This window comes from Meriones unguiculatus, chromosome 11, assembly GCF_030254825.1.
Source record: "Meriones unguiculatus strain TT.TT164.6M chromosome 11, Bangor_MerUng_6.1, whole genome shotgun sequence".
Lineage (NCBI taxonomy): Eukaryota > Metazoa > Chordata > Mammalia > Rodentia > Muridae > Meriones > Meriones unguiculatus.
The window spans coordinates 56480393-56763101 of record NC_083359.1 but is presented as its reverse complement, the minus strand read 5'-3'; the positions used below and the strand labels follow the sequence as shown (position 1 = coordinate 56763101).

The 282709-nt window shown below is 47.9% G+C and overlaps 7 protein-coding genes across 20 annotated transcripts in view; 4 read left to right on the top strand and 3 right to left on the bottom strand.

Annotated features, from left to right (window-relative positions):
- The first annotated feature begins 42110 nt into the window (after positions 1 to 42110).
- Positions 42111 to 49236, top strand: Gpr37l1 (G protein-coupled receptor 37 like 1). Of its 2 annotated transcripts, none has more exons than XM_021636625.2 (3): positions 42111 to 42917; positions 47767 to 48615; positions 48712 to 49236. In XM_021636625.2, exons 1-2 carry the CDS (start codon positions 42288 to 42290, stop codon positions 48580 to 48582), a joined length of 1446 nt encoding a protein of 481 aa, XP_021492300.1. In that variant the 5' UTR covers positions 42111 to 42287; the 3' UTR covers positions 48583 to 48615; positions 48712 to 49236. The 2 variants fall into 2 exon arrangements, with proteins under 2 accessions (XP_021492300.1, XP_021492301.1); XM_021636626.2 differs by having other exon boundaries at positions 48691 to 49236.
- Positions 49237 to 52862: 3626 nt separating this feature from the next.
- Positions 52863 to 62866, bottom strand: Arl8a (ADP ribosylation factor like GTPase 8A). The gene is made up of 7 exons (XM_021636660.2): positions 62515 to 62866; positions 56604 to 56684; positions 56255 to 56328; positions 54730 to 54823; positions 54564 to 54631; positions 54267 to 54337; positions 52863 to 53894 (listed from the first exon to the last, which is right to left on the bottom strand). The coding sequence occupies exons 1-7, from the start codon at positions 62635 to 62637 to the stop codon at positions 53845 to 53847; spliced, it is 561 nt and encodes a 186-aa protein (XP_021492335.1). The 5' UTR covers positions 62638 to 62866; the 3' UTR covers positions 52863 to 53844.
- Positions 62867 to 64833: 1967 nt separating this feature from the next.
- On the bottom strand, positions 64834 to 77287 carry Ptpn7 (protein tyrosine phosphatase non-receptor type 7). Of its 5 annotated transcripts, none has more exons than XM_060364353.1 (10): positions 77128 to 77287; positions 75674 to 75861; positions 74988 to 75171; positions 74677 to 74761; positions 73376 to 73452; positions 72130 to 72267; positions 71714 to 71824; positions 70642 to 70796; positions 67521 to 67634; positions 64834 to 65287 (listed from the first exon to the last, which is right to left on the bottom strand). In XM_060364353.1, the coding sequence occupies exons 2-10, from the start codon at positions 75793 to 75795 to the stop codon at positions 65143 to 65145; spliced, it is 1131 nt and encodes a 376-aa protein (XP_060220336.1). In that variant the 5' UTR covers positions 75796 to 75861; positions 77128 to 77287; the 3' UTR covers positions 64834 to 65142. The 5 variants fall into 5 exon arrangements, 4 of the variants coding, with proteins under 4 accessions (XP_060220336.1, XP_060220334.1, XP_060220335.1 ...); XM_060364351.1 differs by lacking the exon at positions 77128 to 77287 and adding an exon at positions 76828 to 76921 and having other exon boundaries at positions 75674 to 75846; XM_060364352.1 differs by lacking the exon at positions 77128 to 77287 and adding an exon at positions 76828 to 76885.
- A 2804-nt stretch (positions 77288 to 80091) lies between these two features.
- On the top strand, positions 80092 to 100454 carry LOC110548418 (receptor-type tyrosine-protein phosphatase V-like). The gene is made up of 35 exons (XM_060364350.1): positions 80092 to 80464; positions 80815 to 80903; positions 82348 to 82419; positions 82780 to 82828; positions 82996 to 83268; positions 83437 to 83706; positions 83893 to 84156; positions 84871 to 85125; positions 85228 to 85473; positions 85618 to 85893; positions 86823 to 87095; positions 88347 to 88610; positions 88803 to 89069; positions 89353 to 89634; positions 89955 to 90095; positions 90331 to 90541; positions 90987 to 91054; positions 92843 to 92969; positions 93059 to 93103; positions 94636 to 94729; positions 94885 to 94975; positions 95079 to 95155; positions 96187 to 96321; positions 96923 to 97045; positions 97540 to 97700; positions 97812 to 97947; positions 98271 to 98338; positions 98483 to 98570; positions 98651 to 98729; positions 98819 to 98895; positions 99024 to 99152; positions 99289 to 99405; positions 99510 to 99673; positions 99920 to 100055; positions 100254 to 100454. The coding sequence occupies exons 3-35, from the start codon at positions 82363 to 82365 to the stop codon at positions 100311 to 100313; spliced, it is 5103 nt and encodes a 1700-aa protein (XP_060220333.1). The 5' UTR covers positions 80092 to 80464; positions 80815 to 80903; positions 82348 to 82362; the 3' UTR covers positions 100314 to 100454.
- A 2932-nt stretch (positions 100455 to 103386) lies between these two features.
- Lgr6 (leucine rich repeat containing G protein-coupled receptor 6) lies at positions 103387 to 220458 on the top strand. Of its 2 annotated transcripts, XM_060364349.1 has the most exons (20): positions 103387 to 103717; positions 132403 to 132474; positions 134769 to 134840; positions 144715 to 144786; positions 180002 to 180217; positions 185237 to 185308; positions 187558 to 187667; positions 190018 to 190020; positions 200133 to 200199; positions 202319 to 202390; positions 202582 to 202653; positions 204214 to 204282; positions 205499 to 205570; positions 206757 to 206822; positions 207870 to 207941; positions 208371 to 208442; positions 209995 to 210120; positions 211841 to 212001; positions 215142 to 215222; positions 217647 to 220458. In XM_060364349.1, exons 1-20 carry the CDS (start codon positions 103506 to 103508, stop codon positions 218900 to 218902), a joined length of 3015 nt encoding a protein of 1004 aa, XP_060220332.1. In that variant the 5' UTR covers positions 103387 to 103505; the 3' UTR covers positions 218903 to 220458. The 2 variants fall into 2 exon arrangements, with proteins under 2 accessions (XP_060220332.1, XP_021492359.1); XM_021636684.2 differs by lacking the exons at positions 187558 to 187667; positions 190018 to 190020 and having other exon boundaries at positions 103388 to 103717; positions 200131 to 200199.
- Positions 220459 to 232647: 12189 nt separating this feature from the next.
- On the bottom strand, positions 232648 to 243434 carry Ube2t (ubiquitin conjugating enzyme E2 T). Of its 3 annotated transcripts, none has more exons than XM_021636669.2 (7): positions 243315 to 243434; positions 237888 to 238055; positions 236846 to 236915; positions 235154 to 235259; positions 234707 to 234805; positions 234501 to 234584; positions 232648 to 233004 (listed from the first exon to the last, which is right to left on the bottom strand). In XM_021636669.2, the coding sequence occupies exons 2-7, from the start codon at positions 237994 to 237996 to the stop codon at positions 232858 to 232860; spliced, it is 615 nt and encodes a 204-aa protein (XP_021492344.1). In that variant the 5' UTR covers positions 237997 to 238055; positions 243315 to 243434; the 3' UTR covers positions 232648 to 232857. The 3 variants fall into 3 exon arrangements, with proteins under 3 accessions (XP_021492344.1, XP_021492343.1, XP_060221025.1); XM_021636668.2 differs by having other exon boundaries at positions 237888 to 238060; positions 243315 to 243428; XM_060365042.1 differs by lacking the exon at positions 243315 to 243434 and adding an exon at positions 243115 to 243265 and having other exon boundaries at positions 237888 to 238060.
- A 4979-nt stretch (positions 243435 to 248413) lies between these two features.
- Positions 248414 to 282709, top strand: part of Ppp1r12b (protein phosphatase 1 regulatory subunit 12B) — a 216560-nt gene continuing 182264 nt past the window's right edge. For all 6 annotated transcript variants that reach the window (XM_060364341.1, XM_060364340.1, XM_060364339.1 and 3 more), the window contains exon 1: positions 248414 to 248853. In XM_060364341.1, coding sequence (XP_060220324.1) covers positions 248563 to 248853 — 291 coding nt within the window. In that variant the 5' untranslated portion in view covers positions 248414 to 248562. The remainder of the gene's footprint in view (positions 248854 to 282709) is intronic.

The following is a 282709-nucleotide window of genomic DNA, read 5'->3' as shown; positions in this document are numbered from 1 at the left end:
TGAGTTGGCCCACTCCAGCATGTACCCCATCTATGATCCGCTGGAGCACAAGAAGGACCAGCTTTGCAGATCCAACGCTGCAGAATCTCCATGACTCAGGGCAATAACAGGATATCCAAGAGGAGTCCCCATGAGGACAGTATTGCTAGTGTAGCAGAAGCCAGAGGCTTCAGTCAGATCAATGACTCACTGCCAAGGACATTTGCGAAGGTGTGTGGACAAAAGGGTATACTGTGTGGCCACTGTGACACCCTGCAGCTTTCACGAGAAGATGGTTTTCTTTGTTCTAGCTTATTTTCTTTGGCTTGCAAGGTAGAAGGTGGGTATGATTGGACAGGAAGATGGGTGGGATTAGGGTGCATGATGTGAATTCACAAAGAATCAATAAAAAGTTACAAAAAAAATATGGAGGTTCCATACTCCTAGAACATGGGAGAGGTGAGGGGGCGGGGGGTTGTGATTTAGAGCCAGCCTGGGCTTCAGAGGGAGACCGTGTCAAGGGAAAAACAACCACAGCGAAAGCTAGCACAAGGTTACTGTCTAAGCCAGTAAGGCCACTCTTAGGCATATACCCAGAAGAAATAAAAACATAGCCGGGTGGTGGTGGCAAGTGCCTTCAGTTCCAGCATCGGGGAGGCAGAGGAAGGTGGATCTCTACGAGTTCAAGGTCAGCCTGGTCTACAGAGCTAGTTCCAGGATAGCCAGGGCTCCATTAAAGAAAGAAAGAAAGAAAGAAAGAAAGAAAGAAAGAAAAAAAGAAAGAAAGAAAGAAAAACACATCTATATGCAAACTTTCAAACAAAATTTACAATAGTACTATGTATAATAGAAAAACAAACAATCCAAAGCTTTTTACCTGATAAATAAAATTATATACATTAGAATATTATACAGTCAAAATAATTGAAATGCTGATTCATGCTACAACATATATGAACCTCAAAAGCATTTGCTAAAGGACTAGTTACAAAAGGTCATATATTAGCTGGAGTTGCAACTCAATGGTAGGGGCCTATTTGGCAAGAGTGAGGCCTGTTTCAACGCCAGAACTATAAGCAAGAAAAAAAAAATTATGATTCCATTTATATAAAGTGTCCTGGATATGCTAGGCATATAGAAAATGGCATTTATTAAAAAAGGACACAGGCCAGGTATAGTGGTGCACGCCTTTAATCCTACCACTGAGGGAGGCAGAGGCAGGTGTCTCACTGTGAGTTTGAGGCAGCCATACATGTTTAAACCCAGCACTTAGGAGACAAAAGTGGGCAGATCTCTGCAAATTCAGGGCCAGCCTGATTATATAGGGGGTTCTAGGACAGCCATAACTACAGAGAAAGACTGTGCTGAAGCCAGGCATGGTGCCACACGCCTGTAATCCCAGCACTTGGGAGGCAGAGGAGGTGGATCTCTGTGAGTTCAAGTCCAGCCTGGTCCACAAAGTGAGTCCAGGATAGCCAAGGCTACACAGAGAAATCCTATCTTAAAAACAAACAAACAAACAAAAAGACTGCCTAAAAAAAAAGAAGAGAAGAAGAAGAAGAAAAAGAAGAGGAAAAAGAGAAGAAAAAGAGAAAGAAGAAAAGAAGAAAAAGATGAGAAAGAAGAGAAGGAAAAGTGAAAGAGAAAAAGAAAAGGACTATGATGGAATATGATGATGGTCCAGCTACTGGTGCCCTACAAGAAGACCAGGGATAGCTGAGAGGAGGAGGGGACAGTTGATTTCAGGTGAGGGAGCCAGCCAGCCTTTCTAGTATCATGCAAAGAAGTTCTTCTCAGCTATGGTGACGGGGCCCAGAAAACTGAGGACTAAGCCTTGGTCTAAATAGCCACAGCATCCAGACACCAAAGCTAGTCAGAGAGCCAGAGAGCTGGCTCAGTGGAGATAAGCACTTACTGCTCAAGTGACAGACACACATACACACACATGGAGGAGGACAGAAAGAGAGAAAAAGAGAGAGAGGCCAATACACATGGTGATAATGGTGACGATAATGATGATAATGGTAAAACAATGGTCATCCAAAACATGTTATATAAGTCCCTGGCCTAGACCCTTACAAATCCTAAGACATCTATAGATGGGCATGCCTAGACTTTTGTAGGTTCTATTGCCTCAGCATCTCTGAGAATGCAGGACTGGCCACCTTCCTAAGAGCTAGCATTAGCATCACTCCTCCCAGTGATTGCTTGTAGGCAATGCAGGGTCCTCCCTCCAGCAAGACTACTCATGTGTCAGCAGGATCTACCCATTGCCTTCGAAGACTCCAAGTCAGATTTAAGTTAGATTAAAGACATAAAGGGAGGTGCTGGACCTCACTTCTTTTTCTAGCTAGAGAAAAGGACTTATTTTGCAAACTAGCTGCAAGAGCTAGTCATGGATGCCAGAAGGGCCAGGAGAGTTTGACTTTAACTAGACTCTAAGCATGCTTGATTTAGGAGCCAGAACATAAAACTGGACTTTATTGATGTCTTGTGAGAGAAAGAACTTAGCACCTTCACTAAAAGGACCCCGGGAAGTGATATGAACTTCCCCATCAGGTGCCAGCAGTTGGAGAACGTAAGTGCCAATCATGATGAGTGGGTCTGCAGTGCCAGGAGTGCTATGGCAGATGGAAAAGGCAGAATCTACAGACCTAGGGATGGGGAATGTTGATACTCATCACTGCTGTGTCAGGAGCCTCACAGCATGCTTGGTTTCTATGGGAAATTCAAGAACACATCAGTGATAACATGATGAGAAGGAGTGCAGGGATGGCCTGGGAACAGTGACACTCAGAAGCGGTTGTTTTTCCCTAGGTTGAGGTCCCCAAGAGCAGAGCCTTGTTGATATAAATGGGGGACGATAGAACCTGGAAACAGCAGGGTCCGGCTGGATGCACTAATGATAAGAAGGCAGACTTGAGGGTTTGGGAGATGGCTCAACAGTGAAGGGCACTGGCTGCTCCTTCAGAGGACCCAGGTTCAATTCTCAGTACCCACATGGCAACTCAAAACTGTCTGTAGCTCCAGTTCTAGGGGATATATTACCTTCACACAGACATACATGCAGGCAAGACACTAATGTTCATAAAAATAAGTCTAAGAAGAAGGAGGAGGAGGAGGAAGATGAAGAAACAAGAAAGGAAAGGAAAGAGAGAAAGAGAAGAAGATGAAAACGAAGAAGAAGAGGAAGAGGAAGAGGAAGAGGAAGAAGAAGAAGTCAGACTATGGCACATGGTGCAAACACTGGTGATATTGACTGGAGGGGCAGCTCGGGCAGCCTGAGCTGGAGAGGGCTGGAGAGATGGTTACAGAACAGACAGAGGTGCAGCTGGTAAGTCTATGCTGCCAGAAGAATCAAGGCAACAAAGAGTACAGTCCAGGATTACAGAGAGTTATCTAGCTCTCTGGGCTTTCTACAGTTATAAGACACCTAGCAAGTACCCTGTGGAAGCTGCTCCCAGGGTGCTTTGCCATAGGTTCTAGGGCCAGTAGGCCAGAGAAAAGACACCTCCTTATATGAGTAAGTGACTTTACTCAGCAAGAGACTGGCCTGCTGTCACTCACAGGATAGGGAAGCGCTCATGTGGGATCCTAACAACCGGCGAGGAACCTTCCCTTGCCTGAGTAAGTACAGAATCCCGGGCTGAGGAATCTAGTATGACCAGAAATCAGCCCTGAAGTGCTACTCCACCAGGTGAACATCGGTGGCCATGTGGACACCAGCTATGAGTGGATATCATAGGAACAAAGAAGGAGGAAGAGCAACAGGGGAGATGGCTGTTGGTCAAGTACCCCTGTACAAGCAAAATGACCTGAGTTCGATCCCCAGAACCCATGTAAGAGCCAAGCCCAGGGACACATACTTGTGATCCCAGCACTGGGGAGGCAGAGACAGGAGGAGAATCCATGGGCTCAGTAATTAGTGGGTGAAGTCCCAGAGAGATTCCATCTCAAAAACAAGATGGATGACTTCTGAGGAATGACACATGAGAATGACTGCTAGCCTACACCACACACACACACTCACACAGAGAAACCGCAGTAATTGTTACCCCTGACTCTCGTCCATGACTTGCATTCAGAAGCAAGACTCAAGCAGACATGGGACAGTGACACCAATGTCTGCAGCTAGCGGGTGAACCGTGAGGAAGGGCTTGACTGTAGAGGGTGAACACTTCCAACTGTCAGCTCCTTCGTGCTTTGTCCAGCTACAAAGGACCTTCTTGCGCCGGCAGCCTACCTCTGCCCCCTGAGTAACGAGATTACAGTTAGCTACCACAGCAGGCATGGTTTTATTTTTTTGAGATTTTTTTCTTTTTGATAGGGTCTCACACTTGCTTGGCTAGCTTAGAACTTACTACTCAGACCAGGTTGAACTCAGAGATCCACCTGCCTCTGTCTCCCAAGCACTAGGATCACACTTGTGTACCACCACACCTGGTTTCATGCAGCTCTGGGGATGGAGCCCAGGGGCTCCATGCCTGCTCAGCAAGTACTACACCAACGGAGCTAAATCTCCAGCGCCTTCTATCTGTTGTGAGGACCAAACGAAGAAAGCACTTGGAACCATCCACCACATAGGCAAGGACCAATCAGCTTTGGTACCTGGGTGTGGTGGCTCACACCTGTAAGCCCAACACTGAAGAAACTGAGGCAGTAGGAGCACCGTGTGCTTCAGGCTGGCCTGCAAAACAGCAATACTGGTTTCCAAAAAACATTACCACCATCAACAAAACCCAGTGAATGCCACCCCAACTGTTATTTGTCATACTTCCTTACACAAAGTGCTTATGTGCAGAACCTAGAGAAACGGCCCTGCCCAGTTTCCCTGAAACAGTCCTGATTTTCACCTGTTGCCCCATGTTAGAAGGGGCCTCCTTTCACTCTCAGTTATCTCCTCGTTTGGTTATTGATTTACACTGCCCGACCCAACATGATCAATTTGAATCATTAGACTTGTAGAGGTACAGGCAGGGCGTGTTGCTGGGAGGTGGATTACCTGCCGAGTATAAAGGCCTGGGTTCCATCCCCGGTTCTGGAAAACTAGCTAGCAGGGAGTTCGTTCTTCTGTCGCTGCCCTGCCTGCTTGGGGATCCATGGAGCACCCCATAAACTTACCTTTCTCAAAGGAAAGAAAACAAACCAACCAACCAATATCTGAAAAAAAGGATGGTGTTGCTAGGAAAATAGATAAGTGAGGTAGTACATTCAACCCACAGCACAACAACAAATACATAAATCCGTGATTTAGATACTGCTATCCTGGCTTACAAACATCTGGAAATACTATTTCCCCAGTTTACAGAGTCTAATGACAGTTTGTCCTTAACTTGCAAGGACCCCCATTCCCAACTGAAAAGCGAATCACAGGGACTCCCAGCAGGCTTATTGGGAAAGCCAGGAGCTCACCAGGGACAGGCAACAGGGGTGGGCTGTCTAGCTTGGACAAGAGCATCCCCACTAGAGCCCAGCTGCCAGCCGGCTGGTGGCGAGGCTGTGACGGTTGGCCCTGCCACACCAATACACACAGGCACTCCCAGGTAGCCCGAAGTCTCCTCCCAACTGCGTCACTGTCCTGGCCCACTCTTCCTTTCCTTTCTCACTCTTCCATTTTCCCAATTTTAAACAAATGTCTTCGCTTTTTGCACTGCTTAGGCACAGCTAGGACGTCTTACCCACAGTAAGGAAGGTCCTCCAGGCCCTGTGCAGCTGGCTCTGGGATCCCACAGGGAAAGGAACTGCGGACAAGGCGAAATTAACCAAGCTGCCATTTATTTGCCCCTTGGCACTCCCTGTCCTCCCCGCCTTTTGTGGTACTGGGGACTGAAGCCACAGTACATGTCACTGAGCTGCTGGTCATCAAGTTCTATCCAAAAATTAGCCAGCTCTATTCCTCCACGTTCCTGGTTTTGTTTTGTCTTGAAGACAAGGTTTCTCTGTGTAGCCCTGGCTGTCCTGGAACTCACTCTGTAGACCAGGCTGGCCTCAAACTCAGAGATCTATCTGTCTCTGCCTCTTGAGTGCCAGGAGTAAAGGCATGTGCCACCACTGCCTGGTCTTGTTTTTGTTTTTGTCCCCACATTACCAAGTGGAACCTGAGCATGACAGAGTGCCCTGTCATCAACAGTGTAAGCAGCATTCTGACCTGGACTTGTCTGAGGGCCCTGGAATAGAGAACTGGGCCACAGGAGTTTGTGAAGGGATACAGAGGGAAGAACTGTCCTCTCATCACTATGGCAGTTAGAGCAGAGCTCTATAGTAAAGTACATTGTTAGTACACTCCAGAACCTGGGTTCACTCCCAGAACCAACCAGTGAAGATTTCAGAGCTGTGTCACTCATTCAATAAGCATTGATTGAGTTCTAGAGTGTCTTGACATCTGGAAAACATGAGCTTCAGGCCAGGCATCATGGTTTATGCCTCTAATCCCAACACTGGGGAATCTGAGGCAGAAAGATTGCCAGGAGACTTAGATTAAGCCTAGGCAACAATGTGAGTTCCAGGCTAGCCTAAACTACAGTGTGAGACTGAAAACTGAAACAAAACAAGCAGGGTGGTAGTGGCACAAACCTTTAATCCCAGGAGCAGAGGCAGGCGGATCTCTGTGCGTTCAAGGCTAGCCTGGTCTATAAAGAGAGTTTCAGGATAGCCAGGCTGTTACCCAGAGAAACCCTGTCTTGAAAGACTATACACAAGCACACGCGCACACACGCACACACACACACACACACACAACATAAACCTAAGAATAACACCCTACAGATCCTCTCCCTCTCTCTTTCTTGCTTTTGTTATTCGTATATGTTTGTTTGATCTGTTTTTTGAGACAGGGTTTCTCAGTATAGCCTTGGCTGTCCTGGAACTTACTCTGTAGACCAGGCTGGCTTCGAACTCATAAAGATCTGCCTGCCTCTGCCTCCCAAGTGCTGGGATTAAAGGTGTGCGCCACCATGAGCTGCTCCCCTTTTTTGGTCTGTAGAGCCGGGCCCGCTGTTTATCACGGGCTGACCTAAAACTCACCTCGTGGACCAGATTGGCCTTGGGTGTTTGGCAACTCCCTGACTCTGCTCGGCGCTGGAGAAGGCTGTGCACCGCGGTACCTGCCTGCCTCCCTCCCCTTGCACGATATGTGCCTTGCTGCAGCCTGTGCACCCCTGACTGTGAGGTACCCTTTCTGTTTACAGCAGGCAGTCTTTGGCCGGTCTGCAACCCCAGGGCTGCTCACTCTGAACTTTGGCCTTTCAGGGTGTCTCTGCCCATGCTGAGGTGTAAGCTCTTTATTTCATCTCAGCGGGTCTTCCGCCATCCGAAATTTGCCCATGCCTTTAGCCTGTTGGCCTGTCTCCTGACTTTACCTTTCTCTCTGGTTTCTTATATCCACCTTCTCGCTGAAAAAAGGCTCTGTGTGGCGAACAATATGCCGGCACCCCAGTTTCACATGCTTCTCTTTTCTCTTTCTTGACAGGGTTTGTGTAGCTTGTGGCTGTCCCGAAACTCACTCTGTAGACCAGGATGGCCTCCAACTCAGAGATCTACCGGCCTCTGTCTCCTGAATACTGAGATTAAAGGTGTGTACCACCATATCACATTCCCCCTCCTTTAAAAAAAAAAAGATTTATTATATATGTGTGTATATGTGTGTGTGTACCATATGCCTGCCTGGTGCTCAGAGAGATCAGAAGAGAGCATCAGATTCAGGGTTGCGTACTGCTATGTATTTTCTGGGAACTGGAGCTAGGTCCTCTGCAAGAGCAAGTACTCTGAAGTACTGAGCCATCTCTCCAGCCCTTCACATGCTCTTTTCCTCATCAGCATCCTGGCAGCTCCATGGTGCAGTGGGGAGGAGAGTGAATGGCTGCTCAACTTTGTTTTGTTTTGTTTCAGTGCTGGGCATCAAACCCAGGACTCCATGTGCTCTGCCACTGCGTTACACACTTAGCACCGAGGTAGGACTCGGAGGACTTGGTACTCAGATAGAAGCACCACTTAAGTCTATCAGTAAAAGAGCTACCTGGGCAACACATAAGAACTTATCTTAATAAGTATACCAGTTGGGGATGGTAACACAAGCCTTTAATCTCAGCACTCAAGAAGCAGAGGCAAGAGGATCTCTGTGAGTTCAAGGCCAGCCTGGTCTACATAATGAGTTCCAGACCAGCTCACATTCATAGCAAAACGGTCACATTCACACACACACACACACACACACACACACAAAACTGAAATAAAAATAAAATTAAAGCCAAAAGCCTTTACTCTTAGCAGAGGCAGAGGCAGGCAATCTCTGAATTTGAAGCCAATCTGGTCTATAGCGAGATTTCCAGGATAGCCAGGGCTATACAGAGAACCGTGCTTCAAAATAAATAAATAAAAAGAAAGAAAATTAAAATAAAATTTAGAAATAATTACTGAAATAATTAGCTATGCAAATAAATAGCCCTTTAGGAAGCTTTCCCAAGCATACACATATTCCTGTAGCTAATGAGAAGCAGGATGAGGTGTGTAGAGTCCCGTGGGACACATGACAGGCCCTCCCTGACCTTTCTCCTGCTCCTCCCCAACAGTGTGGTCTTGCCTCTCCTAGGTACCGCCTGAGGGCAGGTAGCTATCAGCCCATGGTCTCCTAGATTTTTTGGGTGTTTTGGGGCAGAACTTGCTCTGTTGTCCAGGCCAGCCTGGAACTCCCAATGCTTGCATCTCAGCTTCTCCAGTGCTGGAATTATAGGTGTGTGCTACCACACCCCATTCTGAACTTTGAGCCTGTGAGAGTCTGGGCCCTGCTGGGTATGATAAAGAAGGCTTACTGTAACTAGTCTGTCCTTCAGAGAGACCCAGTCTCCTTGTCCATCAGCTTCACAGTCCTGCAGGTAGCTTGGCCTGAGTGGCGGGAGGTGCTTTCTCAGTACACTGAGAAAACCTCCTGGCAAGGTCTCCACTCCCACTGCAAGGTTCGGCCATCTGGGGTGTTCTCCGAGGAGGCCTAACACCTGAAGCATACTTGGGATGCTTACACCATGGACAACCAAGCTCAGAGCCAGGAGTGACGGAGTGCACCCATAATGCCAGCATGGTGGGGGAGACTGTAATCTGACCACTCAGGAAACTGAGGCTGGAGGATTGTGAGTTCCAAGCAGCTGCCCTATAGAATGAGACTGTCTAAAGTCTCATTCTATAACGGCTCAGGTGGCAAGAGGTCTGACCCTGTCCCATAGTGTGTTGATGCCACCAGCAGGACCCCCGGGACCCTGGACTGCACTCTTTAGTCCTGATGCTACTAAACTTAGCTTCATAGCGATTCAGCTGGTCTCAGGCTCCTCCCTGTAATGGGGGCCCAGAGCGGGAAGGCGACAACCAGGCCTTTTCTCTGCAGGCCTGGTGATTTGGCACTGGCCTCCCAGCAGCCTGGGAAGCTGTTATTCTAGAACCTGATAACGGCCTGGGCTGGGCTGGGCCGCTGATAAGAGGCAGCTGTTTGAAGTCCAGGATGATAACAGCTTCAGAAAAAGTCGATTAAGGCCGAGAGAAGCACGGGTTAAGCGCCACCGCCTGTGCGCCTTTCACCAGCTCTGTCAACAGGGCACCTAACTCCCGAATTAGGTATCCGAAAGTAGAGGGCGCTCACGGCCGCTGGTCTGGCAATGGACAGGCAATGCCACAGGGTTGGTGGGTGTCTGGGCCCTTGAAACTCTACTTTTGCCCGTGGGAGCCGATCAGCAGCCTTCCTTACCTCGCCAACCTCGCTTCTCCCCAGTGCATTCACTCTGTATTCTCACATTTAACAAATATGTAGGGAGCTCACTTTGGGCCAGACACGGTTCTGGGCACCAGCAAGACAGTGGGGGACGTCAGCAGGCCCCCTGTCTGTTCTCACAGGGCTCATGATCTGGATGGCTGGGGAAAAACAATCAGCTACTTACTATAATGGGTGCCGAGCGCAGACGAGGAAATGCCAAGGGGTTGCAATAGACGGTGATCAGGCAGAGAATGCTGGGTGCCGTCTGGGAGTCAGAATGACCTTTCCAAAGAGACTTGGGTAAGAATGAGCCAAGACAGACTTCCTGAGGAGGAGAGAGCAGTGCAAAGGCCCCGGGATAGGAACTGGGGGCTGTCTGGAGAGCAAACAGGAGCAGGGAGGCGGGTGGGAGTGGTAAAGATGAAGATGGGAGAAGTTAGATGTAGGTGGTAGGCCAAGCCCGTGTTTGTTTAGACCTGACTCGTCTAGGCTGCAGTTCAGTGGCAGAGCACTTACCCCCAGCACACTTTTTTTTTTTTAATTGGAGAGAGGAGTCTAGAGAGACGTAAGAGGTAAGAGACCTTCTTACAGAGGGTAAGAGCACTAGCTGTTATTTTGGAGGACCCGTGTTTACTTTCTAGCTCCCACACCAGGCTGCTCACAACCGTAACTCCAGCTCCACGGGATCCAAAGCCTCTGGCCTCCTTGGGCACCTATATTCTTGTGCACTCACCCACATGCCGACACACACAGACAGACATACACACACACACACACACACACACTCACTCATACAAAACACCCACCACACATAACTACACATAATTAGAAATAATAAAAATAAGTCTTAAAAATAATAGAGATAAATGCAAGGACAGAGCCATTAGGAAGGCCATCCTAAGAACGTTGGTTTCTATTTTCAAATTTTCACTTTGTCACCAGGGGAAACCAGATCAGAGGGACAAGTGTGATCGGCCTCAAGCACGGGGTGGAAAATGAATGCGGGTTCTATCACACACAGTTAGACCTTAGGCTAGATATTTCACGTGCTGTCCTCACAGATGTGGAACAGACTTCTAACCAGCCTGTACCAGATGCTACCATGTCCTGGTCCTGCTCTGGAACAGGAGTGCCCCATCAGCGCTCATTCTAAGCAAGGAGTCTATCTCCAAAGCCGAAAACCCATGGAGACTGTCAACACTGTGTGGGAAATTAAAATAGCATCATCAGAAGACAGCTAGATGTGTCAGATATTGGTGTACTTTTTTTTTTTTTTTTACTTTTTCTCCCTTTTATCCCAATTTCTTCCAACACCCCAACATCAGATAGGAGAGAAAAAGGCTTAGTGGGAGAGGGGGCAATGCTCTCTTAGCTGCTTCCTGTTGGGTGGTTGGGTTCATTGGGTTCCTTGGAGCCAGTCCAATCCTGGTCTCAGGAGATCTCCAACTTCTTGTCTCACAACAGCAACCAGGAGCAGTAGGGGGGAAGCAGGAACAGCCTGTTCTTTCTCAGAGTTCCCACTCTCTGGGCTCTGGCATTTATTCTCTCTCCAGAGCCCTCAGATTTAAACTATCTGCAGCTAGCAAAGAGCTCTTCTCAGAGCCCACATGGGACAAATAGTCTGAATCAACCCCACATCCCACACCTGACACCAAAACTAAAACATGTTTATATCCACAACAGTCAGAGACCACTGTGAAGAGGTCCAGTTAGCAGCAGACCCAGATGACACGGGAAGGACCTTCTGTAGTGACAAGCCTGAATGAGGAGACCGAGCTTCTGGGAGACACAGACATAGAGCCTGTTTCCCAGAACCTATTCCATGGTGACAACTGAAGGCTCAGAACAGCCTCTAGCCTTCAGTGAGTGCTCAAGGGATTTGGGGAGGATTTTTTGTTGTTTGCTTTCTTTGGGACAGGTCTATGTAGCTCAGACTATCTCTGGACTTATTCATCTGCTGCCTGCCTCTAGAATGCTCAGCTTAGAAGATTATGCCACCAAATACAGATTGCTTGTTTTTGCATTGTGTGTTCACGTGCATGTGCGTGCACAGACACACACGTCAGAGGAAAACTTACAAAAGGTTAGGTTCTTCCTTCCCCCGTGTGGATCCTGGGAATGAAACACAGGGCCTTGGTGGCAGGTGCTTTTACATACTGAGCCGTCTCACTGTTCATTGTTTTTAAGGCATGATCTGACCGTGTCGTCTAGCTTGGCCTCTACTTGACCCTGTGTCAACCTCCAGCTGAGATTACAAGCCTGTGCTGCCACACCTGGCCAGCTGTTAGTGTTTATATCAATCATAATTACATTAGGAGTGCTGGGAAGAGTCAGGGTTTGCAAGTTGAGGGGACTTAGGGGCTGAGGATGGACTCGGAGCCGCCTAGGGGTTTGTCTCCATGCAGCAGGGCTGCTGGTACTGACAAAGAGGCTGTTGCTTCTCCTTCTCCTTGTGAAGAATTCTGAATTCTGGAAAGGACTTTAGTGGGGACCTCTTAGTCCCCTCCTTCCATACCGAACTTCTCCCCACCTATAGCTCACCTGACTCTAAAGATCAATGGAATCTTATATACCCACTTGCTGTGGGATGTGAAGAAACTGGTTTATTTAATATCCCTTTTCCTGGGCTAGAGATGTAGCTTTTTGGTACACTTCCCTAGCATGTCCAAGACCTCTGACCTTGTTCACCAGCATGGAAAAATGTTTTAAAAATCATTTTTCCTATAGCCTTTTGAAATAGTTATTAACATATATCTTGAGTTCTAGCGTGTGCTGCTTTACATTTTGGAGGTAGGGCAGTAAATGAAAGAGATAAATCTTCCATCTTTGGGAAGCTAACATTCTGACTGCGGAGACTAATGATTCAGATCTAATTAATGAGTACACAGAGAGCCTGACAAGTGCTGATATGAAATGGGAAAGGAAGTGGAAGAGAATGGGGGTTCGTGTGGCTTTAACACAGGTTCATGGCAGAAGGACTCTGGGTTAAGGCCATGTCTGAGGGGTCAGCTAGGAACAGTCTTGGGGATGAGGCATCCCAGTTGAGTAGGGGACTTGTGTGAGGGACAGCAAGGGGACAGAATGTGCAGAAGTGTCGTATCTTGTTCTTTCCAACGGACACCCTCCCACACACACCTTGGGCAAAAATGGAAAGAAATGGAGCCGAGGAAAAGGGAACTGCACCAATATCAGGAAACTCATGCTGCCAGGGTACACCAAAGTTCTTGGGGACAAGACTGCAGATGACACACCAAGCCTAGTGAGACATCAGTTCAGGCAGTTTGACCCACATGACCACGCCAGCCTGACTGAAGCATGACAGGGAGGCCCTCACAGCCTGCCTCCTTCCAAGGCTTTCTAGAGTGTTACCAGCCATTGCTTGGTCCCTGTATTTACTTTGTCCCTTCTGTCAGCCCTTCTTTATTCTACCTCTGCTTGACTCAGGAGGGGACCACCTCCCAGACATTTAAATTAACCCATATCCTTTTGAAAGGCCACAAACCTTTGTGGGTGTCCTCTGGCCAGGAGACAGACTAGGGGAGGATTCATGAACCCAGGAGTCGACTTCTAGCCCCAGTACCATTAAACTTGCTCAGTTTCCCCAATAGTAAAATAATGTGGAGTGGGCAAGATCAGTGACATGTAAATTGTTTCGGAATACCTAACAAAACCCATGGGTCTCCCCCCCAGAACAATGATTAGCTATGAAAGCACTTTTTATGTCATGGGGTCAGGTGTTGAGGACTCACGACCTCTTTAGGTCTGGTTTTTGGTGCTGCCTAAGTCACCAGTTTTGGGAAGAGGCTGTTTGTTCTTCATGAGTTGACTTAGGACTTTTTTTTTTTTTTAAGATTTATTGGTATTTTTCTTAATTACTTGCCTATCTGTGTGTGGGTACAGTAAGTGTACATGAGAGGCCAGAGGTAGTGCAGGGAGCTTGGGTTAAGTGGTTGTTGGCCACCCAGTATGGGTGCTGGGCACTGAACTCAGGTCCTCTGTAAGAGCAGTATCTCTTAACCACTGAGCCCCCGGTCTTACTTTTCTTGAGTTTTAAGACAGGCTTGTGGAATAGGTTTGTTTGTAGAGACAAAGAAACATGTATCTAGAACCTGCAAGCAGTCGGTCTCCAAGTCCTGGAATTTTGGGGATAGAGGGGTGAGCATGTGTGATGGAGATTGGAATCCCACATGGATGAAACACCACCCTTGTTCCAAAATAAGAGATACAGAAGATGGCTGGAAGGACCTTAAAGGAAGGTGGAGGCGAGGTGGAAAGAGGGATGTAGGAAGAGGCTGAGGGTGCCACAGGCAAAGTGGGGAGAAACTGTGGGCAGAACAAGGGACCTGGCCCCTGTGTCTGAGCAGAGGGGAAGCCATGCCAGACAGAGGGGGAACAGGGCCTCTGTGAATCTGAGGGCTGGTGCCCCCACCCCCTCCACTCGCTTTGACTGAGGCTCTAGGAGATTCAAGTGGCTCCAAGCCAAATCAGTCACCACCCTTTCTCACCAGGCAGTGCCTCTTTGCACGTTCACACCCAATGCCCTGCTGGCAGGGCTGCAACCTGAGCCTTGAGTGCCAGGACGGGGAGAGAGCCCTTCTCCCCCAGCTCCCTTCGAACCCCAAGGCTCACACAGGCCCAGCCCACGTAGAAAGGGTGCAAGGATTAGGGGCCAATGACAGGTTGTCAGCGGCTCCAGAGGACAGCCCCATAATCCGGGCACCCCAAGCTGCAGTGCCCTTTGATCCAGCCTCTGAAAGCTTGATTATAAGACCCAGCCCATGTTTCCATAAAGGGGAGAACAATTGTTTCCAGCCCAGACAAAGGACTCTTTGTACAGACCTGGGACCCGCGCCCCAGGAGCCTCCTCGGGGAGGTAGGACAACCCCGCCCAGGGCAAGGAGGAGGGGTGATGAGACAGGGCAGTGCTGGGGTGAGGCAGTACCACGACTCCCGCCAAGCGTGCAGGAGATGGGCAAAGGCCGTTAGTGACGTCTTAGCTCCGCCCATGGGGCACCACCTAGGCTCGGAGGAGAAGGACTCCCTGCTGAATTGCCCTAGCCTTGAGCTCAAGATACACTTGGTCTTAGAGAGTTCCAGGACAGCCAAAGCTACGTAAGTGAGACCTGTCTCAAAAAACAAAAACAGAAAGCCAAACAAACAAACAAACAAAGCACATAGTCTTCATCCCTGTTAGGACTGACGCTGGGTACCTTCCCCACCCCCAGTTTGGGGAAGGGCTGGCTCCTCTCTGTTAGGCTTCAACACCTGAGCAAACGGGTATCAGGGTAGGGAGAGGATTCGGAGGCTAGCTCTCCAGCCAGCCCGGCGCTGTCTTTGCCCGTTTGCAGCTGCGGTTCCGCTTTCCTGGGTCGTAACCATACAACACCCTCAGACTTTGCCAAGCAAATCAGCCTGTTGCAGGGGCAAGAGCTTTGCTGTCCTTCCTGAGCAAGGGGGAGAGGCATGTGGATTGTCGGCACTTGTGCCCAAGCTTGCTACACCCTACCCTGCGCACATTTGTTAGTTAAATCAACGGCTTCTTTCTTGCTTCTGCATCTGCGGGCATTGGCCAGGAGGTCTGGGCCTTCTTCTCTGACAGAGCCAGGGAGTCTTTTTGGATTCTGGGGAAGTCAGAACCAAGGCCAGCCTTGGGAGCTTACCAAAGCTGCCCCTGCAGAAACCAGAATGGTCTGTTTAAGGGGAAGATAAATAAATACTGTTGACTGACAGCTCCGCATACATTTCCTATCAATTTAGTGATAGTACCTAGCCCAACTCAGTACTTACCCTGGATTGGAGGCTGATGGCCACTTCCATAGTACTGACAACTGGAAGTGTAGGTTGAGGGTTTTGTTTGTTTGTTTTGGGGGAGGGGCAGACATGATGACATCTGTGATCTCAGCACCTGGAAGGCTGAGCCACATAGTGAGGCCTTGTGTCTAAGTAGTGTGTTAGCCCTCCCCTCCCCCCCCCCCCAGGTAGCAAAGACCCTGGCACCACCCTCCACAGGAGTAAAGGTGAGCCAAACGCGACGCCTTGTAAGTGCAGCTCTGGGAGCTGGAGGCAGAAGTATGACATCAAGTCTGTGTTCAGCTCCATAGTGAAGCCAGCGAAGGACAGATGGACTCCCCAAAATAAATAAGGACATGGAGATGGCTCTGTGGTTAAGGACATTTTGTTGTTGTTGTTTTGTTTTTGTTTTCTGACACAGGGTTTCTTCTTCGTGTAGCCTTGGCTATCCTGGAACTCACTCTGTAGACCAGGCTGGCCTCAAACTCAGAGATTCGCTTGCCTCTGCCTCCCGAGTGCTGGGATTAAAGGCGTGTGCCTCCTCTGCCAGTGAGGGCATTTGTTCTTACACAGGATTTAGTTCCCAGCACCCACATTGGGCAGCTTACATCTGCTAATCACTGGAGTTCCAGAGGGTTCTTCCCCTCTTCTGGCCTCAGAGGGCACCTGCACACACATGCAGCACACTCATTGTGCATATAAATACACATCCTAGTTAAAAATGATGAAGAAGAAAGACGAATTGGACTCCTTGCTAGAACACTTGCCTAACATGCACGAAGCCCCTGATTCTCAGGATAGGGAAACGGGGCTCACACATGAAAGTAAATCAATAATGTATGAATGGGCCTTTTACTGGGGGGAGGGGGACGCTGAAGAAGGAGGTAAGGAATGGATCACCAAGTAAATAACAGTCAGATCAAAACACCAGGGCTTCAATAACTGGAAAAGATGGGCCTAGTGCTGCATGCCTGTAATCCCAGCATTTGAGAGGCAGAGGTAGGTGGATATCTATGTGTTCCAGGCCAGCCTGGTTTACATCATCAGTTCCAGGACAGCCAGAGCTACATAGTGAGACCTGGATACCTCCATTCAAGACTGGCCTTTGGAGGACTTCCTCAGATAAAGTCTTTTAACTGAAGCAGCAAATATTATGGTCATGTTAATGTCGGAGATGAAGATAAAGCCATGTAAATGCAGGCTGGTGAGATGGCTCAGCAGTTAAGAACCCTTGTCATTCCTGCCTAGGACACAGCCACAGCCACGTGGGTTATGAGTTCGGCTCTCCATCGGAACCCACATGGTGCATATACATGTGTGCAGGCCAAATGTTCATGCACATAAAATAAGCAAGTCTTAAAAATTTTAAAACAATAAATCAAGTCATGCAAATAGCCCTGGATTGTTGGTCCAATCTGTAGTCTGTGGGAGGTAAAAGCTTAGGTGCAAGAGCCCTGTCAGACAGCGGCTCTCCACCTGTGGGTTGTGACCTCTTTGGGGCTTAAACTTTCACAGGGGCTGCCTAAGTCCATCAGAAAACACAGATATTTATGTTACAATTCCTAACAGTATTAAAGTTACAGTTATGAAGTAGCAACGAAAATAGTGTTATGGTTGGGGGTCAGCACAGCATGAGGAATTGTACTAGAGGATGCCAGCATTAGGAAGGTTAAGAACTACTCTAGGGACACTGGGGTGTGGCCACAGGTTTATGGGTCTGTGGGACACTGAGCAGACCTCATGATGGAGAATGGGAAGCTTTGAAGTTGGGGAGCTAGAGGGAGGGACCTCCAGCTGACCCCAGCGGGAGGCGAGATCCAGGCTCACAGGCTGGGAAGGTGCCAAACAGGTATGGAAACAGGCTTTGTTGACTTTGGCAGCTCCACCCTCAGCCTCCTCCTGCCCCAGAAGGGCCTGAAACTGACACTGGGCCCTGCTGGGGGTTGGAGATGTTCCCAGCCCAGTCCTGTTCAGGCCAGCTGCAGCAGGCTGCTTGCTCTCCTGGCCTACAGAAGGGCTTGAGAGACAAGGTTGCTGAAGAAGGGGAGGGTACCTGGGCCCAGCAGGTGAAGGCTGGGTGTGAGGGACATCAAAGACTGCGTTATTTGCCTCTTTTTCTCAGACTGCAGGCCTAGCAGAAGGCAGGGAGAGGGGAAGAGAAGAATCTGAGGAGATAACTGTCTGGGACTGCTCCAGGTATACCCTCAGGGGGCTGAAATCTAGATGAGTGCTAATTAACCAGGGCGACAAACCATTTCACAGATAAGGAAACAGGTGTGGCAGTCACCCACAACCAGGCCGACTGGGAAGGGATCCCAAGGTATGGCCAACTCTGCTGTGCCGTCTCATTCCTGCCCACCCTGAGAGGGGAGCTTGAGTCACCGTGAAGGACGAGGTAGAAGCTACCCCTGGGAAGAAGAAAAAAAAGAAATAAGGAAAAAGGCTGTCAGTTCAGACAGATAGGCAAGAAAGGGGATGGAGAACTTGTGTGTACATTTGTGAGTGCATACATTACATTATACATGTAGTGTATATATGTGTTATTATTACTATTAATTTTGAGACAAGGTCTCACCTTGTAGGCCTGGCTAGCAAGGAACTCACTGTGTAGATCAGTCTTAGACCTTCTGCCTCTGGAGTGATGGTATTAAAGACATACACCACTTCATCTGGCCTTAATATATGTACATATATATATATATGTATGTATACATACACATATATGTTTTCAATACATTGTTTTACTCATCCCAGGCTGGCCTTGAACTTTTAATCCTCCTGCTTCTACTCCCCAGTACTGGGCTAGTGCTGGGACTACAGGCCTGAGCCACCAGGCCAATTTTGCGTGGTGTTGGGGAACTTCTGAGCATGCCAGGCAAGCACCATACCAACTGAGCTACAACTTCAGGCCAACACTGAAAAAATGCATTTAGTGTTTGCCCAGCTGGCCTTGAACTTGTGATCTTCCTGCCTCTTTCTTCCAAGTGTTTTGATTACAGGTGTGTGTCTCCAAGCCCAGCCCTAGTATCCCTGTTCCTTTTCAGAGAGAGATCAGAAAAGTAGAAATGTGATCTAAGAGACCCAGTGAGGGACATCGTGACAGAACTAGGGGTATATGCTTTCCTGGCAAGACAAAAGGAGCAGCCATGGGAGGACAAGGCGGAAGGGCAGAAGGAGGAGTGCCAGACACAGGCCACAGCCAAGCTGGGTTCTCTTTTAGGCAAGCACCCTCCAGTTTGTTACCCTGGAGGTGGCCAGTTGAGGGCTTCCTGTTTGGTTTGTGCTACCCATGGATGGTCAGTCTTATCCCTATATGCACGGATTTTAGTGGGCCAAAGCCTTAGGGCTACCCTGGGCAGCTGGGTTCCAACAGTCTCTGTTTCCTGTCTTGGGATAGGTGCTCTATTTCCTGTGCCCTAACTTGACGTTAGTTGAGCACTGTTGAGCACTCAGGTTGCTGTAAGCCAAGTTGAAGAGGTCAGGAGAGCTGGAGGACTTGGGCTGAAACCTGAAGTTTCTCAACCTAAATCCTTACTTCATTATCTCTCCATCCAAACCTCTGCCCATCCCTCAAGGGATCTAATTACAATAACAGTAAAAGCAGTAACAGCTGCTACTTACTAAAAGCATACCTTGGGCCATACCTCCAGATAAGTGCACTTATTTTAAAATTGCACAAAGATTGTCTAAAATTGCAAGTACAATTCTTTTGTTCTTTTAGTATTTAGTTTGGTTTTGATTTTTGTTTTGTCTGTTTTGTTCTGTTGGGGTTTTGTTTTTGTTGTTGTTGTTTGAGACAGGGTTTCTCTGTGTAGCCTTGGCTATCCTGGAACTCACTCTTGTGGATCAGGCTGACCTCAAACTCAGAGTTCTACAGGCCTTTGTCTCCCAAGTGTGTGCCACTACCACCCAGTGGTTTTAATTTTTTGAGGCAGGGTCTCTAATAGCTGAGGCTAGCATTAGCCAATCTGAACTTGCTATGTAGCTGAGGATAAACTTGAAATACTTATCATCCTGCTTCCATCTCCCAAATGCTAAGGTTTTACAGATAAATATTCTCTCTCTCTTCCTTTTTCTTCTTCTTTTTATGCATTTGTGTGTATGGTGTGTGTGTGTGTACGCATGTTCACATGTACATGAGCATGTGTGTGTATGCATGTATATGCATGTATGTGTAGAGGCCAAGAAGAAGACACACTCCTTGGATTGCTCTTCCACCTTCTTCTTTTTAAAACTATTTTAAATTTATTTTATGTGTATGAGTGTTTTGCCTGGTACCCACAAAAGCCAAAAGAGGGTGTTAGATCCCCTGGAACTGAATTTACCGACAGTTGTGAGTCTTCACATACATGTTGAGAATTGAACCCAGGTCTTCCGGAAGAGCAGCCTGTGCTCTGAGTGGCTGAGCCCTTGCTGCTGGCTTTTCTGGCCTGAGCATCCTCTCAACACACCCAGCCTGCAAGTGCTAACCAAACTTCCCAAACTTTTTTATTTTCTTCAGTCAGGTCAAAATGTCTTGAATAACAAAGTTCTTTCTGTGTGAGCCTGAGAACCTGAATTCAGATCTCCAAAATCCAAAAAGCCAGATGTCGTGGCACACATGCCTCTAGTCTCCATCCTCCGGCACACAGGAGCATCCTTAGCCACTTCGGTGCCAGCTCGCTTGGCTTACACAACAGTGAAGGAGAGATCCTGTCTCAGATAAATCGGAAGGTGAGAACCGACTTCTGAGGTTGTCTGACTTCCACGAGAGCACAGTCACACAAAGAGGGAGACGAGGAGGTGTGTGTGTGTGTGTGTGTGTTTTATTTTAAATGTCTGGGGCTGACAAATGGCTCAGCAGGTAAAGGCACTTGTTGCAAAGCCTGACAATCTGAGTTTGGTCCACAGAACGCACATGGTGGAAGCAGAGAACTGACTCCTAGAAATTGTCCTGTGACATCCACACATCTGCCACACACATATACACAAAATTAATAACTAGGCTGGGTGTGGCGATGCTCACCACTAACGCAAGCAGTAGAGAAGCAGAGGCAGGCAATCTCCATAGTTCCAGGCCTGTCTCGTCTACATAGTGAGTTCCAGGTCAGTGGAGGCAAACAAAAAAATCCCCTAACAAAGTAAACAAAGTGCCGAGCCTCTCGTCCGGCACTCTGCCATGTGGGCGGAAGACCCTGTAGGCAGGGCAGCCTATCTTGGGGGAAGATCATCTTGATGTAAAATCTTGTGGGGTGCATTCATCCGCCAGCTAGGGGGAGGACAGGCAGGAGGACGGCCCAGGAGTTAGCCGGCAGTATGACAAAGCTGTGAGATCTTGTTGCTAAGAGTAAAAGGGAGAGGAGAGAAGGAGAGGAAAACCCTTCCTCTGGGTCATATCGGATAGGATAGAGGGCGGAAACACCAAGCCAAGAGCCCTGCTTCCTGGCTGCGACACTTTGACCGGTCTTGCCTGGACAGTCTCCTTCCACTCACAGACCCGGAGGATCCCGCCCACCTCTCGGTGGAAGGCGGAAGAGAGCACCTCCCTGTTCCTGCCGTCACCTCCCACTGCTCACTACTGACTCACTGCATCTTGTTTCTTTCCTTTTTTGAATCTTATGCATATGGGTGTTTGCCAGAATGCATCTCTGCACATCACAAGTGTGCCTGGTGCCTGCAGGGGTCAGAGGAGGGTACCACACCCTCTGGTGTTACAGAGGATTGTGAGCTGTCACCATGTGGGTGCTGAGATTTGAACACACGCTGTGCTCTTAATGCCAGCGCCATCTCTCTAGCCCCCTTTGTTTTTCTTTTCTTTTTCTTTCTTTCTTTCTTTCTTTCTTTCTTTCTTTCTTTCTTTCTTTCTTTCTTTCTTTCTCTCTCTCTCTCTCTCTCTCTCTCTCTCTCTCTCTCTCTCTCTCTCTCTCTCTTTCTTTCTTTCGTTTTGTTTTATGTTTTTGAGACAGGATCTCACCATGCTACTCTGGCATGCCTGGGACTAACTCTGTGAACCAGGCTGGCCTTGAACTTCGAGAAGCTCTGGATTTGATTCCCAGCGCTCATATTTCCTGCAGCCAACAACCTTCTGTAACTCTGGTTCAAGGGACTCCATCGCCCTCCTCTGGCCTCCATGGGTACTGCACACACATGGTACACATGGTATGCAGGAAAACAAAAAAACAACTATACATGCAAAATAAAAAAAAAAATTAAATAAATAAACTTGTGGCTGGAGATATGGCTCAGCAGTTAAGAGTGTCTGGAGATCTTGCGGAGGACCCCAGTTCGGTTCCCAACACCTGTACTTCAGCTCAAGGTGATCTGATAGCCTCAGAGCCTCAAAGGACTCCTATGGACTGATGTGCACGACTGTGCGCACACACACACACACACACACACAGACACACAGACACACAAATTAAAAATAAAATAAACTTTGAGAAAACGACTTCTTATTATTGTGTTCAGGCTCTCACACCACAGTATATATGGAGGTCAGAGGACAACTTCATAGAACCTGTCCTCTTCCTTCACCATACTTACATGCCAAATGTCTTTACCCTCTGAGCTGTCTGCCAACCATGGATCTGAAGCATTCCTAGCTCTCATAGTTCCCAGAGCTGGTTAGGGATAAGCTTACTTCTCCTCTCTCCCCAGAGGAGGGTTTTTTCTGACACTGTTGTGTTGTTGTTTATCAAGACAGGGTTTCTCTGTGTAGCCCTGGCTGTCCTGGAGCTGGCTCTGTTGACCAGGCTGAGATCTGCCTTCCTCTGCCTCCTGGGTACTGGGATACCACCCTAACTCTGACACTATTGTCTTTTGTTGTTGTTTAATTTTCCTGGGGCTGAGACCTGAAACCAAGGCCTTACATTTGCTAGGTAGTGCTCTACTACTGGGCTGAATTCCAATCCTGACTATTATTTAACTTTTTCTGTAATTAGAACTAGGCAGTCTAGACTGTTTTATGTCTGTTTGCCTTGAGGTATACCCATTGTATGTACTTTTAAATTTTATTTTGTCTATTATTATTATTATTATTATTATTATTATTATTATTATTATTATTTTGGGTAGTGACAGAATCTTGAACTTAGAACTTTATGCTTCATGCATGCCAAGCAAGAGATCTAGTATTGAACTATATCTATATCTGTTGTTCTCTGCGGTGGTTTACTGTTATTTTTCTAAAAATTATTATTAATTTTTAAAATGTGTGTTGGAGCTTAGTCTGCATGCTGTGGTGGCATGTGTTCCTAGTACCTGCCAGAGGCCAAAAGAGGGCTTGGATTCTTTGGAACTAGAGTTGCAGGCAGTTGTGAGACACCATGCCCATATTCTCCAGAAGAGCAGCCACTGTTCTTAACCACTCAGACATCTCTCCAGTCCCTTCCTTTGTGCTTTGTATAGCATTAATTTATATTTTGGTTTTGCCTAGTATTGTTCCACTATGTGATACATTATACTGTATTCTTTTTTTAAGGTTTATTTATTATGTATATAATGTTCTGTCTGCATGTACATGAGCATGCCAGAAGAGGGCACCAGATCTCATTATAGATGGTTTTGAACCACCATGTGGGGGCTGGAAATTGAACTCAGGACCTCTGGAAGAGCAGCCAGCACTCTGAACCTCTGAGCCATCTCTCCAGCCCCCTATACTGTATTCTTATACACTCAAACATTGGTAGATATTTAGATTGATTTAAAAATCTGCCATGAACAAGTCATTTCAGCATTTGGAAGGCAGAAGCAGGTGGACCTCTGTGAGTTCAAGGCCAGCCTGGTCTACAGAGCGAGTCCAGGACAGCCAAGGCTATAAAAGGAAACCCTGCCTCAAAAAAGAGCATTGGTTGTTCTGCAAGAATCAGACTAACTTTGTAACCTATTTTTCTTTTAATTGCCTTATAACTTATATTTGCAAGTTTTAGGCCCATGTTAATTAAAGCCTCTTAGTGCTTCTCCAGAGAACAGAGGAATGTAAAAGTTCCTGACATTAGCCATCTGTGAGGGCAGAGATAAGGAAGAGAACAAGCAGAGATCTCTACTAAATGGAGAGAAAATCACCGGCTGGCACCTGTAAGATGAGCTTTGTTTGGAAACTGGGCCAAATGGCCTAATCCTTCTCCTGAATAGCTCCTGACCTTTGATCCAAAGCCTGTAACCCCCACTCCTCAGAACAGACACGGGATGAGTTAATCACTCTCCCACCTTCAACTGTGGCTATATCTCATATGGCAGGAAATTCCAAACTGACTTGAAGATCAGATATTTACGACAGGGCTGACTGGACCTAAGGACACCTAGAACCAACCAATGATTTTAAAAGTTAAATACCTCATCCAATCCTGAATCGCCAAGATTGCAACCCCTGGAATTTCCCGCACTTTGTCTTTTAAAAACCTAAGTCCTTTGTCTCCCCGTGCCACTCCTTGCTGACCAGCAGGGGTGACCCCATTGCACAATGGTCAAAATAAACCTCTTGCAATTTTGCATCGATGATTAGTCTCCTGGGTTCTCTTCATACCTTCTTAAAATTAGGCTCATTCTGGGCCTAACAGTTAGTTCTTCCAGAGTACAATTCTGAGCACCCACATGAAGGCTCACAACTGTCTGCAACTCTAGTACCGGGGATCCAATACCATCTTCTCTTCTGATTACCTAGGGCACCCCACGCATGCAGTATACACAGACCTGCATACACCCATACACACAAGAATAGTTATTTTATATATATATATGTTATACATAATAATTTTATATATATATATATATTTTTTTTTTTTTTAATGAGAAAAGGACATGAACTGGAACTGAGTATGGTGATACATGTCTGTCATCCCAGGACTCAGGAGGCCAAGGCAGAAAGATTACATCAGTTTGAAGCTAGCCTAGGCTACATAGTGGGTACTGACCCACCTCGTGAAACAGCAATTCCCTGAGAAGAGGAAGGAAGAAGAGTAGAGAAGGGAGAGAAAAGAAAAGGAAAAGGAGAAAGAAAAGAAAAGAAAAGAAAGAAAGAAAGAAAGAAAGAAAGAAAGAAAGAAAGAAAGAAAGAAAAAGAGACAAAGTGCACAAGGCCTGGATCTCGTTTCCAACACGCTAGCTTCTTTCTCTGATTGAAATGCTTTTTCACTTCCTTGCACCTGTCTGCCTTCTACACACTGCCTTTGCGGCTCCTCTCCTGGCCTAAGGTCAGAGGTCATATCTCTGCCACTCCTGCCCTGACTGGCTTTGAGCACTTTCTTGGCTCCTGCAGTGCTGCAGTCTTCCTTTGGTCTCAACATCCAGGCCTGTTGGCTGCCAGCATCAGTTGGCTTGTTGGCTTCCTCTCCGGAAACAGGAGATTGATTCTTCATTTCTGTATGCTCGGGGCCTAGGCCAGTGCCTGGCACCCTACACAGTTTAGTGAATATTTGCTGAATGAGATAGCACTGTGAGATGCTTCCTCTAGATTTCTTCCAAACTTTTTGATGAGTATCCATTCATGAAGCGGTTGCCACGGTTTCTCTCTCCTTCATTCTCCACTGGAAAGACACAGCCAGAGGCTGGAAGGCAGCAGACCCTTTGAAGGCCCAGTGGCTAGTGTCACATTTATGCATATTGGGTGGCTGGACACCTTTTGTTTTTTTGTTTATTTGTCGGAGACAGGTCTCCCAATACCTAGGCTGGAATCAAAAGACTAAGCCAGCAGGCCATCACACCTTTAAAGCCCTGGGCACTAATGGGCTAGGTCAGGTCATCAAGAGCTTTGACCTTGGGCTGGCCTCCCTGAGGTCCCTGAGCTTGGAAAGACAAAAGGCTGCATTCTATGGTAATTTCCCTGTCACTACATGCTGGGCTACTGAATTCTCACCCTGAGTGCCTTTTGTTAGTTTGGCTGGTTAACTAAATAAGCCCAGGAAGGGGGCTTCTCTTGATTGGTGCTGCTAGACCTTAGACCCTCAGGGTGGGCTTTGTCTGACACTAGTCTCTCTACTGTTACCTGTTCTGTACCCACCCCATTAGGAGCCCAGACTTACCCCAGCACGGCCAAGGGAGGAACAAAGCCACATTGAAAAGAAAATCAATCAAGAAAACTTTGTGGCGCACACCTGTAATCCCAGCCCTCTGGGAGGCAGAGGCAGGCAGATAGCTGTGAGTTCGAGGCCAGCCTAGTCCAGGACAGCCAAAGTTACACAGAGAAACTCTGTCTTGGAAAGCTAAAAAACAAAAACAACACAAAAATCCAGAAACTTTTATTTTGGGGAACCAGTACTTCCTGTCCGGGCCTCTCTGTTTACATTTATGAAATGAGTGCCCTGGGTCACTGACAGGCTCCCAGCGAAGTCCAAAGCACTTGGAGTGGCCCTCATTCCTCCTATGTGTTCCTCTGTGTTGTTGCTCTCCCATCTCTGCTGGGAATTCTAGACTGCACACATGAGTTCCCATCTAGGGAAGCTGATAGTCTAATTCAAGAGACTACTCATGGCAAGAGTAGGTAAGCTGCAAGGACAGACTGACAGATTGGGGGGAAGACACAGGGGAGGGCAGCTGGGAGGGTTCTGTAGAAGCCTGTGGAGGGAGGCTGCATACTGCCTGGAGAGGAGCTGGTCAGGATCAGTAAAGCAAAGCCTTCGTTGGCCCCTGAAGAAGGAGCATTACGTTAACAGGTAAAGATATCTGCTGTGGACAGCAGAGGATTCTACAGCCAGGAAAAAGAGAGGGTAGGCTGGTTTCCCCCTTTTCTAGCCCACTTCTCAGTACAACCCTGCCCCAACATGACACTCACCAGCCACCTCGGTCAGAGGGGTGTGTCCTCTGGCTTTAGGAAACCAGGTTGAGTAAGTGAAGGCCAGAAAGAATGTAGCACATTTCTTTCTGTGAATGTAAGGTTTAGACCTTTGGTTTATTCTTGTTATTTTTTGAAGATTAAAAAAAAAAAAATTTAAGCCAGGCGACACACACCTTTGATCTTAGCTCTTGGTAGGCAGAGGCAGGTAGGTCTCTGATTCAAGACCAACCTGGTCTACAAAGTGAGTTTTAGGATAGCCAGGGGTACACAAAAAAATCCTGTCTTGGAAACAAACAAACAAAACAAAACAATCAAACAAACAAAAACAATCAAGTATAGGGGCTGGAGAAATGACTCAGCTGTTAAGAACACTAGCAGCTCATGCAGAGAGCCTGGGTTCCATTCCCAGTGCCCTCAGGATCGCTCAGAGCTGCCTGTTCAGGAGATTGAAGTGGTCTGGCTTCGGTGGGCACCAGAAAAGCACGTGGTGCATAGACATATATGCAGGCAAAACACCCTTAAATACAAAACAAACATTAAGAAATGTAAAAAAGTGCTGGCACACGCCTGTAATTCCTCAGCAGGCAGAGGCAGGTGGATCGCTGTGAGTTCAAGGCCAGCCTGGTCTACAAAGAGAGTCCAGGACAGCCAAGGGTACACACAGAAATCCTGTCTCAAACAAAAACAAAAACCAAAAAGATGTAACTCTATGTGTGCATGTGCCTATGTGTGTGTTTCTCACAAATGTTGAGCCAAGGCCCTGAGGATGTTCACTGAGAGTACAATGAACACCTTGCATGACCTGAGTCCAGTCCCACTAACATTACGTGTGCACCCACATACTGGTTGAACCCTTGCCAGGCATTGTGCCTGAGGGACAACCAGGTTCATTTCTTTTAATCTACACAACGATTTATGGGTAGGGATTGTCAGTCCTGATTTACAGAAGACGTTCAGTGAGGTCAGGCCCAGCCCAGATCTCACAGCTGATTGGTGAGGAACTGGGATAACCGATACCGTGAATTCTCAAAATTCCACCACTTAACCACAATGCTCTGTGCTGTCAGCAGAAGCTTGACTTGGGTTATTCACAACTCACCACCACGGAAGAGCTGACTCAGTCACCCAGGGCAGGAGCTCCCGGGACCCCAAGTCTCAGGGGAGTGGGAGGTGGGCAGCAGGGGGAGGATCAGTAACCTTGCCGTCAACGGTCCTGCCCATCTGACCGCCTTGTGCAGCTGCAGGGGACAGAACTGGGGCTTTCTCCCCACCCCCTCACCGGGCAGAACCCTTCACAGCACCAGGGATCCAGCCCTGTGATGTCATGCCACTGGGCAGGGCTGCTAGGGACTGACACTCAGCTGACGTCAGGGAGGCCTGGAGCTGTAGATCCACTCCACCCCGGGAAGTGCTGTGGTTTGGCTGCACTTTAGCAATGAGCGTAACTGCAGGTCCTTAGGAGTCCCCTTCCCAGAAGGACAAAGAATATCTACTGGCTCTGGGATTTGAACCCATGGATCATTTTGGAGACTGAGACTGGAGACCACTCTCCGTGCGGCTCTAGACAAACCATTTGTCCTCCCTGCAACCTCTCTAGGGTCAGCCTCCTTCCTCAACAAACCAAAGAGGTTGGAGGATCATTCTCTAAAAGTCGGGTTTGGGAGTCCCAGGGGAGAGGGGACCCAGCTGGCCCTGTTCTGGCTCAGTTGTGTCCTTCCCATCTCCACTCCCCCTCTAGTCCCTGATAGCTGCAAAGCAAGGACATGACTCACCCTGCTCTCAGCACCCAGTTTCAGCCTCACCCCACCTTTGCCCAGGGCCTTCCATTTGCTGTTTACTCTAGGGTGGGAGGCACAGATGTGCCTGGTCACCAAACCCCAGACGGGAGAGATATGGGACTCAGAGCTTGGGACTTAGGGCTCCGCTGGCCCCACTCCCACAGGTGACCCAGTGTCAGGATGGAGTACAATTCCCAGCAAGTAAAGGGAGCCAGGAGAAAAAAGCTCTAACTGTCCTCACCCGGCCACCTGCACCGGTAGTCTCTGACCTCCCCCGCCCTTCACCTTCCATGGCCACCAGTGGTTTCTGTCCCCCACCCCCTGCATTGTTGGTGGAGCAGCCCTGCCTCACCCTCAGCCTGAGGACACCTGGCGGAGGTAAGGACAACCTGAAAGTGACAGGGGCCAGCAAGGCTGTTGCTAACTCTGAGGAGATGTGCAGGGCTAGGCTAGGCCTGGACACTCCCTGGGTTGAAAGCTGATATCAGGGAGTAAGTGGTGATTGGACCAGCATGCTAATAGCCTTGTTTGGGACTCAGAACACAACACCCTGAAGTATGGTATCTTAGCATGCTTCCGACTCTAGGATTAGGGAAGGCTCCAAGGCAGCTCCTGCCTTCAGCTCTCCTAACCCTTTGTTCTCCCAAACTCGGTGATAAGCTCGAAATCTTTCCTAAGGTAGACCACAGAAACTAGAAGCCCTCTCAATGAGAGTCACTTTCACTTAAGAAAGCCCGTCTCTTCTTCCTCTGCCCTTGTTCCAAGGACCGCTTCCACATTTAGGAAGAAGGTAGGCTACAGAGAGTGCCGGAGGAGGCTAAACGGGCAGGCTTTGCTGGGTCTCTTCACTTCCCTGTCCAGATGTATGTTGCTCTAGCTGTGTGCTCCCATCCAGCCTCAGCACAGAGAGCATCCTCTCTGGGTCTCTCAGGGCTCCGGGCTACGAGCAGCGTTGCCTGGATGCATGTGCCATGCTTTGCTCTTGCTGTCCTGCCTTGCTGGCTCTGACCTAGGGAAGGTGAGAAGTGTCTTTTTCCCACTAGCCTGCTTCAGATTGGGAGAGAGAAGGGCCGGGGGAGGGAGACTTCTCCAGAGGACAGACAGTGGTGACAGATACTGGACTGGGAGTCTTGAAACTTGGCTCTGAGCCCTGACTTGGCTACCACTTCCCTTTGTGACCAGAAATATGCCCATTAGCACATCTTGGTGCCAGTGTATAGCAAACTCTACAAGGCAGGGGCTTGTAGTAAGTCAAGGCTCCTTCCAGTGACCAACCTTCCTATGTCCTCACCCGTTCCTGCACCTCTCCTAGGGAGAAGAAAAACCCAGTTGGCTCAGGGAGTAAGTAAGGGAAGGGTTCTCAAACAACTCAGGAGTTCTATTTTAGATACCTAGGGGGACCTGCCCCTCCCCAGGCCCAGGCTCCAGACCACAGAGCAGACAACACAGGCAGGTAGGTGGAAAATTCCGTCTGGCTATCTGCCCAGGCACCCTGGATTACAACTGTGCCAGCAAGAGCTGGAAGTCCATCTGGGGTACCAATAGATAGCCTAGCAGCTGCTTCAAGGCCTCTGTAGCTCCACTGCCTCAGACAGTGACTGCCTCCACTGTCCAGCCACAGAAATTGTACTCTGCTCAGGTGGACAGAAGGAGGATGGGAAGTGCATGGCAAGTTGTTAGAGTCTGTGTACATCTCAGGAGTTGCTCCCCCAAGCCAAGACTACTGTTGTGCCTACTCTTTCCGGTAGCTGGTCCAGTGGTCCCCTGTAACTCTAATGGAGGACTGGAGACCGTAGCATTTCAGAAGACATGCATAAAGAAAGCTTTGGCAAGTACTACAGGGACAAATGTCCCCGTGTATGTTCCCTAAGTTCTGTGACCTTGGGTTGTGCTAATCCCCTTTAGTCCTTGACTTGCCCATCCAAACACAGGCACAACTGCCTGTCCCTGTCCTCCTGAAGGGCATGATGTCACACCCATACAGGAAAGTAAACAACTTGTGTACATGTGACTACAGGCTGGGAGGCAAAACAAGTCCCATGCCGACAGACCCAAGGATCTAGGGTCTGAAAAGCCAGGTCAGGGTTCATTGCATCTGCCTTTTTCCTGCTCTCTGTTCAGACTCCAAAGATCTCTGAGTTACCATGGCAACATCTCCTGCCCATCTTTATAGAGGCCTTTCCCAGGATTTGGAGTTAGTTTCTAGAATATTTATCCACAAATACTTTAATGTTGCCAGTCAGTTCAGGCAGGTCATCCAGAAATGAGGAAATCCTTTTCTGCTTTGGAAGGTCACAACCTGCTAGCCCTTCAAGTTCCTCCCCGAGAACATGTTATTTTTCTGTCACTCGAGGTCAAGAAGCCAGAGTGTGATGAGGTAAAGGTAAAAGCCGCCACACAGTGATGGGCACGTCCCACTGACCTGGAGTCAGCAACCTGTAAGCGTCATTGCCAATCCAGGGAACATTGTCCGTCTGGGTTGGCAGGTAGGAGAAGGCCCTAAAGATAAGGCAGGGCATGAACTGTACTCCATGACAGCCCATTAGCTCCGCTCCGGGAACCCAACCACCGTGACTCACCCACAGCCAATCAGGAGGCCCAACTAGGTACCGATTCCAGCCAGACACACCTGTAACCTGCTAGCCATCTGTTGGACCACACCCTTGCCCCAGCCATTCTCGAAAGAAATAAAAATGCACACAATACTGCATATGTGGGGCTCTGTAACTCTTTTGAGACAGGAGTTGCACGCTGGTATGTAGTGATTCTACAGATACAAACATATAGATATGCAGCTGCATAGCTGAAAATGTGCCACTTCCCACCCTGTTTCCTCCTGCCTCTTCAAGGTCGCCATCACCTCTAGGTCAGGACTGGGTAGTAAGGACAAAGCCTATGATATTGTGATTGATACAGATATCTCTTCCACATTCAGCAGTAGATTTTTGTGAACTATTAGATCAGCAGTGGTCCAGATATTTCCCCTGAAAACTTCCCTCACTTTCTATCAACAAACAGAACAGAAGAAGCAACAGCAGCTGAGATCATCCTTAGCGGTTGCTTTGGGAACGCTGGGCTGGAAAGGCATTAAAAGCTCTTCTAGCAGAGCCTGCTGTTACAGACTGGGGCCCAGAGAGACTGGGGCCGGGGGGGGGATGGTCCTCTGCTGAGGAAGGATCTTCAAAATGTTGCTCGCCAGGTTCTCGTGCCAAAGTTCCAGGCGGTGGCTGAACATTGGCCACCGCATGGTGGTGGCCAGCCTTAAGTCTCAGCACTCAGGAAGCAGAGGCTGCTGTCAGTCTGAGGTCAGCCCAGTCTGTATATTCAGTTCCAGGCCACCCAGGGTTACATAGTGAGATCCTGTCTCAAAAGAACACAATATTGGCTCCTGCCTCTTTCTGGAAGGATGGGTACCCCCAGCTGGAAGTGACAGACCACACATGACCAGAGGAAGGCCTGGGAAGGGGCTCTGAACCATGCTTGTATTGATCTCTCCACCTCTCTGCCCAAGACCTGTACATCCAAGGCACTGGAGCTCAGTGCTGTGTTATACAGGACACTCAAGCTTCCTAGGACTAAACCCTGAGCCTTGACAGAAGCCTGACTAACCTTTCATCACTGCCCTGCAGAGTCCAAACTATCAGTGTCTATGAAGTACACTCTTTTTTTTTTAAGATTTATTTATTTACTATGTATACAGATCTCATTTTATATGGTTGTAAGCCACCATGTGGTTGCTGGGAATTGATCTCATGACCTCTGGAAGAGCAGCCGGTGCTCTTAACCTCTGAGCCGTCTCTCCAGCCCCAAGTGCACTCTTTTTTAAATTAGTTATTTGTTTTGTATTGATTGACTGTGTTAGGATGGGATTCAGAGGCTTGGAAAGTGTCCCGCCACTGAACAGACAGACATCCTAAGCCTGAACTTCATACTTTGGGTCAAACACCATAGGGAGATGGATGGAGGGGGGGTGAGGGTGGGGCATGAAGGAAGGGCCTCTGCTCCAGTAGCTTGTTCTCAAGAGGGTAGGCATGGTGGCCTTAGCAAAAGGCCCCTTCCACTGTCTTACCCCCAAGAACACAAACCCAAATCCAAGGCTACAGGGAGGTCCTGCAGACCTACAGGATTTTGGTGCTCAATTAGACAGAAGGATCCAGATGAGGGGCATGGGCTGGGGTGGCACAGTCCAAGGCATTAACTGGTGTGGTTAGGACCAGAACCACAAGGTAGGGCCAGAGATTTCTCCTCTCTCAGGCAGGTGCAGAGCAGGCAGTGGGGGAAGGGGTTTTGTCTGTGGCTGGAGACCATTCTGTTCCATCTATAGGTCAAGTTTGTTTTCAGATCCTGGGCAGCCAATCTAGCCCTGCCTATTCTAGGGAATAGAAAGAAGCCGGCTGTGATTCCAAGGTGTGACAGGACAGAACTGAGGTGGGTCTTTGTGTCTAACTTTAGACTCTTTTACATGCTGGGAATTTCCTCTGTGTTTCCCACAAGAAGGTGTGGCCAGGGACCTTTGCACTCCCACTCTGAAGTGCAACCTGAGTCAGAGACACATTGCTAGCCTGGCCTACTGGGAGTTCTCTGGGCTCTTATTTGGTGAGGAGCATCTGGGGAGTTCATGTTCTTAGTCTAAGTGGGGAGTTGGAACAGGTGTAATGTTGGAGAGAAAGAGATTGCAGGGAGACTGGGAAACTGGAAACGGACTTGACGTTGGCTGGGCATAGAGCCAGACACCTGTAATCTCAGCACTAAGAAGGCTTAGGCAGGAGGGTCTGGAGTTCAAGGACAGCCTTTAGACCTATGAGAGCCTAGCTCACACCCTGGGTGGGGTGGGTTGAACAGCGCTCTGTGAGCTTTATGTCAAGAATGTCCCATGACACTTATGTAACCTAGCTGTCCAGGGCAATGTGATGAAGGCACACACAGTTGTCACACTTACAAGTTAAAAGCATGAGAGTAGGCTGTGCACTGTGCTTTTAATTCTGACACTCAGGAGGTGGAAACAAGGCAGATTTCTGTGTCTGAGGCCAGCCTGTCTACATAGCAGATTCTAGGCCATCCAGGGCTACATAGTGAGACTGTCTCAAAACAAAACAAGCTGGGTGTAGTGACTCACACTTTTTTGTTTGTTTGTTGAGACAGGGTTTCTCTGTGTAGCCTTGGCTGTCCCGGAATTTACTCTGTATACCAGATTGGCTTTGAACTCAGAGATCTGCCTCCCAAGTGCTGGGACTAAAGGCACATGCCACCGCCACAGCCACCGCCACCATGTGGCTCACACCTTTAATCCCAGCACTTGGGAAGCAGAGGCAGACAGATTTCTGAGTTTGAGGCCAGCCCAGCCTATACCAGACCAGCCAGAGCTACACAGAGAAACTGTCTTGAAAAATAAAAAACAAACAAACCAAAAAAAAAGGAAAAACAAACAACCAAAAACTGAAAGAAAAAAGAAACAGAGTTTCAGGAGTAAGTGATGACTTACTGAGGCTACACAATTAGGAAACCAGGAGTTTGTGTTTTCATATTTCTGCTTTCATTCTGTGTTCAGAATAACCTACCAATGAAGAATAAAGGAGGGTGTTGCCCCTCAGCTCAGGAGGACTCGGGAGTGGAAGTCCATCTTTCACATCAGCTCTCACCTTCCCTTGCCTGAAGGCTGCCCAGGTTGGCCAGATGCTCCCAGCGAAGGGCTAACCCCTCCTTTTTGGCTTTGAGCTGCATTCTTTTGTGCTGAGAGCTGGGATTGGCAACTCAAGACAGGACATCAGAGCAGGAAAGCAGAAAGGACACAGCCAGGGCACCTGGCAATGAATAATCTGCTTATCCCAGCCCTGTTGCCCTGTGGCTGTTTGGTGTTGGGTGAAAAAAGGCAACATCACAGGGCCTGGGAGCAAAGGGTTTGGGGCTGGCCAGCTGACTCTGAGGTCTAGAGCTTGCTTCATTCATCCTAGTTTTGACTTAACACAGAAACTGTGGCAGCTCTCTGAGCCTCCCAGCTGCTGCCAGTCTGGGATGTGGCTCTCCATTGAAACTTTTTTGTTTTGTTGTGTATGTGGGTATGCTATTTTGTTTTTATTTTTATTTTTGGTTTTTGGTTTTTAGAGACAGAGTTTCTCCGTGTAGCCTTGGCTGTCCTGGACACACTTTGTAGACCAGGCTGGCCTCAAACTCACAGGGATCCGACTGCCTCTGCCTCTCCAGTGCTGGGATCAAAGGCGTGCCCTACTTCACCTGGCTGCTTTTTGTTTTGCTGAGACAGGAATGAGTGAGTATTCTGCCTAAGTGTGTGTGTGTTGGATCTCCTTGGACGGGAGTTACAGAGTTGTGAACTGCCACGTGGCTGCCACCTTTCCAGCCCCTTTGTATACATTTAAAACAGAGTTTCAGGGCTAAAGAGATGGTTCAGCAGTTAAAAGCACTTCCTAGCTAGGTGTAATAGCACATGCCTTTAACCCAAACACTTGAGGCAGAGGCAAGTGGATCTTTGTGAGTTACAGGCCAGCCTGATCTCCACAGTTAGATCCTACCTGAAAAAACAAAACAACAACAAACCAAACAAACAAACAAAACCAAATAAACAAAGAGGATATTTGTTTCTCTTGCAAAGAACCCAGGTCTTGTTTCCAGGACCCAAATCAAGGGTCGGACAACTGCCTGAACTCCAAGTCCAAAGGATTGATGCCCTCTTCCATCCTCTTTGGCCGCCTGCATGCATGCGGTGCACACACACACACACACACACACACACACACACACACTAGATAAAGTAAGACAACAACAAAACCCAGTTTCCTGTCTTTTAGGCTGGTGTCTAATGTGCTCTGTAGCTGAGGACCTTCAGCTCCCGGGTCCTCTGGCTCAGTCCCTCAGCTTCTGGGATTACATTTTTTTGTCACCATGCCTAGTCACTGTTTTTTATAAAGTTGAGGGTAGAGTCTAGGTCTTCATGCTTGCTAGGCCCACTACCTGAGCAATATCCGAGTCTCTCCACAAACACTTGCTTTGAAAATACTTTTGAATTGCATTCACTCATTTTGTATGTATGTGTGTTTTGCCTGTAGGCACATGTGCAGCAATGAGCGTGGAGGCCAGCAGATAACTGGTAGGAATCAGTTTCAGTTTTCTCCTTCTACCATGTGGGTCCCAGAGATGAAACTCAGGTTGTTGGGCTTAGAAAAAGGCACTGTTACCTGATAAGCCACCTCACGAGTCCTCTGAAGCATTTTAAGTATCTGCTGAACGCCAGACACTGAGGACTCAGATGCGAGGACCTGAGCCATGTTCACCACGTGTTCCCTGACTCCATTGCCTGGGCTCTTCCTGGGCCCTCCCTCAGTGCCCCACCCAGAGTTGTGCAGCGGAGACCCTCTGCTTGAATATAATGAGAACACCTTACATAGTGGAGTTGGAACTCCAGCTTGCATCAGAACATCAGAATACTCTGGTTACCTCCGGTCCTCTACCCTTGCAGTGTAGGACTACAGGACAGAGGGAGGTGTAGGCATGCACATTACATGCAAATTGCCAGGTGTTTCTGTCTTTTCACACTTTGATAAGTACTGACTTTCATCATCATAGAAGGCTTATCACTTAAAGTGTTATTTAATTTTGTGAGGGATGGTGAGTGGTGCACACTTTTAATCCCAGTGCTGGGAGGCAGAGGCAGTGGCTCTCTGTGACACTGAGGTCAGGTTGGTCTACATAGTAAGTTCCAGGACAGCCAAGGCTACAACTGTACCTTAAATAAATAAATAAATAAATCCACCCACCCCTGTCCCCAAACAGAAAAAAACAACAAAAATAAAATCTAAATTTACTTAATTTTGTGTTGAGGGATTTTAATCCAGCAACATGGCTACTCTGGCTGGACCGCAGACATGACCTTAACGTACACCTTTTAGACCCTCTGGCTGAATATGGACACACCCATAGTACACACCTTTAGTCCCAAACAATAAAGGTAAAATTAGTTGGTAGAAAGAAGCAGCCATGTTTGAAAGTGATTGAGAGGCAGACAAAGTGATGAATCAGAGAAAGATTTGACAGAATAGGATATGAGAAGGAGCCAGAAGATTAGAACACATTGCCGAAGTTATGATGCAGCCAAGCAGAGCAATTTAGTCAGAAGCAGAGAGAAACCAGTTTGAATCAGTCAGCTTGGAGAGGAGTTTGAACCAGAACAGCTGAGTTGAACCAGCCAGCCAACACTCAGAAAGAACTATAAAGGGTGAGCATACTCAACAGTAAGTCTCAGAGGCTGAAAACATTCTAGGCCTAGATTAGACTGTACAGAGGCTACAAGCTCCCTGGACTAGGGCTGAGTTAGCAGATGGAAGGTGTAAGCCTCAGAAAGGACAATTACATCAGGGGAATCAAGTTACTTCTACATCTAATGATACTTTTTGCAACTTTGAGTTATCTTTCGTATTCATTTTATGGCAAGCTGGGCATAGAACCCAGGGCTTTGTGCTTTGTAGGCAAATTACTTTTGCTTTGAGCCATAACCCCATCACAAAGTCTTGTCATGTATATATAAAAGGCCATGCAATGACCACATCTTACTGTGACAGCATCTTGTGAGACTTCAGAGCCAGGACGTTATCTCTACTTCTTGCCCACGACTCAGTGAAAGATCGGGGAGGGTGGGATCCCATGAACTTTTGGTTCCCTGTCCTTTTCCTCCACACATTTCATAACAATTATAGTATTATTGGGAATTAGTTTTTAGTGGCTATATTATTAACAAGAAAGTGGACCCCTCTCTCCATCCCTTTCTTTCTTTTAAAAATTTTATTTATTATTTTTAATTATTTGTATCTGTGTGTGAATTTGTGCTTGTGCATGTGAGTGCAGAGCTCTTAAAGGCCAGAAGAGGGTGCTGGATCCCTGGAGCTGGAGTTACAGACGGTTGTAAGTCAACTGATATAGGTGAACTTTGGTCCACCCAGGTCCTCTGCACAGAAAACAAGTGTCCTTAACCACTGAGCCATCTCTCCAACCTTCCCCTTTATTTTTCTTCTTGAAACAGGGTCCCTATATATACCTTGGCTGGCCTGGAATTTGCTGTACAGTCCAGGCTGCTTCAAACTTGGGGTAATCCTCCTGTTTCTGGCATGTACTCTCATACTTATCTCAAAGGTGAATTTCACCAGGGCAGAGGCCATCCTCTGCTCCTCATCCTATCTCCAAACAACTAGGACAAAGTCTAACACACAGTAGGTGCTCAACAAATATTTGTAAAATGAAAAACATAAGACTTTCAGCTTTTTTTTTTGTTTGTTTGTTTGTTTTTGTTTTTTAAGACAGGGTTTCTCTGCATAGCCTTAGCTCTCCTGGAGCTCACTCTGTAGACTAGCCTGGCCTGGCTTTGAACTTACAGTGATCCTCCTGCTTCTGCCTCCCAAGCGCTGGCCTTGTGTACCACCACCACCAGGCTGTGAACTCGCTCTTGCTGGTGGCTAACACCGACCGCGGTGTTCACACTGATCTGCTCAGGAGTCGGTTGCTGCCCCATGTTATAGATGGGAAGCTAAGGCACGGAGGTTAAACACCAGGGCAAAGGCAAGGCCGCTAAGCAACTGGGAGTCTAGCGCAGTTTGGTGAAGTACGGGCTTGGGTTATTCTCCTTGGTGAGGCGTCCTCACCTACTTTATTTATTGCCAGGGACAGCCCAGCCTCTTTCTCATTCCCTCCCTTCCACCTAAGTACCATGTCTTTAACCACCAGTGGGGAAACTCCCAGGTGGAAGCACGGGGAATTCCTGGGATGATGGAGACTCAAGACGTTTGCAGGAGCTGGGAACTCTTTAGTGCCTGCCTGGCTCAGAGGAGGGAATCTTCCAAAGCACAAGCAGCCGAGGGCAAAGATCATTTTGCAGGTAGGTGGCCCCTCAGGAGGAGAGGGGTACAGTGACCACACCGCACCATCCTCTTTGGATCACATCTGTGGGACCCCTCAAAATCTGTGGGCTGGGCCTGGGTACCGGAGAATAGCTAAAGGCTAGGACAGGAGGGGAGGCTGGCCTTAGCCTCCAACTCTGAACCTTTGGTTCCACCTAGTGGCCTCTGCCATTCCAGCTGTCCTAATCGTGCCCTTTTAAGCATTTGAAGAAGCATGCGCACGCGCATGCCTGTGTACATCGACCAGAGGTGGGGCGTCCTGCTCCATCACTCTGCCTTATTCCTTTGAGACAAGATCTCTCAGTGAACCTGGCGCTAGCCCTCCAAATTCTCCTATCTCGGTCCCCTAGAACTGGCGTTATTGGAATATGCAGCTACACCGGTTTTTTTTGTTTTTGTTTAAGATTTATTTATTGTGGGGTGTGGTAGTGCACACCTTTAATCCCAGCACTAAGGAGGCAGAGGCAGGTGGCTCTCAGTGAGTTCAAGCCCAGCCTGGTCTACAAAGTGAGTCCAGGACAGTCAGGGCTCAGTTACACAGAGAAACCTTGTCTAGAACCTCTTCCTTATGAAATATTTATTAGCTGGGTGGTGGTGGTGCAGGTCTTTTATCCCAGCACCCAGGAGGCAGAGGCAGGTGGATCTCCGAGTTTGAGGCCAGCCTAATGCAGAGTGAGTTCCAGGACAGGACAGCCTGGGCTACACAGAGAAACACTGACTGGAAAAACCTAAATAAATAAATAAATACATAAACAAATGAAAGACTTTATTTATTTACTCTGTGTATATGAATACTCACATGCATGTATGTCTGTGTGCGCATGTATGTGTGCCACATGTGTGCCTGCTGAATCCCCTGGAACTGGGGTTACAGGTGGCTGTGAGCCACTATGTGGGCTCGGGGAATTAAACCCAGGTCCTTTGCGAGAGCAACAGTGTTCTTAACCATTGAGCCACCTTTCTAGTCCCCAACACACCGGGCTTTGTATGTGGTGCTGGGACTGGAACTCACGCTCATGCTCGTGAGCGCTCTTAACGAGCTGTCTCGCAGTTCCTCAAGGTTCGCTGAGTGTCTAGGACGTGCAAGCACAATATGAAGGAGGGTGGGTTATGTGTGTGAGGATGAAAGCAAAGCAGAGGCCTAAGAGTTGCTTCCTTCGGCCCTGTGCTAAGATCTAGAGCAGTGGTCCTCAGCCTTCCCAACGCTGCGGCCCTTGAATACACTTCCTCATGCTACTTTGTGACTGTAATTTAGCTACTGTTATGAATTGTAATGTAAATAGCTGTGTTTGGCTGGTGGCCGTAGGTGACCCTCCCTCCCCCCAGTGAAAGGGTCATTTGAGCCACAGGTTGAGAACCACTGATGTAAATAGTTCTGGCAGCTGCCTGGGAAGCAACCGAGGATCCCACAGTAGATGCGATTGCTGAGTCTGTTGCCTCAGGACTTGACCTCTCAGGTCTTCAGGTTGTGCTTCTGAAAAGTAAGAGGATCCGTTTACATCATCTCTGAGCTCTTCACTGCTAGAGCTCTGCAAACCACAAACGAACATGTGAGGGTTTGAGGGCTGGAGTCAGGTAAACCTTCCTTTGGGCCTCTGCAGTTGCTCACTAGCTGTGTGTCCACGAGCAAGCTTCTTTCTCTTTCTCTCTGAGCCTCTAGAATGAAGTAAAGACTAGTTAGTAATTATGAGTGTTTAGGACAGAAGCTAGTACTCAGGGAAGGCTCAGTACACACGATGATGGCCCCTCTTGACCCAGCTAGCTACAGCATGAGGCAGAAAGAAGGTGGAGGATTGCAAGGACTGCAGCTTAATGTGCTTGGAGTTGGAGAGACAAAAAGGCCAGAGTGGGTCTGAGACAGGTCCTTGCAGAGGTTCTCCGAGAGGATTAGAAGAGCCTGGTTCTGAGCACAGAGGGGCATGCAGTGCTCAGGGCGGAGTCTTGGCACTTTTTTAAAAGTTTCCCGAGGACACAGGATGTGGGTCCCAGCTTCCTTTCTCTGATGACATAGTTTGGGTCGTGGTGGTGATGAAGCTGTTTCTGGCTGATCTGCCAGACTTTAGACAGCCCTCTGGCAGCTCCTCAAGACTCCTCAGCAAAGGATGGACACTCTATCTCTTTCTGTCTCCTCCTCCTTGTTTTTCTCCTGAAACCCTTACTTTTACACAGCGTGTCAGGACCTACTGGGTAGGGTGGCAAGGTTCCTGGTCAGGAAGTCTTCTGGGAAGACTGCTTCTAGATTGACAGTCTTGGTGGGAGTACTCAGTTAACGTTTGCCAGGGGGCTGTGTAAATAGCTCCCAGCCAGCCCTGTCTCCTGTTTGCTTTGGCTGTTCTCCTTAGCTCCAGAAACCACCTCCCTGGATCTCCATCCCAGTGACCCCTGGCATACAGATCTCCACCTGTATACAGTGGAGTCTAGTACCCTTTCTCCTAACTGTGTCCTACAGAGATGGATGGACAGAGTCCCTTCACTCAGCCTTGCTCTGGCCCACACTCCCTACAGCCTGACCCCTCAGTGCTGCTGGCTCTCCTGGAAACAATGCACCTCTACACCTTTGTTGCTGCTTATGTTGTCAGGAGCCCACTGCCCATCCTGGACCCCTCTATAGTAACTTGGCCAACTCAATTCTTCTTTGTGTGACAATATGTAGTATTTTTCCCTTGTCCCTGGGATAACATCTTTTTGTTTGTTTGTTTTTGAGATAGTTTCTCTGTATAGCCTTGGCTGTCCTGGAACTCACCCTGTAGATGAGGCTGGCCATAAACTGCACCTTATTGTCGTTTGGCAGGAATGCTCCCTACTTTCACAGCCCCTGCCATTGTGTGTGCTGTATTTTCTGCCTGGAGAAAATACAGGACCCTTTAAGGCTTTTCAAAAGCCTTCTTGCACTGGAGAACTTCCAACCTTCCAGACGGCTCCAGGCTCCTCCGACTCTCCCTTGCACCTCTACCCTGCCTTTCACAGCATCTGTCATGTTGAGGTGTAATAATTGGTTTATTTAGAAATAAATATTTATTTCCTTTCTGCATTGAATGGTCCTGGTCTTTTGCACTTTTGACTACACTTTCATGATTTTTTTTTTTTTTCTGAGACAGGGTTTCTCTGTTTTAGCCCTGGCTGTCCTGGAACTTGCTCTGTAGACCAGGCGAGCCTTGAACTCACAGAGATCCACCTGCCTCTGCCTCCCCGAGTGCTAGGATTAAAGGCATGTACCGTCACTGCCTGGTCCACCTTCATGATTTTATTTTATTTTTTGTTTATATTTTATTGTGGTTCCAGTGCTGGGGATGGAACCCAGGGCCTCAAACATGCTAGGTAAATATTACCACTAAGTCACACCCTCATCCTAGAGTGTGGAGTTTAAAATTTGCTTGTTTCTGCTTTCCTTTTGGAGTTTGTGTGGCTAGGAGGCAAGGACTGGGCTCTTGCCTGTTGAGATCAGCATTGAGTTAAAAGGCTATGGAGTCAGATTCATGTTTTGAGCCTGGTTCTACCTTGTGTCAGCTACGTAGTCACTAACGTTACCACAAACCTCATATTTTGAATCGAGGAAATGGATCACAATAGCACTCCCCTCCCCAAACACATTAAGAACCATCAAGAACCCAGATGATGGACAGTGGTGGCACACACCTTTAATCCCAGCACCCAGGAGGCAGAGGCAGGTGAATCTCGGAGTTCAAGGCTAGCTTGGTTTAGAGAGTGGGTTCCAGGGCAGCCAGGGCTACACAGAGAAACCCTGCCCCCTCAAACAAAACAGAACAGCTGAGTGGCACACCTAACTAAGCATCTAATACTTGCAACAAATATTATAACTCGAGTTTTGATCTTGGCAATTGTTTTAGAACCAAAAATATCCAAGATCTTACTATGTAGCCCAAGCTGACCTTGAACTCTGTCCTCCTGCCTTAACCATCCAAGGTTCTGGGATTATAGGCAGTAGCCACCATACCTGGCCTATCATTTTCTTTTGAATGTAGGAATTGCCTTAGAATTGGGAGACCTTTGTTCCAGTTATAGTCTGCCTCTACATCACTTAGCAAACCTCACTTCCCTGGTCTCAGTGATTGGAGCAGGTCCCACTGAGGGCTGTTCATTCTGTCCTGCTGTGGTCTTAGAGCCTAAGAAGGGGTGTGGTGGAGAATGTGATGTATGAAGGCAACACAGACTGCTTTAGTGTCCAGCAGAGGGCCCTGGCCAGACTATGGCCAACAGGATGGGAGGAAGGGCCAGCTATTCCAGACGCCTGACTGGAGGCGGACCCAGCTGCCAGCTGCCTCTCTTAATTCTACTCAGCCCTTAGGTCCTTTGCCCTCACCTCTCTGAGGCAGCTGCGCCCTGCTCTCCCGGCCATGAGGTGTCTGTGGCCCCTGGCTATCTCTCTTGCTGTAGTGTTGGCTGTGGGGCTGAGTGAGGTCCCTGGGACTGCCACCTTGTCTTTGGGTGGACACAGAGCCAAGGTCCAGGAGCAGCGGAGTCGACCCCGAAGAGACACCAAGGACGAGGGGCCCAAGGAGGTACAACACTATGTACCTGAGGAGTGGGCTGAGTACCCCAGGCCCATCCATCCTTCTGGCCTGCAGCCCACCACACCTTTGGTGGCAGCTAGCCCTAACCCAGACAAGGATGGAGCCACCCGAGGTAGTGGACAAGAGCTGAGGGCCAACCTGACTGGGACACCAAGTCAAAGGCTGCAGATTCAGAACCCCCTGTATCCGGTAACTGAGAGCTCCTACAGTGCCTACGCGATCATGCTCCTGGCGCTGGTGGTGTTTGCTGTGGGCATCGTAGGCAATCTGTCCGTCATGTGCATTGTGTGGCACAGCTACTACTTGAAGAGTGCCTGGAACTCTATCCTTGCCAGCCTGGCTCTCTGGGATTTCCTGGTCCTCTTCTTCTGCCTCCCAATTGTCATCTTCAACGAGATCACCAAGCAGAGGCTCCTCGGGGATGTTTCTTGCCGGGCTGTGCCCTTCATGGAGGTGAGTATGTCTTTCTATAGCCCACTTGTAGGCCTGATGCTCAGGGACAGGGCTCCAGTCTCTGCAGAAACCCTGAGAGCAGATCTGTGGGTGTGTATAATCCCAGCACTCTGTCGTTCCCACTCAAGTATTTTTCTCTGTGTCATTGGGGAAGGAGACAAACTCAGTATTGACTCCTGGTAGCTCTCAGGAAAGCACGTCAGGCCAGGTGAACAGGCAGATGTGCAAGACCACTGGCTTGAGACCAACTTGCTTTTCTGCTTTAGGAGTAACGGCACAGAGGACTCACCCTTTTCTCTAGATTCTGAGCTGTCTGTCTCTGATGGTTCCACCCTCCAACCCGCTAACCCCTTCCCCAATCACTTTCTCATTTGGGATCTTATTTTGTTTTTTGTTTTATTTTGTTTTGTTTTGAGACATGTTTTCTCTGTGTGTAGCCCTGGCTGTCCTGGAACTCACTCTGTTGACCAGGTTGGCTTCAAACTCACAAATATCCACCTGTTGAGTACTGGGCTAAAAGGGGTGTGTTGCAACCTTCTGGCGTGGTTCCTCTTTCTAACCCTTCTGAACCTGACAACCTAGCAGTACCCGAGGAGGACCCTAGTTTGCTACCAACACCCCAGGTTGAGTCATTGTTCACTCAAACACTAGGACAGGCTCTTCTTCCCTTTCTGAATGAGACTATTGTCACCTTCAAGGTCATTTCCTTTACTCTCCTAAGGCCTCCCTGAAAGGCAAGCCCCACTTCTGGGTACTTATAGAAACACTAGGTTTAGCTCTGACACTGTATGTTCCTTGTCACTGGACAAGTCGCATCTCTTCCCTGTTTCCTTAGCTAGCAAGCATGGAGGGTAGACCAGATGGACCTTCTAGCTGGCCTGCTCTACAGTTCTTTTTTTTAAAAACTTTTTCCCTTATTATTATTATTTATTACAATTTATTCACCTTTTATTCCAGCTGTAGCCCCCTCCCTCATCTCCTCCCAGTCCCACTCTCCCTCTCACTCGCCCCCACCCCCATGTCTCTCCTTTAGTCCACTGATAGGAGAAGTCTTCCTCCCCTACTATCTGACCCTACCCTATCAGGTCTCATAAAGACTGTCTGGATCCTCCTTCTTTGTGGCCTAGTAAGTCCACCTCACTAGGGGGGAGGTGATGAAAGCCTGCTCTACCATTCTAAAATGTAGCACTGAATCCCCTGAGTGGGGATTTCCATGTAAACACGTGGGTAAGAATGACTGTGTAGCCCACAAGAAGACAGCTTAATCAAATTATTGCACGTATCTACCCACGTGTGAAGGCTGGTTTTGTTTTGTTTTTTTTTTTTTTGTGATAGCACAAAACAGTAAGCAACTTTCTTTTATTTTTATTCTTTATTTCTTGTTTTTAAAATTTCTCTCTCTCTCTCTTTTCTTTTGGTTTTCTGAGACAGGGTTTCTCTGTGTAGTCTTGGGTGTCCTCACTTTGTAGAACAGGCTGGGCTAGAACTCACAGAGATTCTCCTGCCTCTGCCTCCCTAAGTGCTAGGGCCATAGGCATATTTAAAAACACATTTAAAAATAAATAAATCTTGGCTATAGTGGGGATAATGAGGGGAACAAGGACCTCTGCTTGAGCTGGAATTAGGATCAGGCGTTTGACACAGGTCAAATCCTCAGTATGCTGTATGTGAGTGATTATTTCAAGCTTAGTCACTGTGTGAGGCTTAGCAGTTGAAACGATTCTTCCCTGTACCTCTAACCCATGGAGACCACCTATTTGGTGATCCAAAGGTCTCCCAGCTTAAGAGTGACTCTACAATTCAACATGACCTTTGCATCTTGTTGTTTGATGGACCATCTCGTTATGTGGCCCTTCTCTGTCTGGAACTCACTGAGTGAAGCCCAGGCTAGCCTCAAACTCACTGAGGCCCACCTGTCTCTGTCTCCTGAGTGATAGCATTAAAAATGTGAGCCACCATGTCTGATTTTGGTTTTTACATCTTACCTGTCATCTGGTACTCACTGCCAGGTGAGCTAAGTGGTTAGGCACACAAACTGTGTGTGTGTGTGTTGTGTTGTTTTGTTTTAAATAGGAACTCACCAGGTAGTGCTGGGTGGCCTGGAACTTACCATGTAAACCAGGTTGGCCTCATGATATCTTCCTGCCTCCATCTCCTGAGTTTGGGAATAAGTGCACCACTCTGCTGGGCCAGCACACTGCTTTGGAATTGGACAGATTATATTAGAAACTGGGCTCTTTGACCACTGCTGGCCAAGGGATCTTGGTAAGTTATTTAGCCTGCCCAAACCTTAGAGTTCTCATCTGGGATGATAACTGTCCGAATGAGTTGGGGATAAACCCAGGACTTCACACATGTTAAACACGTATACTTCAAGTCCCAAAGCTTTTTGCTATTGTTGCTGTTGTTTTGAGGTAGGGTCTTCCACTAACCCTGGCTGACCTGGTAGCCCAGACTCAAACTAATGGCAGGCTTCTATCTCTAAAGCACTGGGACTGTAGGAGTGTGCCATTATGCCAAGCCAACTATCTATCTATCTATCTATCTATCTATCTATCTATCTATCTATCTATCATCTATCTATCTATCTATCTATCTATCTATCTATCTATCTATCATCTATCTATCTATTTATCTATCTATCTTGGCAATACTTGGGGTTGAACCCAGAGCTTTTCACAAAGCATTCTCCTGCTGGCTATATCTCCAGCCTCAGTGTCCTCCCCCACTTTAAGCAGTGGGGATTGAACTCAAGGTCTTATATGTGCTAGGTCAGTACCTCACCTCACTCCCACTACTGAGCTATATATACTTCAGTTCTCTTCTTACTAATTTTGAAACAGGTTCTGACAAAGCTGCTCAGGCTGGACTTGAACTCACTCTGCAGTGTAGGTGGGCCTTGAAATTTTGAGTCTTTTGCCTTAGCCACCCAATTAGGTGAGGTTTTGTAGGGCTGAATAGCCATGTTCAGCAGCCAACCCTTATTTATTATTTTTGTCATTAATTTTATTTTTAGATAGGATCTTATGTAACCTGGGCTGGCCTCAAATTTGCTATGTTGCCAAAGATGACCTTGAACTCCTAATTGTCCAGTCTTAGTTTCCCCAGTGCTGGGATGACAGGCATGAGCCATCACACTCAGTTTAACCCCAAATTTTCCTTCCTTCCTTCCCTCCTTCCTTCCTTCCTTCCTTCCTTCCTTCCTTCCTTCCTTCCTCCCATTGCTCCCACTGGGCCAAAATTCACTATGAAATGGAGGATGACCTTGACCAAAAGATCCTCCTCCTTCTACCTTCAGAGTGCTAGGATTACAGGCCTGTGTCACTCACTAGCCTTGGATAGTCCCAGTTCTTGAAGGATTAAGATGAGCATTGTCCATGGAGCACTTAGAGTTAATTTAGGCTATGGTGGTTTAAGGAGAAGAGGGGAGAAGGCAAATACTCTGGAGCTCTTGCATGTGGCCTTAAGCTTCTGCGTTGCCCAGAACTCTCCTGTAGGGAAGACCCCAGGCTGGCCCCTTGTACAAGACAGAGAGAGAATGCTGTTTTGCTGGAGGCTGCGGGCTGCTCCTCTATAGGCCTGGGCTCCCCTGCCAAGAGAGGGGGTTGGGGTTCTTACAAAGGACACTTAGTGGCAGTGCAAATAAGCCAGGATTGTGTTGCCCCAGCCAGAGAGGGGAAGAATTGAAGCAAGAGGCGGAGGGGGCACAAACCCCCAGTGAGGCCGGCAGCTCGCAGCTCAGGAGGCCTCTCCTTTCAGGCTAGTTGGCACTTCCTTCCCTGTGCTCTGGCTTCTTCCTCTTGGCTCAATGGGCGATTTTCCTATGTGCTGCTGGATGAACAGAGCGTGGAGATGGTGGGCACAGGGTGCTCTCCAGGGGCTGCTCCCCATGATGTTGGACTGCTTAGGACAACGGCGAGCAGGGTGAAAACACCTGAGATCTGGCCGCGTTTCCTGGCACTTCACTCAATGGTCTCACATAAGAAGGTGTAAGAAGGAGAATGACCTGCAAAAATAAATTAAAAAAAATAATTTGTTCATTCACTCTTCTCTGCCCTCCCCCCCCCAAGAGACAGGGTTTCTCTGCATAGCCTTGGCTGTCCTGGAACTCACTCTGTAGACCAGGCTGGCCTTGAACCCAGAGATCCACCTGTCTCTGCCTCTCGAGAGCTGAGATTAAAGGCGTATGCTACCACCGCCTTCATTATTTCAGTGCCCTTTCATTCTTTCCCTCCCTCCTTTCTTTCCGTCCTTCCGTTTTGAGACAGAGTCTCAGATATCCCAGGCTAGCCTTGAACTTTTTGTATGGCCAAGGTTGGCCTTGTACTCCTGATCCTCTTGTCTCTGTCTCTCAAGTTCTAGAATTACAAGCACACACCATCACACCCAGCCTAAGCCCAGGGTTTCTATGTCTTTGTCATGGCTCTTCCTTAGTGTCTGAGGGACATGCGGGTCTGTGGGAGGCAGGTTTAGCTTGCCCTAACTTGGGAAGTAGTTACCTCATTTTTACCTCCCTCGGTTAAAACCTCCCTCAGTTTTACCATTCATCAGCTGTGTGATTGTGGACGAGAAACTTTTTCCGCCTATGCTTACATTTCTTCTGTATGATGGGTGATTGGAGTGCTGGGATTACAAGTGTGGACTGACACTGCACAGGGACACAACTGAGAATTCATCATGTATAGGGAATGCCCAAAGGGTAGAAAAGCTTCACTGATAGCAGCTTTTCTCACTGCTACTCTGTTCCTGTGCAACTCACATTCCTCTTCAGCCTGAAGCAGGTCTTCTTTGCCCCAATAAATGTTCAACTGAGCACCTTGTCTTCTCTCTTCTACATCCTTGTTCACAGGTCTCCTCCCTGGGAGTCACAACCTTTAGTCTCTGTGCCCTGGGTATAGACCGCTTCCATGTGGCCACCAGCACCCTTCCAAAGGTGAGGCCCATTGAGCGGTGCCAATCAATCCTGGCTAAACTGGCTGTCATCTGGGTGGGCTCCATGATGCTGGCTGTGCCGGAACTCCTGCTGTGGCAGCTGTCACAGGAGCCTGCTTCCACCATGGGAACTGTAGATTCATGTATCATGAAGCCTTCATCCAACCTGCCTGAATCCCTCTACTCACTGGTGATGACGTACCAGAATGCTCGCATGTGGTGGTATTTCGGTTGCTACTTCTGTCTGCCCATTCTCTTCACTGTCACCTGTCAGCTGGTGACATGGCGGGTGCGGGGCCCACCAGGCAGGAAGCCTGAGTGTAGGGCAGGCAAGCATGAGCAGTGTGAGAGCCAGCTCAACAGCACTGTGGTGGGCCTGACTGTGGTCTACGCTTTCTGTACGCTCCCTGAGAACATCTGCAATATTGTGGTGGCCTACCTCTCCACTGAGCTCACTCGACAGACCCTGGACATCCTGGGCCTCATCAACCAGTTCTCCACCTTCTTCAAGGGAGCCATTACCCCCGTGCTCCTCCTGTGCATCTGCAGGCCACTGGGCCAGGCCTTTCTGGATTGCTGCTGCTGCTGCTGCTGTGAGGAGTGTGGTGGGGCCTCAGACTCCTCGGCCACAGTCAGCGTGGACAGCAAGCTTAAGACCGAAGTGTCCTCCTCCATCTACTTCCACAAGCCCAGGGAGTCACCCCCGCTCCTGCCCCTGGGCACACCTTGCTGAGTCTATGGGGGCACGGGAGTGGGTGCCGAGCAGGTAGGCAGGGGAACAGGTGGGCAGGGGAGCAGGTGCTGAGCAGGTGGGTAGGGTTGCCATCCGAAATCAAGACAGTCTGCTGATTCTTTCCCACAGGTCTCACTTCGACCTCTCATCTTGCTGTTTAGAGATGGAGAGATGGACTTGGCTCATTTTGTCAGAGTTTGAGCCTTTCAAAGCCCCAAGTGCCAACAACGCCATTCTTTTGCTCTGAGGGACCTGCCAGCCTGGTCCTTCCCATTTGCAGGTGGAGATCTGTGTAGGTCATCAGAGTTGGAATCTTAATCTGGGCTTCCCAGAGCCAAGGCTCGGCCCCTGGTCTTGGAATGTGACTATAGGTTGGCTAAGCCCCTCTAAGCATCAATTCTCTAATCACACTTGGACCCCCATTCTGGACCAGGGACTTCTGCGGGGGGGGGGGGCAACCTAACCAGGGTCAATACTCCATTCCCTAAGATGGGTCTGTCTTAGCCCTGGATGTCCCTTCCCTTTTCCCAGAGGGTTCTGCCTTCTGTCTTCCACTCTCTGAGGTACCTGAGTTGCATTGCCCAACCCCTGCCTCCTGTTAGGTGCTCTCCTGTAGAAGGCCATTCTGGAAAAACAATAAAGTAGGTACCACAAGCCTGTGCCCACTGAACTTCTTGTTCATGAATGACAGTGCCTCGACATGTGGCTGAGCCTTTTCTGGTGCTGCGCAGTCCCCTTAGCCTGGGCCCAGAGTTGTTCTGCCATGGGGGAGAGGTTCCAAGAATGTTACAGCTTTTATAGGACAAGGAGAAGAGGCTTTGGGAACAAGGGACTAAACCCTTATCCAGAGCTAAACCCAGATGCCCCTGGGAAGTCAGCCCACTTGTCTCTGGAGCTCCCCCTCCCCCACCTCCATTCACCCTCTCCACAAAGCCCCCATTTGAGGAAGTCCAGAGGCCTTCCTTTCGTGAGCCACAGAGCTTCTCGGCCTCCCTCACTCTAACAGTGGCTCTTGTTCAGTTTCTTAGAATGGACTGTTTGGCTCTTAGATGGCCCAGCTGCCTGCCCCCATGGCCCCCACTGCCCCCGCCATATCACCCTTCCCAGCAGGGTTCCAGTATGCTCTAGCAGAGCCACTAGCTTCTACTGGTTCCTGCCCTTGAAGTCATTTCCTTCAGTACCCCTGAGGTGCTTCCAGAAGACCCCTCCTCTGCTGGGCTGTCAGCCAGAAACCAAGCTCAGCCTGGACCACTAGCCATCCTCTCGCAAATGCCCAGCTTTCTCTGGATCCACCTTCAGCTGGAGCTCAGGTCTGGCTGAAGACTCTTGCTCATCAGGCCAACCTAGAACCTCTACCAGCACAGGTCTTCAAGGGCATAGGGTCATGAGCAGCCCAGCTCCAATCTTCTTTCCTTAGTCACCCTGGGCCTTGGCCCTCCCAGTGCCCAAGTCTCCCTCCCTAGCACTTAGAATCTGAACAGCCTTGTTCTCCATCCCTGGCATCCCCCCTGCCCCGCCCCCACCCCCGGGGGGCCAGTGATGCTGGCCAAGAGAGAGGGAGGCTGTTGCTAAGTGATGGAGCTGCCATACGCACACCCTTTGTGCTGGAGAATGACACCCACCCACTTCTCGGCAGACCTGTTGCTACAGTGACCAGTCTCCAGCTTTGTCTTTAGGAACTTCGTGTGGGGGTAGCGCACAGGGAGCAGAGGTGGGTCCATGTCTCAGAACAGAGCTGGCAAGGGTGTGCTTTCTTCACCCCCATCCCCACCCCAGTCCTGCGAGCTCCTCAGGGAGGAGGAAGTAGGCCGGGTGAACTGAGGTGAAGTCAGGGCCAGGGGGAGGACTGAGGATGGAAGCTGAGGGGGGGGGGGTGGCTTCAGCGCATCCTGTTTGGTGGCCTCTTCCACAAAGGGCACACTCTGGACCTCCCTCCTGCCCGCTGGCTGGCCCAGAGCTGGAAGGGGAGAGATGGTGGCTCCTAGACCCCACTCTGCTGCCACCTTCCAAGCCTGCCAACGTGAATGGCTTGCAAAGCTAGCCAGCAGGCCAGCCAGCCTTGGGAAAGTGCCACTGTCCCTCCAGCTGGAGCCAGCTAGGGAACAATGTGGGATTTGTTGCTCAGGGGTCCCAGACTTTGGTGGGGGGTGGCAGTGGATTTGAGCTGTGATGCTCGGAAAGAGATGCTGTCATTCACAGTAGGGGACCTGTCCCCAGAGACTGATGCCAGGGGTGGGGTATCCTGACATTCGCCATGGGTTATCTTCATTCTGTCTCAGCTCTACCCTGGGTCCTGAGTTTACCTTCTTGAAATTCAGCCTCAGCTTCCCACTCTGGGAAATGGACAATCTCTCCTTCACGGAGGCCTATGGTCATTAAGTGAGGCCAGAGTGTTAGGGAGGGGAGTGGCTCAGTGGTAAACTGTTTGCCTCGCATGTTCAAGGCAGCTCCATTGTTAGAAAGGGGGTTGGGATATGGTGGGTTAAGCATCTGGTGGGTGTAGCATAAGACTCTATGCCTTGGAATTCAAATCTCTAGCGATATGGAGTAGACTTGGCTAGGTATGTTTTAATACTCTTTTTTATCATTTTTAATTATGTGTGTGTATGTGTATCTGTACAGGATTGTTGCATGGGTACAGTGCCTGCAGACATCAGAAGTGTTAGATCCTTTTGGAGCAACCTGACATGGGTCCTAGGAACCAAACCTGTATCCTCTGAAGGAGCAATATATGCTCTTAAACTCTGAGCCACCTCTCCAGACCCTCGGCCAGGTACTGACCCATCCAGTTTTGGCATCAGAGGACCCAAACATGATGGTTTATATACATGCTAGACATGGTTTGTTCCACAGCCAAGGAACAGGTTGCTTAGGCCCAGCTTCATACCTGTTGCTTGAATTCTCTGTGCAGGGCATGTGTTTTGCATGTACTGATGATTGTCTCATTTTCTCTCATCTGGAGAACAGAGGACCGAGAGGCAGCTCAGCGTTGAAACATTTCCTCTTCCAGATACAGGCACAGGTGACACCCAGTGCCATGCAGTGAGCGGGGCCGGAGACACTGCCTGGGCCTAGAACCCTTCTCAACCGAGGGGCCCCTCTTACACTTGTAAAGGGTTGGGAAGCTGAGAATCAGTTAGCTGGTAGCAAACTCCATCCAAGTTTTCCTCAAACCTTTTTTCCTCACGCAGTCAATGGAAGGCAGGGTCTGGTCTATTGCCTGACAGATCAGCGCCCTGCCATTGAGCTAAATCCCTTTCTTCAAATTCCCCCAGAAAGAGGAAATCCCCTTCAAGGCTGGGTATATTCATGGCTGGATGGTGGTCTAGCCCAAGTCAGACTAAGGACAAATGTGGCTGCTTCTAGCCCGGGCATGGTGGCACACACCTCTCACCCCAGCACTTGGGGAGGCAGAGGCAGGCGGATCTCTGTGAGTTCCAAGCCAGTCTGGTCTACAAAGTGAGTCCAGGACAGCCAAGGCTACACAGAGAAACCCTGTCTCAAAAAACAAAACCAACCAACCAGCCAAACAAACAAAAGTGGCTGCTTCTTCCTGCAAAGGCAGGGTGGAAAGAGGTTGGGGCTTTTTACAGGGGACTATTCCAGTCTGTGTTGGCCACGCTGAAGGGGAAGGCTGGACAACAGTGGGTGGGAGTCCAAGAGACGGGGTTAGTATAAACTAGACACCCTGGGTTCTGGCTGAATCGAGAAGGGCCCACAGGCACTCAGGTTGTAGGCTCAGGCTAGACAGGCAGGGTAGGAATTCTTTTCACAGAGTAATGGTTGGGCCCTTTCCAGGAGACCAGTAGCACGGACACTAAGAGTAACAAAGGACGACCTGCAGACCCAGCACACCCTTGGAGAACATTTGATTTCTTCCTGGCGAGGACTGGCAGTGGGGAGGTGGAGGCAGAATTCTGGTTCTGGCTCAGCTTTGGCCACAGGGAGGAACAAGCAGGCGTGGCATGGAGAGGGGCCTCGGACTGAAGCGGCTGTGAAGAAACAGCGATTCATGGCCCAGGTCTGGGCAACTCCTCTAATAGACCTGTTTAATGCCACTTGGCAGCTGCCAGCCTACATGGGACTGAGGGGAATGAGCAGCAGGCAACACAGGGCCCAGACACACGTGTGGGAGGCTGTTTTGTGACAGGCCATTGTATCTCCAGTGTGAGCACGAGTTCCCTGTGGGTGTGGCTACCCTGTGTGAGGGGGTGCTGGCGTCCCTGCGGGTCTGCTGGCCAGGGACATCCATGGAAAACAACTGGCACCACACACACCCCCAACACAAAATTGGTAATTTATTGTTGTCATTATTAGGAGGCAAAAAAAAAAAAAAATGTACAGTTAACAAGAATCGTTTTCCAAACAGAGGTTAAATATGAGCTGAAAAGTGTAAAAAGGAAGAACATCACTTTACAAATTATTAAGTTAAACAAACAAACGAACAAAACCAAAGAACCAACCCCCCCATGCTGAGTTCTCTCCTCGTACAACTATGAAATGAGAACAGAAAATGAGATGGGCCGTGGAGGTGGGGGCCCTGGGTAGGGGCAGGAGCTGGGGCCAGGAGCAGTGAGGGTGGGGATCACTGGGATGGCATTCCTCCTTAGGCCTGGGGGTCCTACCAAGGCTGGGGACAGAAAAGGAGGCGCCAGCCAGACTGATCATTCAGGCCCTATATTGGGAGACAGAAACACTTTATAGGACATGGGAACAACCATCAGTGGCCAGGCCGGTGCCTGTCCCAAGTGTCAGCCTCCTCTTTTTTGCATCTGAATTTGCCCCAAGTTGACCCTGACCCTGCATCTCTTCCCGCCTTTCCAGTTTGTCCCTCCCAGGTCCTAACTGGCCCCTGCAGCATCAAATGGTTGATCTTAGTCTTTGCTTAAATTAAAAAATTAAAATATATATACATATATATACTGTACACACAGGACAATAACTGTTGAAAAGGGAAGAAAAAGGGTGGGGCAGGAAGTAAGGACAGGGGTTGCGGGGCAGGGCTATGGCCAGGGAAGGGAAGGGGGGCTGGCTCAAAGGACAAAGAGAGCAAGGGAGAGAGGTTAGGGGACCAGATTGGGGGGCAATTATTTTACAATAAAAACAGGAGTTGAAACCTTAGCAGAATGGGACTCTAGGAGCCCAGAGGGTCCTCCCCACACTAGGTAAGAGGAGAGGGTTAGGGGGAGACAACAGGGTGGGCGGGGAGCTCGGCTTCAGGTTAGATGCCTGTGGTCCCTGGTCCGAAGAAGAGCCACAGTCTCAGCTTCTCCGTGACTTTGAGTGTTGAATAAGCCACTGTAGGGTGATATCTGAGTGGAGCCAAGAGAGAACGTTGTAAGGTCTTCCTGTGTGCGGGCCATTCTGCGGCAGCAGAGAAGGCCCGGGAGGTATGAACTGTTAATGTAGGTTCCTGTAACTGCAGCCAGGGATCAAGCCTAGAGCTGTGACCCACAACAGCCCCAAGCTAATGATGGGAAAGACAAAAAGGAAGGGCCTGGAAACCTTCTCAGAGGTGAAGAGGGGCAGAGCAGGGGCTTCCTAGCTGCCCACTGTTCCCAAGGACTAAAATAGCCGGGTAGGAACTTTCCAGAGTCCTATGCTACCACATCAGAAGTATCCCTCCCCTCCCTTCTGCACAGCCACTCCTGGGAGAGTGCCAACAACCTCCCAAAGCCACGCACCTATGTTGTCCTTCTCTTTGCAGGAGATGGAGTAGCAGCAGATCTCTCGGTCCTGAATAGCAGACAGATTCCTGCGGGGGAGACCAGAGCAGAGTCTGCAAGGAGTATGGGCAGGGGAGGGCAGGGTCTTTTTCTTGGTCAAAGGGCTAAAGCAGGAGGGCGAGGCTCCGGGAACGATGTGTTCTGCTGCCATCATGTGGTGAATACTGAGAATAGCAACAAGCCCTGCCCAAGAAGTGTTAGGCAGCTGGGGAATTCGGGGAGCGGAAGCACACAAAGAAAGGCCACTCAGCTCACATTTTCTCAATCAGCTCCTTCTCATCTAGGGCTCCTGCGAGATCTCGCTTGTTACCAAGAACTAAGACCTATACAGGAGGGAAGCCAAAAGGTTAGGACAAGGGCACCCCTGCACGGAGTTTTTTCTTGCCAGATCCCTCTCCCACCCGCTCCATCACCAGCTGACCGGGATGCCTTGTAGCTGTGGCTTGTCTAGCAGGTTGTGGAGCTCATTCTTGGAGGCCTCGATCTTCTCCTGGTCCGCAGCATCCACCATATACCTGGGGAAGGCAGGCAGGGACAGCATGTGGACACCATGGGCTGAGGCAGGCAGGAAGAGGAGCTGCTGAGGGGAAGAACACCTCCGGTTCCAGCCTGGTCACCTCTGGAGAAATGGACCACCCTGGTCTGACTCAGAGCACACTTTCCCAACCCACAGGTGCAAAGGGCTGCAGGCTTCTGTCCTCTGTGGAAACTGGGGCCTGTACTCTGTAAGTCTTGCCCAAAATGACCCATTTACATTTTCATGGAAAGCCTAGATAGAGCTAGAGTAGAAAAAGGAAAGGGTTCCCTCCCAAGGGGAAACTAACTTTCTTTCTTTCTTTCTTTCTTTCTTTCTTTCTTTCTTTCTTTCTTTCCTCCCTCCCTCCCTTCCTTCCTTCCTTTTCCTTTCCTCTTCTTTTCTTTTCTGTTTTTTTCTCTTTTGAGACAGTTGTTGTGTAGCCTTGGCTGTCCTGGAACTCACTATGTAGACCAGGCTGGCCTCAAACTCAAGAGATCAGCCTATTTCTGCTTCTGAGTGCTGCAATTAAAGGCATGCCCTGCCACTACCATCTGGCTTGTTTAAAAATCAGGTTTAAGCTGGGTAGGAGGCAGAGATAGGATATCTGAGTTTAAGGCCAGCCTGCTGAGTTCCAAGGCAGCCAAGGCTACACAGAAAAGCCCTGTCTTGGAAAAACAAAAACCAAACCAAACCAAACCAACCAACCAACCAACCAACCAACCAACCAACCAAAAAATCAGGTTTAAACTGGGCATGGTATACATGCATTTGATCCCAGCTCCAGACCAGGTAGGTCTTCATAGTGAGATCCTGTCTCAAAACCAGAAAGGCAAAACATCATTTATTCTATTAAGAAAACTAAACTGGGTCTGGAGAGATGGCTCAGTGATCAAGAACACTGGCTGCTTGTCTCGGGGACTAGGGTTCAATTCCCAGCACCCACATGAAAGCTCACACTGTCTGTAACTCCATTTCCAGGGCTTCTGACATGCAGGCAAAACACCAATACACATAAAATAAAAATAAATCATATATATATGATATATATATATATAACTAAATTGGACATACATTTTCTCTGCTTTTGTGTGTGTGTGTGTGGCACTGGAGTTGAATCCAGAGGCTTATACATGCTAGAGCTTTCAGACCAAGTTACATCTCTTGTCTGGATAAAATTAACAGGCAAGGGAAAGGAATCACTTACACCACCCAAAATTCTAGACACGGTGATTTTGGTTGGGGAACAGTGCACTAGGAGGCACTGAAGGTCTGACTGGCCAGCTCTCTGACTGGCTGCTATGGCCTGAATACATACTCAGTAAAATAAACAGCATGCAAAATAAAAGCAGGTCATGTCTAGGCAGCAGGCGTGGGCCACAGACCAGGCCTACGTCTGAAGTTCTTGCAGGTGGGGGGGGACCCTACTTACACGATGGCGCTCACTCCTCTGCAGTAGCGCTCCCACATGCTGCGGAAGCGGGGCTGTCCCCCAATGTCCCAGAGCTGAGTGACAAGAGGGTGGGGAGAGGAGGCAGCCTCAGGAGCATGTAGAAGACTGAAAGTCATTGGGTTCCCAAGCTTCCCTTCTGCTGTCCTCCCAACCCTATGGGTCACACCTCCTCTTCTCCCTCCGGCTTTCCCTTTCTCCCCTATCCCTCTACCTTTCATATCTTCAGCTCCCTTTAGGATGCCACTCTGCCCTCCCCTGGCTGGCACTTCCAAGGGCCCGCAATTGCCCTCCCAAGCCCATGCGGTCCTGTGCAGACCTCTGCCCTCACCTTGATGGTCACATTCCCTTTGGTGATTTTGCGCATGTTGAAACCCACAGTGGGGATCATGTCCTCATTGAACTGTCCTGACTAGAAAGAAGAGCCAGAATTGGAAAAGATGCAGACACCGACAGGACCCAGATATGCCCTCCCTGGTGGGTACAGAACAAGATGTTGCAGGGTGACATGTTAGTCAGAGCAGACCTTGTCAGAGTTTTTCATGGGAGGTGTCTCTGGAATGTCGCCTGCTTTCAGGCAGATGGCTGGTCCTCAAGCCTGTGCCATCTATATCTGGACCTCTATGGGGAAGAGGCCCACAGTCCTTAGACAGGGTCTCCCAGTCTAGACAGGGAGAAAACTCTTCCCAAGGTCTAACCTACAGTTCCTGTTAAAAGAAGCCCCTTCGCTTGATCTCCAGCTGAGTTAGAAGGAGAATAAATTGTTTCTCAGGAAAAGAGGCTTGAAACAAGAGATACGGCAATCAGAGACAGATGTATTATCAAACTCGTAGTAAACTGTTATTTTTAAAAACTAGGGCTTTCCAGCGTGGCCCTGGCAGAATGGCTCCCGAAAAGAAGGGTGGCTAGAAGAAGGGCCGCTCCGCCATCACTGAGGTGGTGAACAGGGAGTACACCATCATCATTCACAAGCGCATCCATGGAGTGGGCTTCAAGAAGCGTGCTCCCAGGCACTCAAAAAAATTCGCAAGTTTGCCATGAAAGAGCTGGGGACTCCAGATGTGCGCACAGATACGAGGGCCAGTAAAGCTGTCTATGCCAAAGGAATATGGAATGTTCCATATTGCATCTGAGTACGTTTGTCCAGATGAAGATTCACCAAACAAGCTCTACATGTTGGTAACTTATGTGCTAGTAACCACATTCAAAAACCTACAGACAGTCAATTCGGATGAGGAGTAACCTCTTGAATGTCAAATCAAGTTGCCGAACTGCCTCCAAAAAAAAAAAAAAAAAAACAAAAACAAAAAAAAAACCCAAGAAACAAAAACCAAAAACAAAAACTAGGAGGAGCTGGGCATAGTGGCACACACCTTTAATCCCAGCACTGGAAGATAGAGGCAGGTGGATCTTTGTAAGTTCAAGGCCAGCCTGGTCCACAAGGCTAGCCTAGGACAGCCAAGGGTACACAGAGAAACCGTATCTCAAAAATAGATACATACATACATACATAAGGAGAAGTATGTATGTATGTAAGGCCGGTGTGGTGATGCACACCTTTAGTCCCAGCACTGGAGAGGCAGAGGCAGGTGGATCTCTTTGTGAGTTTGAGGCCAGTTTCCTCTGCATAGAGAGATCCAGGACAGCCTGGCCTACATAAAGAGACCTTTTCTGGGTGGGTGGGTTGGAACTAAATTCACCACCCACAAAATGCAATGCATACTAAATAATTTCAGGACTATCACAGTATTCATTTGTTGTACTCTACCATGACTAAGCCACAATTATTTACTATATATGTGTTTCCAGTCTGGGTTGAAAGCCTCCAGAAGAAGCCAGGTCTACAGTAACAGCATTAGTGTTTGCTGAATATCTGGGAGCTGACAGTTATTCCAGTTCCCATAATTCCTTTCAATTTCTGTCAATTTTTACTTTCCCCCTATACACTATCTCTGAAATTTCCAGATTGTTCTAAAGTAGATACAGCCTTCAAATTAGGCCAAACTGAAGTCCTCCCAGGCCATATTCACACCACAGGTAGGAACAGGAGAGCCACGCTGAAGGCAATAAGGGAAGGGCTGGTGGTGCCTTGAAGCTGAGAGTGGCTGTTGTACTGCTTTGTCTCCTGCCAGGTAGTACATTCATTTGCTTGAGTCCCATGCAGAGGCCAGGGACTCTGACTACTAGGCAAAGAGCAGGAGACAACCAGCTCTCACTCAGCCCCCGGAAGTGAGGAGTGAAGTGCCCCAGGTGGACTGGACGAGGGAGCCACTCACTCCCGTCTCTTCCGCAACCACCCACTCACTTAACGACAAGGTGTAGCTGGGATTCCGAATCTGAGAACCACAGCTGGAGGCATTCTGGAGGTCCTCTGGCCCCCTGGATGTATAAGCATCCTTTGGTGTCCACAGGGGTTGGCCCAGGGCCCACCTCAGGGCCCCTTATGGAAATGGCAGAGTATTGTACTACAGGATGTACTGTATACTCCTAAAACCCCAGTACTCAGGTGGGGGGAGTAAGAGTTCAAGGTCAGCTTCAGCTAGAAAGTACGTTTGAGGTCAGCCTGGGTTATGTGAAGTCCCATCTCAAAAACCAAAAAATACCTGTATACATCTTATCATATAATTTAATTTTATATGTATTTATTTTGTCTGCAGGTACACACATGCCACAACACGCCTGTGGAGGTCAGAGGGTAACTCTAGGGAGTTGGTTCTTTCCTACCATCTTTGTGGAATCCTGGTATTGAATTCAGGCTTTGTTGCCAGGCTAGCTTGGAGATAACTAAGCTGTAGCACCCTGAAAATGCCTGATCTCACCTGATCTCAGAAGCTAAGCAGGACTGGGCCTTTGATAACTCCTGTGCTCAAGGAGTCCTCTCTCAGGACCCTAGAACAGCTGGGACCGTAGGGCTCCTGGAATGGTGACCATGGCTCACAAATGCTAGGGTAGCTCTGATGCAGCATGGAACTGTCATTGGTCTCTGGGAACCAGAAGATCCACATGCTCCCAAACAGATGAGAGTGCAGCCTGGAAGAGTGAACCCAGCAGAGTGGGGTAGTGGGAGACTATCAGATAGCCAGGCCCTCCAACACCCAGAGCTTCTCCTCAGTTGGGAATTGGAGCTAAGTTGCAATCAGGCTATGATTTAATTTCCCCGCTAATGACTCCAATTCTTCCTGTAAGGATAGAAGCAACTTTACGTCATGTAACCCAACCTTTTGTCTCATGCTTGAATCTATTCTAGATGATTCTTTTTTTTTTTTTTTCTTTTTTGAGATAGGGTCTCGTGTATCCCAAGCTGGCTTCAAGCTGATTTGTAGTTAAAGATGACTTCCTGTCTCTACCTCTCTGGTGCAAAATTATAGGCATGTGCCATGTCTGGTTTTATGTGGTGCTGGGCATTGAATCCAAGGCGCTGTGGATGTTAGGACAGTCCTTCTGTCAACTAAGCTTCATCCCTAGAGCCTACATTTTTAATTTTATTATTATTTTTAGATGAAGTAATCCAGACTGGCCTTGAACTCCTAATCCTTCTGCCTCAGAGCCTGAATGGCTAGGACTAAAGGCGTGTGCCACTATGCTAGGCTTTCACTCCCTCTCATGTTAGTTCAAATCATCAGAAAGTTCTTTATGAATCAAAAATGCATCTTCCTATAGCGTGTCCCCTTTGTTCTTTAGTCCTTTTGGGTACCTCAAGACCAGTTTTAGTGATAGCCTTTGAAATGACTCCCTTGATGGGCGTGGCAACACATGCCTAGGGTCCTAGGCCAGGGAGACTAGACAAGAGGACTGAGCGCTCAAGACCAGACTTTGTCTCAAAGAAAAAAAAGAAAGACAGACAGAAAGAGAATGGCCTTTTTGCCTCTCTCAGGTAAAAAGATATCTCCCATTTTTCTAGTATCACAGCCTTTTCATCACTCAGTAGAGTTTCAGTGTCTCAGACATACTGCAATGGCTCTTTACATACTTTCTTCCTAGTTCACATTACCCTAAGTATCTGGACTCACTGAACGCAATGCCTGTTCACAGCCCGATCTCACAGAGGGGGAAAAGGCACAAGGGGTTTTCTCTGTTTGCTGAGACAGAAGCCAAGAGGACAGGCAAACACAATTCGGAAAGTCGGTGGTGGGCATGGGTCAGAGCCCAGGGGTCTAGAGTCTTTGTGACTCTGCAGAATGCCTGTGGGGCTCTGGTGGGTTGGAGACTGCTAGAGTTATCCGGATGCTGGAATTCCCTGCAGCCCCCTAGGGGGTGCTTTCACCTGTTAGGGTCTCTTTAGAGAAGGGACATTTGGCTCCTTCTTCAAGTGGCAAATTCAGTATCAAGATGGAGAATGGGGAACTGGGGAGAGGAGGAATGTGGAATGTCAAACAAAACTGATTTTTTTGTTTTGTTTCTGATGCAAAGTCTCTCTACATGGCCTAGGCTGCACTCAAACTGCAGGTACAGAGTGCTGGATTTTTACAGACATGTTCCATCATGCTGGGTTTCAAAGAACCTCTTGACTCTGGCAGGAGAACTTGAGAGTTTGGCTTCCATCCCTGACCTGTCAGGGCCTTCCATTCTCTGAGAAGATGCTGGTCTTGAACCGTCGGTCCAAACCAGGAAGTTGAACCCACCTAGGCGTCAGCGTGTCTCTAGACAGAAGGGTGGCCTCAGTAACACTCCATGAGGAGAGCTTCCCTAGGGACAGGAGGTGACGCCTAGGCAGAGCCCAGCAGCTAGTTTCTTGTTTGGAGAAACAGCAGAAGCATCTCCCAGACCTAAATGCCCCAACCAAGCCACCTGGGTCTGCAAGGCAGGTGGGAATCCAGGTGTTGGGTTCCTGCTCTGACAGCGAGCCAAGAGGCAAGTCAACACCAAGCCTAACCAGGCTTTCTGATCCTAGGAACACAGCATGGCAGACAGGAAGTCAGACACATGTGTTAGTTCAGAAAAAAATTATATTCCAAACCTCAGCAAAGGCCCAGTGGAAACAAGAAGAGTCACTGGGTAGAAGAGGGTACAGAGGTCAATGGCAGGGCCTATTTAGCGGAGGCGGGAGAGCAAGACTCCATGCTCAGTCATGGAACCAATGAATCCCAAATCCACCTAGCCTTCCACCTACCCAACGTATCAGTAGCAGTATCCCTTCTGAAGGGCTCCACTGCAAGGATGCTAAGCCCAGTGAGGCTTCAAGGTTGGGCAGCAACACAATACAGCTAAGTACTGAAGCTGGCTGGCCACACCACACACCTTTGCGGACCTACACATCAGCATTTTTTACCTAGATCTGGCTAATTCACAGTTCTTGGAAAAACCCATCTTTGGGAACAGGACTAGGAAAACTATGGCTCTGTCCCAAGCCTTTCTGGGTCCCATAAGCCCAGTCTTGCTTCGCTTTGAAATACAGGCTGCAGCCATTACTGCAGCTCAGCTCACACCCAGCGAGCTCATCTTCCTCTTTTTTAAAGAGAAAAATTAACTCCTTCTCCACCATTCCTCTGGCACAGACATACAACTGCAATCACCCCCACCCACCCCCTTGATCCTGACTCCCCAAAGCCCTTGGAGCTGCTCTCCTCCCTGTCCCCAAGTGGATGGCGCCCTTCCAGCTCATCCTCTCGGGTCCACAGTACCGACTCCTGCAACTTCTGAGCCAAGTCTCCTAACTCCCTTTATGGTGCTTTATGGTGCTGGACCCCTGCGAAACCGCAGGCCCAGGACAGGTTCCGGGGAGGAGTCTGGGCTAGAGCCAGGACCTCAGCTGACTCTTCTGCCTCTAGGGATACCTTTCCCCGCCCCAAAGGGTCGGGGTTTCAGCGTCCAGCAAGGGGAGGCAGAGCCCTCGGGGTGGGGCTGGGCTGGTAGGGCACCCTGGCAACACGCTCGGGCCGCGCGTCCCGTGACCCTCCACGCGCGGAGCTGGAAGGCCCGGGCCCTTTCGCCCCGTCATGCCCCCAGTGAGTGAGCAGCGGGGGCCTGTCAGCCTGCGGCGGGTTCCCGGTGCCTGGAGACCTCCCGGTGCAGCCAGCCCCGGAACGCCAGCTCGGTCCCCTTCGTCCTCGCCATCCCGCCCCAAGCCCTGCCATTCCATTCCAGCACGCCAGCCGGTCCTCTAAGAACCGTGCTAGGCCCTAAGCACCCCGTGTCGGCTCCTCCCTGCCCGGCGCCCAGCGGTGCCGGGCCACGCCAGGCGGCGACTCCCGCTGCCCAGGGCGCGGCGCGGCGCGGCGCGGTCGACACATCTGCCCCCGTACCGCGATCACGTTGACGAAGGTGGTCTTGCCCGAGTACTGCAGCCCCACCAGCGTGAGCTCCATTTCCTCCTTCCAGAACAGGGCCTTGAACCAGTCCAGCAGCTTGTTGAACAAAGCGATCATGGTCGCTGCCGCCGGCCGCGCCCGGTGCCGGGTCCCCGCCGCCCTCGCTGCCCTCGCGCTGCGGCCCGGAGAGGCCCCTCCCCGGTGCGGCCGGGTCCCGCGGCTCGGTGCGGGCGGAGGCTGGAGCGCGGCGGCCGACGACGCGCTGCCCGTGGATCCGCTCGCCGATGGGTGTGGCCACAGCACCTCCTCCTCCGCCGCCGCCGCCGCCCTCCCGCGGGCCGGGCCGGGTCCTGCTCGCGCTCGAGCGCGCTCCAGTCTCGCGCGCGGCCTCGGCCAGCGCCCGCGGGCGGGGCAGCGGGGACCCGCGGCGCCCGGGAGGAGCGTGATGGGGCGCTAGCGGGGAAAGCTGTAATTTTATTTTTTAGGCTGCCCTCGTTCGCCCCGCCCTGACTGCACGGTTTTCTGTCTTGAAGGGTAGTCGGCCCCCGGGCAGGTGGTGTCCTGATTAAGCTAGAGCATTTCCAGGTTAAAGAACGGTAGCAGGAAGATCTCCAAGGAAGGGAGACGACATATGGTTTTGCTTCCTGAACCCTCGCCTCTGAGCATCCCTGGGTACCAAGTCCCATCCCCCGAAGTGCATGGAGAGTAACAGCGCTATTTAGAGCCCTTAATACTCCATCTTGTTTTGTTAACCACAGTTTGCCAGGCTCTTGTTTAGGAAGCCCAAAGTGAGACAGACATTGGAACTTGTCTGTTCCAAAAGGTCATACTGATCTTTTCTTCTTTGCTTTGCTTTCTTCTTTCTTCTCCTCTTCTTGTTTTTTTTTTTTTTTTTTTTGTTTTTGTTTTTGTTTTTGTTTTTCAAGACAGTTTTTCTGTGTAGCCCTGGCTGTCCTAGACTCTCTTTGTAGACCAGGCTGGCCTCAAACTCCATAGAGATCTGCCTGCCTCTGCCTCCCTGAGTGCTAGAATTAAAGGTGGGCCACCACACCCGGCTTTTGAGGCTGTTCTTTACCAGTATTGTCACCATATAGAAGCAGGTGAAATCAGGACAAGGGATCGATCCCCTGTGAGGAACGTCAGTGGCAAAGGGAAAATGGGTGTTGTTTTGGTACAAAGCTAAGTTTTCTGATAGTGGATGGTGAAGGGCCTGCCAAGATGTTCCCACTCTCCCTTGCAAGAGCTAACCCTGGAGCCTGGTCAGTCAACCAGTACCTTCCTCCCAGGATCCTGGGGCAGCTGGGCTCCTTCTACAAGAATGCCATCAGGCTCTCCTTGGGATCTGGTTTTCAAGTGTACTCAGCTGTCTTTGTGACCTGTTAACATCTCTTGTATGATCAAACCTACTCAGGGTTAGAGGCCCCCAGCATCTTGGAGCAGCCTATTGTTCTGACTTATTAAGTAACATCTGTCTAGTCCCTGCCCTTTGTAAGTTCTTCTCTGGCTCCAAAGGTACATGCTATAGTCTGAATGTTTTAAGTTAAAGTTTAAGTTAATAGATTTCATTGCTCTACATTTCTGTGTCCTTTCCCCCAGATTCATATATTGAAATTCCAATCCTCAAAGCAATGGCCTTGTAAGGTGACTAGGTTATGAGGGGGGAGCCCTCCTAAATATGGTTAGTTCCCTTATATAAGGAGAGAGAAAAAGAGGTTCTCCCATCAGGAGTCTGCAAAGAGAAGGCTATCTATAAGCCAAAAAGTGAGTCCTAACCAAGTTAACCTTGATCAAAGGCTTCCCATCTCAAGCCATAAACAACACATTTCCGTTGTTTATAAGTGATCCGTGGGCCGTGCTTTGTTAAAACACCCTGAGCAGGCAAGGTAGCACCCTGTGTCTCACTCCCTATATTTGACTGCAGTTTCATTTTGTCACACATCCTTAGAAATACTGGAAAAGAGTATATCCGGGGGTAAGGATGTAGCAGCCTGTTCCTACTCTGGAGCCCTAGAGGCCTAAAAAGGTGGAAAGAAATTTAACTGGTCACCCAGAAGTCTTTATTTTTCTACTGTGCTTTTTCAGAGCCTGTGACCCCTTGAACAGGGTTGGGGTGACAGTGCAGGGAAGGTGCCCATGGGGCTGTGCAATTGCTCCTTTCCAGACAGGCTCTGAGCTCATGGAAGCATCAGGTACTTTAGAGCCTATTTTGGGCAGCACAGACCTTTTAGGGGGCTTAGGAAAGTGGAAGTGCAAGCCATCGCCCGAGTCTGCAGAAGCGGAGCACCTCCATAAGCTTAGGTAGAGCATTAAAAATTTTAACCTCAACACCACACGACTTTTATTTGTTTGTTTTGGTTTCTTTTTGAAGGCTGGTCTGAAACTGCTGATTCTCCTGCCTCCACTTTCCACGTGTGGATGACAGGCTTGCAACACCATGTCCAGCGGCACCATTCTTCAGAGAGATGCCATGAAGCAAGGGGACAGACACTTACCAGGACCAGCTCCCTGGGGTTTTCACAGAAGACTCCTGTCACTCAGCACCTCCAGGAGCTAAGGACCAGACAGCAGGAACAGTGCCCTGCCTTCTTCTCAGGGTTTGTCTGGCTTTCTGGGGTATACAGTTCAACCCTGAGCTAGATCGTGGGCTCCCGGGAAATGGTGCTGAAGAGACAAGGATGAGGGCTGAAGCTTGGTCTTAGCCCTGTGATGCTTGGTGTGGTGACAGCCCAGGATGTTTCTGGAACTAGTTAAGCTATCCAGGTGTGCTCTGCCAAGAAAATACAAGCCAGGAAAGATATGGCAGGTAGGTTTGCCAGAACCAGACACAGTCCTTTGTCTCTTCTTCTCTCCTCTTTCTTTGGTACTTCTTGGGCACCCAGAGTATTCTCTGAAGTCACAGAAGCAATGTAGAGAGTGCTTGGCTTCCCTAGAGAGTGGTTGGGAGCAGATGGCAGGAAGCCACAGAGGCAGAGGCAGCCCCCGCCCCATCACTTCCAGAGAGCTCGTGATTGCTTTCTATTATTTTTATTTTAAAAGAGAAGTTCTTGCTATGTAGTCCTGGCTGGCCTGGAACTCAAAATGCACATCTAGCTGGCCTCAGACTTTCAGCAATCCTCCTGCTTCTGCTGCTGAGTGCTGGGAATACAGGTATGCTCACCACGCCTGGGGTTTCTTCTTGCCCGTAATTGCTAGACCTGCTTATGTGGGCATCTCCTTTTATGACATGTGGAGGCAGGCCAGTCAGGGCCCAGTTCTCTTCTGAGGGGTCATCAGCACTCACAGGTGGATGGGGAGGAGAGGTCCAAAGTCAAAAGGCCAGCCAGGCTCTTCCCTGCTCTTGCATCTGGCTTGTGTGTGGCCAAGGCCTTAATGGAAGAAGACCTTTCAGTCACCATTCTGCAGCCCCAACAGCAGAGCTACATCTGGAATGGCTTTCAGGAACATTCTGTCTGCTTCTATGATGGCAGCAAAGGACTGACTCTTCATGTAATCCACAAGGAAAGAAGCCCATAGAGAGCCCATAGATAAGCCAGCACCCCATGGTTGGGGGATTATTCTCAATCCATTTCAAGTGTCAGCTCTTATCTGTAAGTTCAGAGCCACAGGAAGCTCCCCTATAGTCCACTGGGAGCCACAGACAAAGGCAGAGGACTAGTTGGTGGGGAAGCCCTGCAGCCTGGCTCCTCCTTTGCTTGCTGGGAGCAATTTCCTGAGGCTGAAGCATCCTCATGGCTGAGGCTCCCTTTCCTGTGCTTATGCAGAAGCTGTCCCAGGCCTAAGGAGAGGTTGGTCCCTGAACCGGTGGAGGGTCAGGGGTCAGGGGCTGGGCTCCGGAGGCAGCTGGGCTGCATACAGGGCCAGAGTATGGTGCAGGAACTGGTACTGCTCTGCTGTCTGGATCATGCCTCCTCTGCAAGCAGAAGTTCCGGGGGGAGAAGAGTGAGGGACACCTGCCCCATGCCTGTCCTGCTGGGAAAACCCTGATACCCCCTCACCACACGGTCAGGCTTCTCACTCCCCAGTCCTCTTTGCTGCCCTCTCCAGGGCAGCCCCAGGGGGGAAAGTACAAAATCACACCTCAGGTTGGTTCAAGAATGCATTCCCATGCTCAAGTTTTCCATTGCCAATAATCTTAAAAGTAAAAACAGTCAGCCCCACACGTGGAGAGCAGGTCCCATTTCTAAAACACCCCCGGAAGTGATCTAATTTCTTCTTCCAGTTGTGGAAATAGATATTACCTGTCTAGATAAGGAATGGACAGGCCGCCAGGCAGTGGTGGTGCATACCTTTAATCTCAGCATTCAGGAGGCACCGGCAGATGTGTCTCTGTGAGTTCAAGGCCAGGCTAGTCTACGAAGTGAGTTTCAGGCTAGCCAGGAATACATAGAGAGATGCTAACTCAAAAAGGGGTGGCAGCTGTGTGTGTGTGTGTGTGTGTGTGTGTGTGTGTATGTATGTTATAGAATTATGGTAATAGATAGTAGCATACATCCCAGAGTCTGAACCTGCTTCTCTACTTCCAAGTCCAGTGAGTACCACATAGTGCCCTTAGCTACCTTCTATCTAGAACAAGTTGTATCCTTAAAAAAAAAAAAAAATCAAGACAGAGTTTTCCTATGTAGCTCTCACTGGCCTTGAGCTAGCTAAGTAGCCAGGCACTGGCTTTGAACTAACCACCTGTCTCTCTTCCTGAGTGTTGGGATGATAGGCATGCAATGCTATACCTATCCCTGATGGTTCCCTGGCTTCCCTTTGAGTAGAGAATTTGGGGTGGGGGGAGGATGAGGGAAAATTCAGGGTGACATTTTTAATTCTAGGCCCCCAAGCCAACATTTCAGATGCTCTTTCAAGCAGGCTTAGTTATTGGCAAAACAGAAAGTTCTTTCAATAAAATAAGTTCCTTGCTTCCTTCTAGGAGGGCCTGAAGGTGTCATGCACAGTACCTCAGAACCAGTGTCCTTGCCAACTAATGTGGCTGCACCTGCTTCCCACAGACCCACCTGTCTAGGCGCAGCTGGCACACGATGCCCAGAATGTCCACTTCCCCTCGGGCCTTCAGCTGCTGGCAGCCGATGCGGGTGGCGATGAAGCAGCCTGTCCGGCCAATCCCTGCGCTGGATATAACCAGAGAGAGGTGGGGGAAGTCACAGGAGACCAGGGAACAGGGGAGATAGACGAGCACAGAAGGTTGGAGCTAGGCTTCAAACGATGAGAGAAGAAATGGGACTGAGTGCTCTATTTGTGGGTAGGGCTCTCAGGCCTCCGATTCCAGCATCCCTGGCATCCCTGAGCAAGGCAGATAACAGCTTGTCCTGGAGAAGTTTGTAAGCTTTATTAGTCTCACTCTAGGCCTATCCAGCTCACCTTCTGGTCCCTATGGACTTTAATTAACTATTATTATTATTATTATTTTAGATAGGCTCTCACTATGTGCTCTGGCGGTCTTGGAACTCATTCTGTAGACTAAGTTAGCCTTCACAGAGGTCCGCCTGCCTCTACCTCCTGAGTGCTGGCATTAAAGGCATGCACCACTATGACTGGCACTATGGACTTTCAAAATTATTACTATTATTATTGTTATTTAGATAGAGAGAGGCTCATGGGGCCAGCTAGCCTGGAACTTGCTATATAACTCAGGCTGGCCTTGAACCTTCTACCTCCTCCTCAAAATGTGGGGATCACAGATGTGCATTCCCAGGGCCAGATTTTTTTTTTTTTTATTTTTTTATTTTTAAGATAGAGTTTCATTCCACAGTCCAGGGAGGCCTGGAACTTACTACACAGCCCAAACACACTGTAATCCCCCTGCTTCAGCTTCCTGAGTCCTGGGATTACAGAAGAGTGCCACCCTACCCAGTCTTTTTCTTTTTTTTTTAAATAAAGATTTTTTAAATTTTGTGTATGAGTCGTCTATCTGCATGTACACCTGCACAGCACCAGATCTCATTATAGATGGTTGTGAGCCACCATGTGTTTGCCGGGAATGAACTCAGGATCTCTGGAAGAGCAGCCAGTACACCTAACCATTGAGCCATCTTGCCAGCCCCTGTTTTTTTTTTTTTCCTGTCTGTTAGTTTGTTTGAGACAGAGTCTCTCTATCTCTCTATGTAGCCTGGGACCTGTTATGTAGGCCGGGCTGGCCTAAAACTCAGAGATCTGCCTTTGTTTGCCTCCCAAGTGCTGGGATTAAAGCCCAGGTCTGTCCTTTTCCCAGGTTTTTTGTTTTGTTTTTCATATTTTTTATTTATTTTAATCTGTGTGTGTCATTTGTGTGCATGTGTGCATGTGCCATCTCACCTGTATGAGGGTTAGAAGACAACTTTCCAGAGTCAGTTCTCTCCTTAGACCATGTAGGTCCCAGAGAGTGAGCTCAAGTGGCCAGGCCTGGCTGCTGGCTCCTTTACCCACAGAGACACCTGTGGTTCCCCAATTTTTCTTTTCTTTTTGAGAATAGGGTCTAGCCGTGTAGCCCAGACTGACTGTAAACTGGCGATCTTACCACTCAGCCCGGAGTGCACCCAGCACCAGGTGCTCTGCCATGCCCTGTTCCAGCGCATTTTCATGATAGTGTCTGTTTACAGTCCAAAGGCGTCTAACCGACAGCGCCTGCCAGTACAGGCTGCCCCTGAACATTCCTTATCTGACCACAGCTCCTCCCGGCTTCACCAGCTTCCGCTGATGTCCTCTGACCTCCATCCTCCTCCGTTGACCTCTTCTCGGCTCTGCCACCTTGAGACCTCTTTCTCTGCCCCTCACACTCCTCTCTTTCTTGTCCTTTCTCGATGTCACCCCCCTTAGGTCTCACATGTGCCTCTGACAGAAGCCAGTGGTGAGCCCCAGCAGCTGTGCCATTGTGCCACCTCTACACGGGTCCAAGTATGCCCTGTTTGTACTTTTCGTTTTTCTTTTCCTCGTCCTCCTTCTCCCCTGCCCTCGCAATATAACATCGTATAGCCCAGGCTGGCCTCGAACTCTCTGTGTCATTTAGACTGGCTTTGAGCTCCTGATCCCACACGCTGGGAAGACAGGAGTGCATCACTGTGCCCAGCCCTAAGCATTATTTTAAACAACTCATCTGGGTGTTGGATTCAATTCCCAGATCAATAAAAAATAAAACAAAATGGCAAATCTAAGTGTCTTAGCCAGTCTAACTAGTCCCCTTCATTAAGCCCTTAGCTGCCTTCCAGACTGGTTTCCCATCAGTGTTCCCACATATAAGGTCCAACCTTCCCCTCTGATCCTGCTGCTGGCAGTATATATTATTATTATTATTATTATTATTATTATTTTGTTTATTTCCTGAGCATATACTGTTCTCCCTCCTTGAATGTTTTCCTTTCCCCCATTCCTTGGCTTATTCCCCGTCAGGTGTTAGGTGACCTGACCCTATGGCCTCTGTCCTACTCCATCTAGCTTTTTTTTTTTTTTAATTTATTATGCAAACAATGTTCTGCCTGCATGTACACCTGCACGCCAGAAGAGGGCACCAGATCTCATTATAGATGGTTGTGAGTCACCATGTGGTTGCTGAACTCAACTATGTGGAACTGAACCCAGAAACCTCTAGCCCCTACGCTTTGTAGCCCGTTTAATTGTTTAGTCTACTGTCCTTGTGACCAGACCATAAGCCTGCTGGGGAGGAAACCAAACTGTTTTGCTCTCTGTTATCTTCTTAGTATTTAACATGGTGCCTGACAACAGTAACAATAGGTTAACAATAAATCTATTATAGTTCATGCCTGCAACCCCAAAAGGAGATCGAGAGGCAGGAGGATTGCCATGAGCTTGATGCGAGCCTTGCTACAAAGAGGGTTCCACGCCCCAAAACAAAACAAAACCAAAACCAAACCCAAACAACACAACAAATCCAACAAACCCAAACCCAAACCCAAACACCAAACGACCCCAAGCAAACAAAAAGGTTGTCCAATGAATGAACGGACTCCCCAACAGCGGAGGTCATGTTTATCTACCTGACTAGAAACTTCCCCCAAGCCAGGACTCTGTCCACGTAAGAGTTGGGGCCTGTCTGGCGGAGTATTAGTTGGATGCTTCCCCACCAGCGACCTGGTGGGAAGGAAGGTTAGCACTGGAAATAGGCTGGGACTGGGAGGACCCTACCTGCAGTGAACCACGATAGGCCCAGGGTTGGCAGCTGTCTCTGGGCTCTCCACCTCTGCCACCAGGCGCAGCAGCGGCCCAGCCGACTCCGGAGTCTGGTGGTCTGGCCAGGCTGAGAAGAGGACGTGCTTTACCGACCGGCATTCCTTTTGGTACTGGGGTATGAGAAAATGGGAGAATAAGGCATGGGAACCAGGATATGGGTGTGCGGGTGGGCGCTGCCTGGCGTCAGCAAGTGAATGCTGGCAGTCAACTCAGAGCAGGCAAGGCTGATTCTCCTGGCTACTTTTCTGCTCATCTTTCACCATGACCCACTCCAAAACTCAAGGAAGGAGCAGTGTTTTCTGAGAGGGAGAGCCCCAGGCTCAAGTCTTGACTGTGCCTCTGTCTGTCACAGAAGAGCGGGTAATCGCATCACCCTCATTTCTTCCCTAGTTAGTGGGCACAGTGATATCTTACTGTTTGCTTCCTAGGATGCTTGGGGAACAATGAACCAATCCAGAAATTGTTTGGAAGTGTACGAATGTGTACAGTAGCAGAAAGCCTTTTCCCCCTTCCCCCTGTTCTCCCTCCCTTTTCTCTAGATAAGAACCTTGCTATTTTGTTCCGGTCAGCTCTCTTCTCCCACCGTGTGGGTTTCAGGCTTGAACTCAGGTCATCAGGCTTGGTGGCAAGAGCCTTTACTCACTGAACACTCTCTGTCCCCTAGTGAGCGTTTTTAAAGTACACCACGTGTGCTTTAAAGTTGTGGGCACATCTCTTTGACCTATCCTTGCTCCTCCAGCCTTCTCCTGGGCCTCTCTTCTCTCAGGGGGCCTGGGTGTAGAGCATGGGGAGGGGATCTTTCCTGATGGTCTCCATTTGGTTTGTTGGCACATCCCTATTTAATTAGAGGTGGCCCTGAGGGTTGTACCCATTTCTCTTTCTTTTATGGCACCTCTTTTAAATGTGAGACCAAGGTTTAAATGAGTAAACTTTGTGAATTTAGTAAACTTAGTGAAGGTGGAGCCTGAGTTCTAGAGATGCTAGGGTGGCCCGAACCTCCCAATGGTCTGTTCCGGGGGGATGGTACCTGGATGGTAAGCTGTCTCACAGTATATTCTGGATGTTCTTTCATTTCCTGGATTCGGATCTGGAAGGGCCCATAGGTTTCCTCTTCTGTGGGCCAGTAGTGTACACATTTCTAGAAGGGAGGGTCCAAATGGATCAGGCTGGGGTGGCAGAGAGAGGCCTAGTGTCCCCTCCTCATATCTTACCCCCTGACCCAGGTCAGTGACTGGAGTCTGGCTTTCCGGGGCTTAACCTGTACTGTCACTCTCCCCACATTCTGGCTGTGAACAGCTTCCTTGGTTGTATGTATGTCAGGAACCTTCCTGAGAGATATGGCCTGGGCCTGTCAGTGATCTCAGCTCCCACTGAGGTCTCTGTTCTGCATGGGTGGTGTGGGAGGGTAGGGTACAGCCCTGTCTGAGTGACCCTGCCTCCTACCTCCTTGCCCTCTCGGAGCTGGGTGAGCATGACAATGAGGGATACTTCTTCTTGCCACACCATCTCCCAGAAGTCCGCTACAGTGTTGGGCATGGGGCCCTGGGTGGCAATGTAGACCTTTTCCTTCCCATCATAGCCCTGGAGAGAAAGCACAGAGGAACAGAGATGCTGTGAATTCAGACTGACTGGTGCTGGGGTCAGGCTAGAGCCAGTGAACATGGACACTTAGATGCACAGACACACACATCAGGAGCCGCCTGCTGGAGGAGGATGTGCTGGAGGAACACCTGGGTAAAAGCTCCCGTCCTGATGTCTCCTAGCTAAGTAGTCAGAGGCACATTTATGTGGAACTCAGTTTCCCGACCTATAGACAGAGCCTAGTAATTATAGCACAAGTGTGAATTAAACTCAATAAAATATATTGGCAGTCTCCCACACATCAGGCACTACAGGCATGTTTGTTCCTGTGCTCTGCAGGTGTCTTCTAGTGCCTTCAGTATTTGTAAATGAACGTTTCACATTTCATGAATCACTTTTGTGTAGTTGGCATCAAAATCCAGCATACTTTCTTTCTAGTAATCTCTCTTCCCTCCCATCATCCCTAGCTTCCATCATCTTTCGATCATCCGTACATCCCACCATTTGCCTGGTTCCAGCTGGCAAACAGAGGACCACCTATCTGCTACGCTTTTTAGTTGACTGCTTTGCTCTTCAGCACCCAGACTACGGTCCTACCATGTTTGGCCACAAGGGGGCGCTAGTTTCACATCCACCTACCAGAGGAGGTGAGAAGTTGGGAGAGATGATCCAAACTTTGTCTTTAGGGTGCTATTAGCTGGACATGAGTTAGTCTCTACAAAGGAGGCACTACTTGGTACAGGTTTGTGTGTGGGAGAGGAGGTAATAGATAAACTCGCTCTTGAGCTGGCTTTGTGTAGATTTTAGAAGCCACTAGCCTTTAAGAAACTAGCAACTATGGTCAGCCATGTCAACTTCCTGCCACGTTTAGAGTGCTGTCACAGATAAGGTAACAGGGTAGATTAAGGTGGTTCGGAATATTTGACATCTTTTCTAGGCTGACACCTTGGGGATCATTCAGTATGCTTCTCTTCCCCAGCCCCCCAGTCTAGCAGAGAGGAGGGAAAGCACAGGCCCTTGAGGCCAAGTCACAGCTGGATGGTATTCTGTGGCATTTTCATTTTTAAAAGCAGGCCTTCCCCCACGGCTGCAGCAGCCAGCTACTTACTCGTATGTAATTGGCATTGATGTAGTCACTGTCTTCCTGGCTGTGTGCCCGGCCAAGACAGACACGGCTCTGGGGATCTAGGAAGTGAAGATCAATGAAGGTGAAAGGTCAGAAGGTGACCAAGAAATGTAGATTTTAACAGAGTCAGAGGGAAGAGTGTCCTCACACTGGTCACAATACTTTGTGACCAACAGGTTTTCGACTGAATTATTTTATACACACAGGTATTGTGTTCATAATTTTATAGATATAATACCCATGTATCATAAGACATAATTTTTCATGACAATAGGGAGCCACAGGTTTTTGAGTGGGAAGTGATTATAATCAAAGCAGAAAAATAAACTGAATGGCTGTGTAGCACAGACCACAGAGACCAGTTGGGATACTGTCATGTTCTAGCCTTGAGATCAGCGAGGGTATAAAATGGGAGGAAACTGATAGGAAAAGAAAGAGATTCTGCAGAGGAAAAAACATTTTTCTGACTATGAAAACACGCTTTAGATGAATACATTATCTTAGATACCACCCAACCACGAGAGATATGGCCCCACTGTCCAAAGGTGTGGCTCTTTCCCCAGTCAAACCAGATGCGGGATGAGGGTGCTGGCTTCCCCTCTTTGGTGGGTGTAGAGCGTGCTAGAATTAGGCCAAGGCCAAAGGCCAACAAGCTCACATTGACAAGTGTTCGCAGAACCCTGGTCTATTCCAGCAGGCAGTGAGCCTGGAGACTCAGCACATGGCAGGACCCGCGGGCTGGGCTAAATTCAGACCAGTTCTGGAAGTCACGGGAAGCAGGCTCCAGGACTCAAGGTTGCCTCTGAGAAGTGGGAGGTGTGGGTCTGGGTCTGTCTGAGTTCACTCTTATCACACAGGCCAGAAGTAAGCTCCTGCAAATGCTACAGTTCAGCTGTGCAACCGCTGTCTATCTCCTAGCTGACAGCGCATGCTATTAGGATTTCTCTGTTGAAAGACAGTGTCTCAGGCATTGCTGTTCCTCCTTGGCTGCGGTGAGGTGTTTGTTTGTTTTCTAAATTGTTGTTTGTTTTATTTTGGTTTTTGTTCATTTGTTTGTTTTTGTCAAGGTCTCGTTTAAACCAAGCTAGCCCAGAACTTGCTATAATAGCGGAAACAGGCCTTGAATTCCTGATCCTCTACCCCAACATCCAAGTGCTAGGATTATAATAGGCGTACACCATGATGCCTGGCTTCAAGGTGTGTCTGCGTGTGTGTGTATGTTGCCTTCCCAAGTTCTTCACCCCCAGGGACGCTGTCACCCTCATCCCCGCTGTGTTCCTTACTTGGCAAGACGGTCTTGTATCTGTCTTTGGAGGCGTGGCCAGGGATATCCAGGTCTTCAGGGCTGACAAAGTTTGTGGGTATCTTCTGATGGTGGGGGATAAGTGAGTTAACATCTGGTCCCCCTTCCCAGCCTCACTTTTCTCCCCTTCCATCCTCTGCACACAGAGCAGAAGGGCAGGATGGGGACAATCTTTTCTCCTGAGCCCCAAGTTCTCCCCTAAGAACCCCGAGGAGAAGAGAAGTCCTAGGAATACATGATACTCTTGATATTGAAGGGCCGAGTGATGTGGAGGGGACCCCGAATTCTTACCGAGAATTCCTCCTCTAGCTGCTTGGGGCTGGGTGGCTGGTGCTGTAGCCCCCAGCGTGTAAGGGGGTGTCCAGCTGTGCGCAGAAAGTGTAGGGTGACTTCCCGGGGCGTGTTCACTGAGCAGATGGGCTCAACAGTGCCCAAAGAGCGCACGTCCAGCATCAGAGCCACACTGGAGCCCCTTCTGAAAGCACAGCCCACAGGGCCCAGTGAGCACCCTGTGTCGCCCGCCTTCCTCTCAGTGGCTCGTTGCAGAGCTTGTCTGAAGAGGCCACCCTTAGTCTTTTTCTTGACCCAGAGAATGACAGACTGCCGGCCACACAGGGCACTCAAGGGTCAGGCCCTTACTACATTTCCCTTTATCAGATAAGAGCAAAGTAGCCTTCCTGCTGCCTAACTGCCCTGCTCCCAAGCTGGTACAGAGGCTCCAATGCACACCCAATGCCATCAAGATCCCTAGACTTGTCCCAGAGGTTGCTTATCATAACTTGAAACTTAGAGACCAGGCCCAGGGATGACATGAAATTTGGTGTCTCAGACATACAAAAGATGGACATGTAACATGCAAATGAGCATTATTGTTGTTGTTTTTCTTCCCCAGGCCTTGTGGGCTCTGTTGTTAGAACTGGAAAGGAAGGGGGGGGGGAGGCAACCCAGCGCTAGGAAGAGTCTGTGAAAGATCTCACCTCTCCTGCAGCCGCACATGCTTCTTGGCCGGAGCGTTGGTGGGTGGAGGCTGGGTCATGGCTGCCCCCAAAGACAAGGTCGGCAGCTGAGCTCTGGAGTGACCCTCACAGGCCTGGACCATGCTGGGGTAGGTTGCTGGGCCCAAGGGAGGCTCACTCAGCCATGAGCCTGCCTGAAAGACAAGGTTCTGCAGGCCTCACTAGCCAGAAGGAGGCTTCTGAGCCCAGGCTAGCCATCCTCTCAAGGAAGTGGCCTTTCATTCCCCGCAAGAGCAGGAGCTCTTTGTCGGGAGACAGGGCAGAGGACAATCTTGGGTTAGGGTAAGAGGGAGATGTAGAATGTAGGGCTGAAGACAGGAAAGGATCTGGAAGGAGGAAGAGAGAGGATACCCAAGTCCACAGGGCTCTAAGCTGGGGTGCAAATGAGAATGACAGACAGCTGGCCACACTGGAGGAAGGGAGAAAGATCCCAGCTTTCTAAATCTCGCCAGGCAGGCTTCTGCAGAATGAGAAACTGAGGCCTGTAGTAGCATTGGAGCCAGATGGGGACCGGGGCACGCTACACTTGTGGTAGGGTCTTTTAATTGTTGGCGGCTCCTCTCCAAGCTCAGTTGTGGCTTATGGGGTCTCTGTCGAGGGCGGTAGGCCAGGGGTGTTTCCTTCCTTCTCCTTCCCATCCCCCAGTCTCCCGCCTCTGTAACCGTCACAGGAAATGGCCTCACCAAGCCCCAGAGCGCCAGCGCATGGTGAGGCTACAGATGGGAGTATGAGAGAGAAGGTGCATAGAGGTGAAGAGGGCATTGGATTTTGGGGGCAGTCCCTTTCTCTCGGAGCTAAGTCATAGGTGCCATGGTGGTGGGTTTAGGCTCCTAACCCACAGGCCAGAGGCTTGGAACCGTGTGGGCCCGTGCAGGTGTTGCCAGGACAATGCTCTCCCACAACAGGAAGGGGCTTTCAGCCTCTCCTCTCTTGGTATTCTGTGTGGCTTCTTTGCCCTCCAGCCACAGGGACACCAGATATGCCACTACTCATGCCCTGACCAGGCATGGTAGCCCCAAACTCATGCTTCTTCACCCCATCCTTGGGGCCCTCCCATTTCCAGGGCTTCCCCACCCCAGGGCCGTAGGATGTCTGTGCCCACTTCAAGTACTTACTGAAGCACTGTGTCCCCCAGGCTGCCTCCTGCCAGCTGTCTGTCAGTCCGTCTATCTTTGAGGACTGAGAGGCTTCAGGAAGCCAGCTTCCTCCCTCCGCCCCTCCTGGCTTCCACCCACGCACACCGAGCTGCAGGCTGCCCTCCTGCGCCTGCTGCAGCTGCCGCCAGGGGTCGGGCGCGTCCTCCCCGTGCCCCCTAAGAGCAAGCTGGTGCCATCCTGCCACTCTAGCTGGGTGTCAAGGCTCTGGGGATGGGCAAGGGATAAGGCCTCCCGGACCACCCCAGCTCCCGCCCCTACCTCTCTGTTGAGAAGATAGCCATAGGGAGCCCTCAGCTGTTCTTCTGGTTGTGACCTCGGCTAGAGACTTATTTCCACTTCTCGGCTCCTGCCCCTATAAACCCTTGTTGCTTCAAAGCCTGGGAATTCATGGCAAATCCCAGGCCATATCTGCTTCAAGCAGAGCAGATGTGTCACGTAGGTGCGGTGGGGAAAGGAGGAGGCAGGACTCCTTGTTCTATACAGGAAGTGGGGTCCAGGGCTAGGCGTGAAGGGCTGCTTCCAGGCCCCTCAGCCTGCCAGCATAGGCTAGTCACCAGAGAACAGATAGCACAGCTAAACTGAAGGTTGCTTCTGTAGGAGCCTATCAGACTACCCCTCAGGGAGTGTCTTAGAGCCCTGAGTCTCCTCAGAAGACTTACAGATAGTGGAAGGCTGTGGCCCTCACATCAGGGACTTCCCATGTCCTCTTCACCACCAGGCCACTTGGATACTTGTGGTGTGGGGAGGTAGCAGTCCCCGAGTCCAAGACTCCACAGGCCCCCACCCCTGCCTGGCTTTGGCCCCTTGCTGGGCCTCAGCACAACTGGTTCGTGGTTCATGCTTGCTTGCAAGACTCCTCTACTCTGTAATGTTCCCAAAACCCTTCCTGGCCCCCAGCGCTTGAATTCCACATCCTCTCTCTTCCTCCCACTTCTCTGATTGAACTGTCAAATGGTGACACCAAAAAAGAAATGCTGTGCAATAGGAATAGGGGTGGCACCTGAGAGGAGGTGGGAGGAGGGGCTGGCCTTCTTTGAGCCCATGAGGAGGAGGTGAGGACCGGGATGAGCCTTGGAAGTCAGGAGGCTTGGGGCACCTGTCCTTGTCCTTGGCTGTAAGTCAGAGGGTGACTTTCCGTGGCTGGTTGACTCTGGCTCCCTCTTTGCTGTAGCCCGTTCTCTGAGGAATACTGCAGAGGAAGCTCAGCGGGGCCGGGAAAGGTTGGCTCTGGTGCCAAGATGAGGTGGTAGAAGCAGGAGCCTGGGAATTCCTGCACATTTACAGTGGCTGGAGACTGGGTCCTGCTTGAGCTCCCCACAGGGGTGTTTGCACTGGCAGATAGTGGAGGGGCGGGGGAGGAGTGGAAAGAGGGCCAGCTGTTGATTGTGATCAAGAAAAGGAAGTGAGGATACCACAGGGGTGGGGAGAAGGAAGTAGGCAAAGTCCTCCCCCACAGGTCTGCCCAGTGTCCCCGGTTCACAGTTTTAGCTTGCTGGCTGTGAGCACACTTCTTGACCCTCACAGATGGGGACCCAGTGGGGTTCAAGAAGTTGGAAGCAGAGCTCTGGGATAGAAAGCAAAGAGGCTGGGAGATTCGGAAGGGGGTTGGTGGGGTGAGGGTCAATGTGGGCAGGAAGAGAGACCCCCAGACTCTCTCCAGGTCTCCGGGCAGCTTCTCACCTTTGTGCCCACCTCTCTCCCTGTTCTGCTCATGAATGCCTTAGCATCTACGGAACCCTGTGGCAGGAGTCTCCACCATAAGCCTCAGATGGGGCAGGAAAGGTGTCCCCGTCCTTCCCTGCCGTCTCTAGAGTAACATCAGCCTTATCCATGCTGCTGGGACGCTCCTGAAGGGGACAGCCCCCTCCTCTACAGAACCTTCCCATATCTGGGGGTTGGGGGCCATGCTGCTAGCTGGCCTCTCGCATTGCTGACTTGTCCTTCTGATTGGGAGTTAGGTTCCAGTACCGTCAACTTCAGAGGACATAAAGTCATGCTTGGAAGCCAGAAGGACCTGCCTAACGAGCAAGCTGTGCTCAGTGGCCACTTGACCTTGGCCAAGTTACTGTCAGGTTCTCCAACAGCCTTCTTCCTTCCAGGGGAAGATAATACGGACAATGGCCCCTTGTCAGGAAGATGGAAATAGGCCTGGGAAGGGCTTTGCCCACAGCCCCGGTGCTTGGAACCACAGACACGAGAAGCCTGAGAAGCCAACTAGGACTGGGAGCTAGGAAGTGGGCTGAGTCTTTCCTCCATCTAGGTTATCCCTCTTCCCTTCCTTTTCTCAGCCAGCCTTCTTCTTTTGGGGGAAGTTTCCTCTAGCCGTGGAGAGATTCCAGGAGTTACTTCCATCAGCCCATAACTGGCAGAGTCCCTCTCTGTGGAACAAGCAGAGAATGGTGGCCGGAGTTGGGGAGGGGCCACAGCAGGGCAAGGTCCTGTTTCACGTGAGTCTCATTTGTGGTCTGGTGGCCAGCCTGAGATTTCTCCCTGCCTCCCTCTCTCCCCCTGAGGCCGGCCTCCCTCTCATTACCATTCCAGGGGCCATGTACCACAACTCCTGTTCCCAGTGCACCGCAAATCTCAGAAGTCCTTGTCCCCTGCAGCTCTTGGGGAGCCAGATAGCTGTCAGTCCCCAGAGGCAAAGGCTGTGCAGGGTGCCCTGGGTGGATATGGAAAGGATGGAGAAGCCCTGGGGTGCTAGCTGGCTGCTCCAGACTGCTCCCATCCTCCTCAAATACTGAGGCAGCTATTCTTTCCCATCCCTACAAGCCTGGGCTTGTCCTTGGTAGTGTGGGAGAGACACAGCTCACCAGGGAGGAGTCAGGAAGACACAAGGAGACTGGGTGAGTGAGGTAAAGAAAGTGCTGCTGAGCCATGGCATGAAGGCTGGGGCACCACAGCGTATCCCAGGATGCACCTCTGTGACAGCTGTCTCAGGTGCCGCTCCCTGACCCAGTTTTTCTCCTGCTGCCTTTTTGATGCCTGCAGGGGTTAGGAATTTCCCATATGCTTTATCACTGGTGAAGAGGACCAATGGCCCGTGCCAGCTCAGCATGGGGGAACCATGGCTAGCCTTTCCAGAGTGTCAGGAAATAGCCCTGCTCTATGCCTGCTGCCAAATTCGGTGTCCTGGCAGAGTGACTTCCAGGGCCAGAGGATGGACATTTGTCACACAGTGTCTCTTTCTCCCCAGGGGCCCTCTGTCCTCCGCACTGTGCTGTCCTTGATGCCAGCTTATGCACACTGTTAGCACCCCCTGCCCCCAGCACGGTCCTGGCTGCCCCCTCCAGGCCCTTGATGAGTTCCCTCAACCTGCCCAGGAGAAGTTGGACCTTCTTCCTTTCCCGGTGACCTTCCCCAATCTGTGGGAGGAAGAGGGGGCAGCTTGTTCCCTTCTGCCTGATAATTATCTTCCTTTGGTGTGGGGGATGCCCAAGGCCTGGCTTTAGGCTGTGGGAGAGCAGAGGAGGAGATGGAAGAGCAGCCTACAGCAGCTGCTGGGAGGGACCAGGCTAATTCACACTTGGAAGTTGGGATGCCAGGTCCAGCCCTCTGCCTTCCTCTGTGTCCTGACCAGCTCCACACTGAGACGGTAGGCTTCAAGACCTCGGGGTTTTCTAGGCAGGAGATGTGGGTTTGTCTGTGGGGGTGGCTGCTGGGGAAAGAAAAGTACATTTTTGCTGAATAGAGAATCGTGGCCTGGGTGTGGGGGGTTGTGAAGGCTGCTTTCTTTCCTTCTGCGCCTGTATCTCCCACCCCCAAGGCTGCTTAACAGGGTGAAGGTGGTAGCAGGACCTTCTATGGCCAAAAGCCTCTCCAGGGCGGGGTCTATAGGACTAGTTATGAAGCGTGCTCTGTCCCCACAGGCCTCTCTTGTGTAGGTACTTTGTGACCCCAACCCTTTACCCACAGATACACACTCTCTTTTTCTCCTCTGCTCAGAATCTGAAGTAAGATGCTTCCATCTCTCTCTGTCTGTCCTGGCTGCTCACAGAGGCCCTGCTAGAAGAAACAGACGGAAGTGTCCTTAGGTGAGGAAGGGTTGATGAAGGACCAGATTAGGACGTTTCCTCTGCATCTTGGCCAGACTGAGGACTGAGAGTGCCCCCCATCCCTGCTTTCTCTGCTTGCTAGCCTGCCTCCCTCTTTCCGAAGTGCCATGTGTGCACATGTACATACATACACACTCATACATGCACACAGCCTGGAAAATTTGATGAGTCTGCAGTGCTTAGTTTCCAGGACCCCATCCAGGCTGGTGGGAGGCTCTGAGGTTTGGGGCTGGACAGAGCTGAGGAGGGGGTGGGGCAGGCAGCAGTCCCTGGTGCCTGGCGGAGCTGGTTTCAGGCCTGAGCTCCTTGCTGAAGCAGACTGGGAGGAGTCGGCCTTGGTGTTCAGAGTCTGTACCTGTCCGTCGGTCTGCACAGCCTCCCGCCCCCTCCTGAGCTTGCTGAGTTCTGGGCTTCCTTCCCAGGGTTCATAGGCCCTGACTGTTCTTTCCCTTCCCACGGCTGAGCTGGCGCAGGAGCGCCTGAGTGAGCTGCACCAGGTGGGCAGCTGGCTCTGGGTGGGTACAGCAGCAGAGCCTGAGCGCTTGTGTGTTGGCCAGGCTCCAGCTGGGCCTGAGAGAGGGCTGGGCGAGGGCAGGCAAGCCACTGCTGGCCACAGAAGAAATAAGGCGAGGGGAGAAAACCCCCAGGAATGTCAATCCTTCCCAGGGATTCTGAGCAGAGAGGACTTGAACTGGGGTGGGAACACCTTTTGCTCTTCTCTGTTCATGGAGTCAGAAGTCCCGGGTTCAAGTCTAGCTTCTCTCCTCACACACACATGGGACCCCAGGCTGGACTCTCTGGATGTCAGCTTCTTCATCCTTCTTCATCTGGGCAGTGAGGGGTGTGAGAGATGGCTTCCAGAGGCCAGGCGAGCTGTAGGTCCACATGCTGCACTTCTGTGCCTCTGACTAACGGAGCAGGTTAGGCAAAAGGGGCGGCACGCAGCTGGCTCACCCACCTCGTGTATTCAGGATCCCTCCCCCCCATCCTCGTGCCTGCCTTGAAGTGTCAGCTCTGGAAACACTATCTATCAGGAAGGCACAGGGGAGGGGACCAATGGACACCAAGCCCTCTTCCAGGGACAGAGTGTGGGGGAGGCAGGCATTTCTGCTCTGTGTTTACTCGCAAGGCTGCCACTCCTCTCAGTCTTCCCCAAGGGCACAGGGCATTTTTCCTTCCTGGAGAGCTGACAGCCATTGGAGGTGAGGAAGCAGAGGAAGGAGGTGGGCTTGTGGATCACCTGTGAGCTGCCTCTCCACCTTGCAGCCTTGCCCAGAGCAGGCTGGGTTGGAGTCAGGATCTGCTGCCCGCCACCTATCTGAAACTCCACCCTTCCCGCCCTTGCCTGCCTGCCAGCCACCAGGGCAAGGGGGAGGGCGAGGGGTCTAGCTCAGCCTTCTTCCTCCCAATTTTGACTCTGCAGACTCTCATCTCCAGGATGAGGCTCCTGATTTCGTTCGCTGCCCATCTCTGGCTCCAGGGCCTTTTGGCGGAGGTGAGGTGGGCATGGGCTTGGGTGGTTTTGGCCTATTCTCTGGGGCACATCGAGGCTTCCCACCTCTCTGTGGTGCTCTACAGCTGGTCTGCATTACGGAAGAGGGAAACGGCTTCTTTCCCATCCCAGACCAGCACAGAAGTGGGGAGGACACATTTCCCCAGCTTGTTAGGCTGCTACCTACTGCCTGTTGGCCGTACAGTGGCATGCTCTTAGGAGATGCCTCTTCAGTCGTGTGTGGCAGGGGTGGGGGGTGGGAGTCAGACACACAGGGAATCTTCTCGCTGGTCTGGTTCTCACTTAATGGGCTTTCCCAGAGGCCTCTACACACTGCTTCTCCTCTTCCTCTCCTTCATTCAGGAAGAGGTATGCTCATCCCTGGAAGGGAGCCCAGACAGGGAAGTTGAAGGTAGGTGTTTTTAGAGAGAGGGAGAAGGCTCTGGATGTGCGCAGTGGGTGGGTCATCAGGCTAATCTCTCCACTAGACTCTGCCTCCCCCTGGCCCCTGGTCTTACCTTCCTTTTTCAGGGCAGAAGGGGTACTAGGTGACTGAGTGCATGCACCCCCATTTCCCAGGCCCACTCCTGAGTGTGAACATCAGCAGCCGAGGAAGACCTACCAGCCTGTTTGTGAGCTGGGTGGTTGCAGAGCCAGGCGCATTCAACTATGCCCTCTGCCTCAGGAGTTTGAACTCCTCAGGTTCTCCAGAAGGACAACAGCTTCAGGCTCACACAAATGAGTCTAACTTTGAGTTCCATGGCCTGGTGCCAGGGAGTCACTATCATCTGGAACTGACTGTTCTAAGACCCTGTTGGCAGAACGTCACGGTTAACCTCACTGCCCAAACTGGTATGAAGCCTGTAGGCTGAGGGGGTATGGTCTTCCTTGAGGTTGGGGCAGGAGATGACCACTTCTCTAGAGGTTTGGTAGGGGACTCAGGGAAACCAAAAGGGGACAACTCCAAGTATGGCAAGCCCTTTGTATAGAGCCTGGTGCTTCTCTTGCTATTTGGCACAGCCCCGTCAGTGGTCCGTGGATTACAGCTGCACAGCTCTGGGAGCCCAGCCAGCCTGGAAGGCTCATGGAGCAATGCCCCTGGGGATCAAGACAGCTACCAACTTCTCCTCTACCACCTGGAATCCCATACTCTGGCATGTAATGTCTCTGTGTCCCCTGGCATCCTGTCTTACAATTTTGACAACCTCTTGCCAGGGAGTCAGTATGTCTTGGAGGTTATCACCTGGGCTGGCAGTCTCCAAGCAAAGACTAGGATCCACCAATGGACAGGTAAGGTGGATAGCTGGCCAGGGACCCAGGTAGCAGCTACAATGGGGGATGTGAGAGCGCTGTTGGTTCTGCAACCTTGTAGGCAATGTGTTCCAGCGTGGCTAGGTTTCTGGGATCCCTCATGATACAGCTTGCTCCAGAGCCCTTCCTGAAGCCTCGCTCTGCTATGTCCATAACTTTCTGCAGAGCCTGAGCCTCCGGGTCACCTCGTACTGCATGCCTTGGATACCAGTAGCCTGCAAGCCTTCTGGAACAGCTCCGAAGGTGCCACCTGGTTTCACCTGATGCTCACAGACCTCCGATGGGGCACCAACCTGACTGCAGTGCTCAGACAAGGGATCTCAAACCACACCTTCCTCCACCTGTCTCCTGGCACACCTTATGAGCTGAAGCTTTCTGCTGCTGCTGGGCCCCACCAGGTTGTGGGGCCCAATGCCACCGAGTGGACCTGTGAGTGCCTTGGGGGCCCAACAGAGGCTGCTCCATTCTCCTCTCAAGTAGTGAAGAACAGGGCTTCCCCCAAGGCCTGGAAGGGTCTGCCCCCCTGGTTGACTTGTGTTAGGCAACTGCCTAAGGGGATGATAGTGGTGCTAACAATGCTTACGAAAAACTGAACCTTCTTCAGGTAAGCTCTGAGCCTGCCACTTTTTGGGTATGGCTTCATAGGGTCCCCAGAGAGCCTGATAAAGGTTTTGCTGTCCTATGTTACTATAAGCACAGAGGTACGGAGAGAGCCCAGATCCTACTGTGTGTGAACATGGTTAACTCTGAACGTTGGTCGGCCACCTGTCTCTGCCGCCACACTGCTATGTTTTCACTCCGAGAAACAGTTGTGCGGTGCTTAACACTGTCTGCTACCCGCTGGCTCTGTGTCTCTGGGCAAGTTGTTCACCTTCTCTGTTTCAGCTAGGGTGAGTGTTGTAGGAGGCTGTGTGTAGCATCCTCCGGATCAGGCTGGCAGGCGTGGGTCTGAGTATTTTCTGTGCTTTTGTTTTTGTTACTGTTGTGTTGCCCGTGGTCAGCTGGTAGCTGTCAGGTCTCGGCATTCATTTGGAGTGTGAAAAATTAAGCTGTGACTACCCAAACAAGAGGCTGCCGGTTAGTGCAGTGCTTAGTGCACAGAATGACTTTTCTTACCCGCTACATTTATTTCTGTCTCCTCAGATCCCTCCTACCCATCTGACCTGGTGCTGACTCCCTTGCGCACTGAGCTCTGGGCAAGCTGGAAGGCAGGGCTGGGAGCCCGGGACGGCTACGTGCTGAAGCTGAGCGGGCCAGTGGAGAAGACTGCTACCCTGGGCCCTGAAGAGTGCAATGCTGTGTTCTCAGCGCCCCTGCCTCCCGGGCACTACACTTTGGGGCTGAAGGTTGTGGCTGGACCTTATGAGGCCTGGATGGAGGCCAGTACTTGGCTGGCTGGTGAGCCTGGTTGGAGTGGGGCTCAGGCTGGGAGCCTGCGTAGGGAATCTGCAGGCAGAGGGAGCAGGGTCCTAACTCTCTGGGGGGCTGATTCTCCTGCAGAATCTGCTGCCCTTCCCGGGGAGGCTCCTGGTGCAAGACTGTGGCTAGACGGATTGGAAGCTACCCAGAAGCTTGGGAGACGGGCACTACTCTATACTGACGATGCCCCAGGCCTCCTCGAAAACATGTCTGTGCCTTCTGGTGCCACTTATGTCACTTTCTGTGGCTTGGTACCTGGTGCCCACTACCGCGTGGACATTGCCTCGTCCATGGGAGACGTCACTCAGAGCATCACAGGCTACACAAGTGAGTGCCAGCATTTGGGTCCTTTGGGCCTGGAGGCTCTTGTCGTGGGTAGGGAAGTTGGAGTCAAGGAGGTACTTAGCAGAGCTGGGCAGAGGGTATCACAGGGCTGTGACATGGCACCTTGTCAAATTGCTCTCTTTGCAGGTCCCCTACCACCGCAGACACTGGAGGTCATCAGCAGGAGCAGCCCATCTGACCTGACTATTGGCTGGGCTCCGGGACCAGGGCAGCTGGAAGGTTATAAGATTACCTGGCATCAGGATGGCAGCCAGAGGTCACCTGGAGGCCTTCTTGACTTGGGCCCCGACCAATCCAGCCTGACTCTGAAGTCTCTGGTACCTGGCTCATGCTACACCGTGTCAGCATGGGCCTGGGCTGGGAACCTCAGCTCTAACTCCCGGAAGATCCACAGCTGCACTCGTGAGTTCCTGCCCTGCCCCCTGGAGGCTGCCCAGAGTACTGCGTGTGGCCTTGCATCCTATGCTCTCTGTTCTTCCCCGTGGTGCAGGGGAAAATAGATGCCTTCCCCCACGCCCCAGCCAAGGCCCGGCTACCTTCTGTCGAGGCTGGCTGTCATACATTCGCATCTCTGTCCCCTTATTTGTTCACCCTCCATGCAACCCTCCATCTCTTCATTCATCCTTCTTATAAATATTTAATGCCTCTCAATTTTTTAGGAATGAGGTTAGGTGCTAAGGCTAAAGATTATGAACAAGGCCAGAAAGAAAGACTGACAAACATGGTTCATATACTGACGATGTAATTATTTAATATATCATATCATAATAAATATAAAGGTGTTAGTAGGAATACGCATGCTGTGTTAATTTGAATCACACAAAAACTGTTTTCTCATAGATTCAAATGGCTGAATATCAGGAATTTTATGTAGCTTGACTCAATCATTTTAGACTTTTCAGAAGGGACACCTGCTTAGGGATTCCTAGAGGAGGAGCAGAAACCTGTGTGGCTAGAAAGGAAGGGTGGAGGGCCTGGCCTAAGCTTGCCAGGGCCCACAGTCTAGAGGCATCTTGACAAAAAGCATACCCAACCCATCAGCAAAGGATTGGAGCATGGGGCCCTGAAGGGGGAGAGAGCAGGCTCTGAGCCGGCTGCAGTGGAAGCAAGAGACGTGAACTTGACATGTGCCCAGTGTCAACATACCTCAAGGCAGGAGGCAGGCATAGGGCAAGGGGCAGGTGTTAGGCCCCATCTCTGCAAGAGGTTTTCCTGGGAAGGCAAGACAGTGAGCTTAGAGCCTCCTGAAGTTTGAACTTCAGGAGCCTTGAAGCTTGTTTGAATAAGATGAGTTTTCATTATCCTGAATCTGTATTTTCCTGTCCTCCAAGGCCCTGCTCCTCCCACCAACCTGAGCCTGGGCTTTGCCAGCCAGCCTGCAGCACTGAGGGCTTCCTGGGGCCACCCACCAGGTGGCAGGGATGGCTTTCAGTTACGGCTTTACAGGCTGAGGCCCCTGGCACTGGAAAGTGAGAGGATCATATCCCGGGAGGCCCAGAACTTCTCCTGGGCCCAGCTGGATGCAGGCTCTGAGTTCCAGGTCCAGCTGTCTACCTTGTGGGAGTCCAAAGAAAGTAGCAGTGCCAATGCCACAGGCTGGACACGTGAGTGCCCCCCCCCATCTTCTTTTCCAGCCCTTTGGGCTCCCAGGGACTCTGAGCCTGTGAGTAGGCAGCTAGGCTGTCTGTGGGGTCTGTTTCCTGATCCTGAGGTACCACAGGTCCCCTAGGGACTCCTGCTTTTATGCCTTTGCACAGCGCACACTATCCTTGAGGTGCCTAGGCTATGAGCCATTAATAACATAGTCATGGTACTCTCTGGGCTCCTTGCATATTGTCCTACCCATGTTCTATCATGTACTCACTGTGACAAGTTTAGGACACCGTGGTTACCTTGATTCATAGGTGAGGGAGCTGAGGCACAAAGAGAGAAGGTAACTTTTTCTAGTCTCCTTACCCTTACAAGGGGAGTTGGGACTTTTGTCCAGGCAATATGAACAGAATAGAGGCTTTCTGCCATAGCTAACCCCATGCCTGCATAACAGGGGTGCTACAGAAACACGGAGGCTCAGAGTATATGGCAAGCACCCCACAAAGAGCCTCAGGGCCTGCAGAGCTGAGTTTGTAAGCCCCCTTTCACACCAATCTGATTTCTTGACTTTGTTCAGCCTACAGAGCCCTTGAGGACACATGAGGAGGTGGGGTCTCCTCTCCCGAGCACAGCTTTCTCTAATATGGGGACTCTCAGCTATGCCTGTGCATTCCTTTCTGGCTTCCCTCTTTACCCTAGGACACCATGGCTGTCCTTTAGACTTCCCCCAAGGACTGTGGGGTCTCAGACATCTGGGGGAACTAGGTCAAAGCCTGGCCTGAAAGCTAGGGGACCTGGCTTCTAGCTGTGGGTTGGCTCTGAGAGCAAGTCTTTGCTCTCTCTGAGCCTCAGTTTCCCTATCTGTAAAGAGGGGAGTGACTAGTTACTAGTTACTGTGTGACTAGACAAAGATCCTTTGACTCCAGACCCCAGGCTTTTGAAGGTGGATGAGGTAGTGCTTAGGCCCCAGATAAACACCTGCTGACATACAGGTTTTCAAGATCTTTGGCTGTGGGGTCTGGAAAAGACCACCCATCAGCTCTGAGCTGCTAAGTTTAGCTTTGACTCCAAGAGGGAGGTGACAGGGCCAGAGTGAGTGATAAAGTTTGCTATTGTCCTCATTGCCTAGGATACATGGTAGGTCTGTTTCAGAGTTGCCCTGAGCTACACTGGACTGTTAGGCTCTGGGATGAAGGATGGAAGGAGGGGGAGTTTAATTTAGATTATTTTATCTTTATCTGTGCCCCTACTTGTTCTCCTTGAAGCTCCCTCAGCACCCACATTGGTAAATGTGACAAGTGATGCTCCCACCCAGCTGCAAGCATCCTGGGTCCATGCTCCTGGGGGCCGGACCAGTTACCAAGTGACCCTGTACCAGGAGGGTGCCCGGGCAGCCACCAGCATTGTGGGGCCCAAGGCAGACAGCACAAGCTTTTCGGGTTTGACTCCTGGCACCAAGTACAAGGTGGAGGTCATCTCCTGGGCTGGGCCCCTCTACACCGAAGCAGCCAATGTTTCTGCTTGGACATGTGAGTAGAGTGTGAGAAGGCATGGAGGGAGGGAAGAGGGGAGGAGACCCCTGGGCACATTAGCTGCCCTTGAGTCCCCCTTCTCAACTCCACACCAGATGCCTTGAGTGAGGTCAGCCAGCCCGACACTGTGTGAGGTGTTCCCAGGGCTAGGGCCAGGGGCCTGGCTGACCTGCTGCCTTCTCTCCACAGATCCGCTCACACCCAACGAGTTGCTTGTGTCAGTGCAGGCAGGCAGTGCTGTGGTTAGCCTGGCCTGGCCCAGTGGTCCACTGGGGCAGGGGACATGCCATTCCCAGCTGTCAGATGCTGGGCACCTCTTGTGGGAGCAGCCCCTGTCACTAGGCCAAGACCACCTCATGCTAAGGGATCTTACACCAGGACGTACCTTCTTGATGTCTGTGAAGTGTCAGGCGGGGCCCCTCCAGGCCTCCACTCACCCTGTGGTGCTGTCTGTGGGTAGGTTCCCTATCTATCTTAGGTTCTCTTAAGACCCGTATGCCTGAGACACTTGCCCTTCCACTCTGAGGCGCCTGCTTCTCCTGGGCAGATGTCTTGCCCACCCCTGCCCCAGTTTATGCCTCCTACGCCAGATGGGCAATGATGCTCCATGAGGCTGATGTTCCTTCGATGGGCATAAATGTCAGCCCTCTGTGCCCCCTGGTTTTGAGAGCCCCTAGACCTATGGTACCCTCTTAGAGAACACTGACACCTACACAATGTGAGTTTTTTGTTCCCTCAGAGCCTGGCCCCGTGGAAGATGTGCTGTGCCAGCCTGAGGCCACCCACCTGGCCCTGAACTGGACGATGCCTGCTGGAGATGTGGGTGCATGTCTGGTGGTGGTAGAGCAGCTGGTGTCAGGGGGGAGTGTTCATTTTGTCTTCCAGGTCAACACCTCGGAGGATGCTCTCCTGCTGCCCAACCTGCTGCCCACCACGTCTTACCGCCTCAGCCTCACTGTGCTGGGAAGGAATGGCCAGTGGAGCCGGGCAGTCACCCTGGTGTGCACTACTTCCGCTGAGGGTAGGCGCTGTCCACTGTTTTCTGTTCTCCTAGACTCCCTCCATCACTGTCTCCTGGGGCTTTACCTCTGCTGAGCCTGGCTGCCTGGGGCTCTCCTTGCCCACAGACTCAGCCCCTTCCTCTGACCCCTGTCTTGTATTTTGGAGCATCATGCCCTGGTACCCAAACCTAAGAGGCCTTTCTGGCCTTGCTTAATTGTTCACTAGCAGTTTGTTGCCAGGTGTCATGGGAATGGGAGCGCTGGGGAGAGGAGGGTGTGCCCTGGAAGGGTGATTGCTAGTGCTGGATCAAAGCCTTTGTTTTCCCTTCTCTGTCGCTAGGTTGGCACCCCCCAGAGCTAGCTGAGGCCCCCCAACTGGAGCTGGGGACAGAGATGGGTGTGACAGTCACAAGTGGCATGTTTGGCAAAGACAATGGTCAGATCCAGTGGTATGGCATAATTGCCAGCATCAACATGTCATGTGAGTCCTGGGCTCGGAAAGGTTGGGGAAAGCATGACAGTGCAGGCACAGACAGGTAAGGGTGGTCTAGAAATGGAGACTGGATAAAAAGCCAGTGCCAGTGCCAGCCTGTAACAGGAAAAGGCTTGGGTGTTAATAAGGCTGGTGTTGGATTGTGAATGGGGGTACATCTTAGAGAAGTGGGGCCACCTGACCTGCAGCTCACCTTGCTCTGCCTCTTCCCATTCCTCCTCAGTGGCCCGGCCTTCCCGGGAAGCTATCAACCACACGTGGTATGACCACTACTACAGAGGACGTGACTCCTACCTGGCTGTCCTGTTCCCAAACCCTTTCTATCCAGGGCTTTGGGCTGTGCCGAGATCCTGGACAGTGCCTGTGGGCACAGAGGACTGTGGCTTCACCAAGGAGATGTGCAATGGGTATCTCAAGCCAGGTTTCCAGTACAGGTGAGGGCTAAGGCCACAGGGAGGGCGGTTATTTTAAACTCCACCTTGGGTCCACATTCTTTCAACAGTAGATAGGGGCAGATTCACAAACAGAATACAAGTGCTGGTCCATAAGGGTTCACAATTATTTGTATCATTTTCTTGGCACCAGTGCAAAAAAGGGGACACTCACCCGTTTCATAGTTCTTTTGTTAAAAAGAATGGGAGGATGGATTTTTGGGGGACTTCCAGGGAAATCCATGTCCCTAAATCTACATTTACCTCTTGTTCCTAGAACAAGCCAGAGAAAAGGGAAGAGAAGCCAGAGGTGTTTTGTGCGGGGTGATGGGGAGCAGGCTCTCCAGCCTGTAAGCAGGACAGGTTGGAAACTAGCTAGCTGAGGTGAGCCTGCCGTTTCTCAGCAAGGGTTTCCTTCCCAGGATAAAGTCCTGCCTTTTTGTCCCAGGTTCAGCATAGCAGCCTTTAGCAGGGTCGCAGTTCCTGAGACCACTGTCACCTTCTCGGCTTTCTCAGGTAGGTCAGGCACCTGGCTAGGTTCCAGCTAGCCCCTGGAGAGGGGAGAAGAGCTAACCCTCCTGGGAGGCTCCACTGCATTCAGAGGTGGGAGGGACTGAGCTTGGGTTCCTGGGAGCCAGTGCTGCCTGGCAGTGCAGTGCTGGGGACCACAATCTCAGCGGAATGCTTTGGACCTGGAAGGGGGGCTTGGAGCAAGTGTGGGAGAGGCAGAGGCTCTGTGCACAGCTCCCCGTACTTTCCTGCACCGCTCTCTGCAACCGACTACTCCCAGTCCCGACCACTCCCAGCTCTGCCGTGTTCAAGAACAGCTTTGTTCACAAGGAACCTTAGGGGGGCTCTAACATAGCCAAACAGCATGTAACTTAGACTTTCCTAGTAGGTACATTGAAAACTAGAAAGAAAGAGGCAGCTGGGTGTGGTGACATATGACTTTCGTCCCAGCTCCCTCCCCACCCCTCAAGGAGGCAGAAGCAGGCAAATCTCTCAGCTTACCTTGGTCTGTCCAGTTTTAGGCCAGCCAGGGGTTGGTAGTGAGACCCTGTCTCAGTAAAGCAAGCAAGCAAGCAAACAACAACAATAAAAAACAGGAAACAGGGGCCGGAGAGATGGCTCAGATGTTAAAAGCACTGACTGTTCTTCCAAAGGTCCTGAGTTCAATTCCCAGAAACCACATGATGGCTGATAACCATCTAGAATGAGATCTGGTGCCCTCTTCTGGCCTGCAGGCACACGTGCAGGCTGAATACTGTATAAATTAATGAATCTTTAAATTCTAAAAGAAAAAAGATAGGAAACAAACACAAAAGAAAGAACTAACATTTGCTTTTTAGCAACTTTTTGATTTTATGTAAGTCTGGATATTTAAAATTAAGTTACTGTTTAAAAATTGAAGTCTGAAAAAAAATTAAAGTCTGGGATTGTCGGGTTGGATGCTTGCCTAGAATGCATACAGCTCTTGCTTGGATTTCTAGCACTCAATAGAAGGGGTACCATGGACCACACCAGCAACCCCAGCATTTGAAAGGTGGAGACAGGAGAATCAGAACTTCAAGGCCCTCCTCAAATATTTGGTTGGAAATCATCCTGGGATACTTGAGACTGTCTAAAAAACAAAAGAAAGGAAAAGCCAGACTGAGATTTTTTTTTCCTTTTTTTCTTTTTTCTTCCTCCTGAACCTTAGGCCTCTCGTGTGTTCTCACATTGCACAGATCTTAAATTAGTGTAGTTACACTGTGGGTGCTCAAGCACCCCATGTGGCTGCTGGTTTTTGCAGCAGGTGGAACAGTCCTTCTAGAAGGTATAGGATGCTAGGCCTTCAACCCCATTCCTCCCGCGTGTGTCAGGGAGGAAAGCAGGGTCTGTGGGGTATGGCCAGGTACTAGGAGGAAAGTTGTCTGAGTATCTGTCTGTCATTATTAACCTCCAACCCCAGACAAATATTTCTGGGCCCTGTTTGGTGTCTTGTCTGGGAGCTCATAGAGATATCATTGCATTCTCTATCTAGAACAGTGGTTTTCAACCATCTATAAAACTCTGACCTTTTAATAGAGTTACTCATGTTGTAGTGACCCCAACCATAAAATTATTTCATTGCTGTTCCATAACTGTAATTTTGATACAGTTATGAATGGTAATGTAGATAGCTGATATGTAGATAGCTGATATGTGACCCTCCAAAAAGGGGTTGTGACACACAGATCTAGAAGGTCCAGGACAAGGAGAGGCTGGCATGGCCTGTGGGGTCATGTGGAGATGTCATGTCCCATCTCTTCTTGGCTTTTGCAGAGCCCCAGGCCAGCGTCCCTCTAGGGGCAGTGCCCCTGACAGTTATGTTTGGGACTGTGGCGGGCTGCGTGCTCATCGTGTGTGCGGTGCTGTGCTTGCTGTGCTGGTGGCGTCTGAAGGGACCAAGGTGAGGAGGAGGCAGGTGGGACTGGGAAGCCCTGTGACCAGTCGGCTATGACCCTAGCTTGCCTCCTCATTGCCTTTCTGCTGCCACAGGCCAGAGGATGCTTTTCCCCATGAGCTGACGGCTTACAACCTGCGGTGAGTGTATTGGAACGTGCTTCCCAGCGATGTTGCAGCAGCCCTGGCAGGACAGCGTGCCGAGGGCCCTGAACGTGCTTCCCAGCGATGTTGCAGCAGCCCCGGCAGGACAGCGTGCCGAGGGCCCTGAAAGGCTCCCCAGCATCGCACAAGGCCGAGGGCTCTAATCTCTGCTAGTTAGCCCCCCTCCCCGAGTCTCTCTCAGGCCTTTCAACCATGACTCCTCTCTTTCAGCTCTTCTCCTTTCTCCTCCTATTCAAACTCACTGTAAAAGTCCAGGCTTTCAGAGTGGGCCTCTGATGAGGTAGCAGGCCAGAGAAAGTTGAAGGGTCTGCTGGCAGAAGTCTTCTTAGCCGGGACAGGTCAGTCTTGGTTGTATTCAGGCTTTTAACTGATTGGATGAGGCCCTCTCACATTAGAGAGCATTATTTGCTTGACCTGTATTGCTGTTACTTTCAAAGTGCCAAAGAGGGTTGGAGAGACGGTTCGGGGAGATAAAGCATTTGCTAGGCAAGCGTGAGTGAGATGGAGGGAGACTGAGAATGCAACTGATCTCAGCCTCCTCTGACCACACATTCATACATGCAAAAAAAAAAAAAAAAAAAAAAAAAAAGCCGGGTGGGGTGGGGTGGTGACTTTGATACCAGCCCTTGAGAGGCAGAGGCAGGCAGATTGCTATGAGTTTGAGGCCAGCCTGATCTATAGACCAAGTCCTGGGACAGCCAGAGCTACACACAGAGAAACCCTGACTGGGGGTGGGGGAGGGCAAAAGATTAACATGATTTAAAGAAAAATCAGAGTCTGTCAGACAAGTTAAATGTTAATCTCAGCCATAAAACATCTTCACAGCAGCATCCAGAATACTGTTTGACTATAATTCGGGTGCTGTGGCCCAGCGAAGGTGGGCGTACAGAAAGCATCACTCTCTCCTCCAGCCCTTGTTAACTGGCTTCTCTAACAAACCATGTGGACTTTTTTTTTTTTAAAGCACTTTGTTGAAAAATACATTATAAAAGGCAAAGTGATAGGACTTAAAAATACACTTTAAAAGTGTATTTTATAGTGAAACCTGGAGAAACCACATGAATTGAATCAGGGCAGATCTCTTTTTCTCAGATGACTTCCTGTTGAATTGGCTGTAGGCTGGCCTCTGTAGTTCAGAGGTAGAGTATATGCCTGCCATGTGCAGGCCCTAGGGTTGACCTCCAAAACTGAAGAAACTCTAAAACAAGCAACCTATCAAATTTGTCTGAAAGCCCTGGCACATATTTGTACTTCTTGCCTCTGGCCTGTCTCCCTCTCTGCCCCCCTCTTTCATTTTATCACCCTATGTGTTTGTGGGCCTGCTGAGTCCTGGAGAAACTTTCTGGTCTATACGGGGTGGGGGTGGGGCAACCCAGCGCCTGTGTGTCCAGTGCCTGCCTTCCCCGTGGCCACACTGTACAACTGGCTTTGCACCTGTCTTCCAGAACAAGGCAGGGCGGGGCTCTGCGCATCCAAAGCTGGGGTCTATTGCCTTCCTCTTCTGCCAGGAGGACCCACCGGCCCATCCCCAGCCACAGCTTCCGGCAGAGCTATGAGGCCAAGAGTGCTCACGCACACCAGGCTTTCTTTCAGGAATTTGAGGTAAGTCCTATGTCATCCTGGGCTCCAAGGATGGAGGACCAGGACATCTGGACTGGGATGAACTGCCTCTCAGCCTCATTCTCAGTACCCAGTTCCCACCTGCTGTGGGTGACACGGGTCTGCCTCTGCAACTGGGACCTGTCTTGACTTCATAGGAGCTTAAGGAGGTGGGCAGGGAGCAGTCCAGACTAGAGGCTGAGCATCCTTCCAACATCACCAAGAACCGGTACCCACACGTGCTACCCTGTGAGCAAATGCTGGGAGCAGGAGGGAGGTATGGGCAGCGGGTTAGAGCTTGGCTCCAAGGAGGGGCTACGAGTGCTGTTTGTATATCATCTGTTCTCTGCAGACGACCACTCCAGGGTCAGGCTGACCCCTCTGGCAGGAGAACCTCATTCTGACTACATCAATGCCAACTTCATCCCAGTAAGGGCCTGGGGCATTCCTGCTGGGGTTTTGGAAGACACTGTCCTGTGCCAGCTGTTGTAGGTCTAGGACTGTCACCAGTCATGCTTCTTTAGGCTAATATGGCCAGTGTTTTTGGAGGTCTGCTGTGTGAGGTGACATGACACAGGAACAAGCATGGTACTCAGGTGCATGAAGGAAGATTTAGTACACTTGAGTAATCAAAAAAAGACTTTAGAGGAGGGTGGATTTGATCTCTTGAAAGATGGAGAGGATCTTGATTAGAGACCAAAGGAGAGTAGGACATCCTGGGTAGAAACATGCAGAAGCAGCCAGGCAGAAGCAGCCAGGCAGAAATGTACAGTGTTTGAGTGTGTGTGTGTGTGTGTGTGTGTGTGTGTGTGTGTGTGCGCGCGCGCGCGCGCGGGCGCACTGCATTCTGCTGCACAAACACATGTGCACGCGTTTGCGCAGTAGAATGCAGAGCCTCAGATGTCAAAAGGTAGGGGGTGGTTTTGGACTGGATGAAGGATATCTTTGAGTATTACACTGAAAGCTTTGATTCTATCTGCCAGGCAATGGCGGCCATGACGACTTTAGTATGTATACACCTTCATACACACATACATACACATACATAAACATACTCACACACATAGAGCTTGGCTTCACAAAGGTCACTCTGGAGCCAGGCATGGTGGCAGACACCTGGAATTTCAGCACATGGGAAGCCAAGACAAGAGAATTGGAAGTTTGAGGCCAGCCTGGGCTACACCCCAAATTACTGTCTCTAGAAAACAAAGTCACTCTGGGGTTGGTGAGGATGGTGGCTGGGTAGACTGTTGCCAGCATGTCAGGATCTTGTGTTTGCACGTATGCTTCTCTTACCCTTTCCAAGTGGGACATGGGTGGTGGCAGTGTCCTTCAGGTCACCCTCCATGATCATACTTCCTGTAGGTCATACGTGATCATATCCACTGTGAAAGTTTGGTGGACCCAGCAGGCCAAGAAATATACTATCTGGTAACGTGTCCCTGCACCTCACACCTTAGGGCTACAGCCACCCGCAGGAATTCATTGCCACTCAGGGGCCTCTCAAAAAGACGCTGGAGGACTTCTGGAGACTGGTGTGGGAGCAGCAAGTACATGTCATTATCATGCTGACCGTGGGCATGGAGAACGGACGGGTGAGTGTCCTGCAGCTTCCCAGAATGACCACCAGGTGGCACACATCATCCATGTGGGAATCTCCCCCCACCCCAATCTTGGGACAGAGGGCAAGAATAGGACCTGGGGTTGGTAGGGTAGTCTCAGGATCACCGAGGATGGGGAAGCAGGAGGAAGAATTGGGTTTATGAGTTTCTGGCTTGATTCAATTTCTCCTGGTCACTTACTCTAGGCAGAGCACGGGGAGAGAAGGCTGTCCTCTGTAAGCCCAGGGGCACCTCTTCTTGTACAAGGCTGGTCTAGAGCAAACATAGGTAGCTGAATTTGTCCTCCTGTTGAGGCAGTGAGGGAAGGCAAATTCCTCCTAAGCCAGGGCCATGTAGTTTCCCAAGGGAACAAAAGCCAACACAGAGTCCTAAGAGGGCTGTAAGGGCACCGGAACCCAGCCAGGGGAGGGAAGCTTCTGGAAGAGATGGCCTTAGAGCTGGGTGGAGGCAAAGAGTGGAATTTCATTGGAGTGGTAGGAACCAAAAAAATGGGTGGGGATGGCCGAGACTGGATACCGTGGGAGACGGCACTGACAAGGCTTGACGCCTCTTCTCTCTAAACCCCTCGCCCTAGGTGCTGTGTGAGCACTACTGGCCAGCCAGCTCCATTCCTGTCACCCACGGGCACATCACCGTCCACCTCCTGGCAGAGCAGTCTGAGGATGAGTGGACCATGAGGGAATTCCAGCTGCAGCATGTGAGTGCCCAGGGCACAGGGCTAGTGGGAAGGGCACTAAAGCAGACTGCCCTCTCCTGCTCCATACGGCCTGTTTCCTGATAAGAGTCATAAGCTCTTAGTCACGGGGCAGGATAATGCCTGGGGAAGGGGTAACAAGACACAGCAAAGGCTAAAGACTGTGCCAAGGTCACACTGATGCAAAGAAAAAGCAGGTCCTTCTATGCTATGCTCAGCTCAGCCACTCTAGCCCCCTTATTGTCACCACAGGCTGGGAACATTAGGAGCAGGAAAGCCAGAGACTAGAATGGCCTCTCTGCCTGGCCACCTTTGGGACATAGAGATAAACCAGGAGACTAGAAGAGGATCAAAGGCCCACACCGGGGCAAGGACATGGGTTCCATAGCTGTGGCCCGCAGTCTGCCCTTGCAGAGTTGGTGAGGGAGGTTTCTGGGCTTAGGAAGAGGCCCCCGGGAATTAAAAAAATGAACACAGCCCTTCTCCACTGTCCTCAGGGTGCCCAGCAAAAACAGCGGCGGGTGAGGCAACTGCAGTTCACCACGTGGCCAGATCACAGTGTCCCGGAGTCCCCCAGCTCTCTGCTTGCCTTTGTGGAATTGGTACATGAGCAGGTGCAGGCCGCTCAGGGCAAGGGACCCATTCTGGTGCATTGCAGGTGAGGACAGGTTGGGGTGGGGTGGAGGGCCCTGCCTGGCCCGAGCGGGGAGGGCTCTCAGTTTCCGGAGCCCTTCCCTCCCGGACCTAGCTCTTTGGGGCTGCCCCACAGTGCGGGCGTGGGTCGGACAGGCACCTTTGTGGCTCTCCTGCGGCTACTGCAGCAGCTGGAGGAAGAGCAGGCGGTGGACGTGTTCAACACGGTGTACATGCTCCGGCTGCACCGGCCCCTCATGATCCAGACCCCGGTGAGGCTGGGCTGCGCAGCTTAGACCCAGAGCGTGGGGGAGGGGAGACGGCCTCACAGAGCGGAGAAAGAAGCCCCCGGGGGAATGCAGAAGAACATAGTGGGCGAGGGGCGCACCCAGGCTACCATCTTACCTAGACGGTCACTTCCCTTTCTGTAAAAGGAGAGAAGGGACTGGCCGCTGACATCCCTGGCCCTGTGGATGGCTCAGGGAAAGTTCTCCCAAGGTTCTCTAGTCCCACTTGCCACCTCCCTGCCTGGTGGGTTGGGGCCAGGACCATTTCCCTCCTGGCCGCTTAGCAGGCTGGTGTCCTCTCCCTGCAGAGCCAATACATCTTCCTGCACAGCTGCCTGCTGAGCAGGATTCTGGAAGGGCCCTCTGGCGCCTCTGAGTAAGTCAGCCACCCTGGCTCCAGGGAGGTGGGCTCTGGCGCCCTATGCCTTCCCGGCTCTGGACTCCGATGCACTGACCTAGCGCAAAGGACTGGAAGCAGGGCCTGGATAACCAGGTGCCTTCTCTTTCTTCCCTCCTCCAGCTCCCGCCCCATCTCTGTGATGAATTTTGCACAAGCTTGTGCCAAGAGGGCAGCCAATGCCAACGCTGGTTTCTTGAAGGAGTACAAGGTACACTTTGGGCCAAGGAATGAGTGACCATAGAGCACAGTTCTCACTGCCCAACCTCACCATGTCCATCTCTTTCCCAGCTCCTGAAGCAAGCTATCAAGGATGACAGTGGCTCTCGGACGCCCCCTCCTGGCTATAATCAGAACAGCGTAGTCTCCAGTGAGTCTCACTGGACACAAGGTTGGGTGGGGTGGAGCAAATGCGTATCAGAAAACTGTGGCAGCCTCACTCTCGTCATCTTCCCCCAGGCCATCATCCTCAGGCGCAGCTCGAAGAGGTGGAGGAGAGCCCTGATGATAACATGCTGGAGGCCTGGCTCTTCCCTGTGAGATGATTCTGATCTTGCAGCCCTGTTACTTGCTTCCCGGGCTGGGGCTGGGTTCTAGGGGTTACTAGTACAGTGTGGTCAGGAGTCTCCTTCATCCCTGGGAGCCAACAAGCTGTACTCTGCAGGGTGGGCCATCTGGTCGTGACCATGTGGTGCTGACTGGCTCTCCTGGACCAAAGGAGCTCTGGGAACTTGTGTGGGAGCATAGCGCCCGTGTGCTGGTCTCCCTGGGCCTGCCTGATACCAAGGAGAAGGTGAGAGGAGTGGAGGGACAGGATGTGTGGCTCCAGGAACAGGACAAGGAGAGCAGGAATATCTGGCTAGGTGCTGTCTGGCTAGGGCATGGGCAGAGATTTTGGAAGCTGATAGAGAGTCTCATTTTGTTCCTAGCCACAAAACATCTGGCCGATGGAGGGGCAGCCTGTTGTCACAGACATGGTGACAGTGCACAGAGTAGCTGAGAGCAACATAGCCGGCTGGCCTTGCACCGTCTTCAGAGTCGTACATGTAGGTGCTGAGGACATGCTGCGGAGGCGGTGATAATGAGGTTCCCAGGCTGCTTCCCTCTGCCACCCTCCCCAGAACCAGTGCTGATCTTGCCCTTGTTCCAGGGGAAAAGCAGAACTGAAAGGCAGGTTCAGCACTTGCAGTTTCCATGCTGGGAGTCTGGGTGTGAGCTCCCAGCTACCACCTTGCTGCCCTTCCTGGATGCTGTCCGTCAGTGCTGCTCCTGGGACAGGAGCAAGAAGTCAGGGACCTTGCTCAGTCACTCCAGGTGCTGTCAACAAATACCGTGTGGGTTATGGGTCAAAGGGTGGTCTCCCAAATCTCCCACCCTGCTCCCGTCCCCCCCCCCATCTTCTCTGCTCCATCCCTAGGGATTTTGCAGGGCACTAGCCCAGCTTCTTAATCAAGTACCAAGCGTTCTTTCCTGGCCCTTAGAACTGAATTTGTTTTCCCCATGTCCCTGGACACAGCCTCAAACCCAGAGATCCCACATCTAACTCTAGGTCAATTACAGCAAGGGTTCGGGCCAGCTGGGCACCTTCGTGGCCATGGAGCAGCTGTTACAACAAGCGGGGACTGAGTGCACCGTGGATGTCTTCAGTGTGGCCCTGAAGCAGTCACAGGCCTGTGGCCTCATGACCCCAACGCTGGTGAGAGGCAAACAGGGAGTGGCTTACTGTGAAAGGGATAAAGTCAGGCAGGTTCCATCCCAGCTACAGGTTACCCCGTTCAGGTCACTGCTAGGGGGCTCTGCGGACCACCATGCCCTGCCTGGATGGAGTGGGGTTAGGAAGCTCCTGGGAGCGTTTCTCTGTCAGGTGAGGTGCCTTGTCCATGTCTACCCACAGGAGCAGTATATCTACCTCTACAACTGCCTGAACAGTGCACTGTTGGATGGCTTGTCCTGAGTTGGGGAGCGCCTGTGCCCTGCTAGGCATCCTGTTGTAGCAAATGCACCCAGCCCTGGCTTCGCTGGGGAGAGCACATCCACCGGGCCTCATGCTGTGGAAAGAGCAGAGTCGGGGAATAAAGACCCATGGTCAAACTCATGGTTGTGCTTTGTTTCTCCATTCTTCAGCCTGGGGCAGAGCTGGCAGCTGGGGCCTGGGTCTAGCTGAGCCAGTTGACCTATGTCTGGCCTGCTCTTGGTTTTTCCCCAGTGTCCCCTATTCTCCAACCTTCTGCTTTTCCAGAGTGTTCAGACTCCAGCCTTTCTACCCCTAGCATCTTGTGGGGCTAAGTCTGAGATCTGGGTCCCATTTACTCACTGCGTGCCACCCCAAATGTGTAAGAATTATCTAGTTTTCTACTTTTCATCTTCTGCCACCACACCCCTTTCTCTATCTGCCAGACTCCAGGGCCTATCCTCAGCCACTGAAGGCTTCTCAACAGGGTAGAAGTCTTAAAGCCACATTGTGACCTTTAAGTAAGGAACCAGAGGTGACTCTGACTGGACCTGCCAAGTTTCCTAAGTTCTTCACTTTCTTTCTCTGTTATATAGGCCACTCCCATGGGGGCCTGGCCAGGGTTCTCACTGGCCAACTTGGTTCTTAGCCCTGTGGGAGGGGGTCGTTCATATGGTCTGAGAGGGTCCTTCTCAGGCTTGGGTGAAGAAGGGGAACAAGAGCTTTATGGGCCCTGGGAGGTACTCAGTTTGTAGAATTCTTGCCTAATATGCATGGTATCCTGGGTTTGATCCCTCGTACTACATAAATCATGCATGGTAGCCCATGACTGTAATCCCAGCAGTCAGGATGTGAAGATAAGAGGATTGAAATTCAAGGTCATCCTCAGCTACATAACAAGTTTGAGTTTCAGCATGGGCTACAGGAGACCCTGACTTAAGAAACCAAAACAGAAAAACTAAATAACAAAAAAGTGGAACTGGGGCTGGAGAGATGGCTCAGAGGTTAAGAGCAGTGGCTGCTCTTCCAGAGGTCAGGAGTTCAATTCCCAGCAACCACATGGTGGCTCACAACCATCTATAATGAGATCTGGTGCCCTCTTCTGGAGTACAGGAGTACATGCAGGCAGAACACTATATAATAATTAATAAATCTTTAAACAAACAAACAAACAAACAAAGTGGAACCGGGCTGTTGAGATGGCTCAGAGGGCAAGAGTGCCTGGTGACAACCTGATCTCAATCCCTGGAGCCTGTGTGGTGGAAGGACAGAATCGACTCCCACAAATTGTTCTCTGATCTCCACACTTGTGCCATGTGTCATGGCGTAGGACATAGTGTGGGCATATGTGCCCACCCTACCCATACACAAGATAAGCATGATTTTTAAAGTGAGGCTTTCTGCTAGCTCTGAGCCTTCCCATCGTGAGACTGGGCTGTGGTGCTCCCCTAGAAGGATGGAATATCAATGTTTTCTTCAGCCCTGTAGTCTCAGAAGCTCAAGGAGTTGGCCTCAGAACGACCCTCCAATGGGCAGAATGGAAACTCAGCCCTGAGCTACTCAGGCCCACTTCAGAAGGCTGCTCCAGGCATGGAATGGGGCCCAAGTGTAGTTTTCCAACCTTGGCTGGAGCCCTGAAGCAAGCAGCAGGAGCAGAAATTGTGGGGGTGGGGGGTGGGGCTAGAGCCAAGGTGAAGGCAAGGGGTAAGTGAGAGGAATGGTAGAGAGGTCTTCTGCCTGCAGGTCTGTGTGGCCATGGAGGGCCATTCTGTGCTCTTGCTACAGGCTCATCTTCCATCACGGCCTCAGCCGGAGCCCTGGAAACGGAGTTCTTTCTGCATGAGCAGCTGCCTCCCTGCCTGCCCTAGAGCGTTCACAAAGGATGGATGGGAATTGACAAGAGTTCGGGGTATAGAATTAAAGGGTGGAGCGAATCTTGGCTGCCTCTTAAGGTCCTCATATCTCCGGTGCGGACTATGGGGAATCAAAAGGCTTCCAGTCTGGTCTAGAACCTTGGGGCTTGGTTCAGAGAAAGATCCGGAGGCCAGAGAAAGCAAAAGGCCCCATGAAGAGAGCACTGCTAGCCCAGTGTGGCCTGAGAGAGAGTCTTGAATGCCCACTTTGCCATCATTGCCCTTGCTCTCCAAGGTGCTGGGATGGATCACGCACGGAATCGGACCCTTAAGGTGACAGCTGTATCTGCAGCCCTCAGCCTCCAGGTGGCGCCAATCCACCGACTCCTTGGTAAGCTCCGGCAACCAGCTGTGCAGAGGGCAGCCCCTCAACTGTCCTGGGTCCTGAGATTAGGGATCAGGGTACTCCGTAGACCTCAAATCTGACAGCCCACATGAGCTCATTTCCATGCCCTGCGCATCTGGGGGACTCCACGCCGGTTTCCTTAGCGCCAGGGCACGGCTCCTCGGCTCCTCAAAGAGGGGTTGGTGCCTCATCACTCCCACTGCTAATCTGCCATGGCCAAGACCTCCTTCCTCCCCCAGGGTGTGCGGAGAGTGACCCATGCACTAGTTCTGAGTCTGTTCCCGTTAGCCGTGTGCCCTTGAGCATCTCTCTCTCTCTCTCTCTCTCTCTCTCTCTCTCTCTCTCTCTCGGCTCTCTCTTCCCTTCAGCCTAAAACCTGGTAGTGGGGCTGGTGTCTGTGGAACGCTGGGGGTCTTTTCCTGATGACCTTCTCTGGTTCCTTTAGACCCTGTGGCTGTTTTAAAGTCAAGAGGAATTCGACCCCACAGGCCCAAGCTCTGGCGCACCCTTCCCGAACAAGTGCTGGACTCTGAGGTGCTGACCGTTCCTAGATTTGAGTTTCTTTGCTTTCTTCATCCCCCACCCCTCCTTTACCCCCCATGAAATTCCTGCCAGCTGGGAAGGAAGGAGGGAAGGGGAGCGAGCTCCAGCGCAGAAAGTTTCCCTGACTCCTCCCCCCCACTCCCGTGTCTCCCTCCCTCGCCAAGCCCAGCCTGTGAAACTGAATAACGAAGATCACTCAACAATGCCTGCCCCTCTCTGACTGCACCGTCCGACCGCCGCCGCCGCCGCCTCGCCCAAGCCAAGTGGAGTGGGGCGGTCCCCACCGACGGCGCAGCCCTCGGGCCCGCCCCGGCCCAGGAGGTGAGCCCCGCGCTCACAGCTCTGCGCGCCCCGCCGAGCGCCCGCCAGGTGCCCCCGCAGCCCGCCGCCGAGATGCGCAGCCCGCCGGGGCCCCTGGCACTGTGGCTTTGCGCCGTGCTGTGCGCCTCGGCACGCGCGGGCGGCGACCCCCAGCCCGGCCCGGGGCGTCCTGCCTGCCCGGCTCCCTGCCACTGCCAGGAGGACGGCATCATGCTGTCAGCGGACTGCTCCGAGCTCGGGCTCTCGGTGGTGCCAGGGGACCTGGACCCCCTGACCGCTTACCTGTGAGTACTCACCTGCCCGTCGCTGCTGTCTGTGACGGCCGCCTGCCCCACAGACACCCGCTTGGTACCCTGGGCCATGAGCATCCCAGGAGGGCTCTTGCTCTTCCGATTCTGAGTCTGAACGAAGGACGAGGGAGCACAGGAGAGTCCTTTAAAAACGAAGGACAAGGCCAGGAGTGAGCCTGGACCTCCCTGCTCCCTTTCCCAGGTGCTGCTCCCCACTCCCACGGGCTCAATGAGGGAGTCCAGGTCTGGCAAAGCGGGGTGTGAACCCCGTGGAAGAAAATGGGGAATGTGGGGAGGGGGGCGGTACTTTCTCTCGCCGTCGTTCTCAGCAGAACAGTGCCCAGGAGGGTTGATGAAGGCAAAAGTTACCGCCCTGGTGTGAGGTGAGTAGGTGTGATGGAGTTCTGCCACAGCAAGAAGCAGAACTGTCTCACTGAGGCAGGGGTCCTCTCTTTGGGAAGAGGCTCTTGCCAGCACTCTCTTCTTGCGCAGAGGTCTCCTGCCCCCTCCCCAGGCCTCCCTGAAGCCTCCCAGGAGGCTGTGTTAGAGACACTAATTTGCGGGCAGGCTCGGAGACTGAAAACCAGAGAACCGTTTTTTTAGAGTCTGTGTTGGGGTGAGGTGGTGCATGAAGGGGACCCTGTTGGGGGTAGCTGTCTCAAAACCAGAGAGCCAGAGGCATAGCTGCTCATCACCTGGGCAGGAGGGGCGGGAGCACATCCTAGGCCACCTGGCCTCCACCCTTCTCCAGGGAGAGGAGGTCTCTGGTCCTCTCTGCTTCCCCTCAGAGGAGGGAGAGCGGGTGGAAACCTCTGGGAAGGATCCCAGCGCTCCCTCGGCCCGAGAGAAGCCCTGCGAGCTTTGGGGTCCTAGAACTGATGAGCGCTGAGGAAGAGGGATTGGGCTTTCCCCAGAGGCTCAGCAATAGAGCACTGAGCTCAGTAGGGGCAGGGTGCACCGAGGGGGCAGTGTCCCGGTGAGTGTGGGGAGCCCTGAACTAGAGCTCCGTGTAGGATGTACCCTTCCTATCTCTATCCCCCCTTTGGACATCCTCCCTCACTCCAAAACACACAGTTGTGGCTCCAGGGAGTCATGGATAGAGAAACACCCATATTCCAGAAGGGCAAATCAAGTCCTGCACAGCCCACGGAGTGATGGGAGAGGTGAGCAGAGGAATCCGAAGCAGAGCTGTGACGGTGCCCAGCACAGGCAGAGCGTGCTTGCCCCCATTACACCCCTAGGAGCCCTATTTCTACTTTTTTTTTTTTTTTTTTTTTTACATTTTCTATATTTTTCTATGACGTTGTTTCATTGAAAGACAGGGCAGGTGGCTAAAAAGAGTTTAGAAATGACTTCTGAGCCAGGCACGGTGATGCATGCCTGTAAACCCAGAACTCTGGGAGGCAGAGGCAGGCAGACCTTTGTGAGTTCAAGGCCAGCCTGGTCTACAAAGTGAGTTCAGGACAGCCAAGGCTACACAGAGAAACTCTGTCTCAAATATATCAAAACAAGACAAAAAAAAAAAAAAAAAAAAGTGACTTCCGTTGGGCCTTCTTTGAGAACAGCAGAAGAGAAACCTCTTGCTTTTGTGAAAGGGGCAGAGGCTATAGGACCTTCCAGAGGGTGCAAGGTCAGGCCACGTTCCTCAGCACCCAAAACTCTCAAGACTAATCTGTGGACTTCCTTCCCCCACCCTGGCAGTACTTGGGACAGGGGTGAATTATTTCACTCTGGGGATCCAAGTGTCCCCCTGTCCATACTGACAACTGTTCCTGGACACTTTGACTCAGTGTCCTCTGATATGTGAGGCATCTTTGAATTAGAAGCAGTGAGCATTTCTGAGCTCTTCCTGAGCCTTTCTGGGTATCAAGGAGCCCCTTTTCTTCCAAGGCTTAAGAGTGTTTCTGAGGGTAGGAGAAGGGAGTGACAGGTACGGGTCATGGGATGCTGGAGAGAATTTTATGACAGAATCTGCAGTGTTGGAGGGAGGTGGGGAGGCCTTGCCTGTTCAGGGGTCCCATCTGGATGATGGGAGAGGGGCATCTGCTGTCTGGTGGAGGTGGGGCCTTCCCTTTATGCTTTCTCAGGGGAGCTGCCAGGACATTTTACTCATCGCTTTGTGTGCGTGTGCTTGTGTGTGTGTGTTTGGATGTGTAGTGTGTGTGGAGGCCAGGGGCCAACCGTAGGCATCACACCCCAGGGGCTGTCCACTTAGTTCTTCTTGCTAACCGGGAGCTCCCTGAGTGACCTAGGCTGGCTGGCAGGGCCTCCCAGGGGTCTGCCTGTCTTTTCTACCCTATGCTGGAATTACAAGCGCACACCACCATGGCTGACTCTTCTGTATACTTCAGGGGCAGGGGAGGGATGGAAATCAGGTCTTCGTGCTTGAGCATCAAACTCATTACTGTTCTGAGCTATCCTCCCAGCTCTCATTTGAAGGTAGTGAGAGATGGACCTTGAGGAGGAGCCAGGCCAGGGGTGTCTTGGGACAGCCTTCCCTTTGGCAGGCTTGGGCCCTGCCTGCGGGCTGCAGAAGATGCTGCAGGGCCTTCTGAGGGCTTCCCTGACAGAGCCTGGGCACAGATCACTTGACATCTGCTTCCCACCCTGGGAAGGTGAGGCTCCTTTCTAGCCTGTACCTCGGCTAGGGACATGAAGTGTCTGCATCCTCCTACTTTGTTTCAGGTCCAGGGGAGACCAGAAAGTCTTTTTATTTGATACACAAAGTCCAAAAACCCATGAGCACTCTGGGGCCGGATGCCAGCCCTTGATTAAAGTTAGGACTCATTCATTTATAGACAGTTCTTCAAGTGTCTCTAAAGGCCTTCCCTCAACGCCGTCATCAGAGCGAGGCTCAGGGGAATTCGCTGGGTTTTGTGTGTCTCCCTGGGGGAGGCCTCTATGGAAAGGGATGGAGGGGAACATGCCGCCACCGGCTCTGGGGCACTGCAGTGTGTGGCCATGTGAATGAGAGGTGTCCTGTTATATCCCAGCACATACGAACACAGGAGTGTACATGTAGCAAATGCGTGCTAGGCAAATGCACCCTGTGTAGGGGGGTCTGGGCACTTACATGGAGCCCCAGCTTGCCCTGGTGCTGAGAAGTGTTGGAGAATGTGTCTGTAGCTCTGGCTGCAAACACTCAGAGGCTCGGCACTGCTTGTTACCCCTCAGCACCCCTTCTTTTACTCACTGCTGCCAGCGCTTTCATTCTACGCCAGGCTGCTCGCTGCCTGCTGGGGAATTCTTCCTTCAAGACTGCCACGATAAAATGGGCTTGTGTGAAAGGTCAGGTGTGTGTGTGTACCCACCTGTGTGTAGGTTCAGCGTAACCCCTCACCACTGCCTAGGGATGTTTAGAGCCAAAGAGAGGGAGGCAGAGTATTATAGGAAGAGAGCAGAAGAGTTAAGGAAGGGCGCCGGTGTAAAGAGGGCGGTGAGAGGTGAGCCTGGGCAAGTTTGTTGGTTTATAGCTTGACTTGGTTTCTCCCTTTATCGATGAAGCTGATACCTGATTGAAATGGCTGCTGTGTGGACTCACTTAGTGTCTGCAGAGGGTCTGGAAGGTGGAAAGTGGAAGAACACAGTGTTGGCAGTGTTGCCTTTAGGGAGCCAGAGTCAAGAAGCAGTTGTCTTGGAAGGCTTCCTGGAGGAGGAGGAGGAGGTCCTGGAGGTAGCACTGGAAAGAGGAGAAGCAGCCTCCTATGAGAGTTGTAGGGCAAGTCTTTGTGTGTGTTGAGGGCTGTGGTAGGAGAGCAAACTGCCAAGGGGTCAATGGTAGCTACCCTGGTGACCCAGATGGGTTCCCAGAGGACTGTGGGGTGAGACCCATGTGGCTTCAGTCAGTGCACTGGCCCTGGGGAAGGTATGCGTGGGAGTCTCCCTCTCAGCTGTCTTCCTCATCTCAGAGGCCCTTTCCTGGTCCAGCCTCTGCTGCCTCTCCAGCAGACGCTGAGCCTATGTACTTCACTGTGAAGTGGGGTATGAAAGTTGGAACCCTCAGTCCTTCTGTGGGCGGGAGACGCCAGCGAAATCCCGGGGCTTCTCTGGGTCTCTGCTCTCCACATGTGGAGACAAAGTAGAAGAGGAGAGGCAGACAAACCCTGGTCCTTCACTGGCAGAGTGAAACAGGGGGAGCTCTGGGGAGAGGGCTTGGCAGTGGGTGCAGAATCAGGGAGGGAGGGGGAGGATCCAGGCAGCACCCAGACCGAAGAAGCGAAGAAGCGGAGAGCAAAGGAGGGGCTGAGTGATTCCAGGAAGTGGGGTCCCCGGGGCCCTCCCTCGTTGAGGGAGCCTGGGGGGTTGCTGGAGGAGAGTGACTGTGTGGGGGAGCTGACACCCAGTTCAAAGGGAAGGCAGGAGACAGCCTTAGGCAAAAAGAAAAAGGAAACCTCTGGGCTCTGGCAGCAGTGGGCATGGGCGCGGCTGGGTGCGGCACCGGCGGAGAAGAAAGCCTGGCTCAGAGCGAGTTGGCCCCCCGCCCGCTCAGCGCCACCACCTTTCTCCTCCCAAGGACTCCAGCTCCGGACGGTCCCCTGGGCCGCCGCCTGCTTCCCGCCCGGGCCTAGGCCCCCAGGTGAAGGAAGGTGAACAGGGCCCCGGAGAAGGTGTTCACGCGGGTGTCAGCAGGGATCGGCAGGACACCAGGCTCCGGAGATCAACACGGGCAACCCCGACAAGGGGAGAGTTTTTAAGCCCAGGCCCAAAGTTTTAACTGCTTAACCTAAAATGGAAATACTTGTGTCTACCTCGAAGGGTTGCCAGGAGGAGCACAGGGACATGGGAAACACGTGTGACACTTCTCAGAAGCACTTTAAGCTCTGGCGCTTAAAAACCATCAACTGTGTGTGTGTGTGTGTGTGTGTGTGTGTGTGTGTGTGTGTGTTTCTCAGCGCTTCCAACTGCAAGTGCCCCACGAGGCGCAGAAGGGGCTTGGAGATGGTTGTGATGCTAGAACTTCATCTTTTGGGGTCCTTCCGACTGACTTCTTTCTTCACTAATCCCCTCCACCGACCTTCTGGCCTTCGGAGGAGCCAGGCTGCTCCTGGACTCTGGGCTGGGTGGTGGAGGAAGTGGTCCTGTGTGCAGCCTGGAGGAGCAGCAGCCAAGACTGCCTGGGGGAGATTCTCCAAAGAGGAGTCTGGGCTTTCCGGTCAGGCTTCCTGGAGAGCCTGGCTTCTCCCCAGAAATGGGATACGTTTTCTTGGGTATGGCGGAGGGAAGTAATGAGGTGCTGGGGCCCAGGGTTGGTGTCTGTGCCGAGTGCATGGAAGGGCACAGAGCACTCTACCCTTTGCTCATCCCTGTTGGGTGGTGTGACCTTAGGCTAGTAACTGGTTCTACTGGGAGCAGGGCCAAGGACAAGGAGTCCTTCTGGGGCTTTGGTCACCTTGGGAAGGTGAAGGGTAGGAGATGGGGGAAAGTAGGGCGTCCCCTCCTTCTACTGGAAATAACTTCCGTGAGCCAAACTGAGTGGACTTACTGACTTAGGGGCTCTCTGAATCGCGGGAGCCCCTTCGTGCTGACTGCTGAAAAGGCGAGCCCCGATTTCTAACAACAATTCAGGTCTCTCCTGCTGCCCTTCAGACATGGGAGAACAGGTCCCAGGAGGAGAAAAACAGCCGAGAAGCCAAACTTGGGCAGTGAGCAAAGAGTTATTTTGGAAGCAGTGAAAGGACATGGTGGGGGGAAAGCTCAGGGTTTGGCACTGAGCCCCCCGGAGCCATGCCAGAGCAGGCCACAGCGGGCTGGTGGCGGGCAGGTGGGGGCTGGGCCAGCAGCTCAAAGGCAAGGTACCTCTAGGGGAGAGGTTTCCTTTGTGCCCTTCCCAGCCCTCGATTAGCTGCCAGGCTTTCTCCTCCAGAGACCTCGGAGGGACTTGTGCCCTGTATCAGGAGCAGAGGCCCCTCGGCTAATAGAAATGTGACCATGGCAGCACTGCGTGCCTGGCTTTCTGCCTGTCTGCTCCTAGGCGCAGTGGGGATGTCTTACTCCGATTGTTCATTCCTCTGATTGTGACCTTACCCCAGAAGTTCGTCAGGAAGGCCCATGTTAGAGACCCAGAGAGGATGGCACCTGATGGCCCCAGAGAAACTTGCTCAGGAAGCTGCCATTGTTCCTTAATGAACCACAAGAACTGCTGGCATTCCTGGTTAGTTGCTAGGTGGCAAGAGCCTGTCTTCAGGCACTTTACCTGAAGCACCTCAAGCAAACCCTGTGAGGGAGGGTGCTGGGAGGGATTTAGAGTCTAAGCTCTCTAGCTGGTCACCACAGTGCTGGGGTTTCATCAGAACAAAGTCTCCCTAACCAATTTTAGATAGTGCGGAGGTCAGATCTGGAGGGCTCTGAGTGCCAGAGGGCTTGTGAGGGTTCTGAGCATGTTAAAAGCCCAGGTTTGTATGGCCTCTCAGGTCCTGTGTCCAGGCTCCTCTGTCTCTGAAGAGGAATCATGCTCAGACCCATTCCTCTCTCCTCCACCAGCAGTGACTTCCAGGGACCCATCTTTGGTAGCTGCTTGCAGGGGAAGGTGTTGTGGTTCAGCTGGGGAGGGTGAGACCATCCATCGCTGGGATAGACGTCATCCACAGTGTGGTTGTCAGAGACCCACTGCGTGGTGAATGGTCAGTGAGGCAGTCTGACAAGTAGGCTTCAGTCAGCGCACTGGCCCCAGGGAAGGTGTGTGTGTGGGAGTCACTCTCTCAGCTCTCTTCCTCATCTCAGAGGCCCTTTTCCTGGTCCAGCCTCTGCTGCCTCTCCAGCAGACCCTATGTACTTCACTGTGAAGTGGGGTATGCAAGTTGGAACCCTCAGTCCTTCTGTGGAAGTGATGAAAGGGAATGTACCAATTGTTTATAAAAAGTGAACTCACTGACCCAGACCATCCTGGGAGCATCCTTGGAGGAGTGACAGTGAGGTTGACAGGCGCTCAGAGAGAGAAGCCTGGTATGTTCAGGGAAACCTGGAGAAGGAGAAAAAGCTGTAAGAGAAGAGGCAGCCGTGAGCCCTAGGAGAGCATCCCATCAAGTTGGGATTTCTTTTTGTTTTGCTTTGGAGACAAAGTTTGTCCATATAGTCCAGGCTGACCTCCGAGTTCACAGTCCTCCTCTTAGCCCCCTGGAAGCTGGGGTCACACTGCCTCTTCCTTACATGTAGCTTCACTAGTGCTTTGTTACATTCTTGTCTGCCTTTTCCGTGCCATTCTCTGAGGCAGGAGATTCCAGAGCAGGGCTCTTTGCCTTTCCTCCTCGGGGCACAATATAAAAAAAAAAAAACAAAACAATTAGAGGTTCATCAGCTAGGGCTTATCGATTGAGCTTCTCAAGCCACAGGCATCACCAACCCCAGGCTTTTAAATTTAATTTATTTTTAGGTGTATGTGTGCCTTGCTTGCATGTATATCTGTGTACCATGTGTGTGCCTGGTGCCCAGGAAGGCGGAAGAAGGCATTATATTCCAAGGAAGAACTGAAGTCAGACAGTTGTAAGCTACTAGGTAGATTCTGGGACTGGAACCTGAGTTCTTTGGAAGAGCAGCCAGTGCTCCTAGCTCCTGACTCACCTCTCCTGTCCCCAGGTTGTTGTTGTTTTAAACAGGCTCTGTAGCCTAGGCTGGCCACTGTCCCGCTTAGCCTCCTAAGCACAGGCCTCGTGCACTGGTGTTTCATGCCTCTGTCAGCCTGTTTTCGTAGCTTCAAAGAGGAAATAATCACACCGAACTCTGAGGCCGCCATGTGTAACCTGTCACAGTGTTTGGCACACGGCCATGGCTGGCACAGGGCTGCAATGTTAGGGATTCCGGTGTTCCCTTGGAAGAGGCATTGGAGAGAGAAACTGAGTCCGGTGTGAAAAGGTCCTCTGGCTCACCCACTTCCGTCTGCCCATCTAGGACTTTGCTGAGGGTCATATCCAGAGGGCTGGTTCCATAACACAGTTCCTCTCCCCTCTCTTCCTGGGGCTAGCAGTATCCCTTTTGCCCATAGAGGTGTTGGAGGAGGTGGGGGTGTCCCCGAGAGCATGTCCAGAGGAGTGTCTAGAGTGTCTCAGGAGGGTGTCGGGAAGGTTCTGAGGGTCTCTCATTGCCCCAGTGTCAGGGGTTTGGATATGGTCCCCAGGTCCAAGGCCATGCCTAATGCAGGGGAGAGAGGAAGGAGAAGTGGGGGAATAGCGGCCATCACTGCCCCTCACCCCAACTCCGCAAGGGCTCTCCACAAGGGGGAGGGAAGCCCTCAATTATTCTGGAGTAAACAGAAGAAGCAGAAACACAAGCCCCAATATACCAAGGTTGGTTCCAACTCCACCATAATGTAGGATTCAGACTGTATCTACATATTGCTACTGGCTCCTGAGAGGTGGGCAGAAAGTGGCCACTGCTGAAAGGTTCTCAACACGTCCTAGAGGAGGAAACATTGTCGGGGTGACCCATCCTGAGGCTTCTTTGGCCCAGGTTTCCCGGCCTTCCCAGCTTCCATGTTCCTACCCATGGTGCGAGTCAGGAGGGCAGGCTGAAGGCTGGCAGCATGTGAATTCTTAGGTCACGCGGTCCTCCTTCTCCCCCTTGTTAATGGCCAGTGACGGGGGCCACTTGAGCTCACAGGCTGTCATGGGAGAGAGCAAACACTCCCTCCCTCCCTCCCTAGGCAGATATAGATGGAATGCTCACTCCCTGAGAACCACTGCACAGGGTTCTTTGCATGAACTTCCCATGTGAGGACAAGACCATTGCTATCTTCTCTTTCGGATGAGGCTCCGGAGACACTCAAGGGAGGGAAAGAGCCAAACTGAGGTGAGCTTGGACTCCATAGTCCATGCATGTGTCTCCTCTGCCCCAGAGGCTCAAAGATAAGCACAAACAATACTCGAGGGGCATTTTGTAGGGAGAAGTGCAGGGGGCAGGGCCAAATAGCCATGTGCAATGGGCTGGCAGGGCAGAGGATGGGCAGCTCTGCCGAGCTAATGCCTTATGTGGGAAGCCCTGGAGAGGCAGTTGGGACACTTGAGAAAAACCACACGCCCCAGAGTATGCTAACACTCATTTGCCTGGTAGTGTAAGTCTCTCCCTGATGAGTTATAGGAAGCAAGTGTTTTTCACCCAGGAAATGTGATTTTATTTCCCTTGAAAATATTAGGTTAGAAATGCTCTGTGTGAGGTATGTCTGTCTCTCTGAAAGAGCTTTTTTTGCCATCAGATTTATAACTTCACTGCATCAGAAAGAAGGGGTTCTTAAGCCCTGGCCATCCTTTCTCTTTAGACTGGGAGCCTCCTGCAGGCAGGGTCTATGCTGCCTTTTTTTTTTTTTTTTTTAAAGGATTCTGTCAGACATCTTTGCTCATTTTTGCAGACCCATAATATGGGTCTCTACCTGCAGGGGGCGCTCTGGATAGGCCATAGGCAGTCCACCTATATGCATTTAGTCTTTGCTTCCTTCCTGTCAGCAACAGATCTGGGGCAGTGGGGGCATCTGAGGATGGGAAGGCCAGATCAAGTGTCCGGGGATTGCAAGAGTCGAGGCAGGAAGGGGCTGTAAACAAATCCCCTGCCTTTGTGGTGGACAGAGCAGGTTCGGGGCGGGGAGGAGACAAGAAAGGAAGGCAGCTATTGACTAGGACAAAGGCAAGAGAGAATTGGGACAGGACTTGGGCTCCACCCTGCTTACCTAAGGACAGACAGCAGATGAGGAGCCCCGAGGATTGGAGCTACCTCTGATTCCACCCTGGAACCCAGCCCCCCAACAGGGCCATGAGCATGCTGTAAGCTGGGTGACTTGGCCTCGACCCATCACACACTTGCCGCCTCTGCACCGAACAGGCCCCTGCGCATTCAAGGGCCCCAACTTGGGTTAGTGCTCTGTTACTGCCCTATGAGAGTGAGCGTTTCAGAACAGACTTACAATTTTATTTTGCACTGGATCCATCAAGGATGCAGCCAGCTGGGCGCCTAGGCTGCCAGAGCCTCACGCTCTGGTTTATTGAGGTGATCTTTACCTTGACCTAGTTCCCATTCTGAGTAGTAGTAGTTCTGTCTGTTCCTGAATGTTCTTCCTCAGATGGGCTAGGAACGGCCTGGATAGACAATCCAGAGACTGTCTCTTATCTGTGGTAGTCACCCTTACCCACGGGTGCATTCCAGCACTCTCTAAGTGCTCAGAAAGTACCAAACCCTATGTACTCTGCACTTCTGCATGCCCACGATGAATCTTCGTTTATTAAGTCAGCCCGGGAAGATGTCACCAACAGTAACTAACATAAACTAAACTAAAATAGAACAATTAGAACAACGTAAGAGAGGCCTCCTGACTTGTAACAAAATAGGCACATTGCTTTCCCACAGCCAAGATAGTGACCCCTTTGTGTCTAGTGGTTGGGGGATGGGAGGAGAGGACATCCTTCTGTGGGATGCCACATGGGAGAAAACTGGGCTTCTGCTCAGATGCTCTGGAGGGGTCTAAGGTTAGAGAAAGGCTGGGCATCTCCAGGTTGCAGGTGGGCTTTGGCTTAAGAATGGCATCTGCTGGCTGGACAGTGGTGGAGCACAAACCTTTAATTCCAACACTCGGGAGACAGAGGCAGGTGAATCTCTGAGTTTGGGACCAGCCTGGTCTACAGATGGAGTAGGACAGCCAGGGCTACACAGAGAAACCCTGTCTCGAAAACCCAATTAAAGAATGGCATCCGCAGGGGGCCAAAGGTATGGAGTGTGCTGTGCTGAGGTGGGCACAGGGGCACACTCAGTCTGAGTGTCACAGGTCTAGGGCTCTGTTGGAAATTTATTTAATGGGTGTGTGTGTGTGTGTGTGTGTGTGTGTGTGCATCCTGCACAACACACTCCATCCTAGTGTCTACAGTGCAACAGAGTAGTTAAGGGCACCAACCCCAAACCCTGCAGTCACCCTGTCTGGGTTCAGCTCCTGGCTCTACTCAGAAAAAGACTCTTGTTTTGTCTTCTAGCTTCCTTTCATAAAATGGAATTAATAATGATACACACCACATTGGAGTTGTGAGGGCCACTCACACTAACATATGGAAAGGGACAACACACCATAGTCAGTCAGTGGACATTAGCAATTATCACACTGATTTTAACCAACTAATACTTATTGAGTGTCTATTTGGTGGCAGGCATGGCTAAGCTAGACAATGGTATTCATTCTCAGCATAATGGCCCTTTCTTCTTAAAGGCTCTGCTTACTGCAGTTTCAGTTATCCGTGGCCAGACAAGGTCTGAAAATGTTACATGGAAAATTCCAGAAATAAATAGTTCACAGTTTAAAATCGTGTGGCACCCTCAGTAGTGTGATGAAACCTCACGCTGCCTGCCTCTCAGCAGATCCCTGAATCATGCCTGCGTCCAGGGTTTCTATGTTGTATATGCCACCTTCCTGCTAGTTGCTCTGTTGCCTTCTGGTGCTCAGTTCAACCTGAGGACACTGCAGCACATGGCTTCAGTTTAAGCAACCCTTGCTTATGTAAAGATGGTCCAAAGTGCAAGAGCAGGGAAACTGTCAATTCCTTTAAGTTAAAAAAATGAAAGTATAATAAACTTTTTAAGAGAGAATGTATGCAGATTTACTACATTTTATTATAATATATTGTTATCATTATTCTGTTTATTTTATTGTTAGTGACTCTTGATAGCATCTTACTACGCTTAATTTACTAATAATGTATATTAAACATGTATGTAGTATATAGGCTTTGATGTGACTTGAGATCTTAGACGCCTTTTGGGAACATCTTGAAATGTATCCCTCTTGGATAAAAGGGACCACTGTGTAATAGACCGTCCCTAGTCCCTCTGGGGAGGAAGGCACTTTTGAGCTTCCAGCTCTGGAAAGCCCTCCTCCTGGTTGCACAACCTTGCTGGCCCACCCTGCTCTCCACTGGGTCCTGTTCTGCAGCAGCCATTCTTTGCAGCTCCCCAACCCTCCTTGTCTATTTCGTTAGGTTTGCTCTTTCTTCTGTGACCTGGAATCAAAGTCCCTTGGCTGAAATTTGCCATTTCCACCTGTTTGCCTTGACCAAGACCTGATCTCCTTGGGCCCATTTCCTGCAGGTGATAGCTCCTGACTCCCAGAAATTACAGAGACAAATAAGGATGCAGAGTAGGCGGGAGAGGCGGTGTAAGAGAGCGGATGAGGTGGTGGAGGGAGCCAGCCCCCATTCCCTTTGCAATGTTCATTCCTGGAGACTTCAGTTCCCAGGGGCCAAGACAGGGCATGGCCATCACTAGTGTGTGTGTGTGTGTGTGGTGTCTGCTGACACCATGCCTACGTGTTTTGCATGCAGAAGCTCAGGGTAGATTCTTCCCCTACCTCCTCCACTTTCACCTGACATGTTATCGAGGGTGACATATTTCAGGGCCCAGGGACATGCTAGTGGTAGAGTTAACATTGGGATCTCCAATCTGGCCAACCCTCAAATGCTTGGTGTTGGTGGACAGATGGCCCTGGAGCCTCAGATGGTGGGGATGGGGTAGAGAGTGTGGTTACAGAGGAGCCTTTAGGGCTTCTGGAGCTGGGCCTGAGGAGCCCTCCCGTTGCTTTTTTTCAGATCTCTTGCCCCAGCCCTGGCTGGAATCTACGGATGGGCACAACAGATCATTCAACCCTGTTACCACTTCACCATCACCACAGACACTTGCTTTGGCATTTGACCTTGAGAATATGCTGGGAAGTTCTATCCTAGTATCCCCCCCACCCCCAGCAGTGATGACTCTTCCCCAAGTTTACCCTCTTTCTCCAGCTCCTTTTCTGTGTTAGCCTAGGAGAAAGGCAACAGCCAACCCCGCCTTGATAGTTCCAAAGGCCTTAGCGAGGTGGACTGGGTTTTGCTTCACTTTGTCCATGATATATAGACGCGTTAGGTGTATAGAACCTGGTATGCAGAAGCTTTTGGGGGTGCTGCACACATGGCTGGGCATGCCCTGGGTCTGCCTGCGGGAGCCGAAGGAGTCTCTCCTCAACACAAGACTCTGCTCGCGTCCCTGCGGCACGCCAGCAGGTAGCTGGCACAGGCGATGCCCTTACACGGTGGCCTTGTCACATGGAGAGGGACGGAGCTGGGGAGTGGAGATGAGACAGGGTTTTAGCCTCTGCCTGGCCCTTTGGCCGCAAGGTGTTAACCCAGTACTGTACCAACCCGCTCAACTCCGGAGGAAAAAAAAAGGGGTTGAAAAAAATATTTCAGAACTCTGAGAAAAGCAAGTTTGAAGTCAAAGGAAACAAACGTTACACCCAAAGTTACAATGACTTCAGAACAGGTGCTGGGGAGAGAGGTGGAAAACACTGGGCTCTTACATAACGTGTGCGCACTCGCGTGCATACATATGCATGTGCACATGTGTATGTGAAGCCAGAGGTCAACCTCAGGAGCTAGAGAGATGCTGCCCTTTGGCAAAGTGCTGGCTGTGTAAACACTGACCTGAGTCTTGTCTTCAGCACCTCCACTTTCTAAAAAGCTAGGTGTAGCGATACTCACTGATCACCTTGGTTCTGGGGAAGCAGGGCAACCGAATTCCTAGATGTCCTGGACAGAGAGCCTGGTCTAATTGTGGAGCCCCGGGTCCCAGGGAGAGGCTCTGTCCCTCCTGGCTACCTGTGCGTGATTAGCTCACGTCCAGGATCGTGAGGAAGAGCCCTGTGGACACTGCTGTCAAGTTACTGCAAGGCCTGGATCAGAAGCGGGTTCAGACAAGAAGCCTGCAGATCCGGGAGACGCTGGAGATGATCAAGAAAACATCAGATTCTTCCAGATATGCTGAGCTGCCTAAGATGTAGCTCCTTTCAGAAACCTCTCCAGTCCTCAGCTCTGCGTCCCGCCCCGCCCTGACCCTGACCTGGCGTCCTTCAAGCATACTTGTCTGTGTCTCACACTAGGCTGAGAGTCCTGGGAGAGCAGAGCATCACGGACGTGGGTGCCAGCCCCACTGTGTGCACTGTTCAGAAGCACTGGTAGGGTGCATGAAGAGATAAATGAATGCATAATTGGGGAAATGAATACACGAAGGGCCAGGTGCCAGGAGCTGCAGAGCAGAAACCAGCACAGGCTGGAGCAGATGGGCTTTCTGGAGAGACAGGGTGGGGATCGAGGGGGCCCTCTCCAGACAGGTGGTGGCACTAACCTGGCTCCACTGTGGCCAGGAGCTTGAGGTGTGGCATCCGACCCAGACGGCTGCGGTGAGGACAGAGCCGCAGTGGGGAGCCTCTTAAGCTGCCAGACAGCCAGCTCATGGCCAGGCTTGGGTTTCATTAGAGTGAGACATCTGTTCTATAAAGCCTTTCACTTGGAGGCTTTGGCCTTTCCTATTCATTCCCTTTATTTTTATGTTTAAAGGAAGACTTCTTTTGTATGTTTCCACCCTGTTCTAAACAGGCTAAGATGAACAAAGATATGTGCCCGCTGCTAGGCTGGGTTGGGCAGAGGGTTTCAGGGCCTCAGGTAGGTGGGCATTGAATCCCAAGGGTGTGCCTGATAACGGCCTAGTCTCTGAAGACCCAGGATGAGGAAGAGCTGCATTCTGTGTTTAGAGAGACCTCAGGCTGGTAGGTCAGAAAATTCCATTTTAAGCATTTAGACACCAGGTAGGAGATGTGCACAGGCTGATCATGGGGGACCCAGGAGATGCCTTGAAGGGGGCAATGGAAGGGAGGAGTGTGTCTCATGTGGGCTACTGTGAGGGTCCAGGGAGCTCAGGAAGCTGGGTCTGACGCCAGGGAGCTCTGGGAGAGAACTCAGGGGATGTTAATGCCCGTAGCCATGCCAGTGCATCTCAACTGTTTATTAGGGTCTGTTACGTGCCAGAGTTGGGGCAAGGTGCAAAGCACACAACGGAAAAGGAAGATGACAACGAGACACAAATGCTGCGTTTCAGCTCAGGTGACACTTAAGAAGCACACACAGTTGCCACGGGATGTAGAAGGTGCCCTTCGCCAGGCGAAGCCCTCTGAGGACTTTCACTTATTTTTATTTTTTAAAGAGATAGAGATCTGTTTTTCTTCTTCTTGTTCTCCTTGTTCTTGTTCTTGTTCTTGTTCTTGTTCTTGTTCTTCTTCTTCTTCTTCTTCTTCTTCTTCTTCTCTCTCTCTCTCCGTGTGTGTGTGTGTGTGTGTGTGTGTGTGTGTGTGTTGATGCCACCTATGTGTATGTACCCAGAAGAAGGCTCTGATCTCCTGGAGCTGGAGTTACAGGTGTTTTTGAGCCACTAGGTGCTGGGAACTAAACTCAGGTTTATCTTTTGGAAGGACAGCAAATGGTTCTTAACCGTTGAGCCATCTTTCCAGCCCCTCCTGGAAGACATATAGAAAGTGGTTCTAAATTTTAATGTGTGTGTGTGCACATGTGTGCATGAATGCATACACACACACACATATACACACACATATACACACACACATATACAAATATATGCACTTGTGTACTTGTGCATGTAATGGCTAGAGGTCAATGTAGGCACATTCCTCAAGTGCTCACCACTTTATTTAAAACTATTTATTTATTTTGTGTGTTGGAGTGTTTTGCCTACAAGTATGCATGTACATATGTGTATGTACATGTATGGTACATAAGGAGTTCAAAAGAGGCCATCAGACCTCCTGAAACTGGAATTGAGGATGGTTGTGAGTCACTGTGTAGGTGTCGATATCTGGTACCAAGCGCTTTTGACTGCTGAGACACCTCTCCAGCCCCACCTTATGTGTGTATGTGTGTATGTATGTGTGTATGTGTGTATGTATGCATGCATGTATGCATGTGAGTATGTATGTATGTATCTATCTATCATCTATTTATTTGAGATAGAGCCTCTCCCTGAACCTGGAGCTCCCTGGTCTGGCTGGACTGGCTCGCCAGCAGGTCCAAGAAGACTCTTGTCTTTGTTTCTCCAGTTTTGGGATCACAGGTGTGCCTGGATTTTTCATGTCAGTGTTGGGGATCCAAACTCAGTTCCTTATGTTTGTATGACAAGCATTTTATCATCTGAGTCATCTGCCCAGCCCATTTTGTGACTTTTAGAGGGTTTTTTTTTTTTTTTTTGGTAGTCCAAATTGACCTCAAACTCATTATTTAGGCAAAGATGAGCTTAAAGTCCTGCTTTTCCTGACATCACCTTTCAGGTGCTGGCATTACAGATATGTACCACCATGCCTGGCTCAATAAAAGTATTCAAAACTAACTTTTACGTAGTTCACTGGGAGGTGTTTGCCTAGCATGTGCAAAGCCTCAGGCTGCGTTCTTAGCATTACAAAAGAACAAACAGCCCTCTCGCTTTGAAGTACAATACGCATTGCAGAGGAGACAACGTAGCATAGGTTGAGAACTCCATCACTTTTTGCCAGTGAATACATAGTGTAAGCAGCACTCAGAGACACCGAGCATCGTCATTGTGGGCGCTCTCTACTCCCATGCCCTTTTCTGGTCTGCTCACAAGAGCAGCCAGGATGGTGATTTCAGTGTTGGCTTAAAGCTTTATGGAAAGGGGAGTTGTGCTGAATCTGGCTTCTTTCCCTCAGCGTGTTCTTGATTCCTGCCTATGGTTGTTTGCCTAGTTTGCTCATTCTCATGGCCGTGTGGCACCCACATGGGTGAATATAGCACGGTTTGTCCATTCTGCCGTGGGTGGTGTGGGCGCTTCCCAGTTTGGGGCTGTTGTGACTATCACTGCTAAGATGATCTGTACGGATGTCTAATGAGTACACAGATGCATTTCTGTTGGTTAAATGCCCAGGATGGGAGTTGCTGGGTCAGAGTAGACCCAGGACGAGTCTCAAGAGGTGGAGTGATTATTGTAGGTGGAAAGTCTGAGCCTGGTTGCTGGCTTGGCCTGCAGGACTAAGAGAGGGAAGCGACGGGGGTTGGCAGAGCGGGAGGATCCCAGGGTGAAGGATGCTGTGCATAGAGTCCCACCTGACATGCGACAAAGTGCCCGTCACAGGCCTGGTGGCTCAAAACAGAAGTTACTCTCTACCAGCCCTTGAGCCAGAGCCCTGAATGATGACACCTTCACTATGGCAGCTCTGTTGCAGAATCCACCACACACTTGAATGCATCGCATCTCTTTTTGTGTTAGTATTGAGGGCAAATATCAACAGATTTTGAGCTCTCCTGAAGGCTCCAGATGGGGTTCTCATCTCAAATCTGTCATTGACTATGTCTACAAAGACCCATTTTCCCAGTAATGTCACAGTCACAGCTTCTAGGCAGTGGTACAAGTATGTGTGTGTGTGAGAGAGAGACAGACAGAGATAGAGACACAGAGAGGGCTCGAGAGAGAGAGAGATTCTTTATCCACCTCACCACCCCCCATGGTCCTCCTACACAGCCACTTTAATTTCCCCTTCAGCAAGCTCTAGGTCTGGGCATTTGCTGATGTGGAATGATGCTCCCGGCTTCCTCCAGGAAGTCCTCTCTGATGGTCCTTTGGTCCGAAGGTTGAGAGTACCCTAGCAGTAGTGCTCTGAGTTCCGTCCAGAGTGGATCTGTAGTCCCCTCAGACCCAGGGTTTCTGCAGACCTGGATCGACCTTTCTCCTTTTTATACAAGTACACTTCCTGTGCACTTCAACAAGGGATTTACACGGCAGGACACTGAGAACAAAGACCTTGACCCTGGGTACCTTTCCACAGCCAAGGTGCTGAGCCCGGAGCAGCACCCAGAGCCAGTGCTTTCTCTCTTATTTCCCCTTCTTCCCCAAACCACCCTCAGCCCCTGCCACCTAAGGTGGACCTGTGTGACTCCACATAGCACAGGGGAAGGAAAGAGGGAGGGCCCGGGCATGGAGTGAGCCCAGCCCTTTGCCTTTCCTTGGAGGAGGCTGGAAGGCAGGAATGCCTTTGGCTGGGAGACCCTGGCCAGAGATCAGAAGATCAAAGCAAGAGCAGATCAGGGGCGAGGCAGGTGGCACCGCAGAGAAGCAGCAGCTGGTGCCTCCTAAGGGCAGGGCTGACCCAGAACGCCCTCCCCTGCCACCCTGCCATCTCTGCTCGCTTTTCTCTGGTGGAGGTGCTGGGGGTGGGGGTGGGGTGAATGCTCCTGAGGGAGCAATGCCTCTGGTGAGCCGAGTTAATACCGCCATGCACCTGGATTCCACCACTTAAACCTCACAGCAATTCACTTAGGAGGGACTACGATACAGCCTTTTTACACCCAGAAACTGAGGCACACAGAGGGTAAGTAACCTTAACACTGTTCAAACCACAGTTCAGTGCTGCTGATGCCAGGCCACAAAGCAGCTCTCTGACAACACAGTACTCCGTAATGGGTGGCTGAGTACAACTGCAGTGTGAGCAAGCAGGGCTCAGTGCCAAGAAGAACTTTGTGCTGGGCAGGAGTTTTGAACCTGGGTCTTCCATATAGCCTGTCTAGAATGTGATGAACCAAATAGGCAAAGGGTTGAGGAGAGAGGTAGGCGAGTGGGGCTCCATTTATAGGGAAGGACACGCAGGCAAAGGCGACAGAACAAGAGTGGCTCAGCGTAGGCAGGCTGGGCAAGGGTAGCGCGCAGAAGGCCTCAGGGGCTGGAGAGAGCTCAGAGCACCGGAGCCGGTGGCGGCGGCGGTGGCGTGGCAGGCGGGGCCGCAGGCGAGGTGTGGAGGTGTGCGTGTGCGCAGGCAGGAGTTAGGGGGTGGGGAGAGAAGGGCGTCAAGCTCCAGAAAGCGCCACAAGGTCCCGGGAAAGGAACCCCGAGATCTACGGATGGGTGGCGCCTTCCTGGCTGTCCCTGTCTCCAGGTGCTCCTGTGCACCACAGGGCTAAACCGCGTGGGTCCCCACTGCCGAGGCCCAGTATCCACCTTCTCCTTTAACATGGGAACAATGATCATTCTCTTGCCCGTGAAAATAGCGGGTCGAATTAAATGAGACCTAGAAGATGCCAGCGCTGTGGGTGGGAAGGGGGAGGCTGAGGCAGCAGAGACAGCTGTCACAGGACACTCCCCCGGGTTTCAGACTCAGTTTGAACACGCTAGGCTGGCCCGCCCTGGAGGGTGTTGGTGCCGTGGTGCTGTTCAGTGTGTGTGTGTGTGTGTGTGTGTGTGTGTGTGTGTGTGTGTGGCACGGGCAGCAGGGTGAAGCCAGGCTTCCCCCCACCCCCACTTCCTCCTGGATTGCCACTACCCTGCATCAGCTCCCCATCACAACACCAAAAGTGCAGCCCCCCCTCTGATCCCGGATGGGGGAGGCTCCATGTTTGTGAGCACAGCTAGGTCGAAACCATGGGGTGGGGGGCCTTATATCCTCCATCCAGACACTCTGGGATCGTGTCTCCCAGGAATAAAGCCCTCAGGATAGTAACCTCAGTTTAACAGGCCAGGGCTGTGTGGAACTCCACCCCCTTGCTGCTCCACCACCTCTCTAGCTCCTTTTGGCCGCTGCTCAGCTCTAGCAGATGATTCCAGTAGCAGGGCTGAGACTTAACGATTGCCAGGCAGGTCTTCCTCTCAGGAGTGCTGTGGGACCACCTTGATGTGGCTCTCTCTCTCTCTAAGCCTTGAGTCTAAGGGGTTCCAGTATGCAAGGGCAGTTAGATTTTACACCCATGCAAAGCACCTCAGCACAGAGACTTGATGGTCCTGTGGCTGGAGCTAGAGATCAAAATTATGACTAGAACAGACACCGGCAAGGTGCAGGGACTTAGGTTTGAAGGACTTGGTGACGTGGCTGTGTCGGGTTAGAAAATTGCCCCAGTGGTTAAGGGTGCTTGTCATTCTTCCAAAGGACCTGAGTTCAGTTCCCAGCCGCCACATAACTGTATATCTCATAACTGCCTGTAGTACTCCTTTCTCTGACCTCTGAGAGCACCTGCACACACAGACGCACACACACACACACACACACACACACACACACGAGTGCATACACATAAATAAAACAAAACAAAAAAGAGAAAATGGACCTTGAAGCTGGCAAGCATGTGTGTGGCAAGGACAGAGAATTGGGATCTGTGGTGGAACTCCCAGACTGTTTGGGGACAGCAGCCACAGGAATGTGCCATTGGAGGGTAGGAGATGACAGCTCCTAATCAAGGACAGGATCCTGTGGCCTGACCATGTGACTGAAGCCTCAGGAACCAGACTCAAAAAGCCACAGGGATTAGTCTGAGAAGGGCCCAAGACTCTAAAGTCCCACTTTTAGGATTTGTCATTTCAGCTTTAATTGTCCACTCTGTTGTCAGTGTCTTCCATAGACTCGGCTCTTTTAGGACAGGGACACACAGTGCTGAACTGGGTGGTTTCATCAGTGAGCCCAGGGCCTGTATGTTGCAGCCACCTTATAGACATTTCTTGTGGAGACAGAGCTGCATGCCTAAGCTCTTGACTAGGGTTCTGGAGTGGGGGAGGCAGGCAGTGATGCTCAAAGTGCTGCCTGTTGGTTTGCCCTGCGCTAGTCCTCGCCTAGGCTCCCTACCATTGAGGAAGGTCAGGCAGAGACAGGTGAAATAGCTTACACAAAGTTATAGGGCCAGGGAAAGGTCGGCAGGAGTGGGTGCCATTGCTGACCCATGGGACGACATGTGAGGATGGGTGATGTAGGGCTCTCAGGGAAGGAGCCGAGAGGGGCAGCACGCAGTACCGTGCAGCCCTTAGATCCTGCTTTGCCCCCAAGAACAGCCAGCTGACTCTGAGTACCGCTAGGAGCGGCTCCTTCTGCCCTCCAAGAGTCACAGTGGAGGGCCATGGGGCAGAAGTCACACCTTGAAATTGTGTGCCACTGTAGACAGCTCTAGCTTAGCAGCTTCATGTAGCAGTGCTGGGATAGCTCTAATGGGGTGAGCCTGGATCCCCCCAAAGAGATCACCCAGTGGTTCTGAGGGTTAGGACCAGCTGAAATCCACCACCTTCCCCCACCCCGACCTCCCAGCTTGCTGATGCTGTGACCTGACATCTCTTTCGTCAGAGAACCTCCATGTAGCCCAGGCTGCCCTGAAACTCACTCTGTAGTTCAGGCTAGCCTCAATTGCCCAATCCTCTTACTTCTGACTCCCAAGTACTGGAATTATAGAAGTGCACTACTATGTCTGGTAGAAGAAAAGAGCCTTCCCATGAGAAACAAGGGGAGTCTGGGTATGGCAGCACACCAAACCACAGTTTCCCATATCTAGCAAATCTGAAAGGGAACTGTCTCTCCATGTCTCTTCTTTCTTAGCTTCCTATCTGTGTCACCAGGCTTTGAGGAGACCCGCAGAGGTGCTGGTGAGGTGACATTCTCCAAGTTCCATGGTCTTTTAACCACAAGGACAAACAAACCTGTGCCTGTGTGTGTGTGTTTGTGTGTGTTTCTAGCTCACCTGAATTGTAGTAGTCTCCTTCCCTTGCTTTTTCCTAGCCCCACCTTAGTTAATTGGGACACCTGTTGATGCTTTGGGTTTCCAGCCTCTCCCTGGAACAGTCTGACTTGCACAAAGGTCTCCTTTTCCTGGGAGCCTTCCAGAAGTTCTTCTCTTCTTCACAAATACCCCAAGCCCCTGCCAGCCCTTCAGCCTCTCCCTTCTGCTCCTTATTCCCTCCGGTTTACGCCATCAAGAGCCCTCCTGCCACTTTTAGGCAGGCTGGGTGACATTCTCTTACCAAAGAGGGGGCTAAGAAATGACAAAACAAAGCACAACATTGTTCTCACGTAGGATTTTGTGCAAAGCCCAAGAGAACGGCTCGTTCTGTTATGTGGATAGAGAGCTACGTTTTCCCAGATGGAAGTGACTCCCTTGTTTGGAAACTTACGAAAACTGCAAAAACCCAAGGGAACTTGGTGTCACCTTGTGTATTTGGGATTTCAAAGAAGGTAGTGTCCAAATTCTCTCTGATAGGAGGCTCATCTCAGGAAACAGACTACACAGAGGAGGGCACACTGGAAAGCCTGAGGTCTTCCTGGGCTTTGGGCTTCTTTGGGGGTGTTGCAGTAACTTGCAGCATGACCGCAAGTAGCCCTGCTCCTCTCAGATATGTTTTTGCTGTGTAAATGAAGGAAGTATCATCAAGATGCCTGCCGTAAAGGGGGCCTCAGCAGACACATGAGATGTTGCTTTTTGTCTTAATTTATTGTGCTCATCACCTATTTATTGTGGTGCTGAAGATGGATTCCCAGGGCCTTTAGCATCTTTTTTTTTAAATTTTATTAATTACACTTTATTCACTTTGTATCCCCCCCATAAGCTCCTCCCTCCTCCCCTCCTGGTCCCACTCTCCCTTCCCCTTCTTCATGCATGCCCTTCCCCAAGACCACTGATAGAGGAGGTCCTCCTGTCCTTCCTTCTGATCTTAGTCTATCAGACCTCATCAGGAGTGGCTGCATTGTCATCTTCTGTGGGCTGGTAAGGCTGCTCCCCCCTCAGGGGGAGGTGGTCAAAGAGCAGGCCAATCAGATTATGTCAGAGGCAGTCCCTCTTCACATTACTATGTAACCCACTTGGACACTAAACTGCCATGGGCTACATCTGTGCAGGGGTTCTAGGTTATCTCCATGCATGGTACTTGGTTGGAGTATGAGTCTCTGGGAAGACCCCTGTGTTCAAATTTCCTTGTTCTGTTGCTCTCCTTGTGGGGTTCCTGTCCTCTCCAGTTCTTACTATTTCCCACTTCTTACATAAGATTCCATGCACTCTGCCCAACAGTTGGCCATAAGTCTCAGCATCTGCTTTGATAGTCTGCAGGGCAGAGCCTTTCAGAGGCCCCCTGTGGCAGGTTCCTAGGTCGTTTCCTGTTTTCTTCTTCTTCTGATGTCCATCCTCTTGGCCTTTAGCATCTTGGGCAGATGTTTTATCCAGTGTCGTGATGGGAGCCTTCCATCCTCCCCCATGCTGGACTTCCTAGCATGCCCTACCCAACCCCTGTCAACTCTCTCCCTGTCTCCCAGGATGACCGGATGTCTGAACAGTTCAGACTGGCACTCAGGGAAGGGCTATGCTGAACAGTGTTAGGCAGCCTTCGGGATCCCGCAGGGAGACCATGAGAAGGCTCAGCAGAAATGCCTTGTCTCACTGTGGGTGCCAGAGGGTGGCAAAGTGCCCAAACATTGCCTGTAAGGAAGGCTAGCACATGCTCCAATAAGGGGCCAAGCACTGGGAGCCTCTTTGTACAAGCCGTGACACTCTGTAGCTGTGAGAGGTGACCGAGAAAAACATTGGGAAGCCGTTCTCACAGAGAAAGCTGCCAGCCACAGGACCCGTGCAAAGAAAGAGCATTGTCTCTCATTAGCTGTAATGCAGTTATTTAGCTACCTTTCTGCTTGACAGTTTTTGTTGCTGTTGTGTGCGTGTGTGGCACTGGGGATAACACCAAGGGCTTGAGGAAGGCAAGGCACGTGCTCTACTGCTCAGTTATATTCCCAGCTCTCCTTTCCCACCTGAACTTATTTGTAGTTTGTTACCACTATTTTTAGTTAGTATACAATAGTGAGTCTTACTGTGACATTTTCACACACACACACACACACACACATACACACACACACACTTGTACTTTGTTCATGGTCAGTGAGCCTCTCACTCTTCATTCCACCATACCCCCAGTTGGCAGTTCTTCTCTCCTGGTAGTCCCCTTTCTGCGTTAAATGTCACCATTACTCGAAACCTTCCTGAGCACCTCTGTCTTCCAGATGCCTTAGTAAGCGTGAAGTCTGCACAGATTAAAGCCTCACCTTGAAGAAGTGTGCAGTAAAGCTAGGTGTGTTGGTGCCTGTCTCTAATCTAAGCACACAAGGATTTGAGGCAGGGATATTGCCAGTTCAAGACCAGTGTGACCACATATCAAAATACACACAAAAAAGTGTGTAATGAGATGTGTCATTATGTACTAACATTTATAATTCAGCTAAATAACTATGATATCAATAAAGGCCTATTTATGAAGCACTGTTTTACTCATTGTTAACTCATTGTGTATGATAACTTCACATTACAACTCTTGTCAGGTTAGTATTAATGCTATTATTATCCCATTTAACAGGTGAGGGAATGAAGACTTAGAGACAGGAAGTGACAGGACCGGGGTCACATGGTCAGTCTGCTGAGGCAACTATAGTGTTCAGTACGTGGCTCATTGAGTGACTACGTACAAAGTCCCACAGAGACCCCCCCCCATGGCCCAGCTCTGCTTCTAAAGAGGTAACTGTGGGACGCAGCCATGGCAGGGGATGGGTTCTCACCACCCGGAGGACCCTTTTCCCAAGGACAGAGTCTCCCCTTCCCCCACCCCTGCCCCCGAAAGGCTATAGAGGAGAGGCAATGTTAATTAGTTTGACTGTGGTCCTTATTTCGTAACGAAAGTATGTATCAAATCAGCAAGTTCCATAAATGTATCCAAGAAGTATATACAATATATACAACAAATACAACACAATATATTGTATATATATTAAATATATACAATAAAAACAACCAACACAATTAACTGTAGAGACAGACAGCTTGAGTCCTTAGCCCAGGAAGTAGAAAAAGGGCTCTGTGTTGTTAGCCTCTTCTGCAGTGTGGGGTGTCCTTTTACCTCCACCCCAGGAGAAGCCATAGTGTGTCAGTCACTGACTTTTCCTCCCACAGGGAAAACTCAAACAGACCAGTCTCCATGGGTCCTTGGGTCTCAGCCAGGTCCTGGAGGAGCGTCTCCAGGTGCCCAACCCCCTCCAGCATGGTTCTGCTGCTCTGGGGCCCTCAGTTTCCTAGCATCCTCTCTCTTATCAAACCTGTTCCCTGTCTCCATGGTGACACCGCCTCTCCCAGCTTCCTTGGGTGGTCTGGTTGCCTCACAGGCTAAAGCTCTGAGAACATTTTCCTAATGTGCAGCCAGAAACTTCCACTTCCTGTGCCCAGGGCTACCCCTCTCTTATTGCTACACCCTTCACATCAGCAGCCTCTTCCATCAACACCCTCCCACCACACCAGGCTGTGTCCAGCTGAGGGGACACATGGCCCCTCTGGGTATCCCAAGGCCTACTGGGAAGAGAGTTTCAGAGCGATACTGTGAGCCAGCCTCCACAACCCCTTGGCTGTCAGTGACAGCAGCTGTGGGCTCGATGCAAATCGAAGATTTAGTGTCCAAAAATTGTGAAGAATGTCAGAACGGAAATAGCAGAGAAGCCTGGGCTCTCCAGAGTGTGGGGTCCTATGCCCTGAGAGCTGTGTGTATGAGCATGTGCGTGCTATGATGTATGTATATGTGACATGATGTGAGTATGGTATGTATAGCATGTATGATTGATGTATGTGTTTTGTGTATGTGTGTGTATGGCATGGTGTATATATTATGTGTGTGCATTGGTGTGATATGTAGTGTTTGGGTGATGCGGTATGCTGTATATGATGTGTGGTCTGTGTAGTATGTGCTGTGTGTGTATAGTGTGTTCTGTGTGTAGTGCAGTACGTGATGTGTGTGGTATGTATATTTTTGTGTACTGTGTTGTGTGTGGTAATTGGTGTGTGTGGTGTGTGTATAGTGTGTGTGGTGGGTATTTGGTATGTGTGGGGTATGTAATGGTGGTCATGGGTGTGGTGTACCTGTGATTTATAGTGTATATACTGTGCAAGGTCGTGTGTTCATAGGATGATGTTTATAGGATGACAGTGGTAAAGCAGCATTTGGGCTTGAACATCCAGTCCAGCCACAGATTAGCCAGATCCCCAAACAGCATCCCTGGACACTAGACTACCTGGACTAGGGAGTAGGAAGCAGATTGGAGGGGAGGAGAGGCTAGGAGAAGGAGTCAGGCTTGTCCAAAGTCACACAGCCAAAGGAAGTCTTCCCAATCTTAAGGGAATCACCTGAGCTGAAGCTACTTTCTTCTCCCGAAGGGCCTCTGCCTTCCTTATAGGGAGATGCCCCAGGACACTTTGTAACTTTTGAATAGCCAGAGCTCTAACATGCAAACTGCTGAATGGAAGGAGTAGCCGCCAGTAGAACACACCAATGCAATGCACAAGCTCTGAAAGACAACATTCACGTATCCCACAATCACACAGACCACAGCCACAACCAAACTTCAAGCACCCAAAGATCCAGGTGCCCTCGAATTTCCCACAAGTGCAGGCATGCCGGAAATGTCAGAGCTGTGTCCTCTGGGTTGCACAGCTGTCTCCTCCACAGTCACAGGTCAGAGCTTCGGACTCCATAGGGCAACCTGTGTGCTGGGAGCTTCTGCCTGTCACTCCCTCAGTTCCCTGCACGGTCCCAAAGCCATCATCGCTCTGCCCTATGGTGTCAGTGTGGAGGACCTGGGCTTTGAATCTTCCCGTTCCTTTGCCTTCCCCTTCTCCTGGCACCAGCCTCACCCCTTTCTCTTTTGTGAGAGCTAGGCTGAAAGGGACTCCCCCACCAGACACCATTTGAAATCCACCCTCTGGCCCCACCTGGCCGCTTTCTACAGCACCTGGGCTAGGTGCTTGTCTGGGGCAGGATGTGTGGGGGGGGAGTGGGTGGGTAGTGGTGCAGTCCCCTCCTCCCCTGGGGAGAACAATGAGGCCACTGGCCTTGGTGGAAAAGAGTAGGTGGGGGTATGGAGCTGCATCAGAGCCTCTGAGAGCGGCCCCTGGGGGGACAGCTGAGTGATGAGATCTGAGTCACATGCCCTGTATGCTCCTTGAACTCCCGCTCCCTTGCCTGTCAGGGCACATCCAGAAATGTGCAGGGTAAATATTTAGAGGTAATCGTTTTTTTTTTTTTTTTTTTTGTGGCACCTTACTGAGGATGAGCCAGGCCTGGGATTTAAGGGAGAGGAATCCAGGTAGACTCAGGATTATAACCTGGGCCTCTGTGCGCATTGCTTCAGAGCTGGGGCATCATGAGGGTTGAACCCAGGCTAATATTGACCAAGGAGACCTCTTAGTTCCACTGGCCTTCACAGTGACCACTATGCCATCTGCAGCCTCTGCTGAGCCTATTCTAGTACCCACAGGACTGCAGATGGCTCCTCTATTGACACAGGACATCGGGGAGGGAAATACTAACAAGAACAGTCCATGTTGCGCATGCCAGTTTTCTTGGTTTATGCCGCATGGAATGTCTTCCTTCCTTGGAAGACATGGAGTCAGAGCCCAAGCTTTATCAAAGATAAAATGTTTGAGACTAAACAGTCTTTTTATAGACTGGAGCTGGGCTCTCCGGCACACATGCCCCCACCATTCCCAGCCTGTCTCTCTGAGCATGCATGGAGAGCAAGTGTGTTTCTGGGAGCATGGAAGCTGGAAGGTTTACGGGTGAATTGTTCTCCTGGGGAAAGAGGGAAGCTTCAGGAAGGCTTAGGCAGTAGTGTGGTCCACTTCTGCAGCTATGGTCCACCAAGGGAGCAGCACATGGAGACAAGAATCAGCTGGTAGGGGTGTGAGACAGGATGGAGCCCAAATGTGTCAGGCATGTGTCAGGCATGTGTCTGTAACCCCAGACATGGCTGCTCACTCAGGCACAAGCAGATGAGCATGCTAACATTGGGCAGTACTCACGAATCAAGCCATTGGTGCTCCACTTGCTTCCAGGTCTGTGGAGCTGAGACTCCTGTACATAAAACACCAAGGGGAAGGTGGAGGGAAGAAGGCAAGTAGTTATTAACTATGTACTGTTTACCAGGAAGTCTGTAAACATTAGCTTACTTAATCCTCACAGAGACCTAACCTATTAATCCTCCTTCTTCTTCTTTTTAACGCATGAGGAAATGGAGGGTCATAGTGGTCAAAATGGTTAACCAGAGGATAAAGTTGATTTGGGGGCTCTCTAACTCCACTCAATCCTTTTATTTATTTGTTATTTCAATTTAAAAATTTGTATGTGCATTGAGGGAGGGGAGTGTCTGGGGATCATAGAGCTAAGTTTGGGAGTTGGTTCTCTCCTGCCACCATTCCAGGGAATGAGCCTAGGTCATCAGCCTTGGCAGCAGGTCCCTTTATCCTCAGAGACCTGTTGCTGGCCCCTCTTTGTTTTCCTGGATGTAAAATAGCAGCTCTCCTCGGATTATGGTGAGGATTAAATGGGGTTATTTGGATAAAGGCTATTCAGTGCCTAGTATTAAGGTAGGTCTTCAGTACTGTTGACGTAATTATAGTGATCTTAGGGATAGTAACACAACCCCCCCCCCCAAGTTCTTTTGGCTGACATAGGCAACTTCAAATGATTTAGAGGATGGATGCACACAGAGACCAGCTCTGCACATCCAGATAGATACTCAGGTACTTGTGGGCACCCTCTTTGAAGTGCCAAGATGTCAAGAAAGTCAGAGGCCTGGGGAAGCAGAGCCCAGAAGAAGGGGGCAGGTAGCGACTTCAGCAGGCAGTGAAGCCTACCACTGCCGAGCAGGACAAAACGTGTGGCTGGGGAAGACATCAGAGCCTGCTGCATGAGTGGTGACCCTGGGTCTCAGAGTGAAGACTGTTTTCACTAGGGATCTTGCCTTCTGCTCTAAAATTCTCTCTCTTTCTCTAACTCCTCTCTTCTCTTTCCCTTAGCTCCTCTCTTGACAGGGAGGTGGGTTTCCTGACTAACCATAGCTAGTCCAGGGAGAACCTGCCAAAGGAAGCATGAAAAGCAGAGGGGACAGGGAGAGGAGATCAGAAAGTGCTGTTACCAGACTGCCTGTGGGTCAGGATGGCATGGTGGGAAGGTGGAGGAACAGTGGGAGGCTGTAGGGTTCCCCAAACAGGGCTGGACCTGAGCATCACAGACAGTACAGGTGGACGCTGCAGGTGGGTGCTGACAGCCTTCTGTTCGCTCTCTCCTCACAGAGACCTCAGCATGAACAACCTCACGGAGCTCCAGCCGGGTCTCTTCCACCACCTGCGCTTCCTGGAGGAGCTGTGAGTTGATGGTTGGGCAGCAGTGGCAGTGTGGGTGGGGTGGAAGGTGGAGGGGTGGACTCGCTGGTCAACAGCTGAAGGGACCAGGGCTCTTCAGAGGAGGTGGCACCCACATGAGAAGGCAGGGCTGGGGAAGGTGTTTAGCTGAGACCTGCTACATGGGTGAGTCCAGAGTACCAGGGTCAAGCCGTGCGGACACCAGAGCTCTGAGGCAAAGCTCTCTGCCGCTCTCTTCCCTGCCTTAGTTGATTTTTTTTTTAATTTTTAATTTTTATTTTTCAGCTATGGTCTCACTATCGATCTCAGGGTGGCCTGGATCTCAAACTGGCCGTGAACTTGCTATTATCCTGCCTCAGCCTCCTGAGGGCTGGGATTTGAGGCATGAGTCACTACCCTCAGCATACCTTTGCTTCTTTAATTTTTTAAAAATTTTATGTTTATGATTCATATATGTCTGTGCACAGCATGCACACCTGTTGTCCTAGGAGACGGAGAAGGCATCAGATCCCTTGAAATGAAAGTTGCAGATAGTTGTGAGCTGCCTTGTGGGTGCTAGGGATTGAAGCCAGGTCCTCTGGAAGAGCAGGAAGTGTTCTTAACTGCTGAATCATCTGTCTCTCCAGGCCCTAGCTTTTACTCATGATCCCACTCTTTCCTGGAACTCACCTTTGAACTGCTATCATCCTCACATGAAGGCTCTCTGCCTGCAGGAAGGAATGCTCCATGTGGATGGGGCTTGTGGTGGGCAGACAAGCCAGATTTAAAGGCAGCAGAGGTCATTCTGAGGTGGGGATGGCGCAGCTGGGACGGGAGTGTAAAGGAGAGCTAAGGCCAGGACATTTAGTAAGCTCAACTTTCCGTCTCTCGTTTTCTGAGATGGGGTTGGACCGGTTTTAAAGGCCGAACCTAAAGGAGCGATCTGCCACCGAGGCCCAGTTACAGGACCCAAGTGTGGATATCCCAGGTATCATCTTGTAAAGCAACAAATGACAAAGAAAGAGCAGAGAGCTGGGGTTCCCTCGGCACTCTGGCTCTGTCAGCGTGATAACAATTTTAAACACTAGCTTCTAAGCCTCCAGTTCTAGCACAACAGAGGCTGAGGCAAGGAGGGTTGTGAGCATCCGGTCATTCTGGACTATTTAGTGAGACCCTGTCTAAAGCCAGCACCAACAAACCTCAAACAACAGCAATAGAACACACACACACTCACACACACACACACACACACACTCACACACACACACTCACACACACACTCACACACACACTCACACACACACTCACACACACTCACACTCACACACACACACACACACACACACACACACACACACGAACCAAGCCTCAGTTTTTCTTGTCGGAAATTTTGGGGATAATACAGGTTGAGCATTCTCAATCCAAAAATCTGAACTATTTATTTATTTATTTATTGAGGCAGGGTCTCGGTATATACCCTAGGCTAGACTAGAATCTTCGATGTAGCCAACGCTGGGTTTGTATTCATAATTTTGCTGCCTCAGGTTTCCAAGTACTTGGATAACAGGTGTGTGCCACCACACCTGAACTTAAGCTCTGAAACTTTTTGTGGGCTGGTAGGTTAGCGCAGTAAGCAGGGCTGCACCGGCTTTATGTGACAAGTTTGAATCAAAGCCCAGGATCACTGACGTTATTGCAGGAGTCAAGGGTTGTAGCTCAGTGTTGGCTGGAGTAACTCAGCGTGCTTGAGGTACTGGCCTTCATCTTCAGCAGCGACCCCCCCCCCCCCATACATTGCTGCATAAACCACCTCGGGCTCCATGTTTTTGAAGCAGCCAGATTTTAGTCTGGATGTAAGATGCTCAGGGGAAGAAGGCACCTATCAGCAAGCCAGACAACCTATGTTTGAGAGAACCTTAGGCTGTCATTCAACTTGCACATGTGGGTCACGGCTCACCCACCCACATACACACACCAAATAAATAAATGTGAACTCAAATAAAATCAAGTGAATTTATGTTTAAACTTGGATCCATTCCCCAAGACAGCTCATTATCTAGATGCAAATATTTGGAGATCTGAAGAACCCGAAGGCCAAATACCCCTGGCTCCGAGCGCTTCGAATTCGGGTACTCACGGTACCCTGCCCCTCCCTGGATTAACCGTGAAAGCAGAGCTGATGTGTGTGCAGTGCACAGGGAACTGCAAAGCTCAGGAAAAGCCATGCTTGGCCACCGCCCTCCCTCCTGTCCTCCAAGACCTCACCCCCTTCATGGGTTACCAGGCCAACACCAGTGACCTCTATCTCTGATTCGCAGGCGGCTCTCCGGGAACCATCTCTCACACATCCCAAGACAGGCATTCTCCGGCCTTCACAGTCTCAAAATTCTGTAAGTAGAGGCTAGCCCTTTCACATAGATGTGGTGCTGAAAACAGCCATCAGAGGGGTTTTGTCACTCCCAGAGTCTTGCTTTGACCCTTGTGTTTCCTAATCTCCATTTTTCATTTCACCCATTATTTCCATTTCTTTGCTTCCCTCATCTGATTTGTAAACAAAGATTAAGAGGAACCCAAAGTGCCTGGCAGTCCTTCAGGGAGGAAGGGACCTTGTTTATGAGTGATGATTGTTGTAGGGCTCAGTTGAGGTTTATTTTCATTCCCTACATTTATTATTTATTTGTGTGTGTGTGTGGCATGAATCTGGAGGCCAGAGGACAAACTTTTAGGAGTTGGTTCTCTCCTTCTCCATGTGGGTCTTGGGGATAGAACTCAGGTCATCCATCAGGCCTGGCAGTGGGTGATTTTACCCACTGAGCCACCTCACCAGTCTTTTGCTTTAATTTCTGAGGGCTGGGGATGGAGTTCGGGTGGCTGAGTGTTTGCTTAACATACACGAGGCTCTGGGTTAGGGCCCCAGCGCTGTGGACAGCAGGCATGGTGGTGCATGCCTGTAAGCCCAGAACTCAAGGTGAGTAACAAGTCCAGAGGACCAGATTGCTCCCATAAAGCACTTGGTGAGCATGAGAACCTGAGTGGATCCCCAGAGCCTGTTTAAAAAGCCAAGAAAGAAAAAAGAAAAGCAGAGAGAGAAAGAGAGAGAGAGAGAAAGAGAGAGAGAGAGAGAGAGAGAGAGAGGTGCTAAGAGGTGGCACACACCTTTAATCCCTACACTTGGGAGATAGAGGCAGGAGGATCTCTGAGTTTGAGGTCAGCCTGGTCTACAGAGGGAGTTTCAGGACATCCAGGGCTACACAGAGAAACCCTGCCTCAACAAACAAACAAACAAACAAACAACAACAACAGCACAGTGATGGCTCCTGAATAATGACACCTGAGGCTGACTTTTGTCTCTGTGTGCATATGAAGTCACACACGTGCAACTGCACAACCATGGGCGGGCATATGCACATACACAAAAGAAGTTCAAAGTCAAGGTCATTCTCAGCTATATAGCTTGAAAACTTTTAAAACCCTGTACTTTTAATTTTTTTTTAGTTAACATACAAGAGAATGAACTTTATTTTTACTTTTCTCTGTATTAAAATCATTTTACTAAGGAGATATCTCAAGACATACGCAGACAGGGAAAGCAGAATTCATTTCATTCATACTTGTCATTATACTTTGCTCATACTTCCCCACCACCTTCCTAGCCTTCAGTTCTTTGATGGTTTTGTTCTTCGGTCTTTGTCTTTTTGAGACAGTGTCATTCTGTGTAGACCTGGCTGATCCGAATCTCAGCAACTCTATATGTAGACCCTCAAATTTGTAGTGATTCTCCTTGCCTCTGCCTTCTGTCGGTTAGGTTTGTAAGTGGAGCTACCCATCCAGCTTTTTTTCCTTTTTTCTCTCTTTCTTTCTTTCTTTCTTTCTTTCTTTCTTTCTTTCTTTCTTTCTTTCTCTCTCTCTCTCTCTCTCTCTCTCCCCTCCCTCCCTCCCTCCCTCCCTCCCTCCCTCCCTTCCTTCCTTCCTTCCTTCCTTCCTTCCTTCCTTCCTTCTGAGACAAGGTTTTGCTTAGCTCAGGATAGCCCTTCCAGTCTCAGACTCTGAAGTGCTGGGATTATAGGTATGAACACAGCAGCTCCACATGTGCCTTTTCTTCCATGTTTCTCCTTAGAAACATGGCTTCCTCCTCCAGCCCCTTCATGCCTTCTCAGGAGCAAGAGGAGTGTGAGGTTGGGGGAGGACCTGGTGCTCTGTCACTTCGCTCTCCTTGCTAGTGAGCTGTCGGTTTATTGTAGAGACGAGAAGGGGGCACTCTCTCCTCCCACCTCCATCCATGATGTACCTTGTCCTCGTTAAGTCTTTCCGAGAGGGGTAAAGGTGGGAGGAGATGGGAAGAAGCGGACACAGAGTTTGAAAGCAGGTAGAGATCCCAGGGAGGGCGCACCATCCCAGGGACCAGTGTGGGAAGATGAACATTTGAGGAGCTGACCCAAAGGAACAGAATAAGCACTTGGGGCTCCCCTAAAGCGAGCTGCTTCCCAGTTCTGCTGTTGGCCCTGGCTCTACTTGCAGCTCCTCTCCCTACAGTTGCACAGGTTATTGGCTGCACAAAAGCATCTGGCTGAGGGGAGAAGGCCTGAACCCCAGCTCTTTGCCTGGGTTTGAAATGGTATCTACCCAAAGACAGATCTCTTTCCTGTTTTCTCAAAGTGGTTCATAGGCTAACAGCAGCCCTTCCTCTGGCGCTTCCTGGTTCCAGGTGATTGTGTGTCTGTATCCAAACACTTTCCTTCTCTGGAATCTCTGGTCCCCCAGCTCCTCCCTCCATTTGCCTCTAATATCCCTGACTTCTAGGGTTCCAGACCGCAGAGTAATTATTTTCCATTCTACCTTCCTGTGGTTCCCTGGTATCCTTGGTTCCCTCCTCTCTGCTTCTCTGTTCTCCCTGCCCCTCTGTCTCACTCCCTATCGTTGTCCAGGGTACAGGAGGTGGTGGGGAGGAGGCACCTCGAACCCACGTGCAGTGCAGGCGAGCTGCTTGGTGGCATATCTGTGCCCAGTGGCAGGTTTAGACCTGTAGCCGGATTAGAGAGCATGGCTCTGTTTGCTGGGCCTTCAGAAGATGTGAGGTTCACGTCCCGTTCCTAAGGCTCCAGCTTAGGGATGAGCCTCCTCTTTCTTCTCTGCCTGCATTAGGCAATAAATCAAAGCCTGGAAGAAACCGCAGCCGGCCCGCCCCCTTTCAGCCAGAGGCGCCTGGGCCCAGTGAGCAGGTTGGTTAAAAGCTGTGTGTGGGAGCCAGGACAGCCAGGCGGCTCACCCCTACTCTGCCAGTAACCCCCCATTTAGCTCCATCTTCGAAGACCACCAGTCATTAAAGCCTGTGTCCTCTGCTCTGTCTGCAGAGCTCCTTGTTCAGGGACAGGAGGCAGGCCGGAGGACCCCACCCATCTTCCCCAGAGCTTCAGAGCAGGAGAATCCATGTGTCCTGGGTACAAAGTTCTTCCCAACATCTGCCATCGCTTTCACTGGTTGCAGGTCCTTGTCTGTCACACCTGTAAGAAAACTAGAGCAAGTAGAACCCACCCCCGCCCTCGGCCTAAGTGTTCCTCTCTGTCTAAAGAGACCATAGCTTTCTATGTTCAGACCCTTCCCAATGCTGTGGCTTCTCTTCTCTGAGGCCTGGCTAGGCCAAGAGGAAACGGGACAGTGGATGACACGTGGACGCCCTGCCTCTTGGTTGTCCTGGAAGTGAACATGGAATATAAGGGATCCCTCTCTACTCCCTTCCTAAGGGACGGCAGCAAAGTCCTTCCCAGGTGACCTCCCCACCCTGGCCGAGGCTCTCCTCTCCTCTGAAGGCTCTCCGGGTCTTCAAGCCCACAAGCTTAGACCATGTCTGATCAAGAGAATTAGCGGGAGCCGAAAGGTCTAGCCTTGTACCAGTTCTGTCCCAAGAGGCTGTAAGGGCCCAGATGTAAATTCACAGAGCTGCCCTAAGGGAAACCATCATCCTCATGCCCCAGACGTGTGGGGCAATGCCTGGACCTCTGACCGTCCTACCCACGGTGTCTTTGCAGTGCACAGAGCAGCTATGGGCAGTTTCTGAATCCTGACACTAACCCAAGGGGGTATGTCCATGTGTTGGGTTTGTCCACTCTACCTTTCTTCAAAGTTGTCACCTTGGAAAATGAACATGGTCTAGCCTTGGCCCTCCCCATCCTCTGCAGACCATCCAGGACCTGCAGCCAGCCTGGTTCAGGTCAGTGTGGCCCCATCAACCCTGCTGAGTCTCAGCTGGCTCCCACCAGGCCCAGATTTGAGTAACAGGCGTGGAGCCTCTTTGCCTTTAGAAACCAGGGTAGGAGGTTTCCCCAGGGACCCTGCTCCTGGATAGAGCCCACAGCCCAGAGTTTGTGGCTGAGGATTCCTAGCCAGTGCCCTTAGCAGAGACTAAGTTAGAGAAGCTGTTCACTCTTCTCGTCTTGGCCCACCCAGGCTAAAGGCTTGGCTGGGGGCAGAGAGGAGCGCTGGGGAGTTAGATCTCAGGCCAGCCCAAGAGCAGCAGCAGCTATGTCCCTCTCCACACCGCCTGGGCTATCTCAGGTCAACGCTGACAGCGTCCGCTCCCTTTGGACTTGATGAATTGGATGGAACTGATCTGGGAGGGACTCACATTGCCTGGGAGCCTGGCTCATGAAAAGGCTGCAAGGAACCCTGGGAGATCTTCTAAGCTGTTCTTCAGCAGGAGCCCAGCTCCACCCTCCCGAGGGACAGGATGGCAGCAAGCAGGGCTCTTTGGCAGCAGAGAGACTTCAGGCCAGACTCAAGGCCTCACCAGAAAGGTGGCAGCAGGGAGGTGGGGGTGGGGAAGGGGACAAGGAGGCAGCAGGGAAAATGTCTAGATTTCTACTCTCCAAATACTTAATTTTCTTCCTTTTAAAATAGGGAGTTGGGGGCTGGAGAGATGGCTCAGAGGTTAAGAACACTGGCTGTTCTTCCAAAGATCCTGAGTTCAGTTCCCAGCAACCACATGGCGGCTCACAACCATCTATAATGAGATCTGGTGCCCTCTTCTGGTGTGCAGGTGTACATGCAGACAGAGCATTGTATATATAATAAAGAAATAAAACTTAAAAAAAAATAGGGAGTTGGAATGGATTCCTCAATATTTTTAGTTGCATAATTAAAACCCAGACCCCAAACACTGGCCAGTGGTAATGGTGCATGCCTGTACTCCCAGCACTGGGGAGGCTGGGGCACATATAAAATCTCTCTCTCTCTCTCTCTCTCTCTCTTCCCCCGGAGAGATGGCTCAGAGGTTAAGAGCACATGTTGTTCTTGCAGAGGATCAAGACTCAGTTTTTAGCACCCACATGGTGGTTCACAACCATCCTTAAATCCAGTTTCAGCATCTACAATATCGTCTTCTGGTCTCCTTGGGTATCAGGCATGTACATGGTGCACACATCATGTAGGCGAAACACTCACATACATTTAAAAAACTCAGTAGCAGAGTTCGTGCCTAGCATGCCCAAGGTATTGGGTTCCATCCCCAGCACGACAGAAACAAAACAGAAACTCACTGTAAACAGAAATGTGCATAATAAAGCTGATGAAGGAGGACTTTTTACAGGGTACAGAGGGAGGGTGAGCTTCAGACCCTGTCCCACTCATCTACCCAAGAAACCCCAAGGCACCAGATTCCCCAGGAGAGTTTTTCAGAAAACACTGGGGTTGGGGGTTTGGTCTCTGCTGCCTGCCCCCTGGGTCTTTGAAATTCATGGTTTCTGTCCCCAGATGCCTCTCTGGCAAGATAAATATTCTGAGCACATTCTTTGTACATCAATCAGTTGGTGTGTGTGTGTGTGTGTGTGTGTGTGTGTGGTTGCTGAGGACCAGACACCTGTTTGCACATTGGACTCAACCTGGAGCTTGAAAATTAATAAAGTCTCATCTTTTACACCAGAGACAGCTTCAGAGGCGTAAGTGGGCTCTCCTGAGACCTGAGCGTTTCCAAGGTGATTCTAATGTGCATCTCGGGCTGAGGGCAAATGGTTAAACCCACTTTGCCAAGCCCAGCTTGACACAAAGAGGGCACAAAGCACTGGCCTGGAGTGGGCCTTGGGGCCTGTCCCAATGTTTCGATTAAGTAATGTGATTTGTAACTCTGAGAAAATCACTTCCATTGCCTCACCGTGGAGAATAAAGGGTTGCTCCCTTCTGACAGTCTTTCCATCCCTTCTACCCCAACTGTGTTTCCACGCAGCAGTGCTGGGAAAAGAGGCTGGGAACAGCCAGGGAGGCAGGTCAGGCCCAACACCAGTGACCACACTCCAGCTTGCTGGGCATTGGTTCATGAAAGAAAGCCCAGCTGGAGCTGTTGGGGAGAAGCTGAGCTCCCTGACACTGGACAGAAGGAGCGTTAAATGCCTTGCAGAGGTACTCCGTGCAGACTCTGTGCTAGGGAGGCACAACATGGAGACTTTAAAGACCTTCCCAGGGCCAGTGAGATGGCTCAGTGAGTACAGGCATCTGCCAACTCTGGGATCCACGTGGTGAAGGCTGAGTTGGTTCTTACCAACTCCTGGGGCTTTTCCTCTGACCTCCATACATATGCACATATGTACATGCACACACACACACACACACACACACACACACACACACACACGTATGTGCCTCCTGCACACACACGAATAAACTTAGCAGAAAGATGTGAGTAGGAGATGATGTCAGTGCAGATAGATGCTTTAGAGATGCCCCTTGGAGGTGCAGCTCACTCGTGCAGTCACCAGGTGTAGCTTTGGGGACCTTGGAGGGAGTATAAGCAGTGACCACTGCTCACCTCACCATAGTTTCTCACGTATCTGTGGTCCAAGCATGCTGTGGTTTTGTACGGAAATCATGGGAAGCATGGTGGTTGGCAGAGATCGGAGTAGAGAGACGATCACAGCCTAGAAGTCGGGAGGTCCGAGGGATAGAAGCGCCACAGTAGGCAACCAGACACTGCTAGCTCCCTCACCTCGTGCTCAGAGCAGAGGTTTTTCAGATACCCAAGGAGCTCTAGAGCTCTGCTGTGGGGCCATCTTTAGGCTTGATGACTGGGCCCCAGTTTCAGGAGAGCAGCTGAGCTGGCTGATTGCTTCCCTGGCTGTCTTGCTATTTCTTCTGTGTGGTTGTGTGAGTCTGCATCACTGACATGTGCTAGGCACGAGCTTACTACTTGAGTTACATCTCCTCTATCACCACTGTTGTCATTGTCTCCATCATCATCATCACCACCACCACCACCACCACCATCATCACCATTGGCACTTGGATCACCGGGGAGGGAGCTTATAGCCTTGGGCATGCTAGACAAGTTCTCTGCCAATATCACCAGCCTTTCTGAGCAGTCTTATATGTCTTCTGAAAGTCTCTTCCCTTGAATGAGGAGAGAACTGAAGCTCAGAGAGGAAGTGACTTCCTTAAGCAACCAGGAAGGTGTAGAGTAATGCCAATCATTGATCACTTTGGCGAGGGCGCTGTAAGTTCCATCTGTGTGCACAACACTGCTGTAAGTGTCCTGCAGGGACTGCTTTATTTGTTATGTGCAACCAACAAACAGAGCCATCGTCACAAGTTCACCGAATGGGCATTGAGGTTTAAGCACTGACATAGCCACATAGCTGAAGAAGGGCAGAGCTTAGGACGGGGATCCAGGCAACGTAACTTCAGGCATGGGACACGGTATTTTTAAGTAAGTTGAGGAGACGCAAGTTTAAATTCCACCCGAGAAGCAAAGTACTGTCATCAGAAAGCTCTCCTTGCTGGTCTGGATGGGAGTGGCAGGAGGCTGAGATAACTTCCGCATTAGAGTGTGCACAAGGGCCCTTCAGCTCCTCAGGGCCTGCACCTGCAACCTGTCTTTCCTCTCAAGATGTCTAGACCCTGATCCCAGGGGTCCCAGTGCCCACCTTTGCTTCCCTTTGGTTCTGCTCCCGTGAGATGGTCCTCTCTCAGACCACCCCATGCCTGCCCTGGCTCCTGCTCCCTGGTTTGTACTTTGCTTTCCAGATAGGACTTTTCCTGTATCCCTAAGAAGAGGCCAGCAGTGAGGAGAGGCCTAAGTGGTCAGGGTGGACACACATTAGGCGCCTATAGCCAGCAGGCTCATCCTTAGGCCCCTCCATCTTTTCTGGCCCTGCTGTCTCCTGTCCAGACTGCAGTTTAACTCACTGGTGCCCAAACCCAGTCCGATCACTTACCTGCCTTGTGACATAGATAACAATGATCTCATTAGGCACCCATGGAGCCCTATGAGCCACCTCTGGCCCAGTCACTGTTGCTGCTAGGTCAGAAGGTAGGCTGCTCTTCCTGAAGTCTGGCATCACCTGAGCAGTCCTTGGGAAGGGGCTTAGCCTCTCAGCCTCAGCCTCCTGCTCTGAGCAATGGGTTGGCTGGTGATATACTACAAAAGGGAAGCCTGAAGCCCTCAGTGTGGACAACATACCAAGCACACAGCAGGTGCTCACTCTCCGTTGCATCCTGGGAGCCTGGCCAGCTCTTGAGGCAGACATACAAGTACTCAGGGCCATTCCTGTGATGAAGAGCTAAGGCAGCCTGGGAGGGAGGCTCAGGTCCTCGGCATGTGTTAGGTCAGGGCATCCTTCCTTTCTGCTCCCTTCCTGTTTCCTAAGTTTGTCCTGTGCCCTCCTCCTCTCATGTCTGGATCTTGAGCCTGGAGATAAAGAAAGCCCACGGGGCAGGGAAGATTTGATTAAATTCCTAAAGAAGAAAGCCCCACGCTGAGGCAACCCCAGCTCTGGGGAGGCAGAACCAGTGAATCCCTGGGGCTTTCTAGCTGGCCATCTTACTCTACTGGTGAGCTCTAGGACTGTGGGAGACCCTGTCTCAGAAAACAAGGTGGGCGGCTCCTGAGGAATGACACCTGAAGAGGACCTTAGCCCCCACCTGCGTAAGCACACATGTGCATGAGCATGCATACACACACACACACACACACACACCACCACACACCACACCACACCACACCACACCACACCACACCACACCACACCACAGTACACACACTGTTCTGGTGATAATGGATGTCCAAGGGCCTCCTTGGTATATATATATAATGTAGTCATTTAATTTTATGTGTATAGATATGTTATCTACATGTATGTTTCTGAACCATGTGTGTGCAGGACTCATGGAGTCCTGAAGAGGGTGTCAGGTACCCCAGAACTGGAATTACAGACAGCTGTTAGCTGCCACATGGTTGCTGGGAACTGCACCCAGCTTGTCTGCAAGAGCAGCCGGTGCTCTTAACCACTGAGCCATCTCTCCAGACTATTTCTTTAAATGTATTTATTTAATTTTCCTTCTTTCCATTTCTGCACTCAGTGTCTTCCTTAGAACTAAGCATTTTGCTTGGGGGGGCTCCCCTGCACTTTAAGGTACCCTGCCCAGCTTACCTAAGGCCCCTGTTATGCCTGGATTCTCCTGGACTCAGCAGTACCCACTTCTAGAGGTGCCCATCTTTCTGTCGGTCCCTGGTGTGTGCTCTCTGACCACCTTTCCTGCATACAGGGTTTCCAGATCCCCAGAAGCTTTGTGGCTTCTGTCTGTGTCTCCTGGGTTTTGTGGCTGGCCTTAGTCCTAGGCTGGCAGCCTCAGAAGCAGCTACTTAGTGTGTGCTTATGTGAGATTAAGCCGCTACAATAGATTGATGATTGATGGGGGGTAGGAGTAGGGGCAGGGGGGACTTCAAATTGCTTCTGTAGAAAAGGACTCCAGAAGGCATATTTTTGAGATGCTCTGATTCTTGAGGGACAGTCTTCAGTCTTCTTACTTTCACCCACATCTTCCTCTCTTACAAAGAAATCCTTATCCTCGCAGCTGAATAGACAGGGAAACTAAGGCCTGGGAAGTAAAACCAAACTACATCCTGCATGTATTTTGCAGAATTCAGCAGAATCCCATCTTTCTCTTTCCCACTGTAGCTCAAGCTAGCCTGGAACTCAATGAATACCCCAGGCTGTCCTTGAACTTCTCTCTGCCTCCCAAGTTGGATTAAATGTCTACGCCTCTCCTCTTTGTCACCCCGTTTCCTCCTGCCTTGTCTTACAAGCCCTCCTGAGGCACCTCTCTCTACACTGGGCCTTCCAGTCCCCTGTGTTCTTCAACCATGCCCCAGTTAGTTCCCACTAACAGGACAGGAGGCTACACCTCAAACTCTGGGCTCTGAAGTAAAAGAGGGAGTTTCAAAGGAGAAGCCTAACCCACTGAGCTCCGTGCCTGTCTTACAGACCTCTCTTTCTCCTTCAGGATGCTGCAGAGCAACCAGCTCCGAGGTATCCCAGCGGAGGCGCTGTGGGATCTGCCCAGGCTGCAGTCGCTGTGAGTCACTGAGCTCCCACCTTCCTGGGTCCAGGGCACAACCCCTGCCTTACTTTCCCTTCTTCTGCGGCCCACTTGCTAGTGAAGACGGTGCCCCTGGCTCTGGTTCCTTGAGGGTTTTGTTGTCATAAGTGTGTGTCCATGGCACTTGTGTGTTTGCAGGACTTTGGATGTGGAACCTCCCTAGGTAGGGCCACCAGGGCAGAATTCCTGAGGCTACTGGCAGTCTGCCAATGGGAGCTGGGATGTGGGGTGGAGACTACTGTCCCAAAGAAGCACCAGAAGGGGCTGTCTCCTCCCCTTAGCTGGATTCTACCCTGGGGCTCAGGAGGAGGAGGGAAGCCAGGTTCAAACACCTACTTCCCTACTTAGCAGGGAGAGGGGACTGTGATCTTAGACTCTAGGCCACCCAGGATAAAGCCCACCTTCCAAGAAGCCCCATAGTCTTCCTTTTTCCTCAGCAGGGAAATCATGGCAGCAGGGCTAAGCCTGTCCATGGAAGTGGGTACAGGTTCTAGGGTGACGGAAGCTGGCCCTGACTACATATTGGGTTGTTTGCATGTTGTGCCCAACGCAGGGCTGGGAGCATGATACCTCTCACCTGCTTATAGAAGCCAGTTGAATTTTTGTTTTTTTTGTATCTATATCCAACCAATAGGTGAATAAGTATTTTGGGAAAAATCACAGTTGAAGGGTAGGACTCAGGTAGCCATGAAATTTAACCTTGTAGAAACTGAGGCATATGTCGTGAGTATATAGGACAAGGCTTGCAGTGTCCTTGGCTGTAGGTTCTGCTGTGGCCCTGCCAGTCAGACAGTCTTAACCTGTTTTGACTGTCCTTGAGCAGAAGGAGTGAGATAGGGAAAGAGGCTTTTTGCTGGATTCTACCTTTAAGTAGAAGGTCCCTAGCCACCTAGTCACAGCCACCACTGTTTTGGCTTTCCTCTCTTTGGCTGCCTGAGTGGCCTGGATGGTAGAACCTGCCTTCCCTCATTCTGTCATCTGTCTGCCCTCCACCCCAACATGTCTAGGTCTCTGGCCCCAGCAGTCTTTCCCTCATTTAGCAGGATAGGTAGGCAGTATGCCCTGGGAGGCCGAGGTCAGTAGATGAAAGCCAGGAATGCCTGTGCATGCTGTCTTGCAGGCAGACTAAACATTTGCTTAGGGCATTAGCAAAAGGGCTGAGAGAGCCAAAAATAAGAGGTGGTGCATGGAGTGGGGAGGGGGAGGGTTGACATTTCAATCAAAGCATCAAACAGACTCATAGGAAAAACTTGGACTTATTTTGAAGTTAAATCATTCATTAAAAATAAAAGGTGAGTCACACCTTTTGCTGAAGGCCTCTGAAGGTTCTGTTTTCAGAACAGGCCTGGCACTTTTAGTTAGATGGGCAGTTCTCTAATGCTTTCTGAGAGTGGGCTGATCCCTGGTTTGCAGGCCCATTGCACCCCTCTGTTTAGGCATATGAGGGCAGAACCCAAGGCAGATGTGTGGGTCTTGTTTCTTATAACCATGAGAGTGCCAACCTGCCAGGCAAAACTTGGCTTCAGACCGTGCCTCTGGTCCTGACTACATGCATCAGTTTCTTCCTCTTCAAAGTGGGGATCACGCTCTTACCCTGCCCCCCTCCACGGGCTTTCCTGAAAAGAACACTTTGGACCCATTTGGTAAGGATGGAGACACAGAAGGCCCTGCACAGCCGTGATGGTGTTAGTCTAACCAGTCATTGGTTCATTTATTTCAAACTGCTTCTGAGGCTGTACTAATCTGTAAAATTTGTATTAGGTGTTGAAGGATCAGGAAATGTCAGTCATGTGAAGAAGCAGGGAAGGATATGATGGGCAGAGGAACCAGAGGGAGTTAAGGTAGAGAGGGAAAAGGGGAAGAAACTTAGTGAGCCCTAGGGAGTCTGGCTGAACTGTGTGTGTGTGTGTGTGTGTGTGTGTGTGTGTGTGTGTGTGTGCGTGTGCGCGCGTGCGTGCTTGTGTGACTGGTAAGAAGGGCAGAAGTAGAGAAAGACCTGGAATTAGCAAATGATGTTCTCTGACAGGTAAGTGGCAGTGAGCTTGTTAAGGGTTTGGATTCCATGATGAAGATAGAAGGGAGCCTTAGAAGGACTTTCAGCAGGACAGCAATGGGCAAGTTTGTGCTTTTGAAAAGTCCCATTTCGGCAGCAGTGATGGGGATTGAAGAGGGGGGGGGACGAAAGCCAGGCACTGAGAGTGACGGTGGCCAGTGGGCAGGCAGGTGCAGCAGTGAAGGGAGAAGCTGATGGGCTCTGGGAACTTCAGCACTCAGGAGGCAGACTCCTTTACAATCACACCTCAGTTCCTTTGTGGACTCCCTGAGGTTACTCGACCTCCATCCTGTTTTTCCTTAAACACACAACCATGGCTGTGTTGGCACCTACTCACCTCAGGGGCATGGCATGAGATGAGTTCAAGGTACAGGAGAGACGGGAACAGGGCCTTCTGTTGTGACTGACATAGGCGTTCGCTGACCGTGGGAGCAGGGGAAGAGGAGAAATCACACTGACCCCAGCTCTCTGGCTTTGACATCACGGTAGAAGGAGATCTGGGCACCATGAGCCTGGATGTGGTAGAACTCATGCAGAATGTGATGGATAAATGTTAAACATAGAGAGAGCTCAGGGAAACCAAGGTGACTGCTCTCCTAGACAAACCGGAGGTTCTTCATTCTGTCTGCAGGGTGAAGGTGTGTGTGTGTGTGTGTGTGTGTGTGTGTGTGTGTGTGTGTGAGAAATCATGCATGTATATGCATGTGCACACTAACGAGCATGTGTGTGTGTGCATGTATGTGTGCAGGGGTGGGGGAAAAGGTGAGGAGGAAGTACCCAATGCGAGGACTCGGAACGGTAGACACTACATCCCTAGCTTTTGGAAAGTGAAGGAGTCAAGGAAAGATATCCTACCCACCAGACATCAAAGGGAGGTGCTCTCCACCAAATTCATTCCTCACCATGTCAGATAGTCACAGTAAGACCAGGCTGAGAAGACAAACGTAGCTGAGGCCAGTACCCACAGACCTGTTGTCAGCTCCGTATGTTACATCACCCATGTGGCTTCTTCCTCATCTCCTTCCTTAAGTGCTAGCAGATGAGGAGACCAGCAGGAAGGTTTCGGGGCTATCCAAGGTAGAGTTGTTGTGGCATAGACAGGTGTACTTCAGCTGTGGGGTTTCAAAGGCCGTGAAAGAGGCCTTCCTTTGATGGCCACCACTCAGGGCCCTCCTCCTTCCCCAGAGCAGGAGCAAACTGCAATGTCCTGCCTGGCACTGGGAGCTGGCACATCGGGGAGGCACAGAGCCACATCCCTTTCCGTGCTCTGCCATTGTTTGGGCTGACTTCTTTAGAGCAGACAAGGTGTACAGCAGAGCTCATGTCCCCTGACACCTCCACATGGGGGCATCTCTGTTCTCCTGGAGCCTGGCATGGCTGAGCCCTGCAGATGGTCCTATCTTCTGCTGGCTAGAGCCAGACAAGAGGAACAGGAAGTAGGTATGGGGAGTCTAGTATGGGAGTGGGGGGTGGGGCAGGGGCAGCCAGCCTGCATTCCAGGGCCCATGTACTGAGTTGGATGTAGCATATACGGCACATAAGCTATTTGGTTTGGCACCTGGGCTGGTGGCACCCCACTCCCCAGTAACCCCCCTTTGCACACACTTACTTCCTCCCTGACCAACGTGGGAGGAGTGCAGCCACACCAGACTTGTTACACCAGGCATGAATCCAGGCCAAGAGAAACCACTAGAAGCCATTGGAGCCTGGGGCTAAATAGAAACTGGGTGGGTGGGGGAGGCGGGGCCCTGAGGTGTTGTGGGGGGAGCCCATGGAAATGCAGAAGCAACGCTCTCAGAGTCAGGTTGGGCTGGGGCTGGGCATCTTGAGAAGCACAGTGGCAAGAAAAAAAAAGGGAGAGGACAGAAAAGAGCCGGTCTTGGAAGCTCTGGGGAGTGCTTATCACCATGACAGCCACATAGGATGACGCTGGAGAAATGACTCAAGAGCAACACTGGGCTCCCAACTGAGAGCCGGGATCCATCCATCCCTCCATCCCTCCCTCTCTCCATCCCTCCCTCCATTCCTCCCTCCATCCATCCAAAACACAGAAGCCACTTGTTACTGGGAGGAGGAGTGGGGAGTCTGGAGCATAGGGAAGCACCCCCCTATGCCTCCCTGGTGTGCATAGGAATGTGCTCTTGAGGACACAGGGTGGGAGGAGGGGAAAGCTGAAGAGGGGAGCTCACTGGGCCATGGACAGAATGCTAACATTGAAATCCCTCCCAGGTAGCTTCTACTTATGACCATTTTATAGATGAGGCAACTAAAGTCCAGAGAAGGTAAGTAGCTCACTTGATGTCAAACAGCTGAGATAGAACAGAGGTGGGATTTTGGTTTAGTTTAGCCTCCATAGTACCCAGGTCTTCTTCACTCTGCCCTTTAATACCTTTCCAAAGCTCCAATACTAGCTGTCAATTATTTTTCCTCTTTGAGCCTAGGGTTCTCCATTTCTAAGGTGGGAAGGTCAAGGGATTATCCTGCCTGAAGATGATAGAGTGCCTGGTCCTGTTCTGGAGTAGCCGATGACTCTTGGGACTTGTTCACATTAGGCCCCAGTTTCCCTGTCTGTGCTATGACGAGTTCCCTATGAACTTTACGCCTTGCATCTTGGGAATGCAATGCAGCAGAGTTGGACAGGGAGAAGAAAGACATGTTCAGGAGAAAATGACAAAGCATTTGAGCATTCAGTCCCATTCCGGATGTCCCGAGGACAGGAACAAGAGGGGCTCCTGGGAAAGGTCAAGCAGGTGTTCCTTCCTCCACACCATGGCCTACTTTGAAGGGACAGCTGCGCACAGACTAATAATGCCCCAGGCCAGGCAGCACGCAGGTGGCACTTGCTGTGTTTCAGTCACTTGCACCTGTCACCTCCATCTTTATAGCACTCCTGTGGGACCATTACTGTTGGTTTCACCCTCCGCACTGCACAGATGAGCATCTCGAGGCACAGAGAGGTGATGGTATTGCAGTAGAGCCACCAGTGAGGAAGCCACTTACACATCTACTGCGCCCAGCTGCCTCCGAGACCGAGTCTGAGTGGCAGAGGGACCAGCTCCGAGGGTTGGAATTTTTTGGGATCTGGAGGCCAGAATATTTCCAGGGCACTGCCTCCAGGAGCTGTTGAGCTCTGCCATATGTGCCTGGGGGTCCTAGATCCAACTAGTTCTGTCTCTACTTTGGAATTCTAAAGTAGAGCCTGGGCAGACAGGATGATGTTGGTAGTCTGAAGAGCGAGGGCCTGCCAATGGGATATTAGCTTCGCCCCTGAGAACTCTCAGCCTTGGTGGGAACCTGAAGACTTTGTGAGAGAGTGAGCATGCCTAGTGACCATGACTGTGCTTTTGGAGAGCACACTGACACTCCAGGAACTTTCTACAGGTCCACTTACAGTCTGGCTCATAGCATCAGGCAGGGGAGGGTCCACAGGAGTCTTCTGGGGTGACAGTAGGACTCTCCTCTCCGTTCATAGGCAATTTGTCAGGAGGCCCCAGGGAAGGCTGAGAAGAGCCAGCTATGCCTGGATAGGGACGGGGCATTCCCTCTGGGAGGCATTCTCCAGGGTCTCCTGAGAGCTGAGGAAGCATGAGGAGGGTACAGTGGTGGGCCAAGGAGGCTTCTTTGGGGAAGGGACTGTGGGCAGAGAATGGGCAAACTTAGTCACTGGAAGAACTCACAGAACAATGGTTCTCCAGCTCTTGTCCAGAATAGCTGATTGTATGACTTGGGAATCTGTTAGGCTGCTGCATTCTCAGCCCTGTGGGGCACTGTGTACCAGCATTCCACAGGCTCTGGCAGAAGGGTTCCGGCTTCCTAGAGCAGCTTAAGCTACATGATAAGATGGGTCTCAAAGTGGGAAATGCACATTCCTAGGCCCCAGCCCATCTCTGCTGGACTAAAGCTGTGGGTGGGCCTGACTCTGCTCCAGCAAGTCCTCCAGTGATTCTGACCCACTGAAGATGAAGTAGAGATGTGGGGAGCTTCTTTTTCTGAGTCACCTTAACACACCACAATGGTGTGGCTTAAACAGACTTTTCCACAGACACAGTCCTCCAGGCACCAGCAGGCTACTTGACTGGAGGTCCCAGCAGACACTTTCCCTGCCTCTTTCGGCTTCTGGTGGCTATTGGCATCCCTTGTGGCTGTGTTGCTCCCGTGTCTGCCTTCCATCTTCTCGTGGCCTCTCCTCCTCTCATCTGTCTCTCTGTCACCTCTCACAGGAATACTTGCCATTGGATTTTAATGATCTCATCTCCAGAGTGTTTCTTAGATTATATCCACAAAATCACCAACAAACAAGATCTCATGTACCGGCTCTGGACATTTGGATGTGAATGTATCATTTGGGGTCACATTTCAGCCTCTTGCAAGGAAAGTTGTGAATAAGAAGGATGGGCCTAGAGCATGCTCCAAGCTCATGCACTTGGGAGGTGGAAGCAGCCTGGCTACATAGTGAACTGGGAGCCAGCCTGAGCTACAGGAGGAGGCAACACACTCACAAAAACTAGAAACAACAACAAAATAGCTGATGTTGAGTCAAAAGGAAGTAAACAGGGAAGGGGGGAGGGCCCATAAACCGCAGCCTGCACCTGCAGGAATGTAGCAGATGGGGACCCAGAGCCGACAGGAGCAAGAGCACCAACCCTCTCCCCTCCCAAGCCTGAGAACTGTGCTCCAAGAGTCCAGCCTGAAGCTGCTCAGTCTGCCACAAGGAAGGGAAGTCCCCATATCCAAAGCTGGCCTCAAGCCCTGCTGGTGATTTGGTGAGTTCTGTTGGTACCCCCAATTTATGCTGCTAGTTAGGGAGGCCCCTGAGGACCAGCGGTGTCAGGGGGCCTAACAAGGGGTCTCCAGGGACATGTGGGGTGGCGATGGCCTCCCTGGCGTGGCTATTTCAGGCAGCATGATTATATGCTGCCTTGTTTGGATCTTCCAAGGTTCCGGGAGTTGATTACTACATGCGTCTGGGCAGAGGCTGCTCTGAGGTGGGCGGGTGGCCAGACTAGTGGCACTTGTAGCAAGTGAGGGTCCCAACATGAGTCATTTGGCTCCTGAGAGCCACTGAGAGACGGTCCATGGTGGGATGGGCTCTGGGACCTGTCTGTGATTCTTTCAGCCATAAATGCTAGTCTGGAACAGACTTGGCTTCAACTGGGCCACCCAGGAGCAGCAGTGGGCTCCAGTATGATGGGAAGCACTGCAGCGCAGAGTCCGGGGTTCTGCATCTCTCTGCAGGTGTTTTGGGGCTACGTGTGGTGCTGGGAGACTTCCTGGGTCAGACAGTCTCTGTCTGAAGCTCGTGGCTCCTAAAGCCCCTTAGAGATCTGGGCTGAGACACCAGGGCACCCAGGGGGTGAGCCTGGGACCTCCGATTAGGTTTAGACTCAAGGGAGCCCTCAAGCAGAGCCCAAGGGCAGGGCTGCCCCTCCTGCACAGGTTCCTCCTCCACCTGGGCAAAGGGCCTGTCCTAAGCTGCCAAGGCCATGGCAGAGCCTTAGCTTGGACTCCTGGGAACACCGGCACAGATGAGACCCCACCATAGATGTTTCCCTTCCGTCCACCACCCTGCTTCTCCGGCTCCCGGCTTCCCCCTTCCTTCTCTCCTGCCTGCCTCCATTTATCTATTCTTTTCTGCTGTGTACAGTGCTTGCAGTGCATGACACGGAAGGCACTGAGTAGGCAGCTCATGACTTATGTGGGATGTCAGAGTTCTCATCTCCCCCTTAACCACACTGTTGGAGCCAAGCTCCTCAGGTAGAGAAGCTACTACGGGAGAACAGAATTCAAAGCAGGTATAGCAAAGGGAGCTGACACGAATCACACCAGGGGCTAATATTTTCTGGGTGCTAACTGTGCAGCAAGGCTTGATGTGCCACAGGTATAGGCACATTTATTCGTTTCTACACATCTTCATAGTAGATGCTATGCCCTCCATTTTACAGATGAGCAAATAGAGCTTTAGGGAGCAGCTCACAGATCTGAATTCTGAATCCATGCACTTTTTAATTTTATTTTATTATTATATTTTTTAATATAAAGTCTCAACTCAACAGCCAGACTGATCTCAAATTCATGGTTCTTTTGCCTCTGCCTACTGAATGCTGGGATTATATGCCTGCACCACCATGAACACTCTTAGCAGGGCTCTAGATTCACAGAAGCTTAGCTATTTTGGAGCCTAGAAACACTAAACACCAAGGAAACTCATCAAGTGCAAAGCCAAGGTCCCTTCTCAGACCTCCGGAACTGAGATCCCTAGGATTGGGGCCAAGGAATCTGGGTCTTAGGAAACTCCCCCTCATGCAGTGCCCATTTTGGGGACATTGTCCACGTCCTCCATGCTCATGAGTCTGCAGCAGCAGCAGCCTCCTGAAGCATATGAGACACACAACCTCAGACACCACCCAGACCCGTGTCTTAACCCCACCCACCCTCTAGGTGGTCAGTACAGTCTGACTTAGAATCACTCATCTTTTCCTCCAGGATCTTGGGGTGTGGTGTACCCTGACCTTGATGAAGATACCTTACCCTTCCTTCCAATCTCAGTTAAGGTGGACAGCAGTCAACACCAATGGTTAATTTCCGACAGTTCTTAGCTGCCAAAGACTTTTTATATAAAGTCCACAAAGCTCAGAACTTCCTCTTCATTCCCCTGCATCGACCTGTACTCATGGGCTAGAAATAGAAGAATGCAATTGGCTTAATTGTAGAAGTACTGGATAACCCCTTGAGGGAGGACTCAGTTGGAAAGAAAGGGTTAGATTTTGTGAAGAACTTCCAGTGGCCAATAACTCCAAAAGACGGTGGAGAAGCTAACTTCTTTGTAAAGGAAGGGTCATACTCTGCTCACTTGGCCTGGGCACAGGGGGAAATCTGTCTCCTGACCTCTCCTCAGAGCTCACATTTTCCAGGATTCTTCCCCACTGAGGCCTCAAAGCAGCCCAAAGGGGAGGTGAGAGAAGGCACCAGAAGTGCCCGGCTACCTCTGTGGAGCTAGCAAGCAGCCTTTTGGCTCTACCCCCAGTCACCCTAGTGAGAGAAGATGGGTCAGAGTCAGGGAAAAGTGGTCTTTACAGAGAGTCTCTGGGTAATTTTCTGTCTATTTATGAGCCTTGAGAGTACTGGTGGCTACTGACTACTTGCTGTGGTATGGGAATCCACATGTCAACTGGAGAAGGCAAGAGTCCCCTGGCTCTTGCTGTGGCCCAAGCAGGAATGCATGGACCGAGGCTGCCCACCTGGGACCACAGGGCCTCAGAATAGCAGAGCAGGAAGGTCAGCAATCCACAGATTCACACAGAGGGTAGAGCATTCCCAGTGTCACCAAGGACTCAGCGAAGGAGCCCAGTCCAGACCCTTTTTTTCCTTTAGAGAGGGGATGAATTATTTATAAGCCTGTGTGACCACGTGGGCCAGATGGCTGTAAGATCAGTTGCTCTGGAATGTGACCCTATCCGGGGACGCTTGCCAAGGTGGCTTCCTTTTCCTCACCACTCCTGACACCTGTTTTGGGACTTAGAGCCAGCTCCTTCCCCCAACTCTCCCTTAAAGAGCTCCAGCGGGTGGGGCAGGGCATGGTGGGGTGGGGAGGCCATATGGAAGAATGCTGGACTCTTGGACAGGGTCTGGGCTAGGGCAGGTGAGGAATGAAAAGTCCTAGTGTTTGAAAGATGGGCTACTGTGGAAGGCTAGAGCAAAAGGATGCAGGGCTAGGATGGGCCTGGCAGCCCATAATAAGGGGTGTCTGTTGTTCTTTGGCTCAGCAGTCTCTTGATTGAGGGGATGGGCACTGTGACCCTGAGCTTTTGCCACCCTCCTTTTGTCTACTAAAAGAAATGAATTGTCTCCAGATGTGTTTTCAGGCTGGTTTGCTTGCTATTGCCTGCTGAGCAGGGAGCACAGCACAGCCTCTGGTCCCAGAAAATCTTCATTAGTGGTGACCTCAGCAGCATCCTTATCAGTGCCAAACTGCTGCCTTCAGGGAGAGCAGGAGGCAGGGAGGTGAGTGGAAGGGACTCGAGCATCTCCAGTGGTGCATGCATCTCATCCGGTCTTGATGCAGCCGCAGGTCTACTGGCCCACTTCTCAGGGCCCTGCTGGACAGCCTCGAGCTGCATCAGCTCTTCTCTGCTTCGTACTCTCCTAGGGCTGCCTGTAGTGTGGCCTCTGTGGCTCTTCTGGCTGATCATAGCCTTTGTGCTCGTGCTTTCCAGCCCTGGCTCTCTGGCTCTTGCCGGGCTCATTTCCTTTGGCTGCTACTGAAACTCATTCTCGCATTCTCCCTGCCCCTGGTCACTCGTCCATTTTCTTCACAGATCACTCTCCCCTAGCCCGTCCTCTAAAGGGGCACCATTCTTTGGGGTCTGTCCTGGGGCTCTCCTTTCTTTCTGTCTGAGAGCTCTGTGACCACTTACATGCCGATGATTCCCAGAGGATCTACCTCCTCAGCGTAGGTTGGCCCACTGAACTGACCGGTGGAGTCTCTGGTTGGTGGGTCTCGAAGGCCTCGCACATTTCCCAATGTAAGCCCCACCACTTCTCCCACACGTTGCCTTTCTGCAGTCTCTATTCCAGGGAGTCACACCATTCATTTACTTCCGTAGTTTGGAAAGTGGGTGTCAGCTTTGACTCTAGCACCACGAATGCATTCAGCGCACTGGGTTCTGATGACTGTTTGTCCCAACTTCTCTGAAACAAGTCTACTCATTACTTCCCTTGCTTGCGACAGCCTTGTAGCTGGCTACTTGCTTCTGTCCTGAACCTGCCCTCTGCCCTTAACTGCAGCCAGATGGGGCTTAAACACGAATCTGAGCAAATACTGCTGCTGTAAGATTCTTCAATGTGATCCCGAAGACACAGCCCAAATTCCCATGACCCCTCCTGCCCACCCCACACCTGGCTCAGGACTTGCACTGCTTCGGCTCTTTGTGTCTGTCTCCCAAAGACACTGGCTCCTGCTTTTCCTTCTCAGCACTTTCACCTGCTCGTGGGTCGGGGCAGTATGCTGCAAGAGGTTTTTCTGCTAATCCACTGGTTCTCCCCACTGTCCTGAGATTGTGACACTCAGCATTGCCTTCCAGCCTCAGTGTGTTCCCTTCTCTACAGTCCTCTGAGTTCAGCGCAGGTGGAGACTCTGTGTCTTTGTTATTATTGTTGTTATTTAATTTTTGAGACAAAGTTTCTCTGTGTAGGCTTAGGCTGATCTCAGATTCATGACCCTGCTGCCCCTGCCTCCGGAGTCCACCACCGCACCTGACTTTCCTTACTTTCCGTTCTTTCTTTTTTGGATTCTTTTAATTCTGAAGCCGTGCATGGCACATAGCAGGCACTGAGTGACTGCCAGAGGTGCCCTGTTCCCCAGTCCTGGTCCACAAAGGCAGGCAGGACATCTTGAAAACACCTGTGGTGACAGTTTGTTTTTGAGGGGAGTTGATGCCTGGTGGAGCGTGCTTACGGGCCTGGACTGCCTTTTCCTTGGGGAAGAGGCAGTCTGGATGTGTGTTGGTGACCAAGGTGGCAGGAGCAGAGATGTTAGTCATTTGCCCGGTGGCAGTAGCTTGGAAGGCACAGGGCTTAAATTTCAGCTCAGGTCTCTGGGTCCTGAGGCCATACACTTTCTACCCCAACTTATTTGCTCCTTCCCACTTTCTAGATTCTTCCTCAGAGCATGTGGCGGTGGGTGGTTCTGAGGAAGGAGGAAAAAGCGTGGGTTTACAATTTTCCCCTGCTCTCATTCACTTTCTGGGGTGGTGGGATAGCAGACAGGGTTGAGACAGCAGTCAGAGCAGGGAAGCAGTTGACATGAGCAGGATACAGGGCACTTGGGGGAGTCTGAGCTTGGTTATGTACCAGAGGCGGGGGGAGGTGAAGGGCTGCACACAGGAACATATATCGCTCTAAATCAAACAATAAACCTGTTAATTTTGAGAAAGCCATGCAGTGGCCCTCAAAGCCAAGGATATCATTATTTAAGAGTTACCACTACTTGAAGGTAATCTAGGTCCTGCAGTCAGTCGGTGTTTGTGGGGAACGGGCTTCTTCCTACAACGAAGAGGCAGGGTCTTATGGAAAAATAGTGAAAGCTGACTACTTGGGGTATTTGTACTTTCCAGAGTTCTGGGTTGGGGTGGAGGTGGGGAGGAAAGAAGACGAGCCTCCAGATCCACGAGGCCAGGGAGCCAGGAGGCACCATTCCCTGAAGATGCTCCCCCCAGCTCAGTCCCCTTTCCTTCCTGCTCAGCTGCAGTTGACAAGAATGAAGCTGCTCTGCCTCCTCAGGGACCAACCAGGCCTTCTGGGCCAAGGCAGCTGTCTCAGCCCCCAGCCCCAGCTCCAGCCTGCTCCCCTGGCCCCCATCAACCTGCCTCTCAGCCGCACATCTGCTAACCTGGGGGCCTGAATGGCCTTAGGAGTAAAACTCCTTCAGAACATCTGGAGTGTGGGGGTAGGTGGGCCCCACCTGGAAGGGAGAGGAGGTGAGAAGGGGGAGAAGGGAAGGAAGATGGAAGAGGAGAGGGAACGAGAACCAGAGAGGGAGGCAGCGTGCTGTGTACATGGCTGGTGCTGGTGGGGAACCGGAAGCATGCTCGTCCTGGGGAGGGGCGGGGCGGAGGGGGTTCTGGCATCTGTCCTTTGTCAGGTGGGAAAGGGCTGGAAGTGACTTGCTGAAGTGTGCACCCAAGGTTCCTGTGGCACCAGCGAGGTAACCTGTGCCTTTCATTAGAGATCACACAAAAAGCTCTGACTGCCTGGGGCAAACATTCCTTTATGTGTCACTGTGGTGCACCTAGTCTCCGCTGTCTGTCCAACAACCCTCCCCTCCTCTCCCCGACCCAGGCTCTTCTCCCTCCAAGACTTTACCTGAAGTGTTTCTCAAGCTAAGATGTTTTCCTTTTCCACACTGCCTTGCTTCTCTCTTTCCTGCTACTTTAGGACTTACCTCCTCCAGGGAGTCTCCCAAGATGGCTCCATCTGGCTCTGGCCTTGCCCAACATTTGGAGAACTCAGTACCAGAGTCAGGGAACCTGTCTTTGTAAGCTTTTCTTTTCTCTTAGTCTTGGCTTTTAGTCCACAGCTGGGTGGTAGTTTTCGGATTTGTGTGATGGAACCAAGCAAGTGCTCCTAGGGATGAATGAATAGTGAATATTCTGTTCCAGAAAATACCAACTGTGCCAAATGCCCTGCTGGACCTGGAGTCTGCCATAACTGCCTGTATTTGAGTTCAGAGTGAGCAGTGGGATGAGGATGTGGGTATTAGCTGGAGATCTGGGTTAGGGATGTCTGATACTAAAAGGCAACATTTTGGTAAGCATTGAAAGCTCTGAGAAAGGCCTTTTATGTCCAGCCTGGTGTAAATGGCATCCATCTTGGCTCGTCCCTCTTTCTAGTAAGAAGTGAATTCTGTATCTGACTGTGCCCAAGCTGCTCCGTGTCTTGGAAGGAGACACAGGAAGGAAGGCAGCCGTGGGAGCTGGCCAGTGTGAGTGCTATGCCAGTCTTGGGCCCAGATATCTTTCTGTCCATCCCTTCATGCAGTTCTTCACAGCTGGGAGACCCTGACCAGGTTCCTTGAGTTCTGCAGCCCGGGCGAATGCCTTCTCTCTTGTGGACAGAATCCTGTGGGATTTTATAGAAAGAAAGCTCTGCCCTTTTGTAGAAAAGGATCACAGGCTATTTCAACATTCTGATCCTCAGCTTTGAAATCTGTCAGCTGGGAGTAACAAAGAGGTCATTTTGAAGACCAATGAGATGGTGAGAGGCTGAGCACGGCACTGGGGGCACCCTATTACACAGGAAGGGGTGGTCTTTTGGTAGAGTTACCCTGGTCCCCAGCGCTGTCTTTTTCAGTGCCATCATTTCCTCTGGGTAACAGGTTCTGTGGCACGAAGGCCTGGGCAACTCTGGTTATGTGGAGCTAGATTCAGATAGATTGGTCTTCTAAGGAGACTTGATTGTAAAACTAGTTTATTCCAAGAGAGACAGCTTTTCCCAACCCCTGAACTTGTAACTGGCCACCCCTCTTGGGATCCGTTACTCCTGCAGTGAACATGTTAGGATCATTTCTTCCATCACCCTGAGTTGAGCATCTTCACGATGATGCCCTCACTTATTTGTCATTAAATAAGAGGCTCATTACATGTCCACAGATAGCTCATGTCAGGATAGAGTGATGCCTTAGAGGAGCTGGAATACCGTGGGACAGGAGAAGCTATTATTTGTCAGCCAACAGCCACATGGCAGGAGCCGAATTTGCTTTTGAAGGAGGTGTAAGAGTTAAACTGGTGGAGAAAAAGGGACAGCTTTTGCTAGGAGAGGAGGAAGACTGTGGCAAAATGGGAAGGCAGCGAAAGGAGTTGGGGCCACAGCAAGGAGCAACATTCAGTTGAGAATGGCAGCTTGATTTGGTGCAGGCCCAGATGGCCTCTACACTTACAGCCCCTACTGCAAAAAGGCTGTGTGCACAAGATCTCTGTCTCTACAGTTAGGTCTCAGTGCAGAGAGGCAGCTGCAGGGTTTTCAAAGGGCAGAAAGACTTGGGAGAACCCAGTGACTGGCTGTCCACAGCAAAGATACTCTGCTGGGGGCCATGAGTAAGCTTCCTTCAGCGGCCACTGTGGGATAGGTCCTAGACCACAGCAGTGGCCTTGTGGTCAGGTCAAGGGGATGTGGCCTTGAGATTCCAATAAGACACAGTGGCCAAGAGATTCATGGGGAGGTATGGCGCAGAGATGGCAAGATGAAGCAGGTAAACAGGTCTCCACTGTAAACCCTCCCTCCCCTGCTCCAGCCTGAAGGCTCCACGGAGGAGCACAGCCTTGCCGGCCCCCTCGCCTCAGCACTCCAACAGTCTGGAACTTAATTATACACTGACGCACTTTGTTTTTAAAAACATGTTTATTTTTGTTCTGACTCATTGTAGAAAATTTAGAAAATAGAAAAAATAAGAAGAAAATAAAAATCACCCACAGTTCTACCACCCAGACACAATGTTTGCTAGCATTTTTGGGTACTTCTCTCTGAACATACAGATACAGATGGAATGTTTTAATACCTTCTGTTGGGTCTGGTTTAGTGTCGTCTTAAAATTGCACTTATATAACACTAGTTTAATAATAAAAAAACACACTAGTATAACTTAAAATCACACTAGTGTAATTTTAACTAGGAATGTTAACTAAAGTGTTTTCAATTGTGATATAGCATAATTGTGACATAGCATAATTGTCAGCCCTATGTGACTTGCAAACATTTTGTTACTCTTTGAAGGAAATTTTGCTCCTCAGGCATTCCTCCACCCCACCCCTCACCCCAGCCTGACGACTAATCTCTGGATTAAACTGTTCTGGATATTTCATGAAATTATACACCATGTAGCTTATCCTTTGGCCTGTCACAATGTTTTTAAAGTTCATTCATACTTTGTAACTGTGGATTAATACTTCATCCCTTATTATTTTTCGGTTGTTCTGTTTTCGCTTAATTTGAGCCAGTATATCGCTCTGTAGCCCATGCTGGCCTCAAGCTCAAGACCCTTCTGCGCTGCCTCCTAATTGCTCCTTCCTTTTTACATCAATAAGCAGCATTTTGATTTATCTACATATCTGCTGGTGGGGTTGTCCCCTTCCTTTTTATTTTCTTTAGTTTTTGTTTTGTCTTGTTTTTGCAGTTTTCGGAGTAGAGATTTTTCACTTTCTTGGGCTGTTGGGGATTCATCTTAAGGGATTTGCACGCCCTAGGCAAGTAATTCACCACTAAGATGCATTTCTAAGTGTCTAGGTTTTTCTCTTGAATTTATTTCTAGGTATTTTATTCTTATTAGTGTGATTGCATATGGAATTGTTTTCTGCTTCTGGGGAAGGCTTCCTGCAAGTACATAGCAACCAGACAATCTGTTTGCATCATTTGCAGCCTTCTCTTCGAAGTGCTTGGTGTTTGGCTTTGAGGCTTCTTGTGTGTGTGTGTGTGTGTGTGTGTGTGTGTGTGTGTGTGTGTGTGTTTTAATTGGGCTTTTCTTTATTGTCAGATGTTTTAAGGTTTGGTAAGCAACGCCCTGTCTAATTTTCTGTTGTTTTGCTCACCTTATGTTTTATGACAGCAACTTTAGTTTTATTTCTTCAGTGACCCAAGTCCTTGCCAAAAATGCTCAGTGGGGACGTTGGCTTTACATTGTCTATGCATTGAACTGTCGTTGTTTCACATACTTAGGAAATTTAGTCTTTGCCCACAGGATTTATTATTTTTCTTAATCCAAAACATCTTTATAGATCACAATATACTTATTTTCAGTTTCACTTGTTCTCATTAAGGACCTATAAATTTCTTGCTAGAATGACTTCATGATGTTTATTGGGTTTTGTTGTGTGTAAGCTGTTTTGGTGGCTACTGCTAATGTAAGAGGGATGTTTCACATCTGTCCCTTCTATTCCCTGCTGCAGTGTAGGGCGAGTATTCAGGTGCTGTGCTAGCTTGTTTTCTGTGGCTGTAATATATTATGTGTACCCTGGTAACTTAGGCAGTGTGTGGGCATTTACAGAGCTACTGGCAGTTGAGCGTAGGGCCTCTGCAGTTGATGGAGATGGATACACAGCCCAAACCCTGGCATTCTTAACTCGCACTTCTGAAGGAACAGCGTGGTATTGGCATCTTCTGAGCTCCACTTCGGTCTTCTTGAAACATCACAAGATGGCGGCTGCTGTCATGCAGGAGAACACACACAAGAGGGAGAGAACAGATGGCAAGGTAGGAAGCAGGAGAGAGTCAAGAGCAGGCTCACTGTTTTGTTCTTTGCTTTTGTTTTGTTTTGAACAACAAACCACTCTCAAGACAACTAAGCAACATCCATAACAACTACATCAGTCCTTTCCAAGTGTGGTGCTAGCAATGACCTAATGACCTTTTCTCAGGCCCTGCCATTTAAAGTTTCTGTCACTTTTCACCATGACCAGACTAGGGACCAAGCTTCCAGCCCATGACCCTCTGGGGGGACATACTCGAACTGTATCCAAATCAGAGCATTAAAAACACTTGCTTTGTGGCTGGGCACTTCAGTTAATGTCACATTGCCCCTCAGGGCATTGCTACTGGTCTTTTTGGATTCTTGGTTGCAAGATCTACAGGTACCTAGTGTTATTTATAAATAGTAATTCATACCTCTCTTTTCTTGTTTTGGTCTTACATGTTATAGCTTTCATGACAATGAACATATTTACCTTGTTCTGAATTTTGAAAGGAAGATCTGTACTATTTTCTTAGACTGTATAATGGTAGTTTACCTCTAAGATAGTATATATGGTTTGGGGGAACTATTCCTTTATTTCCTTTTCTTCTTTTTCAGGTTGCTTTTTCCTTTTTTGACAGGGTTTCTCTATGTAGCCCTGGCTGTACAGGAACTCACTAAGTAAACCAGGATGGCCTTGAACTCATGGAGATCTGCCTGCCTCTGCCTCCCAAGTGCTAGGGTTAAAGGTGTGACCAGCTCTTGGGTTATTTTGAGATAGGCTCTCACTCTGTAGATCTGGCTAACCTGGAACTCACTGTGAAGCCCAGGGAAGCCTCAAACTTATGACAGTATGTCTGCTTCAGCTCCCCAAGAGTTGGGATTCTAGGCATATGGCACCCCACCTAGTTTATGCGGTGCTGGGCATCAGTCCTGGGCTTCATGGATGACAGGTAGGCAAGCACCTTACCAAACTAAGAAGCAGGTTATTGTTGTAACATTGTATCAATAATAGTCATATTATATGCTAGTAAAATATTCATAAATGACCACGGGCTAATGCCGTGTGCTCTCATTAGGGACTTCGGTAATCAGGCTATGTATCACTCCAATTTTGTTTTTTTAAATCCCTGTGCCATTTTATAAGGTGAGAGAATTTTTTTATTTAAGAGTTTAGAAGGGTTTAACGATAAATTACATCGTGCCGGATACTTTGCTTGGCAAGTACATCCTTTGATAATGTTTCTGTTTCCTTTTAGTGTTTGTCTCGCCTGGTTTTCTATGTCTCACCAGTTTGGCATCATACTTTCCTGGTTACTCAGTTCACAAAGCTCTTTTCACTGTGATAATACATAAATTGAGCTGGAGGAAATGCTGTGTTCATGTGGTCTCTCTTCCAGTCATGGTCCATACTTTTAAATAGTGTTTCATTGATATTTCTGTGGTTCTCTCTCCCTTCCTATCCCCTCCCCCTTGATATTCTGTCCCTCAAACCTGAACCATCTCGACAGCTCCAAAGTCTGAATGCTGTCTCCTCAAGTATCACAATCATGACTTCTCTTTGAGGCCCTGGCTTTGATCCTTTGCATTGAGTGGTGCCGGGAAAAGCCTTCATTTCTGGGTTTTTAATTGTAATTTCTCTCTTGATTGCTTGTTCTTTATCTTTTCGTAAGTTTTTCTTAGGCTAAGAGCAATAGTGGCTATTATGTTTTCTAATCCCTTATAATACAAAGCTTTTGTGGTTAGGAATATATTTGCTAGGGAGATGACTCACCCGGTGTTCGCTGTCCAAGTAGGGTGATCTGAGTTCGACCCCCAGAGCCCATGTATAAAAATGCAGGTGTGGCGGCATTTCTGTAATTTCAGTACTGCGTTGCTAGGGAGTTGTGTGGACCTGGCTGGCTGACCAGCCAAGCGACAAGGTAAGTTCCAAGATAGTCAGAGACCATGTCTCAGATATGTGGATGGTGCCTGAGAAATGACACCCGAGGTTGCCTAGTTGTACTCCATACATATTCGCACCCCCAACATATTCACACCCACAGAAACATGCAGACAGGCATACACACACATACAACATATTTTTGTGCACTTCATGAACCCAACTAACTATATATAAAATCCTTACATCAAAATGCTCTCTGATATACCTCTGCTTCCTTCTGACATGCAGTATGCCAGAAAATCTAAGAGGCTGCCCTTGAGGACAGCATACTTCCTTATCAGTGATTATGATTATCTTATTTTTTTTCTTTAAAGTTGTTTTTACAGTTACTCGCGTGTGTGAGCACTTGTGTGTGTGTGCGTGCATGCGTGTACATGAATGAAGTACATGGTAGACAGAGGACAACTTGTGGGAGTCAGTCTCTCCTTCCTGTGGGTCCCGGGGATTGAACTCAGGTCATCAGGCTTGGCAGCAATCACCTTTACCTGCGGAGCCACCTTGTCAGCCTTCTTTGTTTTCTATTCTCACAAAGGATAGATTTATCAGATTTTATCCAGGTTTGAATCACTTTTTCATGGACCTAAGTTTTCTTGGAACATGAAGAACATTTTAAACCTGTAATACTTTTCAGTCTCATTATTTTTATTCTTTAATGGTAATCATGTACTTCTGCCCCATTTTTCTCTGCTTGAATCCTTTGAAATATCGGCAGTCCCCAATACCACAGATCCATTCCCTTTCCTCTTTATTTCATCTTCATTTCCATCACTTTCATGTCATTGTCCCTTTATTCTGATTTCAAGGAAATGTTTTGTGCTTGCCTTCCCTGTGTTCATTCAGTTTTTTGAGGAGCCACATTTAGTCTTTGTTACTTACAATGTGGATTTGGATGTTGCTTTCAGCTTCTCTCCTTGCTTCCTGTATCCCACCTAACTCCATTTGTTTCCGTTTGTCTTTGAAATGTCTCTTTATATTTTTTCCCATTTAATTTTCTTCTTCTATCCCAGCTTCATTTTTTTCCTATTGATTTTTGTTCCTGCTTCATAGAAATTATGATTACTCATACCTTATTGAGGATACCGCAAAACTTCTATTCCCCTGATGCTTATTGTAGGAACGAATTACTTTCTGAAATATGATCTTCTGGCTTTTCAAAATGCTACCTCCTCTTCCTTTGTGTTTAAATATTTTCTCAGAATTAAAAAATAATGTTTCTTTTTTTGTTTTTCCCTCCTTATATTTTAAATGGTTTTTAATTTTAAAAATTATGGTAAATATATATATCATAAAATTGTCACTGTAATTATTTTTAATTATGTGTATATGTATGCCTGTGTGTGAGTGCAAGTGCTGAGGGAGGTCAGGGGTCAGATCTCAGGAGCTGGAGTTACGGGGGGCTGTGAGCTGTCTGACATGGGTGCTGGGAACCAAACTGGGGCTGTCTGAGAGAGCAGCTCCCAACCATCTGCGCTTAACCACGAGTGATCTCTCCAGCCTGCTTGCCCTTTTTAAGTGTGCAGCTTCCGTGTATAATGAGATAGCTCAGCAGGTAAAGGCACTTGCCACTGAGGCTGCAACCCGTGTTCCGTTCTCAGGATGCACGTGGCAAAGGAGAGGCCTGACTCGCAGGTTGTCTCTGACCTCCACACATGCGTCACGGTACACTCACACAATAAATGTAATTTTAAAATTAAAAAAAGATTTCCTTCCACTTTAAGGCCTAACAATAGTCCAGAGTGCTTCTAGAACTAACTTGTCTATTCGTGAACCTACTGATGGATTTGGGGATGTTGGCTACATGGGTGGTGAGGCTGTGAACACGAATGTACACAACCCTCTGAGTCCCTGCTTCATTTCTCATCTTTGAACAGGAAAAAACACCCCTCTGTGGATGTAGTATTTGTCACTATTGAAAAGACAGGAATTTTCCATGGTCTCAGTCACTCTCCTTTCTGGGGAAGTTCAGCCACTCTTCAATCACACAGCTGGAAAGCAGGCTGGTGTGCATAATTCTCAGGGAAATTTTTAGCATCTGAGCAGATATGCATCTGACATAACCTTGATGTCCTGCGATGGAATCCTTCACCCAATGTTTGGTTCTCCACTAAATCTATGTGATAGCCCACACACTGGCTTGACTCACCAGAAGAAACTGGGAACAGTGCTGAGCTTAGCTCCCTGCCACAATACCAGGGGACTTGGAGTTTGGAGGGAGAGAGAGACCCTCAAAATGCGAGGTCTCCAAAGTCATCCTGTCTGCCTGACGGCTGTGCATAGTGGCTAACCCAGAAAGCTTATGCAGCAGCATGGTGTTCCAGTGTCCTGGATTTTGACTCATAGACATCTAGGGCAGGAGCAGATGTATTTCCATCTTCTATCTACACTGGCTGTTCTGCTTCAAGGCAAAGCGGAGGGAGTCCCTCACCATCAGCTCTCTGCCCAGTTCTGCTGACCCAGAGCTAGCAGGAATGCTAGATTTTGGATGAGTGCTGCCTTTGCTGCAAGGTTTTAGCTATACACGTGTGTGTGTGTGTGTGTGTGTGTGTGTGTGTGTGTGTGTGCAGGTATGTGTGCATGTGTGTATGAGTATGAGTGTGTATGCATGTATATGCATGTACACGTATCTGTGTGTTTCTTTTCTGTTTATCTTGATAGATATTTTGGTGACAGGTAGTTAGCGGCTCCATTTCCCTCAGTTTTATGGATGCAGCCTGAGTATAAGCGTGCTTCATTCCCTTGCTTTGTTTCCTCTTTGAGTGGGAGGAGAGGAACTGTGGCCAGTCTCCCTGTTTGTGGATGCAACTGAAGGTCCTTGGGGTCAGTCAGTGAGGACTGTGGGGGGGCTGGGTGTAGAAAGAGATGATACCTGGTGGGCTCTAAAAGATATTGTAAACAAAGATTTGAAGAGGAGGGAGATATATAATTTTAAAAGGCAGCAGTTCTGTGAAAGCATGAGGATGAATAACCATGGATTCCAGGATGGAACCATTTATAGAGAGGTATATATATGCAGCTGAAGTGAAGAATGGGAGAATAAGAAATAAAGCTGACCAGTCAATCCAGGGCCAAACAAAGAGGCTGCAGGTGACTGGAAACCATGGATGATGCTGGATAAGAGAAAAAACAAGACCAACATGGCAACAAATTCTCTAGTCTACATGAGTGGAAAGATGGGTAGATGGGTGATATATGGATGGATGAACAGGAGAAAAGGAGGCCAAGAAACATGGAATTAACATCATTCAGGTGTACGCTCTCCAGTTTGCATGTGGTTCTATAGGAAAAAGAAAACAGATTATTGGAAGGCCTAGAACCCTAGCTAGGAAAGGCAGAACCAACATGAATTTTTACCCTTTCTTCTTCTCTTGCTTCTCCCTCTAGAAGTGTTATGATGTGGTTTGGTCTTATTCTCCCTTGTACCTATTTCTACAGAGCCTGTTAATAGTATCTTTAAAATACTGCGATGTCACTCATATTCCTTAAACTCTGACATCACTCTCCCCTGTCCAGAGAGGCAAGTTTGGGAAAACCCCCATCTGCTTTCTCTTTCACCAACCACAGCTGCCTTTGCCAAGGGCAGGCACCAGGCCCAAGCAACCACAGAACTCGGCTCCCAAACACATCTCAGACAGCCAGGCCTGTAGTTTGGAATTCAATGGTTGGAGGATGGGGGGGAGATGGGATAGCTTTTTGCAGTCCCCACCCCCGGATTCCGGGATTGTCACCCACAAAGCTGGCCTTCTGCCCAGATCTGTAGGTCCATGTCTTCAGGGGAAGCTCATGAAGGCTATACTGTCTCCTGCTGCCTTCCTCCTGTAGGGCATGTAATTATTTTTATATATTGCTGCTGAATAGAACACAAGGAATGGCTTGCAGAAATGCTCAGGTATCAGCCTTTGATGTATACAAAGGAAGCGGCTGCTCTGCCTCCTGGGGCTCTTGAACACCCATCAATTCTCCTGACAGATGGAGGGGAAGGGTGGCTTGGGCATTAGCATGACTTGGAGAACGAGTTGGAATTGCCTTCATGTTAATATCCTCCTTTTGATCTATTGGAAGGCTGACAGTGAGAGGGAAAGCAACTTACTAGGTGACATAAATCAGAACTGCTGAAATCCCTCTACTCCAGCAAGTTCAGCTCTTCCTTGTGTGGGGCAAGGGAGAGGAAGGGATCTCTCTACCTCAAAGCCTCCCTGCTTCTTCAGTCACTGCTGGGAACACACAGCCTTCCAGGGCTCCTTCACCAACCCCACTCCCTGCAAATTCTCAGCTCAGGCTCCTGGTGGCTCAGGTGGCCTCCTCACTACTCTTCAATCCCTGTTTCCTTGGGATCCATCCTCTAGGAAGTATCCAGCTCCAGATCTTCAGAGTCTAGTTTGAGGATGCTCCTGTATGGGTGTGCTCTCTCTGAGGTCCTAAGGTGCCAAGGTTAGGTTCCAGATGTGGAGGTCATGGCTGGGAGCCATGGGTTAGGACCCAATGTTGTTGGGTGTCTCCGAGGAATGGCTCTTGGAACCCTTTCTTTTTTCAGGATCCTGCCAGCAACAGGAGATGGAAGAAGGGAGCATTAGAGTCAGAATAGCACACACATGCATAGCCCACCATGTTCTTGGTTCTGACACATTTTCATTCTGTGATTTTGGCCAAACAACTTGGTCCTTCAGAGATCCCTAGTTGAATGGGGTCCCCTTCAGCGATCATTTCTCCAGCTCTGGTCCCTTCTTGACAAACAGTTCTCCAGGTAGTGCTGGAAGTGTTCCTAACGTCCCTTTCTTCCATCGCTAGGGGTGGAACCCAGGGAATTGCTTGCGAGGCAGGTGTTCTACCTGGGTAGAATTTAGCACTTAGCTCCAGTGCTTGACTTGACCAACAAAGAGCACAGACTTGGGGACAGAGGGATACAGTGGTAGAGTACTTAGCTAGCCTGCTCAAGGCCTTGGCATCAATCTTCTGTGCATCCCCCTGCCTCTGTCACGTGCCCCAATCACTGCAAAGAGGTTTAGGGAGTGAGGTGATCTAGCTTCCCTTCCTAGGGCTTTTCCAGTATAATGGAGGAAGAAAACGTTGAAGTAGACTCTGAGGAAAAGATGCTTGGAGATCCAAAGACAGCCTTTGTCTTCCGCTACCTTGATTGACATCCTTCCCAGCTCCCCGTCTCTCTGGCCTCCCTTTATTTCATGTCTGTGTCTCATTTTCAGAAACTTTCCTCAAAAAGCTGTTTTCCACTAAAAGGTTACCAAATAATACTTGCCAGGTTTTAAAAACAAAAGAGTGCAGATTCTACAGTATAAAAAGGGAATACTGTCCAAATGGTAGGACTGTAGTCATCTTGAGATGCTTATGGGGTATGGGGTGGAGTTGGCTGCCTGAGCCTTGGCATCACATCATATGCTTGTAAACAGGCATGCTTAGCAGGCTCCTGTCTTGGGACACAGGGAGGGAATAGGAAGATTTTTGTCCAAAGACGACTTGGGCTCCTTGTAGGATACAACCCCAAGAATCCTTTTTCTTGGGTTCACCCTGTCTGGTGAAGAAACTGAACATAGGGAGAATGTGCCGGAAGTCACAGAGCTCTGTGTCTCAGAGGAACAAGATCTCAGCAGCTACTACCTGAGCTGTATTCCTACCCTCAGCTTTCCCAGCCCCCAAGACCAGCACATACTCCTCCCAGCTGTTTCTCTATCTTCCCTTGGCACCCTCTCTCTGCCTCATGCAGCCTCTGTTCCTGTTCACACGAAAGGTCATTTCCCCTCTCCCATGGTGGGAAAAAAATCCCTTTTTACTTGAAGGGATTTTAGTTGTCCTTAAGGCTCACTATGAATGCCACCCACTCACTTCTCTCTGGAAGCCTGGCCTACCTTCCCTGTCCTAATGATCACGCCAATCACTTTGTCCCCTCTTCAGACACCCCCTCCTTCTCCAGCACATAAGCACACTTTCACTGCTCAGGATTGATTGCTTATGTGTTCACTCACATACTACGAGTTCCCAAAAGGCAAGAACCAAATCTCACCTGTTACTTTAACCCCTATGTCTCACACAGAACCTAATTTCTGAGAGCTGTCCAGTCCAGCAACCACCACCTTCATGCTGTCGATGGAAATGAAATAAAACAAAAACTTTGATTCCCCAGTCATGTGACTCAAACTTGAAGTAGCCAATAGCCCCAGGTGCCTCTTGGCTGCTGTGTTGGACAGCATTATTCCTCTCATCACAGAATGTTTCATTGGGCAGTTCCCCCCCTAAACACCAGGGACACTCAGCTTCCGGCATGGTGAGGGGAGGACCTGGGGCATCTTTCATGCCCACACCACTGTGCATTGGTACCTGGTGCAGAGAAGGTGTTCGATGGGAACTTTCTGGAGCTGGGTATGGAGTCCTATCACACATTCTAGGCTTGGTTGCTATTTCCAGAACTAACATTCTGCCTGGTCTTCATTTGGAAAAAGCTCCAAGTGGCACCTCCTGAGGGCATGTGCCTGGACTGCGCTCCCTAGCTGAGGTAGCAGGCAGGGCCTTTCAGGACAAGCTCTGACACTCACACCTGCACAAGGGAAGATGTGCCAGGAGCCTTGATCGCATGGTGTGTCCCTTGGAGATGAGGGGTTCTGCTTCCAGGGTTACCCAGCTCTCCCCTTGGAAAGAGGTAAGAGGCACTTGCTGGGGACAGGGTGGGCTCCCCTGCCCCCTGCCCCCAGGGTTGGCATCACTGGTGAGAGCTGCCTCTGCTCCACTTCAGCTTATGATTAGCTGCCACCTTCCCTTCCCTGCTTCTGCCGCTTCCTCCCCAGCCTCTGCTTACACGCTTGCAAACTTTGACTCTTTCCTACGTGCCTTCCCTGCTCTGGGCGCTTGCTGTTGCTGTTCTCACTGCCTCGAGTGCTCTTTCTGTACCACTGCACAGAAAATCTCTAGCCCTACATCGGGAGACAGTTCAAATGTCAGCTCCTCTGTGAGGCCTGGGTTTCTCACAGGCAAAATGAAAAAGGTTGGGCCCTGGCTTTGGATTCAAAAGTGTTTTCTACAAGATAGATCAAAGAATGTGTAGCTCTGGGTTTAAAGCCAGAGGCTTTGGAGTCAGACCAATGGCTTCCCCTCCCTGAGCCCCTCTCTCTAACTGTATGCAAAGGACTGGAGTGAAGATTAAGTAGGATAGTATGTACAATGTTCGCTACACCTGCCAGACACCTAGTCCTTACTACACATTAGCCAATTTCTGTATAGTCTTAGTTAATAATGAAGTGGGCAGGCTGAGAACCTTTGTGGTGGGGAAACTGTGTTACTCAAAGTTGATTCCCAGAACTGAGCACAACACTGGCATAAAACGGATTGCTGAGTTTAATCCATTGGTTGGCTGTTGTCTGAATTGAGGGGCATTTGAGACAGCCCGATAGGCAGCAGGGAGTACCCCCAGGTCAACAGAACTTTATGGAGGTGCTCGTGACACAAGAGCCTTGGAGTGCTGTCAGTATGGACGAAGGCGAAGGCACTCAAGAACACCGTGCCTACGCTGACCAAGTATGGCCGTCTGCTCTGTCCTCAGAGAGATGGTCCTTATGCCAAGCAGAGCCAGGGTGTCTGTGCTCTCGAGCCCACACTCATACCTTGGGAGCCCCATGGCCTCTGTGTAGAAGCTGGCAATGGGTACAGAGGCTAGTGCTGGGGCAGGAGCCAGGGGCCTTGCTCCCTGTGGAGGCCTGGGGCTCTCCTTGTTGCTCTGCAGGCACCAGCCTGCTCCTTCTGGAACCCTTACCTTCCCTGGCAGGCTCTTGGTCAGGGCTGTTGGCCCCTCCAGGCAATCAGCGGCCACTGTGTAGAATATTTTCCCCACAGAATAATCATTTCCATAGTGGCTGCCTTTCTCTCTCTTCCCCATCCTCCCCCTTCTGCCCTCATCAGAGCCTAAGAAGCCTCCACTCTGTTTTCTGTTCTCCCTCCTCTCTAGTGCACCACCAAAAGTCAATCTGTGCCCCTCTTGAGCTGGAGAAGGGGCTGAGAGATGAAAACGGAAACCTGGGTTTTGGCCCAGAGCAATCAACAACTACTTGAACCTTCCTTCTCTTCGAGGACTCTCTTCCTACTTCTTTCTTCCTTTCACAATTCCAGTTAGGAAATGGGAACAGAAATGGCCATGACTCTTGGGGAAGTTTTGAGTTAAGGTTTAGTGCTGTTTTTACCATCTTAGGCTGTTTTGTTTTGTTTTGTTTTGTTTTGTGAGTCTGGGCCCTCATATCCCAGGGTACCCTGGAACTCACTATGTAGCCCCGGGCTGATGATCCAATGCTTTCAGTGAGACTTCTACCTCCTGAGCACTGAGAAAATGCATGGGGCTCACTGTTCTCAGGGTCACCTCGACATTCTTAATTAATGTGCTCATTTTGCATGAGTCTTAAAAATTATGTAGCTGGTCTTTGAGGGTCAGGGTGGTGGATGACTCCAAAGAGAGAAGAGGCAGCCAGGCTGAAGCAAGAGTTGGGGCTCAGCCAATCTGCTGATCTCAGTGGCCAGAGTTTGGTCACTGGATGGCTGCTAGGTAGGGGCTCCCTCTCTGAAATACAGTGTCTGAAAAGGAACCTCTATCCACTTTCTTTCTCCGAAAATACTGGTGGACCAATGAGAACAAGGAGCATCGAGTCCTCAGACTGGCAGAGGGCTTTCCCCCAATGAAGGCTTATAGGCGGGACCTACCCGCTTAGCTCTCTCTAATTGGATGAGAAGCAGAGCTCCCTCCACACATGCGCCCCAGCCACAAGGAGCCTTCTTTAAACCATCTTCCCCCTGAATTCTGCTTTTCAGGGAGAGCCCTGTCCTATATTTGCTCCATCCTCTCACATCATGGGAATTAGCTGGAGAGGAGGCCGACATCATGATTAACCTGAGCAGAACAGAGGAGATAGACACTTGCTGTGGGTTCTCAGCTGTCCAACTGGTCTCCTCAGAGCCAATTGGCCTTTAGATTCCAATCACTCTGGACTCAGAAAGCAAGCACTATTACCAAGCACCAAGCCTGGAGCTTCTAAAGCATATCCCTAAAAAAAAAAAAAAAAAGCCCTGGCAGGAGCTGGAGAGATGGCTCAGAGGTTATGAGCCCAGGCTGCTCTTGCAGAAGACCCTGGTTCAGTTCCCAACACTCACATGACCAGCAGTTTTATGTGGTGAGGGTTCACAGGCCCCACCCCCATAACTCTAGTTCCAGGGGATCCTCTGCCCTCTTCTGACCTTCATCAACATGCCCATGATAAACATCCATGCATGCAGGCAAAACACTCATGCACATTTAAAAAAAATTAATGAATTAAAAAGAATCCCTGATGACTTCATGGGTTTCCTTGTATCAGTCTGCTCTCCTGTAAGAGCCTCTGGTTTTCTACAATTGAGAGATACATTTGTCCTCTTGTCACACTTTGTTTGTCTATATCTGCCTGCCTGTCCATCCCCGTCCATCCATCCATCTATCCTCCTACTTACATACCTATGTATCTATTTTTGCTTATTTGAGAAAAGGTCTCCTGTAGCCCAGACTCACCTCAAACTATGTAGCTGAGAATTAGGTTGCCTCCATTCCTTAAGCACAGGGCTACAGGTGTGCGCTACCACCAGTTTTATGTGGTGTTGGGGACTGAACCCAGGACCTTATACATAGTAGGCAAGTGGTCTACAAACAGCTACACCCCCAGTCCCCTCTCATCACTTTGGGGGAGTCAGAGTAGTAAAGCAGGAAGAAGCTCTGAATTTGAGTCCTGGAGCATCAAAGTCCTGATGCTCCATTTGGCATTTCCCTTGCTGTCTCAGCGTATCAAGATCTTGGTGTGACATGAACCCTTCAGGTTCTCATATAATGTGGTTACGAGTTTACACAGTTGGTCTTCTGAGTCCCTCTTTGTGGACCGTTTCCTGCTGTCTAATCGGAAACTCTTCTGCTACAGCCTGCCACCTTGCAGGTCCTCTGCTTACTCTGGTCATGGGACAGCCATGCCCCTTTCTCCTTGAGCGTCTTGGAGCTAGACCCTTTCACCCTGCCTGTTGTCTCTACTTCAGCACGAGGGTTGGGAGTAGGAAGATGTTAAGCTGTTTCCCCAAAGCCAAGACAAGCCCCAACTGGCCTGCCAGGGCCCTGCTAATCTGCCCTATCACCACAGGGAAGAATTCTAATGAAAAGCACTGGAGGGGCCAGGTCCATGTGGGGAGAGGAGCACTGTTGATTTTATTCCAGCGCTTAATTGGTATAATTGTTCTCTTCCGCCTGCCAAGCCAGAGCTGGGGTTGGCTCTCCACCTGTGGGCGGGAGCAGCTCTGGAAGTCCTTAGTCCCCAAAGGCAGGTTTTGCTGGCTGTACAGAAGCCCCCATCAGCCCCTTCTGCTCCCAGGTGGCAGGGAAGCCTACTTACCCCAGAGGACTAGCACCTCAGTGGAGCCTGTACCCTGCCTCAAGGCAGCTGAAAGGGTTTCTGCAGAAAACGCCTATCCTATGGAGGAGCCAGGTGGGAAAGAGTGGGAGAGATGTCTCTGTAGCAGGGCACCAACCCTTGCAGCTCCCTAAGAGTCAAGAGATTCTAGGCTGTCGGAGAGGGGAGGGAAGAGAGGAGAGAGATCAGAGCCATATGACAGGCCCTGCTGGGGTGTGTGTGGGGGATCTACTTCACAGCTCCCCAGAAAGCTTGAGTCATTTGAAGTCAACCTCAGAGCCAAAGCCTCCAACACCTGCCATGGCTAGGGGTCCTCAGAGCACCTCTAGACAGGCTATCTGTTAAAAGGATACAAGGAAAGGAGGGGACAACTGAGGACACCTGTGCCGTACATGGGCTACAAGGAGGGACCGTGTGGCTGTGTCTCACAGCTAACTCCCCACCCTCCACACAGGACCAGAGCTGCTGGATATCTTTAGTGGGGCTCTGGGGTTACAAGCACGTGTTACTGCTGAAGAGGACCCAGCTTTAGTTTCCAGCACCCACACGGTTCACAAACTATTCCTAACGCCAGTTCCGGGGAATCTGACACCCTCTTCTGACTTCCATGGACACCAGGCAAGCATGTATTGCACATACATACATGCAGGCAAAACATGCCTACACATAAAATAAATAAATCTAAAATGAAAAAAGATGTTTTATTTTTAAGTGACATGTATGAGTATGTCATCAAGTCCCTCTGGAGCTGGAACTACAGTTGTCAGCTGCCCAATGTGGGTGCTGGGAACCAAACGCAGGTCCCATGTAAGAGCAGAAAGTACATTTAACCACTGCACCCTCTCCATCCCCTAAAATAAAAATCTTGCTGAGGACACATTTATTCTAAAAAGTTATTCTTCCTTTATCTGATAGATATTTAAATTTTCCTGGGCATGGTTTTAAATATTACATGGACATGTTTTTGCTAAGAGTCTTCACTTACATGAAGTTCAAGTTCAATTGAACAGCATGAATGCTGTTGTTGTCGCTTTGGAGACAGGGTCTTTCTTTGAAGCCCAAGCTTACCTTGAACTCATTGTACAGCCCAGGCTGCTCTGAATTCTTGAGCCCCCAGGCCCTGCCTCTAGTGTTTGGATTTCAGGTGTGTACCACCATACCCAGCTGGCAGCGTGTTTGCGTTCACTATACCCAGCAGTACGATCCTGGCTTTACTCCCTCGCAGAGCCCAGCTGGCACGAGTGGAATCTGTAGTTTTCAGGATCACCCCAAACACAAACATAAGCTAGAATGGTCACTTCCAAATTCTTGTCCTTTTTTCTTTGCTTGCCAATTTGCTTGATTTCCCACTTTGCCATTTCCTAGTCCCCAAGTTCTGAGGAACAGGGGTATACACAGCTGTGCTCCCAAGTCCTAGGCCAGTTCCGCTGCAGCACTCCAGGAAAGGCGTGAGCTGTGGAGGCATCCTGACTCTGCCCTTCCTTCCGTGACAGGCGGCAAGAAGGAGCCCTGTCTCAATGAGGTTGAAACATACTAGATCCAGGAGGTCTCTGGATGCTGACTAGCCTGGTTCCAGCGGCCCTACCCAAGCCCGTGGGTTGCACACAGTGCAGGAGATGAAAGGATCAGGACTGTATCACACACATGGGGCATGCGGTGCCTATGTGGGGGCATCCTTGTATGTTCACAAATACCCACTCACAGAGCAGTGACTTCCTGGGCTTAGCAGGACGCCTCAGTGGGTAAGGGTACTTGCTGCCAAGCCTGATGAACTGAGTTCAGTCTTCTGAGTTGGGTCTCAGAGACCCACATGGTGAGAGAAGTGAACTCAGTCCTGAAAGTTATCTTCTGACCTCCACACATGTGGCCACAACATAAATAAAAAATAAATAAATAAATAAATAAATAAATGCAAAACAAGTTTTTTGTTTTTTTTTTAAAATAGGTGATATCTATCCATTCTAGACTCACAGGATTAAAAGTGTCACCTGCATTCTGTCTCACTTCCTGCCAACTTTAAGTAGGTGATCAGGTTCTTACCTCCCGTGATGTCGGGAGTGCCAGCAGCACACAATGGAAAAGCACATGGCTGTGAGTGTCAGCAAACTAGGGCTCAAACTCGTATCTTTGGCTCACTGGCTGAGTGGCTTAGCCCCAATCCCTGTAAAGTGGGGCTGGTCAGAGCCGTCTTGTGGCGAGGACACAGGTCACCTACCTGTACTCAGCTCTGTGTCTGGCATATGATAAGTGACTACTGACAACATCTTGGTCATCACTGCAGAGCTGCCCTCCCATCAGGGGAGGTGACATCACCCACATGAGGGAGTCAGGATTCGTGGCTCTTTGAATTTTCCCGTTAGGCAGTTGTAGAGGACAAAGTTTAGACTAGCCAGGTCCCTGCTTCCTTCTCCCAGTTCTGCCTCTAACATTACCTTTCCCTAATACCTAAGTTAGCCTCACTCCTGGGGGACCTGCCCTCCTCCTACACTTTGTTCTGTTTTGTTATTTGGGCTTTTGTAGGAGAAAATGTTTTGAAGATAGAGTCTCACTTAACCCAGGCTGGTCTCCTGAAGTCAAGGATGACCTGGTTCCCTTGCCTCTACCTCCCAGCTGCTTGGATTACAGGTGCCACTACACTCAGCTTTTTCTTTTTTTCAAAAATTAGTATATATTAATTGTATAAAATAAAGTCTCACCTTGACTCGAAAACAAAAATAGTAATATCCTTTCTTGGCTTAAAAACCCTTCAGTGAGCCAGGAATGGTAAGACACCTTTAATCCCAGCACTTGGGAGGCAGAGGCAGGCGGATCTCTCTCTGTGAGTTCAAGACCAGCCTGGTCTACAAAGCGAGTCCAGGACATCCAGGACTACACAGGCCTTGAAAAAACCGGGCCTTGAAAAAACAAAAACAAACAAACAAAAAACCCTTCAGTGGCTCCCATTTCCTGTAACATGGCATCATCTTGAGACCCCTGAAACCTGCCTAGGCACTGCTCCTCTTCTTTTCTACATTGCTCCAGGTCTCCTTTATTCCACATTTCCCAAGTGCTGTTTTCTATGCTTGGAATGCTGTCACCTCCTCACCAGACTGATGTTGCTAGGCTGCCAGGTCTCCATGCCAGTGTCACGTTATCCTGCTGGCCTTCCCCAGTGCTCTGGACTGGCCATCACGATGCTGCACTGTGACTGTCAGCCTGGCTTTTCTAATGACTGTGAGCTCCGAGAGGAAAGACAGATATGATCTTTTCTTGGAAGTTGCCATTTTTTCAACACTATCCTTGACACAGAGCTCAGAGAGGGCCTCTCATTCCTGAGTGGCTTCTTCCTCAAGACGCCAGATAGCTTCTCCTGATGTGGGGCTTCCCACATCTGTTTGTGTCTAGAAGTACCTGTGCCATCTTCCCAGACAAGTCCCAGCCCCACCCTAGTCCTTCTGAGTCCTTCTATGAAGGGGTGAGCCTATATTTTCACAAGGTTCCCTATAGTCAAAGCCATGACAGGTCTGGTGGCTGCCCCTGGAAGACCATGTCTGCAGTGACAAGCCTTATGAACAGAGGGCACTCACTGTAGAGATTTTTGGCCTCATCAGGATATTTTAAAAATTAATTAATTAGTTGTGTACAAAATGATGAGTCTTATGACATTTCATACATGCATTTTATTGTATTCTGCTCATATCTGAACCTCCTGCTCACTTCTGCTATAGTCCCACCTTCTTCTTTTAACAAATAGTTTTATTTTTATGTGTACAAGTGTTTTTCCTTTGTGTGTGTGTGTGTGTGTGTGTGTGTACCATGTGAATACAGTGCTCATGAAGGTCAGAAGGGGACATCAGATCCCCTGGTACTAAAGTTACCTATGGTGGTGCTGGGAACTGAACCCAGGCTCTCTGTAAGAACAAGAGCTTTTAACTGCTGAGCCATCCCTCCAACTCCACTTCTACTTTAATGCCGTATAAAAATATGTATGTGTGCATAGTTATAACTACATGCATGAGAAAAACCAGGCAATATTTGTCCTTCTTCCCCTGTCCCAATACCCTCTCTTATTTCTGTCCTTCCCCTACCCCTTAGGCCTCTTCCTCCACATAATATTCCTTCTACTTTCATATCACATTGGGCACATATGTACATCTATTTATATCTACATATAGATATATGTATACAGATATATACACACATTGTTTACTTATTTTTTTGCAGTCTTGAGCATACTATGCAAGTATTCTGCCATATCCCCAGTCTATGTGTATTATATATTTAATCAAGATTCCATATGCGATAAAAAACTTTTATATGGTATTTGTCTTTCTGAGTCCCATAACATAATCCTCATATATATTTCACTGACGTGACATCACTCTTTTTCTTTACAGGTAAATAAAGCTCCATTGTCTGTTAATGGCATCCTCTCTTTATCCACTCACCTGTTGATGGGGGTCTAGGTCCTTATTTTGGCTATTGTTAGGAGCAGCAATAAGCACAGCTATTCAAGTGCCTCCCACCAGGCTATGCTTGATGTGTTGGAAGGTCTTTCCTAAATGCAGCTTTTAGAGTGTGTCCTAGCCGTTTGTCCTCAGAACCAAAGGCTGTATTTCAACCTGCCATTCAGAGTCCTCTTGATGCCTACCTGGGGAATTTCTCCCAAGCATGAATAAGACTGCCAGGGATGGAACTGCTAAAGTACCTTAGACAAGAGACAGAAGCATTGCTAACCTTTTCCAAGCAGGACTGTGCTGTTAGGAAAAAGAAAATCACTTCTTTCCACTCTGGTCAAACAATCCTCCTTTGAATTCAGGGTTGTGGACTTCAAGTTTTATGAACAAGACCTAAGGTTTCCATAATTTGGGCACCAGAAGTCTGTGTGGGAGAACCATGGCTCAGAGCTAAGACCCCTTTAAGACAGCAAAGACTAAGCATAAATCCAAGAGCGTGTCACAGATCAGCTTGTTTTTTGCTCCATATGCAGGACAAGAGAGTTTCAGTCTAAGCTCCAGACTAAGAGGCAGAAACAGTAGCATCTCATGGTTTCGGCAGACCTGTGGAAAGAGAAGCTGGGCATTCTATCTATTTTGCTGAGCTGCTGAGTCTTCTAGGGATCATAGCCAATGTTTTTTGCCCTGGAATCTCTGTGAACAGAATCAGCCATCCTTTGTTTACCTGCTCTGAGAAGCAGCAAATGAAGAAACGCCATGACCAATACAACTATTACAGGAGAAAGCATTTAACTGGGGACTTGTTTACAAGTTCAGAGGTTTAGTTTATTATTGTCCTGGGGGGAGGGAGCAGGGCAGCATACAGGCAGGTGCTGGAGCGGTAGCTGAGCGCTATATCCTGAATCTGTAGGCAGAAAGAGAGCGACAGACAGAGACAGACACAGAGACTTTGGGCTTGGCATGGGCTTTTGAAACCTCTAACGAGGCTAAATCTCCCAAACAGTATCACTTTCAAATAGTGTCACTCCTTGGGAACTAATCATTCAAATTTATGAGCCTAAGTGGGGTACTCTTGCTCAAACCACCACAAAGGGTTTTGCCTGTAGCATGCTTGGACCTTCCATAAGTTGTCAACTTATCCAGGAGTACCGGGGCTTTGGCAGAAGCCATACAAAATTAGAAGGTCTTTGAGGGTGTTAAGGAACAGGTGGTGCTAGGGATGGGTGACAAAGAATGGCTTATATCTTTGGGGAGGCATTTTTTTATGTCTAGAAGGGGTAAATTTTCCTCTTCCAGAGCAGGGGCCAAAATCATTATATGTCCTTCAGGTGGACAGGGTTAGGGGAAATGTCACATTCAGGGCAAGGGAACTAAGGATGTAGGTGAAATGCTGGTTATCACAAATGGCTATGACTTCACTCTTGGGTCTGAGAGGAACAGTTGGGGACATAAAGGATGCCATAAGGATCAAGAACTGTGGGCTGAAATAGGGGATCTTAAGAATGTGGGATACATGGTAAGTAGGACTTAGAGTGCCTGTTGGGGGTCTGGCTTTCCAAGCCTAGCTCAGCCCTGAAGCTTCATGTGTGCCTTCATTGGACTGATCCCCTCTTCATCCTTTTTTATTTCCACTAGGCGCCTAGATGCCAACCTCATCTCCCTGGTCCCCGAGAGGAGCTTTGAGGGGCTGTCCTCCCTCCGCCACCTCTGGTTGGATGACAATGCACTCACCGAGATCCCTGTCAGAGCCCTCAACAACCTTCCTGCCCTACAGGCCATGACCCTGGCTCTCAACCGCATCCGCCACATTCCTGACTATGCCTTCCAGAACCTAAGCAGTCTTGTGGTGCTGTGAGTGCTGTTTCAGACCCCATCTGTGGGAATGGGAAGCTGCATGCAATCTCCAGTAGGGTCAGGAGCTTTACTCTTCTTTGCATGTCGTTGAACCTTTTTGTTTCAGTCTCTGCTCTGTAGACGATGAAGATGATCTCAAAGATGACATTAAGCCCATAGAAGTACCCTAAGAGTCACTTAAGGGACTAAGCGTTATAATCAGAAAACAGAAATATTTTTTCTTTTACTTCCTCACTATACAAGTATAATAACCATTCCATGCTAACTGAAATATAAGTCAAGGATTTCTTAAGTACTTTCCCACCACATTTGACAATCAAAAGATACGGTCATATGCTTCAGCATAGCAATAGAATAAATCCATCTGATTTTGCAGGCCTAAAGAAGCAGGAAAGGCCATCACATGTAATTAGATGTCAAAGCCCCAGCAGGGTAATTACCTGGGAGATAGCATCCCTGGCAGGGATAGGGGCTGGGGTAATGCTGCTTTCCTAGTGGGAACTTTACAGTGCAAATTAGCTTCCAGCTAATTGCTATGAATGATTGGTAAGTTCACAGTCTAATTACTAAGGGCTTGGAGGTCATGTGTAATTGCTCTGGGTTACATACTAATTGCTGCAGGAACATGTGTGTTAGCGACTCTACTAAATGGCAGCATTGCCTCTTTTGTTCTTGGAAATCTGGTGTGGTTTTCTAGGGCCAGTATGAATGGATAATGCTCAGTTTCATGAGAGAGATAAAGATGCAGGTAGCGATTTATTTGTCTAATGTTCTACCTTGGGACCTTAGAGAGCCAACATAAATGTTCCCAGTGGAGTACTTTCCTCTATTAGAATAGCTCTACCTCCGTCATTTTGTGTCCGTGTGATTGGTTTTAGCTTTGGTGATGTCCCTGTGACCTCACGTGGAAATGTGGTCAAGTCCCTGTGAAAAGGATTACTGGAAACATGAGAACTTTCTAATGGACCCTTGCTACATGGGCAACAGCATGCACTTACAGAGCTCTGTGTGTGCGATGCGGGTCACAGAATGATGCGGCAGAACTGCTGGCCTCGAGGGCTTACAGCCCAGTTTCCTCTGTATGGAAAGGCAACCAAGCCAGTTAGGACTTCTGCTGCTATCGCCAGGTGGCGAAGACAGACTCACAGCACAGGAGCAGTGGGGGAGTCACGAGAGTGGGATTGCACAAGAAAGGGGAACTAGAGTGTCAACGACATGGGGGTGGAGTCAGTGCTGCTGGTGAATGGGTCCATCCAGCTGTAGCAGAGAGTCCTTCTGCAGAATGTGGAAGAAAAGACTGAGTAGGTGACTTTGGGGCTGGACAATGTCAGGGCAAAGGCTCTGGCTTTTATTTGCCAGTGTGGAGGGAAGCTTTTGGGTTTTTCAAGGAAAAGTTAAAAGGGGATATTTTAGGGTGGTTAAAGTGAAGGATGGATGGGAACACAGGGAACCAGAGACAGAAAAATTAGCCCTGAGGCTCTCGTGTACCAAAGTTCAGTTTGGGGAGGCAACAGAAGGGGTAAGTTGGAGGATGCTTCCGTAAGGGGCATTTTAAAGATCCATCGCAGAGGTTTTCAGGGATGGAGGACCAAATAGCAAAGGAGTCATGGATGACTTCAAGGCTTCGCTGGAAGTTAGGAAGCCAGCATGAAATTCGGGCCCAATATAGACCTAGAAGGTGTGAAAGTCCCACTGGGTATAAGAGGGACAAGGGATTAAGGGAGAAAAGCTTGTGCAGAGGAGCAAAGCTGAGACAGACTAGGGGAGGCTAGAAGCATCACTTCTCTGTCTTTCATTAGTGAAAGAAAAGGTTTCAAGCAGGAGGTGACGATGAAAGGCAAAGAAGGCCGGAGGATGCTGTCCTGGGTCTTTGAGATGAGCTGTGGGGAAGCCCAGGAGGCAGATAAGGAAAAATAACCACAAGAGGAAACAAGGACAAAGTTAGTTAAAGCCAAGGAGTAAGCTATGTGGTGTGTGCCTGTGCCTGTAATTCTACAACCTGGAAGGCTGAGGCAGGAGAATGGCAAGGTAGAGACCAGTGTGGGTTATACAATGAGACTGTGTCTCAAAACAATCAACACAGAAAAATGCAAGGTGTGGATGCGGGCCCATCAGGAGATATGGCAGACAAGTATGACGGAAGTGTTTAGAGTCCCTCCGACAGAGCCTCTGCTCTGGTGCTCCCGGCGCGTACGGAACCCTTTCCCACACTGGTGGCGCTAGCAAGAACACTGACCAGCTGGTCGTTAGCAATGTGTGGTGGTATATGCTCCCATAAGCCCCAGCCTAGGTCCCTGGCTGGGCTACTGCAGGTGTCAGAACTCCAGAGCTGAAAGGATAGTTTAAAGGAGAGAGGAAGAGGCCCAGAGCTAGAGGTCTAGAAATCTGAGATGGTCTGGATCAGAGCTGAAACGGAAGAGGAGAAGGTGTGGGAAACTGGGGCAGGTAGAATACATTCAGTGACAATTGGGATAAAGGTGGGCTTGCTAAAGAGAGATTCATTCTCAGAAGGTAAGGGTTGTTTCCTACAGGACCGAAGATCTTTGGATTGGGGGGGAGGGTCTGTCTTCCTTACTGGGGCCTGGTGGAGGATGTGGGGAGGACAGAGCTTCACAAGACTCCCCTCCCTTCCAATCTAGCTGGATGGCTCTGGTCTAGTGCTCTCAGCTCAGCAACATCTTTGCCAGCTAGCCTGTTTCTTACTCTTCCTAAGTGATTTCCCTTTTCTGCCTAAAGATGTTTGTAAATTCTTGAACTTTTACAGTGTAACTCAAAAATGCCACAGTGTAGAAAGTTCTGCATCTAATTTTCCCAGAACAATGGATGCCTTTGAGGGAGATTCTGTTCTTTCTTCTAGAGAATTTTTCATATTATTGTATCTTCAGGCTCATGTTCAAGGCATCCTTTCCTTGAGAAACCTCAGTTACTAACATACCCCACGCTGATTGGTTTTTAACTGTTTTAACTGTTGTTTCATTCTGCGATGACCACCTGATTGTGTCCAGTTTTCTTTATGTTTCTTGATCTTTATTCTTTCCTTCATATGTGTGCATGCCTGAATGCATGTGTGTGCCCTGTGTGCCTGCCATGCTCACAGAGGACAGAAGAAGGTGTCAGATACCCAGAAACTAGAGTTGCAGGTGGGTTGGAGCCACTGGTTTTGAGTGCCGGGAACTGAATCTCAGTCGTCTGTAAGAACAGCAAATGTCCTTCCCTACTGAGTCATCTCCAGACCTGTGTCCAGCTTTCCTCCTGACACGGCTTTCACCACTGCCTACTCTGTTCCTTGTTTCAAATTGATCAGCTTTCTCTCCTTAATGTTTGGGGGTCTCAGCTTTATTACCTTAACCTACAATGTAATTTTTCCTTTCATTAATTTTTTTTTTTATCTTTGAGATGTCATTTAGGTTGTTTTGTAGGAGAGGGTAATCGTGTTCAGTTTCCTTCTGCTCCTCCCTCACTAATTGTATTTTTTATTTTCTGAGACAGGGTCTTCTGTAGCCTAGGCTAGTCTCCAACTCACTTTGTAGCTAAGAATAACTTTGAACTCCTGATCCTCCTGTCTCTACTTCCAAAGTACTGGGATTACAGATCTTTACCACCACACCCAGCATTAATTGTATTTTCTTCAAGGCTTAAAATGTCACTGTGCTTTACCATCCTCTTCTCCCCTTGTCGCCCTGTGATTTATTTTCTCTGGCACTCTCAGGAAGCTCTGGTCCCACACAGCCTCTCTAGGCCCTCTTGGTTGTCCCTTCCAAGCTGTCGTGTGTGGGTTAAGTCCATAGAAGTAGGTTCTGTCTCATTTTCTGTACCCTGGTAGGGTGGGCAAGAGAGGTAGACTGCTCTGAGGTGCTGGCCAGTCTTGGGGGGCTACCTGGGCTCCTTTCCCTGCCACAGTGTGTTAAGTGTGGGGTTTACTCCCTCCTTCCATGAGTGCCCCCGGGCATCTAGTGCCTCTCACTTGCCATTCTGTGAGCAGCCTGAAACTTTTGTTTTACTTTCTCTTTCACCTGTTTCCTTTGGATGACAGAGCAGGGAACAGAACAAGAATATTTACGTGGTTAGTTCTTACAACTTAAGGCTGTTACTGTTTTTAGAGAGAAATCTTAGATTTTGTTTTCTCTGGGGAAGGACTGCTGAAGACTTCCACATTGTTTGGCCACAAGGTCTTCATTGTGTCTACAATCGCTTGTGTGCCTTCCTGACTTTTCGCGCCTTGTGAGACTTCAGGTAGACTGGAGCTTGATTTGGTTGTTTTTGATCAATTACGGACAGACAGAAGAGAATTTTCTTTTACTTTCAGTGAACTATTTACCTTAGAAATCTCTCCCAAACTTCCCTCTTTTCTACTCACAGCTGTTCTTGCCGAGGCCCAGGCCCCACTGAACAGTCCACGCACCTGCCCAACGCCCACCTGTACTTGGAATCCCTTCCTTGTGCTCAAGCACACTGCCTGGCAGGGCCCTGCCGAGGACTGCCACTTCTGCTCCACGAGGCCTTGCTTGCTGCCTCAGCCTCACCAACCTTCCGTTCTCTCAGCATGACCACAGCTCTCTCCAGCTGTAACAACGCTTAGCCCTTAATTATATGTTGTCTGCAGTGGTTGGCTGTTGGCTCCTCTAAGAACGTCTGGCCACTGAGTCAGGCTGGCTGGGTCTTACGGAGCAGGGCCAGAGAAGAAACCTCAGATGTGAACCCCTATGACATCAGGTCTCTCTTCCAGGGCTTAGTCAGAGCTTGCTGCAGCCTTCGCCTGGGCTTTCCTCTTCCCAGTTTCTTCACTAGGAAGGCAAAAAGGTCCGTAGCCTGTGGTCAGTCCTGCCTTGGTAACTGTGGCTTCATAAATGGGTCTAGGCCAATTTGCGTTGTCCCTGGAGAAAAGGGGTTAGACCGCTAGGGTCATTCTGTTCGTGCTTCTGCCTCTACTTTGCTGCTCCTGCTGCTGTGCACACTCATCTGCCCTGGCCCTGAGGTTATGCCCCACATTCTGACGTGTCTCTCCTTCCCACACAGGCATCTTCACAACAACCGCATCCAGCACGTGGGGACCCACAGCTTCGAGGGGCTGCACAATCTGGAGACTCTGTGAGTGGGACATCCTGTTAAGTCCTAGCCTGCTCGATGATGACACCTGTGACTAGAGCCAGAGGCTGGGCTTGGGAAGGGCCAGCAGGATATGATTTGGCCCTTGGCATCCATGAGCCCATCCTGGGATTTTTCTCTGAGATGTCACTCAGTGAGAATTCCTTCCCCCTTCAGGTGGTGGTGGTTCAGGGTAACCCAGGAAGTGGGAATGCAGGGCCCCTGCCAGCAGAGACATCAAATAATGCACAGAGATGAAAACAGCTAACAGAATTCAGAGGAACTAGGACATGAAGCTTGAAGACTGGAAGGTTTAGGGGTGGGGCTGGGGATGACTTGATGGCAGTTTTGATGTCTGCTTAAGAGTGTCTGCTGACAGAAAGGAGAGGAATAATGTCAGGACCGTTTGCCAGCTGATCTAACTAGCTAAATGATTAATAGGGAAATGGCCCATTCAGCACCACAGCCTGCCCATAAAAAGCACCCAAGCTGTTGACTCTTAAAAAGCCGTATTATTCACACATCATCATCCCGGAATTCAGTTAAGGTCAGAATGCACCCAAGCCCTCCCATCACTTCCTCTGGAGGCCCGCCAGCCCCTGCAGAGTGGGCTGAGTGGGCCCCACTGTGCAAACAATCAGCTGGGCTCTGCAGGAGTGACTGGTCATGCCAGCTGGGGCCTTTAGCTCCCCTGAGGGAACTGGCTGCCACAGCCACCTGGTGCAGGACAGGGAGCTGGGGGCTCTAGGGAAGGATGCCACCACAAGTATGAGCTACCAAGGGTGGGGAAAGCCTCATGATATCAGGAGTTGATCACAGTTCTTCTTGAAACTCCTTCTCCAGTTATGAACAAGCCTCCGTTTTCTATTCACTCCTCCCTCATTTCTTCTGAGGTGAGGGCAGCAGAAGATAAAATTCTGGAAGGTGGGCACTGTGACATTACATGGAAGCAACGTGTTGTGAGAAAAAAAAACACTATGTAAAGTCTACCCCAAGAGGCCTTGGCTACAGAATCTGTGGTTGTGTGGGGAAACAGATGAGAGACTCGTCCCTAGGCCATGTTTTATTTCCTGTGGTTATGATTCCTAGGAGCATGGGTGCTCTCTTGTGCTCAGTGCATAGCATAAGAAATGGCAGAGCTGGGTTCAGCTCTCCTAGCATCCAGACTCTTTGACAAACTGTATCCCAAGGAGTGCGATGTGGGGTAGCATGTCCCAGCCTGGACTCACTGGAATCTGTTCTTGCTACTCTCTAAGGCTTAGACTGTGTGCTCCTCCTCCACAGCTGTCACTGATGGCTGGACAGTTAGAACAGGCCTTTCTAGTTCTCTAAATCTTCATAAGAGAATGTACCTTTTCAGGAAGGCTGCATAGTTCTTCCCAGGGTGATGGTTTCCTCCTAGGGTGACCTTCTCAAGAGTGCTCAGAGCAGATTATAGCGTTAATGAGAAAACAGAGGCCTTAGGAGAGTGCCTGGTTATGCTATCGCCTGGCCAAGTGTGAAAACTGAGTGAACCTACTGCGTGCTGGATTTCTAGAGACTCCCTAGAGAAGCCCAGCTCCTGGTGGTGCTGGGAGCTGCAATTCAACAACAGGGCAGGAGGGAGAGCACAGCCATCCACCCTGGAATGTGGGGTTGTTTAGCTCTGCTGGGAAGTCAGGTGAGGATTGGGGCACAGATACTGAGTGTGGGTTGGCACCTCAAAAAAGCCAACAAGCAGCTGTTTCTTCACTTTTGGGGCACACTGCCTAACTCTTTCTCAATTAGCCACTGTCTTGCTGTGCGGGGCATTTGGCTCAGCTGCTGCTGGCTGACTTATAGAGCAGTTCTGCCGCTAAGTACCCACTGTCTCTTTCATCTGTCTTGGCCTCAGCACACCAGGCCCCAGGCTATGCCCATCTTGCAGATGGGAAAGCCAAGATCAGGAAAAGCCCTCCAATCTTTACAGTGTGGAGGCAGAAAAGCCTAGTGGTTAATCCCTTGGCACAAAGCAGCCTGGAGTCCTTCCTGCCAGTTCTACCAGCTGTGTGAGCTCAGCCATTTGCCTGGGAGTCTTAATTTTCTAATCTATAACACAATGTCACAGGGCTGTATAAAGTTGTTACAGAGACTGGCAGATATATAGGACCCTCCTCCTCTCCTGTTTTCTTCCTCAGTCTGAAGCTTCATCTCTATGACACCCCATTTCCTCCCCACCCTCTAAGAGCAAACCCTTCTTCCAACTTTTGATCTCAAATTAAAAGGGGGGGGAGTGTGTTCTTTCTCTTCTGTTCCCCAGAGCATTTTCTTGGGGAGCCTGCAGGGGAAGGCAGATGTGGAGGAGGAGGAGCGGCTGAGAGAATGAAAGGGGAAAGAAATGATAGTCAAGTCTTTTAATTGTTGCATAATTGGCGCACTCAGCAGCCTCGGTTATTACTCGGGAGCTTTCATGTGTACTTCTTGCTGGAAGGGTACTTCTCCCTCGGGCCCTGTAAATCTCTGCCACTTAGACCTCTCTCATCTCTGGCAGCAGAGGGAAGATCAAACCCCCATAGCCCAGGCTGTGGTTTGGCTCAAGCTGTGGTTTGGCTCCTTTGCAGCCTTCTCTTCAAGGGAGAGCAGCCCCCAGCTTTACCACCTGGGAGGAGGGGCCAGGTGCGGCACGTACATGCGTGGCCACACAGGCTCCCAAACTAGGCACATGCAGCACACACAACCCAGCTCACGTCTTCTGCCATCCTCTTTTCACATAGACCGCCCTTCTCATAGCACAGCGGAGATGTGCCCGCCAAATGCACCCGTTTGCCGGCTTCCCTCAGGCTCTCAGCAGTGAAGACCAGGCTGCCAGTTCTGGGCCGCAAAAGCTCATGCTCTCACTTCTGGGAGCCTTGCTTTCTTTGCTTGTACAAGAGGCTACCACAGCCAAACGCAGGCAGCACATGCTTGCAATCCCAGCACTCAGACAGTAAAGGCAGGGAGCTCAGGAGTTCAAGGCTAGCCTGCACTACATGGGACTCAGTCTCTAACAAAACAAAACGAAAAAGGGCAAGTAGGCCACACACTACACACTCTGGTCTAAAGAAGCTCTGGGAAGAAGCTCAGGTGGAGCTCTGTTATGCCCTCTGCTGCTGGCCAGAGTTACACAGCTCTTAAGAACAAACCGTGGCGCACTCTGGCGAGTCTGGCATTGCCAGAAGGGATGTTTCTCCCGATGTGGTTGTCACCATTTTAACCTTTGCCAAAAAGCCTTAGCCTCAGGCAGACCAGACTTGTTTGGTCCTGCATCCAGAGGCCTTTGATCTCCCATGGTGAGGATGACCAGCACTTTAGGGAAACTCCAAAGCAGAGATGCTCTAACCATCCGTTCCTAGAGTAGCGTTATACCATCAAGGACACTAGTGCCTTCAGGTCAGTTCCAGGACTCCGTAGGTGTGTGTGTGTGTGTAGTTTTTTTTAAAGGTTCAGAAAGATTCTCCATGGAACCAGGCACCAAGGCACCTTGGTCAATCACTGAAATTTCAAGTTTGGGCAAGACAGGTAGCTACACCAGACTGAAACCAACAGCAGTCAAAGTTCCAATTATATACTTAACAAGAATGGGGATAGGACTGGAAACCCCAATTCCATCCCGAAGAGCCCACCTTTACTCCCCATGTCTGGGAACTTGATGCCTGCATCTTAGCAGAGCCCAGAGTGAGGGTGGGTGCAGGTCTCTAAAAAAATGGCACCTCCCTTCACCAAGCCCAGGCAATGATCTCTGGGACTTGTTATGACCTTGTTAAACAAATCCAGCCCAAGTGGAGCCCGGGATGGCTGGACATCTCCTTCTGGAAGAAATCCTGAGCCTGAGTGAGAACAGAAGCCTCCTGGCTCAGCTCCCTCTTTAATCAGGACCAGCATTCACTATGGGGCTTCGAAGTGAGACGGACAGGGTGGGACTTTATAGAATTCCACCTTAAAGTCTAAAACTGTGGGTTTCCCATCAAGCCTCCTCTACTGACATCCCGCTGATGTTTCCAAAGGACATTTTTACTTCAACAGTAGCTGTGGCTAGAAAATGTACTCCTGTCTCTTGTCATCGAAACCACACATATCAACAGGTTTCACTCTCAGCTCACTTGGAACTGGCCCTGACAGCGTTTGGCCACTCCTCAGCACTGGGCTGCCCATCAGCCTTTCATCTGCAACAGAACATCAGGCGGATTTCCACCAGGATTCTTCCAGGACTTGGGGCATGCCAGAGAAGATCAAGGATTAGACTTGAATCAGCAGACTTGGATTCAAATCCTGACACCGCCACCAACTTGTGGCATGTTCAAGTCACCTGACCTCTCAAAAGCTTCAGCTGTCATACACAACTAGAAAACAGGACCAACATTTTGCAACTCAGAGGACATTTGCAAAGTTCAAATTAACTGAGACGACTCAGCAGTACTTGGAGCACCACAGACTCGGCGCTTAGTTGATGCTGGCTTTCCCTCTCCTGCTCACCCCTTAGCATTGGCTGGCATGTGTCTGAAGGTGGCAGGGAGGGTGCTGCCTGGAGGTATCACTTCACAGGGCTCCTTTCTGTGATTCATCACTCTGTGATGAACCAGAATTCTCAGGCACTCAGGACACGACTACTGTATTAGTTTCCTGTGGCTTCCATGACAAACTGCCACAAACTTGGTGGCTTACCAAAACGGCAATTTACTCTTCCACAGTTCTAGAGGTCAGAAGTTCAAAATCAGGGGGTTGGGCAGGCCTGGTTACTTCTGTAGGGCTTGAGGCCATCTATGGTCTCTGCCTTTCTCCTCTCATCTCATGGCTGCTGGCAATCCTTGGCAATCCTTGGCAGTCCTTGGCTTAGGGACTCATCCTCCAGTCTCTGCCTCCATCCTCACAAAGCTTTATTTGTGCCCTCTCTTGTAAAAATTCTTATCATTGGATTCAGGACCTGGGCTGATAACCTGGGCTAACATTGGGAGATCATTCACTAGATTCCTTCCACAATGCTGTCGTACCCAAGGTCCGCTTCAGAGGCACCAACAGTTAGGACTGAATTGGGCATGTCTTTTGGGAATTACAGTCCAGACAGTATGGGCTCCCTACCAGCAAACTCCGTGACAGAGGGTGGGTAGAGGTCTAAATGAATTTGCTGACCTTTCTCTTTCTTGCTTCTTTCTCTTCCTGCCTTTCTTTCGACAGGATCTTGCTATGTAGCCCAGGCTGGCCTTGAACTTACAATCATCTACACCAGCCTCCCAAGTGTTAGGATTACAGGTATATGTCACCATAAACACTTGTTTCTGATCCTTCCTTCCTTCCTTATTTTTTCCCCTTGATTTTATTAAATTTAGTGTGTGTGTGTGTGTGTGTGTGTGTGTGTGTGTGTGTGTATGCAACTGTGCATGTTCAGGTCAGAAGGCAACTTGCAGAAGCAGGAAAGCTCTCTCCTTCCACGTGTGCTTGCTGGGACACAAGGTCCATTCCTTAAGCTCGGCGGCAGTCACCGTTACCTGCAAGCCGTGCAGCTTGTTCTTTTCTGGGGTTGAAGTCAGGCATCTTCACCAGCTTCTGTTCTTTCTGTCTCAAGACAGGGTCTGTCTGTGTAGTCTAGGCTGACCTCAGACTCCCAGCAGGCCTCTTGCCTCAGTTTCCCTGGTGCTGGGACTGCAGTTGTGAGCCCAGCTTATCCCTGCTCTATTATTAATTTCTTACATTTAGGAAAATTAGAATTTCTTCTCTTCAATAGCTAGTTCACTGCACCTCTTATTTCTTGCCCCCCTTCCCCACTACCTGTTGTGGAAGACAGGCAGGAACTGTGTGTCCTCTTGTTACAAATGGACAACTTGAGGCAGAGAGGGGATGGTTTATTGTAGCTAGCGAAGAGGCAGGATCAGAACTCAAGCTCCTCTGCCCTTGGCCCCATGTCAGTGCCTCAGACCACAAGGCCTCTTGAGGCAGGGTATCAAGGAACTCCTTGCCCTCACATTCTTAATCATCTTACATTTGTGGGTTTATTAGCTGCAAATTTGTGGGCTTCTGTGGCTTATAGAGGAATTTATTGTTCCATATAAAACTTTTTTTTCTGGCTTCCCCCGCAGAACCACTAATGACTTTTAACAGGCAGAAAATTGAGCTGCCCAATGAGTTTGTCTTGCATTCTGTGACCATGACGAGTTATTAATAGTTCTTCCCAGCACAACATTCCCTTTCCCATCGTCCTGGCGAGTGTGTGTGTGTGTGGGGGACGGCGGGTAGCCAAGGTCGTCTGCTGTCACTGCCGCCTCTTCCTCCCTGCTGGCAATAGAGCACAAACTTCAGCACAGAACTTCCACTCTACCCTTCACTCCCCCAGGATCCCCAGCCAGCTGGTCTGGAATGGAGAAGGAGGGGAGGTTAGGGAGAGGAGGGCTTTACCAGGGATCTTTAACAGATGCCATGGAGAGGAAATGGAGAAGTTGAAGACTGGCCTTTACATATCTGTAGGAAGGAATTGCTGGAAAGAATCAATTATCCTCACTCCCTTTGCTTTTATGTACTCAATCATCCCACAAATACTGAGTGTCTCTCATGCGCCAGAACCCATTGCAGGCTCTGTGGAAACAGGTAGGCATCTAAAGGATTCTAGCCCAGATGTCTTGAGACCCCTTCAGTGTATCACTAATGTACTGCTCACATCCCATTTCTCAAGATCCAAGGCCTTTAATGATATCACACCCAGAGGCTCATTCTATGCAGGCGCTGCACAGAGTCTGGGCTCCCAGATGGCCTCCTAGCTTTTAATACTGTGCATTTGCTGATAACTCCAGCCCAGGCCTCATCCCTGAGCTTTACAGTTGAGTGTGCCCTAGTCAGTACTCATGGCCCAGTGGCTACCACACAGGCCCCATGCTCTACCCATGTGCCCCGGATGTGGATCTTGCTTGCTACAGTGTGGACCCTCTGCCTCCACACTCTCTTGAGGTCAGGTGTACTTACTTGGGATCCAGGGTTGTCTCAAGGATCTGATCAAAACCAGAAGACTGAATCCTGTTCTGGGCGTCACATCTTCAAAGCAACAAGGGCCTTCCTAGGTGAGAAAGGTGAGGTGTCTACAAAATGTGATTCAAAGAACCAGGGAGAAGCGTTGGGTGTGGTGTTCCCCTTTGTTAGATACACATGGGATTTGTGGACTCCCAGCCAGCAGTAAGAGCCAAGGGAGGTGGAGAGGTGTTGTTTTGGCTCAGGGAGAGGAAGCTTTATTCAGTGTGTCAAATAGCCCCACTGTGGCTGTCTGGATGGCCAGCAAACTCAGTGAGTGCCCCACCACTGGGGACAAAGCAAAAACTGACCCCCATCTGACCGGAATCGTGGAGCTGATTCCTGCTGTGGGACTGTTTAGACTGTTACCTTTCATCTCCTTTCCAAGCCTAGGCTTCTGTGATCCCAGGTGTTTCATTAGGTCAGGGAAACAAGAACTCTCGGTATGGGAGATCAGCTTCTGTTATTAAAACCAGCCTGCTATTGCTTCAGGTATATTCTGAACGTACGCTGGCAAGGAAGAGCGTGTAGGTGGAAGGAGGGTGTGTCTGTATCTTTCAATAGAAACTGATGACAATTTTACTAATTGCTGCAGTTATTAATGGGTGGCCTTTTATGTAGGATGTTTAGAAGGTAAGACAATGCTATTAGTCATAAAGTGTTGGTTCCTGGCTCTGCAGGCATCTGTACCAAGCACGTGTGGTGAGATTAAAGACAGGTGCTCCATCTGCAGTGGGAAGAGCAGTTAAGACATGCATTCACTGTCTGCTCGCCTTCACTGCAGGCCTTGGGAGACAGAGCGGCTCAGAGTTTACAGCCTATCTGAAATGGCTATGCGTTGTGTCTCACACTGTGGAGTCAGGCTCGCCTACATTTCCCCACGTGCCCTTATCTGAAATCTGGCAATAAACATAAATATTAGTCTTGATAATAAAACGTAAGTGGAAACCCAATTAATGTAATTCATCTTTCTTAATTGCTGTGAAAAGTAGACAGAGCAACTTGTATACCTACAGTTGCTGTGTGTGATGAAGAAAGTGCTTGCCCCGTGTGCAGTCAGTGTCTAGCAAAGGAGGACGACTCTAAAGAGATTGGCGGTTTTTGATCAGCTACTCTGTGCCAGTCTCTGGACCAGGTGGATAAAGCTGTGCTCTGCAGTGGGCATTCTCAACTTCAGGTAAAGAAGCACGCAGAGGAGATGAAGCGACTTGATCAAGGTGATGGTGTTGGTTGATGAAAGCCATACATAACCTACAGACAAACACATGGCCTCCACATAATAACCATTTGTCTGCAGCATGTTTATGACACCTGAAGGAAATCCTACAGAACCTTTCCCTTCCACATTTCATCTTTCTCCTTCTCTCTGAGCTCTGCTGGTCATTGTCTTTCCAGGATCCAATTCTGGATGGTTGACAAAGGGTTTTAAGCCTCTGGCCAAATGGCCTGAGTTCGAGGTCTGCCTCTGAGAATCACAGCAACTTAGCTTTTCTCTCCAAGCCCCAGTTTCCTCATCAATAAAAATAAGATGTATGCAATCCTACAAGCTGTGTCCACTGACCCACAGCGAGGGCTCCCCAGAGACCTCGGGAGCTGGGCACTCTGTGTACCCAGCTGGAAAGGAGAGACTAGAGTTGGGAGTCCTGAACCAGCTTCTGAGATGCTCTGACCAACCACATGGGCTTGCCATCAGTTGGCTTGGATTTGGCTGAAAATGACGAAGCAGATGAAGGGGAGCATTAGGCACGGGACAGCTGCAGCCTCCAGACTGAGCTCCACTTGGAGATGGGGATGCTTTTTCTTTAACCTTAGCTTGTCCCCATCTGCTTCTAGCTCCTGCAAGAGGCAAACAGAACAGTGAATTCTTCTTGGGCTTCAAGCTGATTCTAGAGACTATTAAAGATAATGGACTAAAAAGCCAGAAACCCATGGATGAATTATCTATCAGAAGCATAGGGCATCATAAGGATCAGACTAAGCTGTGGTTTCTAAGAGTAGAGTAGATTCCCAAAGGGCTGGGATGCTGCCCTGAAACAGTCAGTCCCAAAGGCTAAAGGGGTCTCCATTGTGTGGTCTTGTGCAATGGGATCAAATGATAATCTTTGACAATGGACATTCACATATGTAACCCTGTACCTGGACTGCAGGGGAGCCAAAATAGCACCCAGGAGCTCCCTGACCTCACCAAGCTTCCTGCTTGATGGAGGTGGGGTGGGGTAGGGCAGGGGTACATATATATCTCCTCACTGTGCTCTTCACTTGCCTGGGCTTCAATCCCAACTATTCCACTACAAGCTGCAGAGCTGTTGCCAAATGACTGTCGTCTCTGTGCTCAGTCTCCTGTCTGTGGCAATAATAGTGCCTACCTTAAAGGAAATGATGGGAATCAGACAGATTAATTTATGCAAACCTCCAAGAAACAAAACCCTTACACAGTAATCACTATTATTACCAAGGCACCATCACCACCAATGAATGTCCTGCACGCCGAGGAAGAAAGCACAGAAAACTGCTGAGAGAGTTAGTGATTCATGCTAACTAAAGGGATGAGGTTGAATCCATGGAAGAAGGTATATTTGAACCCAATTTCAAAGGATGACTAATACAACAGCTGAGGGTGTAGAGCAAGGGCATTCCAGGCAGAAGTGGCCCAGGCAAGACCAAAGAAATATGAAAATACATGCAAGGTTGAAATGCAGATGAAGCAAAAGATTGATCAAGGGCACTCTGGCCATTAAGGAATTTGGACCTTGTTTTGTCTTTTTTTCTGAAAGCATTTTTAAGGCTTTTCAATGTAGGAGAGTAACAGAGTCAACTTTGCATTTTAAAAAAGTTCCTTCTGGCAGATGTGTGGTAGTTAGGACTGCAGACTCCAGTCTCTAACCACCAGGGTTCAAATCCTGACTGTGATACTGAATTCGTTAAGATAGGCTAAGTTACTATAACAAATAGACCAAGATGTGTGTAATGACTCACCCACAGTAGAAAGGTTGGTGTTTGTTTGTTTGTTTGTTTTTCTAGATTATGTAGCAGTCCCAGGAGGATATTTCTTTTTGGCATGTGACATTTCCTCCATATGGCGACTCAGGAACCTGAGTTCTTGCCATCCCTGGAGCATTTAGCTGGTGTAAAGGTAGACAGATGGTGGAGGGGGAGAAGCCAGCTATTTCATACAAGTCATGGACAGAAACAGCAGATAAAATTTCTACCTACCTTCTTGGGGGAGAGTATGCTCATGTAGCCACCATTGCAAGAAAGGCTGGGAAATAAACTCTGTCTATATTTTTAGCTGTTCCTTCTGTTTGGCCATCTAATAGCATTTACAGCAGTGGTAGGAATGATCTATATCTGAGTTTTTACTACACCACTTGAAATGTGGGTTCTGAGACTGAGATTAAAATGCTGTGTTTTTTTTTTAAGATTTAAATTTTTATTTATTGCTGTGTGCATGTGTGTATGTGTGTGTATGTGTGTATGTGTATGTAGGTTGGAGGATAACCTGTGGGAGTCTTCTCCTTTCACTGTGTGGGTCCTGGAGCTCAGACTCAGTTTTTTAGGTTTGGTAGCAAGTTTCTTTACTTACTGAGCCATCTCATTAGCTCCCCCCCCTTTATAAAAATATTCTTCATGTATTTGTGTGTGTGTGTGTGTGTGTGTGTGTGTGTGTGTGTGTGTGTGTGTTTTCTTTTGAGACAAAGGCTCCTATATATCCAGGCTGGCCTGTATGTATAGCTCAGACTGTCCCCAAACTTGTTTCAGTCCTCCTGCCTCAACCTCCCAAGTGCTAGGATTACGGCCATGCTCCATCACACCCTGTGTCTGCATAACTTTCGCTTCGAATGGGCAGGCCCTGAGTCTGAGGGAACATGTCCACCCCTTGAGCTCTTATCATTGATCCTGGTCTGACACAACTGTGAGATTCTGAACTGGCTCTTAGAGGTGTGGGGACCTTTTTATTTTATTTTTCCCTGTTTCTGATGAACTGAGGGACTCTGGAGTCAGATCAGGATGTGTTGGGGATGGTGGAAGCATCAGAAGCTGTCTGAAAATGCTGTTTCTTGATAATTAAGTAGCTACATGTGGCTAGTGGCTCTGGTGCTGGAAAGTGTGGTTATTGAGCAAAGGGAGGAGAGATGTGGGCAAACAGGCAGTGATTTCTGCCAGTCACTTGTTAGATACTGATGGTTGAGTGATGGTTGTGTTTTCTTGGTTCCCCCAGTTGAAAAATGTGTTTAGGAAGAGATTCCCCTCTCCAGCTTGTTGGAGGGTGGAGTTCATTCATCTGAAGCACCACAGTGAGTGTTTGGCCAGTGTCGGTCCATCCATCCATGGCCTGCAGGCAGGCACAGTATGTGACAGTTCACGAGGAAGAGCTTCCCTCCCATCTAAATACATCTATTTGCTTCAGTTGAGCTAACCCACTTAATTCTCTCCAAAATATTTATCTCCTCTGAATTAAAACCTAGTTCAGATGTCCGATTCCCATAAAGTCCTCCAGATGTGGTCTCTCAAGGTGTGGTCCCTCCAGGTGTACGGCAGTCCTGGTGCTTTGTGTGCTCTCCAGGACCTGCAGCAGCAGGCTGAGGGAACTCCTCTTGTCCTGTGCTTTTCTCCATCTTGCTATCTTCCATTCTTCCCAGCAGAGTTCTTCTTGTATTTTGGGACATTTAGCAACATGTGTCTGTTGCATTGAGTTGAGTTCATCGGGTGCAGACAGGGTTGCAAGGACACAGTTCCTGAACACCCAGACTCCATCCACATGGCACCAAACAAAGCTAGAGTTTGGCAACTTCACTAAACCTATGTAGACATCCAAATGTGGCCACCTCACTGGTATGGAGTCTGCAGAATTCTTTTGGACATTTGTACAATTTTTCTTCTCCCACATTTCTCTATAAAAATAGCCTTCTAGTTCACATGCCTTTTCCCACATGTCTTTTCCCACTGTCTATCTACTCCTGGCAAAGTTCCTGACCAAAAACTGCCAAGGAGAACTGGAACCACTCAACTTGGCAGCCTGGAGGTGGGTCCAAGGAACTATATAAGTGCTCCATGAGAGCAAAACCACCCAGGACACACCCCACGTGGCTCAGGGTAACCCTAACATTGTCACTCCAGACCAGCTGGTGTCATTTTGACATCCACCTAAAAAATGTCAAGCATATGCCTCTAAATACCCTGAATTCTGATGAATTCATTGGTTTTTTTTAAAAAATAATATGCTTGTTTAGAGCTTTTCAATTACTCATTCAACGCATACTTGTTGAGGTCCTGCTCTGTGTCAGATATTGTTCTGGTGTTTAAAATTTGAAACAGACAGAATTCTTGCATTTAAGGCGCTTTTGTTCTGGTTGGGTAGGAAGAAAATAAATGTCATGTGCCAATAAGTTCCACGAAGGCAAAGTAAGCAGGAAGTCTCTTCTGTCATAAAAATCACTCCAAAATGTAGTGACCTAAAATAACACCTTATTATTCCTCATGAGTTCATGGTTTGGCTTGGGTCCCTGGGCTCATTCAGGAGGCTGTCGTCACTGGAGACTCAGAGAGTGCAAAAGGGTCTCCCCCAGCCTCGCTCACTAATCGGAAGCCTCACCACTGGCTGTCAATGCATCCACGTAGTTTGCCGCTCGTGACAGTTTAGTTTCCTTACACGGTACTGTGAGGATTCCTGGGTTGTGAAGGCAAAGGCTACCAGGCTCTTATGACTTAGGACTAGGTCACGCTGTATTATTTCTCTCTTGTTTTGGTCACTGCCATTGACTTGCCAGGCAAGTCTTCGGAGTGATGTGTCTTTGTTCCTTATAAAAATGTAATTCTCTATGGGCAAGAATCAAAAATTCCTAAAGGAACTGAACCATGTTAAAAGGGGACACTTGGTTTTGGAACACTGAGATGTGACGATGAACCAATTATGTGATGCCACATTGTGATAAGAGAAACTGGGAAGTGTTAGAGGTGAGTTGTAATGTAGTACAAAGCCAGAATGAGTGACTGTGTTGTTTGAATTACGTTGCTCAGAAAAGGCTTCTCTGAGCAAAGTGTCAGGCTTACTAAAGGATGGAGCAGAACAGAAAGCGTTTTCTGGTATAATCACCCAAGATCGACAGGGCAGTCTGAAGGTAATGGGTAATTAGTATGTGTATAGAGGGGGACAATTATCTAGCTCACTGACTGCCAGACGCTTGTCACTGCTCCTCTGGCCTCCTAGACTGGGCTCCTGGCTCTACCTGTGGCCTATTAAGTGTAATGACCCTCCTGTGCAGAAGAGCCTGTCATTATCTCTATGTTGACATGGTATTTATCCACAAAACTCTGCCAAGCGACTTTGCAATTAAAAGACCTCCACATAGTCCCCCTCTGTGGCCTTGGACTAAAAGGCTGAAAAGATGGAGTTAGGGGCCTGCCTGCAAGGGTCAAGAGACATCCCTGGAACTGACACCACCATATACTTCCAAAGCTGGGAACTATGTACCCCACAAACAGGATTTTAGAGACATTATGAACCCCCCACCACCACGTCAGCACATTACGTGTAGGCTAATTTGTTGGCTACTGAGTACGAAAACCGAAGTTAATGTTTTGAAAGTTGCTGTCTCTGCTGAAGTCGGTTGCAGCCCCGACAGAGAGGGAATCCTCTCCCACAAGGAGGAAAATCTTTGTGAAAGTCCTGTAAGCCTCTCCCCAGGAAGCAATGAAGAGCATTGTAAAGCGGGTGGCCACACAAGCTGGCAAGGAGATAGTCACCCCTTTTCACTGCTCCTCTCAAGCACCCCCTCTTTCTGCAGGTGACACCTGCCTTTGTCTACTTGTCAAGAGCAGTTGGGAATATTTTCTGATGAAAATAAAATTAGCCGTCAGCCTGCCCCAGCTCTCCTCCCTTTACCTTGTCATTGTGGCCTAAAGGCACAAACCAGAAAGTCCCTTGAAGGAGTGGAAAAGATGAAGCCGCGACCGCTTACCGATCAGTCAGTATTGACTTCTTTGCCTAAGAGAATGCTATTATGAATATCGTTATACAAATATCTCACACACAGGTATGGACTTTTCTGTAGGAGAATGGACATAAGAGAGCTGAGTATATAAATTTCAATTTGAAAAAAAAAAACCAATAAACTGTTAAAAAGTTGTTTACATTTAGTTTATTAGAAAGCTTGCTTTCTCTCCTTCTGGCCAATTTGGCTTACTGCTCCTCTAAAAATTGTCTTTCACTCTTTTCTGATTATGCATTCAATAAGAAAAATGGAAAACACAGAGAAAGTAAAGATTAAGTCCCATGCCACCATCCTATCCAAAGGAAAAAAATCAACCCAGTGTATTGACACACAACCCTAACCCCAACACTTGGGAGTCTAGGGCTGAGGATCAAAAACTCAAGGACACCTGAGATACGCAGGGAGATTTTGTCTCAACAACAAAACCGCACAGGCTGTAGCTAATGTAGCTGTAATCTGAAGAACTTTCTGGAATTACTAGAGCTAGTAACACATTAAAGATCACTTCCCTATCTCTCTTCTCCCATCCCATGAATCCAAAGACCCAAAATAGACTTTACTGAGCTTTGTAGAGATTATTCTGAGGTAGATCCAGATATGTACACCCCTAAAATAAATCCCATTCAAAACAGTTCTGCTGCCAGGAAAGCTCCAAGCCCGAGGATTTGTGGAGTAGGAATGGAGTCCAAACATTCAGAAAATGTGTTTCCAGATCTTGGCAGCTGGATCCAACAGATTGGAAAACCCATCTCCTGGGCCAACCCTACAGCCAAGTTTCCATGTCTCGGGGACCCTGACATGCCCCGTTAAGCTCTGAGCTAATGACTGCTCTGCTTTTCATTCCAGAGACCTGAACTATAATGAGCTGCAGGAGTTCCCCGCGGCCATCCGGACCCTGGGCAGGCTTCAGGAACTGTAAGATCTTCTGCTGGTGTCTTCGGGTTCTTCTCCCAGGGGCAGAGGCCAGCTCATTCAACAAATCACCTCCCATAGTCCTTGTGACTGATCCTTGTAAAAACTGTGGTTGGAAACACTCCATACCCCCAGAGCATCAGTAGTCAGAGCACTTGGTAGCTTGGCTTTGAATACTTCTGGGGGGTGTATCATCATTGTAAATGGTTCTGGGCCCTTCAAGCCTGGGAACATACATGGAAGAAACCACCTCTTGCAGCCTAGGCTTGGCATTGTGCTGTCTGTCTAAAGAAGAATGAGAAGAACTGGAGGCTGTTTTATAGGCTCACTCTTTAGTAGCATCCCTAAATGGTTTGAGAAATCGTCTATGGAGCCCCATGGCCATTTATTATGTGATCGGTGTGTGCATGTGCATGCATGTATGTTCATTATGTCTGTGTTGGTGCGGGAATGCACATGCCCCAGCACATATGTAGAGGTCGGAGGACAACTTTATGGAGCTTGTTTCTCCTATATTTATGTAGGTTTCAGGTATTGTATTGACCTCAGGTTGCCTGGCTTGCATAGCTAGCATCTCTACCTGCTGAGCATATCACTTTCCCAGTCATTTATTATCCTATTTGAATATTCACTAGCCTGGGTGCTGTGCTTAGTGTTAATACAAACCACGGGTAAGGCAGACATGACATTCTCTAAAAAAGGATCCTTTACCTCATCCACGACACAAAGGAACATGTGTGAAACAGGAACAAGACAAAGTGACATAAATCCAGCCTTACAATGTGGTATCGTATATTGGCTAAAATAGCCACAGGAATTCAGAGTGACAGCTTACCATGGACTAAGGTCTCCTGAGCCTGGTCCCAAAGGATGAATGGGATTTGGGTAAAAATGATGGTAGAAGAGGACAGATGTTTTAGTCAGTGGAACAGTATGAACACAGACCTGACAGGAAGTGGCTAACATAGAGGATGACCAGAAAAGGAACACCAGCCTTGATAGGGGTATACAGAGATTTAATATACAGCTAGACTAGAATCCAATTAAGAAGACATGGAGGTTCATGAATTTTTCTGGAGGAAAAGGATACACATTTAGGTATCCACCCATCCACCCATCCACCCATCCACCCATCCACCCATCCACCCATCCACCCATCCACCCATCCACCCATCCACCCACCACCCATCATCTACTGAGAGAAAGCTGCTTGAGGACAGGGCTTCTATCATTGAAGTCTCTCAACCTCTGAGAACTTGATGTAGCTCAAGACCCAAAAGAGCTACTCAGACAAACGTGATGACTAGAAGGAATGAAGAAAGTGCCAAACAAGTTTTGGAGGGTAGCATTGGCCAGAGATATCTGAGGGTGAACCTTGAGCGGAAGTGAAAGGAATCATGGGATGACAGGACATGGAGAGAAGTGCGCAGATACTAGGGCACATGAAGGCAGAGGCTTGCAGTTGGAGGGGGATGTTGAGAGCCCTGCTGAGACTGGGCTGTGTGATTTTTCAGCCCAGCACAAACTTCACAGCAGCACAAACACATTGTCCGTGGCTTCCGGACCCCAGACACTCAGTGGGGTACTTCATTGCTCACCACCCACAGATGCAACCTATGGTCATGGAACACCTGACTCTGCCCTTTATCCCCTCTGTTGCTTCTGTGTTTTTTCACTTCAGGAACAGCCTCCCTTACTCAGGATCCCCTGGGAGTGCTTTTCTTTCTGTACCCACCTTTTCCTTCCATACACCCGTGGCTTCCATTTTGGGGGCCAACTATGGCTCCTCACACAAATGACCGAAGAGTGGATTCCTTCCTTAAGACCCAGACTCAGCTATTCACTCTGGAGTTATTCTTACAGGCTTTCTGAAGCCCAACCCCTGGAAACTGTCCTGCTTTTCTCTTAATAAGTACGTGTGTACCCACCCACATACCCATACACCAGGAAAGGCTGAATATGTTGTTGAACAGAGACAAAAATGCACAGGCAGGATTGAAGGCTGAGGTTCTTTTGATCTCAGGACCCGTCTAGTCAGCTGTCAGAAAGCTCTAAGAGCTACATGCCCTTTGTCTCCTCACCTCTCTTCAAATCCTCACCACTCCTGGGTGCTGTCTTCCAGGGGTTTCCACAACAACAATATCAAGGCTATCCCAGAGAAGGCCTTCATGGGCAACCCTCTCCTGCAGACAATGTGAGTACTGCTCCTGCTCGTGGTCTGTGTGTTTTTGGAGGATGGAGGTTGTGGGGGTGAACAGAAGGGATGGCCACTAGAAAGAGCCAAGAAGGCAGGAATGTGGGAGAGCTGTTGAGTGTCCGCCAGAAGCGTAGGGACCTGAAAAAAGAGTGAGCATCTGAACTAGGGCTCGGGTCTTTTTCTTCCAGACATTTTTATGACAACCCAATCCAATTTGTGGGAAGGTCAGCGTTCCAGTACCTGTCTAAACTGCATACGCTGTAAGTGGGCACCAGAGGCTGCTGCTGGGTGCTGCAGTCCAGACTTCTCCCCTGTCCCCTCCTGCTTGCTCTCTCCTGCCCTCTGCCTGTGGACCCCTCTGCCTGTGGACTACTCTGCTGAAGGAGAGGCCTTCAGCTCTCTAGACCTATGCTTTCTCAGACCCATACCCAGCTCTGCCAGAGCTTAATGGTCTCCCTTTACCTTCGTGACATGGTTGCTTCTTCCTGTATCTTGTGTGAATGAAGAGAGCCCTTCTTCATACCTAGGGGCACCTCTTTGGACTTCGGTTTTATTTGGCTTGCGATATTTGCTGCATATACATCTACAGGAAGAATAGTGGACAGGGCTAAAGTTCTGAATTCTGTGTGTCCTTCAGGCTGCTTCTCCAGTGCCTTGTGCACAGCTTCTTGGGGCCCTCACTATGCCATCTTTCTCAGACTTTGCCTGAAGGTAGGCCTTTGTTTTCTTCCCTGACTGTTCTAATTCCAAGCCCAAGGATAAAATAATAATAATAATAATAATAATAAATAAAAAAGCTCCCAGGGACTGTTTGCATCGTACTGTGACTTCACTGTGCACAGCTCACCTCCTCCAGGCTCATGTTTCATTTTCATGTTCCCGATCACACTTCCTCTTCATTCCAACCTGCGAGGTAGGTACTTTGATCCATTTTACAGAGGAAACCTGAGGTGCATGAACCCAGGCCCTTCATTTCTCTTAATGGGCTCATTTTGGGATGGCACTCTTTTCCCTCAGGGTCTCTCACACACTGTTTGTTTATTTGTTTGTTTGTGACAGGGTTTCATGTGGCCAAGGCTAGCTTTCATGTGGCTAAGGCTAGCCTTCAATTCCTGATCCTCCAGCTTCTACTTTCCAAGGGCTAAGATTAAAGGCACGTGACACTGCTCCCAACACTTGCCTTTCAGAATACACAGTTCCGCCGGGAGTGGTGGTACATATTTATAATCTTAGTGTCCCAGAGGTGAAGGCAGTAGGATCAGGGGTTTAAGGATAGTTTCCGCTATATAATGAGTTTGAAGCCAGTCTGGGTTAAAGGACCCTGCATCTCAAAACAAATCAGTGACAGCATAGAACATTTCACACATCCCTTGTTTGGGTTTGGTTTTGTCCTTTTATAAGCCAAAGGCCTCAATGCTGGAGTTGCTGGGCTCAATCTTAGCACTTTCTTAGTTTAAGAAAATGATTGGGAGCTGGGTGTAGTGATGCCATCATGTCTTTGATCCCAGCACTCAGGAGGCAGAGGCAGGGGCAGGTGGATCTCTGGTAGTTAGAATCCAGCTTGGTCTGTGTAGTGAGTTCTAGGACAGCCAGTCAGAACTACATAAAAGAGAGATCCTGTCTCAAAAACCAAACTAACAAACAAATTATTGGATCCTGCTAAACATGGTTCAACTTCCAGCGGGGGACAGAGTGGCTAATTTGGAGGAGGCTTGAGGGAAATGACAAAAGGTAGAGCCCTGGAACAGAAGGCTGTGGTGGAGAGCACAGATGTTGACATGCCTGACCCACCCTCCAGAGCCTGTTTTCTCTGTTTGCAGATCCTTGAATGGTGCCACTGACATCCAGGAGTTCCCAGACCTCAAAGGCACCACTAGCCTGGAGATCCTGTGAGTGGCTTCCCTCTCCCTCCCCCGGGGACTCCTCCACCTCCCTTCATATTGGAAGGCTCTCCAGGCCATGTACCCCTCCTGCCACCCCATCCTGTAGTCTGCCTCTGCTACTGGCTCAGCCCCAGGGCCTTGGCCATCTCCAGATGTGGTGCTGCCTCCAGGCAAGGCAGGGGCATCAGGAAGTGGGGAGGAGGCTGACATTCCTCTTTTGTGCTTAGATTTGTGAGCTCTGGTTTCAGAGCTCGTGATCCTGAGCCATGGTGTCCTGAAGACATAGGACGGGAGCAGGCTTGTGAAACCCATTTCCTTTGATTTTGAGAGGCTTGACTCCAACAGAGCCTTTTTCTTAGTTTCTCCATGCTATACTCTGTGTCATGGGGATAAGCATATAACAGGCCCTGAAAATACTCTGCACCCTGAGATAAGTACATAGTAGGTCCCCCAAACATATTAAATGAAATAAAAAACCCAAGCAGGCACTTAAATGTTAGGAAGCCAACTCCCTGCCCACACCGCACAACTCATTCATGGCTTTGCTGGGACTGGCACTCTCTTCTGTGCCTCCATTGTCTCCTTCATAGCCCAGTGTCGTGTGGAAATTTTTCCATGAAAGTAATAACAGTTTCCCAAGGATGACCTTGGCCCTGGAGTCTTTCTAGGGCTACCCTGTGCCTAATCCAAGCCCAGGCTTCAATCTGCCCTCACAACCCTCTGCACCCTAACCTTGGGCCTTTCTCTTCTTTCCATCTTTCTCTTCCCCCCAGGCACAGGGAGCAAAGTGTATTCCCATGTGTATACTGTGTTCCCATGGTCCCACTGAAGCTGTTTCCTAGCTACTCATTGCCATGGCTGCCCCTCCCCTCTAAGGCTCCAAGGGCAGGGAAGATTTAGACCCTAAGGCCCTAAGTGTTTCTGGGACCATTGTGAGAGGTGGGGTGAAAATATATGGGTAGCTTTGGATCTGTAGGGAGCATTGGACAAGCAGAGCCCATAGATTGATCCCCTTTCTCTCTTATCTCAGCTCCCCTAGAACAGGAGAACTTAGTGCTCAGGTGAGGTAGACTGCTACTTCCTGTTCCCGTGCGTTCCCTCACTCCCGTTTCTCTTTTGTCAGCTCTGTCCTCCCACGACAGTATCAGGTCCATTGGTAGAGATGGGTGGCTGGGAATGGCAGGGCTCTGGGCCTGGTGCCAGCTCTCTGTTCTCCCTGCAGGACCCTGACCCGAGCAGGCATCCGGCTGCTCCCACCGGGAATGTGCCAACAGCTGCCCAGGCTCCGAATCCTGTGAGTGGCTCATGAGCATTCTACAGCCCTGGCATTGTACCCCTGTCCCCGTCCCAGTGATAGCCCTGCTGCTTCTGTTGTAGTTGGTCACATCTCTTTCTGGAGAGTGGTCAGCATAGACTCTAACTGAGAATCTGTTTGGGAGGGACTGTCCTCTCCTGTTCAAGATAAAAGACTTTGGTCTCAGGAGTCGGATCTAAGTGGTTTGAGACCAACTCTGCTTATCACAAGCTGTGATCATTTGGATTCATTCTTTAATGGCTCTGATTTTAAGTCTCCTGTTTAAAATGAGAGTCAATTTGTGAGACTTGCAAACAGTCTGTGTTTAATGCACCACATAGTAGGGACTCGGCAACACTTAAGCGGAAGAGTTCATTGCTTCTGAGGTTCTGAAGCCACTTAAGTTGCTCCAGTTGCTCTTCTCGCCTATATTCTAGCTTCAGCCTGAGACTGCTTTCTAGGGCTCTTACAAGCGGCTTACGATGGGCATGTTGACATCTGGGGAGAGGGGCTCCGCACCCAGTGTCTGTTTATTACCTGACAGTGTGTCTTTGGGAGCATGCTATGCTGAGGCCCTAGGCCTCAGGTTCTGTGCCTATTTGGGCCAGATGTTCGCTGAGGGCTTGCAGCACTTCTGTTCCCCGACAGCTCCACAGATGGTAGTTATAAGCACCATTTCCATGGGGGTCCCTATTTCCATGGGGGCCCTGTTTCCATGGGGGTCCCTATTTCCATAGGGTCCCTATTTCCATGGGGGCCCTATTTCCATGGGTCCCTATTTCTATGGGGAACATTGACCTTCTTGCTCAGCAACGCCAGTATTTCCTACTGACTGCTTCAGTACCCTTTCCCCTGTCTCCTCACCTCCATGCCCCTCACTTGGTGCTATTTTCCCTAGGGTGCATCCAGGGTCCTGCAGGATTGTCTGTTAATTAGGCAGCCCAGCTGAAAATCAAAATGCCAAGTTGGTTCAGTCTAGGCTCAGTAAGAAGTGGGGCTTATGAGGGAGGAGGGAAGAGAAATCCAATGGTACTCTACTGTGAGTAGGGCCATTCTGTGCTCCTGCAGCATCCTTTTTGACCTTCAACTGCTTGACAGCATGGCCTGGGCCACAGATGCTTTTCCCTGCCCCTGCCCTCCACATAGCCGCTGCTTCACCCTGCGCTGGGCCCTGTCTCTTCCCCAGGGAGCTGTCTCATAATCAGATCGAGGAGCTGCCCAGCCTGCACAGGTGTCAGAAGCTACAGGAAATGTAAGTCTGGGGATGGCCAGGGGCAAAGGCATGCAGGAGAGTCTCTGGGCAGGTCTGAGAGAAGGGCCCAGGGCCTAAAGCATGCTCTAACCCTTCTCTCTCTTCAGTCTGTGGGACCCGGATGTAGGGCTGGGAACCCAGCAAAGCCCACAGGACACACTGCCTAAGACTAACAGTAGATGATCTGGCTAGGGACAGTGTCCAAAGGAGTCTCAGGGTGGCTCCTTCTGAGTCAGCAGCAACAGCAAAATGCAGTTGTGATTAGAGCCAGTGGAGGGACAGGGCCACCATGGCACTCTATGTGAGACACAGGAAGTCTTCAAGGAAACTAGAAGCGCCCTAGGTTTGGGAGCATGTGCTCTCAATTTCCACAGCCCATCAACATTCTCACATATGTGCATGCTCATAAACACAAAGGTAAACATGGCTCAACAGGAGCTTCCGGCTTCACAAGGAAAAGCTCATTTTAAAATTTCTTTAGTTTGACCTGACCATCTCTAGTTTCCTTAACCTACTCTGGCCTCCTGAGTTCTTTGTAGCTGCCCCTGATCCTAGGCAGGGCAATGCTTTATGGGGCCATGGCAGGGAAGATATATCTTGGTTTGTCTTGTTTGTCTGGATGACAATGTCTTTGACATCATAGACAATAAGACTACTGAACTATGCTTCTCAACTCAATGCAGTCACTTGGTTACCCAAGGGCTGGGCAGGGCCTGTGCCTAGGCTAGGGTTTGCAAGACCCATGTCTGTGGGGGAAAGTGGGGGCACTTCAGCTGGGCTGGGAGCCAGGCCCGGTGGGAACCCTGGAAGCTGACTCCCTTTTGGGCCACAGGGATGGTTTTGTGGCTTTGTCTCCTGACCCACTTACTCAAGGCAACCGGATCCCCTTGTGTTCCCTTTAATTCTGGTGACTTCCGAGGGCTAGGCCTTTTTTCCTGTGCCAGGAGAAGTGGGGGGCTCTCCTGTCTTCCTTCCAATGCTTGCGGGGCATGGAGCAGAGCCAGAGTCTGGGCCTGCAGGCTCATCTAGTCTCTCTTGCTGCCCTAGCGGCCTCCAGCACAACCGGATCTGGGAAATCCGTGCAGATACCTTCAGCCAACTGAGCTCCTTGCAAGCTCTGTGAGTACCTATACCACCATGGGGGATCTGGAGGACCCCCATGTTCCCTCCAAGTTCATTCCCATAGCATATGTGTCCAGTTTAAGCACTTATGACATGTATGTTCCACAGATCCTTTACACACACACACACACACACACTCCCATGAGGCACTTCCCCATCCGGATAGTTAGGCAGACCCCTTTTCCAGTGATTACCCAGAAAGTTCTGAGGCTCTGGAGCCAAGACATGATGGCTCTGTCCCAGGAGCTACAATCAGGTTGGGAACTAGGTGGCAGTAGAAACCTTCCCCAAAAGGCTTAAGGCCACTGTTGCTTGGGAAGGTCAGATGGAAAGTATGTGAGAGCAAGCCCAAGATAGGCCCAGGATAGGAAAAATGCCTTTTCCACATGTTCCTGCCCTCTCCTACCTCCTGCTTTCTGCTCGCAGAGACCTGAGTTGGAATGTCATCCGGGCCATCCACCCTGAGGCCTTCTCAACCCTGCGTTCCTTGGTTAAGCTGTAAGTACCCCTTGAGCTCTCTTCTGAGATGCTGAGGACCAGTTAGAACTGTCGGTGGTTACAGAAGGGCCATCATTAAGCAGAGACTTGTACACATGTTTCGCTACACATCGAAGGGAAGTCTGAGAACCCTAATCAATCATTCTAAGGGTGTGTTTGACACACCGAGAGCCTGGTAAACAGAGAGCCTGCTTCCTGCAAACCCTGGAGCATCATCTGCTAATGTTCTGCAATGCTTTGGCAGCCTCAGTCCTCATCACATTCCCCTCCCTACCCTGGCCTGTCTGTCCTCCACATGCACCAATAAAGACGGCATGTGTGTCCGAACTTCTCAATTCAAGAGGACAGTGGTTGATGGAGAACCCAGGGTCTCAGAAAGCTGCAAGGTGGTAGGGAGCCATGGACTCTGTAAGTCACATAGGATGCAAACAGAGAACATACAGGGCTGGTACAAGGTCATTGTGTCCGGCTGAAAAGGGCATCTGACCTGGTTGCCCATACACTGTGGTGCCGGGTATTAACTATACAGGGGTAAGAAGGAACTGGGATCCCCCTGGCTTGCTTGCCAAGTCACATGCCAAAGGCATTCCCACATATATGGAGCCCTTCTGACCAACACAAAGATTCCTCAAGATTCCTGGCCTCGGAGATTATCAGGCTACAGACCCTCGCCTTAAGGAGAAGCCAGCTTAAGGACTCACCATGACTCCCATTTAGCATGCAATTCCTGTCTCCCTAGTCTGTGGCGCTCTGGGCTCTGGGCCTTGGTCTTGTAAAACTCTCACCTCCATCTTCCCTCTGCTATTTGCTATACTCCTGCCAGATAGGTAGGAGAGATATTTTTATCCTTTGAAAGATGAGGCCATTGGAACTTGGGCAGATTTGTGACTCTCTTTGGTTACACAGTGAGTTGGTGACAGTGCCAGGTTTCCTGCCTGCCAGTCCAGGGCTATTTCCACGACGCACAGTCTGTGGTTCTAGTGTTTGCCTTGGACTCTTGGCTTAGTCTAATAATGTCTCCTGGAGAAGTTATGTGTGTCCTCACCTGTGGCTACCAGGCAGGGTCTACAAGGCAGAATGGATGATCCAATGCCTGTGTAGGGTTGGATGGCCAGCTCTGTCTTACCCTGTCTGACTCTGGCCTATTCGACCATCAGAAAAGCAAAGGGAATGAATGGGACACAGGAAGACAGCAGAGAGGTCTCCCATGCGGGTGAGCAAGGGTTCCTGGATGGGACCCAGACCCAGAAACGACAGTGTGGGACTCTGTTACCTCTAGATTGGAATGATATGACATTACATTAGAAGAGCCCCTGATACACAGCTATCACCCAAGGTTTGTTGAATGAATGGGTGGCTGAGCAGATAGCCAGTGTCTCTGGAAACCCTTAAGCACCCTTGCCTCCCACTGTCTCCCCTGTGCTTATCTTCTGTTCTTTGCTCCTTTCCTCTTGCTTTCATCTCAGGCACACTGGCCACACCCTCAACAAAGCCCTGCCCCCCCCCCAGCAATAACCCTGATGCCAATAACCCTGATCATCCACTGTCCTAGGGACCTGACCGACAACCAGCTGACCACATTGCCCTTGGCGGGGCTGGGAGGCCTGATGCACCTGAAGCTCAAAGGGAACTTGGCCCTGTCCCAGGCCTTCTCCAAGGACAGTTTCCCAAAACTGAGGTGAGAGCTTGGCTTGCCCTGTGCCTGAGGAGGTGTGTCCCAGACAACTTGAGGACAAAGAAACTGAAAAGGCCTCAGGGTCTCACCTTGAGATTAGCCTGGTGGCTTAGAGTTTGGCTCAGCTGACCTCCTGTCAGCTACCCAGGGACAAGGCTGTCCTCAGCTAGTCCCCATATCCCAACCACCAATCTTAAGGACACTGGGACCTGTGGGACAGAGGTGAGCTGCTGTGGAGCTTCCTTGGGCCTCCCTATTTCTTGCCTGGTTTCTCCTCAGCCTGGCTATCCCATCCTCGTTTGAGGCACAGAATCGGGGCAGAGCCCAGGGCACTGATGAATGGAAAACAAGCTGCACAGCCAGTCCCTGGTGCTAATGACATCCAGGCTTTCTTCATGTAGTGGCGGCAGCAGTGCAGCCTGTGTGGCCCAAGCTCTGTCTGCTGCAAGCTAATGAGATGCCCAAGGCATCTGTCCTCACCCTCAGAGGGCACAAAATCCAGTTCTGTTCTGCCAGGCGCTGGGAAGGGGACAGGGTGTTGGTTTCACAGAAGACAAGGGTAAAGAGTCACTAGGGAAATTGTGGTTTTTATTTTTTATTTTTTTTAAGAAAGAGAGAAAGACACTGGGGCAGTGGCTGTGCAGTTATGAGGATGGGAGTTCAGATCCCAGAATCTATATATAAGTTGGGATCCCATACACACTTGTAATCCCACCTCCAAGGAAGGCAGAGGCAGGAGAATAATGGGTTTTTCGGCTCTGAGCCTAGCCAGGAAAACAGGTGGAGTTTGGAAGAAACATTGTCTCAGGAAAATAGAGAAGGAGGGTGCTTGACACCCTCTTCTGGTCCCTGCTTGTGTGCACAGGAGCATGTACAAACACACTCAAACACAAAGAAAGGAAGGGAGATGTTGTGCAGGATCCTACATACTTAAAAGGTGGAAGAAAGAAGATGGGTGGTTCAATGTCATCCTTGGATACAGGTGGAGTTTGAGGCCAGCCTGGGTCACACGAGACCCTGTCTTGAAAGAAAAGGAAAGGATGAAGGGAGGAAAAAGAAAGGAAGGAAGAAAAGACAGAAAACAGGGAAAGAAAAATAAAAAGAATTCATGCCCTCCCCACATTTCCCCAGAACTTAAGATTAAACCCAATAGCTGTGTGCATGCCAGGCAAGTGTTCCATTGCTGAGTCACATTCCAGCATGGCCTCCTTAGTGCCTCCTTAAATGTAAGACAAGAGTCACTGCCCTGAGTGCCGGGTGACTTGGGGAAATTGCCCCCAACTCTGAGCCTGCTGTGAGGACTTCTAAATGAATAGGCAGAAGGCTTCTCTCTCCTTCTCAGTTAAAAGGAGTGAAGAGAAGACTACATCTCTCCAGAGCCTTATGGGGTCAGGAATCAAGCTTCAAGATTCCTCTAAAGAAAGGTCTAGAGTAGTGGTTGTCAACCTGTGGGTCTCAAGCCCTTTGGGAGTGGAATACCCCTTTCACAAGGGTTGCTTCAGACCATCAGAAACAGATATTTACATTATGATTTCTAATAGCAGCTGTGAGGTAGCAACAGTTCCACAACATGAGAAACTATTAAAGGGTTGCAGCAGTAAGAAGGTTGAACACCACTGCTGTAGAGGGAGCAGGACACTCGGGTTGAGGAGCAGGGGTGGAGGGTATCCACACTGAGGCCTTAGATCCCGAACACATTAAGGCAGCTTCTCCCCGACCCTAGGATCCTAGAGGTGCCCTATGCCTACCAGTGCTGTGCCTACGGCATGTGTGCCAGCCTCTTCAAGACGCCTGGGCAGTGGCAGGCTGAGGACCTTCACCTGGAGGAAGAAGAGGCACCAAAGAGGCCCCTGGGTCTCCTTGCCGGACAAGCTGAGAACCACTGTGAGTGGCTGGGACCCTGGGCTGAGGGTATTGGGGCTGAAGAGAGGGATCTTAAAGAGATGTTTAGAGAAGTGTTAGTGGTGATACCTTCAACCTGGAAGCAATTGTCCCACTGTTTGCACACTCAAGAGCACTTGTTGAAAAAGAAAGCTCAAGCTGGGCATGATGGCACATGCTATAATCAGCACTTGAGGAGGCAGAGGCAGAGGCAGAGGCAGACAGATCTCTATGAGTTCAAGGCCAGCCTGGTCTACAGTGTGAGTCCAGGAGAGTCAAGGCTACACAGGGAAACCCTGCCTTGAAAAACCTAAATAAATAAATAAGAATGAAAGAAAGATCATGTCAACACCTTCCTGGCCTTTGCAGTCCTCATGTGCACTGCCTCTCTTCATCTCCCTGCCTCAGGGGGGTCGCCTGCTTCATTTTAGTGGCTGCCTCTTTGCAGCACATGGCCCTTTCACCCTTTGGGTGTTGTCAGAGAAGACAAGTAATTAGTTCACTGACTGAGTAAAATAGGACAGAATTAAACTAATTTAATTAAGCCTGTCTTCGGTGGGGGAAAACACCGTACTCTGTGTCTTAGAAGTAAATAGAACATTGCAGGGGAGTATTGCCTCCAAGGCTGGATGTTTTTTGCCTCTGTTCTTCCTGTGAGTTCAAATGTGAAATTTAAGTGGCCACTGAGTACATGGCCCTGCTGAGTGAACAGGTTGTCTTGGGCCAGGTGTATCTATTTCTGGAGGAAATAGGAGGTAGGTAGCCAAGGGGTTCTGGAGGGCTGTCTGTAAAGTGTATCTTGGATAAAGGGGAGAGAAGGGTGCTTTCTTTTTCCAGGCCCTGCGTTCTCAACCACAAGTAGGGTTAGGATAGAGAAAGAAATCCTGTGGCTGGATTTTAATTTTCCATCTTCAACACCCCCCAATATCTCAGAGAAGCTGAACAGAAAAAGATGAAACCTAAAGCTGAGTGTGGTGCTGCCACACACCAGGGTGCAGGCAGGGGATGAGGGGTTCAAGGTCATCATCATCTACAGAGTCAGTTTACGGCTAGCCTGGCTACATGAGACTCACGGCATCTCATGCTGGTGCTACAGTATACCCAGAACTCAGTCCAAACCCAACTACACTTTGGCATGTTTTAATCTGAGTTTAATTTCCTTATCTTTCCATTAAGAAAAGATAACACATCTCTCAATGGCTGTGAGGGAGGACTGGACGGTTCCATACAAGGCAAAGTGTGTCTGTCAATACTGCTTTGAGAGTTAGGGGCACATATGTGGGGACAGTGTCATTGTATAACCTAGAACACAGATTATGCAAGTCAAATACTGTACTGTCTGGGGGTCTCTGAGAACTTCCCTCCCAGTGGATGGAACAGGACAGAAGCATCTCCCAAAGAGGGTACAAGTTCTCAGGAGGAAGAGGAGGAGGAAGAAGAGGAGGAGGAACCGGCAACTATTAGGGCCAGCAGACAGACGGCTATTCCCCAGGGATGGTCCCGGATGTCTGCTGCATACTCCTTGGGGGAGTAAAAAAGGGCTGGAAAGAGGAATGGAAATTTTTCCTTCCACAAGGTGAAACTTTCCGCTGGGCTTAGGTCTTGGAGAACCACGGGGCCTGTTGAGTTAGTGGGCTGCCTGCAGTCTGTAACAGGAGCTAGGGCAGGGCCCCCCACTTCCTGTGAGAGCAAAGGAGCAGAAAGCAAGCCAGGAGCTGCTGCTCCAGCCAGATTCTATTTCCTCTTTATTTGTAGAGTGGTTACTTAACACCTTGGCCGTGACTTTCCCAGCCTCAGACAGTCTGTAGGCTTCACCCCTGTATTTCATTCATGCATTTTGATTTCAAAGAGTCTCAGAAATCCTTTCTGGAGTGCATGGGCAGGTGGGGGCTGAAAGGTAGAGAAGGAAATGCCAGGACTCTGGGCACACCTTGGTCTTCCACCTGCCCTGAAGCTATCCAGCTCAAGGGCAGCTCCAGAATCTTCCAGCCTCCTGGGAAACTCCTAACAGATGTTTACCTGTTAAGTTATACACAGGAAGCAGACCACGTGAGCCAAAGATGGGGAGAAGTACAGCAGAGTCCTCTACTTATTCCCCTGTGATGGAGGAAGCTAAACCTCACATATCAGCCTCAGTCCAAAAACCACTCTGGGGTTTTGCTTTTGTTTTGTTTGCTTTGGCGTGTGTGTAGATGCATGTGCCTATGAGGGCCACAGGTTGATGCTGCGTGTCCTCTTCTATTTCTTCCCATCTAATTTTCTAAGACAGGCTCTCCCACTGGGGCAAAAGCTTACCAATTGGCTAGACTGATTGTCCAGGGATTCTCTTGTCCTCCTCAATCCTGTCCTCCCCATCTGTGTGTCCCACCTATGCTAAGGCTGCAGATGCATGCCATTATGCCTGGCTTTGGCGTAGCTGCTGAGGCTCATGCTTGCTGTTGTGAATGAGGTTTCATGTGGCCCAGACTTGCTTCACACTTGCTTTGTAGCTGATGATGGCCTTGAACTCCTGATCCTCCTGCCTCTACCTACCAAATTCTGGGATCACAGGGCCCACCATGCCCAGCACTAACATTCTTTTCTTCTTCCTCCTCTTCCTTCTGGTTTTTGTAGTATTGGCTGTCCTGTAGCTCACTTTGCAGACCAGGCTGGCCTCAGACTCACAGAGATCCTCCTGCCTCTGCCTCCCAAGCGCTGGGATTAAAGGTGTGTGCTACCACCGCCTGGCTTCCACCATTCTACTTATTGTGTAGTGTTGCTAAGAGGACATGGAATTGCAATGGCAGGCTGGCTGGAAGAATAACTATGTAATCACTAGCTATCTTTATTAGAGCAGCCACCAGCCACAGCCTACGCAGCACTCATGGACTAAAGATGACTGGGAACAAGAAAAATGCAGAATAGTGGAGAGTGAAATGTTTGTTGAAGAGAATAGAAATATACAATATCCACAAGCAGAGAACATGGAGCTACCCAAATGCTGATGCCCAAGAGTAGAAATATCAGGGCTGTTGGATGACCAGTGTTGAGCAGTTAGGTGGCGAGAGATCAGCTTAAATAAGTATGAGTTAAGACAAAGGTGCGGCTTTAATGACAGACACCAAGACGCGGGACTCTAGCCATTTTCTGTTTTTCCTTCTCAGATGACCTAGACCTGGAGGAGCTCCAGATGGAGATGGAGGACTCCAGGCCACACCCCAGTGTCCAGTGCAGCCCTGTCCCAGGTGAGACAGGTGGCTGGGAAGCTGAAGAAGAATGACCTGAATAAGAAGCAGTTCAGCTTGTCTATAGTCACATTCCAGATACTTTCTTTGCCCAATGCTCAACGTTCTGGGGTGGGGTGGAGGGGGGACCCTCTTATAATCCTGTGGAGGGGAGCTGGAGTTCTTTCCCTCTGGGGTGGGGTGGAGGGGGGACCCTCTTATAATCCTGTGGAGGGGAGCTGGAGTTCTTTCCCTCTGGGGTGGGGTGGAGGGGGGACCCTCTTATAATCCTGTGGAGGGGAGCTGGAGTTCTTTCCCTTAGTGTTTACACAGGGGAAGCAGGGGCTGGCTAGGAAGGGTCAAGAAACCTTTAGAATTCAGCCAAAGCAGAGGTCATGCATCTAGGAAAAAGTTGCTCTCATGAAATGAGAAAGAACGCCTTGATGTCATTGCTGGGGTTGCTGTGGCTGCTTTCTGAGTATGCTCTCACACACACCACAGACTCATACAGCCAGGTGGGGCTCTGAAAGATCTCCTTCTCCATCCCATGAAGAGTGAAAGCTTTGTTTATTAAAATCTTCCTGGGTGGAAAAACTCCGGTATCTCTGGGTAATTCCTAAAGTGCTTTGTTAGATTCTGTGAAGCCTCCTCTGGAGTCTAACCTGGAGCCATGAAAGGCATATTGTTGGAAAGGGGAGGGGCTCTTTTCCCTTGATGCCACATAACATAAGTTTTTTGTTTGTTTGTTTAAGTGTGAAGAATCCCTTCCCTGTATATAAAATGCCAACAGAGCCAGACATAGTAGTTTGTGCCTTTATTCCCAGCACTTAGTAGGCAGAGGCAGATGGATCTCTGTGAGTATGACGCTAGCCTGGTTTATATGTTGAATTCCAGGACAGCTAGGGCTACCTATTGAAAACCTGTTTCAAAAACCAAAACAAAATAACAAAACGCTAACAGGTCATGCCAAAAAAAAAAAAAAAAAAAAGCACAGTGCTTGTTTCTATTTCATCCCACCTCTGTTTTCCAGGTTTCCATATTTCTTGGCTTAAGCCTGTTGCCCAGAAAACTTTCAGCCTTGACCTTATTCAATACCAGCTCTTACCTTTAGTGGAAAAATAACGCCCCCTAGTGTCGATCAAGTCAGCACACAGAATATTTTGCTAGGAAACACATGCTTCAATAGCTAGCTCTACTTCAGGAATTTCAAGTCTGAAAATCAGCAATCAACAAGGATGAGTTAAAAAGAAAACATTCTGAAAAACAAGGTCCAACTTAAACTTGCTTTTAAAAGAGCTCACACAATTGGTCAAATAAATATGATAGGGCATTTATTACACAGCCATTGAAAATATGTTTTTTGAGGTTTGAGGAATTATGCAAAGCTTAACTTAAAGAGAATAAAATCTCAACTTATTTTAAATATGGACATTAAAACTTTAGAAAAATATGCCAAAATAATAAGTTCTGTTAGAGATGAGGTCATAAACAGTTTAAAATTTTCCATGTTATATTTTCAAATTTCCAACAATTGCCATCTATTATTCCATAATCAGAAAAAAATGTTTTAAAAATAGCTCCCACAGAAATCTCTTAAATTCCCAAGCTACCTAGCAATATATTGAAAAACAAGTCTGAAGCCAAAGGAAATGAAGAAATAATATGCCCAAAAGTTACAAGGCAACTTAAGAATAGGCACTGGGGAGAGAGAGGTGGAAAAATGCCAGGATCTTACCCATCTAAGGTGGAGTCAAGCTGGAGAACTGCAGAAGTTCCAAGTATTTTTTTCTTTGTTTTTAGTTAGGGTCTCACTATAATCTCAGGCTGGCTTCAAATTCATCATCCCCCTGCCTCAGCTCCCTGAACGCTGGTGTAAACTACCACGCTTGGCAAAGTTTTCTATATTTTGACCATGTGCTTTGTCTTCCAAAAACTGATTGCATGATGAACTCAAAGTGTACTCAAAGCAAGGGAAACCAGCCTACATCTACTCGGGACTTTAGTGGAGACGTCAGTGTTTGCTTGGGCAGCATCACCACCAAAAACAAACAAACAAAACAAAAACCCAACCCAACCCAAAACAACAAACAAAAAACGGTTGGCTCTAGCCAGCTCCATATTCTGCCTTTCCTCCAGCCGTAATTTTTCTTCACTCCTGTCTGCCAGCTTGTTCCTTCTCTCTGTCCCAATCATGCTCCTTTGGAAAGACTGCTTTTCTTAGTATTTGCTCCGGTCTGGGTTTGCATTCTATCACTCATATACTTCTGTGTATTTTCTTTGCAGGTTTTTCGTAGTTTCTCCCCCTAATTCCAGGAGTTTTCTGAGGGAGGCCAAGTCTGCATTTCTGAGACAGAGATTGTCTCCTGTCTGAGCATAGCGGCTGGCTCTGCCAGTGAGTTCTGGCAGCCCCGGCCCTGGGCTTACACCTGCTCTTTTCTCTCACAGGCCCCTTCAAGCCCTGCGAGCACCTCTTTGAGAGCTGGGGCATCCGCCTTGCTGTGTGGGCCATCGTGTTGCTCTCGGTACTCTGTAACGGGCTGGTGCTGCTGACAATCTTTGCCGGCGGGCCGAGCCCGCTGTCCCCGGTCAAGCTGGTGGTGGGTGCGATCGCAGGCGCCAACGCCTTGACGGGCATTTCCTGCGCCCTCCTGGCCTCGGTGGACGCCTTGACCTTCGGCCAGTTCGCTGAGTACGGAGCCCGCTGGGAGACCGGGCCGGGCTGCCAGGTCACGGGCTTCCTGGCCGTGCTGGGGTCGGAGGCGTCGGTGCTGCTGCTCACACTAGCGGCGGCGCAGTGCAGCGTCTCCGTGACCTGCGTCCGGGCCTACGGGAAGGCGCCAGCGCCCGGCAGCGTCCGCGCAGGCGCACTGGGGTGCCTGGCGCTGGCCGGGCTGGCTGCCGCGCTGCCGCTGGCCTCGGTCGGGGAGTACGGCTCCTCCCCGCTCTGCCTGCCCTACGCCCCTCCCGAGGGCAGGCCCGCCGCCCTGGGCTTCGCCGTGGCCCTGGTGATGATGAACTCGCTCTGCTTCCTGGTCGTGGCCGGCGCCTACATCAAGCTCTACTGTGACCTGCCGCGGGGTGACTTTGAGGCCGTGTGGGACTGCGCCATGGTGCGGCACGTGGCTTGGCTCATCTTTGCTGATGGCCTCCTCTACTGCCCCGTGGCCTTCCTCAGCTTTGCCTCCATGCTGGGCCTCTTCCCTGTCACCCCTGAAGCTGTCAAGTCGGTCCTTCTGGTGGTGCTGCCTCTGCCCGCCTGCCTCAACCCACTGCTCTACCTGCTCTTCAATCCTCACTTCCGGGATGACCTTCGGAGGCTCTGGCCAAGCCCTCGGTCCACGGGGTCCTTGGCCTATGCTGCAGCCGGTGAGCTGGAGAAGAGCTCCTGCGACTCCACCCAAGCGCTGGTGGCTTTCTCTGATGTGGATCTTATTCTGGAAGCTTCCGAGGCTGGGCAGCCTCCTGGGCTGCAGACCTATGGCTTCCCTTCAGTGACCCTCATCTCCTGTCATCAGCCAGGGGCTACCAGGCTGGAGGGAAACCATTTTGTAGAGCCCGATGGAACCCAGTTTGGGAACCCACAACCTTCCAAGAATGGAGAACTGCTGCTGAGGGCAGAGGGAGCCACGTTGGCAAGCCGTGGTTCTTCAGGAGGTGGAGCCTTCTTGTCCTCTGGCTCTCTCTTTGCCTCTCACTTGTAAATATCCCTCCCTGTTTGTCCTCTCCCCTCCCAGTGATGGCTGCTTTTAAAAGAAATACAACTACAACTCCACACCAGGAGGGCCAACACTCCTGGCTCCATTGTTCTGTCTCCATGGCCAAAACCAATGAGTGCTTCCAGGTGCTGTTTGACCTGGCCGCGTTCAGCTTCACTTTCACCCTGAGTCTTCCCTGTCAAGTCCAAATGCGTAGAACAGAGACCTGGAAATTTGCTTAGGGGAAGAAAGTAGGAAAGTAAAGAACAGGGCCAGGATTATTGAGTGCACACTGAGCAGGCAGACCTCACAGAGAAAGGCCCAGAAGAGAACTACCGAAGACATTGGAGCATTTCCCCTGTGACTTGAGGATAGGCTATAAAATGTGTTCTGTGTCTCATTAATCTTTACCTATGCCCATGCAAAAAGTACTTCCTGTTAAAATATGTTTTGGAAGACATGACATATTATGTCCCTTTCTTAAAGTCATGGGGTCATGTTAGTGTCTAAAAGGTACTGAGAATTAGGACCTTTTAACTTAATTACTGCAGCAGTTAAGCTTAATTACTTGACGATAGGTTTCTGTTTGCCTTTCATGGAATCCTTATAAATATCTCACAGAACATAGCATGGTTTTCTCCCAGGGAATTCATCTTTACTACCTTATGACATCACAGGATGCCACTGTCCTTGAAAGCCCCTAAGAAGCCAATCTGGGGTGAAGTGCCAGAGGTGACTGGTGATTCCACCATCTAGGACAGCCTCTTCACATTCTGCTGTCTTCCCCTCTCCCCAACTTATCACCCCAGGGCAGAGACCTGGTGCCTCTTCCACAAGGTAGGGCAGAAAGAAAAAGAACCTTGTGTGTGCTCCCAACCCACACCAACCACAAGCACTAATGAGATCTCTGCCCTCAGCAAGATAGGATTCTCAGGTCCTGGCAAGGAATACGCTGGGAACCCTGTGGCTCTATGGGACCCCCTAACTTGTATAGTTTTACATTGTATGCCTACCGCCACAACCTTTCTTCTCATCCCAATCCTTTTTCTGGGAGTGGTGGACAATCCAAGAGAAGGGATATTTGTATGCGGTTATTGCATTTTAGGGATGCTGTAGCTATCTGGGACTCCTGGGTGCTCCCAACAGGCTGTTGATTCTTCTGCCTCTCCCCTCTTGACCGTTCTTACCTTTTGCTTCCCCAAGTGCCTCCCATCCCACTCCAAACACAAGAATTTAATCTCAGGAAGAGAAGGTAAGAAGTGGGGAGGAATTCAAGACTCAGTAATAGGTGATAATTGCCCTGGGAACTGAGTCTGGATCCCAAAGCCCAGTGGAGCATCATTCTCTGCCTGAATCCTGTGTGGTCCCCGGCTGAGCCCTCTCTCCAAAAAGTCCATCTTTAAAACAAGCAGAGAAGGTCCTTCTCTAAGTTTAATAGTTACCTTTTCATAGCTCAGTTTCTCTGCTGTCTCCCAGGTGCCCAGTGAGAATTCTGGCACAGGCCAACAAGTAGGGTGAAGGATGAGTCAGAGGCCATGCATGGAGCTTGAAACATTTCTAAATCTCATGTGACTCACTGAGTAGCCAGCCCCTGGACTCTTGAAGACTTAGGAGAAAAGGCCAACTTTCTAATTTCTTAGGGTCCTGTCATGGGGTCAGTTTCAGAGTAGGTCCTGTCATGGGGTCAGTTTCATTCACTAAATGATGGCAAACCTATTTATCAACTCTTTCGGGGTGCCTGATCTCTTTATTTCCCCAAGGCTGATTGAGAGCCTTTGGTGGGAAAAGATTTTTTGTTGTTGTTTTCCCAAGAATTAAGAATCTGAGATTCCCCAGGGATGGCAAAATTGCCATTAGTTTGGAGAGTTACCTAGATTTCCTGCTTTTCTGCCACCACCACTGTGGGATCATTGGTACTTTTGGAGTTAAGGAACCTGCCTTGAGGTAGTGTGGAGTGGCCATGTGTTGGTGGCCTAGGAATATAGAAATTGTTCCTTAAGGATGTCTTCTATGAAAGTGAGCCAGCCCTTTTGGGGTGACACTGTTGTCATCTTATTGTCTGCTTCTAAAGGTCTGGGCATCAGCCAAAGCTGGACTTTCAAATTAAAGAGGAGGCAAGTGAAAAGAGAGTTGAAGTGTCTTCCATAAACTATTATTAAAAACATGTAGCCAGGAGTGGTGGTGCATACCTGTAATCCCAGCATGTGGGATGTAGAGGCAGGAAAATTTAGAGTTGGGGGTCGCCCTCAGCTTCATAATGAGTTTGAGGCTAGCCAAGTCTATATGAGACACTGTCTTAAAAACAAACAAACACCAAACAAACAAACCCTCCAAAAACTAGTTCATGTACATTTGCTCCAAATAAGACTAAGTACTAAATTTCCTTTGTATTTTGTTTTGGTCAAAATTTCTAGCAGGTCCGAGTGTTATTCCTTTGGTTATCTCCTTTGTAATCAGTTAAAGACTATGTGTCTTCTTCTAAGCAAATTTCCAGGTTTCTGTTCTACATATTTGGATCTGACAAGAAAGACCGTGTGTCTCTGACTGATCACAGGATGAAAAAGTGAACTGTTCAGAGCACATAAGTCCTCTGTTGTCATCATTAACAAAATCTTCCCAAATAGTGGCCACGGGAAAGAATGCATCCGGGGTCTAAGATGGTATGGTAGATATATCAGGACCTGGTATGTACTGGCCTGGGCTCTGGGTGCTGTGCCATGAGCTAGTGCCAACCACAATCTCTTAAATCAGAGGAGAACTCATGGTAGACCATGGTTTGCTAAGCATCTCACCAAAATGAAAAACCAAACGCAAATGTAGAGCTAAAATTAGAAGACTATGAGTTAGCAAAGCCTCTTTCTGGGCCTTAACTTTCCTCTTTACCCCCTCTCCTGCTCCTTTGGGTTTGCTTTTCCAGGAAAAGTAAAGGCTTAAAAGTAAGGAAGGAGAAGGAAGAACTGGCAATAGGCAGAAGGCAAGTGGGGCAAGGATGGAAGGAGGAGGAGGAACACCCATCCTCCTAGCACCAGTCCCTCTGACTACCTCTGCTTTGGGTTACCAAGTTCTCCTATGACCCACCATGTCTACATCCCTTCTGGGTTCCAGTCCTATGGCCCCCACCCCTCAAGCCATGTGAAATATAAAAATTCTCAAGATGTAAATATCCGATTCTTCTGTATAATAAAGCACCAATGAAGTACCACGTGTGTTCTTCTGCTCCTTTCAGCTGCCCCTGGGGGAACCAAGGGTGTGAGAGAGGTGGGATGGCTTTGAGGGAGGTGTGGTCAGAGGCCCAAGCTCGCTACCCTCCTTCTCAGTTCTGTGGCATTCAGACCACAGCCAAGGAGGCTCTAGGTTGGAGGAAATCAAAACCAATTTTGGTCATCCGTGCTGAAGTGTCCTTTGTATGTGTGGGGTTGGGCAGAACAGAGTGTAAAGAGAGCAACGAACAGCTTAGGTTTTCAGTGTCTCAGACCTTGAAGGCTTGCCAGATGCAAGCCTACTGCTGAGGTTTCCACCAAAGCATCAGCTTGTTTTCTTTTCATTGGACAAATGTGCTCACCTACTTCTTTCTACTTCCTACCCCAGAGCCTTGCTTTACAGTGTGATGACATTCCCAAGAAAAGCAGAGGCCCTTCCTGGGGAAGGGAGAGAGATAAAAGTGACAAAATCCTGCAATTATGGGAACAAGATGCCAGTTCTAACATGGTATCAGGGTCTTACTGTCTGTCTTGGTAAGTGTTCTGCCAACTTAACACAAACCAGACTTATCCCAGAAGAAGAACCTCAGTTGAGAAAATGCCTCCATCAGATTGCATATAGGCAAGTCTGTAGGGAATTTTCTTGCTTAATGATTGATGTGGGAGGATCCAGCCTCCTTGGGGGTGTGGGGGGGTGCCAGCCCTGGGCAGGTGGTCCTGAGTTTTTGTTGTTGTTGTTGTTTTCTTGTAATTTTAGTTTTTATTTCCTCAGAAGAGTGTATGACATGAGACCTATACCCAAGCTTGACGAATACATGGCTATTTATGTATTGCCCAGAGCATCTCTATTTAACTATCCCTAGGCCTAGGCCTGGAAGCTTTTAGTCTCCATACAATATAATATTCTGCAAGCCTGGACTTTGAAGGCTTCAGCTTCCAGCTTCTGTCTGCTAATCGAGGCCTAGAATGTTGTTGTCGTTGTTGTTTTAATCATTTATTACAATTTATTCAATTTGTATCCCAGCTTTGTCTCCCTCCCTCCTCTCCTCCCAATACTACCCTCCCTCCCTCTTCTCCCCCTATGCCCTTCACCTAGTCCACTGACAGGAGAGGTCCTCTTCCCCTTCTATTTGACCCTAGCCTATCAGGTCTCATCAAGACTGGTTGCATTGTCTTCCTCCGTGGCCTGGCAAGGCTGCACCCTGCCCAAGGGGAGGTGATCAGAGAGTCTGTCACTGAGTTCATGCCAGAGACAGCCCCTGATTCCCTTACTAGGAACCCCACTCGGATACTGAGTTTATGAGCTACATCTGAGCAGGGATTTTAGGTCCTCTCTATGCATTGAACTTGGCTGGGGTATCAGTTTCTGCGGGGCTTCCAGGGCTCAGTTTTTGTTGTTGTTGTTGTTGTTCTGTTGTTCTCCTTTTAGAGCTCCTGTCCCCTCCAGGTCTTTCTATCTCTCCCTTCTTTCAAAAAATTCCATGCACTTTGCCCAAAGTTTGGCTGAGTCTCAGCCTCTGCTTCGAAACCTCGAGCAGTAGAGTGTTTCAGAGGCCATCTGTGGTGGGCTTCTGTCCTGTTCCCTGTCTTCTCCTGCTTCCAATGCCTATTGTGTTTGTCCTTCTGAATGAGGATTGAGCATCTTCCCTCCGGTCTTCCTTGTTGTTTAGCTTCTTTAGGAGTGTAGATTTTAGTATGTTTATCCTATATTATATGGCTAATATCCACTTATGAGTGAGTATATACCATGTGTGTCTTTCTGCTTCTGGGTTACCTCACTCAAGATGATCTTTTCCAGTTCCATTCATTTGTCTGCAAATTTTATGATTTCCTTGTTTTCAATAGCTGAGTAGTATTCTATTGTATAAATGTACCACAATTTCGGTATCTATTTCTCTATTGTTAGTTCCAGATCCTGGCTATTACAAATAGAGCTGCTATGAACATGGTTAAACAAATGTCCTTGTATAATGGAACATACTTTGGATATATGCCTAGGAATGGTATAGCTGAATTCTGAGGTAGCACTATTCCTAATTTTCTGAGAAAGCGCTAGGTTGATTTCCAAGGTGGTTGTACAAGTTTACATTCCCATCAGCAATGTAGAAGGGTTCCCCTTTCTCTACATCCTCTCCACCATGTGTTTTTTATCTTAGCCATTCTGATAGGTGTAAGATGAAATATCAGGGTTGTTTTGATTTGCATCTCCCTGATGGCTAAGTGTTTCTCTGCCATTTGATATTCCTCTATTGAGAATTCTCTGTTTAGCTCTGTACCCCATTTTTTAATTGGATTACTTGTTTTGTTGGTGTTTAACTTCTTGAGTTCTTTATATATTCTGGATATTAGCCCCCTGTCAGATATAGGGAAAATGGCCATCTTATCAAAAGCAGTCTACAGAGTCAATGCAATTCCCATCAAAATAACAACACAATTCTTTGCAGAACTTGAAAGAACAATTCTCAATTTCGTATGGAAAAACAAAAACCCAGAACTACTAAAATAATACTGTACAATATCAGATCATCTGGAGGCATCTCCATCCCTGATCTCAAGCTGTACTACAGAGAAATAGTAAGAAAAACTGCCTGGTACTGGCATAGAAACAGAAAGGTGGATCAACGGAATTGAGTAGAAGACCCAGAAATAAACCCACACACCTACAGATACTTGATTTTTGACAAAGAAGCCAAAACAATACAATGGAAAAAAGCATCTTCAACAAATGGTGCTGGTCTAACTGGATGTCTACATGGAGAAAAAATGCAAATAGGTCCATATTTATCACCCTGCACAAAACTAAAGTCCAAGTGGATCAAAGACCTCAACATAAAACCAGACACACTAAACCTGTTAGAAGAAAAAGTGGGGAAGAGCCTTGAACTCATTGGCACAGGAGACAAGTTTCTGAGCAAAACACCAACAGCACAGGCTCTAGATCAACAATCAATAAATGGGACCTCATGAAACTGAAAAAGTTCTGTAAAGCAAAGGATACTGTTAGAACAAAACAACAGCCTGCAGATTAGGAAAGGCTCTTCAGCAACTCCTTATCTGACAGAGAGCTAATGTCCAGAATGTATAAAGAACTCAAGAAGGTCCTGAATTTCTTTTAAGAAAGCAGGCTGAGTGGGCAATGAGGAGTAAACTACTAAGCAGTGTTTCTCCATGGTCACTGCTTAAGTTTCTGCCTTCAGATTTCTGCCCTGGCTTCATGATGGATCATAAACTATAAACTGTAAGCTGGAATAAACCCTTCCTTCCTCATTGGTTATGTTCAGAGTAGGTGTGTTTTTTTAAAGCTTATTTTATTGTATTGGCTTTTCTTATATCTCTACCTCCCTTCTCTACTCCTTATCTCTTCCAACACCCCAACACCAGGTAGGAGAGAAAGAAGGTTAATGGGGAGATTGGGTATAGGTTTCTTTAGCTACTTCCTGCTGGTTATGGTCATTGGGTTCCTTGGGGCAAGTCCAATCTTCCTTTCAGGGTATCTCCAACTTCTTCATCTGGTCAAACTGCAACAGCAGCAACCAGGAGCAGCAGGGAGGAGCAGCAGCCTTCTTTCTTGGGGACTCCTCTGTCTCTCTAGGCTCTGTCATTTATTCCCTCTCATAGTCCCCAGAACTAAACTATCTGAAGCTGGCAAAGATCACACCCCTCTCAGAGCCCGCATGAGGCAAATAGTTTGCTGTTGTGGACAAGCTAAAACAGTTCATATCCCATACCTGGGATTAAAACAAAAAACATGTTTACAACTGAGTTTTTAAAGACACCAAAACTTCCAGTGCCAGTCAGTGTTTTATCCTAGCAATAGAAAGCAAACTAAGACTTGGACCTAGTGTCAGAGGCCCTTCTCATCCTTCCCATTTACCTTTTCTTCCATCCCTACATTTATATTTTCCAACTTATTGTTTTAGCTGTTGCATACTCCCAATTCCCTTTAGAGAAGACAAATGATGTCTTCATAAAGGCCTAGCCTCTGCGCCTTTTGAATGGAATATTCCAAACTCCTCATCCTTCTGGCTCAATTACAGGGGAGTCCATTTTCTTGGCCTTGTTAGACTTGGTTGAGAGGAAGAACATGGGGTTGATTCCAGTGAATATATGTTCCTTGAGATGCAGGATCTGAGCATCTAAACAAACCCAAGACCAGACTCCCGGTGTAGTATCTAAGTCCCAGCTTTTATCTAAAACCAGAAGCTGTTCTGCTTGAGACAGCTCTGGGTTTGAGCCAGTGGGTCTGTGGTATTAGTCACTCACACCCACCATGAGCATGCTCTGCTATTCTCCGTAGACCTGGTTTTATGTCTGTCTGCTTTGCAACCACAACCAACTGCTCCCTTCCTGCTCTCTTTTGTTTAAACGCTTTAAATCTAATTTTTTGAACAAGTATTACATTGACATGGTTCAAACAGCAGAAGTTAAGTCTGTCTCCCCTCTCTGTTCCTGTTTGTTCCACTTCCTCTAAACCTTCACTGGTGAGCACTGTTGTTACTGTCTCACCCTGCCAGAACAGCATGCAGCAGGCACACATGCTCGCATGCACACGCAGGTTTTTGTTTTGTTTTGTTTTGAGATTCTCATTACAGCACAGACTGGCCTCAAACTTGCTGTATAGCAGAGAATGATCCTTCTGTCATTACCTCCCCAGTGCCAGGACTACAGGCACATGTCTTCATATTTGATTTATGCAGTGCTGAGAATCAAACCCTGAGCATTATGCCTGCTAAGCTAACATTCTACCAACTGAGCTACATTCCTAGTTTTTTTGTTTTTTTGTTTCTCAATACTGATAATTGAAGTAATTGAACTCTGGCCTTCTGCACACTAGGCAAATGTCCACCATTTTTTTAATCCATATTAAATAAATAAATATATATATATGTGTGTGTGTGTGCATGTATGCACTTATTTTTTGTAGTATACCACAAGAATGCTTCTGCTTTTTAAAAACCAAATATTAATAAAGTCTTTTCTTTTTTCATAGCAGTTTATATCCATTGTGTGCTGGTTAATTTTTTTTTTTTGTTGTTTTTGTCAACTTGTCACAAGTTTGGGTCATCTTCGAAAAGGAAATCTTAATTTCTCAATCGAGAAAATGTTTCCATAATATTGGCTTCTACAACCTAATAAAATGTGCCTATAGGGACATTTTCTTAATAATGATTGATGAGGGAGAGACCATCCCACTATGGAATTTTGTCACCCCCGAGCAGGTGTTCCTGGGAGGTATTAGAAAAGTAGTAGAAGGCTGGAGAGATGGCTCACTGATTAAGAATACTGGTAGCTCTTCCAGAGAACACAGGTTCAATTCCCAGCATTCACATTGTAACTTACAATGACCTATAACTCCAGTCTCAGAGAATCTGAAATCTTTTGGCTTCTGCAGGCACCAGGCAAACACATGGCACAGAGGCATAAATAGTTTAAAAGAAAAGAAAAGAAATCTGAGCAAGCCATGGAGAGCAAACCAGTGGGAAACATGTCTCCATGGTCTCTGCTTCAATTCCTGGCTCCACGTTCCTGCCCTGCTTGAGTTCCTGCTTTGTCCTCCTTTAGTGATAGGCTGTGGTTGGAACATGTAAACCAAATAAACCCTTGTTGCTTTTAGTCAATGTTTTATCACAGCAATAGAAAGCAAACTAAGACAGAAACAGTATTAAGATTGTGTTGGCTATCCCTGCTCATGTTGTTTGGGGAGAATTGTGGAAATGGTTACAACTTTGGGCTGGAAAAGCTATTGAGTGCTCAGGCTTGGAAGATAAAAATGCTGAGAGTGATGTAGATGACGGAGGGCAGAACTGTCAAGTTTCAGAGCGAAGTAAAGACTCTATCAGGACTGTTCATGTATGCAAATCTAACCTTTGCTTTTCTAGGAAAGTCAAGGCTGGCTAGCTGGGGCTGAGAAGTTAGCTGTGATTAGGAAGAGAATAACCATGTTGAGGTGAAAACTTCTGGAATATTTCTTCAGTCAGCACACAGAAGCTGGGGTGCAGAGGGGTCCTGCAGATTTTTTTTTTAAAGACAGGGTTTCTCTGTGTAGCCTTGGCTGTCCTAAAATCACTTTGTAAACCAGGCTGCCTCGAATTCACAGAGATCCTTCTGCCTCTGCCTCCCACAGTGCTAAGATTGCAGGCGCACTCTACAGCGCCCAGTTCATGCTGGCAGCTAAGAGTCTCTCAAGTGGTCCTGATTTTGTAAGCATGAAAGGGTCATGGTGAAAAGCTAAGACCTGCCCTGAGAGAGGCCACTGGTAAAGGTGCAGCCTCAGTTAACATAGAAACCCCAGGATTGAAGGGGTGATGGAGAAAAGCTGAGACCTGGCACCATGAGGCAGAATCGGTCTTCGAAGAGAGCTTCTTGGTCTCATTCACTGTATACTCAGTTCTTATAGCATCAAACAGAGAAATGCTTGGTAACTTTTTGTTGAGAGGGAGAGAACAAAAGTGAGTTAGGAGTATGTGGTGAATGGATGTAATACCAGCACTTAGGACACTCAAGGCAGGAGAATGAGGAGTCCAACCTGGACTACATGAGACCATGTCTTAGAAACTTTTTTTTAAAGAGTCAAATTGACATAACTAAGTACATCCTTAAAGACTGTTCCTCAATTTGGCCAGGAGATGCGAAGAATACAGAAGAGCAGAGAACTTTTGTCTGAACTAATCCATTTATAGTCTTATATCCTCCTTTCCCCCATTTGTTTGTTTCATATATATATATGTGGACACACATTACCACAGAGTTTATATAGAGGTCAGAGGACAGGTTGAGGAAGTCAGTTCTCTCCTTCCATCATATGGGTCCTGCAAATGAAATGTAGTTGTCAGGCTTGGAAGCACATGCCTTTACCCACTGAGCCATGCTACCAGCTCCTATATTCTTATATTCTTATCTGAATTAGAGCTGCCTCTGAGAACTGTCACTCTGACTCTCCATTTTCCAGGTCTGTGTCATGACCTTTAGGTATGTCCTTTGGGTTTATAAGATGGTGTGAGAGGCTGAAAAGATGACTCAAAGGTTAAAAGCACTTGGTAGTCTTACCGATGACCCATGGTTCCCAGCACAACCATGGCAACTCACAACCACCAGTTCCCAGAAATTCAGTACTTTCTTCTGGCCTATGTGGTCAGCAGGTACACAGTTATATGGATAAAATAAATCTTAGAAGAAAACACTATGCACTGATTATTTAGAAGGTAGGGTTAAAGGTTTGAGTCTCTGGCCCTCCTCGCCTGGGTAGCATGATTGAAATGGTACCATTCTAGTTACTAATTGCTTTAGAGTAGATGTTTCCTGCCCCATAACCACTTCCTTCCTTGAAGTGTACCACTGCTCTTACAGCATGTGGTTCAATTCACTCCAGGTTTCACGGGCAGGGATGTGATCTGGGCCTTATAGATATCTTTGGTCTCACTGACTGGCCAAAAGAAAGACTCACAACCAAGTCTTGCAGTAAGACCTGATCCAAGAGCTTTGGTGGAGTGATAAGAAGTACTGTCCCTGGAGCTGCTGGGCTGGCAGTCTGCGCAGCTGCTGGTGTCTGTCTTGGCTCTTAGAGAACAGTGAGTCCTGACAGTATCACTGGAGCATCTGTACCAGCCATGCCTAAAAACACTTCTGGACTTCGAAGGCAGTGGGCCAATGATTTTTGTTTGCATATGTGGGGATTTGTGGGACTTGCATGGAAAGAAGCCAGAAAAAGTCTCCTCTAACAATTCCCACCTATCACCTCCTATCCAAGCCCAGCAGAAGTGGACTCATTCGTCCTCTTAGCAACCGTAGGGTAGTAGAGGGCATCCATTAGTTTTGGTGGTCAAGGAAGATTGTCAGGATGGTCAGGATAGGCTATTGTTTTAGTTAGGGTTGTTATTGCTATGATGAAACACCATGACCAAAAGTAAGATGAAGAGTAAGTTGATTTGTTTTAAATCAACTTGTAGCCCATTGTTGAAGTAAGTCAGGACAGGAACTCAAAACAGAGCACTGGAGACAGAGTGGCTTACTGGCTTGCTCAGCCTGCTGTCTTATAGAATCTATGACCAGCAGCCTAGGGTGGCACCATGTGCAATGATGAGCTGAACCCTCCCACATCAATTACTAATTAAGAAGATGCCCAGCAGCCTTGCCTGCAGCCTGCTCTTATGGAAGCATTTTCTCAATTGAGGCTCCCTCATCTCTGATGACCGTAGCTTTTGTCAAGTTGACATAAAACTAGCCAGGACAGCTATCATATGCACATGGGGCTAGGTGGGAAACCCTAGGGAGTAATTTAAGGCAAGAGGATGTGGAAGCAGGGATCAGGGGAGAATGGAAAGAGCAGGTGAGGTCAGAGAACCGCTGGGCACTGCCCTGTTTGGAGTTTGCAGTTAGTGTCAGAACTGCACAACTCCTGAATATCAGGGTCAGGACAAAGTGCAGGGAGCATCCACTGTCCTTAGGTTTTACTTAACCTCTTTCAGTTGCAGTATGGGCAAAATGAGAATGATAGCACTGAAATGCTGCAGGTTATTAGAAAGATCAAAGATAGTTAATGTAAAGAGCTAGTACCTGACAGTGACTCTTAGTCTAATAGAAATCTGGAGATGAAAAACTCAACCTCTGGGGGTTTTTGGTGGAAGTCTGAGGGAAGTTGGAGAGGAGCTCCTTGTGCAAATTAAATAATTTCAGGGTCTTGGGTAAGGAAGGCAGGCAACAACGGGGAAGGGACAGTCTGGTGGGATGTGGTGTCAGAGAAATATGAGCAACAAAAACAAGGACTTAAAAGGTAAAGCCCTAGAGTCGGGTGGAAGGGATGAAAGACACTAGATAGACTGTCATCTCTGATATAAACTACTTGTTAGAGGGATGGCCACTTCCCAGAGGGACATGGCCAGAGGCAGGAATGACACTTGCCAAGTTGAAAAGTGGAATGTGTTGTTTCTACACGTCTGCATCCATTGCTCTGCCTCTCCTGGGGGAGCAGGTTCTAAGACCACACCCCCACCTGGTCCTTTCCTCCTTTAGGCTACCCCAACCTAAACAAGACAACCTGGGGAGGACAGGCGGCACACGCCGATGGAAAAACATACACTTGGCTGGAAAAAGGAACTTTATTTGTATGTGTTTAATTCCTGAAGCAGCTGAAGGATAAATAGCTAGTCTTAGCCTGAGCTGCCTGCCCACAAGGTGGGTGGTACAATCTGTTCTTATTTAGATAGCTTTTGGGGAGAGGTAAAGAGGGGAACTGGGTTGGTGGGGGGGCGGAGGAGAGAGGAGCAGGCGGGGAGGCACAGAAGAGGGGAACTTGGAATCTGCAATGTTTATATGATCAGTCATGGATGTCATCTCTCCTCTTTAATTAGGGGTTTGGAGTTTAAAACACTGCTCAGTTTGGTTGTCCCAGGAACAAAGCAGACTGGCAAGTAGGATGAGGACATGGCAGCTCCCCAGGGCTCACCTATGGTTGGATCAGTCTCCATGCCCCTGCCAGTACTCTACAAATGTCAACATTCTAGATGCTTTACAAGCAGCATTTCAGCCCATGCTCACAACACTCTCTGAATTAAGTACCACAAGGTGGCCATTTTACAGAGGTGAAAAACCAAAAAGGAAGATCTCATATTAAGAGTATATAATTGGTAAACAGTACCCACTGGAGCTGGGACTTTGTTTTTTCCTTTTTTTTTAAAATTTCAATTAAAAAACAAAAACAAAAACAAGGTCGTGCAGCATGAACTGGCTTCAAACTCTAAAAAACAAAAACAAGGTCGTGTAATGTGAGCTGGCCCCAAACTGCATATTGCCAAGGGTGGTTTTGAATTTCTGATCTTCCTGTCTCCACATCCCAAGTGATAACTACGTCTTGAATTCATCCATTTTTTTTTCCAGCTGTTTCCCTTCCCTGAGAAGGAATTTAGACTTTTCTAATCTTTAAAGATGCCACTTCTCTTCTCAGGCCCAAGTCCTCTAAATTAACTAAAGAAGAGATGGATGGAAGACTTCTATTTACACTCCAGTGTGTTATCTCTGTCATTTAGCAGGATAATAGGACTGGAGGATAAAACGCTGGTCAGTTAACAGCCATAGCCACCATAAGACAAGTGTATTATGAAAGCACAAGAGGGGATTCAAGTCTGGCAACTAATTGTTCAGGATATTTGTCATGGGCCAGGCATGGTGATATATGCCCATAACCCCAGTCCTGGAGAGGCAGACACTCCCTTGTGCATCCATGGTTAGCTCTGCTCACGTGGCAAGATTCTGTCTCAACGTACAACAAAACACAACAATGAAAGTTACAGTAATTTTGAGCAGCTATATAACTTACAAAGTGAAAGCTGAAAACAATTAAGCCTTGACAAAAGGGTACACTGCCTTATTCCAGTTTTAAGACTTCTGAAAAGCTACACTCCCCAAAGCCTAGGGGTAATGATTTTTAACAGCTATTTTTATCTACTCAAACATTGTGTCTCTAGTGATGGTAAGCTGAGAAAATATTTTAACATTCTGATCACATAGCACTATAATCAGTTCACTCCCAGACGCACATTTAGTGTAAACACACACTTAACATTAAGTATTATTTATTTTTCAAGTTTAAAAGTTTTAAAGATACATATGTACAAGATAAATAAAACAAACTATCCTTAAAGAATTGCTGCATGGCAGAATTCGTAAACATACAAGGTCTTTTATAAAGATACAAACATTATGTCATCAAACACAAAGGAAAACACTGAAGAAAAGCAAGCAAGAGCTTGTCACAGACTGCATTAACTACGAAGGACCAGGACAAACTCTCTGGGCGTCAGGGTGAAACTTCTTTTCCATGCCTCCTAGTGGCCTGGCCTTTCTTTTCTGTGTGGAGTTGCTTTCCGCAAAGTCACCAACCTCTAATGAGGTGCCTACCTCCTCTTCATCAGCCTGCACGGGGAAGAGGGAACAAAACATAACATGCACACAATGATAACGGAAAATCCTGAAGCTCTGTAATGCTATTTCCAGATATTCTTTGTTTTTTAAGATTTTAGAGTGCATTTATTTCCTTCAAAAGCATCTTTTTCTTTTTTTTTTTGCATACCTTTTTTTTTTCTATTTCAAACTTTACCAACTCAAAAAGCTAGCCATAATTATGAATGCTTATAACAATCAAGAAGCTAAGGTAAGAGGACTACTGAGTTTAGGTTAGCCTGGACTACATTGTAAGTTCAAGCCAGCTAGGGCTACATAAAAAACCCTGTTTCAGAAACAAAACAAAACAAAACAAACCATTCTATCAACTTAAACACCCTCTTTCCATAAATGGTCCTATAATAAACAAAACTTTCTAAGCCCACCGTCTCATTAGTTTTGTAACTAGTCCATGGCTCAATATTAAAAAGGACAAATATGAAAAAAAATGAGTCACTTTCCCTCTATCCCTGCTACTCACAAGAACAAAAGTATCAAGCAGATGCTGCCTGCCCTCTAGTGTTGTCAATAGATGACAATTATTAGGAAAGATCAATGGTTATTTGCGCATCTGAGCATTTTGCTGAATAATTTTTAGATGGTTACAACAGGATAAAGAACCTAACTAGCTATTCTAGAGTACAGTATGAATTTAGCAAATTTAATAAATATTTAGACATATACTCTATTTTTTTATTTATAATTGCTTAATCTGGGATACAATTCTGTATTCTTTTTTTAAAAAGATGTATTTTATCTTTAATTATATATCTGTGTGTGGGTTTGTGCACACATGAGTACAGGTGCCTGTGGAGTCCAGAAGAGGGTGTTAGATCCCTAAAAGCCACAGTTCTAGTTGTGAGCCTCCTGTTAGGGATGCTGGGTACTGAATAAAGAGTCCTCAAAAGAGAAGCATGCCCTTTTAAACACTAAGCTGTCTCTTCTGCTCCTGGACATACATTATAATATGTATATATACATATATATATATATATATCATGTTTTATTAATTCTTTGAGAACATCATACAATGTATTTTGATAATATTCATTGCCTACTTCTCCCACTACCTCCTCCCAGATTCATCCCCTATCTTTTTCCAACATTTCATATTACATCCTCTTTTTATTTTTTTGATTGGCCTATAACTACTGTGTACATCAGGCTGGCCTCAAACTCAAGAGATCTGCCTGCCCCTGCCTTCTGAGTGCGATGATTAAAGGTGTGTACTGGGCCTTAAATTTACAACCCCCCCAAGTCCAATTTGTACTGCTCATATATACATGGTTGTGCAGATGTCCACCAGAGCATGGCTGACCTGAGAGGCCTTAAAGGAAACTGACTGCCCACCCCCAGAGCTAACAACTGTTATCAACTTTGTTAGCTCCTCAGTTAGGGTGGGGGCTCATTAGTCCCTTCCCTCCCCATAGATACAATACTCAAACTGATAATATTTGCAAGTATCATACCTTTTGTTTCTGTCTTGCATGAGTCTCTGTCCACTGCCTGGCGTTCTTGAGAAAAGCTATCTTGTTATACTTAAATTCTGAGGACTAAAATAAAATCAGGGTTAAAACAAGAGAAACAGTGATGTGCTGTGATGATCTCTGGCTGCTGAAGTATTAAAGGTACAAATAAAGTAGGCTATTGCTACTGAAGAAATGGGGATACGTACAATGTCAGCCATTAGTGGGTCATCAGGATTGGGCTCTGCCATGAGCAGCTGAATCGAGGTCAATACAGTGGAGATGTTGAGGGATGGTCTCCACGCACCCTATGTACAAAGGAACAATTGTTTTTGTGTTAGAATGTGACATTGTTGAGCCAGGAACAGTGACTCATGCCTGTAATGTCAGCACTTATGAGGCAGAGGCAAGAGGACCAGGAATTTAAGGTCACCCTTGGCTATGTGACACAGTCTCAAAAAAATAAAAAAAGAATATGACACTGTATATAACCCAAGGACTTTCGATTTGTCTTTTTGGACAGGGTTTCACGTAATCCATGCTGGTCTTGAACTTGCTATGTCATTGGGGATGACCTTTAATTCCTGATCCTTCTGCTTCCCCTTTCAAGTCCCAAGAAGAGTGATGTCAGAGCCAACTCTTTAACCTCTACTCACTTTTGGTGGCAATTTGAGAATATCTAGACAAATCCTTCCACTAGAATCAATGTTTGGATGATAGATTGGAGTCAGAAATCGGATCTGTGGTGGTTCAAATGGGTACCTGTGAATGTGTAAGAATAGAAAATTATTTTGGTTTTGCTTCACAATAAAGGTATGCACCACCATACTGGGCCTTGTTTTTTTTGTTTTGTTTTGTTTTGTTTTGTTTTTTCAAATATAACCCACCAAGTCCAATCTATGGTGCCCATATACTCATAGGTGTGGTGCTATAAATAGTTTTTTAGTCACTAGTAGCTATATAAATAATGATGGAACTAGAAAAATATTAGAAAGACAGCATTTTGAAGGCAAATCTTTCCTAAACTTGCCACCAATCAAAATTACCAGCAATCAAAAAAGTTGAAATAATGGTACTGAAAACACTCTGATTCTCACCACCTTCTAAACACTACCAGTATCTCCTAAGAGTAAGGATACTGTCCTATTGTGATACCATTATATCTGTGAAGTTTTATTTGCTTCAGTTACTCTATTTACTTCAGTTACTATTTACTATTCAAACCTCCTTGTCCCCAATTCTTAAAAAAAAAAAAAAAGATTTATTTATTTTTATGTGTGTATTTTAACTGCACGTGTGTCTATGTAACATGAACATGCCTGGCGCTCACAGGCCACAAGAGAATATAGATCTCCTGGGAAGTTGTGAGCTGCCAATGTGGATGCTAGGAACTGAACCCAGATCCTCTGTAAAGCCATTATGCCATTTGTCCAGGCCCTCTCTCTAAATATTTTTACAACTGTGTTTCTCAACCAGGCTCCAATTAGACTTACGCACTGCATTTAGTTACCGTACCTTTTTAGTGACAAAGAAGCCTTGCAAAGTTTCCAATCTATTTCAGCAGTGATGTGTGACACAAATATTAAGCTATTCATTCAGGCCTTAAAAAAGTTTGTCCAGGACCCAATGTGATAGATAGAAATCCATTTTTAATAGGTAAGATACTCATTTCATCCCTTCTTCATTCTCTGCAAAACTACAGCCTCAACTTTCCTGACTAGAGCCTCAAAGGAGTCTTGAACAAAGGACCCTTAACACAATTGGTGGTTGCCACGAGTTGGTGTCAGGGAATAACTGGGGGTAGGGATGGATTTTTAATGGTTATGAAGTTACAGTTTGGGAAGATGGAAAGTTCTGGAAATAATATTAATAGTTGCATAACACACTGGGCAGTGGTAGTGCGTGCCTTTATCCCAGCACTTGGAAGGCAGAGGCAGGCAGATCTCTGGGTTAGTGGCCAGCCTGGTCTACAGAGCAAGTTCCAGGATGGCGAGAGCTACACAAAGAAACCATGACTCTAAAAAAGTGTAAAAAGAAAACAAAACAAAAACAAATTAAAAAACCCAATGTGAAATGAACACCTAAAAAGGCTAGAAGCGTTCATTTTATGTTATATAAAATATCTATTTACCATGATCTTTTTTGGAGGGTTGGGGCTCAGTTCTGATGTCTGATTACTTCAGAAGGAAACTGAACCACAGAGAGACAAAAATAACTTACCACATTCCTAGTTAAGACTAGGATTAAACATAGGTTCTTAACTGCTACACTTAATTCTCTAAATGCTATATTGTTTGTCTTCCAAGGGCCATGCTTTACTTTATAAGCTGACTCTAATTTGCACTCACCTCTCAGGAATGATAACTTCCAGTGTGAAAACACCTTTCTCATAAGGTGTGTTGACTCCACCTAGTATTTCTTGAAGAAAAAAAAAAAAAAAAAAAAAGAAAAAAAAGGGAAATAGATGATTTTAATTACCATACAAAAGGATGTAACTCAGTCAGTAGAGAGCTTGCCTAGCATATGTAAAGCCCCAAGTTCAACAAGAAACAGTATATGAATCACACATCGTGTTATAGTCTGAAATCCTAGTACTCAAGAGGTGAAGACAGGAGAATCAAAGTCAAGGTCATTGTTGGTTACAAGGCAAGTTTGAGGCCAACCTAGGCTACATGAGACCCTTTCTCAAAAGGCAAAACAAACAATAGAAACTGTATCAAATGAACTTAATAAGGTCTACAATTCTAGGTATAGGGGCTGGAGAGATGGCTCAGCCGTTAAGAGTGCTTGATGTTCTTCCAAAGGACCAGAGTTCCAATCTTGACACCCATATCAGGTAGCTTACCACTATTGCCTGTAACTCCAACTCAAGAGAATCTGATGCCCTCTTCTGGCTCCAGGTATGTGCATATGTGTGCATGTAAACACACATACGCACACATGCACACACAAAATAAAATAAAATAAAACAAAGGAACTGGGTGTAGAACAGTAATTTAGTAATTGAATTAGGGCTTTGACTGAATCTCCACCAGTGTCTCCTGTCTGTCTACCTGCCCTGAAACAGCATCACACAACTAATAACTTAACCTGTTTTAACTTTTTTAAAAAATTACAATTAGTGTATGTGCTTGTGAGTGTGTACACACATGCTATGGCATGGATGCAGAAGTCAGAGGACTAGTTAAGCAGCTGGTTTTTTCCTTCCACCACATGGATCCTGGGGATTAACCCTGGGTTGTTAGGCTTGGTGGCAAACCAACTAAGGAAGAAAGATGGCAGGGCTCCTTCAACTTACTATGCTGTACTTTTGAATACACCAATGTGTGAAATTTAGGATAATTTTCAATATGGCTACAATCATCACCACAGGCATGACGAGATACTTACGAGCTCGCAAATCATCCATTCGGTCCTTTTCCTGCCAGCATGTGATGCCTGGGGGAGGTTCTATGGCCAACATGCGCAGTTCTTTCTTCAGGCGTGTGGCTCTCTGCATGATCTCAAGTAAAAGGAACTACCAACAGTTCACTGCTCCACACTAAGGGCTGGCCGGGGCTGTGCTGGAAAAGAAAAGAAGCAACCATGAAATAGCCACAAGGACTAGCATTTTCAGCACAGCTTCAATTTAATGAAGAACAGATTCTTATTACTCTCTTGTGACAAAGGGAGCCTGACTTTTCCACACTTCTGCATAACTTTTGGTCTACTCCTACAAATAATAGTAATAACAATTTTAAAGTTTAAACTGAGTGTCTGCTTCCATTAATAAATTATATTAATGGAATTAATTAATATATAATTAATAATTAATATAATTGGACTCAGGACAGAGCCTGAGTCCAATTCTGCTCACTAATGAATCCTAAGCATGCCCAGACAGCAAGGGACTGGGCAGACAATAGCTGTGTGCAGTCTACACACTCTGAGAGCAAGAACAAAGCAGCCAACATTTGGAGGCACTTGTAAGCTAGTGTTTAAGTGTCTGACATTCTTTCTGTGCATTATGGACTCTATATTTTCCTGATTCTTTAGGGAACTCATCCTATCAATTAGCCCATCCCACTCTAGTATTCCTAATCTTTCTGTCTCAGTCATCAACACCCAAATATACACAAAGTCTGTCACCTAAATAACACCCACAAACACATCCACTCAACTAGTAACCACCTAAAGGATGCTATTATTTTGATGTACATTAAAAATATAATATCACAAGTTACAGCTTATTTTGCCACAAGTTAGAGGAATATATCTTTTTTTTTTTTTTTCTCTTGCACTGCTGGACCAAGAGCTAAGCTTTACCTCAGCCTGTTTTTTTTTTTTTTTTTAATTTTTGAGATATGTCTCCCTTAGTTGCCCTTCAACTTGTGACTTTCCTCCCTCAGTCTACAAAGTAATTGGGATTAAAAGCCTGGGTCACCAAGTCCAGCTAATGAACATATTCTTAATCTAGTAAAAATCCTTTCCATACTCTCACATTTCAAGATATTTCCTACATACTCTTTAAGTTTAAAAAAAAAAAAAACTTTTGGGCTGGAGAGATGGTTCAGTGGTTATAACCACTTGTTGCTCTGCCAGAGGGCCTGGGTTTGACTTGTAGCATCAATGTAGCAGCTCACAATCATCTGTAACACCTCAGATACCAGGCATGCATACAGCACACAGATATACATGCGGACAAAGCAACGAAACACATAAAATAAAAACAATTAAAAATATAAATTTGCTCTTTATATTTAAATCTTCCAGCTACCAGTAATTACTTTTGTGCATACTAAGAGGTAGAAGGTCCAATTTTAATTCTCCCCCAAATGAATAACCAATTGTCCTACCACTATTTAAAAAAAAAAGAAAAAAAAAAGGAAACTCCACCCTTCTAATGTAACTATAAATTACATTTCCAAACATGTGTAGATCTGTTTTGAGTCTTCTAAATTTGTTCCATTCATCATCTGGAATGTTCTGACTCAAAACCCCACTGTTTCAGTTACTACCGCTTACTTCTTTTTCATTTTTTACTTAAATTGTTTTCAGTTCCAGGGCTAGGAGTATAACTGAGTGGTGGAATACTTGTCTAGGAGGAGGAAGACCCTGCGTTACTAAAGTTGTATTTAATTTTAGTTTAAACCCATTAGATATGGAAGCTGTTACTCAAGTTTTCAATTCTCTTCAGCCAATTTGATAAATTAAAAATTTCTACAAAGCATGGTGGTGCACACCTTTAAACTTGGTACTCAGGAGGCAAAGGCACATTGATTTCTGAGTTCAAGGCAGCCTAGTCTACACAAGAAGTACCAGGTCATCTAGAGCTACATTGTGAGGACCTACAAATTTATCTGCTCATTTAAAACTTACTTATAGAAAAACTATATATCCTTTTATCCAAACCCAGGTGTCACAGTGTCACTCAGCTATAGTCCTAGCACCTTGGAGGCTGGGATTAGGCGCTCCAGTTGCTGTGAATCTGAGGCCAACCTGGGCTATATGGCAAAACCCTCTGTACAATCTGTGGCTATGCTTCCATTTTTATTTCTAACATCATTTCTCTAGGCCATCTTTTTTGGCTTTCCTTATTTTTCCAGGTGTGTATCAATTTTATTAATCTTTACAAATAACATTAAATACTTCTCTGTTGAAAATTTATTTCTGTTCCTATCTTTATCACTGATATCTTTGTACTTTCTTAGTTTTTTCTTTCCAGAATAGGGTTAGGGTCATGCTTTATTTTCCTCCTTTGCAAGCAACTCTCTCTCCCTCTCTTCTCTCCTCCCTTCTACCTCTCATTTGTTTTGAGACAGAGTCTCATGTATCCCAGGCTGTTTAAATTTTGCTACGTAGTTGAGGATGACTTTCTGTCCCCCTACCTCCAACTACTGGGATTACAGGTGTACACCACCACGTCCAGTTTACATGGCAGTGGAGACTGGACCAAAGATTCGTGGATGTTTGGCAAGTACTCTACCAACTGAGCTCTAAGAGTTTTTAATTTTTCCTTTTTAAGTGCAAACATATAAGGCTATATATTGCTTTCCAATTTATATTTCACCCTCTAAAGGTTTGATATAACATTTATCCAACCTTGATACATGAAGGCTGTCCACCCATGCTGGTTACATATTCTTCTGCCTCAGCCCCTAATACGCTGGAATTCACAAGCCTATGCCTTCACATCCAGTCTTGTTATTGGTTTCTAACATGTCATTTATATCCTTTAAAATTGTTGGGTCTTGCTCAGAATGTCCTATGCGTACTTAAAAAAGAGACAGTTCAGTTGTTATAATGCTTGATACATATTTTAAGGACCTGAGTTTAATCCAGAACCCACATAAAAAGTGGGGTGTGGTGGTACATGAGGATAAACCTAGCACTTGGTTAAGGGAGAGAAGAAATAACCCTTAGGTTGTCCTCTGACCTTCCCACATGTGCTATGACACACACAACATAAGAATAAAATAAAAATATGCATCATTCATATATACAAAAATAAATTTAATACAAGACAAATTATCTCCTCAGCAACTTAAAAAAAATAGTTTGGCCAGTTGTGGTGACACAGATCTGGGAGGCAGAGGCAGGAGGTTTGCTGAAAATTCTATACCAGTCTTGTCTACAAGACAAGTTCCAGAGTAGCCAGGGATATAAACAAGATTCTGTCTCAAATGGAACAAAATTTAAAAAAAAAAAAGGGGGGGGTGCTGGAAAAGAGTAGCCCAGTGATTAAGAACATTTATTGTTTTCACAGAGGTCCTGAGTTTGATTCCCAGCACCCATATAGTGTCTCATAACTATCCATGACCTCAGTTCCAGGGGACCCAACAAATATGCATGCAGCACAAATAAATGCATGTATACAAACATTTATGTACACAAAACAAATATAAAATCAACTGGTCCTTTGACTTCTCTTCCATACAATAGAAAAGCTTCAGACTAACTTAATTATTAATTACTCACACTTACACTATTGTGTATTTATTATTATTATTTGGTTTTTTGAGACAGGGTTTCTCTGTGTAGCCTTGGCTGTCCTGGACTCGCTCTGTGGGCCAGGCTGCCCTCATACTCACATCAATCCACCTGCCTCTGCTATGCCTGGCTACTATTTTGTATCTTAATTCTATCATTTTCTCTCTCACTTTGGTTTATTTTTTTTGTTTTATTTATTTAGTTTTTTTTTTTTTTTTTAAAGAAGGGTTTCTCTGTAGCACTAGCCATCCTGGAATTTGCTTTGTAGACCAGGCTGGCCTCAAATTCAAGAGATTGGCTTGTCTCTTCTGGGATTAAAGGTGTGTGTCAGCCTCTATCATTTTCTTTAGTGAAGCCTTGCTATTTTGCAGGGAGCAGGGCATTTGGCTTATACTTCCACATTACAATATATTGTTGAAGGAGACCAGGACAGGAACTCAAATAAGACAGAAAACTGGAGGCAGGAGTTGAAGCAGAGGCCATAAAGAAGTGTTGCTTACTGGCTTTCTCTCCATAACTCGTTCAGATGAAACATTGCTATTTTATACACAAAATCTGAAGAACTACTTTCAGTAGAACAAAACAAAACCAAGCCAAACCTTCCAAATACGAGGGACTGGAAAAAACAGCTCAGCGGGTTAAAGCACTTGTTAAATAGGCCTGACAACTTGATTCAATCCCAGTAGCTAACAGTAGAAGAACAGTCTCCTCAAAGTTGTCTTTTGACAATCAATTATAATAAAACTATCTACAATTATAAACTGCATCTTCTTCTTTGTTTGTAGACAGGGTTTTCCTGGGTAGCCTTGGCTGTCTTGGACTCTATCTATCTACACAGAGAGGCTGGCCTCAAACTCACAGAGACCAGCCTGCCTCTGCCTCCCTGAGTGCTGGGATTACAGGTTTATAAACTGTATCTGTATATAAAATAAGAACACAGTGGAATCAGATTAGAATAAGAAAAAAAAAAAAAGGCAATTTATCTCAAAGAAGCAACCAGTTGGTATCACATGTGGTATATACAAAGTCTTCGGGATGTTGGAGTGAAGGTTTAGCTGCTCTTCCAGAGGACCCAGATTCAATTCCAAACACCACCTGACAGATCATAACTGTAACTCCAGTTATGTAACTCCTCCGGCCTTGTGGGCACCAGGCACACACGTGGTGCACATACACACATGCAGACAAACACTCATACACATGAAAAAAAGTAAATAAAAACTTAAAAGTCCTTTGGTATAAAAGTCATCTCTTATTGTGTATTTTCTGAATATAAAGATTTTTTTACAGAGCCGGAGCTTGGTGGTGTAGTCACTGGAGGCGCCTAGGCAGAAGTCAGTTCCAGATTAGCCTGGACTACAGGGACACCTGTCTCAAAAACAAAACAAACCCTCAAACCAAAGATCCTTACAACATAGCTCCACTAGGTGTTTTTCTTTTAATTTCTTTTAAACCGGTGTTTTTAGTCTCTTTTCCAGTAATTACTCCCTACAAATGAACGCTTCCACTGCACTATTCATAAAATTCTTTCACACCTATGTGTGCGGCCACATCAAAGGATAATTCCTTCCAGGTCTGCGGGAGCGCACCCCAGTCTTCCCACCCTCTGTGCGTCTTCACAAATCTGCAGCCTGTACTGTTGATTCACCTCAGATTCCAGAGCGCTGCCGTTTTGTTTAGTGGCCCCAGGCCTGTGGTAAGTTAAATAGTCAACGCACGGAACTCAGGTAGATGGGAGGTGCTGGAGGCCGGCCGAGGCTCAGCCTTGGCGCGCACCTGCGGCCCTCTTCCCGCCGTGTTCCTCCCGGGGCAGCTCGGGTAGAAGCGGGACTCCTTCCCCAGACTCACTGTGACTCGGGGTACGTTCCCTCCGCTGGCACCGGCAACACCCCTCGGCAGCTCTGCTGGCCGCTGCGAGCGTCTGTGGCGTTCTCGCTGAGCCCTCGAGACCGTTGAAGTGACTCCGCCCCCATCCAAGAAAGGGCTGCGATTGGTCCACAGCGATCCCGGGAGAGGCGCGTGCCCGCCTATTGGCCAGCGCTCCGAGCGTGCGTCCGCTCACGCAAGGCTTGAATTGGCGCGCGCAGCGGGACCCGGAATCCCCAGTTCCCGCTGTCAGCGTGGTTGGAAGTCGCGCAAGAGAACGAAAGCAACTGGAAGTACATCTGGGGAAGTGACTGCTGAATAGCTGCCTTTAAGTCCTTGTTCTTTGAGACAGGTCTTTCGACGCAGCCCGGCTCGGCTTGGAACTTGGCTATGTAGCTCAGGCTAGACCCTCAGGGGACTCCTGCGTTATCCTCCCAAGTGAATTAACCCTAGGCGCCGCGTCGCCCGAGCTTTAAGTAATGTCAGAGGATAGCTTACAACTTCTTCTAAGACCTGGCATGTTGAGGTAGAAGGATCGAGAATTTGAGACCAGCTTAGGCTACGTAGATTTCCTCCAGCTGAAAAAAAGTTTTTTTAAACTTATAATTCTGGTGGACAAAGTGTTCCATCAGGACTCATAGCGGATAGAGTAGATTTCACTTCACTAAAAGTGTTTGGAAGCTGAGCAAATTAGGGGTAATGCGAAAGAGATCCTTTGCACCTTGCGGGAGCTAGGGAAGAGCACCGCCCTCTTCCCTGTAGGTAAATCCCGTTAGGACTTACTCATAGCAGTAAGTGTTTTCTGTTACCATTTTGGAGTTACTGCTTATCTCACTACTGTCATTTGCTGATAGCTAATGCTTTCAGCATCTTTTCTTATTTTTCCTGTTCCAGCAGTGACTGTATGTCAATTAGTTCTGTCTTCAGAACTTAAATGGAACCTTCCTTGGATGGGTCTCTGAAAAATAGAATTTAAGATGTCCCTGAGAAAAATCACATTGTATTGGGTTTGGTGGGAAAGATCAATTACAGTTTGGACACAGGAAAGAAGGGAAAAGGTCGTCCCATTTTAGGTGTACAGTTTCCATTTGTCCACCAGAGGGAGGTATGTTAAATGGTGGGAAAAGAGGCCCCAAAGATTGCTCTAAATGTTATTTTTTACATTTTAATCAACTAATTTAGCTTTTTTTTTTTTTTTTTTTTTTTGAGACAGGCTGTCACTATGCATCCTGGGGTTATTTAGACCAGGCTGGCCTCCAACTCAGAGGTCTACCTGCCTTTGCCTACCAAGTTGCAGGTTCAAAGGCGTGTTCTACTACACCTGGCCCTAAGTTAGGATTTTTGAGGCAAGGGTTTAATTGTGAATCTCAGGCTGGCTTCAAAGTCGCAACAATCCTCCTGCCTAGGTATTATCACTATTTATTTTATTTTATTTTATTTTGTTTTGTTTATTTGAGGCAGGGTCCCATATAGCTCAAGCTGTCCTCAAATTTATTATGTAGCTGAAGCTAGACTTGAACTCCGGATCCTCTTGCCTCTATTTTCTAAGTATTAAGATTATAAGCATGTGACATTATGGCCAGCTTGCCATTAGTTTTGAAAGTAGATTGATCTATTGTTACAATTAAAGTGTGAATGTGGGAAATTATTACTTGATAAAAATTTATTTTCTACAAAGTCATCTGTGTTGGACCAGTTATATTTATTTATTTAGTGAATGAGCATGGTGTGTTGTATGTGTGTGGTGTGTATATGTGGTACATTCAAGCGTGTAGGTAAGTATGTGTGCCATGTTGCTCCTGTGGAGTCCAGGATGTTGGGTATCTTCCCCTATTTCTCTATACTTTATTGCCTGGAGACAGGGTCTCTCACAGACCCAGAAGCACAGCTAGCCTGCCAGCTCTTGAGATTCACCATGTGTTTCCCAGTGCTGGGGTTATAGGTACAATCAGCTGTGCCTGGCTTTTTATGTCAGAGCTGGGGACTTGAACTCAGGTCCTCATATTTGCAAAGCAAGTACTCTTACACATTGAGCCTTCTCCCCAGATCAGTCATTTTGAAAATATAAAAATTATACTTTATTTGTACAAGATTGTTTGCTTGGATTTAACTTGAAGTTAAAAATGTTTTCTTAGAGAGCTGGAGAGCGTGTCTCAGCTGTGGAGAGCGTGTCTCAGCTGTGGAGTGTGTGTCTCAGCTGTGGAGAGTGTGTCTCAGCTGTGGAGAGCGCTGTGCAGTCTTGAGGAATTGAGTTTAGATCCCAGCACCTGTTCATCAAGTTGGGGCCAGCAAATACCAGTAACTCCAGGGTCCAGGAACTGATGCTCTCTTCTGGCCTTGGTGTATACTTGCACACACATGTGTTCAGACACTCATGCAGGTATGCACAAATAAATACATACATCTTTAAAATATTTTTTAGAGCATTTAAGAAACTTAAAGTATCAAACTTTTTTAATGAGATGACCCTATAAGTTTATTCTTTGAGAGTTTTGGTAAGGTGAAGATGTTTTGGGGAAAACATACAAACAAAAACTTTTCAAGTCATAGGAAGACAGATGTTTTTGTGGTATAATTTTTGACTGATGTATTTAAGCTAATTAAGATATTAATGATTATTATTACTTTTAGTTATCACAGCTGGAAGATATACTTCTCTCTAATTAGGTAGGTATGCACTTAAATTATTTAAAGAATTAAGCTTTTTATGCTTTCTGTAAAATTCTCCAAAGAAAGTGTCATACTTCCTTCACAAGAAAAAAGAAAAAGAGCAAATACAACAGTTATAGTAAGAAAATAGTATTCTTCCTGTTTTCTGCAACCTCCCACTCTTGATACTGAATTTTTCTGAGACAGTTTCTTTTACCTTAGGTTGACTCAAATCCTATACATAAAGATAGCTTTGAACTTCTGATTCATCTGCCCCAACTTCCCGAGTGCTAGAATTATAGACAAATGTTTATGATCACGCTTGGTTCATGCAGTACAGGACCTTATGCATGCTAGGCATTCTATGAACTAAAGTACATCCCCAGCACCAAGACTGAATTCTTGTTGAAATTTAAGTTTATTAAAAAACAAAACAAAAGAAAAACAAGGTGGCTCATTCCTGGTATTTGGGAGGCTGAAGCAGGAAAAAAACCCAGGGGTTTGAATGAAACTAGCCTGGGTTCTTGACAACCTGAACTGTAGAGAACCTCAAAAAACAATAATAAAAAAATGAGAGGAAGAAGACACACACACAAAGAGGGAGAGGGGGAGTGGAAGATGGGGGCAAGAGTGAGGGAATGAGGGAGAGAGAGAGAATATGAGAAAAAGAACACAGCCAAACCTGGAATGTGGAGGCAGAGGATCAGGATTTCACACTCCTCTTTGATCATTCTGAGTAAATGAGACTCCATCTCAAACAAAACAAAACAGAATATAGTCCCATAACTGTAACATTATTGGTCTCTGAGAAAGCTATATTACTTTTAAAGTTTTACTAGAAACTACTATGTTGGTAAAATGTAAAGCTGAGGAGCTGACTTTTACTACGAACATATTAAGATCAGGAGGACTGCAAAGAGAGTTAGCTGATGGTTAAGTAATCTTTCCTGATTTATCTCTTTGTATGCTAGTCTTGTGCAGATTCTTCTGATAGCTTTCTGTGTGGATTGTGAGGAAAAGCAACACTTACACAGCACTTAGCTTGGAATGACAGAAATCCATGTTTGTAATCATCTGTAAGCCCAGTTGGTAAGAGCATTTCCTTAGCATGCTTGGCTTGAGATAGTCTCCTTTGTAGCTTAGGCCATAGCAAGACCTCACACTCTTGATCTTCCAAGATGATAGGTACAATAATTAAAATTGCCCAAAGTTCCCAAATAGAACTCTGCCTAAAGAGTAAAAGAGAATTTGATATCAAAATAAGGTAGGAGCCAGGCATGGTGACACATTCTCTTTTTATTCAGAGTTCCTTTTTGTTGTTGTTTTTTTGAGACAGGGTTTCTCTGTGTAGCCTTGTCTGCCCTAAAACTCACTCTGTAGACCAGGCTGGCTTTGAACTCACAGATATCTGCCTGCCTCTGCCTCCCAAGTGCTGGAAGGTATGTGCCATCACTGCCTGACTTAAGTTTTTGTTTTATTAAGACAAAGTGTCTTATAGTCCAGGCTGGCCTATATGCATATGAACTGACTATGCATTAAGGGTGACCTTGAACTCCTTGTGCTCCTCCCTGAACCTCCCAAGTGCTGAGAGTACAAGTTACTCCCCTCCCTCTCTTCCATTTTTTCGTCCCCCCCCCTTGTTGTTTTTGTTTTGTTTTTGGAGGGGAGTGGATTTGAGATGAAGTTTCACTATAGATCAGGATGATTTTAAACTCATTATATAGTCCAGACTGCTCTAGAACTCCTGGCAATCGTATGTCAGCCTTCTGGGGGCTGGGATTGGTGTGGGCTGACTTATTTCTAGTGTGGCTTATTTCTAGTTTATCCCCCCCACCAACAGAAAAAGAGGAATGGGCAAGTTTTCATATGTTAGGAAATAATAAAGCTTTTAAAAAATGATCTAGTCATTTTCACAGTTTTGATGAAAAATTTCAACTAGTCAAGAATTTTTCTGGACCTGGAATAAACGTCGTATTAATAATTTATGTAAAAACTGTAATACTGTATTGTGTATGCATACTTTTCCTCATGCACATTCACAACTAATACATGTTAATAAAACTAGATGTAAAACCAGGGCATGAATTCTAGTCCTTCTGGTACTTTATGTTTAGTTCTGTCTTCTAGAAAGCTTTTTTACTCAAGGCATCTAAGCTTAGCGGTCACAACAGTGATAAACTACGACTCCCAAAATGCCTAGAGAAAAGGGTTGCCTCTGGTGGGTGAGGCAGTAGCAGCTTCAAGGCAAAGGTGCTAGATCCAGCAGCGGAGGGTGCAGCTTGTCCTTGACTGGTTTCTAATGCATTCAGGGATATGTAGTTCCCATAGGACCACAGCGTGCCCTTTAGGGCAGGTCTCTTACTACAAGTCCCGTGATGACTCCGGGCTTGGGCAGCGCCTGCGTGGTGAAGCTAAAGGAGCGTGTGGGCGGTGCTAGTAGAGGGAGGAGTAAAGATGGTGGTTCGGGGGCCTCCGCCTTCATTTCCCGGCTGAAGCCCTCAGAGGGAGGCGGCGGCGGCTACACAAGGCTACCAGTAGTCTGGTGGTGGTAGTTTTGGCAGCAGCTGCAGAGGCTCGAGCCATGGCGGAGCTGGAGCATCTGGGAGGGAAGCGGGCAGAGTCGGCGCGAGCGCGGCGGGCTGAGCAGCTGCGGCGCTGGCGGGGCTCGCTGACAGAACAGGAGCCCGTGGAGCGACAGGGCGCAAGGCGGCAGCTGCAGACGAGACGCGGTAGCCCCAGGGTCCGCTTCGAGGACGGTGCGGTCTTTCTGGCTGCCTGCTCCAGCGGAGACACGGACGAGGTGAAAAAGCTTCTGGCAAGAGGTGCGGACATCAACACGGTCAACGTGGACGGCTTAACAGCCTTGCACCAGGTAGGACTACCCTCTCGGTTGAGTGGGGCTTTTACCTGTAAGCCTGTGACCCCGTGAGCTGCCTAACCAAGAGTATGATCAGTATCACCGCAGAGCCCACCTGCAAAGACCATGCCACTGAGTCATCTCACATTCTCGGCCACCTCCTTACACTCATCAGATCTTTTCCCGACCCCAGGGTTAGGGTCTTTCCTTGAAGAACTGGTGTCACCAGGGTGACTGGTCAGTGTTTGTATTTCCCTCCACCTACTTGGGTTGTCATGGTGACTGATTTGGTCCTTGGTGTTCTCTCTGTAGATTAGTTATCTTTACTTCTGTCTTAAGCCTATACGTCATGCCACTCACATACACTTAGTGTCATTAGCCTGATACTCGTTCAGAAAATTCAACTTTTCTATTTGTGTGGCTCAGTTATCAAACTCATAAGTCAGTTAAAGAAAAATCCCACTAGGGGATTAGACAGACAGCTCTTTGGAAATGACACTTGTTTTGCTGCTGTGTGATCTGTGCCTTCTCCAGGCCACCCTTAGAACATCCTTGACCTCATTGTTATGGGTGTCTTATTTTTTCTGCAGCAGTGCTACTTCTGTTAGGAACAGAATTATTTCTGTTTGGTACTTATGGGATAGACTTCCAATTTTATTTCTGAATCTATCTGTAGAAATGATAATCTTTGAAAAAAAATAAATGACTGTACATATGGATTGCAGGTAATCTGAGAGTTCTGTGCTTGATAATAACACCTTGATTTCTCTCACTTATGCAACAATCTCTGTATACTTACTGTCACAACTCCACCCTCTTTCCCCAGTTGAACTTCATCAGTTATTTTGGTGAGCCGAGAGCTGGGCATTTACCCTTCCTTCCTTCCTTCCTTCCTTCCTTCCTTCCTTCCTTCCTCCCTCCCTCCCTCCCTCCCTCCCTCCCTCCCTCCCTCCCTCCTTCCTTCCTTCCTTCCTTCCTTCCTCTATCTCTCTCTCTCTTCTTTCTTTCCTTCTTTCTTTCTTTCTTTCTTTCTTTCTTTCTTTCTTTTTAACACAGAAGCTCATGTAGCTGAGGGTTGCCTTAAACTTCTGATCCTTCTGTCTCTTTGTTCCCAGTGCTGGGTCTGCACAGTCTTAGCAGTGTTAAGGATCAAGGCCAGGGCCTTGTTCATGCCAGGCAACATCAGAGCTACCACAGGGCCATCACAGGACTACATCCCCAGATCTCTTTATTTTTCTTTTGCTGTTTGTGTAAAGTGAATGTGTTCACATAAGAATCCACATTTAGCCATGTGGTGATGACACCTGCTTTTAGTCCCAGCACTTGGGAGACAGAGGCAGGCGGATCTCTGAGTTCAAGGCCAGTCTGGTCTACAGAGTAAGTTCTAGGATGGCCAGGGCTACACAGAGAGACCCTGTCTTGATAAACAAAACAAAAAAGTACACCACTTTTAAATAATGATTCAAGTTTATGTTAAGTCCCTTCTTTAAATATATTTAGCTTCTAGCTTAAAAATGTTCTTATTGCTCTGTTCATGTGGAAGAAAATTCTCCTATTGCTCTGTTCATGTGGAAGAAAATTCATCCTGTTTTATTCAGTGCTCCACGTAAAGTACTTATATATAGCAACCAGTATTTATATAGTACTTTGCTGTTTAAAAATGATTTCACGTGTCTTTCCTCATATACATCTTGGTAGTGTTCTTCTGCACTGGGAATGGGTATAGTTCACAATAATGTGACTCCCATTTTACAGAGGAGAAAACTGAAATTACAAAAAGGTCGGTGTGTGTGTGTGGGTGTGTGTGTGTGTGTGAAGCTACAGGAGGAGAGTTACTCGTGGGTATTGATTTTTCAGATTTGAATCACAAAGCCCCACAGCCCACCGAATAATAAACTGAGTGTAAAATGTGGTAGAAACTAAGAGAAGTACATTCAACTTCTAAAGAGATTTAAACTAAAATTTTGAACTCTTTGGAAAGGTGAATTCTCCATACATGTGAGGGGCAGAGGTCAGCGGGTGTCCTTCTCAATCATTCTCCACCTTAATATTAAGTCTTCTTATTCCTAGTATAACTTAGTATCACTCCGTCACCTTGGTATTTTTATTTAGATTAGTGTGTTTGTGTGTATATGTGTGAGTGCAGGTGTATGTGTGTGTGCTATCATGTATGTGTGGAGTTGAAAAGGACAACTTAGGAGAGTCAGTTTTTTTTCTTCCATTGTGGGTTCTGGGTTCTGGAGATGGAGCTCAGTTGGCAGGCTTGCTCAGCAAGCGTGTTTACCAGTTGAGCCTTGTTTCTTTTTAAAAGTGACTCTGCTAGCTAAGCTTAGTTCTTTCCATGCATTTTAACATTACTCTGAGAAGTCACTCATGATTGATAGAGCCTCCCTTTCAATTCTCTCTCTCTCTGACTTTATCAAGAGACTGATTGCCCTGGTGTCTCTCCTCTCTTCACTAACACCCTTGATTGTGAAGTGCAGTGTCTCTCAGTTGATGCACTCTTTACATTCAGGAATCTCTTGAAGTAGGAGAGAAAGGGATGCTAGCTATGGAATCCTTTTTTCTCATCTACAAATGCAGTAGAAAATTTCCTCCACTTTTACAGGCTTGGCAGTTGAATTTAATTCGTATAGTTATGTACTAGACAAATTCGGTTAAAGATTAATCTGCTCGCTGGTCGAGGTGGCACATGCCTGTGATCTCAGCATTTCAGGAAGCAGAGGCAGGCATATCTCTGTGAGTTTGAGGCCTGCCTGGTCTATAAATCAAGTCCAGGACAGTCAAGGCTATACAGAGAAATCCTGTCTCAAACCCCCCCCAAAAGAAAAGGTTAATCTGCTCAAAATTTGCTGTCAAGTCAAACAACTTTCTGTTTTGTGTGTTTTTGTTTGTTTGTTTTTATTGTTGTTGTTTTTCCTTTGAGAAAGGGTCTTACACTGTAATTTAGGCTAGCCTCAAATTCAGTGTGTAGCCCAAACTGGCTTTGAGATCATGGCAATACTCCTGTGTTAGTCCCCAAATTCTGAGATTATGCATGTGAACTGCTTCATCTTGCCTGTTCTGTCAGAGAACCATCACTTTGAACCAAAACGAGGACTCTTTAATTGGCCTAAGAACTGGTAGCAGCCAGTTGACAGTGTTACAGTTTGTCTCTATGATCTGAAGGACTCTTAAAGTATATAAAAGATTTTCAAAATGTAGAACTGAAGCTACTAGTTACTAAGCAACCTATGTTGCCACCACATCACCATTCAAGTGAATGAAGATTTGGTTGTAAGTAACATGATAAGCACTATCTGGACAGTTGCTCCTTCTCCCCTTTTTGGTTTTAGTCATGGCCACTGGAACAACTATAGTTTATCATCTTGACATGTTAGAGGGAATACTTATATAATATTTAGGGACAGGTTTTCACTTTTTACAAGGTCATAGTAGACATTTTGTATTATAGGTCATGGTACTTTGATACTGCTTTTGATTTAGAGACCTTTTCTGATACTCTTGCTGAGATCACAGGTGCTGAACTCAAGATAGCAAACTCTGGAAGGCCATTAATAGTATTTAAAATAGACTGGGCTAGTTCAAAGGCTAGACCAACTCTGATAAAAGCTTTGAAAACTGAGATAGACTAACCCGATCTGTGTCTTTTTTCTTAATTAATTTTTTTCTTTTGCTTTTTTGTTTGTTTGTTTTTTGTTTTTGAGACAGGTTTTCTCTGCATAGCTTTGGCTATTCTGGAACTCACTATGATGACCAGGCTGGCCTTGAACTCAGAGATTCACTTGTCTCTGCATCCTGAGTGCTGGGACTAAAGGCATGTGCCACTCACTGCCCTGCTTAATTAAAAACATTTTAAAAGATTTATTTTTGGGGTCTGCAGAGATGGCTCAGTAGTTAAGAGTACTGGCTGATCTTTCAGGGGACTCAGGTTTGATCAGCACTCACATGGCAGTTCAAAACTGGCTGTCCCAGGGGTCTGCCATCTTCTTCTGGCCTCTGTGTTCCGGGCATGTATGTGATGCACAGACATACATGCAGAAAAAATACTTATATACATAAAATAAACTAATGAAGTAATTTTTTTTTTTTTATTTTTCAGTGTATGAGTGTACACATTCTGTTGTATGTCTGCATCCCACACATGTGCAGTTCCCACAGAGGTACTGGAGTTACTGATGGTTATGAGCCACCCAATGTGGGTGCTAGGAACCAAACTTAGGTCCTCTGAAAGATCAGCAAATGCTTTTAACCACTGAGCCATCTCTTTAGCCCGAAATTTATTTTTAAAATTAGCATACAATCCCAGCACTGAGGAGGCAGAGGCAGGTGGATCTCTCAGTTCCAGACCAGCCTGGTCTACAGAGTGAGTTCCAGGACAGCCGGAGCTACACAGAGAAACCCTGTCTTGAAAAAAACAAAAATAAGTAAATAAATAAGCAAGCATATAAAGTATTAGCTATCATAATTTCTTTTTTTTTTTTACCTAAAAATAAATTTATAATGCAATTTTAAATTGTGTTTCAATTGATTCTCCACTCCCATGTTCTCTTCTGTCCTCCTCCCCTCCCCTGGCCCCTCTTGAATCCCTCTCTTCTGCTCTCATGTCACAGGTGTTCTTTTGAATACCACCCCTTCCTTGGCACCTCTTTTCACCCTCTCTTTTTTTGAGCCTTTACCCTTGTTTATACCCATATATACGTGAGGGAGAACATGTGGTTGTCTTTCTGATTTTGGGTTACTTTGATTCATATATTTTCCAGCTCATTCCATTTTCCTGTAAATTTCATTTTTCCTTACAGCTGAGTAAAATTTCATTGTATATTGTTTTAGTTACTTTTCTATTGCTGTGAAGAGATACCATGACCAAGGCAACTTATTGAAGAAAACATTTAGTTGGAGGCTTGCTTATAGTTTCAGGGGGTAAGTCCATGACCCTCATGGCAGGGAGCGTAGTGACAGGTAGGTGGGCACAGCACTGGAGCAGTAGTTGAGAGCCTACATTGTGATCCACAGGCAGGAGGCAGAATAGGGTCTGGGGAGGAAAGAAGGGAGAGAGAGACAGAGAGATAGGCCTGTCTGTCTGAGCTTTTTGAAACCTCAAAGTCCATGCCCAGTAACACACCTTGTCCAACAAGGTCACCCCTCCTAATCCTTCCTAAATACTTCTACCAAGTAGGGAATAAACATTGACATTTATGAGCCTATAATGGCTGTCTTCATTCAAACTACTATATATCCATCACATTTAAACATTTTTTAGTGCATATGTGTGTGTTTGTCTGCCACAGCACCCAAGTGGTGGTCAGAGGACAGATTTGGGGAGTTGGTTCTTTCCTTCCACCATGCAGATCCTGGGAATTGAACTCAGGTCATTAGGCTTAATGGCAGGGACCTTACCTAACCTGCTGAGCTGTTTTGCAGGCACCTTACCATATTTTCATTATCTGTTCATCTGTTGTTGGGCATCTAGGCTGGTTCCATTTCCTTGCTATTGTGAATAGGGCAGCAGTAAACATGGCTAACCCAAGTATCTTTGTAGTAGGTTAAAAATAGACTGAATGTATTTCAATAAATAAATTAAGATTTGGTATGCTACATTCAGTGTCCTCGAGGCCTCAGTGAAGAAGTTGGTAATCTAATGATATAATCCTTGGAAGCCTTGTTTTAGCACATACATAAAGAAACCTCTGTTTTCTTTATATATACTTATAAGAAATGTATGTCTTGATAATCCAGTTTGTTTATTTACTAAGGGTAAATACCACCTGTCTTGGTAGCCTCACAATTATGGACTTGTGTGGTTTAAGTTCAGATAGAGATTTGTAGTTTGAACACATTTCAGATTTGGACCCTCAGAGTAATCTCAGACTCGAATTCTCGAATTCAACTTGTGTAGCCTCTGCTGTCTTTTTTTTTTTTTTTTTTTTTTTTAATACAGGTCTTACTATGTATGTAGCCCATGCCACCTTAAACTTGGAATCCTTTTGCCTCTGCCTCCTAAGTGCTGGAATTTCAAGCATGTGCTACCATGCCTAGCTATCTCTGTCATTCTAGAACTGCTTCAAAAAAGATAGGACCATTTATGTTCATTGGCTGATGGAAGAAGACTGGGATGAATGTGTGTTCAGATCGTGCTAATTTATATCTAAAAATAAGAATTGTCTTTTAGTCTCTTTTCTTTCATTCCAGTTAATAGTGTATTCTTCCATCTGTAAAGTGACTTACCCCAAGTATTGACTCACCTGCTTAGTGTATGATGAATAGCAGTAAGGGATTTGACTCTTTTAAGATTGTGTCTGTAGAACTGTCATCATACTGCATCATTTGAATAGCACGCCCTGTCACACTGTCAATATGATGCATCAGGCTATGTTGGGCACTTGGCCCCTTGCCCTGTGAGTATTAATTACTCCCAAGTTTCCATGCCTCTGTATACCTCAGTCAGGTTTGAACACTGAATTTTTCCCTCCGATTTTGAAGTGCACATGGAATTGATGCTCATTGTATTTACTCCCTGGCCAAATATCTTTCTTCTTTTTATTCATATTTTCTCCCTCCTCACCCATCCTCCTTTCTCTTCCCCCACCCTTTGTATCTCTCTCTCTCTCTCTCTCTCTCTCTCTTTCTCTCTCTCTCTCTCTCTCTGTGTGTGTGTGTGTGAGTGTGTGAGACATTTGGATTATTTCCAAGTTGCTATTAACATTTGCAGAGTTTCACTGTATGATAGCCTAGGCTGACCTTGAACTTGCTATCTTCCTAACTCAGCCTCTTGAGTTCTAGGATTATAGATGTGTTCCACCTTGCCTGGCCCAAGACAGATTTTATAGTGTGTAACATTGACCCTTTGAGAATTCCATAAGATCTGATATAGGCATATAACTTCACCAAAATGAAGGTAAAGAACTCTGTTACTACCCTCACAATTCCATCCTTCCTCCTTAGAGGGATCATAAGCCACAAGGATCTTAGGGTACACACCAATAGATACAGCCTTTCTTGAAGCAGGGTTCTAAGAAACTTCTTGTTTTTGGTTTTTTGAGATAGGGCTTCTCTGTAGACCAGGCCGGCCTCGAACTCAGATCTATCTGCCTCTGCCTCCAGAGTGCTTGGATTAAAGGTGTGTGCTACCATTGTCCAGCTGATTCTAATAAACATTATTTAAAAATCTGAGAACAGGGGCTGGAGAGGTGGCTCAGAGGTTAAGAGCACTGGCTGTTCTTCCAAAGGTCCTGACTTCAATTCCCAGCAACCACATTATTGGCTCACAACCATCTATAATGAGACCTGGTGCCCTCTGCTGGCATGCAGGTGTACATGCAGACAGAACATTCTTTACATAATAAATAAATCTTTAAAAAAAAAGTCTGAGAACAGAGAAACTTAAACACTACTGAACATTTTATGGCTTTAAGGAAGAGACTTGAGGAGTCCACACTCATTCCTCTTTGTCCTATGTTAAACTCAAAAAGTTGAGAGAGAATTTGATATTTGGGTAAACTATTGAAATTGTGATTGCTTTCACTTCAATGTGTATTTCTTAGAGATACTTACAACTTGCAAATGGAATGATATGTCTATAATTGGCGGATAAGATATCTATATTGGGACAGGGCTGAGGGACTTACCAAGGAAACAAGATTTTCATGAATCAATTATTTGAGGTTTATCAGACCATTCTATTTTTGAATTGCAAGTATCCCAAATAAAAAGCCTTAAAAAAAATTATGGGTTGGCAAGATGGCCCAGTATGTACAGGTGCTTGCTGCCAAGAAAGCGTCAGGAACCCACATGTGCCCAGCTGGCTCCCACAAGTTGTTCCCTGAACTCCACTCACATGCTGGTGGCACATGAGAGTGCACATATATCAATAAATACGAACATATTAAATCTGTAAGGATTGTGAATAAAGGCGCTAATTTAGGTGTAGTGTGTAGACTGCTGCAAGGCTTGATGCGAAGCACAAGAGTAAGGTTTTTCTGCTATATTTTTATACCTGTTTTGTTCACTGCTCTCCTTGTCGGAGCCTTATGTATGCTTTGCAAGTGCTCTACCACTAAGCTGTGTTCACTTGGTTTTGTTGAGACTGGAGAGATGGCTCAGCCATTGAGAGTGCTGGCTGCTCTTCTGGAGGACCTAGGTTCGATTCCAAGCACCCATATGGAGGCTCACAACTGTCTGTAACTCCAACACCTTCTGGCCACGGTGGACACCAAGCTTGCGTGTTTTGCACAGACATTTATGCAAACAAAACACTCATACATAAAATAAAAATAAGTAATATTAAGAAAAAGATTTCCTGGCCTCATAACAACCAGTAGTCCATGGTCCATTGTGAAAGAAACTTGAAAATCTTAAAACAATCACTACCCCAATTTGGAAAATTTTGGCTGTGTGAAAGACTTTCTGCACAGGCACTGCCTCATGAAAGAAAAGGTGGAAGGCATCCATGCCAAGAGTGGGCAAATGGTGGGCTTGTCTCAGGAAATGGAGCTGACATTTGGCTCATTTATATGGAGACTGGGTTGGCTGGCTTCTTGTGCTCTTTGAGGTTAAGAAAAAGAAAATCTGCTTTTCAAACTGAATGGATTTTACAGTGAGATGTTTGGTTTATGAGCTGTGCTGTATTTATGTGTAGCTATTTCATGTGAATCAATTATTTTTTTAATTTTAGCTTTTTTGCCAACCTTTAAAAAAAAGTTGGTGGCAACCTAGGTCCTCCAGAAGAGCAGCCAGCACTCTCAATGGCTGAGCCATCTCTCCAGTCCCAAGAAAACCAAGTGAACACAGCTTGGTGGTAGAGTACTTACAAAGCATATGTAAGGCCCTGGTGGCATAAGTATGAGGCAGGATTTTAATATGCTCAGACTGTTTGGGTCCTGTGGACAAAGCTTCAGTTTCATGAGTTGCTTCATATCAGTTTTCTTCCCTACACTGAGACTGCTACCCATGAAAATAGATAACATGGGAAGCAAGGGCAGAACGACTCACCTCACTATAAATCACTCAAGGTAACGGACAGTGACTGTGGAGAGTGGGCTGGCTGCAGTCCACCTGATCCAGAATTCCTGCAGCTTCATCAGTGCATGGTAAGGCACAAGCTGGACAGTGGGAGTGCTTCAGGGATACCGACAGGCCATGACTACCAGTGCAGCAGCTCTCATAGGCATGGAGATGTCCTGCTTCAGCACCGTGCTGTTGCCATTTCATGACAGGATCACCAAGGCTCCAAGTGTTTTGGTTTTGACTGGCTTTTCTATATTGTACTGACTGGAATTCCTAGACTCAGGAGATCCTCCCACCTCAGCTTCCTGAATAACCTGGACTGTAGGCACACATCCCTGCACCTGGCTGAAGGCCTTTTAAATAGGGAAAACTTGGACATACAATGAATTTCATCTTTCTGTCCAGTATTATATATTATTATAATAAGAGTTTTTTTGTAATATTTTTCAGTTTTGTCTCTATAATGTACTCCTGTATTTGGATTATTAAAAGTCTGTTCTTTTCTTCCTGAGACAGGGTCTTACTATGTAGAAATCTTAATGCTTCTGCCTCCTGAGTGCTGGGATTAAAGATATGCATCATCATGCTCAGCCAATCTCTTTCTTCTTTGAAACAAGGTTTTGTTGTGTGGCCCAGGATAGCCTTGAACTCTTGGTCCCCCTGCTCAAACCTGTATTGGAATTCTGCCACACCAGCTTTGAATGATCTTTGATTCCTCCCCACCCACTGTGTACGGAGATTGAATTTAGGCCTTGAGCATATTGGAATACTTACCACTGTTATATCCATAGTTCTTTTTTTTTTTTCTTCGAGATAGGATTTCTCGGTGTAGCCCTGGCTTTCCTGGGAAGCCTGGACTTTGTAAACTAGGCTGGCTTTGGACTCAGGGATTAAAGGCATGCGCCACCATTCCCGGCTTCTTTTTTTTTTTTACTTTTTAAATTTTGAGACATGGTCTTGTTAAGTTGCCCAGGCTGTCCTTGAAGTCGTTCTGTAGCCTATGCAGGGCTAGAACTTCCAAACTTCCAAACTTCCAATCTTCCTCTCTCTTCCTCCCATGTACCTAGGGTTACAGGCCTGCACTAGCAAGCTAGGCCTAAAGGATCATTAATTAAATTCTTGTACATAATTTAAAAGAAGTTGTGTATATGGGTGTTTCTTCTGAATGTATGCCTGCACACCACAGTGTGGTGCTTTTGGAGGCTAGATAAGGGTAATGGATCGCATGGAGCAAGAACTACAGACAGTTATGAGCCACCATGTGAGTGGTATTGAACCCAGGTCTTCTGGAAGAGCAGTCAGTGCTCTTAAGTGCTGAGCCAACTCTTCAACCTAGAAATGCTTTTTATAAAACAAATATTAGAGCTAGTTAGATGGCGCAGCAGGTAAAGGTGTTAACAGCTTAGATGGAAAGAAAGAACTCTCACACGTTGTTCTCTGATTTCTACATGTATGCTGTTATATGCATCTCCCCACACAAATACAAATCATGTAATTTAAAAATCAAAAACAGAACAAGATAAAATTTAGATTTCTGCTTCATACTTTTTTCCATTTATTTTTGTTAAGATAGTATCTTGTTATGTAGCCTAGAACTTGTGATCCCCCTGCCTTAGCCTACCAAGTGTTGGTTACAGGTTACTTCTTTTATGTTATGGTGTACATAGAAAATAACATTTTTTAAATGGTATTGGGGATTGAATATAAGGCCTTACGAATGTTACATGAGCACTCTTTTACTGAACTACAACCTCAGGCCTCCTTTTCCTTTTCCTTTTATCTTAAGACAGGGCCACTAATTACTTAGGTTAGCCTAGAATCCACTTTGTACCATAGGCAAATCTTGAACCTGCAGTCTTTTATCTCAGCCTCCCAAGTAGCTGGGATTATAGCTCTATGTCATCAAGACTAACTCAGAAAATGACATTTGAATTGTCCCTTTGATACACTGGGGATTTGGAAGTTGTTTATTACATTTTTTCTTATTAAATATTTTATTTAATATTTATATATGTGTATAATGTGTTTTGACCCATACCTCTTGTACTTTACTCCAGTTTCTCAATGCCTTACCCACTTTTCCTTCACAAATTTATGTGATCCCTCTCTCTTTTATAGATTAATACTCACTGAATCCATTTGATTCCACTTGTGTATGCATGGGTGTATCTACTGGAGCATATCCCTGAAGAAAATTGGTTCTTCCCTCTCAGTATCTATTAACTGCCAATAGCATGTCGGCTATTGGTGGGATTTCATGAGCATCCACTTCCCCATCTTGTGCAAATCTTGTGCATGTAATCCCAACCATTGTGAGATTATGAATGGAAGGTAGCCCAGATAAAGATGGTTAAGGTGGATGGCATTGTATGTGGGCTGGGAAATGGATGGTGGGATTACTGAGACAGCATGGGTAAAATATTTGCCTAGCCCAAGATAAATAAGGCAATTATGAAATTTAATTTTATAATTAATTAATTGTCTTATTAATTGTGATAGCGGGTTTAATACTACCGCCACAATAATTATAGGGCTAATAATAAACATTAGATAGCCCAACACCTTTTAATTTAATTTACAACAATTGTGGATTTTTTTTCTCTCTCCTTTTTTTTTTTGGCAAAGTCTTCCTGCACAGCCCAGGCTGCTCTCAAACATGAGATCTTCCAGCCTCTGTCTCCTGAGTGCTAGGATTACAGTTACAGTGGTTGGTTTTTCCCATGACACTTCTGCCACTGTAGTAACAGTGGGCAAGTGGCATGTCTTGCCAGGCCAGTCATTAGTGTATCTCAAAGGGTTTACAGTTGACTGATACTGATTATGACCAGTCACCACCATCTCCAATCACTGGTTATCATGCATAGAAATTTTCTATCACTATGAAAGCTAGCCCAACTATCCTGGAACTCACAGAGATCCGTCTGCTTCTGCCTCTGCCTCTGCCTCTGCCTCTGCCTCCCCAGTGCTGAGATCAAAGGCAAGTTCCACTTGGCTCCACTGGTGGTTAATTTTGATTGTCAGCTGGATCAGATTCAGTAGCACCTAGGATACCATGTGTCCTGGGTCTATTTCTTTCTCCTTCCCCCATCTCAGTATTATGATCAGTATTGTGATCCTGTTTTGAGAGACTCAGGCTGACCTTGAACTTTGACATGCAACCAGGATGACCTAGAACTGCTCATCCTTTTGCCTTCTCCTCCCAAGTGCTGGGTTACAGGCATACACTGCCATGTCTGTCTTTTCATTTTAATTATAATTTATTCTTTTCCAGTGATCAATAATATCATATACTTTTTAGTGTATTTATTCATCATTTAGAGGGAATATGAGTATGCATATGTGTGTTGTCTTTTCAGGTCTTTTACACATAAAATACTTAAATCTTTTAATTGTTTTTTTATCTTTTTCTATTTTTTTTTTTTTGGCATTCTTTGTATATATGTGGAGGCCAGAAGGCAGCCTCAAATGCTGTTCCTGAGGTGCCATTGGTCTTTTTATCTTTTTTTAAGTTGGTCTATCTCTCTGGTCTGGTGTTTACTGAGTAACTAGGCAAGCAAGCCGCAAGGATCCACCTTGTCTCTACCCCCTTCCCAGCACTGGGATCATAAGCATGCAGCTGTGTCTGTGTGCATGTATGTGTGTACATATTGGCTGGCCAGCAAGCACCATAACATGGCTCTTAAATTGTGAATTCTGGGGATTGAACTGAGATTCTCATACTTACAAGGCTAGCTCTTTACTGACTGAGCTTAATATTTTCTGGGTATGAGTCCTTTGTCAGATATGTTACAAATATTTTCTCCCAGTATGTGCCTTATTTTTTCATGTTCTTATAGTTTTTGTTGTTTTAACAAACACTATTTTGGAATGATTTTAGGCTTAAAAAACATTATAAAGACATGATAGAGTTGGACATAGTAGTGCATGCCTATAATCTCAGGACTCAGGGAGGCAGAGGCAGGAGGATCTCTGTGAGTTTGAGGCCAGCCTGGTCTACAAAGTGAAACCCTGTCTCGAAAAAAAAAAAAAAAAGTCAGAAAGTTCTTGCATACCTACCTCAGCTGGCTCCCACTGTTGTTTGCATAACCATGATATATTTGTCTAAACGAGAAACCTGTTATTTTTGTTGATGTTCTGAATAAACCTTCCCTCATTATGATTTCTAATCAGTTTGTAATTATATTAGTAAGGCTGTTTCTAATAGTTAGCTGCTGCTGGCCCATGTCTATAAACTCCTGGGCTTTGTTTACTTTTGTTTTGTAGCAGGGTTACTGTTACTGTGCAGCCTTGGCTGACCTAGAACTCACCTTGTAGACCAGGCTGGCCTCAAACTAGGGTCCATCTTTCTGTCTTAGATATCTGAGTGCTGCAGGCATTCCAGGCATAAGTCACCATTCTGGTTAAATCCTGGATTTTTCCAGTTAGATATTAGCATCAATTAGCTGTGATATCTTTTTAAACTTTTCTCTAACGTTTTAAATTCCGATGATGATCATGACTTTGCATGCTTTTTCACATGTATGCTTTGTGTATGTTATCTACGAGTATATGTGTATATGTGTGCACATTTGTACAGGGGCCAGAAGAGGATATTGGCTCTTGTTGTACGTGACTATCTCTGAGCCAAACAACTGCAATCTTGACAAATTCAGCTGTGGGTGTCTTGCAAAAGATCATCCCAGCTGGGCTTGTTGACTACTTACTTCCCATCAGAAAAGGGCAGAGAGGGTCATTAGACCCTTATTTGAGTTAGCATCCATTTGCTTCATACCACCTGCTGTATACAACTCTGCCCTAACTACACATGGCTGCTGGGAGGGGCTCCAGTATATAGCCTGGAAAGGGTTGGGCTATGTTTCCATCTGTGTGGCTACTGGGTAAAGAGTTTCTGGTGTTGCCTGTTCAGGAAGAAGCACCCTCATTCCTGTAAGTAAGTCTCATCTATGTTCTGTATGGAAGCCTAATAAATTCATTGGTTCTCCAGACTGAACTCTGGTGGAACTGTGCCTTGGTTTGTTGTTGGGACCTTAGGAGGAGGGGTAGACCTTGTTTATGTCTCTCCCCCCAAGGAAGGAATTTTAGGAGCACCTTCCCTAAAGCTGGAGTTACGGCATTTGTGAGACACTTGGCTTTGCCCTTACCCATTGAGCCATCACTCCAGATCATGCCTGTATTTTTTGGTGTCATTTAAGAGGTAATCCAAGTGCTGAAATGTTGGCTCAGTGTTTAAAACTGGGTTTAAAACTTGCAGAAAGCCTGGGTAAGGTTCCCAGCACCCATGTGGCAGCTCATAACCATCTGTGACTTTGGTTCCAGGGGATCTGACACCCTCTTTCTAGGCACCAGGTACACATGCCATAAAACTACCAAGTTGCATAGTTTCAGATCTTTAGGACTTTGAGTTGATTTTTATATATGGTATGAGGTAGGGGCCCAACCTCATTTTTGTGTGTGTGTGTGTGTGTGTGACCATACATCTTTCCTAATACAATTTTTTGATAAATAAGCAAAAAAAAAAAAAACAAAACAAAAAAACCAAAAAAAAAAACCGAAAAACAAACCCTCTAGTTTTATTTTCATTTTTTGTTTTGCTTTGTTTTGAGACTGGGTCTCATATTATAGTCCAGGTTAGCCTATAAACTGTTTTGAGATTGGGTCTCATGGAATGCCTGTATGTCCCAGACTGGTTGAGCTTTTGGCAATCTTCCTGCCTTAATCTCCAAGTGATGGGATTATGGATGTGAACCTCTGTGCTGGTTTAAAAAAAATGGATTTATTTATTTGTTTTGAGATTAGGTTTTATATTGTAGCTTAGATTGGTCTGGAATTCACCATGAGAGTAATTATTTGGAAGCTTTGTAGACCCTACTGGCCTTGAACTCACAGATATACACTTGCCTTTGCTTCCCAAGTGCTGGGATGAAAGGTGGGTACTGTGCTGCCACTCTTAGTAATTGATTCTTCTTTTAGGTTTTATTGGTTAACTTTAGTTAGCTGGAGCATACTGGGAATTACACATTCGATAGCATGTTCCTATGCTTTTTAAAGACCAAGAGAATTTAGAGAGCATAAGCTAGGTAAAAATGTTGGTTAAAAATATTGAAGAATTTTGATCGTTGGCTTTCTTTGGGAGACCATATTAGTATAAGGAGAGCAGCTGTGAGGAATAACAGCCTCAGATGTTGAACGCTCTTTTGGAGTTGAACGAGTTTGCTGTGTGTCATAGGTGTTGCAGCAACATATGTGAATGCAAACTGAAATATACAATTGAATGGATTGCTAGAAATGTGAGAATGGTAATAAGAACTGTAGTATAGCTCAGGGCTTGGTTTATAAATGAAGTCTTATATAGAGGACAGTTAATCTTTATCACTTTTTGATATAAAGTTATGCTTGAAGTTGTTAATTTGTAGTACAAAATTAAAAAATGGTTATTAAAATTGCAATAGCATAATGGACAAAACCAGAGCACATTGTGTATCAATCGTATACACAGAGACTCACATTTGAATGCTGAGAAATTGTTGGTCAAGGACAGCAAAGGGTTTCTTTTCTTTATTTATATTTATCTTTATGTATGTATGTATGTATTTAAGTTTTTTTGAGGCAGGGATTTTCTGAATAGCTTCGGCTGTCCTGGACTCATTTTATCGATCAGGCTGACCTTGAACTCACAGAGATCTGCCTGCCTCTGCCTCCCTGAGCGATAGGATCACAGATGTGCGCCACCACTCCCAGCTGAGCAAAGGGTTTCTTAAGTGAACAGCACTGTATCGTAGGTGTCAATGGATTGAAAAAAGTAAACATTTTCTTCTTTAGGAACTATACCAAGACAAAATTACATGGAAAAAGAGATTGGGTGTTTGAGTGGGATAATGGCATAATGAGTAAATTGACAAATTAATGCAACTGTTCAGAAGACTTACAGTTTATTTTCAGTTGGATAATGCCACCCAGTTCCTGGGAGAGTGGTCATTTTGTATTTATTTGTTGAGTTTATTGAGTAATCGTACTTAACATTTTGGAGTAGTGAAGTAATGTGTAAAGGGTAGTGTTTGTTTGTTTGTTTGTTTACTTGGTTGTTGTTTTTTTGAGACAGAGTTTCTCTTTATAGCCTTGGCTGTCCTGGACTGGCTTTGTAGACCAGGCTGGCCTCGAACTCACAGTGATCCACCTGCCTCTGCCTTCCGGAGTGCTGGGATTACAGGCGTGCACCACCACGCCTGGCCATTGGTCATGATTTAAAGGATTTGTTTGATAAGGTTTTGTTGAGTTTGTTGCTTTGAAGAAAGAGAGACAAGGTGCATAATTGGGAATGTACGGCAGTGCGCTGTGTACCAGGCACTAAGAGCTAGATCCAGCCCCTAGCACAGAATAAAATGATTGGACGCCATGAGTAGGGTGAGAAGACAGCCCTCTTTCATGTAGTTCTCTTCCACACTCTAGTGAGAGCACAAATAGGAAGGTAATCTAGGGAGCTGGTATAGGGGAAGAGCAAAGCTTTAAGCATTTACACTTTGAGGTAAGATTGAGATAATAAAACTGTTAATGTTTCATGAACAGTTAGAGTGTAGAATTAAATACAAATCAAATACCTTTTTTTGAAGTCAGAATCAGCAAACTCCAGCAAGGTGGGGCTACATGCTTCTTGGTTCCAAAATCACATAGTGGAGGCAGGAAGATCACCAGTTCAAGGTAAGCCTTTGAGGGAGGGGAGTGGTGAAGAGGAAAATAAGAATCAGCTGGATCCTGATTCTGTTCGTCATCACAACTTATCATTTTATAAGTACTCTCGACATAATTGAGTTTTTTTAAAGAAATTATTTGTCTTTGTGCCTGTGTCTTCATTAGGGTTTCCGTTGCTGTCGTATAGCTTATAGGGTCACCCATGTCCAAAAACAACTTGGGGAGCAAAATGTTTATTTTATGTTATAGCTTGGGGTCCATCATCCAGGGAAGTCAGGGCAAGAACTCAAGGCAGGAACTGATAACAAAGACCATGAAGAATTTTGCTTACTGATTTGCTCCTGGCATGGTTGGATTTCTTTTCTATAACACCCAGGATGGCCAGCCCAGAGGGGGCATTGCTGCCCACAATGAGCTGGGCCCCCCCCCATATCAATACAACTGTGTGAAGGTATGCCACACATGCATGGATGCCCCCGGGGGCCAGAAGAGGGTATCATTACTAGGAACTGGAGGTAAAGGTGGTTGTGAGCTACCAGAACAGGTTCCAGGAACTGAACTCAGGTCCCGTAGAGGAGCAGCAAATGTTTCTAAGCACTAATTCATCTCTCCAAGCTCTTCATTGAGCTTATAAAGTTCCTTGTATTTCTCTGCCTATTGCCGATCCTGCTGTTCTAAGCTTCTGTGTAGTGCTAGATAAACACTTGTAATATGTCTTGTTTGGTTTTATAACACATACATTGACTTTTGTATTAAAGGGGCAGCACAGTAGAGTGGTTGAAAGCACAGGCCCAGGCCATAGCCACTTGATGTGAATCCTGATTCTGCCACTTGGGTGTTTTGGACTGTTCACTTAATCTCCTTGTGCTTTAATTTCATAGTAGATGAAATGAGGGTAATAACAATTTCAAATGATGGAGTTGTTATAAGAAATAACTGAGTTAATGTGTGTAAAGTGTTGAGCACAAAGTAAGTACTTATGTGTTTTATTAAATAAAATAAAATAAAGTACCCTCATTGGATTTTCTTTACAACTCACTAAGGTTGTGATAATCATTGTTGGCTCTGTTACTTATCTTTATGCTTCTAACCACATTCACTTTTTCTCCTATTAACAGCTGACTTAATCATCATCTACTTCTGCTCAGTTTCTTCTCCCCAAAGATATTCAGTAGTTATCCTATATACCTCCAGACTGTCTATGATATTCATCCCTCATTTCTTCCTTTCTTACTGTCTGACACTGGTTTTCTTAGGATAACATCAAACCAATTGTCTGATTTTTTGGGGTCCATTCTCTCATCCCCTGCTTTCTCCATTTGATGTTAACGCATCTCTAGCTATCTCTTTGTTGTTGTTGTTTGGTCAGTGCTGGGGACTGAACCCAGAGCCTTATGCATGTTTGGTTCTATCATTGAGGTTATAGCTCAAGCCCTAATGCTTACCTTTTAAAAAACAGAAAGAACTGCCAGAAAAACCTCTCAGTTTCATTTTTTTGAAACTACAGACTTACTGCTTTCTTTTTTCCTCATCTTTTTCAGTGGCATACTCTCCCTATTGTGCATTTCTGCCAGTCTATGAAAACTACCTTATTGTCCTTCTTTGTTCTCTATTCTTTTGGGCCATTTAATATTTTATTGACTTTTGTTCTTTATTAATTGAATTTTTTATTCTTTGGTTTGTGAAGCAAAGCTTTGTTTTTCAGATTCTTCTCATATCTTCTAGATCATCCTATTACAGTATCTTTTCTTTTCCTCTTGCATGGCCTACTTTTTCCCAGAGTTCTGCTGCAGTCTCACTTTCTATCTTTTCTTCATTTGTAACCTTACTCACCCTATGACCTCATCTGTCTCTTGTATACTAATGATGTCCAGATCTTTTTGCCCTTGACCTTTCTAAGCTTGACACTTCCTGGGCTCCAGAAGTATTTCTAACTGCATACTAGACATCCCAATCTAGATGTCCTATTGGGTTTATGTTGGTCCCAGTATTTCCAGATCAAATCATTCTTACCCATCACAATCTAATTGCTCTTCTGCCTGCATTCTGTTCATGAAAAAATACCACTAGCCACTCTCATTTGAGTAAGTTGTTCCCAACTGACAGTTCCAGGATTGATTCCTGAATGACTACATAGAAATCATATGTGTGGATGGGGTCATGTGTTGACAATAAACCTTGGTCCTTGTCCCCCTGAGTGCTTGATTCAGAATATCTGAGTAGCACTAGGAATCTTCTAAGTTTGGAACTGCCAGTGAAAACTGACATTTGTTCTCTGTTATAGTTTAGATCTAAAATATTCCCCCAAGGCTCATGTGGTAAAGGGATGGTTCTCAATACAGCACTGTGGGGTGTGTGTGTGTGTGCTTGTGTGTGCTTGTGTGTGTGTGTGCTTGTGTGTGTGTATAGATGGTAATATGGACACACATGCTGCCAGGTGCACATGTGGAAGTTATAGGATAGCTCACGGGAGTTGGTTTTTTCCCTTCACCACGTGAATCCTGAGAATGGAACTCAGGTTGTCAGGTTTGGAGGCAGCTTGCTGAGCTACAGCACCAACCCAGAATTCATATTCAAGTATAGTTGCCTAGGCTCTGGCTCTGGAAACTCTAATTTAGCAGATCCAGAGGAGAGCTGGGCCTTCTTTATTTTTGCCCAGCACTCCAAGTTATTTCACTTTTGCTTGTTGAAACCACTGGCATGCAGAGTTAAATACTGACTCCTTGAAGACATCAAAACTCTTTGAGCGTCCTGACTAATTTTTTTCCTCCCATCCAGTTGTATTCACACACTGCTCAGTGGCTGCTTAAAGTTTCTTCAGCACTCTTTGTCCATGCTGTTTTTTTTTAAATTTATTTATTTTTATTTTATGTACATTGGTGTTTGACTGCATATGTCTATGAGAGAGTGTCAGATCACCTGGAACAGGAGTTACAGACAAATTATGAGCTGCCATGTGGGTGCTGAGAATTGAACCCGGGTCCTCTGGAAGAGCCGTCAGTGCTGTTAACCACTGAGCCATCTCTCAGGCCCTCCATGCTGTTCTCTTTGCCTGGATCATCCCTCTGTGCTTTTGTACTTAGGAACGCTTCTTCATAATGTGAGGCTCAGCTATCACTTTTTCTGTGTCATCTACTCTTCCAGAACTTATTCTTTCTCATAGCATATTGTTCTTGCTGCTAGTTCAGCAACTAGTTGCTTCAGAAGATCTGAATAGCACTAGGAATCTTCAATTCTAAGTTTGGAACTAGTTGCTGAGCTAGCAGCAAGAACAATATGATTTCATACTTGACATTCCCCATGCCAGTCTGAGTCCCTAATGGCAGGAATCATTTTTCACTCATTTTCCCCCTTCAGTGCACCATGTGGATGCATGAATCAGTTCAATGAAGTTTTGTACGGTGAAAAATTTCAGCAGTAAGCAGAGTGGAGAAGACTGACTTTGGGTGAATTTATGTATCTAAAATAAGTAAAGGAGCTAAGAAGTGATCAGGGGAGAAACTGAGGAACTAGTTAGTATACTCTGTAACCTAAGGAAAAAGAATGCGTTCAATTGTTTAACTTTCTATTCATCCATTTTATTTTTACATACAAGGGTGTTTACTGAGCAACGAATACATATCAGGCACTATTCTAGAGAACAAGGAGTGCTATAGTTTATAGAACTTGAGTGTGCATTAATGTCTAAAATAGATACATACACTGTTGTCATTTCTGCTCAGGTGGAAAGGTATCCTAAGTTTCGGGAGCCCAGGAACCATACAGCTCTGAGGTGGGAAGCCATGCTGAGACATGGCTACTGCACAGCTCTGAGAGGAAGCCTCCTCAGCAGAGGTGTTGCAGTCCTGAGGGAGGATATCCCTGGCTGAGCTGCAGTGCTACAGGGTAACAGCTCTGCTAGCTCCTCCTCTTCTTCAGCATTGCAGCTCCCAGGGGAGCTCCCTAGCTGAGCTGAGGAGCTCAGGAACCTCTGGCTCCTCCACTTCTTTGTTTCTTCTTCATTTCTTTGCTTCTGGGCTTCTTCTGATGAGAGAGTCACACCAGGCAGCAAATCTCATGAAAGATTTATTGGAAGGGGCCAGGATGTGGAGGGAGGGATCCAGGGTTGGCTGCCCCTGCTCCCAGGAGAGAACTGAGCAGACATATCCTTTATATAGGAGTTCTTAGGGTGTGAGGCTTTCTATTTCTAGGGCAGAGATTTCCAGGGTGAGGATTGGTGGAATTTCAAATCCTGAGCTTGGGGGAGTTCAGGGATTGGTAGGTTTTCCTGCTCAGGGTTTGATGGCTTTTTGTTCAGACTTTTCTTCTAAAATTAGCATGATTTGGAAAAAATCCTATTGAGGGACAGGAGAGATGACCTTTGTGACAAGTACAGAGGCTGGAAGCCCTGTTATAACAGTTGGAGAGGTCTGGGAGAGGGGCCTGGCTGCTGGAGCTCCTCAGGCAGGGTCTTGTCCACTTTCCTGCCTTGAGGGTTTACAAAGTACACAAAGTTTACAAGGGAGTGGAAGCCTTTTTCTGCTTCTTGAATCAACATAAATATCTATGCCTATTCATGTCTGTATCTATATATCTATATCTATAGTCTGGTTAGCTGTAGATTAGTGTTTGGGGATAGAAACTGAAGGGAGATGCTCAGTGTTTTGGGGCCTAAGTTGGGGCAGGGATTCCTCAGCAGCCACGGTCCTCTCCCTCTCATGCTCTTGCTGGGGTGGATAGTCCAGGGGCCTTACTTCTCAGAGGCCATGAGGACCATTCGGTCTGTCATCCTGTTGCTGTAGCCAAATTTGGTCATATAGGAATGAGCTTGACAAAATAGTCATTGAGTGCAGTGTCAGTCCTAGTATCAAAAGTGGTAGAGTGGGTGTTGCTATTAAAGTCAGGACACAATGTGGTCCTTGGTATCATTCATAATGCCCTTTAGGGGGTCCTCCAATTCCAGTTCCACTGTGAGTTCTGGGATGAGTTTGTCTTCAGTCTTGGCTGTGCCAGTGGATGCAGAGATGGTGTTTTAGGTAGCTCCATGTTTCTCTCCAGTTTCTCTCAGGGGCCCTTCCACCACCTTCTAGGTGGTAGTGATGGCATGGCAGTTGTCATATATCCTTCAGTGATGCTGAAATTGACATGGATGACCTTAGCCCTAAAGGCTAAGCACTTGTTGGTATAGGAGATATTGCATGTGAGTAGTCTCCACAACCTACTTGGCACCATCATTACCCATTTGGTGTAAGATCTTGCTCTTGGACGATAGAGATGGCCTTCCCATTGATAACAGGGTTCTTGGTCTCATCCTTGACTGTGCCATGGAACTTGCTGTATGTGTCACTATAAAACATGTAGATCATGTAGTGAGTCAATGAAAGGGTCATTGATGGTGACAGTAACTACTTTGACTGGGTTGAAGACAGTCCTGGTAACCAGATGTTTGATTTGGCCAATTCCATTCCAAATGACCTTTACTATTATGGCTTAGGGATGAAGCTGTCACATTAGATGTGACTGTCTCTAGAATCAGGAGCAAAGATCCTTATAGACAGTCTTATTATGCAGCTGTAGCCTGGAGGCTGACCTCATATTTGTAATTTTCTGATTTTAGATGTAACCATCAAAATAAGAGCTATTAAATGGCTCTAGGGGCACTGTCAGTAATCCCAACACTAGGGGATTGAATGCAGAAAGATTAGGAATTCAAGGCTACCCTCAGCTACATACTGGGTTTGAGACAAAGACTTTGCCTCAAGAAAAGATGTTATATTTTGAACACAGGAAAAACTTTTTAGATCAGGTCTCCAAACTGTCATCTAAATGCATGAGTTTAAAAATTCTTTTCAACTAAGCCAGGCAAGGTGGTACATGCCTTTAATCCCAGCACTTGAGAGGTAGAGACAGGTGGACCCCTGAGTTCCAGGCTAGCCTGGTCTACAGAGTGAGTTCCAGGACAGCTAGGACTACACAGAGAAATCCTGTCTCAAACAAAGAAACTTCTTTCCAAGCAGAGTGAAGGATTATAGACACAGAGCTTTTGTGCTTCATAGGCTGCTGTTAATCAAATTGTTTTCAGTAAACATGCTGTATGATAAGCAGGAAACTTAGAAAATGCAACAGCTCCATTGTGTGAGTGTGTGTGTGTGTGTGTGTGTGTACAAGGGTGTACAGACACCTGTGTGTGCATATGTGTGCAAACTAGGTATCTCCCTTGGGTTTCATTTGTTAGGCTCCAGCTGTCTTGCTTTTTGGGGGACAGAGTCCTCGTTTTTGTCAACTTGACACAACCTAGAACCACTTGGAAAGACAGAACTTGAACTGAAGAATTGCTGAGATCAGACTGGCCGGTGGTCAGGTCTGCGGGAGATTGTCTTGACTAGTTGATGTGGAAGGAGGACTTGGCCCATTGTGGATGGTACCGTCCGTGGGCAGGTGGGCTAGGGCCGTATAAAAAATACTAGCTGAATATGAGCCAGTAAGTAGTGTTCCTCACAGTTTCTGCGTCAGTTGAGTTCCTTCCCTGAGTTTTCTCAATTATGGACTGTGACCTGGACATGTAAGCTGAAATAAACCCTTTCTGTCCCTAAGCAAACTAAAGCAGGCTCTTTCACTGGGTCTGGAGCTTACCACACAGGCTAGGCTGGGACAGCAAACTCCAGGGATCCACCTGTCTCCACACCCCAGAATTGGGATTAGAAGAGTGTACCACCATGCCTGGCTTTTTACCCAGGCCTTTATGGTTGTGCAGCAAGTACTTCCGTGACTTAGCTATCTCCCCAACTTTAGAGTTTTGCTATTGAGTGCTTCCACACTAGAGTTGCTATGGACCACAGTAGAGATATATATTGTCAAATAGTTTGATATGACAAGTGAATAAAGAGGAAAATGTGTTTCAAATAATTTCAATGAATGTGATTTAGCTTCTTGTATTTGGTTCTTTTTCACTTTAAAGTGACTATTCAGGCTCTATACCCATTTCCTCTGCTGAAAGCCAAGCTTGAAGCTTTAGTTGTCGGCTCTCCCTATCCTTTTTCAGTGTCAATCGATGGCTTCTCTTTTTTCTGTAGCCTGCTTTGGTTAATGGTTTATTCCAAGATGTTTTCTTCACATCCTGATACTTAATTTCTCTGAACTTGATTGCATCCCTTTGAAGACCTTTTAATATTTTGAAAGAAATTATTAGTTTTTTTCAACTATTTCCTATTTTAGTCATGTTCTGTTCTAACACTCTAAAGGACTTAAGATATCAAGTATTGGAGCTGGAGAGTAGGCTAAGTGATTAAGACTATTTGTTGTTCTTGAAAAGGATTAAAGTTTGGTTCCTAGTATGCACACAGTTGGCTCACAACCACCCATAACTGCAGTTCTAGGGGATCTAGCATCCTCACTTTCTTCTGGCCTCTGTGGGCACCAGGCATGCACATGACGCACATACATGCAGAAAAAAATTTGTACACATAAAATTAAAAAATTAAAATGTCAGGTATTTATGATATAGTTTTGAAAGTCCCATCTTTATGAATACTTTGTATGGTTGTTGGGGTAACTTGATTGTGTTGATAGCAGTATATGAAAGAATTGCTTGCTTTACCAATGCCTTATTATGTTCTCACTCTTATAGATATCCTCTCTTAATGATGGTACATATATTAGTTATTCCCTGATTATGTGTATATTTTATACCTTATATAAGTATACATATTTTACATACTCATTCCATACATATGTGTACAAAATATATTCTTGCAAGGTTATTAAAATCCTCAGGATCTCAGCTATTTGTAGTTATTCAATATAAGAATAATGATTTTGTAGAGTGATTGAAGCAGGAAGACAATACATGTGAAGCCATGTAAGTCTTATATAGTAAGACTTCTCAAATAATAATAATAATAATAATAATAATAATAATAATAATAATAATAGAAGAAGAAGAGAAAATTAAAGGGTAGCTTCATTTTCTTTCTCTGAACTATAGTGGGAACAAAAGTTCCTAGTGATAATTTATCTTACTTTCACAGAAAAGAAAAAAGGGTCATTCAGTTTGACTTGGTGTAGATTGTTTGAGGGTTGTGTGAATGAGTGTTGGGGTGGCTTTGATGAACTGTGTTATCATCAGCATCCTCGTGGCCTATGCCAGGACTCAGGTAGTGGTCCTTTCCAGTGGGTTGCTGTGTATCTCGATCTTCAGTTATGACTATGTTTCTGTCTGTATTTGTCCTAAGATAATAGAGAACTACCTACAACTACTGACATATCCCACCCTGTCCTTCAAGCCAGCTTAAAGACTTCAAGCAGGAAAGCCAATGTTTTACTTTCTATGGTTTCTAGGGATGCTCCAAGAAAGAGACACTTATTCCAAATGCTTTTGTGTATCAGTTAATGTTATCTGTTAATATATTAATTTTTTAACTTTGCTATTTCTTTTGACTTTCTCATCACAATCACATCATTGTGATGAGAGAGTCATTGTGGCTCTCTCATCCTTCTCATCATTGTGACCAAATTTTAGTCAAGAAGCAACTTAAAGAGAGGCTTAGTTTGGAGAAATGCAGTCAATCATGGAGGGGAAGACATGACAGCTCTGCAATTGTGGCAGTGGATTATTTGTAGTCAGGAAAGAACTTGACAGGAAAGAAGCCAGGGAGAACATAGACCAACGCCCAAACCTCCAGTAACCTATTTCTCCAGGATTCACATTCTAAAGGATTGTGCCTCCTAAAGCAGCTTCACCATCTGGGGACCAAGTGCTTCCATGACCCATTGGGAACATTTACATTCAAATCATAACAACTAAGTAGTTTAAGGTCAGAATTGTTAGGGCAGCAGCCAAATAATAAAAGTAATAAAAGACTATGAGAGACCTGTAAGCAACAGTTAATATTCAGCCACTTTCAAATAGATGAGTACTCAATCAACACTCAGACAGAGACAGGTTATTTTATGAGTAACTTATGTCAGTGCTGAAGGTTTGGTATTTTTCATATATATAGTTCTTTTAGACTTACTGTTATTTGTGATTGTGCACATGCCACAGTGAGTGTGTAGAGATCAGAGGACAACTTGTTAGAGTTAGCTTTTCACTGGGTAAGTGCTTGGCAGTGCATTCCCATTGCCTCCAGTGTGGGAAAGCTCCTGTTGCCCCACGTGCTTTTTTTGTGTTTCTGTCCTTTTTTTTTTTTTTCATGTCACTGACTTCTCTGGTGAAAACTAATATAATTCTCTAACTGTTTACTTATTTTCCAAGAGTACTAGCAGAGTAATGCTATTTATAAATCTTTCTTGACTTGCTGCATAGATTTCTGAGTGATTAGGAACAAAATGTCAAGGGTCTAGTGAACATATTGCTTGATGTCTGACTTTGTTCATGAGGAATAAGGTGTACAGAGACCATAGAGCAGCTGAGTGTGACAGCACACCCAATCGTAGCAGGAGCCAAAGACAGGAGGGTCAGGAACTCAAGGCAGCCTTGGCTACATGAGGCCCTGTTTCAGCCTCCACCTCCTCCAAAATAAATCAGAGTAGATAAATTATTCCAAATCAAAACAATGCCCCCATCTTTGTTAGGGTTTTTATTGCTGTGAAGAGACACTATGACCAATGGCAACTCTTATAAAGAAAAACATTCAATTGGGGGCTTAGTCCATTATTGTCATCATAGAAAGCATGGCAGAGTGTAGGCAGACATGGTTCTGGAGGGGGCTGAGAGTTCTATATTTGACCCCTCTGGCAGCAAGAAGGAAGAATGAGCCACTAGACCTGGCTTGAGCCCACCCCTAGTGACATACTTCCTCCAACAAGGCCACACATCCAATAATACCACTCCCAATGAGTCTTTGGGGCATTTTTATTTAGACCACCATATGCCTAAACCCTTTCTTAACATTGCAAACAAGTACGTATCAAGAATTTAATCTAGCTGTGCGCCTGTCATTCCAGTGCTCAGGGAGGCAGAGGCAGGTGGATCTCTGTCAGTTTGAGGCCAGCCTGGTCTATAGAGTGAGTACAAGACAGACAAACCTACACAGAGAAACCCTGTCTTAAGAAAAAAAAAAGAATTTATTCTTAGACTATTGTGTTTATGACATTTAAACCCTCTGTAACTTTTTCATTCCCTCTTACCAATCTCTGCTCTGTTTAGTCCTACCCCTGCCCCATAGTTTCTGCATAGTTGAAGTTGTATATGTTATACTAGATTTTTTATTTTTTATTTTTTTCAATTTGAGATTGAGATCAATTTGAGATCTTACTCTGTAACCCAGTCTGGCTGTGTACTTAGGGCAATCCTTCTGCTTTACTCTTCTGAGCTCTAGAATCACAGGTGTACACCATCAAGCCCAGCTATATTAGAGGTTTCAAAAAGAAATGTCTAAATTCAGTTTCTTACTTAGACTGGGAAACTTAGTTGAATAGTACTAGCAAGCACTATAAAAATGTCATTATATAAACTTATTAGTAAAATGAAGAGTATCCCTTCATTCCTGATTTTTTTTCCTCTTCCATAAAATGATTATCTCTTTCAAACGATGCTAGACTCTTTGGTAGCTTCTCACAGCTGGTAGCTTCTCTAATGACTGTATACATCACTTCCATAATTTTTACAAGTCAAGACTGAGATCCAGAGGGGTAAAGTGATTTGCTTCAGTTCTCACAGCAGGAGCTCTTTAAATAATGTAATAACCCACCTTTCCCTTGTCTTAGAATCATTCTTTAAATGCTTACTCCAGATAATTTTTCATTTTCATGAGAATATATTTAGGCATATTTTTTTCTGAATTGCCATCCATGGGATGGAGTGACATAGCTTTTCATGACACTGCGATCTCTTACAAAAATACCGAGATGTAAAGAAATTATGAGTAAGGAATATGTTAGAACAGTTTTTGTTCTTTGTCAGTCCAAAATCAATCCATTGACGAGGAGTGTCAAACACGAGTAGTGTTCAGGTCCAAATGCAAAGGTGTGAGGAAGCCTGCAGATGCTTGCTTTGGTCCTTCCAGTGCTTGGTAGGCCAGCTTGGAGTAATGGCTCTGCTTGAAAACAGATGTATTAAGTTACTGTAAACTTTTGATTTTCAATACTTGGCCATCAGTTGGAGTACTCTTGCCGATGATGGCACTATGGTATATTGAGTAGGAAATAGGATGGATTAATGAAATTATATAAGGTATCTCATTGAGTTGTAAAGGTTTTCAAAATAAGAAAGAGGAAGTTGGATCTGAAAAAGATGTAGAGGGTGGGGACAATAACCCATTAGTTGGCAAAATACTTGCCAAACAAGACTGAAGAACTGAATTTGATTGCTAGAACTCATGTTTTGAGAAAAAAGCCAGGTCTAGTGGTGCATGCTTGTAATCCCAGCACTGGGAAGACAGGAGCAGGCATATCCCCTGGAGCAGCTTAGCCTATTTGATAAACTCAGGCCAGTGGGAGACCTTGTTTAAATAAAAGCAAGATGGGTGGCTCCTGAGGAACAACACCTGGGGTTGCCTGCACACATGTGGGTGCATGCACACATGTGGGTGCGTACACACACACACGCACACGCACATAGAGGTGATCTCTGCTTAATTTTTAAGTGAAGACCTCAGTATTTTAAAAGCAAAAGAGGTTTGTTGTAGGCATGAGGTTTTTGTGTAATTCAAATGCTGATTTCTGTACTGCCCATGTCTGGTTGCAATCCTTGTTCCAAGAATTTCCTGCCTTGAATTTCCTGCCTTAATGTTGTATAAACACTGCTCCCCAATTGTCCTTTGATATGTCAGTAAATTACCTTACAGCCAGTTGCTGAGCAGGGAAGTGAATAGGCTGGATTTCCTGCTAGCCAGGGGTGGAGGAGTTAGAAATGGAAGTAGAGAATTAAGCCACAGGCAGAGGTCCAAGAGACATCAGGAGAAGGAGCTGGAGCAGCAAAGCTACAAAGTAAAAGTATCTCTGGAATATACGCTGAGAGGAAGTCAAATTAGCTTAGAGGGTTAAGAATAGAGTAATAATTGCTCAGTTATTGTATTGTGAAGCTTGTTATTAAACAAATATAAGAGTCTCAAATATTTATGTGATAGCCTGGTTAAGAGAAAAACTGAGAAACAAACACAGTTTTATAAAAATAACATTAACACTTTGCATTGTGTTATGTGCTGTTCTTTAATTGAATAACCTCTGAAGTTATTAGCAAGATAGCTGTGACTTTCAAAGAGAACTTAAATGTGCTATTGAGAGACCAAAGGATTAAAAATCAGTAGCTAGTATTTTAAAGTTTAAAAGCCTGAACTAAGGCCAGCCAAATGGAGATGATATGTCCAGCCACCTGGGAAAAGAAACTAGCTTAATGCTACCTTTCCCTGCCCACTAGTTATACAGTTGCTAGGAAACCAACCTGTATGACCAGGCCAGAAGTGTTTGTAGACTTGGCGCCTAAAGTGGACCAATCATTTCAAAAGTCAGTCTCCCTTACCCAATCTTGTAATGCCAAAGCATGTAAGTCCCTGCTTGCTATTTTGCCCCATAAAAACCTTGCTCCCCTAGACTGTGAGGCCGCATTCCTCTCCTGTTTCCACAGGAAGTTTGCGTTCCGTTTTCCAACGCATATACAATTAAAAAAAAACCCTCATGTATTCACAGTGGAGTCTATTCCTGGTCTTTTAGGGTTCGCAAACTGGGCATAACATTATTTGTCTACTTCCTAAACTTAGCCTCATTTTATTGATTCATTGGTATATGTTTAATTTATTTATTTGATGCCTATATGGTAGAAAAGGATTTTTTGGAAAAATTTTTATTACATTTGTATATGTGTGCACATATGTGAGCCTCTGGTAGAGGCCAGAGTACAATTTAATGGGAGTCAGTTCTTTCCACCATGCGAGTCCTTGAGTTCCAATTTAGGTGTTCAAGCTTCAGGATAAATGACTTTACCCTCTGAGGAATCTTCCCGGCCTTGGAAGAAGATTCTTTAGTGGTTTCTTTAAGGTCAATGATTAAGCTATTTAGAAATAAACTTTAAATATCTTGTATCTTTCTGCCCTTTCCCTAGCTTTTTGAGGTCTCCTTGGTCAGATCCTCTAGAGTAAGAAGGCTGCTTCCTAGATGGACTACACATTTACTGTGGTGAGGTGCGGTAATCCTGAGCAGGTTTGGGAAAAGTAGTATCTTCCAAGGCCAGTCGTTGAATTGGCCTTCGTCATGCTGTTAGGGATGTTGTCCTGAGCTGTATATGTGACTATCTTCAAAAGTAGCCATTGTACAGAAGCAGATTCATTGGAAAGTGGGTGAAACTTCTTAAGTTACATAAAATTATTTTGAATCCATATAAAATAGCTTTCCAAACCATCATTTGTAATAGAAATGCATTGAAGAATGAAATGACGCTGGATGTAGCAGTACATGCCTTTAACCTCAGCACTCAGGAGGCAGAGGCAGGCAGTTGAGGTCAGTCTGGTCTATAGAATGAATTCTGAAGTGAGACTTTGCTTTAGGAAAAAAAAAAAAGGATAATAAGGGCTGGATATGTAGGTCAATGGAGGAATGTATGTTTAGCATTTACAAGGCATTAGGTTCAGTTCACACATACCAAAAAAGAAGGAAGGGAGAAAGGGATGGAAGGAAGGAAGAAACAAAGAAGGGAGATAGAGATAAAGGGGTCAATGAGTCAGGCAGGTGGCTCAGTAAGTAAAGGTGCTAATGCCAAGGCTGAGGACCTGAGTTCCTGTTCCTGGGACCTACGTAGTAGAAGGAAAGATGGGCTCTGACAAGATGTCCTCTCACCTTCACACATGTGCCGTGGGCACACCATAAAATATACAGACAGATGTTAAATTTTTTTAAAGGAACATGATAGGAGAGGATCCTTTTAATAGAAGTAACAACAGCATAAATCATAAACTAAGTAGGGATAAGCCCAAGAAGAATCGTATGAGTTCTATCGAAACAAAATATGTATCTTACTGAAGAACATTTTTTAAAAAGCCTAATGCTGTGGAAACACTAGTATCACTGTAAGAATGTGTCATCTTCATAGTTGTAGTGATCTCTGATGGTCATGGTGCTACAGCAACAGCTATTCGAGGGCTTCCAGGACTGAATTAGTACATAAAAGGGCTTCATTATAAAATTATGTTCATTATAAAACAAGTGTAATTCTATTCAAAAATTTTATGTAAACTTGTTCCCAGAAAAAAAGCTAATTTTGAAGTTCATCTGAAAGAATCAGTTTGCAAAATTACCCAACAGAGTCCCCAAAGCTCATTAAGGTATGTCTTGTGAAAACATAGACATACCATATAGTGTAGTGAGGTCATTGCCATACTATACCATATAGTGTGGTGATGTTACTGTAGGAATACATAGATAGTCTATGAAAGATGTTGTATGAGAATTTAATTTTAAAAAGGTGAAATTTGAAGTTAGTAGGCCGAAACTAGTGTTAGGAAAGTTAGCATTCTACTGAAGGCAAAAACCTCTTACCATTTACAAAAATAAGTTTCAAAGAATCAAAAAGTAGGACCATGTCCACATATACATACAGAAATTTATAGGTAAAGCATCCTCATTTTTAAAAGGAAATACAGATGAATTTTTTTGTTTTTAGAAAGCAAGTAAGGTTTGAGAAAAATAAAGACTTCCTACACAAAACAAAACTCAGAATTTTTCTATGATATATATGTATATATTAATTGAAAGATCAGTGACAGATTAGAAAAAAAGGTTTTGTTTTCTAAGGGTTATATCTATATCTAGAATATTGATCTTTTTACCTAACTTAAAAATTAATATCTAAATGGAAAAAGGAAAGGTTCTTAATTGACAATTATCTATCCAGTTAATAGAAAATACAATGTGACATCCATATGGAGTTGCAAGGGACTGAGATAGCCAAAACAAATCAGAAATGAACAAAAGAGGAAGACTCTAGCTTCCTGAATTCTACAGATCAAGACATTGTGGTATCAGCTCAAGAAACACAGATAAATCATTGGTGTAGAATTGAGAGTCTCTAAGTAGTTAAGTAATTTTCAGCAAAGATGTCTAACACCAGTAAATGGGGAAAGAATAATGTTTTCAACAAATGTTTCTTGGGAAAGATGAATAGTTACATGTGAAAAAAAATGAAGTTGTGAAGTTGGGGGCTAAGGAGTGATGACTGGAAAATTAAGAATGCTTCCTTCTGAGCCAGGCAGTGGCTGTGCACGTTTTTAATCCCAGCACTTGGAAGGCAGAAGCAGGACCTCTGTGAGTTCCAGGAAAGCCTGGACTACACAGAGAAACTGTCTGGTTGGGGGTGGGGATGTGCTTCCTTCTGTTCAGAGACCTTAGTTTGGCTCTCAGCACTCATATTTATGACCTCAGATGACTGGAAAATTAAGAATGCTTCCTTCTGAGCCAGGCAGTGGTTGTGCACGTTTTTAATCCCAGCACTTGGAAGGCAGAAGCAGGACCTCTGTGAGTTCCAGGAAAGCCTGGACTACACAGAGAAACTGTCTGGTTGGGGGTGGGGATGTGCTTCCTTCTGTTCAGAGACCTTAGTTTGGCTCTCAGCACTCATATTTATGACCTCAGAGCTGCCTATAACTCTAGCTCCAGGAGAGCCAATGATGATGCAGTGGGCAAAAGAGGGCATATCATATACAACATTTAACCCCAAGTAGATCAAAGACCTGAAAGTCTTAGGAGAAAATTTCAAGAGAGATGTTTTTCGTGACTTTTGATTTAGAAAAGGATTTTTAGTTTTGGTACCACAGTATGAGCAACAAAATATAAAACATAGTTTGGACTCACTTTAATACTTGAAAAGGACATTATTAAGAGAGTGTTGGCAGGTTGAAGAGACAGCTTAGTGCTTAAGAGCACTCTCTCTCTTTTAAGATTTATTTATTTATTATTTATGCAGTATTCTGCCTGCATGTGTGCCTGCAGGCCAGAAGAGGGCACCAGATCTCATGTGGTTGACTGGGAATAGAACTCAGGACCTTTAGAAGAACAGCCAGGGCTCTTAGCCTCTGAGACATCTCTCCTGCCCCTTTATTCCAGAGGACCTGGGTTCAATTCCCAGAACCCACACAATGGTTCACAACTGTTTGTAACTCCAATTCCAGGGAACCCAATCCCCTCTTTTGCCTCTGTGGGCACCAAGCATGCCTGTGGTATTCAGATCTATATGTAGGCAAAACACCCAAAACATGTATATTTTTTTAAAGAGTTGACAACTCATAGAATGGGAGAAAATAAGTGGCACATTGCATAGCTGGTAAGTAATATTTGCTTAGATTATATAAGGAGTTCTTATACATCAGTAATAAAATCTCAGATATTTCACTTAAAATAGGCAAAAACCAATAGTCACTTCTCCAGTGAAGAGATGGATGCAAGCACCCAATAAATGTACAAAAAAGATGTTCAACAATAGTGGCTATACTAGTTAATTCTTGCCATAGTTAGCTTTGTCATCTGACAGGAGTGCGAGCTGAGAAACTATATATAGGTCATATTGACCTGAGGGCATACCTGGGGGTCTTGATTATTAATTGATAAGGGAGGGCCCAGCCTACTGTGGAGGCACCATTTCTCAGGCTTGTGGTCCAGGGCTGTATAAAAAAGTTAGCTAAGCATGATCTAATGAGCAAGGTTTCTGTTTCAGATTCCTGCTTGAGTTCATTTTTTGACTTACCTCAATGATGGACTGTGACCTGGAAGTGAAAGCCAGCTAACTGCTTTTCCTAAATTGTGTTTGATTGGAGTAGTGCATCACAGCAGCAGGATTAAACTGGAACATTTCCTTACTGCTATAACAACAACAGCAACAACAAAAATCCCGACAAGAAGCATCTTGAGGAAGAAAGGGTTTGTTTCTGCTCATAATTAGAGAGGTTAGTCCATTGTAGTGAGCAAGTCACAGTGCAGGAGCTGGAGGCAGCTGTCACACTGCATCTCTAATCAGGAAGTGAGGAGAGCGATGAATGTCCTTGCTCTTTATTCAGCCCAGGACGCCCTACAGTTTATGGTGCCACCTACAGTTAAGGTGGCTTTCTCCTCCTGAGTTAACCTGGCAGGCATGCTCAGAGGCCTGTCTCCTTAGAGATTTTAGAGCCTGTGAAGTTGACAGTATAAACTGTCCCAGTGGTCATCAGAAAAATACAGTCAGAACCACCATGAAGAAGGGGTTGTATCTCAATGGAAGAAGACTTTACACTAGTACGCA

Bases quoted from the DNA above. Each gene is read 5' to 3' on its own strand.
- Gpr37l1 (XM_021636625.2), top strand. From the start codon at position 42,288: ATGAGGTGTCTGTGGCCCCTGGCTATCTCTCTTGCTGTAGTGTTGGCT. The intron at 42,918-47,766 runs GTGAGTATGTCT...CCTTGTTCACAG, and splicing joins GGGCTGTGCCCTTCATGGAG to GTCTCCTCCCTGGGAGTCAC.
- Arl8a (XM_021636660.2), bottom strand. From the start codon at position 62,637: ATGATCGCTTTGTTCAACAAGCTGCTGGACTGGTTCAAGGCCCTGTTC. The intron at 56,329-56,603 runs GTGAGGGCAGAG...CTTGTCACTCAG, and splicing joins AAGGGAATGTGACCATCAAG to CTCTGGGACATTGGGGGACA. The intron at 54,824-56,254 runs GTAAGTAGGGTC...TGCCTTCCCCAG, and splicing joins AGAGGAGTGAGCGCCATCGT to GTATATGGTGGATGCTGCGG.
- Ptpn7 (XM_060364353.1), bottom strand. From the start codon at position 75,795: ATGGTCCAGGCCTGTGAGGGTCACTCCAGAGCTCAGCTGCCGACCTTG. The intron at 75,172-75,673 runs GTGAGATCTTTC...CTGTGCTTTCAG, and splicing joins CATGTGCGGCTGCAGGAGAG to AAGGGGCTCCAGTGTGGCTC. The intron at 71,825-72,129 runs GTAGGAGGCAGG...CCTCCCTTCTAG, and splicing joins AGCTCCGAGAGGGCAAGGAG to AAATGTGTACACTACTGGCC.
- LOC110548418 (XM_060364350.1), top strand. From the start codon at position 82,363: ATGAGGCTCCTGATTTCGTTCGCTGCCCATCTCTGGCTCCAGGGCCTT. The intron at 85,894-86,822 runs GTGAGTTCCTGC...CTGTCCTCCAAG, and splicing joins GAAGATCCACAGCTGCACTC to GCCCTGCTCCTCCCACCAAC. The intron at 92,970-93,058 runs GTGAGGAGGAGG...CTGCTGCCACAG, and splicing joins TGGCGTCTGAAGGGACCAAG to GCCAGAGGATGCTTTTCCCC.
- Lgr6 (XM_060364349.1), top strand. From the start codon at position 103,506: ATGCGCAGCCCGCCGGGGCCCCTGGCACTGTGGCTTTGCGCCGTGCTG. The intron at 207,942-208,370 runs GTGAGTACCTAT...TTCTGCTCGCAG, and splicing joins CTGAGCTCCTTGCAAGCTCT to AGACCTGAGTTGGAATGTCA. The intron at 210,121-211,840 runs GTGAGAGCTTGG...CCCCGACCCTAG, and splicing joins GACAGTTTCCCAAAACTGAG to GATCCTAGAGGTGCCCTATG.
- Ube2t (XM_021636669.2), bottom strand. From the start codon at position 237,996: ATGCAGAGAGCCACACGCCTGAAGAAAGAACTGCGCATGTTGGCCATA. The intron at 235,260-236,845 runs GTGAGTGCAAAT...ACACATTCACAG, and splicing joins GAAGTTATCATTCCTGAGAG to GTACCCATTTGAACCACCAC. The intron at 233,005-234,500 runs GTATGATACTTG...TTCCCCGTGCAG, and splicing joins ATGCAAGACAGAAACAAAAG to GCTGATGAAGAGGAGGTAGG.